Source organism: Saccopteryx bilineata, chromosome 2, assembly GCF_036850765.1.
Source record: "Saccopteryx bilineata isolate mSacBil1 chromosome 2, mSacBil1_pri_phased_curated, whole genome shotgun sequence".
In the NCBI taxonomy this organism is placed as follows: domain Eukaryota; kingdom Metazoa; phylum Chordata; class Mammalia; order Chiroptera; family Emballonuridae; genus Saccopteryx; species Saccopteryx bilineata.
This window is the reverse complement of record NC_089491.1, coordinates 310,290,743-310,567,167: the sequence shown is the minus strand read 5'-3', so window position 1 is coordinate 310,567,167 and position 276,425 is coordinate 310,290,743. Positions and strand designations below refer to the sequence as shown.

The following is a 276,425-nucleotide window of genomic DNA, read 5'->3' as shown; positions in this document are numbered from 1 at the left end:
CTAGTGAGCTAGAAACCTTTGATTCTAGGAAACTCGGATAAGTCAGTAGCTTTGTGAGCACTGAATGTGAGTGGGTTTTGGAGCCCAGTGTGTGTTTTTACTTGCCCATGGGTGCAAGCTAGGATTAAAGATAATGGCCCACCAGTTCATGGCTCTGTTGTTTCATTACCGTCTGTCCAAATCCAATGAGAACCTTCATGGGCCAGGCGGCTGCCGTGGTGGCCATGGCAACTGGCTTCACAATCCCCTTTTATCATACTAATATATTATGTTTATTAAGTATTTTCTGTCTTTCTCCCACCTGAATATAAATCCCCCAGGGGCAGAGATTTTTTTTTTTTAGTATATGTGCTGCCAAAGCGAGCACCCCCAGGGGCAGAGATTTATAATTGTTTTGTCACTGTATACCAAGTGCCTGGAATATATGACTAGTTTATAGCAAGCTTTCAAACAATGTTATTGAATTAGTGAATGGATGAATGAGTCTCCTTTACCAACGGGATTGGTTTTTAGCCCATCCTTTCACTGAGAATGTTGATGTTTAAGGTCTCCATTCATTGCAAGGCCTCAGTTCTTAGGTCTTATCCAGTGGTGGGATTCAGCTGGTTTATACCGGTTAGGCAGAACCGATACCTAATTTTCTGTTGAGTTCAGTGAACCAATTGTTAAAATGACACTTGTAATCAGGGTTCTCTCTAAGGTGGTCAGCTGCGATTTCCAATGTGGAAATCACAAATTTACATTCCTTGCTCTTTTTTGATGTTCATCTGCGCAACAGCATATGCTTAGTGCCCATAGTAATGTTCATTCTGTCCATAGGTGAAAAAAAATTGACGGAACTATGCTTGTAATATTTATTCATTTTATAAAACTCACTATACCTTTGATGAAGTGCTACATTTCAATTCCCTTGCATTTGTTACTTCAGTAAAAAAACATATAACATAAAGAGAAAAGGTGCCAGACAACCAGGGGGTGACAACTTGTATTGTTTTGTCAGATATTATTTAATATTTTTTCATTAATATTTTTAAACTCTTTCTTATAACATAATCAAGTTTTGTATACCTTTTTTATTGTTCTTAAGTATTAAATCCATGGAATAATAAACTACCTTTCAGTATATCTTTTTTTATACTTAAAGTGGTCATTAGGGCAGAGAGCCGGTTGTTAAATTATTTGAGTCCCACCTCTGGTCTTATCTCCTACCCCAAAGTGACCCTGGGAAGACAACAAACTGCTTGGTTACAGCTTTTGCTTCACTTCTGGACCTTAGAGATTTCTTTCTTTTCTTCCAAGTTTGACTATCTTCACCAGGCACACACCCTGGGTCCTGACTTCTGAAGGGCCCCACACAACCCCAACTTTACACTTTTTTCTAATGTAAGGGGCCCAATTTTTTTTTCTACCTGGGGCCACAACCGACTTTAATCTGCCTCTGTTTTCAGAGACAGAGAGAGTCAGAGAGAGGGATAGAAAAGGACAGACAGACAGGAATGGAGAGATGAGAAGCATCAATCATTAGTGTTTCATTGCGACACCTTAGTTGTTCATTGATTGCTTTCTCATATGTGCCTTGACTGTGGGGCTACAGCAGACTGAGTAACCCCTTGCTCGAGCCAGCAACCTTGGGTTCAAGCTGGTGAGCTTTGCTCAAACCAGATGAGCCCGTGCTTAAGCTAGAATCCACCTCTGTTTTCAAACAGTATTTCTATGAACTTTGTAGAGGGAGAGTTTTCAGATTATCTAATCTGCCATGTTTTAAAAAATAGTTCTACCATTTCATAGTTACTTTGCCTCTCAAAGCTCCAGCTTTTTCTTCTGTAAAATATGGGTAATACTAACAACCTCATAGGATTTCTTGAAGCCTTACGTAGGAAGACACTGTACATCGCCCAGAATCAGATAAATGCTCAGTACATAATCACATTATTAACGTTCTTGCAAAAATAAACCCTCTTAACCTTGGCCAGGTAGCTCAGTTGTTTAGAGCATCATCCCCATACACCAAGATTGCAGGTTTGACTCCTGGTCAGAGCACATATGAGAATCAACCAATGAATGCATAAATAAGTAGAACAACAAATTGATGTTTCTCTCTCTCTCTCTTTAAAATCAATTAAAATTTTTTTTTTTAATTAAGTGAGAGGCAGGGAGGCAGAGACATACTCCTGCATGTGCTCCAACTGGGATCTACCTGGCAAGCCCCCTATGCGGCAATGCTCTGCCCATCTGGGGGCACTGCTCAGTTACTTGGCAACGAAGCTACTTTAGTCCCTGAGATGAAGCCATAGAGCCATCCTCAGTGCCCAAAGCCAACTTGTTCAAACTGGTTGAGCTATGGCTGTGGGAGGAGAAGAGAGAGAGAGAGAGAGAGGAGAGAGAGAGGAAGGGATAGGGTCAAGAAGCAGATGGTTGCTTCTCCTGTGTGCCCTGATTGGGAATCAAACCTGGGAACTTTCACATGCCCGGCCAACACTCTACTGCTTAGCCAACCAGCCAAGGCCAATTTTTTTTTTTAAAGAAAACCCTCTTGGCCCTGGCCGGTGGGCTCAGCGGTAGAGCGTCGGCCTAGCGTGCGGAGGACCCTGGTTCGATTCCCAGCCAGGGCACACAGGAGAAGCACCCATTTGCTTCTCCACCCCTCCACCGCACTTTCCTCTATGTCTCTCTCTTCCCCTCCCGCAACCAAGGCTCCATTGGAGCAAAGATGGCCCGGGCGCTGGGGATGGCTCTGTGGCCTCTGCCTCAGGCGCTAGAGTGGCTCTGGTCGCAACATGGCGATGCCCAGGATGGCAGAGCATCGCCCCCTGGTGGGCAGAGTGTCACCCCTGGTGGGCGTGCCGGGTGGATCCTGGTTGGGCGCATGCAGGAGTCTGTCAGACTGTCTCTCCCTGTTTCCAGCTTCAGAAAAATGAAAAAAAAAAAAAAAAAAGAATAAACCCTCTTGCCTGACCAGGCAGTGGCACAGTGGATAGAGCATCAGACTGGGATGCGGAGGACCCAGGTTCAAGACCTTGAGGTCGCCAGCTTAAGCATGGGTTCATCTGGTTTGAGCAAAGCTCACCAGCTTGGACCCAAAGTTGCTGGCTTAAGCAAGGGGTTACTCATCTACTGTAACCCCACGGTCAGGGCACATATGAGAAAGCAATCAATGAACAACTAAGGTGCCGCAACGAAGAGTTCATGGTTCTCGTCTGTCTCCCTTCCTGTCTGTCTGTCCCTGTCTGTCTCTCTCTCTCTGATTCTCTGTCAAAAAAAAAAAAAAAGAATAGCCTGACCTGTGGTGGCGCAGTGGATAAAGCGTTGACCTGGAATGCTGAGGTTGCCGGTTCAAATCGCAAGGCTTACCTGGTCAAGGCACATATGGGAGTTGATGCTTCCTGCTCTTCCCCCCTTCTCTCTCTCTCTCTCTCTCTCTCTCTCTCTCTCTCTGTGTCTCCTCTAAAATGAATAAATAAAAAAAATTAAAAAAAAGAATAAATCCTCTTGATTTATGAACATACATTGTATAGATAGGCTCATAGAAATAAATGAACTAAAATTACACACTGGGAAACTTAGAAGTTCAGAATATTTGAGGGCAGTACAGTGGCATTTTTGTCTATGCACAACACGGTGTTTTGTGCAAATGGTCAGAAACAAAACTGGAAAGACTTCTCAATGCTTCCCAATATTTTTTACACCATGTCACCCAGAGAAATTGATAATAGTTGTGTAGTTCAGTAGGGTAAACAGCTGTTTTTTCAAGGCTGGAATGACCTTCTTAGGGCCAACTACCTGTCTCAGTCTCTGCTCAGATGACCTAAAGGTTGAGGGGATCAATACTTTAGCATACTTTTGGAAAAATATGAAACATCATTGAGAGCAACTAAAGAAAACGTAAGTAAATGAAGGTTATATAATATCCAAGGATTGAAACTTCAATACTGTAAAGATGTTAATTTTCTCCCTGGAGGGATGGCTCAGTTGGGTGGAGTGTCATCTCAATATTCAGAGGTTGTGGCTTTTTTTTTTTTTTTTTTTTTTGTATTTTTCTGAAGCTGGAAACGGGGAGAGACAGTCAGACAGACTCCCACATGCGCCCGACCGGGATCCACCCGGCACGCCCACCAGGGGGCGACGCTCTGCCCACCAGGGGGCGATGCTCTGCCCCTCCAGGGCATCGCTCTATTGCAACCAGAGCCACTCTAGCGCCTGGGGCAGAGGCCAAGGAGCCATCCCCAGCACCCGGGCCATCTTTACTCCAATGGAGCCTCGGCTGCGGGAGGGGAAGAGAGAGACAGAGAGGAAGGAGAGGGGGAGGGGTGGAGAAGCAGATGGGCGCTTCTCCTGTGTGCCCTGGCCGGGAATCGAACCCGGGACCCCTTGCACGCCAGGCCGATGCTCTACTACTGAGCCAAGGTTGTGGCTTTGATCCTGGTCAGAGCATATGCAGGAACAGACTGATGTTTCTGTCTGTCTTTATCTCTCTCTCTCCTTTCTTCTCTCTCTAAAATCAATCAATAAAATTTTTTTTAAAGTATGAATCCTCTCCAAACTGATTTACAGATTAATGTATTTCCAATCAAACTTCCAACAGGGTTTGTTTGTTTATTTGGTTTTTGGTGGGCCTTGATGAGCTAGTTCTGAAAAATAGGAATAAGGAAGTAGGTGCTCTACTGAGTAACTAGACAATAGAGTGGCAGTGATCACTACAGTGTGGGATGGGTATAGAGAGACAAGTGGCCCTGGCCAAAGAGCTTGACTGGATAGAGTATCATCACAGTGTGCAGAGGTTGTCAGTTCGATCCCTGGTCAGGACACATACACAAACAGGTTGATGTCTCTCTCCCTTCCTCTCTCTCAAAACTCAATCAATACTTTTTTTTTTTAAAAAAAAAAGATAAACAAATAGATCAATAGAATAGATTAGAAAACCCCAAAACAGACCTATTCAAATAAAACATTTGATTTATGACAAAGAACAAAGGGAAAGGTGGTCTTTTTCAATAAATTGTTCTGGTGCATTCCTTTTGGATCTGTTTTATTTCATTCAGTGTGACATGTGTGAGATTCATCCATGTTGCTATGTGCAGTTGTTCACTTATTTTCATTCTTGGATTCCATTTATATAGGGGTGGGGGCAAAAGTAAGTTAAATTACCAGCCATCATTATCTAAAAGATAAACTATAAGTAAGGATGTGAAATAATAACAATAATAATAAGACAAATAGTACAAATGAATAATACAATAATAAATGATAATAGAAGAATAAACTCTGTTTTGTGTGCTCAAACTATAAACCTACTTTGCCTACCACTGTATAATGCTCAAATATCAAGCAGAACTTTGGGTGATGCCTACTAGGTGGTAAGACACTGTCCTGACTTCTGGGATGCTGGCAAGATTCTAGTTCTTTGTCTGAATGGAGGCTACACAAATGTTTATGATTAAATTTGAGCTATGCTTTTTAGTTTTATGCACTTTCCTGTATGTATATCATATCAGACAATCAATGAGTTTAAGAAATAAGAAATTTTAATAGTTATGATATGTGTATAACATACTAGGGTAAACAGAAGAAGCTCTTCAAGGCTGGAAGTGGCATACCTAATGGTTTCAGTTACCCTCAGCCCTGCCTGGTGGTAAATTAGATGGGATCAGTATCTTGGCAATGGCATACCTTGGCACTCTTGGCAGGAATCTTTGCTCTCTCAATATTTTTTAATGGGATAAAATTTACCATTTTAACTATTTTTGAGTATACAGTTCAGAGGCATTAAGTCCATTCACATTGTTGTGCAACCGTCATCACCATATGTCTGCAGAACTTTTTCATCTTTCCAAGCTAAAACTCTAGAGTCCTAAACAACTGTCCTGGTGACCACCATTCTGCTCTCTGTCTTTATGAATTTGACTAAATACCTCATATAAGTGAAATCACAATGTCTTTGTCTTTTTGTGACTGGCTTATTTCACTTAGCAATTTTTTTTTTTCAGATACAGAGAGAGAGTCAGAGAGAGGGATAGACAGGGACAGACAGACAGGAATGAATTGATGAGAAACATTAATCATCAATCTTTATCGTTGCGACACCTTAGTTGTTCATCGACTTCTTTCTCATATGTGCCCTGACCGTGGGGCCACAGCAGACCGAGTAATCCCTTGCTGGAGCCAGCGACCTTGGGCCAAGCTGGTGAGCCTTGCTCAAACCAGATGAGCCCGCGCTCAAGCTGGCGACCTCAGGGTCTCAAACCTGGGTTCTCCGCATCTCAGTCCAACGCTCCATCCACTATGCCACCGCCTGATCAGGCTTGGCAAATTTTTTATAAGGCTCATTTGTGTTGTAGCATATATCAGATTTTCTTTCTTTAAAAGGCTGAATAGCCTGACCAGGCGGTGGCACAGTGGATAGAGCATTGGACTGAGATGTAGAGACCCCAGGTTCGAGACCTCAAGATCACCAGCTTGAGCACGGGCCCATCTGGTTTGAACAAAAGCTCACCAGCTTGGACTCAAGGTCGCTGGCTCAAGCAAGGGGTTACTCGGTTTGCTATAGCCCATGGTCACGGCACATATGAGAAAGCAATCAATGAACAACTAAGGTCTCGCAACAAAAAACTGATGATTGATGCTTCTCATCTCTCTCCGTTCCTGTCTGTCTGTCCCTGTCTATCCCTCTCTCTGACTCTCTCTCTCTGTCCCTATAAAATAAATAAATAAATAAATAAATAAATAAATAAATAAATAAATTTTTAAAAAATGTTAAAAAAAAGGCTGAATAATATTCCATTGTACGTATACAATACATTTTATTTATCCATTTATCTGGCAATGAATGGATTACTTCACTGGTGGTATTCAAATAATTTAACAGCTGGTTCTCTGCCCTAATGACTGTTTTAAGTATAAAAAAACAATATACCAAAAGGTGAACTTAATATTTAAATAAGAACAATAAAAGAGGTACACAAAACCTGATTATATTATAAGAAAGAGTTTTAAAATATTAGTGAGAAAGTATTAAATAATACCTGACAAAAAACAGTACAAGTTGTCACCCTCTGGTTGTTTGGCACTTTTTCTCTTTACATTATATGTTTGTTTACTGAAGTAACAAATGCGAAAGAATTAAAAGGTAGTATTTCATCAAAAATATTATGAGTTTTATGGCCGGTTGGCTCAGCGGTAGAGCGTTGGCCTAGCGTGTGGGGGACCCGGGTTCGATTCCCAGCCAGGGCACACAGGAGAAGCGCCCATTTGCTTCTCCACCCCTCTGCCGCGCTTTCCCTCTCTGTCTCTCTCTTCCCCTCCTGCAGCCAAGGCTCCATTGGAGCAAAGATAGCCCGGGCGCTGGGGATGGCTCTGTGGCCTCTGCCCCAGGCGCTAGAGTGGCTCTGGTCGCAACATGGTGACGCCCAGGATGGGCAGAGCATCGCCCCCTGGTGGGCAGAGCGTCGCCCCTGGTGGGCGCAGCATCGCCCCTGGTGGGCGCGCCGGGTGGATCCCTGTCGGGCGCATGCGGGAGTCTGTCTGACTGTCTCTCCCTGTTTCTAGCTTCAGAAAAATGAAAAAAAAAAAAAGAGTTTTATGAAATGAATAAATATTACAAGCATAGTTCTGTCAAATTTTTTTCACCTATGGACAGAATGAACATTACTATGAGCACTTAGAATACACTGTTGCTCAGATGAATGTTAAATAAGAAAAAGGAATGTAAATTTGTGATGTCCACATTGAGTGGCTGCCCAGATGCCCACCTTAGGGAGAACCCTGATTACAAGTGCCATTTTAACAAATGGTTCGCTGAATTTATCAAAAAATTAGGTATTGGTTCTGCCAAACTGGTGCAAACTGGCTGAATCTCACCACTGGATTACTTCCACCTTTTGGCTATTGTGAATAATACTGCTATCGACATGAGTGTACAAATATCTGGTTGAGCCTGACCTGGCGGTGGCACAGTGGATAGAGCCTGGGATGCTGAGGTACCAGGTTCTAAACCCTGAGGTCGCCAGCTTGAGCCCAGGCTCACTGGCTTCAGCACAGGGTTGCTGGCTTAAGTATGGGATCATAGACATGACCCGATGGTTGCTGGCTTGAGCCCAAAGGTTGCTGGCTTGAGCAAGGGGTACTGGCTCAGCTGGAGCCCCCGGTCAAGGCACATATGAGAAAGCAATCAGTGAACAACTAAGGTGCTGCAACTATGAGTTGATGCTTCTCATCTCTCTCTCTTCCTTTCTGTTTGTCCCCGTCTGTCTCCCCATCTCTCTCTCTCTCTCTCTCTCTCTCTCATGCCAAAATTTTTTTAAAAATCTGTTTGAGTCTCTGCTTTCTTTTGAGTATATATCCAGAAGTGAAACTGCTGAATCATATGGTAATTTCCTATTTAATTTTTGAGGAATTTCCATACTGTTTTTCACAGCAGCTGCACCATTTTACATTAACAATGTGCAAAGTCCCAGTGTCTTCACATCCTCAAAAACACTTATTATTATCTGGGTGTTGTTTTTATAATAGTCATCCTAATGGGTATAAGGTGACATCTTATGACTTTAATTTGCATTTTCTTACAAATTAATAATGTTGAACATCTATTCATGTGCTTATTTACCTTTTGTACATCTTTTTGGAGAGGTATCTGTTCAAGTCCTTTACCTATTTTTTAATCAGGTTGTTTAATTTTTTGTTGTTGAATTGTATACCTCCTCAGTTTTCTGATTATGAAACAAAGATCTTGAGAAGTGAAGTGCCTTAGTCAAAGTCCCTCAAGTTCACAGCAGAGCCATGCCTAAAACTCTGTGCGTTTACTACCGAGGTCAGTGCCCTTTCTGCTACAACAGCCTGCCAGGCACAGTATGAGATTCCAGCCTCTACCCTTCACATTTGAGACCCATCTCTGATATCCCCAAATTTTTACTCCAACTTCAGATCTGATCATCCCAGTATTACCTCGTCTTTCTAGTAGCTCATTAACTTACTCAAAGCCTGGCATTTTAAACTCCAGTGGTTTTCTGACCCTGTCCTGATTCTCTGTTTATGACAGTCTCCTCTTTCCCCCTCCACATTGCTCCTGCCTCATCCACCACCTGAAGAAGTAGTCTCTGTAGTCTGCATGTCTTTGGAGAAATTTGTTAGCCCAACGTTCATACGTAAACCTGAGATAAATGTTTTACAGCTGTGCAAGGTGATCGGTGAGAGGAAGGGCAAAACCACTCTCCTTTCTTGCTTCACACATTGTGGCCCCGCATGATTGCTGATCTAGTTTTTCTTCAGCAACCAGATGGCAGGTCAGGGGAGTCTTGAGAACCCCTGGAGAGTGGTAAATTATTAACAATTGCAAACTGATGAAAAAGATACTTTATTTTTTCCATTGATATGAGAGAGAGGAAGGGAGAGAAAGAGAAGCATCACCTCGATGCTCCACTTAGTTGTGCACCCATTGATTGCTTCTCATACATGCCCTGACCAGGGTGCTAACCAACTACCCCAGGATTGAGCCGGCAACCCCAGGATCAAGCCTGCAACCTCTGTGTTCCGGGACGACACTAACCACTGCACCACAGGCCTGGGCCAGAAGATACTTTAGCTGTCATTCTCTCCCTCTTCCTTTTTTCCTGCTGAAGTGTCAGAATACACAATCCTTTTCCTCCAAAAGGTACAGAGCAAGAACAGACTATGTCCTTGGTTCCTGCATGTGTGAAAGTCTGGGCACCTTGCAAGAGAGATTAGAGTCTCCATCTGCTTCTGTCTGAGAACCACAGAAATAAAGATCAGTGGTCCTTGGGAAATTTAGACCCTGTCTTTTTTTTCCTTAGTTACAGTTGACATTCAATATTATTTTATATTAGTTTCAGGTATACAGCTTAGTGATTAGACATTTATATATAATAATTTATGAAGTGATTTCCCCAATAATTCTAGTACCTACCTGGCACCATACATACTTATTATATTATTGACTATATTCTCTATGACTCTTCTGTAACTACTAATTTGTACTTCTGAATCCCTTCACCTTTTTCACCCAGTCCCCCTCCCATTTGGCAACCATCAGTTTCTTCTCTGTATCTATGAGTTTGGACCCTGTCTTTTTTTTTTTTCACTTTTTTTTTTTTTTTTTTTTTGGTATTTTTCTGAAGCTGGAAACGGGGAGACACAGACAGACTCCCGCATGCGCCCGACCGGGGCCCGACCGGGATCCACCCGGCATGCCCACCAGTGGCGACACTCTGCCCACCAGGGGGCGATGCTCTGCCCCTCCAGGGCGTCGCTCTGTTGCGACCAGAGCCACTTTAGCGCCTGGGGCAGAGGCCAAGGAGCCATCCCCAGCGCCCGGGCCATCCCTGCTCCAATGGAGCCTCAGCTGAGGGAGGGGAAGAGAGAGACAGAGAGGAAGGAGAAGGGGAGGAGTGGAGAAGCAGATGGGCACTTCTTCTGTGTGCCCTGGCCGGGAATCGAACCCGGGACTTCTGCACGCCAGGCCGACGCTCTACCACTGAGCCAACCAGCCAGGGCTGGACACTGTCTTAAAGGGCCAACTTCTCAGGCCCGCAGTGGGACAAGTTTGGGAACAGGAGAACAGCAAAGTGCCAGACTTCTCAGGACCACAGCCACAGCCTGACTGCAGTCCTCACAGAGGGACTGGGGACCTCACCATCCAGGGGTGAATGGCCAGTGAGAGAGAAGCAAACCTAGTGGTTCCAGATCGGTGGTATGATTTAAATAAAGTATATTCCTGCCTCAAAGTATTTCCCATCAGAATGGTTCCAGTGCCCCTAGCATTCTTGTTTTGAGAGCAAATTAATTCATGCTCACCCTGTGTTTCCCCATTGCTTAGAATTCTAACATGCCCTACTGGGAGGTGGGGGTGATGCTTCTTTCATTATCCACTGAAAAAGATACATTTTTCTTCTCAGGAAAAAAAATCTGCCTTCAGCTCTAATGCAGCCTCTGGCTCCCCAACCCCCCATGCAGCTACAGGAATATGCCTGCAATTCTACCCTCCACAGAGGATCTTTTGCTAAACATTTTCTTTCCCTTTCTCCTAAATCATGTTGAAAATATCCTGGAGGGCAAAATATTAAATCTCTGAGTCAAAGAATTAGCCATCCATCTCTTGGTTTTAGTCTCTACAAGAGGTTAAGAAAGTGCCCTTGCTAGTGACCACTATGTACTGGCACTTAGAGACCTGGTTTGGGGGAAAGAAAGTATCCACCAACTTGGAGTAAGAGTGTCTGACTTTATATCATGATCCACATGATTAGAAATCCACTTCTTTGTGGTAACAATGAAGTCAAGAAGATATTTCCTCTACTGGCAAATACTGAATATGATTCATGTGTGTATCAACTACATGTGGGGGCTTTCAGTCCCTTTTCCTCTCGTCAGCCATCCTTCAGAGTGCTCTAGTTTCATGGTGTGGTTTTGCTGGAATTAAACATGAACACCTCAAAAGAAAAAAAAAAGGCCCTGACTGGTGACTCAGTGGATAGAGTATTGGCCCCTGTATAAGGATGTCCCGGGTTCAATTCCCATCAGGGCACACAGGAGAAGCAACCATCTGCTTCTTTCCTCACCCCCGCCCTTTCTCTCCCTCTCCCTGCCCTGCAGCCAGAGGCTTGATTGGTTCGAGCATTGGCTGTCACTGAGGATAGCTCGGTTGGTCCGAGAGTATCTGCCTCAGGCGCTAAAAATAGCTCCATTGATTCAGCACCAGCCCCAGACAGGATTGCTGGGTGGATCCTGGTCAGGGTGCATGTGGGAGTCTGCCTCACTATCTCCCCTCCTCTCACCTAAAAAAAAAAGAGAGAGAGAGAGAGAGAGAAAAGAAAAAGAATATACATCAGGAAGACCTGGGATTCCTGGGGCTGTGGGAAGGCTGAGGAAGTAGAGATTCCACAACTTATGGGAGGCTCCTTTCCTCAACTCCTTTGGTCAAAGAGAGAGCTCAGCAGGAGTCAGCAAAAAACTCAGCACTGGTGGCTGTCTGGAGGCCATAGGCAGAGGGGAATGTGGGATCTCAGCTACAGGGTCATGTTCTGTGTGAGTTTGGTGTCCAGAAGACAGTGTGGCCTTGAGATAGGGAGAGGGGCGTATGTTTACACAGCACAGGGCGGCCTCCCAGCCCTGAAGACAGACAGGGCCGTGACTGAAGCCATTTCTGCCATCAGACTGATGTGTCCTAGAGAAACTCGGGTGACCCCATACAGATCAGTGTGTGACAATGCTCAGCAGGTGGTAGCAGCCTCACAGGCCTGGCCACCAGTCAGCAGAGGCCGGGCTGCAAAGGAATCTGGTACCTTCATGACCAGGCAGGGGCCAGGCAGACTCTCTAGGATGCCACAGTGACTTGGACAGATCGACTTTTCTCTGTCTTCTATTTTAAAAGATGGAACTTGAGGTCAATGTGGCTCGTGAGCCTTTTACTACAGACTGGAAATTAGAATTGAGGCTAAGAAAGGCATTCTTCCCAGGACCTGCCCTGTCATCTTGATACTCAAACCCTGAAGCTACCACCCATTATCTACAATAAAACAGCCCTGACTCACTTCTCATCTGATATTGCCAATGACTCTAGGCACAAGGCCAGCAGGAGCACCAGCTGGGGGTGGGAACTGAAATGCCTACACAGCTTTGCTTTAAGTACTGTACTACTCTCTGGCTCTGAAGTTCGGTTTCCATCCAGAGCACAGTTCGCTGTGCCGAAGGGGTTAGCTCACCCTTCTCCAGGGGAAACACCGGGAGCCAGGAGGGGCTGAGGCCAAAGCAGGGAAGGGGAGTAGATCTCTCTTCTCTGTCAGCCTCTGATGTGCTTCTTCACAGTCACCTGAGATGGTGACTGTCAGGTCGTCACAAAGCAGCTGTGAGCTCCAAATCTAACCAATGATCAGATGTACTCTCCCTAACCAACACCCACAAACTCACACTCAGTAAGAGCCATGTATGGATGCAGCCAGGGAGCTCCAATGGGAAATGTGACAAAAACAAAACTTTCTATGTGCAGACATGGCCTGAAAGACTTATATGGTTGACTGAAATGTGGACATTAGTCACAAAAGCTAAAGTGATCTTTGGCTGCAGTATAACTACGTGGAGGCCAGTCCCACACTTTACAAGGGAACTGGACCAAAGAGGAGTGACAAGGATGAAGGAAATATTGAAATTGTGCCATAAAGAATGGAAGGAGGCCCTGGCTGTTTGGCTCAGCGGTGGAGCGTCGGCCTGGCGTGCGGGGGACCCGAGTTCGATTCCTGGCCAGGGCACATAGGAGAAGCACCCATTTGCTTCTCCACCCCCCGCCCCTCCTTCCTCTCTGTCTCTCTCTTCCCCTCCCACAGCCAAGGCTCCATTGGAGCAAAGATGGCCCGGGCGCTGGGGATGGCTCCTTGGCCTCTGCCCCAGGCGCTGGAGTGGCTCTGGTCGCGGCAGAGCGATGCCCCGGAGGGGCAGAGCATCGCCCCTGGTGGGCAGAGCGTCGCCCCTGGTGGGCGTGCCGGGTGGATCCCGGTCGGGTGCATGCGGGAGTCTGACTGTCTCTCCCCGTTTCCAGCTTCAGAAAAAAATTTAAATAAAAAAAATAAAATAAAATAAAAAAAGAATGGAAGGGAGAGCGTCGGCCTGGCGTGCAGGAGTCCCAGGTTCGATTCCCAGCCAGGGCACACAGGAGAAACACCCATCTGCTTCTCCACCCCTCCCCTCTCCTTCCTCTCTGTCTCTCTCTTCCCCTCCCACAGCCAAGGCTCCATTGAAGCAAAGTTGGCCCGGGCGCTGAGGATGGCTCCATGGCCTCTGCCTCTCCCTGGTTGCAACAGAGCGATGCCCCAGATGGGCAAAGCATCGCCCTCTGGTGGGCATGCCGGGTGGATCCCAGTCAGGTGTATGCGGGAGTCTGTCTGACTGCCTCCTCGTTTCCAACTTCAGAAAAATACTAAATAAATAAATAAATAAATAAATAAATAAATAAATAAATAAGAATGGAAGGAATTGGGTCCTGTCCAGATAGCCTAGTTGGTTAGAGCGTAGCCCCGGACACGGAGGCTGCCGGTTCCATCCCCAGTCAGGGCATATACAGGAGCAGATCGATGTTCCTCTCTCTCTCTCTCTCTCTCTCTCTCTCTCCCTCTCTCCCTTCCTCTCTCTCTTAAATCAATACAAATACAATTTTTTTTAAATAAATAAAATTAAAAAATACGTATGTAACTGTTTGCAGGATGAGCAGATGCTCCATAACAGTTGAGAAGCCCTCTTTGGTTCAATCTCAAGCCCTGAGGTCTCTGTAGAACTTTGAGTTTTGCAATTACCAGTGTGAACACCTGCTGGTGCTCTAGTGGCCCCATCCTTGCACAACTAGAGCCCTTGTCTTCAACTCCTCTTTATGTTTATAATCATTGCTTATAGCCTCTGGCTGACAAGAAATGATGAATACCCTTCAATGTATCCTACAGAGCCTGACCAGGCAGTTGCACAGTGGCTAGAGCATTGGACTCACATGCAGAGGCCCCAGATTTGAAACATCAAGGTTACTGGCTTGAGCATGGGCTCATCTGGCTTGAGTGTGGGCTCACCAGCTTGAGGATGCAGTCGCTGGCATGAGCGTGGGATCATAGACATGATCCCATGGTCACTGGCTTGAGCCCAAAGGTCGCTGGCTTGAAGCCCAAAGTCACTGGCTTGAGCAAGGGGTCACTCACTCTGCTGTAGCCCCCCAATCCTGGTCAAGGCACATATAAGAAAGCAATCAATGTACAACTAAGGTGCTGCAACTAAGAATTGATGCTTCTCATCTCTCTCCTTCCTGTCTGTCTGTCCCTATCTGTCCCTCTTTCTCTCACGCGCGCTAAAAAAAAAAAAAAAAAAAAAAAGTATCCTACAGAGACAAGCATGGACAAATCTCCATTTCAGGGAACAGGGAAGTCATATATTTGACCACTAAGAATACTGGGTTACCAGATACCAGGCCCAGCTTAGCAGTTTATGTCTGTGTGACCAGGTATCCCGTGGGCTGTAGTGGCCTGGTCCTGTGACCAGGAAGGTGGTGAAAGACATGTAAATGAAATAAAAGCCTCCCCTTCCCAACACGGGTTCCTATGTCCCAGGCTCCTGGAATTGACTTATTCTGTTGTGAAAACTGAACAATTTGACAGAATAGGGAGATGTTACTGGTGTCTATCTCACTTAACAACAGTTATTAAGATGGCTTTGATGCAGCCACCTAAAAGGACCTCAAACCCCTGAGCACCTTACTGTTTCAAGGATTATAGTGTACTACAAAACAAGAATTCCCAAGCCCTGGCCAGATAGCTCAGTTGGGGTTCAACCCTTGATCAGGGCACATACAAGAATCAACCAATGCCTGACCTGTGGTGGCGCAGTAGATAAAGGGTCAACCTGAAATGCTCAGGTTGCTGGTTCGAAACCCCAGACTTGCCTGGTCAAGGCACATATGAGAGTTGATGCTTCCTGCTTCTCCCCCTTCTCTCTCTCTCTCTCTCTCTCTCAGTCTCTCTCTCTCCTCACTAAAATAAAATAAATTTAAAACTTTTTAAATTAAAAAAAAAAAAGAATCAATCCTTGGTCCGGGCACATACAAGAATCAACCAATGAATGAATAAATACATGGAATAACAAATTGATATTTCTCTGTCTCTCTCTTTTTTCCACTCTCTCTAAAATCAATAGATAAAATTTAAAAAATACAACAGCAACTCCTTGTCACACAAGGGTGAGAGTGACTCTAGATTAGTCATGAAAAATTTTCCTCAACCCCACCTTTTATGACACCCCCTTGGGTTCCTGGTTAGCCTAGTGCTGGTTGGCAGCCATGACAGGTGTTTGTTCTAGAACCAGAAGGCTTCCTGTTGTGTTGGGTACCCTCTGGCACAAGACCTGGATCAACCCTGCAGAATTTAGAACCCAAAGCTTCTAATTCTCAGACCAATACTCTTCCCACCAAAGTGAACAACCTCAGAATTTAGAAATAGTCACCACAATCTCCCTAATCATCAACAATCAGGAGGAACAGAACAGAAATGGGTAAGGGGGGTCATAGGTGAGAAAATAAAGTCAGTCATCCATCCTCTCACTGCTACATACAGGACCATTTTGCTGTCCACACTCCTCCTCGCTTCTGTTCCCCCAGCCTCCCTTAATAGCTCCCTGCCTTTTACTCTAAAGTAAAACCTTCTCTCAGGAAAAAGACTTGGTGCTTTTCTTTGTATTTAAGAGCACAGTATGTCCTTATATCTTCTAGTTATTCTATTATCAGTCTTATCCTTGTCAAGTGAAAAATCTGTATCCTCCAAGGTGAAGAAAACAATTTCCAAGGGTGATTTTTCTCAGCCCTCTTAGCACCACAGTCTATTTTTAATACAAGAAAGAGGAAAAGGAGAAATCAGCAGAGGCAGAGAGAGAGAGGAGAAAAAGAGTCATGGTGGGGATGGAGGAGAGAGAGGCAGAAAGGTCCTAGGTTGCTAAAAACAACAACAACAAAAATACTCTGGTTTTCAAAGATCATTTATACCAGTAACAAAGGCAGAGCAATGACAGTGACAGATGCGATTTTAACAAGACCAAAGAACAAGTCAAAAGCTAAGAGTTCATTCAAAGTGCTTTCACCAAAACCCCCACCTGAGAACAGGAAAGAACTTCTGTCCAGCGGTAAAGAGACCCACTGAGAACCTGGGGTCCAGGAGCAAGAATGAGACAGTTGACAAGCTCCCAGTAGGATCACTGAGAATGCCCTTTATTCTCAGGAACCTGGGAAAGAGGTATAACTTGCACCAGCTGGGCAAGCATGCTCACTCTTCGCAGGGATTCAGGCATTCAGATACTTCTCTTCAATGGAAAATAATCACACTGTGTGTTCATGGAAGGGAAATCCAGGTGAGCTCCTTGGAGTAACTGTACCTGATAGAACAGGGGTCCTCAAACTTTTTACACAGGGGGGCCAGTTCACTGTCCCTCAGACTGTTGGAGGGCCAGACTATAAAAAAAACTATGAACAAATCCCTATGCACACTGCACATATCTTATTTTAAAGTAAAAAAACAAAACGGAAACAAATACAATATTTAAAATAAAGAACAAGTAAATTTAAATCAACAAACTGACCAGTATTTCAGTGGGAACTATGCTCCTCTCACTGACCACCAATGAAAGAGGTGCCCCTTCCGGAAGTGTGGTGGGGTGGGATAAATGGCCTCAGGGGGCCACATGCGGCCCAGGGCTGGGGAGGGGTGGGGGGATCCATAGTTTGGGGACCCCTGTGATAGAGCCTAATCCTTCATACTGTCCTAAATCCTCCAGGCTACTTTGTTTTGTTTGGTGTCCTGGGGGATGAATGACAAAGGGCCATTCTTATCAATTAAAAGGAGATAGTTACTAGAGGAAAGCTACCAGGCTTGAATCAACTTTCCACTTGATTCCTCAAAGCCTTCTGGGACAAGCCTCTGGGCTCATGGAAACCTGGAGCTGGTGCTGTGAGGCAGCCCTGAGGGAAGTTCACACCCCAGGTGTATGCTCAGAGGGTGATGCAAACAAGGGAGGCTTCGGGCCACTGGGGTGTTTTTGGCAGAGTAAACCTTGAAAATTTTAGGGTGAAAATAATGGTGTAGAGATAGTTTTCCCAAGGTTCAGACTTATGCACTATAGTGGGAAGACCTCTGACCTAAGTAGGAATGAGGAGACCTCAGTTTCCCAAGTTGCAAACTGAGAAAACTGTTACCAGAGATTCTTACATAGGGGCCATAGATTATTCATAAGATTTGTGAATTTGGGGAAAACATTTTATCTTTATTTTCACCAGTCTCTAGTTGAAAGTTAGTATTTTGCTCAATTATGAATGTAGGCAACAAACCACAATAGAATTTGCCATCAATAGAAATCATATACATTTTCAAATCTCATTACAGCTGTTACAGATTTCTCAAAATGTCATATACCATTATCACTAGTATGAAATTACAAATTATGGGACTGATGCTGGATCTAAAAAAACACATATACCATTTTATCACACATTCTTCTAATGTTTGGACAACTGCTTTGATATAAGTTATTTCCTTTGTCATCCTATCTATTTTACTTTATTTATTTTAAATGTTATCCTGAAAAGAGGATTCACAGACTTCACCAGAAGACCAGAAGTGTCCATGGCACATTTACGTCAAGGTTGACAGGCCTTGCTCTGGGGTGGGCGCAGTCCCAGCTGGAAGCCTGAGAAAGCAGACAGTGCTCCACGGGCCTCCTGGCCCGAAGTTTGGTTTCCTTCCAAATGGTTCTACTTTAAGGAGTTGAGTTTGCGACATTGATGAGATTCCATCTCTGGCCCTGGGTATTGTTTTTAGTTTTTTGGGAGATCTGCAGACAGATGTATTTGTGGGGCTGGTTGCTAACCTTCCAGGTCCATTTATTTATTTATTTATTTATTTATTTATTTATTTATTTATATTTATTTATTACAGGGACAGAGAGAGAGTCAAAGAGAGGGATAGATAGAGACAGACAGACAGGAACGGAGAGAGATGAGATTCACCAATCATCAGTTTTTCGTTGGTGACACCTTAGTTGTTCATTGATTGCTTTCTCATATGTGCCTTGACTGTGGGCCTTCAGCAGACCGAGTAACCCCTTGCTCGAGCCAACGACCTTGGGTTCAAGCTGGTGAACTTTTTGCTCAAGCCAGATGAGCCCACGCTCAAGCTGGCGACCTCGGGGTCTCAAACCTGGATCCTCTGCATCCCAGTCCGACACCCTATCCACTGTGCCACCGCCTAGTCCTTCCAGGTCCTTTTAGAGGTTAAGACTTGGGCTTTGGGGGCAGAGAGAATGGAGAGAATGGAATGTTCTTTTCCTTACAATCTTGTCTCCACCAGCAACAGTCCACACTCCCAGTAAACCTCTGGCACAACTGTATGTGCCATTTCACTGTCACAATATTCGCATGAATGTGAGACTGAGCAAGGTTACTAACATGCCTGAGATCCCACAAGACTTGGATTGGGACTCCAGGTGCCTCCCACTTTAAAAGGTCAGGGAGAGCCCGGGCCAGATGGATCAGTTGGTTGGAGCGTCATCCCAGTCACGGCACATACAGGAACAGATGGGTGTTTCTCTCTCTCAAATCAATAAATAAAATAAAATAATAAAATAAGATAAAATGTCAGGGAGAAGGGATATTTACTGCCAGCTGCAATCTCTTCATCCTGAAGAGTCCCCAGGCCCTAGGCAGCCAACATAGTCCCAGGGAAGTCAGGGGGACTATGACTTCCCCCATCCTTGTCCGCAGCAGGGTTTGCCACATTCTGTGAGGGAGAGGAGGACTACCACTGGCACTCGGTAGAGCCAGAAAGTCCCCAGACTTTCCTCCCCAACCACCTTTTCTGTTTACTGAGGGGCAGATGCAACTGTTATACAGCCTTCATCTTCAGAACCTATCAGCTCTGATCTTGCACTCCACACCTCCACTACTAGTTTAGGTTTTCCCAAGCTAGCCCCATAAGGCCTAGCACATGCACCTGGTGGTTCAAGGAGCCGAACTTCGGGTTGATAGATTGTGAGGAGGGGTGGAAGGTTATCTTGGGCTTCAAGGGGAAGGCAGCACCCTCTAGCGGTCAGAGTGCAGAACCAGGGTCACATATCCCATGAGCATCCTTTCCCCATGGCCTTTGACTGCCCCCCTAGCTCTCCTTAATGGCCCACAACAGACAAATGTTCTGCTCCAGCTCAGCTGAGGCACCACAAATCATTCCTGCATCAGCGCCTGAGAGCAGACCAGCCTATCTGCCACTCTCTTCTTGAAAGCAGTCCCTACCTGACCTCTCCCATTCTGCTGCATTAGTCCCTTAAGAAACAAGCCTAGATAGGAGGCATGAGCTTTTCAACATCTCACAGCTAGCTAGTGCAGAGCCAGGACTGGAAACCAAATCTCCCCAGCCCATTCCCACCTTTCCTCACCATTGTATCCATCAGGTACCAGCTCTCCAAAGTCAACAAACATCTGTCAAGACCTAACTAATTCCACAGTCATCTTGCAACCTTTTCAAGATCCCTCATTCAGAATTTCTCCTTCCTATTTCCTTTTTTATATACTTATGGCCTTCTTATTGTGATCACAGTCCTTGTATTGCATCCATACTGAATGACCTGATGGGTCTGAAAAAAGGAACAAAGAAAATGAAACTGTTGGTGGTGGAATTTTGTCTGGAGTTGCAGAAAAGGAACTTTATAAGACCCACATTTAATTTATTTATTTTACAGAGACAGAGTGAGTTAGAGAGAGGGATAGACAGGGACAGAGAGAGATGAGAAGCATCAATCACTAGCTTTTATTTATTTTACAGAGACAGAGAGTCAGAGAGAGGGATAGACAGGGACAGACAGACAGGAACAGAGAGATGAGAAGCATCAATTATTAGTTTTTTCGTTGCGACACCTTAGTTGTTCATCGATTGCCTTCTCATATGTGCCTTGACCGTGGGCCTTCAGCAGACCGAGCAACCCATTGCTTGAGCCAGCGACATTGGGTCCAAGCTGGTGAGCTTTGCTCAAACCAGATGAGCCCACGCTCAAGCTGGAGACCTCAGGGTCTCGAACCTGGGTCCTTCCACATCCCAGTCCGATGCTCTACACACTGCGCCACCGCCTGGTCAGGCAGACCCACATTTAGAGAATAGGCTTTCACAGTAAGATTTATTCAGAGTTGATATAGAGGGTTGCCCATAGGTCTTTAGTGTCTCATTTCCATCTGTCCCAACCAAAAAAAGTTTAGTCTTATCTTCATTAAGCCCAGTATAAAGTCCGGCCCTTGCTGGTTGACTCAGTGGATGGAGTGTCGGCCTGGCATGTCCCAGGTTCGATTCCTGGTCAGGGTACACATCTGCTTCTCTTCCCCTTCTTCTCCCCCTTTCCTCTATCTTCCCCTCCTGCAGCCAGTGGCTCAGAATAGCTTAGTTGGTCTGAGTGTCAGCTTCATGAGCTGAGGATAGTTCAGTTGATTCAAGCATCAGTCCCAGATAGGGGTTGCCAGGTGGATCCCAGTCAGGGCACATGTAGTTGTCTGTTTCACTATCTCCCCTCCTCTCACTTAAAAAATAAAAAAAGACCAAAGTGCAGATATTCTGTGCCATGGTTCAGTCTAGTAAGTCCTCATCCAGCTAGCATATTCTGTTCTTGGCTGTGCCTTGGTTGGCACTATGTCCTGGCTTGGAGTCTACATAGCTGTGACCAGCCAGTGTGGCTTTTAGGACCACATGGCTGCTTGGGACAACTCACAAACAAACTGGGTGAGCCTGCATTTTCTTTTTTCTCTTTTTTCTTTTTTTCTTAAGTGAGAGTTGGGAAGGCAGAGAGACAGACTCCTGCATGCACCTGAACCAGGATTTATCCGGCAAGCCCCATACCCGGGGATGTTCTGCCCATCTGGGGCTGTTGCTCTGTTGCTCAGCAACTGAGCTATTTTAGTGCCTGAGGCAAGGCCATAGAGCCATCCTCAGAGCCCAGAGCCAACTTGCTCCAACTGAGGCATGGCTGCAGGAGGGGAAGAGAAAGATAGAAGAGAGAGGAGGAGGGGTGGAGAAGCAGATGGAAGCTTCTCCTGTGTGCCCTGACCAGAAATCAAACCCAGGACATCCATATGCCAGTCTGACACTGTACCACTGAGCCAACTGGCCAGGGCCATGAGCCTGCATTTTCAAGCAGGAATAAGAGAGAGAGAGAGCTTTACTAAGCCTGTGTTTTTATCTGTGGGCTGAAAAGAACTAGCTTTCCTTTAAGCCCACCAATTGGTTTCATTAAAATTTCACAGGCTGTCCTCCTATTAACCAATCAGATCTTTCTGCTAGATTAGACTGACAGGCCTTTGTGGATGCCATCTTGGCTTCTGCTGCACATGCCTTAAAGTGGATGCACAGAAGCACCTTCCCGCATACCCAGGGGAAGTGGAAAACCCTGTTCTTCCTCCCTAGACAGTTGAGGGAGGGAGTGCTGATGTCTTTTAGGAGTGCAATCCTCTGGGGTGTCTGGAACTGTAAATGTTATAGCTTCCTAGTAAATGGAATGCTAGAACTTTTTACTGAAGCAGGCTTTCCAGTTTTATTAAATATAATATTCAACTCCCTTGCTTCCTTTCCCCATCAGTATCTAGCTACCTACCTACCTACTTTCACAAAACTCCCAGAGAAAGACTTGCATAACTTGGGAGTTAAAATCCTAGCGCCCCCACTTACAAGCTGTGATTTCAATCTAGTCAATCACAATGGTGCTAAGCTTCCACATGCTTAGTACAAATAACAATTTAAAAAATAATCATTGCCCTGGCCGGTTGGCTCAACGGTAGAGCGTTGGCCTGGCGTGCGGGGGACCCGGGTTCGGTTCCCAGCCAGGGCACATAGGAAAAGCGCCCATTTACTTCTCCACCCTCCCCCTCCTTCCTCTCTGTCTCTCTCTTCCCCTCCCGCAGCCAAGGCTCCATTGGCGCAAAGATGGCCAGGGCGCTAGGGATGGCTCCTTGGCCTCTGCCCCAGGAGCTAGAGTGGCTCCGGTCGCAACAGAGCGACGCCCCCGGAGGGGCAGAGCATCGCCCCCTGGTGGGCAGAGCTTCGCCCCTGGTGGGCGTGCCGGGTGGATCCCCATCGGGTGCATGCGGGAGTCTGACTGTCTCTCCCCGTTTCCAGCTTCAGAAAAATAAATAAATAAATAAATAAATAACCATAATAGCTAAGTGTTTCAGAACTAAATACAATCGTGTATGTGGATGCACTTCGGACACTGTAAATTGCCTCAAATATGAGGAACCATAAAAATAACTCTAATATTTACTTAGCCCTTTCTCTGTACCAGGCCCGACACTGGCACTATAATATGTAAGCAGTTTACATCGGTTGCCTCATTTAATCCACACAATGACCTTAGGAAGAGAATAGCACCATTTTATAGATCAATAAGCTGATTTTCAAAGGTTAAGAAACTTGCCCAGCCGTAAATAGGTAATACATATCAAAGTCAGGTTACAAGTCTGTCTTCCGACTCTAAAGGTTGAAATTAACTACTAACATAGTCTGCTAATTTAGTCATCGCTCTGTGTCTTATGGCTCTTGGAACATCATAGTTGCTCAGTGTTGGTCAAATATATCCATTTATTAAGAGCCAAGTGTAGTTATTGCTCCAGGAGCCTAAGAAAGTTGCCCATCACACCACTATTAAGGTTTGAGACCAGGACTTGGACATAAGCAGCCTGGCTCCACAATCTAGTCTGAATGAATAAATGCAATCCTTCTTTATTTTTCTTTCAAATACGATGATGCTTTGTAGCTAGCACAAAAGCATATCAATAAATCTTCAATGTTTTGTCTCAAGAGTCAGCAGGACATTCTGGTGGAGACATGATGCAGCGTGAAGGTATGACAACACAGGAGAGGGAGCGAGAGGTCAAGGCGAGGGCACAAGCTTTGGGGCCAGACCACTGCGTTGTTGCTGGGCTTTATTAGGATTGTAACAAACTTATAGCTAAAAGAAAGAAAATTAACCATTGTCTCCATTTAGATTTTCTTTTATGTTCCTTAACAGCACTTTACAGCTTTTATCCTATAGATCCTATATAGCAATCTTGTTACATTTTAAATTCCTGGGTATTTTATAAATTTTTTTTATTGTTGTTGCTATAATGCATAGATTTTTTTCTTCTAATATATTTTCTATCAATAGTATCTAGAAACAGTAATTTTATATTTTCATTTTATAAGTGAATATTTATGTAATTTTATTTTTGTTATGTTTATACATTAATTTATTTTATATAAATTATACTTACATAATAATTCATATATTGGATATGTCATAATTCACTCAAGCATTCTCTAACCAATGGTTTTTTTTTTTTTTCTAACTTTGATATTATAATCACTCTGGCAATAAATACCCTCATACACGTATTTCAGTACACTCATGCTTTTATTTCTCTAACATGGAGTCAAAGGTACAGAGTACATTTCCACTCAGAGTAAATGGCTGTGCCTATTTCCTCATACTCTTACCAGACTTGGATGTATCAATATTTTTCTTTTTTTTTTTATCTATTGGATAGTAATTCTGAACTCTGAATTTCAAAAAACCTGCCCTCCTTTGATTACAAGTAAGACTGAACAACTTTTCATTGCATTTCCTTTTTTGTGAACTGTCTATCCATATATTTTATCTTTCATTGTGTCTAATATTCTTAATTAATTATCTTGGGTTTTCCAAGTATAAACTACATCATATATAAATAATAGTAATTATGCCTCAAGGTTTTTGATATTTATATCCCTCACTTTATTCTCTTGTATAAATGCAATGACATTTCTAGAACAATACAAAATAATAGGGGAAATCAGCATCTTCTACTTATGTATTCTCTTGCCTGCACCATGTTACTGACAAAGAACGACAAGCAAAAAAAAAGATGCAACTTATGGAAAATAGTAGTTTTATAAAGTATCTTTTTGTTTTGACATCTATGCTAATTGCATTGTCAGAGATTGTGGTCTTTCTGATACTGATTCTGAGACTTGTTTTATTGGCTAGTAGTTCATGATCAATTTAATTTCCATGTGTGTTTGAAAATAATATGAATCCTCTAATGGTTAGGTGGAGAGAACACTGTATGTCCATTAGATTAACTTATCATTATTTAAATCTTCTGTATCTTTTTGCTTGCTTATCAATAATTGAAAAAAGGGTGTGAACCCTGGCCAGTGAGCTTAGTCAGTTAGAATGTCATCCCTAAACACCAAGGTGGCAGGTTTGATCCCCAGTCAGGGCACACATGGGAAACAACCAGCAAGTGCACAACTAAGTGGAACAACAAATCAATGCTTCTGTGTCTCTCCCCACTTCCTCTCTCTGTTTCTCTAAAATCAATCAATAAAAAAAATTTTTTAAAGGAAAAAGGGTATGAAAACATGGCATTATGGTGGTTCCTCTTGTAATTCTTTCAAATGTTGCTTTATATAGTTTGAGATTATTTTATTAAGTACATTCATGATTCTAATTATTATATTGTCCTGGTTAAATTCTTTTATCACCATATAGTAACTCTGTTTCTAAAATGGTTTTCTTTGGCCCTGGCCAGTTTGCTCAGTGGCAGAGCATCGGCCTGGCGTGCAGGAGTCCTGGGTTTGATTCCTGGCCAGGGCACACAGGAGAAGTGCCCATCTGCTTCTCCACCCCTCCCCCTCTCCTTCCTCTCTGTCTCTCTCTTCCCCTCCCGCAGCCAAGGCTCTATTGGAGCAAAGTTGGCCCGGGCGCTGAGGATAGCTCCATGGCCTCTGCCTCAGGAGTTAGAGTGGCTCTGGTTGCAGTGGAGCAATGCAGATGAGCAGAGCATCGCCCCTTGGTGGGCATGCCGGGTGGATCCCGGTTGGGCGCATGCGGGAGTCTGTCTGACTGCCTCCCCGTTTCCAACTTCAGAAAAATACAAAAAAAAAAATTCCTTTATTAATTTATGATTGATCAAATAACAAATTTTGGTAAATAATTATTAAACATAGTATTTCAACATTTTACACGTTCTTAGGATAATGGATTCGCTTTTTAAAAATTTTTGGTCTGGCCCTGGCTGGGTAGTTCAGTTGGTTAGATCATTTTCTGAATATGCCGATGTTGTGGCTTTGATCCCTGGTCAGGGCACATACAAGAGTCAACCAGTGAATGTATGAATGGGTGGAGCAGTGTATCAATGTCTCTCTCAAATCAGTCAACAAAAATAACCATATTTTAAAAAATTAGTTTTGTCTATAGATGAATATTAGTTTTTGCTGAAAAGAGTTTAGCTTCAATTCTATTTTTCTTTTTAGCTAGATGTTTGTTGAGATAATGTTCACATAAGTAGATGAGAACAAAAATAATAATTTTTAACAGCAATATCACTCTATTTAAATTTTAACTTTTTAAAAAAGATTTTACTTATTTATTTGAGAGAGGAGAGAAAAAGGGAGAGAGAGAGAGAAGGGGGGAGGAGCAGGAAGCATCAACCTCTATATGTGCGATGACTGGGCAAGCCCAGAGTTTCGAACTGGCGACCTCAGCGTTCCAGGTTGACACTTTATGCACTGAGCCACCACAGCTCAGGCCTCTACTCAAATTTCTATCTCATACCACAAAAACCATAGGTAATTGTAATGTCAGTAACCAAGACCAGGCAGGTCCACATTGGATTTGGGCAGACAGTAGAATAACTGTGGAGCCAGAAAGGGTTAGGCCATTCCCTTTAATAAAGTCTCACAAGGGCAGATAGGCACACAGGCAGGTGCAGCTACGCACTCACGCACCCATCAGGCAAAGTGCTTGCAGCTGGTACCACCCCCACCCCCGCGCAAGCAAGCCTAATACAGCTGCCCCACAGTAATTAATCACCAAAATATATTTAACAATCAACTTGATTACATTTTAGCTGCTGTGTTATGATTTTTACTTTATAATATTTCTTATGTATTATATATAGGGGTTCCTTGGGTTATGACACAATTCCGTTCCTACAACAGTGATGTAACCTGAAATTTGGTGTAAGTTGAAACACACCCTAGCCAAACACAAACAGAACACTTGCACTTTTAACAGTCCAAAATGGCATAGGTAAGCCTACTGGGGGATGCCAACTCCCTCACTTATGTACCGCATGATGGTGAATTCTTCCGCTGCTTGCAATCAAACTAGTTCACTCACGTAGTCAGTAAGTACAAGGCTAATGGTGTGAGCCAAAACACTCACATCTCAATTTTTTTTTGTTTTATGGGAATGAGTGTTGTAAATTCGAAGCACTGTATGTCAAGACTGTCATAACCCAAGGACCCCCTGTGTGTATTACTATCTAAGCCCCTGTAACAATAACGTGGGGGAAAGCTGCAGCAACTTATCAAGACAAACTTACTTCTTTCGCATATAATGGTCCTAAGCGGTTGAGGATAGGTAGGATACTTTATTTGCTCCCTGACGTTTTCCAAGAAGAAGGACTGTTGCATTTCCCGTCCTTACAATACTGCCCTTTGCTGAATAGCTAAAGCCAATTCACTAGCACCCCAACTACATTCCAGTAGCAGAAAATGGCCCCCAGTGAAACTGCTGTCCCCACACAGGGCTCCAATTGGAATTATCAGGAAGGTCATGCCAGTCACTGCAAACGTGATCACAAGGTAGTTTGCCTCCCGCACTCTGCCATCCAAAATCCAGTCAATTATGAAAAACTCTGGCAGGTTTACCAGACTAAACAAGATAACCCTGTTGTTTTCCTTTCTTGCTGCTCAGAGGCCCTCCAAACTTACACTACCCTCAACTCTGAGTCTCCAGAGGGAAAATCCACTTCGGCTATGCACTTCATCTCTCAGTCTGCCCCTGATACTAGACATTACTCCAAAAACTAGAAAAAGGCCCTCAGACTCCCCAGACAGAACTCCTAAACCTGGTCTTTAAAGTCTTTAATAATCGGAAGGAGGAGACTGACCTGTGGTGACGCAGTGGATAAAACACCAACCTGGCCTGACCTGTGGTGGTGCAGTGGATAAAACGTCGACCTGGAAATGCTGAGGTCGCTGGTTCAAAACCCTAGGCTTGCCTGGTCAAGGCACATATGGGAGTTGATGCTTCCAGCTCCTCCCCTCTTCTCTCTGTCTCTCTCTCCTCTCTCTCTCTCTCTCTCCTCTCTAAAAATGAATAAATAAATAAATAAATTTTAATTTTAAAAAAAGAAAAAAAATAGTTTAAAAAAATTAAAAACAAACAAAAAAACACCAACCTGAAAGGCTGAGGCCATTGGTTCGAAACCCCGGGCTTGCCTGATCAAGGCACATAGAGGACTTGATGCTTCCTGCTCCTCCCTCTGTTCTATCTCCCCTCCCCTTTCTAATATAAATAAATAAATAAATATCTTTAAAAAAAATCTTAAAAAAAATTTTAAATAATCGGTAGGAAGAACAGAGAGTAGCCCAACCCAGGCCTTACAGATGTTTGCTGAGCAGTCGCCCAAACCGTAAAACCACACAAAGCCCCCCCCCCCCCCCCCCCCCCCCGCAAAAATCCCAGCAGGGATTTTCCAGCCCTCCTCCAGGGGCCTGCTTTAAATTCAGACAGGAGGGACAACGGAGCCACGCTTGCCCCAATCCTAGGCCACCAACCAAACCCCGCCCCCTTTGTGGTCCTAAGGGCCATTGTAAATCAGACTGCCCACGAGCCCCTCCAGGTGTGGGGCTGTCCCTTCCCGTGGCTACTGGTTTCCCACAGTGAGGCCCAGCTCTCCTCCCGCACAGCTACCTATCTCAGTTTCTGGTTGTCCCCAAGCAACAGGAAATCACCACTCAGGGAAAATACCTCACAGACTCTGCTCCTTCCCCACCACTAGGCAGGACCTCCTATCTTTCCTCGGTCTCGCAGGTTATTTCCACATTTGGATCCCCAACTTCAGGCTCATTGCCAAACCCTTAAATAAGGCCACATGTGAACCCCTGCAAGAGCCTATCTGACCCTCCTTCCTCACCAGGAAAGCTTCTTCTCAACTCAAAGCCACCCTCACCTCAGCACCCACCCTTACACTCCCTAACCTCACCACACCCTTTATTATCTACACCCATGAGCCTCCAGGCCTCCTGCTCCCTCTGTGGCGTTCTCTCTGATCCCCCTTCCCGATACTGACTTCACCTGGTTTGTTGACAGCTCTAGTTAAGTTTGAAATGGCAAACGACACTCTGACCATGCTGTTACCTCAGCCTATGACCCAACTGAGGCATACCGCCTACTTCCCAACACCTCTGCCCAAACGGCTGAACTCATCGCTCTCACCTGTGCCCTAACTCGAGCTAAGAACCATTCTGTCAATATCTGTACTGATTCCAGATACGCTTTTCGCATAGTCCTTTCCCATGCTACCATCTGGGCTAACCCCAGCCTTCTTACCACTGAAGACTCCCCAACTGCACATGCCTTCTTTGTCCTCTGCCTTACTGAGGCCCTACAAGTACCCAGTAGTCACAATCCTGCACTGCTGCAGGCACCAGAGAGCCCAGGACCTAATGCCAACAACAAGGGAGACCGAGAGGCATGCTGAGCTGCCCTTCTTCAGGAACTGATTACTAGCTCCTACCCATTCCCAACATTCAGCTTTCTTATACAACCACCCCCCCCCAATTTAAAAAATCTCCTATAACAGGGTGCCATTTGGGAAGAGCCCTGGCTCACTCCCCAGAGTAGTCATTTTGTTCACTCATCAGGCCTTCAATATCCTCACCTCCTTCCGTAACTCCCTTCACCTCAGCCACCGACCTCTACTTGTCTTCCTTCCACCCTTCATTACTCACCCTATTCTGTCATCTCTCCTTGTCCAAATTACTCAGTCTTGCCAGATCTGCAAAACTTCTAACCCACAAGAAGGCTTCAGGCCACCCCCTTTCTTCCCTTCCCATCAGGCCCATGGACATATTTCCCAGATAGTACTAGAAAACTGACTTTACTCATATGCCCTGGGTCCATTTCTGCTGTTACCGCCTCACCGTCCTTGACTCTTTCTCCAGCTAGCTAGAAGCCTCCCCCACCTCTTCTGGAAAAGCCTTAGAGGTCACCTCTGCCATCACCCACCATCTAATCCCCAACTTTGGCCTCTCGGCTTCTGTCCAAAGTGTCAGTAGGCCCACCTTCATCTCCCAAATTACTCAACAGGTTCCCATTCCCTCAGTATCACTTGGCACCTACACATCCTTTACTAACTACAATCCTCGCTTAGGTTGAAAGAGCTCGTGTCACCCTCAAAATACAACTAACCAAACTCTCCATTGAACTTAAGCAAGACTGGGCCTGTCTTCTCCCCAGTGCTCTGCCCTGCCTTCGTGTGGCACTCTGAGCTCCAACTTTCCTCAGTCCCTTTGAACTCATGTGTTGTTGCCCCTTTCTACTTTTCAACTTTCCTCTACCTTCCACTGATATTCCCCTCCGGGAGGTTATCTCCCAGCTTTATCTCTCACATGACATCTCCTCCAACAACATGCTGACTTCCACTTACGCAAACCAACAAACACCCCTAGAGCCAGGAGAATGGGTTCTCTTAAAGGTCCTGCCAGAACAAGCATGACCCTTACACCCAAAATGAGAGGGCCCATACTGAATAATCCTTATCACCCCTACAGCTGCCAAATTACTAGAAGTCCTCTCCTGGGTCCATCTCTCTAGGCTAAAGAAGACAGAATAACCTTCCCTGAAGGAGCCCCAAGAACCAGAAGGGGGACCAACTGAAGAAGACACCTGCACAAGGACAGGGGAAACCAAAGTCAAGATTTTCAAAACTGTGAGAGGGGAACCTATGGAGGGCGGGGCCTGACCATGGGAAAAATCAGCTGGAACCCGATTGCTAATTCCATATGGTATCTAGGGAAGGGAAATCCTATGACTCCTTACTAGAGGATCTCCAAAACGACCCCTCAGACACTTTAAAAGGCTAACCGAAAACCAAGTGCTCTCGGTTAACTTTAGCCTGGGACAAGTTCCTCCAGTGGGACTTTCAAGATTACACCTATCGGAGACTCTGTTTATACATATCTTGAAACCAAGAAAAACCAGAAAAAAACAGAAATGAAAACCCCTCTTCCCATACTTTTACTTATTATTCACCTCCTCATGCCTTGCTTTGGGGAATGGGATTCTAATTTTCTAGTAAATGCCTCCTGGGTTATAGCAACAGGGAAAATTTAACTCAGTGCTGGACCTGCCATCCTAACCCTGAAACCCCTCAAGGTACAGGACTCTCCTACAAGCATAGCCTATATCCAATAGCTTTCCACTCAAGGCCCTAAGTTCCTTAGATAACCCTCCTCGATTCTCCCTCTGTTTTTGAGTCATATGGAAGTAAAAACCTCCTTTATGCTTTCACTTAATGACTTAACATTTGAGCCCTTTCATTTCTCCAAAACCTCCCTAATGTGTAACAAATCTAAGGGATGCACTCCATGCTGGAATGAAACTCACACTGAGGCCGGTGACCCATTCATTGCCCTAGCAAGACTCACTGCCTCTGAACACTTTCACTCATTAACAGAAGAGGATATATTTCAACCCATCAACTGGACCGATGTAGTCTGACAACCCAACTTAAACAGCCCCTGTACTCCAAATAAGACCCATTGCTATTTTAATCTCTCCGATCCCATTTACAAACACCAGTCACAATGCAGTGGGTGGCTTCTGGGAAGTTCTTTACAGGGGACCCTGTCTCAATTCTTGCCAGCCCCTGCAGGAACATCCTCTAATATAGCCAGGCTCAGCCCCTTCCATAGTTGCCAGCCCCCCACCAGACTACACTCTATTCAGAAACCATAACTTTACCAATACAACTATCATACCCACACCTGGGGGCCTCTTCTGGCTATGCAGGACCCCAAACAACTTTCTCACTACCAGCTCAGAAAAACAGGAGGTCATAGCCTATAGCCACCTGGACAATTCACAGCACAGGGGTGGGGAGAGGCAGTACACCCTAGCAGTCCTTGCTCCCACTGGCATTACTGTCTGGCGCCAAGACACAATCAGAACTGAACTAAACATACTCATATTACAAACTGCACTAGGGCTCATAGTCGCAGGGGCGACTGGATCCATAGTGGCTATAGCTCCCTGGGGTGGATTTACATATCATGAACATGCTATAACAGAACTCTCAAAGGTAGTTTTACTGGACTACAGCCGGTATGGAGTTCAGGTCACCTGCCGCCACAATAGCCAATAAGCAGAGACTGGGTCTGAGAGGAAAACAGGCATTTTTAATCAAAATTGCCCAGCAACTTGAGAAGACAGAGGGCATATCTGAGCCCAAAGCCTGCCTTACATTCTCAGTTGCAAGGGCTGATTATATTCTTTTTCAGGTGAGGTTAGTACAATGGGAGGCATGCAGTTAGTCATAGAGCAGGATAGCTGGTTCCCAGAATTGTAAGAGTCATCAAGCAGGATGGCCAGTTCCCCGGATTGTAATTTCTTCTCTATGGCATTCCGATCTAATCGCAGTCTTGATTGCTTCTTGGGTGCCAGTCATCTCCTCAAGAGTATGGGAACATCTGGCTTCAGTAATTCTCCTGCATTCCTGGTGGGGGTGCTAAGGACAAGCTAGGAAATAGGTTACATGTCAGTCATCTCCTCAAGAGTATGGGAACATCTGGCTTCAGTAATTCTCCTGCATTCCTGGTGGGGATGCTAAGGACAAGCTAGGAAATAGGTTACATGTGGTGCAATAGCAATCATAGATGTGTGTGTGTGTGTATGTATTATTGATTGTATACTATATCGATACTCTATCAGTAGAAGAGATTTCCACCTGTATGGCAGATGCTGTAGCATGGCTGTCAAGACCACTAGATGCATTAGCCAAAGTAGTAATGAGCAGTCAACTGGCTCTCAACTATCTCCTAGCTGAATAGGGTGGGGTGTGTGCAGTCATCAACAGACCTGTTGCATATAGATAAACTCAGGACTTGTAGAAAATAACATACAAAAAATCAATAAACAGGCTAAATGGTTACATAAATATAACCAAAGACACCAAGAAGCCACAAATACTCTCACTTCTTGGTTACCTAACACCACCTGGTTCCTACCCCTGCTAGGACCTCTTATTGTTCTAATCTTCTTACTGTTTTAATCCACTTGCTGCTCTTTTGGGCCTTGTGTTTTCCGCTTTCTCTTACCCATTGTCCAAAGCTGCATCCAAATCATAGGACAAGCCTTAACAAAAGACTGCTCTAACCCTAGTGATGTGGTCCTACTATTACCAATACCATTCATCGTCTTCAGTCCCAGCACCTGCCAGATAATAACCCTCCTCAAAGAGGGACAGCTTTACATGCATAACCCAGCATAAAGAAGTTATAGAAGTCAGCCTTTGGCCATATTCCTAAGATTAGTTCCACAGACAACAGGGGAAAATTGTTAGGCATAAGCTAAAAGTTGTTGCCATTAGCTGCTAGTTTCAGTTAAGATTATGAAAATAGGCCCTGGCCGGTTGGCTCAGTGGTAGAGCATTGGCCTGGCGTGCAGAAGTCCCGGGTTCGATTCCCGGCCAGGGCACACAGGAGAAGCGCCCATCTGCTTCTCCACCCCTCCCCCTCTCCTTCCTCTCTGTCTCTCTCTTCCCCTCCCGCAGCTGAGACTCCACTGGAGCAAAGATGGCCCAGGCGCTGGGGATGGCTCCTTGGCCTCTGCCCCAGGCACTAGAGTGGCTCTGGTTGCAACAGAGCAACGCCCCGGAGGGGCAGAGCCTCGCCCCCTGGTGGGCAGAGCGTCGCCCCCTGGTGGGCGTGCCAGGTGGATCCCAGTCGGGCGCATGCAGGAGTCTGTCTGACTGTCTCTCCCCGTTTCGGGCTTTAGAAAAATACAGAAAAAAAAAAAAAGATTATGAAAATAATTGACCCTAACAAGATCGCAATTGTTATAAAGTACTGCACCCCAGATTCTGAAAGGCACTATACCTCATTTCATCGAGTTCACATAGAGACACTCAGTCCAGATAAGTTTTGAAGAGTTTTATTAAAGGAGGAAATTTATTAAATATGCCAGCCACATGTAGCTTACACGGGGCTGCCGTCCCAAATCGTGTGTGTCTATAATATTCTAGGGGCTGGTTATATACTCTTAATTATACAAGGGCAGGGAAAAAGCCTGACATCACGGCATAAGCTTATAACCTTTGTTTTCATCTATACAGGTTTGGGAAAAGGATGAAGAGGGGGGGGATGGGACACAATTCATTAGCAAGTTTATAACATCTGTCTATAGGATTTATAAAAAGATGTTTCTTCACATTGAAACTTACAAGGTACTTCCCATTTATTTGCTGCTATAGTCTTTTCAGTGATATAAGCAGTTATAGCATGGGATAAAATAACATTGGGCCATTGTAAATTGAGATGGAATAACCATTTCAAATCTCTTCTGCATACATGGCCTAGATGTTGAAAAAAAAAAACTTACAAGGTAACACAATGGTAAACATGTCACTTTACACATTAAAAGACATTCCTATATTTTCTAGTGTTTATTTGCTATTCCTTTGTCCAGAGATACATACATTAACTACATGCTTTCAGAAGGGGAGAGGTAGTTTCCATGAGGACAAATGCCTGTAAATGGCCCTTAATATAAGAAAAGGTTTAATTTAATCTTTCTTTGCCTACACCTGGCTAGCTATTCACCCATTTCCCCACAGGTGTGGGGGAATGTCAGAGAATCCAAGTCTCCTTCCCCTTTGCATTTACAACACAATGCCATCGGCCATCTTGGTTTTATGCTAATCACATAAGCATAGAAATCCCATCTACAAATCTCTTTCTGCACCTAGCCCAAATTAATAAAATATAATTTAATCTTTCTAAAATATTAATATTAATTCTGTAATTTTCAATACCTTACAACAATTCCCACTGTTTTTATTTCCTAAGTCAAATCCTTGACTTATCAATATTTTACTAAAGAGCATAAGGCTGTTGTCTAGGAATATTAATTTATAACATGCAACAGATATTAAACAAACAGCATTAATAGTTTACTAAAGAAACAAATATTACTGATTGATTTCCTATAAACTGCACAAACCTTTTGCAACTTACATAAAATTAACTGGCTTTTATAACAATTTACTTTTAGTCAGAACTCTTAATTTTAAAATCTTTAACTTTTAGTGACAATTAAGTTGGTTTTTATTTTACCCCAGTTTCCCCTTTCCCAAAGTTTGATTAAAAAGAGTCCATAGTGGGTTTCTTCATACATCTGCTGTACATAAACCAACCAGCTTCCGGTTTGTGGTTGAAGTAGGGCATGCCATCTTTCTACCTTAGCAGCAGTGGGAGTGGTCAGGATCATGGTGTCAGGACCCGTACACATGAGAGTCAGTCCTTGAGTGACGTACTTGATCTCCTGGTAATGCTGGAAGTGCCTCTTGGACAGTCTTTGAACATTTTGCTGAGTAATCTGTAAATCCTGCCAGTACTTAAGGAAGGGGTGGTTACATTTCTTTTATTATGTGATTCATGTAATTTACTTGCCCTGAACCTTTGGGTACCTGTCGGAACAATGTAACTTTAAATTAGCTTCTAATTAATATTGAGTTCTTTTTTTATTAGCTTTGAGACTGTGGACACAAATGCAGGTCCAATACTAGAATGGGTAAGCTAAACCTGGAAAGAATTCTAAAAAACAATTTTCTAACAATTGTCAATTATTTTATTAAAGTCTATTTTAAATGTTTATTTGGGAAAATTCCTTTCTTTCCTGTTTTTAAATCTTTAATAAATCTTTGGCAATAAGGGTCCCAAAACTCCACTGTTTTTGGGTGGCATCTATTCATTTGAATTACAATAATAATAAAATTCAAATAGCTAATGGTAACGAATATTATAACAAGTGTCTTAATACAATAAAGTGAGTAAAGCCTACTAGATTATTAAACAAAAATAAAATTCTAACTAATATAACAGGATTCAAAATAAAATTTTTAAAGTCACAAATGTTCTTAACACGTTAATGTAATTTCACTAAATCTATGTTGACACTATTGCTGCTTTATATTATTCACAAATGTAACTTAATTTCTATTTCAGTCTAAGAAATGTCTTAAAGAGCATGAGTTATACATATTAAGAAAAAATCTACAAGGCACTGGAATCGTGGTCACATTTCTACACTTTGCAGCTAGAGTTTAAGTCCTAATGATTATTGCTTTTTATTATTATTATTATTATTATTTTTGTATTTTTCTGAAGCTGGAAACGGAGAGAGACAGTCAGATAGACTCCCGCATGTGCCCGACTGGGATCCACCCAGCACGCCCACCAGGGGTGATGCTCTGCCCCTCCGGAGGGTCGCTCTGCCGCTACCAGAGCCACTCTAGCGCCTGGGGCAGAGGCCAAGGAGCCATCCCCAGCGCCCGGGCCATCTTTGCTCCAGTGGAGCCTTGGCTGTGGGAGGGGAAGAGAGAGACAGAGAGGAAGGAGGGGGGGTGGAGAAGCAAATGGGCGCTTCTCCTATGTGCCCTGGCCGGGAATCGAACCCGGGTCCCCCGCACGCCAGGCCAACGCTCTACCACTGAGCCAACTGGCCAGGGCCTGATTATTGCTTTTAATTAGAATTAGGATCAGATCCCAGTGTACAATAGGCATGGGGCATTAAGACAAGAGGAATAAAGGAAACACTATACATTAAATAAAGCAACAAAAATCAGACTGTCATTACCCCCAGTAAAGATCTTCGAGGGATAAATAAAACTCAAATATTTAGGCAAGGCATAGTAAATGGCCCTTGTGTTTAAAAGAAATGAGATCAGTTTTACCTGTTGCTTGGAAGAAATACCTTAGGCTTGTAAATGGTGTAGTGAGATAGGGGCCAACCTTTAATCCTTCAGTGGCAAGTCTCAGCAGGCTGGGCAAGGTCAGGTTACAGGTACCTGGATTAGGGCTGGAAGAGACTGAATCCTCCTTCTGTGGAGCAAGGGGGCAGCTTACCTTCTCATCTCCCTTTTTTCACAGCAAAGGCATGTCCCTTGGTGGGGCCGAGAAGCCTGGCAGGCCTCAGCTCAATGACCATTCTTTCCACTCTTGAAGCAGGGCCCTGATGGAATCCTATGAAGCCCCTTTGGGGTGCTGGAGCCTTTAAGGGTATATGCCAAAAGCCAGTATTTTCCTGATCTCTTTTGGGCCTTATTTGCCTTTTTTGTCTCCTTTTTTGGTCATTATAGACCTTAAAAGCCATGCTCAGAAGATCTCACTGAGGGGCTTGAGAGCCCTTTTCTATCTATATAAACTCTTGGAAGAAGACAAAAGCAGTGTTATTAGCTGGATCAATTCAAGAAAAACAGGTTTTGGTGCCTCCTTTAGAATTCCTGAGTTTCTTCGCTGCTGAATAACTCAGTACATTAGTATTCAAAAGAAATTTTAACAAAAGCATGATAAAATAGATTTGCAGGAGTTCCAGGATATGACTCCCTTTTTTTTTAGATTACCTAGCAATGAACAATATTGTTGCAAAATGATAATAAACTAAGCATTACATAAAAGACATTATTAAAATTTTCTAATGTTTGAACTAAGATTTTAATATTACAAGGCTATAAAACAGGAAATAAAGAATTAACAAAAGGCCTTTAAAATAACATATACATTTTATTATGGAAAACACTTTTTACACAATAGTGGGGGAACAATAAGTCACCACTCTTAACCCAGTGGTTGGAAAACCTATTAGTTAATAGAGCCAATTACTAACAGTATAATAATTAAATTTTCTTTTAGGAGCCAAATTTTAAATTTATACTATATATGTAGGCACCTTCCCTATTGAGACAGCACCTACACTTGGCACTCCATTAGAGAGCTATACCTAAGAAGGCAAAAGGCCCACGAGCTGTTTGCAAATGGCAGTTTGTTGACCAGGGTTCTTAGGAGAGGGGGGAAAGGAGGAGTTGTCCGACATGCCTGTCCCTATTTGCACAACCGGAGGGCTGACTGAACCCTAGCCTGGACAAGCGCAGGATGGCAGCAGCGGCGAGGCTCCGGCTTAGTCCCAAAGCAACGCCCAACTTTCTCAGGGTTCCTGGGGGTTCAACAGAAAAGACCTTGGCCCCTTCAGTCCTCAAGATTTAGGACCTTAGAACTTTCCTTGGCTGTTTGTAATGTGGGACATATATTTTTCCAATATCCCTCTTTCTTACAATAAGCGCATTGATTCTTTCCTAGCCGAGTCCTAGTCTTCCTTGAATTACTTCCATCTTTATTTTGCTCCTTTGGGGGCCCCTTATCCTTAAAAGAGTTCATCCTTGGAGTGCTGCTACTACTTTAGCTATTCTTTTATCCTGTTTTACCTCAATTGTCTCCCTATTATGAAAAACTTTCTGAGCTATTGAAATTAACCGGGATTTACTCATGCCCTCAAACCCTTCTAGCTTTTGAAGTTTCTTTTTAATATCTGGGGCTGACTGGATCACAAAAACCAAATTAATACCCATGCTGTTTTCGGTAGCATCCGGGTCTATGGGGGTATACACCCGCTATGCTTCACAAAGGTGTTCAAAAAATGCAGCAGGGAATTCCTGCAGATCCTAGATAATTCCAGCAACCTTCGAGAGGTTGGTGGGCCTTCGGGACACAGCCTTTAGTCCCGCTAAGAGATACCAGTGAAAAGCGTCCAACAAGGCTTTTCCCTCCTGGGAGTTGTGACCCCATTTAGGTTTGATGGAAGGGAAAGCTGCCTCGATGTGGTTCCTATTTTCCTCTATTGATCCTCTTTCCAGCCCTAGGATTGCCTTTTTACCTTCCTGTCTAATTCTATCCCTCTCTTCCGAAGTGAAGAGGGTATTTAAAAGTTGCTGGCAGTCCTCCCAGGTAGGTCTATGGGTTTGTAAGACAGATTCTATAAGCCTTATCAGAGATTGAGGCTTCTCCGAGAATGGAGGATTTTGGCTTTTGCAATTGTATAGATCACTGGTGGAGAATGGGACATACACAAGGAAGGGCCTTTCTTCATGGTCGGGGTCAGTTCCCGAAGGGGGTCTTCCCTGAGTGGTAAGATAGGATCCCTTCCCTGCCCATACTCTGATCCACTCCGAGTGTGGGAAGGGGATGTAACAGAGGAAGTTATAGCCTCCTCCTGTAGAACCTTGTAGGCTCAGGGCCTCTAGTTTTGACCTATAGAAGGGTGGCAGCTCAGTTTCCTCAGGAGGCTCTGTAAGGACAGGAAGTCCTGGAGCACTTTTTATATTCCCTTCTTGCTTTAGATCCAAATCTGGCCTGACTAGGAAGACATGGCACCCTCTTTGTATCAAGCAAGCTTTTAGCCATTATGGCAGATTTAATGTTAAATTTAGCCATTGACCAATGTATGGAAACTGATGGGGACAGCCTGGATTCCCAGTTACTATATTCCAGACTGCTTTTACTATCTGGGGATTAAAAGTCCCAGCTTTCGGCCATTTAACCATGAAAGTTGGCCATTCTGATTCACAGATAGTAAAGAGCCTTCTCTTAGACCATTTAATTCCATACCCATGGTTGTCTTCATAAGCTTCTTGAAAGTGCTTTAAAAGGCAACTAATGTGATCTTCTGTGAACTGGCCCCTTGTCCCAAATTCAATAGCCAAGGCCACCAATTACAGAATTAAAACAACTTCAGAAAAATCCAAAAATTAGTGCACCGATAAAACAAGAAAGATAAGACGATAATTAACTAGGACCCAGAATAAAAGGGTGTTTGACTATAGAAGTATGAATTATTACACAAGACCAAGGGAAGAAGCCAACAGAAGAGAATATTTTCTTTCAGAGAAGAAACCTAACATACATGAAACACACTGGTTTGCCCAACAATAACTAACAAGCTGTTATAAAGTACTGCACCCCAAATTCTGAAAGGCACTGTACCTCATTTCATCGAGTTCATGTAGAGACACCCAGTCCAGATGAATTTGAAGAGTTTTATTAGAGGAGGAGATTTATTAAATATACCAGCCACATATGGCTCACACAGGGCATTTGCAGGCCCAAATCGTGCAGTCTCCCAAAATAGTTTAGAGCAGTGTTTCCCAACCTTTTTTATGCCATTCCCCACCTTAACCTTTCTAAAATTTTTATGTCCCCCCTTATGTAACATACATAATTTTTAACATTTTTTTTTAATTTTTTATTTATTTACTTATTTTTTACAGAGACAGTGAGTGAGTCAGAGAGAGGGATAGACAGGGACAGACAGGAACGGAGAGAGATGAGAAGCATCAATCATTAGTTTTTCATTGTGCGGTGCAACACCTTAGTTGTTCATTGATTGCCTTCTCATATGTGCCTTGACCGCGGGCCTTCAGCAGACTGAGTAACCCCTTGCTGGAGCCAGCGACCTTGGGTTCAAGCTGGTGGGCTTTCCCTCAAACCAGATGAGCCCACACTCAAGCTGGTGACCTCAGGGTCTCGAACCCGGGTCCTCTGCATCCCAGCCCGACACTCTATCCACTGCGCCACCGCCTGGTCAGGCCATAATTTTTAACATTAAAAAATTGATTTGTTCACTTAATAAACATAAATGATAGGTTCTAGGAAGAAATCACTATGAAATTGTTAACAAAACACAGTAAGGGAGTGACGTCACAGAAATGGCGCCGTGAGCAGCGCGTCCGACAGCTCTCCCCTAAATCACAACAAATTTATCAACTAGAAACAGAAAAATTTATCCTCGGAGCATTCCGGAGTTCCACACAAACTGATAGCAAAAGGACTGTTATCACTTGAATCTGAGAGACGAGGGTGTGGAGGAATCGACCACAGGGACGTTCTTTCAAACCGCAAGGAAGTGCGCCTGTGGTGAGTCAGCCCATATACTTGGGAACCGCGAGCGGCCGACGCGAGCCGCCACCGCGAGCCCCCGCGAGCCGCCGCCGTGAACCGCCACCGCGAGCGGCAGCAGCCGCCGCGAGCAGCCGCGCGGTCCGGTTGAGCACCGCTGATGTTCCCAGCGGCCCGCACACTGCGAGTGGGGGTCGCCGGCCACCGGTGCCCGGAGCGCCCCATTCACGCGCGTGCCTTGGGCATTCCACACGCCCAGGGCGCCCTGCTGGCCCGCACACCCAGGGGGCTCCATTATCCTGCGCCTGGTGCGGTCCAGCCGCCAGCAGCGGGGCGAGCGGGAGAGGCTTGGGAGATTCTCTCCGTGGGCGGGGCACCTCACCCAGCCATTCAAGCTAACAATCAAGCGTTGGGGGAGGGGCGCGCAGGCAGCCTAAAATACCTTCGGAAGCACAGCTGCGACCCAATCACTGAAATTAGCTTAACCCATAAAATCTGCGCACCCTCGGTTCTAATTGATAAGATCTCTCTCAGTTCAGCGATCCAAGACAAGAGGCGTGATACTTTTTAGTGCCTCTCGCTAAAGGGGCGGGGGCAACTTCTGATGGATAGAGCCTCCATATTCAGGGATAAACGCTAACAAGAAGGACTTGGCAGATAATAAGGTCTATACTACACTAGTCGTAAGCAGAGACTAGTGCCTCTTCTTCCCTGCAAAAACAGGCTACAAAGGGTTGAGAGGTCCAACTAAATGATAGGCGCTGAACAGTCACCTTGACAACAATTGACTCCCACCCCCGCCTGATTACACTGGAGGCCCTGACTCTCAGAGCCTTTCCCAAAGCCTTGCACTGAGTGGGGATAGAGTGGGGATTTCCCAGCTCTTTGAGCCTCTTACTCCCCAGGCAGAAGCAGTTGCAGCCTTATAGCTGGATCACCAGGCTGCTAATTCAGAAAGGGGGGACTAGGAGAGAGAATCCAGGAAAGCAAACTCTCTCATCGTTGGACCCTGCAAACGCCAACAAGCCTTTACTTCCAGCAAGACTAAAGCCAATTATATGACATTGCCATAGAATCCCATCAACTGCAAATCCCTACCTAAGAGTGACACAGGGGCAGAGCCTGGGGTACAGAGTCACCGACCAGGAAGAGGGAGAGAAAAGAAAAAGGAAGAAGTTAACCTCTCAAAATCAAGAAAAACCCACAGACTTTACAACTTGATCCACTAATTTTTTGTTGTTGTTGTTGTTGTTTGTTTCTTCTATCTTTTTGCCTTTATTTCCTCCACCTCGGTCCTTCTATTCTCTGCCCATCTTATGCTTCCCCTTTCTTGAACTACACTACCCATGAGTGTTGCATTTTATTTTTCTTCTTCATCCTCACCCTCCTTTAAGGTTATACTCCAAAACACTTAACTCTCACTCTCTCCTCTTTTGTTTTTTGTTTTTTTTTTTTGTCTTGCTTTATTTTGTTTTTTTCTCTTCCTATTTTATTTCTTCCTTCGTTTTTCTCTTTTTCTTATTTTTTCCTTTCTATTCGATTTTTCTTTTCTCATTTTACTTTCCTCCTATATAATCCTCAATCACAAACAAATTAGTTAATTTGGGACTCAAGGCTTTGTTTTGGCTTTATTTCTCTTTTTTGCTTTTGTTTTTATTTTTTTTCTTGTTTGTTTATTTTTGTGGCATTTTGGGTCCTCCCAACCCAAGGTCTCCATTGTATTTAGTCTTCGCTCCACTTAATACAACAGATTTTTACTTATTATTTTTATTTTTTCTTCTTTATTATTCTTTTTTGGTCCTTTTTTCTGGTTCCCTCTTATCCCTCTCATTATATCTCTTAGTTGACCATCACTTACAAGCAAATCATCTTATGCTTGTCTAAGATTTTCTTCCTTTTTTTTTTTTTTTTTTTGCATTTAGTAGGTCCCTACTCCCTTTTTTTGCCCCTTGAACTCTTCACCCCAAATCAGGCCCTCCATTATAGGCACGATAGTTCCCTGAGGAGGGGAGAGGAGGGAAAGAGAAGAGAGAAAAAAAGGGGGAAATAATAAATTATTACTGTTTTTTTTTTTGTGGGGTGTTTTACCTTTTTTTTTTTTTTTTACTTTTTACTCTTTATTAATTTTAATTAGTGCTATCAATAAGACCACCCTCAGATGCCGATAAGAAAGAGGAAATCGAATATTATGGATACAAAAGAAAGAGAGGTAACACAAATAGATGTGGAAAAATCTATGGAGAAAAGACTTAACATATTGGAAGCCTTGGAGCTAAATGACAGAGAATTTAAAATAGAAATCTTAAAAATACTCAGAGATATACAAGAAAACACAGAAAGGCAATATAGGGAGATCAGAAAACAACTCAATGAACACAAAGAATATATTACCAAGGAAATTGAAACTATAAAAACAAATCAAACAGAAATGAAAAACTCAATTCACGAGCTGAAAAACGAGATAACAAGCTTAGCTAACAGAACAGCCCAGATTGAAGATAGGATTAGTGAAATAGAAGACAAACAACTTGAGGCACAACAGAGAGAAGAAAGAGACTCAAAAATAATAAAAAACGAGAAAGCCCTACAGGAATTGTCTGACTCCATCAGAAAGAATAACATAAGAATAATAGGTATATCAGAGGGAGAAGAGAAAGAAAATGGAATGGAGAATATACTCAAACAAATAATAGACGAGAACTTCCCAAGCCTGTGGAAGGAACTAAAGCCTCAAATTCAAGAAGCAAACAGAACACCAAGTTTTCTTAACCCCAACAAACCCACTCCAAGGCACATCATAATAAAGATGACACAAACCAATGACAAAGAAAAAATTCTCAAGGCAGCCAGGGAAAAGAAGAGTACAACATATAAAGGAAGGCCTATTAGATTATCATCAGATTTCTCAGCAGAAACTCTACAAGCTAGAAGAGAGTGGACCCCAATATTTAAAGCCCTGAAAGAGAGGAACTTTCAGTCAAGAATACTATACCCATCAAAGCTATCCTTCAAGTATGAAGGAGATATAAAAACATTCACAAATACAGAAAAGATGAGAGAATTTATCAACAGAAAGCCCCCACTCCAGGAAATACTAAAGGGGGTTTTCCAACCAGATTCAAAGAACAAAAGAAAACAACACCACAAGTAACAGCTCCACCAAGAACACAATAAAACCAAACTTAAACTGTGACAACAAAGGAAAAAAAGGGGGGAGAGGATGGAGATTAACAGTAGCAAAGGATGATGAAGTGCAGAAATACTTATAAGATAGGGTACTACAATGAATATGGTAGGTACCCTTTTCATTACTTAATGGTAACCACCCTTGAAAAAACCACCACAAAAACACTTGACTTAAAAAAGGTAGCAACAGAGGAAAGAAGTATGGAACACAAACAAACAAAAACAAATGATAGAAAAACAAAAGAGAAGAATCAAACTAGATACAAAACTAACAGAAAGCAATTTATAAAATGGCAGTAGGGAACCCACAAGTGTCAATAATTACACTAAATGTAAATGGATTAAACTTACCAATAAAAAGACACAGAGTAGCAGAATGGATTAAAAAAGAAAATCCAACTATATGCTGCCTACAAGAAACACATCTAAGCAACAAGGATAAAAACAAATTCAAAGTGAAAGGCTGGAAAACAATACTCCAAGCAAACAACACCCAAAAAAAAGCAGGCGTAGCAATACTCATATCTAATAATGCTGACTACAAGACAGAAAAAGTACTCAGAGACAAAAATGGTCATTTCATAATGATTAAGGGGAAGTTGAATCAAGAAGACATAACAATCCTTAATATATATGCACCAAACCAAGGAGCACCAAAATATATAAGACAGCTACTTATTGACCTTAAAACAAAAACTAAAAAAAATACAATTATACTTGGAGACCTCAATACACCGCTGACGGCTCTAGATCGGTCAACCAAACAGAGAATCAATAAAGATATAGTGGCCTTAAACGAAATACTAGAACACCTGGATATGATAGACATCTACAGGACACTTCATCCCAAAGCGACAGAGTATACATTTTTCTCTAGTGTACATGGAACATTCTCAAGAATTGACCATATGTTGGGCCACAAAGACAATATCAGCAAATTTAGAAAAATTGAAATTGTACCAAGCATATTTTCTGATCATAAAGCCTTGAAACTAGAATTCAACTGCAAAAAAGAGAGGGAAAAACCCACAAAAATGTGGAAACTAAACAACATACTTCTAAAAAATGAATGGGTCAAAGAAGAAATAAGCGCAGAAATCAAAAGATATATACAGACAAATGAAAATGAAAATACGACATATCAGAATCTCTGGGATGCAGCAAAAGCAGTAATAAGAGGAAAGTTCATATCACTTCAGGCCTATATGAACAAACAAGAGAGAGCCGAAGTAAACCACTTAACTTCACACCTTAAGGAACTAGAAAAAGAAGAACAAAGACAACCCAAAACCAGCCGAAGAAAGGAGATAATAAAAATCAGAGCAGAAATAAATGAAATAGAGAACAGAAAAACTATAGAAAAAATCAATAAAACAAGGAGCTGGTTCTTTGAAAAGATCAACAAAATTGACAAACCCTTGGCAAGACTCACCAAGGAAAAAAGACACAGGACTCAAATAAATAAAATCCAAAATGAAAGAGGAGAGATCACCACAGACATCATAGATATACAAAGAATTATTGTAGAATACTATGAAAAATTATATGCCACCAAATACAACAATCTAGAAGAAATGGATAAATTCCTAGAACAATACAACCTTCCTAGACTGAGTCATGAAGAAGCAGAAAGCCTAAACAGACCAATCCGCAGGGAGGAAATAGAAAAAACTATTAAAAATCTCCCCAAAAATAAAAGTCCAGGCCCAGACGGTTATACTAGTGAATTCTATCAAACATTCAAAGAAGACTTGGTTCCTATTCTACTCAAAGTCTTCCAAAAAATTGAAGAAGAAGCAATACTTCCAAACACATTTTATGAGGCCAACATAACCCTCATACCAAAACCAGGCAAGGATGGCACAAAAAAAGAAAACTACAGACCAATATCTCTAATGAATACAGATGCTAAAATACTAAACAAAATACTGGCAAACCGAATACAACAACATATTAAAAAAATAATACATCATGATCAAGTGGGATTCATCCCAGAATCTCAAGGATGGTTCAACATACGCAAAACGGTTAACGTAATACACCATATCAACAAAACAAAGAACAAAAACCACATGATCTTATCAATAGATGCAGAAAAGGCTTTTGATAAAATACAACACAATTTTATGTTTAAGACTCTCAACAAAATGGGTATAGAAGGAAAATATCTCAACATGATAAAGGCCATATATGATAAACCATCAGCCAACATCCTATTAAACGGCATAAAACTGAGGACTTTCTACCTTAAATCAGGAACAAGACAGGGTTGTCCACTCTCTCCACTCTTATTCAACGTGGTGCTAGAAGTTCTGGCCAGAGCAATCAGACAAGACAAAGAAATAAAAGGCATCCATATCGGAAAAGAAGAAGTAAAGCTATCACTTTTTGCTGATGATATGATCCTATACATCGAAAACCCAAAGGACTCCACAAAAAGATTATTAGAAACAATAAACCAATACAGTAAGGTCGCAGGATACAAAATTAACATACAAAAGTCCATAGCCTTTCTATATGCCAACAATGAAATATTAGAAAACAAACTCAAAAAAATAATCCCCTTCACGATTGCAACAAAAAAAATAAAATACCTAGGAATAAACATAACAAAGAACGTAAAGGACCTATATAATGAAAATTACAAAGTATTGTTAAGGGAAATCGAAAAAGATACAATGAGATGGAAAAATATTCCTTGTTCTTGGATAGGAAGAATAAATATAATCAAAATGGCCATATTACCCAAAGCAATATACAAATTTAATGCAATTCCCATCAAAATCCCTATGAGATTTTTTAAAGAAATGGAACAAAAAATCATCAGATTTATATGGAACTATAAAAAACCCCGAATAGCCAAAACAATCCTAAAGAAAAAGAATGAAGCTGGGGGCATTACAATACCTGACTTTAAACTATATTATAGGGCCACGATAATCAAAACAGCATGGTATTGGCAAAAAAATAGACACTCAGACCAATGGAACAGAATAGAAAGCCCAGAAATAAAACCACATATATATGGTCAAATAATCTTTGATAAAGGGGCCAACAACACACAATGGAGAAAAGAAAGCCTCTTCAACAAATGGTGTTGGGAAAACTGGAAAGCCACATGCAAAAGAATGAAACTCGACTACAGCCTGTCCCCGTGTACTAAAATTAATTCAAAATGGATCAAAGACCTAAATATAATACCTGAAACAATAAAGTACATAGAAGAAGACATAGGTACTAAAATCATGGACCTGGGTTTTAAAGAACATTTTATGAACTTGACTCCAATGGCTAGAGAAGTGAAGGCAAAGATAAATGAATGGGACTACATCAGAATTAAAAGTTTTTGCTCAGCAAGAGAAACTGGTATCAAAATAAACAGACAGCCAACTATATGGGAACTGATATTTTCAAACGACAGCTCAGATAAGGGCCTAATATCCAAAATTTACAAAGAACTCATAAAACTCAACAACAAACAAACAAACAATTCAATAAAAAAATGGGAAGAGGACATGAACAGACACTTCTCCCAGGAAGAGATACAAATGGCCAACAGATATATGAAAAGATGCTCAGCTTCATTAGTTATTAGAGAAATGCAAATCAAAACTACAATGAGATACCACCTCACTCCTGTTAGATTAGCTATTATCAACAAGACGGGTAATAGCAAATGTTGGAGAGGCTGTGGAGAAAAAGGAACCCTCATTCACTGTTGGTGGGACTGTAAAGTAGTACAACCATTATGGAGGAAAGTATGGTGGTTCCTCAAAAAACTACAAATAGAACTACCTTATGACCCAGCAATCCCTCTACTGGGTATATACCCCAAAACCTCAGAAACATTGATACGTGAAGACACATGTAGCCCCATGTTCATTGCAGCACTGTTCACAGTGGCCAAGACATGGAAACAACCAAAAAGCCCTTCAATAGAAGACTGGATAAAGAAGATGTGGCACATATACACTATGGAGTACTACTCAGCCATAAGAAATGATGACATCGGATCATTTACAGCAAAATGGTGGGATCTTGATAACATTATAAGGAGTGAAATAAGTAAATCAGAAAAAAACAAGAACTACATGATTCCATACATTGGTGGAACATAAAAATGAGACTAAGAGACATGGACAAGAGTGTGGTGGTTACCAAGGGTGGGTGGGGAGGGAGGACATGGGAGGGAGGGAGGGAGAGAGTTAGGGGGAGGGGGAGGGGCACAGAGAACTAGATAGAGGGTGACGGAGGACAATCTGACTTTGGGCGAGGGGTTTGCAAAATAATTTGATGACAAAATAACCTATACATGTTTTCTTCAAATATATGTACCCTGATTTATTAATGTCATCCCATTACCATTAATAAAAATTTATTAAAAAAAAAACAAAACACAGTAAGTAAAATTTCAAAACATATAATGAAAAACAGAAATTTAAATTCCAAATAATTTTAATACAGATTTTTCTATATTAATTAATTATTTTAATTTAGTGTGATCCTTGCGCTTGATGCTTGCTGCACAGAGATTTTATATTAGGTTCCAATTTGGTTAGCTTTAGTTTCAAGTCTCCATGTTGTGTTATATCCAGCCGATTCCTTTTTTTTACCAGTAAATCATTTACAGCACTAAATCCACATTCAGCTAAAAATGAAGATGGAAATGGTAGCAATAGTTTTCTTGCACATTTGGTTGAATTTGAGTATTTGATTTCTGTTTCCTCACAAAGCCATGCCATTGCTCCTTTGATATTAAATAAAGCTTTAACTGACTCATCATTTTGCAATTCTGTGAGTTCTTCTTGATACTGCATATTTGATATATCAGACAAATCCACTAACCTTGGATGCATCATCCATGTTGGGAAATCAATTTGTTTTAAATCAGAAAATCTTTCTTTTAAATCAGCTGATAGAATATTCAAATGATTGACACTAACAAGTAAAGTGGTATCAGTTACTTCACATTTTTGGAGCCAATGAAACTGTTTAAAGTTTTTGTTGTTAATATGTTTCTGACATAACTCAATATTGGTAATGAAACCAAATATCTTTGCTTTTGCATCGACAAGAGTTTTATTTGTTCCTTGAAGTTGCTTATTTAATATACTTAGTTTTTCAAAGTATAAATAACTCACAAATGCTTTACCATCTATTGTTAACAGATACTTTATTTCAGGTTTGTCCCTTAAAAAATCACTAAGAGTATCAAACAGTTCCATAAATCTTTTCAAACAGTTTCCTTTAGATAGCCATCTTACTTCAGTATGAAGTAAAAGTCTCACATGGTCTTCATTTTGTTCTTCGCAAAATAGCTTGAAAAGATGCTCACATTTGGCACTAGCTTTAATAGCATTAACACACTTTATTACTGTATGTAATACTTCATTCAGAACAGGCGAGATGTTTTTAGCTACCAAGTTTTCCCTATGAATAACACAATGCACAAGAATCATTTCTGGATTCGCATCTTTCATCAGTTTTAAGCAGCCATTTTTCTTGCCCATCATATTGGGAGCACCATCTGCAGCACAAGATGTTATATTTTTCATTGGTATATCATTGACATCTAAGTAGTTTTTTAGCTTATTATATATATCTTTGGAGGTAGTGGTGCTTTCTAATCTTTTACAGAACAACATTTCTTCAGCAAAATGTCCTTTATCAATATATCTTACATAAGTTATCAATACTGCCTCACTGTCTCTCAAAGTTGATTCATTCATTTGCAAGGAGAATTTTCTTGTTTTCAGCTTTTCAATAAGTTGTTTTCAATATCCTCACTCATTTAGTCTATTCTTCTGCTAACAGAATTGTTACTGAGTGGCATAGCTTTTACATCTTTGTCATCTTTTTCAAGAACCGTTTTAAGAAATGCTGATATTGATGGTTTTATTAAATTCTCTCCTATACTGTGATCTTCTCCAGTTTTAGCAATGAATAAAGAAATTTGATAACTAGCCTCAAGAACACGATTATTAGTTGAAGTATGAGCAGTAAATAGAGACTTTAATGTTGTTCTTTTTTCAAAATTTTTCTTTAAAGTTTTAAAGTAACTCAAATCTGAATTAATATGAGCACTATGTTTTGCCTTCAAATGCGCCTCAAGACGACCTCATTTCATTGATTCGTTGGTCAAGCATTGCTGGCATAAAAGACAAAAAGGAATCCGCTCATCGTGAACAGCGGGTATGAACCCAAATTTTAAATATTCCTCCGAATATTGATGAGTTTTTTTCTTGCTTGCACCACTCATTTTACAATGGGCTATAATAAAAATAAGATCAATTAAAAACTAATATTAAAATATGTGTTAAAATATATTCAGTGTGACATAGAGTAAACGTATACTAAAAATTCATATTTATTTAAATGTATATAACACATTTACTACACTACCACCGCAAATCAAAAGGTATCTATATTTTTTCCACTTGACAAAATTTTCTGGAAAGTTATGCTTCTAAAATTAAAATTGTCGTGCATGCACTATTATAGCTCCAATAATATTTATAAAATATTATTGCTTTCTAGCCCCGATGCAAGAAGTACTTAATAAAGAGTTTAATATTGTTAAAAATAAAATCAAATACTTACCAATTATATCTATACAATATATATATGTATATTTATTAAATCAACAAGCTTTACAACAGTTTTGACTGACACTTATTTCAAATTAACACCAACTGAATGATGTGAAACACTACAGAAGTTGCGATGGGCCAATTAGGTGAGAATAACTGCGTTGTTTAGCGAGTTTTTAAAATGTCCGGGGTTCCCTGCGGCAGACGGCACGCTCCTCGGTGAACCCAGGATGAAGTTTACTTGACGAAGCCAATCACCCAGTTGATATTTTGGTCTCGTCAAACAAAATTATACTTAATAATTATTTACTGCAATTTTTTTTTCTTTTTTTCTGAAGCTGGAAACAGGGAGAGACAGTCAGACAGACTCCCGCATGCGCCCGACCGGGATCCACCCGGCACACCCACCAGGGGTGACGCTCTGCCCACCAGGGGGTGATGCTCTGCCCCTCCGGGGCATCGCTCTGCCATGACCAGAGCCACTCTAGCACCTGGGGCAGAGGCCAAGGAGCCATCCCCAGCACCCGGGCCATCCTTGCTCCAATGGAGCCTTGGCTGTGGGAGGGGAAGAGAGAGACAGAGAGGAAGGAGGGGGGGTGGAGAAGCAAATGGGCGCCTCTCCCATGTGCCCTGGCCGGGAATCGAACCTGGGTCCCCCGCACGCCAGGCCAACGCTCTACCGCTGAGCCAACCGGCCAGGGCCTACTGCAATTATTTAAGAATTGCATTTTTTGTTAAATTTGGCACCGATATCTAGCATTGCATTTAAATGGCCCGAGGCGAAAGAGTTAAAGTCGTGTCGAGTCCATTTTCAAATTGCCCCCTTAACTATCGAATTGCCCCCCTGTGGGGCGTGGGCCCCACGTTGGGAAACACTGGTTTAGAGGCTGTTTATATACTCTTAATTATAAATGGGCAAGGGAAAAAACATGACATCATGGCATAAGCTTTGTTTTCACTTACACAGGTTTGGGAAAAGGATGAAGGGAGGGTGTATGGGACACAATTCATTAGCAAGTTTATAACATTCGTCTATAGGGTTCACAAAAAGATGCTTCTACACATTAAAACTTACAAGGCAACACAATAGTAAAAATGTTACTCTACATACTAAAAGACATTCCTATATTTTCTAGTGTTCATTTGCTATTCCTTTGTCCAGAGATATATACATTAACTACATGTTTTCAGAAAGAAAGAGGTAGTTTCCATGGAGACAAATGCCTGTAAATGGTCCATTAGTATAAGAAAAAGTTTAATTTAATCTTTTCTCTCCCTACACCTGGCTAGCTATTCACCCATTTTTCCTATAGGTATGGGGGGAAGGTCAGAGAATCCAAGTCTCCTTTCTCTTTCTGTATTTACAACACAATGTCATCGGCCATCTTGGTTTTATGCTAATCACACAAGTACAGAGATTATTTACAAAATCTCTCTGTACGCCTAGCCCAAATTAATAAAATGTTATTTAAACTTTTTAAAATATTAATATTAATTTTGTAGCTTTTGGGACCTTACAACAAAGCCACTTTCAGTCAAGTTGTAAAAGTAACTAACTAACATAAATCATGATAACTTCTATAGGTTCTAACTGGAGGCTATAGAAGGAACCTTCCATCCCCGAGGGCACAAAGGAACCATGAAACAAAGAACATCCATGAGAACGTCCGCCAGACTGATGGACAAGCCTAATCGGATGACAGCAACCTGTGCCGACCGTTCCTCTATGTCACCCCCTATATAACCTCCCCTACCTTTCCTCAGGGAGGTTGTTGTCCTTAAGCATGACCTACAGCCACTCAAACAAACCTCAAGTATAAATTCTTTAAGGTGACCAATCGTCCTCCTTTAGGGAGGACAGTCCTTCTTTTGTAAGTTTCATCCTCCCTCAAAAAGTGTCCTCCTATATCTCCTCCTTTTTGATATTAAAAGACTAATCTGTAAATGTCCATATTCAATTGATGCAGAGTCAATCCATTGTGTGTGATGTGACATATTTGTATCTAAATGAGTACTTTTTTTTACAATTATTATTAAAAAATAATAGGCATGTAAGCATAATTACAATATAAAATATTACAAATGTTTTTATTATGCATGTAAAGCCAGTAGGCATAGCCACCATCATAGCCACCTGGCCCATGCAAATTTGCATTGAATTTGGACAGATGGTAATGAAATAACAGAGCCAAGAACTGGTGGGCCATTAGCTTTAATTCTAGCTTGCACCCAGCGAGCAAGTAAAAACACACACTGGGCTCCAAAACCCACTCATTCAGTGCTCACAAAGCCACTGACTTATATGAGTTTCCTAGAATCAAAGGTTTCTAACCTCACCAATTTTATTCACCTCTGTTCCCCATCTCCTTCCTTCTCCCTGCACAAACTGGCTTCTGACTCAGCACTCCACCATCTTGGCTGCTTCTCCTGGCCTCTTCCACGTGGCCTTTCTCTGCTCTCCTCTCTAATGCTAATCTCAGGAACCAAGAAAGGGAGCAAGCTCCCAGTCTGCCCCCATTTTATAGTGTAGAAATCAAAACCTTTAATCCAATATACAAATAAGGAAGTCTCTAATACAAAGTCATTTATCTGAGGCATAAATGAGATTCCTCATAAAGAGTGCACCACCCTACATCAAAAAGGGTGGGAAAGGCTTAGTCCCAAAACCAAGCCCCAGGCTACAAGGATCCTGCCTGCCCACAGCCCGCCCCCAACACACATCAATACAGTCATGTCCATCCCATCCATCCCAAGCAAGAAGGACAACCAATACCATCACCTGGGCAACAGGCTTCCACGTGGGCAGCACCATCTTTAACAAAGTGAGCATAATATATTTTATCTGCCCAACAATGCATTTATCATATTATAGTGTATTATTGTTGCAATGAATAAAATGTTAATTTTATTTATGATATTGTCTTCTTCAATTTATTTTTGTCCTTTTCATTGTAAAAAAGTTGGTCACCTTAATATTCTTCTTAATTAGTTTTGATCCCCCACAACTTCTTTCCGGCTGTACCAAACAGTGTCCAGCTAAGCAAACATGTTCTCTGCTAAAATGCAGTGGAGGTAGGCAAGAGGTTTTCTTTTTCTTTCTTTTTTTTTGTGACATAGACAGAGAGAGAGAGAGACAAAGAGAGGGACAGACAGACAGGAAGGGAAGGAGATGAGAAGCATCAATTCTTCCTTGTGACATCTTAGTTGTTCATTGATTGCTTTCTCATATGTGCCTTGACTGGGGGGCTACAGCAGAGCAAGTGACCCATTGCTCAAGCCAGTGACCTTGGGCTTCAAGCCAGAGACCCCACGCTCAAGCTGGTGAGCCTGTGCTCTAACTGGATGAGCCCGTACTTTAGCAGCGACCTCAAGGTTTTCAAACCTGGGTCCTCTGCATCCCAGTCCGACACTCTATCCACTGTGTCACCGCCTGGTCAGACAAGAGGTTTTCTAAAAACAGAAGTTTTAGAAAAACTTCTGTTTCTAAAAACAGAAGTATAAGCCCTGGCCAGTTGGCTCAGTGATAGAGCGTCAGCCTGGCATGCAGGAGTCCCGGGTTCGATTACCAGCCAGGGCACACAGGAGAAGCGCCCATCTGCTTCTCCACCTCTCCCCCTCTCCTTCCTCTCTGTCTCTCTCTTCCCCTCCCGCAGCTGAGACTCCATTGGAGCAAAGATGGCCTGGTGCTGAGGATGGCTCTGTGGCCTCTGCCTCAGGCGCTAGAATGGCTCTGGATGGAACAGAGCAACGCCCCAGAGGGGCAGAGCATCGCCCCCTGGTGGGCATGCCGGGTGGATCCCAGTCGGGCGCATGCAGGAGTCTGTCTGACTGCCTCCCCATTTCCAGCTTTGGAAAAATGCAAAAAAACAAAACAAAACAACAACAACAACAAAACAGAAGTATAGGGGAAATAAACACTGGCAGAGAATAGTAGTCTATCCCATGGCTAACAATGCCATTAGTTATTTCTTCAATTTCTTGAAAGCAAAGAATTAAAATTACTTTTTTACCTGCATTTAGGCCTAATAATTCAAATCATCCTTGTGATTTCCTGGAGGTTTTTATACCCCAGGTCTCTGTTCCAAAATAAAAGCCAAGATGAGTGAGAGGTCTGCCTTTCTTTTCTAAGGTGGGAAAGGATAATCAGCAGGAGGCCCCACCACAGATGCCCCTTTTCAGGTACACCCAGGGATACTGAGTAAGTCCCATAAATGGCATAAGCCATTGCCTTTAATACCACCTTCAGCTAAAGGAAGATGATGTTGGGGTTAGAGTTAGTTAAGGAAAAGCACAGCATTTAAGGTTTACATTTTTATGCAAATTTAACTCCAAACCTTCTCCACAGATAGTGAAAGAGGTCTGCTACAGTGAAGGAAACAACTGTACAAATGGAGATATCCCTTACAAATGTAAATGTCCTTTAACAAAAGTCAACTCTTCTTGGTTTTCAGAGCTTCTCCCAGGTCTGCCCTTTCTTTTTTTTTTTTTTTTTTTTTTTTGTATTTTTCTGAAGCCAGAAACGGGAAGAGACAGTCAGACAGACTCCCACATGCGCCCGACTGGGATCCACCCAGCACTCCCACCAAGGGCTACGCTCTGCCCACCAGGGGGCGATGCTCTGGCCCTCCGGGGCGTCACTCTGCCATGACCAGAGCCACTCTAGAGCCTGGGGCAGAGGCCAAGGAGCCATCCCCAGCGCCCGGGCCATCCTTGCTCCAATGGAGCCTTGGTGCGGGAGGGGAAGAGAAAGACAGAGAGGAGGGGGGGGTGGAGAAGCAAATGGGTGCTTCTCCTATGTGCCCTGGCCAGGAATCGAACCCGGGTCCCCCGCACGCCAGGCTGACGCTCTACCGCTAAGCCAACTGGCCAGGGCCTGCCCTTTCTTAAAACTAACTAGCCTAGCCTAACCAACCTAGCCTAGGTCGCGCAGTGGATAGAGCCTCAAACTGGGATGCAGAGGACCCAGGTTAGAAACCCCGAGGTCGCCAGCTTGAGTGTGGACTCATCTGGTTTGAGTAAAGCTCACCAACTTGAGCCCAAGGTCACTGGCTTGAGCAAGGAGTCACTTGCTCTGCTTTAGCCCCCTGGTAAAGGCATATATGAAAAAGCAATCAATGAAAAACAAAGGTGCCTGTTGGGAAAATAAAATATATTATGCTTACTTTGTTAAAGATGGCACTGCCCATGTGGAAGCCCATTGCCCTTCTTGGGATGGGTATAATTATATTAATGTGTGTTGGGGGCAGGCTGTGGGCAGGCAGGATCCTTGTAGCCTGGGGCTTGGTTTTAGGACTAAGCCTTTCCCACCCTTTTTGATGTAGGGTTGTGCACTCTCATGAGGAATCCCATTATGCCTCAGATAAGTGACTTTGTATTAGAGACTTCCTTATTTGTATATTGGATTAAAGGTTTTGATTTCTACACTATAAAATGGTGGCAGACCGGGAGCTTGCTTTCTTGGTTCCTGAGATTAGCATTAGAGAGGAGAGCAGAGAAAGGCCACATGGGAGGCCAGGAGAAGCAGCCAAGATGGTGGAGTGCTGAGTGAGAAGCCAGTTTGTACAGAGTTTATGCAGGGAGAAGGAAGGAAATGGGAAACAGAGGTGAATAAGTCTGGTGAGCTAGAAACTTTTGATTCTAGGAAACTCAGATAAAGTCAGTAGCTTTGTGAGCACTGAATGAGTGGGTTTTGGAGCCCAGTGTGTGTTTTTACTTGCCCGCCGGGTGCAAGCTAGGATTAAAGATGATGGCCTGTTGGCTCCGTTGTTTCTTTCTCTTTTTTTTTTTTTTTTCTGAAGCTGGAAATGGGGAGAGACAGTCAACAGACTCCCGCATGCGCCCAACCGAGATCCACCCGGCATGCCCACCAGGGGCGGCGCTCTGCCCACCAGGGGGCGATGCTCTGCCCCTCCGGGGCGTCGCTCTGCCATGACCAGAGCCACTCTAGTGCCTGGGGCAGAGGCCAAGGAGCCATCCCCAGCGCCCGGGCCATCTTTGCTCCAATGGAGCCTTGGCTGCGGGAGGGGAAGAGAGAGACAGAGAGGAAGGGGGGGGTGGAGAAGCAAATGGGCGCTTCTCCTATGTGCCCTGGCCAGGAATCGAACCCGGGTCCCCCACACACCAGGCCGACGCTCTACCGCTGAGCCAACCGGCCAGGGCCGGCTCCGTTGTTTCTTTACTGTCTTTTTGAATCCAATGCGAACCTGCATGGGCCAGGCAGCTGTGATGGTGGCGTGGATACTGGCTTCCCATTTGGTGTAGTCTGTGGCAGGATTCGATACAGATGAGTATGGAGCCACCACCACCTTTGAGCAGTGAAGTAGAGGACTGGCTGCTGTTACAGTTCCCCATGGCTGTCCTTTTGGGGGCCATAGGCTGGCTGACTTTTACAGCCATGCAAGAGGAAACAAAGAGCTCTGTGGAAGAGGCTGCCTGGGACCTGCAAGCCAAGCAGTGGAAGGAGCTGGACCAAATGTGGGAGAAAGAGATGCCAACCCTGGAGCTGAAGCAAGCACCAGAGGAGGCTGACCAGGTTTGTGATATTTGTTTGGAAATGGAGCATACGCTGGAGAAGGAATCACAGGTTTGTGAGTTGCAGCTTGCCCTACACATTGTGGAGAGTCAGTAGTGGCAGGAGGCTGAGGCCGGGTCTGGAGCTGCAAGGTCTGCAGAGCAGAAGACTGTGGCAGCCTGGGGCTCGAGGCCGGTAGTGGGAGTTGATGTTTCCAGTTCCTCTTTGGAGGATGAGGAGAATCGGGCTGGAGTGGTGATCCATAGTCTCCAGAAGGTGAGAGCCCAGAGCAAGGAGTACCTACTACACCCATGGTAGGTCTGCAATTTTGGGACATAGGGGTGAATGCCATCATGCTCTCCAGAGCAGAGATGGAAATGCTGACTGCCATTGCCACATGCTCCTCTTTGGGACAGTGTAAGACCTGCCAGGACAGCAGGAATGAGGGGGGTGGCTGAGGCCCCATGTGTGTGGACTAATTTCCTGGATTACAACCCAAATGGGTGCTGGCTCCTTTGTTGGATGGACTTACAGATTTTGGACAATGTGAAATACCCTGATGAGGGTGGAGGGCAGCTTTGCTGGAAGCACTCCCCTGGGAAGCTATTCCCATGGCTAGAAAGTGTAAGAATGAGACAGCACTCAAACTCCAGGTGTGCAGGCTTTATTAGAGGAGAAAGAAAGACCTGCCAGGGCACTTCTTCAAAAGAAGGGCCCTGAAAACAGACTGAGGCAAAATTTTATAGGGTTGGGAATAGCCTCGGGCAAGGGTGTGCTGGTATGTTCGGCTTTCTGGAATATTCTTCCTTGGGGCGAAAGACCAGCTTCCTGGAACCCCTCTGCCCCAGGGGTAATTGTCCAGTAATTAAGGATGGAGTCAGGCAGACAAGTGGAACAGAAAAGGGCAGTTGTAATTTCTGGTCAATTCAATTCATGTATCTATCAGAAAGAAGGTCAAGGACATTTTGCGCTTTGGGCAAAGTATTCAAAGACTGGTGAAATGTACCTTTTTAATTGTTGAAATTGTCATGTTGTTGTAATTTGTGTAATGTGCCTAATTTCCTTGCACAGGTATGCCGGTGGTGTAGATTGTGGGTAGTAAAGTGAGCATAGGGGTGGATTGTTGGGCAGATAAGATATATTATGCTCACTTTGTTAAAGATGGCACTGCCCAGGTCCTGGCCAGTTGGCTCAGCGGTAGAGTGTTGGCTTGGCATGTGGGGGACCCGTGTTCGTTTCTCGGCCAGGGCACAAAGGAGAAGCGCCCATTTACTTCTCCACCCCCTCCCTCCTTCCTCTCTATCTCTCTCTTCCCCTCCCGCAGCCAAGGCTCCATTGGAGCAAAGATGGCCTGGGCGCTGGGGATGGCTCCTTGGCCTCTGCCTCAGGCGCTAGAGTGGCTCTGGTCACAGCACAGCGACGCCCTGGAGGGGCAGAGCATCGCCCCCTGGTGGGCAGAGCGTCGCCCCCTGGTGGGCGTGCCAGGTGGATCCCAGTCGGGCACATGCGGCAGTCTGTCTGTCTCTTCCCATTTCCAGCTTCAGAAAAATACAAAAAAAAAAAGATGGCACTGCCCACGTGGAAGCCCCTTGTCCAGATATTAGTTGCCCTTCTTGGGATGGACGTAATTATATTAATGTGTGTTGGGGGCAGGCTGTGGGCAGGCAGGATCCTTGTAGCCTGGGGCTTGGTTTTGGGACTAAGCCTTTCCCACCCTTTTTGATGTAGGGTGGTACACTCTTATGAGGAATCTCATTTATGCCTCAGATAAATGACTTTGTATTAGAGTCTTCCTTATTTGTATATTGGATTAAAGGTTTTGATTTCTACACTATAAAATGAGGCAGACTGGGAGCTTGCTCTCTCGGTTCCTGAGATTAGCATTAGAGAGGAGAGCAGAGAAAGGCCACGTGGAAGAGGCCAGGAGAAGCAGCCAAGATGGTGGAGTGCTGAGTAAGAAGCCAGTTTGTGCAGTTTGTGCAGGGAGAAGGAAGGAGATGGGGAACAGAGGTGAATAAGTCTGGTGAGCTAGAAACTTTTGATTCTAGGAAACTCAGATAAAATCAGTAGCATTGTGAGCACTGAATGAGTGAGTTTTGGAGCCCAGTGTGTGTTTTTACTTGCCCACCGGGTGCAAGCTAGGATTAAAGATGATGGCCCATCAGCTTTCGGCTCTGTTGTTTCTTTACTGTCTGTCCGAATCCAATGCAAACCTGCATGGGCCGGGTGGCAGTGATGGATACTGGCTTTACAGTGCCACAACAAAGAGTTGATGCTTCTTTCTCTCTTCCTCTCTGTCCATTCCTATCTATCCCTCTCTCTGTCTCTGTCAAAAAAAGAAAAAAGAGCCTGACCAGGCGGTGGCGCAGTGGATAGAGCGTCGGACTGGGATACAGAGGACCCGGGTTCGAGACTCCGAGGTCGCCAGCTTGAGTGCGGGCTCATCTGGTTTGAGGAAAAGCCCACCAGCTTGAACCCAAGGTCGCTGGCTCCAGCAAGGGGTTACTCGGTCTGCTGAAGGCCCGCGGTTAAGGCACATATGAGAAAGCAATCAATGAACAACTAAGGTGTTGCAACGCGCAATGAAAAACTAATGATTGATGCTTCTCATCTCTCTCCGTTCCTGTCTGTCCCTGTCTATCCCTCTCTCTGACTCACTCTCTGTCTCTGTAAAAAAATAAATAAATAAATAAAAATTAAAAAAAAGAAAAAGAAAAAAGAAAAAAGCTAACCAGTCTAAAATAATCAGGAAGTGACATATTTTGGAGTGGAAAACATTCTAAATCTATAAAAAATGATTACACATTTTAAAATAAAATATTAATAAATGTACACATTTTTTAAAATTGATTTTATTTTTTGTGGCAGAGACAGAGGGAGGGACAGAGAGGGACAGACAGACAGAAAGAGTTGAGAAACATCAATTCTTCGTTGTGGCTCCTTAGTTGTTTATTGATTGCTTTCTCATATATGCCTTGACCAGGGGGCTACAGCAGACCGAGTGACACCTTGCTTAAGCCAGCGACCTTGGGGTCAAGCTGGTGAGCCTTGCTCAAACCAGATTAGCCTACACTCAAGCTGGCGACCTCGGGGTCTCGAACCTGGGTCCTCCACATCCCAGTCCGATGCTCTATCCACTGTGCCCCGCCTGGTCAGGCTTTAGTTGATTTTTGATAGAGCAAGAGACAGGAAGGGAGGAAAGAGATGGGAAGAATCTACGCATAGTTGCAGTCACTTTAGTTGTTCATTGATTGCTTCTCATACATGACTGGTGAGGGCAGCTTTAGATGAGCCAGTGACTCTGTGCTCAAACCAGCGACCCAACACTCAAGCTGGCAAGCCCACACTCAAGCGGGTGACCTCAGGGCTTTGAAGCAGGGATCTCAACATCCCAGGTTGATGGTCAGGCTGTATTATTTTCTTAGAATTAATATATCAATCTACTAATTTTTCAGGCACATATACAAACAGAATAAGTATACAGAAATAGGCATGCAGACATAGGTGTATTACAAAGCATTTCAAGTCAATGATGCGAAGAAGTTTTACTCAAATAAAGGTATTGCAATTGCTACAGGAGGAACAATAAGACCTCAATTCTTGTTTTTGTAAGAGAAAGAATTCAATCAAGAGACAAAGTGCAGCAAGTAAAGAAATAATTTATTAGCCATGCGGAGGAAAGGGAACCTTGGAGACAGGTTCAAGAGTTTAGCCCAGGATGAGCTGCCGCTGACCACTGCTCCCCTGATTGCACATCTTGTGGGGTGCCTGGAGTTTAGGAGAGAGGGGCAAGAAAAATGCACCTGCGGGAAAGAGGGTGAGGGAAGGAGGTGGGAAGCAAGGGTGTGCTCCTGGGAGGGAGAGCTTTCTGGGACCTCTATCCTAAGGAATTTTAAGGGAAGGGGTTATAGGGGAGGTCCCAGGAGGATCTCAATAGAATATTCATCAGCTCTCCAGTGTGTCTTTTAGGGTCGTGGTCTTCATTGATTGATCAGTGCCAAGGGAGTCAATCAATGTATCCAGTCCTGAGATCAGCCTTGGCTTTCCTTTATCTGGTTTTGCTGCTTTTCTGGGCCTGGAGCTGAAACACAACTACGGCCTAGATGTTACCTCTGAGGGTTAATGCTTAAGAACTATTCTCCAGAGTTCTTGTTTGTTTTTCCTCTCATGGGGGTCTAACACCACATGACTAGCAATATGTCAGGGGAGGGTCCAAATTCCATAACCAGTGATATGAAATCAGGGGATATAAACCACATAACCAATTTAGGGAGGAAAGGTCACCCTGGGGGTGAGATCCTTGTTTTCCCAGTTTTGGCTGTTGCTAGGCACCTGGGGCTTCCCGCCCTGATGTCGGTGCCTGGCCTGTAGTTCTTACTCTGCTCTTATCTAACTGCCTACCATAGAATCACTGTGATTAGCCTGAAAAAATTTAAGTTATGGCTGTACCTTATACTTTCTATCAAAGTAAATTCTATAAAGACTCAAAATTTTACTGTAATAAGTGAAAAAATAAAAGTACTGTAAGAAACCTTGGGAGAATAAAACCTGAAAGCCATCAAAGTAAAAGAACAGAATGATACATTTAATTATGAGAACAAAACAAAACAAAAACCATTTCTGCAAAACAAAAGCCACTGTAGAACTCTGGACAGATAGCTCAGTTGGTTGGAGTGTCAACCCATTATGCAAAGATTGCTGGTTCAATCGCAGTTCAGGGCACACACAGAAACAGACTGATGTTTCTGTTTGTCAGTCTGTCTCTCCTTAAAATCTATTAAAAAAAAACCCAAAACACAGGAAAGCCAAAGGAGAAACTAGAAAAGTATTTCTACCTCCTATCACAAGACTAATTTTTGAGTACATAAAGAGCTCCTACAAAACAATCTAAAAACACCAACTCAATAGAAAAACTGGTAATTTCATGGAAAGGGGAGAACTGTCTCTTGAACACATAAAAATGTGCTTAACCTCCATCATGATGAGAACTATAAATTAGAACAACACTGAGACCATTTAAAACAATTTATTGATTTTAGAGAGGAAACCATTTCTTGTTCCACTAATTTATGCATTCATTGGTTGATTCTCTCTCCCCCCATTGGTTGACTCTTCTTTAAATTTATTAATTTTAAAATTCTTTTTTTATTTTTTTTTAAATTTATTTTATTTATTCATTTTTAGAGAGGAGAGAGAGAGGGAGAAAGAGAAACAGAGAGGGAGAGAGAAGAGAGACAGAGAGAGAGAAGGGAGAGGAGCTGGAAGCATCAACTCCCATTTGTGCCTTGACCAGGCAAGCCCAGGGTTTTGAACCGGCGACCTCAGCATTTCCAGGTCGACGCTTTATCCACTGTGCCACCACAGGTCAGGCCTTAAAATTCTTTTTTTAAAGCATTTTAATTTTATTTATTTTGTGACAGAGACAGAGAGAGGGACAGACAATAAGGGAGAAAGATGAGAAGCATCAATTCTTCATTGTAGCACTTTAGTTGTTCGTTGATTGCTTTCTCATATGTGCCTTGACTGGGGGGGGGGGGCTACAGCAGACTGAGTAACCCCTTGCTCGAGCCAGTGACCTTGGGCTCAAACTGGTGAGCCTTGCTCAAACCAGATGAGCCCGCACTCAAATTGGCGACCTCAGGGTCTCAAACCTGGGTCCTCTGCATCCCTGTCCAATGCTCTATCCACTGTGCCACTGCCCAGTCAGGCAAATTTATTGATTTTAGAGAGAGACCAAGATCAATTTGTTGTTCCACCCACCCACAGCCTTGGCATAGGGGTACACTGAGACCATTTTAAAACCTCTAAAATTATCATCATGTTACTGTTATGGGTGTGAGGAAATGTACACTAATGCAACCTCTATGGAGGACAATATGGTAACATTATTCAAAATACCAAATGCATATACTCTTTGACCAATAATGCCTCTTCTAGAGATTCATCATTTGTAAAATGTATGTACATAATTATTCATGCAGTAGGGTTTGGAAAAAACTAGAAATAATTGAAATGCTCATTAATATGAATCTGTATCAATGAAGTCACATAATTATGAATATTGTGCAGCAATTTTTATGTACTGATATAGAGTGGTCTTCAGGATATATATGCAAGTGGAAAAAAGCAAAATATAGTACACAGTATATTCTTTATTTTAAAAAGGGAAAATATGGCCTGACCAGGTGGTGGCACAGTAGATAGTCTTGACTTAAGACGCTGAGAACCCAAGGTTTGAAACCCCAAGGTTGCTGGCTTGAGCCCAAGGTCACTGGCTTGAGCAAGGTGTCGCTGGTTCAGCTGAAGCACTCACCCTCCCCCCCAATCAGGGCACATATGAGAAAACAATCAATAGACAATTAAAGTTGATGTTTCTCATCTCTGTCTCTCTCTAAAAAGGGGGAAAATATGGAACTATTCATATATGCACAGAATATATCTAGAAGGATCCACATAATCAGGCAACATTGTTTGACTCTGGGTAAGGAATATTTATTTATTTATTTATTAGAGACAGAGTGACAGGGAGAGGAAGGAGAGAGATGAGAAGCATCAATCCATAGTTGTATCACTTTTAGTTGTTAATTGCTTGTTATTTGTGCCTTGACCAGGGGACTGAAGCCAGAGACCATGAAATCATGTCTACAATGCCATGTTCAAGCCGGTAAACCTGCACTCAAGTCAGATGAGCCCCCACTCAAGCCAGTGACCCCAGGGTTTCAAACCTGGGACCTCAGCATCCCAGGTTAATGTGTATCCCTCTCTTTGAATTTTGAACTCTGTGAGTATAATTACCTATTCAAAAAGTTATAAACTACAAAAGTATTTAAATATATTTTTAAAAACATCTACAGAGAAAAATTTTCAAAATAAAAATGGCCCTGGCTGGATAGCTTGGTTAGAACACCATCCCAATATACCCGAGTTGAGGGTTCAATCTTGGTCACAGCACATACAGGAATGAGTGTTTCTCTCTCCTTTCCACTCTCTCTTAAATCAATCAATACTTTTTAAATTATGTACAATAATATATATTTTATATACATAGCTCTAAAATTTGTCTTTTTAAAACATAATAGTATATTATGGACATCCCTTTAGGCCCATATTGATAGAACTCATTTTTTGTTTGTTTGTTTGTTTGTTTTTACAGGGACAGAGAGTCAGAGAGAGGGATAGATAGGGACAGACAGACAGGAATGGAGAGAGATGAGAAGCATCAATTATCAGTTTTTCATTACGACACCTTAGTTGTTCATTGATTGCTTTCTCATATGTGCCTTGACCACGGGCCTTCAGCAGACCGAGTAACCCCTTGCTCAAGTCAGCAACCTTGGGTCCAAGCTGGTGAGCTTTTTGCTCAAGCCAGATGAGCCCATGCTCAGGCTGGCGACCTCGGGGTCTCAAACCTGGGTCCTCTGCATACCAGTCCGACACTCTATCCACTGCGCCACCGCTTGGTCAGGCTAGAACTCATTTTTTAATAATATACTATAATATTCTATTGTATGGGTGAGTCAAAATTTATTCAACCATTTGCCTATTGATGAAAATTTAGATATCTTTTTTATCTTGGTTTTTGTTCAGTTTGCATTTTTCTTGATATGGCAATAATTTTTTTTAGCTAGGGTTAGAAGATATAAACATAAAAGGTAAAATAATAAAAATATTGGAAGAAAATTATGATGTCAGCCTGAGGAAAACTTTAATACAGAAAACAAAGGTTTAAAAGAAAATATACAAATGTAAATTTTTTCCTATGGAAAAGAAAAGTCAAGAGACAAACAACACACTGGAGGAAATACTTGTTTTAAAAAATGGCAGACAGGTCCTGGCCGGTTGGCTCAGCGGTAGAGCGTCGGCCTAGCGTGCGGAGGACCCGAGTTCGATTCCTGGCCAGGGCACACAGGAGAAGCGCCCATTTGCTTCTCCACCCCTCCGCCGTGCTTTTCTCTCTGTCTCTCTCTTCCCCTCCCGCAGCCAAGGCTCCATTGGAGCAAAGATGGCCCAGGCACTGGGGATGGCTCTGTGGCCTCTGCCTCAGGTGCTAGAATGGCTCTGGTAGCAAGATGGCGACGCCCAGGATGGGCAGAGCGTCGCACTGTGGTGGGTGTGCCGGGTGGATCCCGGTCGGGCGCATGTGGGAGTCTGTCTGTCTCTCCCTGTTTCCAGCTTCAGAAAAATGAAAAAAAAAAAAAAAATGGCAGACAGATTAATATCCCTAACACTGAAAAAATTCCTAAAAGTTGGTTTTAAAAAATACATGCTAAGAATATGAACAAGCAATTTATAAAAAAGGAAATGTTCATGACCAATAAACATCTGAAGAGATCTTCACCCTCACTAGTCATGGAAATGCAAAGTAAAACCTATCTAATTTTTCATCCTTCACATTGGCAAAATTATAAAAGATATATAATATCCAGTGCTAGCAAGAGCATAAAGAAATGCACATATTCAAGCCCTGGCCAGTTGGCTCAGTGGTAGTGTCGGCCCGGTGTGTGTATATCCTGGGTTTGATTCTCAGTCAGGGCACACAGTAGAAGTGCCCATCTGCTTCTCCACCCGTCCCCCTTTCGCTTTTCTCTCTTCTCCTTCCCTCCTGCAGCCATGGCTTGATTAGAGCGAGTTGGCCCCTGACACCAACATGGCTTCATGGCCTCCAGTTCAGGCGCTAAAATGGCTCCAGTTGCAACGTAGCAAGAGCCTCAGAGCATTGTCCACTGGTGGGCTTGCCAGGTGGATCCGGTTGGGGGGCATGTGGAAGTCTGTCTCCACCTCCCTTCCTCTGACTAAAAAAAAGAAAAAAAAATGCACATTTTCAAATATTATTGTTGAACATCTGAATCCTAATTACCTTTTTAGAGGAGGTTCTGATAATAGTTTTTAAAACATATATACTTTTTAATGTTCCTATTCTTTGACCCAGAAATCCTATTTAATTTAGAAAAAAATAATCTGAAAACACTTTTAGAGTGTCTCATCTCTATTTACCCATCTCTTCTCTCCAGTACATCTCACTTGATTTATTATCTCACTTCACTTATCATACCCAAGCATTCATCCACCTCCATTAGACTCTAGCCAACAGAAGCTAGTGCTGCCCTGGCCAGATAGCTTGGCTGGTTAGAGCATCATCCCAAAGCACAGAGGTTGCCTGTTCTCCTTCTGGTCAGGGCACATACAGGAACAGATCGATGTTCCTGACTCTCTCTCTCCTTTCTTCTCTTGCTAAAAGCAATCAACAAACAAACAAATACAAGGCGGCAGCAGCTACTGCTTTGAGCAGGGAAATGGTCTTGGAGCCCTGAAGGCCTTATCTAGGACTCCCCATGCTTTCAGGAAAGTGAGGCCAAGGAAATCACCAGAGCCAACATATGTTTCGAATTCCTGGAGCCACTGACAACATGCAGGACACTGATGGCATCAGACAGAGGCTGCTTTGCCCTGGTCATTTTGCTGGCAATTATAGACATGAGCTTGGTGGTGAGGATTCCCCAATTACCCTGAGCAGAGACAGCCATCAGGGAGAATCCTGGACTTGTGAGAAGTAATGGATCCCATGATTTTTCTCCCTTAGGCACATTAGCTAAAATGTAGTTAAATCTGAAACATCTTTTTAGTCATTCATTCACTCACTCACTCACTCACTCACTCACTCACTCACTCACTCAGTGATAGAGAGGTAGGGAGAAAAAAGTATCAACTCATCCACTTTAGTTATGTACCTATTGATTGTTTCTCCTTTTATTATCTATCTATCTATCTATCTATCTATCTACCTATCTAGTGAAAGAGAGGTAGGGAGAGTGAGAGGGGGGAGAGAAAGAGAAACTCATTGCTCCACTTTAGTTGTGCTTCCATTGATTGCTTCTCATATGTGCCTTGGCCAGGAATTGAACCAGTGACCTCAGTGCTCTATCCACTGCACCACCAGTCAGGCTTATTTTATTCTTAATTAAATTTATTGTGGTGACACTGGTTAACATAATTATTATACAGGTTTAAGGTGCCCAAGTCCACAAAAAACATGGAACACTTCATGAATTTGCATGTTATCCTTGTACTGGGTCACAAGGAGATAAAGCAACTTGTCTAATGCTACTCACTGACCAGGCAGTAAATGCAGACAGAGGTCTATAATTCAGACTCCTGATTCCCAACAGAGCTCTGAGATGTGGCTATATTTCTCAATATAGATACAGAGCCTTCAGGCAAGGATAGAGAGAGAGAGATCTGAGATAAAAAAAAAAGATGGTTGTCTTAAAGAAGAAACAGAAACCTATTCAAGCCCGACCAGGCGGTGGTGCACTGGATAGAGCATCGGACTGGGACATAGAGGACCCAAATTCAAAACTCCAAGGTCACCTGCTTGAGTGTGGGCTCAGCTGGCGTGAGTGCAGGTTCACCAGCTTGAGCGCGGGGTTGCTGGCTTGAGCATGGGATCATAGACATGAACCCATGGTCACTGGCTTGAGCCCAAAGGTCGCTGGCTTGAAGCCCAAGGTATCTGCCTTGAGCAAGGGGTTACTTGCTCTGCTGTAGTCCCCACCCCCATCAAGGCATATATGAGAAAGCAATCAATGAACTAAAGAAGCTGCAACAAAGAATTGATGCTTCTCATCTCTCTCCATTCCTGCCTGTCCGTCCCAGTCTGTCCTTCTGTCACAAAAAAAACCCAAACAAAAACAAAACAAAACAAAACAAAAAAACCATTCAAGCTGTCATAGGTTAAAGGGGAAAACAATACAACAAGAAGTATAGACAGCTTTCATTAGTTCCAGAAACAAAAACCAAAAAGCCAACACAACCCCAGTTACTGTCTCAATCTCCCTGGGGCAGCAGAGCCAAACATCTCAGCAGATCCCCTTCATTTTGTGCTCCCCTGATGTTACTACTTTGGGACAACCTAAATATGACCACTCCAGTCTCAGCTTCACACACTTCTTCATGTGCGCAGCAGAGTGACTCTCTGTTCCTACATGCCCAGACAATGGAGCAAACCTTCAAAACTGAAAACTACGTTTTACCTAGAATTCCATGCCTAACCAAACTCCCAATTAAATACGAGGAAGGAACAAAGACACTGTCAGGCATGCAAAGACTCAAAAAAAGAAAAAATGTGTCTTCTATGTGACCTTTTTTAAAAGAAGATACCAGAGAATGTGCTTCAGCAAAACTAGGAAGTGAATTGGTAGTGTATAAAATGGGATCCTGGAAGCAAGGAATATAATAGAGGAAAGGAGAGGAGGAAATTCTAGAATGAAAAGGGCCAAAAAAGAACAATTAGTCTAAAAGAGAGCAAGGGAAAGGGGATTCCAGAAGGAAACTCCCTAGGGGTAAAAGTGGAATTCTGTCTCTGACGGCTATGACAGACCAAATGAAGGTCTAAAGAGATGAATATTGAAAACTACTGGTTTCAAAAAAGAGGTGATCATTATCTCCAGGGAAAACATTAAATTTTACCAAAGGAAACAATCATAGCACACAACATGACTCTGAAATAAGTAACATTTACAGAATACAAGTTATATAAACATTAACTAAATTTTATAATATAATGATTTTTGAAAGATGCTCACAAAAATTAGGGGATATTTAAAAATGAATATGAAGCTATAAAATATCCCCTAATTTTTGTGAGCAGTCTAGTATATTTCTTATTTTTTAAGAAAACTAAGTATAGCCTGACCAGGTGGTGGCACTGTGGATAGAGCATTGGCCTGGGAGGCTGAGGACCCAGGTTTGAAAACTTGAGGTCTCCGGCTCGAGCACAGGCTCACCTGGCTTGAGCATGAGATCATATACATGATCCCATGGCCGCTAACTTGAGCCCAAAGGTTGCCAGCTTGAGCAAATGGTCACTGACTTGGCTGGAGTCCCTGAGTCAAGGCACATGTGAGAAAGCAATCAATGAACAACTAAGGTGCCACATAGTTGTTTCTCATCTCTCTCCTTCCTGTCTGTCCCTGTCTATCCCTTTCTCTCAAAAAACAAACAAACAGGCCCTGGCCGGTTGGCTCAGCGGGAGAGCGTCGGCCTGGCGTGCGGGGGACCCGGGTTCGATTCCCAGCCAGGGCACATAGGAGAAGCGCCCATTTGCTTCTCTACCCCCTCCCCTCCTTCCTCTCTGTCTCTCTCTTCCCCTCCCGCAGCCAAGGCTCCATTGGAGCAAGGATGGCCCGGGCGCTGGGGATGGCTCCTTGGCCTCTGCCCCAGGCGCTAGAGTGGCTCTGGTGGCGGCAGAGAGACGCCCCGGAGGGGCAGAGCATCGCCCCCTGGTGGGCAGAGCATCGCCCCTGGTGGGCGTGCCGGGTGGATCCCGGTCGGGCGCATGCGGGAGTCTGTCTGTCTCTCCCCGTTTCCAACTTCAGAAAGAAAAAAAAAAGAAAAAAAAAACAAACAAACAAAACTAGGTGTAAATCGCATACACACCCAAAATAGAAAACTGGCCCAGAGCTTTTAACTAATGTTTTCATCCTCTCTTGTGGTTAGTAGTTAATCCAAATTTTCCACTTCAGTCTAGGTTGATACGTATTTTTCTTCCTTGCTTCCCAGTATGTCTTCTGACTTAGCTATAGCATTGAGCACTTCCATTCCCATCCTATCAACTCCCATCTCCATTCACTTCTGTGACTGTGCTTCCTTTTTTTTTTTCTACCTTTCTGGCTATTTTTGTTTTTAGCGAAAGAGAGAGAGAAAGGAAGAAAGATGAGATGCATCAACTCATAGTTGTAGCACCTTAATTGTTCATTGATTGCTTTTTCATATGTGCCTTGACCAGAGGCTCCAAATGAGCCAGTGACCCTTCGCTTAAGCCAGCGACCATGGAGTCATGTCTATGATCCTACGCTCAAGCTAGCAACCTGGGGGGTTTCAACCTGGGGCCTCAGAGTCCCAGGCCAAAGCTCTATCCACTGTGCCACTGCCTGGTCAGGTTCTGGCTGTTCTTTTCTCTCCTCTATGCCTCTATTTCTTCTTCCCACTTCTCAAACAAGAGAATTCATTCCCCAAGACACATCCCCTCTTCTATCTTTTCACTTTATCGCTCGCAAGTTCTCATCCAACCTCATGATTTAAATTTGCACTTCCTTACAACTGACCCACAAATCAACTTCTTCAGCTCTAAACTCTTCCAAGTTTCAATTAAACATTCCCACTAACAAATGGGCTCCAAACTCCTGAATGCTCTACCATCTCCTCAAACTCAAACCTAACCTCCTGAAACTGTATTTCTGTCCATAATTTAGTCAAAACTTTGGTTCTTCCTTTTTCCTCTTCCCCCATCCAGTTACTAATAAGTACTGCTAATTCTTTCCCACATTTTTTCGTTTCTTTCCAAGTGCTTCCCAGGTCATAATCTTACACTTAAAACATTCCAGTAGTCTCCTAAACTGCTAAGCCCCTTGAGACACAACAATCTTACTCACCTTTATCTCCCACACTAACCTCAGGGCCTGGCACTGAGTTGTGCCTGAAAATGGTGCATCACCTCTAAAATATAGTCTCTGGCTCCAATCCATACTTCCACCAGACATCTAAAATACTGATTTGTACACAATGCACCACCATTCAGTTTTAATGGCCTTAAACTGTGTATGGGACAAAACCTAATATACTTTAGCCTGGCACTACTTAGTACTATTCCAGTTAACTTCACTCACTAGTGGAAACCCCTCTTTCATTCGTCTAACAAGTAAGTATTGTACACCCCAGGCACAGCGCTAAGTCTTGGAGAACAGAATGTTCTCTTGTTCCTTGTAATCTGGTACTCATGTCCTAATATTTCTACTTGTGAAGGTTCTGTGTAAGATACAATGCTTTCTCATTGTCTCAGCATATTTAAGTATTAGCACATATGGATGCTCACCAAACATGGAAATAAGGTTCTTTTTTTTTTTTTTTTTTTTACAGGGACAGAGAGTCAGAGAGAGGAATAGATAGGGACAGACAAACACGAACAGAGAGAGAGGAGAAGCATCAATCATCAGTTTTCGTTGCGAGTCCTTAGTTGAACAACAAGGCTTTCTCATATGTGCCTTGACCACGGGCCTTCAGCAGACTGAGTAAGCCAGCAACCTTGGGTCCAAGCTGGTGAGCTTTTGCTCAAACCAGATGAGCCCGCGCTCAAGCTGGCGACCACAGGATTTTGAACCTGGGTCCTCTGCATCCCAGTCCGACGCTCCATCCATTGCGCCACTGCCTGGTCAGGCGGAAATAAGGTTCTTTTGGAAGATGAATTGAGGCCAGATGGGTAACAAAATCAATAAACAATGTCTACCACTTACTGAGTGCTCACTGTGCCAGGCATTAATGATATTTCATTTAACCTTCATGGTCTTTTGAGAAAGCTATTTACTCTTGTCACTTAAACTCAAAGAGAAATTTGTGTAAATTCACTCAGCGAGTAGTAAATAGGGGAGTGGATAAAAATCTAAATCTATTCCAAAGCCCAGATTTTAATTTAGGATTAACTCACTCCAACAGTTTTTAAATGAGAACTGGTGACATCCACGTTCAGGTGACTAAGCTATTTTATCCATCTCTCTGGCATAACTTTAGAGTTCCTTCAAGGTAGGCTTATTGCACCCCCAGTGTGACAAACAGTAGATTCCCTATTTACTTATTGCTGCTAAAGTATATCATCACCCAAAAGGCTTTTTAAAAATACTTATTTGGGCAATGAATTATGCTGAGATATACTTTGATACCAAAGCATGTTCTGAGGTGATGCAAAAGGAAGTACTGATGATTTCTGAAACCTCTGTACCTGATCCCGATTCTCTTTTGAACCAGAGACAGGGAACTAACTACACAGTGATGGGACTAAATCAAACAGGATGCCGTGAGTTCAGTCATAGTAAAGGCACACTCAGTTCAAGCTTCCTACAACAGGTCACCAGACCGGTAGCCCTTGGAGGTATATTCCGATAAACCTTAAACAAGCCAAGCAGGGGCCCTGGCCGGTTGGCTCAGCGGTAGAGCATCAGCCTGGTGTGCAGGGTACCCGGGTTCGATTACAGGCCAGGGCACATAGGAGAAGCGCCCATTTGCTTTTCCACCCCCACCCCCCCCCCTTCCTCTATGTCTCTCTCTTCTCCTCCCGCGGCCAAGGCTCCATTGGAGCAAAGATGGCCCGGGCGCTGGGGATGGCTCCTTGGCCTCTGCCCCAGGCGCTAAGAGTGGCTCTGGTCGCGGCAGAGCGACGCCTCGAGGGGCACAGCATCGCGCCCTGGTGGTCAGAGTGTCGCCCCTGGTGGGCATGCCGGGTGGATCCCGGTCGGGCGCATGCGGGAGTCTGTCTGACTGTCTCTCCCCGTTTCCAGCTTCAGAAAAATACAAAAAAAAAAGCCAAGCAGAGACATCTAGGTAATTCTGCAAAAGGGTAGAAAGAAAGCTGAGTGGGAGAGGGAAATACTTCTTAACCCCTACTGTCCACAGAAAAACATGGAACCAATGAGGGCAAAATTGATCCAAAGGGACTAAAGATTTCATACTAACTAGGGAAAGATGGATGAATGAGACTTTCCTTTGGGTAGGTCAGACTTATTAGAAAAGGCCTGTGAGGCAAGTAAATAGAGCTGCCTCTACTCACTAAACAGAGAGCTACAAGCTGAAGTTAGTATGTGCAAATGAACAAGAGACAGACTTGGTTTGGGGGTGAGGTATGAACAATGCTGCTCTTCAGCAAACTGATGTTCAGAATGATTAAACTCAACACGTCTACCTCAGTCCTCTGAGCACCACTCATCAACATGAACCAGGGTTCACAATGCTTTGCCATTACATTTTTGTATAATCAGAAACCAATAGATTTTTGCCTGTCCTAGGCATTGTAATTCCATTTTATTTAGGCATTCCTCAAATCAGTAACAACCAGTTTGAACACCACCAGAAGTTAAGGTCTGTAAATGCTGGGACTTTCTCTTGTTTACCCTAATAACTACAGAAAAAGTACCAGGCACATGTAGGCTCTTAATAAATTTGTTTGAAGAATTTGTATGATGGCCTAGGCTTTACATGGCGATTCTAACCTCATGCAACCTGTATGCTGGTGGCCAAGGCCAGGCAGACTCACAGTTTCTGGCAGATGGTAGAGGAACTGCAGAGCTGGAAAGCGCTGGGCCATTCCCATTTATTAGATTCTCACAACAGCAGGTGAGCAAACAGGCACGGGAAAACCTCTTCTCGTGGCAGCCCCTCGCAGTGGCCATTTTGAGACTGCCTCCTCCCATTTCTAGAAACAGGACCACCTAACACTCTTATCAAACTTTAACTGCAAACTATCAAAGGAAATGTGACTGTATCTATGATCCTCGCAGATCAAGCAGTCTGACCTTTTAGACGTATTTTAGGGACACAGAGACAGGGAGAGAGATAAGAACCATCAACTCATAGTTGCGGAACTTTAGTTGTTGATTGCCTTCCCATATGTGCCTTGATGGAGTGGGGTGGGGGGGGGGGGAGTGCTCCAGCTGAGCCAGTGACCCTTTCCTTGCTCAAGCCAGATGAGCCTGCACTCAAGCCAGCAACTTCGGGGTTTCGAACCTGGGTCCTCAGTGTCCCAGGTCGACACTCTATCCACTGCACCACTGCCTGGTCAGGATAGACATATTCTTTTTTAAATCTAAATTCCATCAGATGGCTAGGTTATTCTGTTAGTAAAATAAATTTTACTCCTTCATACAGAATAAAAACTCTGAGAAAATTAAGTTTAGCCATTCAATCTATTACTTACTACCTGACTCCCCAGTTATGTCAGAGTAAAAAGATCTCTAAGCTCTTTTACATTCTCTGAGCTAGGTGAAAAAAAACGAACTTTTGAAAGCTTATTCATGCCCTGGCCAGTTGGCTCAGCAGTAGAGTGTCAGCCTGGTGTGTAGAAGCGACCATCTGTTTCTCCACCCCTCCCCTTTCTCTCTCTCTTCTCCTCCTGCAGCCATGGCTTGAATGGCTCAAGCAGGTTGGCCCCAGGAACTGAGGATGGCTCCATGGCATTGGCTCAGGTGCTAAAATAGCTTGGTTGCCGAGCAACAGAGAAGATGCCCAGACAGGCAGGGCATAGCCTGATAGGGGGCTTGCTGGTGGATCCCAGTTGGGGTACATGCAGGAGTCTGTCTCTCTGTCTCCCCACCTCTCACTTAATAGAAAAAAAAAAAAGGAAAGTTCATTCCTTTTCTTTATCCTCCCTGCCCAAACAAGGCTTACTAGAATATTAAAGAGGTAGTGTTCAGTAGAACAAAAGTACGTTTTCTGAGGAATATGGGGATTATATAGATTATCATGCTTACACATGACAAAAAGGATGATGGAGTTTCTGGATCTGTGCCTTCCTCAGCTCAACTAATTTCAGTGAGTACCCCTGTGCTGTCACCATGCCAATCATTCAGTGCTACACATGGAAAACCTACCTTGAACTTTGACAGGCATCTATTTCTTTGATTATCCTATCTTCCAGCAAGAAGAAATCAATGGTTAGCTCCCTCTCCGATTCCACCAGGATGTTATACTTGCTAAAGATTACAACTGCAACTTCAGCAATAAAACAACATATAATATTGGGTTGGGGAATAAGTTCATAGCGTTTTTATATTTTCTTTTATTTTACAATGATTTGTTTGCTGTTTGGCAAAGGGTAAGTATTCATTCGATAAAACTCTTTCTGCTCTACAAAACTATGTTAATTGTATTTTTGAGTTATTTAATTTTTTATTAGTTTTGAGGCTTAGAAATGGAATACCCAGGAGGCAAAAATCAACATTTTCGACACCTGCTCTTCTTTGCTTTTCGAGGTCAAAAAGCTGCCAAAGCAGCCCGGGACATTTGCGACGTGTATGGAGAAGGTATCATAGGCGAGTCTACAGCACGGAAATGGTTTGCAAAGTTCAAAAATGGCGACTTGGACGTCGATGACACGTGCCACAGCGGAAGGCCTTCTGAATTCGATGAAGAACTGAGAAATGCTCAAAAAGAATGCCACGGTCAACAAGGAGCTCTACATTGCCCAGCTACACTGCGTGAATGAGGCTATTCGACTGAAAAGACCTGATCGACATGGTCAAACCATACTCCTTCACGACAACGCCAGGCCCCATGTTGCACAAGTCGTCAAAGCCGCACTCCAAGAGCTCGAATGGGAGGTCCTTCAGCATCCGCCGTATTCTCCGGACCTTGCACCGACCGATTACCATCTTTTCCGCTCCCTGTCAAACCATATGAAGGGCATTACCTTCGATAACAAAGAGGTCCTTAAAAACTGGCTCAACAACTTCTTTGACACCAGACCAGGCGATTTTTTTTAATTCATTTTAGAGAGGAGAGAGAGAGGGGAAGAGAGAGAGAGGAGAGAGAGAAGGGGGTAGGAGCTGGAAGCATCAACTCCCATATGTGCCTTGACCAGGCAAGCCCAGGGTTTCAAACCGGCAACCTCAGCATTTCCAGGTCGACGCTTTATCCACTGCGCCACCACAGGTCAGGCCACCAGGCGATTTTTGGTGGAACGGCATCAACAAATTGGTCGAGAGGTGGGAAGAGGTTGTAAACAGCAAAGGCGAATATATAATTGATTAACTTATTGATATAATTATTGTATTTTGTTTAAATAAAAGTCTTTGGTAAAAACGCTACGAACTTGGCCCTGGCCGGTTGGCTCAGTGGTAGAGCGTCGGCCTGGCGTGCAAAAGTCCTGGGTTCGATTCCCGGCCAGGGCACACAGGAGAAGCGCCCATTTGCTTCTCCACCCCTCCCCCTCTCCTTCTTCTCTGTCTCTCTCTTCCCCTTCCGCAGCTGAGGCTCCATTAGAGCAAAGATGGCCCGGGTGCTGGGGATGGCTCCTTGGCCTCTGCCCCAGGCGCTAGAGTGGCTCTGGTTGCGGCAGAGCGTCGCCCCCTGGTGGGCGTGCCGGGTGGATCCCGGTCGGGCACATGCAGGAGTCTGACTGTCTCTCCCCGTTTCTAGCTTCAGAAAAAAAAAACAAAAAAAAAAAACAAAACCTACGAACTTATTCCCCAAACCAAATACATTCTATTTCTTCCTTTTCCATTTCTTCTTTAGTCATCAGCACCAAACCAAACACACATCTCAGGATTAATTACATGAGGTATTATGTTGCTATTCTAAATTGCGGAAGTTATATAAACTTTTTTCTTTCTACAGCTCTGTAAAAACTTCCTGCCAGAAGGAACATTTTTTTAAAGTTACAGCAAGATAAATATGACTCTCTAAGCTTGGTATCTTTCACAATACAATATGTACAGAGGAAAACAAAAAAGGGCACAGGGAATATGCCAAGAATCTGGGGAATATAAAATGGGGCAAACGACATATCCCTTGACCTTCCCTATTCACTGCCAGAGCAAACCTGCCTTTCTTCCCAAATCAGTCCCCAGTAAGCAGCTCTCACTCAAACAGTGAGTGCATGTGTCTTTGTATCCCAGGAGAACTTTTCCTCCCTCCCCTCCAACAATAATAAAATAAACAAGCACGTCAACAAAGTAAGAACACCTTTTTTTTTGGAAGAAATTTTTATTTACCACTAGAGAATAAAGAGGAAACAAGCAAAGATATGTAGGATCGGAGAGAAAGAGACCCAGACCCAGTGTTTTGACTCGGCATAAAAATAGAGGACACAGAGAACGTCTGGTGTTCAACAGCAATCCACACAGCACTGCTATAGGATGACTTATGCAAACCAGGTGCACCACAGATCACAATTGTCTACCTTCAACTAAGTACCTGTCAACATCTTCGGTCATTTCTCTTTTTAAATAAATGCCCAAAGCAGTATTTGCACCCTTTTTTTCTCCTAAACCCATAAATCCTTTCTCTTTAAACAGATGACCTCTTGTCACAGATAAGCAGAGAAGAGGGGACAGGATATCCCTGACAGGAAGAACTACATGAATATAAAGATATGGGAACACAGACAATTTAACTGGAACTAAATAGCAAATCATCAAAAGGAAACAAGACACCTTACCTGTGATCCTTGGCCAGGACCTGCCAGACGTGGGAGCTAAGGTTTGTGGGAACAGAGAGAGGAGACTGAAAGAGATGGGTAAGACCCTTATTAGTGATGGTCTTGAACCTCAAAGAATTTTTGATTTTCTTTTATGGAGGTTAAAAAAAAAAAAGGGCACAAAGTCAAAGGAATTTGCTCTGCAACATACCAGCTATGTGTCCTTGGGCAAATTAAGTTTTCAAATATATCTCACAAATTAAGTGCACACTATATTTCAACTAGATGTAGAATCTGGTGTGACTAATAAATACAAATTGATTTAAAAGCATAAGTGAAACCATAGCAGCTTTCTGTTATGTGGTTTTTTCACCAAGATACTAAAATTACAACTATCATCTTGTTGAAAAGAAGTCTAATAACTTTTTGACCTTAAAAAAATGATACATCTTATTAGAAAATGTGAAGAACCACACACCTAAATCCCATAATTCAGATATATGTGTCCTAGCTAAAAGAGAAAAGGCAACATCTAGACTCCACTTCTGTGGACACCTTCTAAGTAAAATCAAGGTTTATATGTATATAAGATCTTAGAGTTGAATGCATATAATTCCATTTGTCTGGCAGGTAAGAGATGAAAGCCTCAATGTCTTTGGATCAGACAAGGGCTCTAGTTTGATCCTAGAAAATCTCCAGTTGTGCACATTATATTCCACCCACTGCATCTAATCTATCCATCTACCTACCTATTGATTTTAGAGAGACACAGAGAGGGAAGCATTCATTTGTTGTTCCACTTAGTTGTGCATTCATTGGCCACTTCTCTTAATGTGCCCTGACCAAGGATGGAACCCACAACCTTGGTGTTTCAGGACAACGCTCTGACTGACTGACCTAATCAGCCAGGGCCACCCATTCTATTTTAAACACCTGGAGCAGCCCTGTGTTCCCAGCCTGAGTGCTGAGACACTGACATTACTATAAGCTACAATTTCCTCCCACAGGGTAGCCACTTATGTTTACCCCAACAAATCTTTCTCCTAACTCCCTATACTATAATTTATGCAAGATTCATTTTGGAAACTCTTAATGAGAGAACTCTGTCCTGCCCTGGCCGGATAGCTCAGTTGGTTAGAGCATTGTCCCGAAGCACAGAGGTTGCTGGTCCATCCCCAGTCAGGGCACACACAGGAACATATAGGAATTTAGAGAGATTGTCTCTCTAAATTCATTAAAATCAATAAAATAAATATTTTTTAAAAAGAGAGAGAACTCTGTCCTGCTAATCCTCCTACTTCCAAATCTCCACTGGTTAGTTTATTCCTGTAAACAGCACTGTAGCTGTCCCGCCTCTCCACTAGAGGCCAGGGAGGGTTTCCCCAGCATTATTTATTTACCAGCCCTGCTCCTTTTCCTCCTAAAACTGTCTTCCTTCACAGAGCGCAGCAGCCTGCCTAGATCAGCTCTAAAATCAACTCTTAACTGCCCTTCACCTCCAAAAACCCCAGACACTGTTTGATTGTTTTTTATAACAGCCTATGTTTCCCTCATCATTAGACTGATATTTTTAAGTAGTATTCCTTGAGGAGACAGCACATGGACACCAGGAAGAAAGAAACTGAAGCATGGAAGTCATAAGAGAAGTCAATTTGCAGCAATAATTTAACAAGAAAAAACCTCCCAATTATATTTGAGTTCAACTTAATACAGAAGCAATGAATGATGAACACCTTTTCCTCAAAACCTTTTATTCTCAACTTCATAAACGACTAGACTTTTACCTCTAATGAATCCCTTTACCACACCATATAACAGGGTGTTTGCCCAGGCCAACAGTGTCTCACAACAGAGATCTACAGAAACACAAGGGCCTGAGGGTACGTACATACAAAGAGAGAATCTGACTAAGGCTCAGGTCCTCTGCTGTGCCCTTGTTCACTTTACCTCAGTGTCCATCATATCCTTTCTTTTTTCTTTTTTTTGTGACAGACAGGGAGAGAGGGAGGACAGAAAGGGACAGACAGGAAGGGAGCGAGATGAGAAGCATCAGTTCTTTGTTGCAGAATCTGAGTTGTTCATTGATTGCTTTTTCTTATGTGCCTTGATAGGAGGGGGCTACAGCAGACCACGTGACCCCTTGTTCAAGCCAGCTACCTTGGGCTCAAGCTGGTGAGCCTCGGTCAAACCAGATGAGCCCATGCTCAAGCTGGCAAACTCCAGATTTCGAACCTGGGTCCTCTGCATCCCAGTCCGACGCTCTATCCACTGCGCCACCGCCTGGTCAAGCTCCTTTCTTCTTCTACAGTGAAATGTTCATATATATGTCTGTGAATATATACATATCTACACACCTATGTATACAAATGTGCAACACAAAGACATAAATAATTTTTCTAATAACTATCAAAATGATACTTGTTGGGGGAAAAGTATTTCCCAAAAATCTTCCTCCTAACTTGAGTTTATTGCACCAGAGGGAGAGAGTACTGCTCAAGGAAAACATCTAATAAGCACTTGCTCAATTATTATAAGCAAATGTTGACAACTAAAATTTACAGTAAGCTAAGGAAGCTATTTGATTTATAGCCATTTCCACATACTCCACCTATAATTTCTTTTTCTTAAAAATTAATATTGTAAGAAAAGAATCAGGGAGCTTATACCAATATAGACAAAATGTCATTCTAGATTCTGCAAGTTCCTCAACTCTTCCAAGAACTGGCTGTAGGAACTTCAAGGTAAAATGTTATAACCAGTATTATTCCTTATCCCTAAACTCATTAGCTTAGAAACTTTAAAGATGTTGGAGCTTTATCATCTAGAAGTCACCACTCTGTTCTTTCAACCCAAATGCCCTATTCTGGCCAGCCAGAATTAATCCGTATGAACATGACATACTAATCCACCTGGAAACTACCTGAGAAACAATAATCACTTGGAGGCCTACAAAGAGTTGCCCTATGTAACCTCTCAACTTTGAAGTCTACCAATTTCTAGGAAGTCTTTCCGATTTATGTGCTAGAAGATGAAGAAAACAATCTGTTTAGCTCTGCATGGGACTCTAAGGGTAGGTCATTTAATATGAATGTAAGGCCTCAAGTCTAAGAGTTCAAGCTCTTAAGTTACAAGTTTTCTCTTCTCTTTGACCAGCAAGAAAGCTAAGTCATCCCTTGACTTCTATTAAGGCCCCAAGATTCCTCAGTCTGTAAGCCTTCCAGTAATAAAAGAATGAAACATCTGAAAAGTCTGGGGTATACAGCCCTCGGCCTTAGGCACTATATCTAAAAGTGTTTTTGATTCATTTAAGAGCAAGGATTCCTAGAAACAAACTCTTAACCCCAGACATCTTGTGGTGTTAAGACCAATGAATCTCCTCCATTCCTTCCTAGAATGAAAAACATCTCAGACTTCTACGTTAATTGAAACTGAAGAGGAATAATAGCTATGATGCACACAGCAAACTGTTTCTCGTCCCATATTTTTCTTCTACTGTTTAATCCTAGTGTTGAGGTCTCTAAGCAAGACAGCTATTTCTAGAGACAGACTGTTAATTTGGCAAAACAAGTAAGATAAAGATCATTGTGCCGTGTACATCATTTCTATTTTTCTTTCTTGTAATGGCTAATTTTATGTGTCAACCTAACTCAGTCATGAGATACCAAGATATTTGGTCAAACATTATTCCGAGTGTGTTCATGAGGATAGTTTTTTGATAAGAGTAATACCTTGAACCAGTAGACTGAATAAAGTGGATTTCCTTCCATAATATCGGTGAGCCTCATCCAATCAGCTGAACGCCGGAATAGAACAAAAAGGCTGACAGTCCTGCTAGTAAGGAAGAACTCCTCCTACCTGACTGCTTGACTTGGAACATCAGTACTTTCCTGTCTTTGGACTCAGATGGAAACATTAGCTCCTCTTGGGTTTCGAACCTTCTGGCTTTTGGACTAGAACTTTCACCATCAACTCACCTATGATCAGGTCTTTGGAATCATATTTTGGAATGATACCATTGTCTCTCTCCTGGTTGGCTGACTGCAGATCTTAGGACATCTGAGCCTCCCTATCACATGAGCAAATTCATTATAAATCTACACATGTGTAAGTATGTATATATATAGATCTACACACACACACATACACACACACACACACACACACACACACCTTATTAGTCCTGCTTCTCTAGAAAACCTGAATACACTCCTTAAATTAACCTGGAAGTCTGAGATGCCTCCTGATCTAGAAAGAAACACCACAGATTCCTTAAGTGGGAGGATGTCTGGGAAATGGCCATGCCCTCTGAGTAAAAAAAGGAAAAATTTCAGATAATTTAGACGGATGTTACTTGCTACTCTGTATACTGAAAAGGTAAATCCCTATTCCAATACTTCATTTCCATCCTTTCGTAAAGCTACTCAGATCCTTCCTAGTTCTCTAGTTTTAAGTAAAAAATACAAATGGCTCTCCTGGAACCTCCAGAAATTTTAATAGGCAGATAAAATTTTCCAGGCTATCACAATTTTTCTGAGACAAGTGAACAGTGGCCATTAAATATTTGCAATATACCTCCCACCAGCTTTTTTTTTTTTTTAATTAAAGACTTTATTCATTTTAGACAGAGAGAAAGAGAGAGAGAAGAGGGAAAGGAGCAAGAAGTATCAACTCCCATATGTGCCTTAACCAGGCAAGCCCAGGGTTTTGAACCAGCGACCTCAATGTTCCAGGTTGATGTTTTATCCACTGCGCCACCACAGGTCAGGCTCTCTCCTTCTTTACCTCCCATTCAAAAACAATGTGTATGGGGAAGGGTACATTTCAATAGCCTTAATTAAAAGCTATGAAAAAAAATCTTTTATTTCCTCTGGGTCCAACCTGAATCATATCTTATGGTCACAACTTTTATAGGCAAGCTATTAATGCAGCAGGCCATTTTTCCACATTCTCTCTTCCTCCACTACGCCTTTATCATCTACTAAAGTACCAAGATATCTCTAAACCCCTTCCCTCACTCCCCAAATCAGAATATAGTGTATGCCAGTCAACAAAACTTGGCCCCTAGCCAAGAAAGAGACTCACCAAAAAGTGGTCTTGTTCTGGTTATTGCAAACTATGAAGGGCTGATACGACCACACAAATAATGCCCCTCTGTCACTCTTTTTGGTGCTCCAACAGTGATTACAGATCCCTATCATTTCTTTGTGAGACTGAGGTTCCAGGGGCATTTATGATCTTAAAATGCACCAAACAGAAAGTGCATGTACCTGGGACACTGGCTAAAACAAATAAGGCCTACCTCTCCTAGATCAAGTTGTTTGGGGCATGATCACAATGATCAGTTTGCTTTCAAGTACAGCCAGAACCAAGCGAACAGAAAGGTTTCAGAGATGACTAAGAAGTCATTCTATTTCTGTGAGGAAAATATTTTAAGGTCCACAGGACAAAATACAGTAAATGGCGAGTTGGGGAACATGAAAAAACTTCAGAACCCAGGATTTCAAACATCTGTCCTTCTTTAACTGCATGCTGCCCAGCCCTCACAAAAAGGAACCAGAATTAAATTCCTACCAACAAATGACCCCTAGGACATGTTATGTTGGTTTCTGTGGACACTGCATCTTTTGAAGTAATCTTTAAAAATTAAAATGAGAAAACCAAAGAATATAATAAGCTGCTTTCTCCTTCCCACTGTAATTTTTCTTTGACTTGCTGTCTGAGGGTTCAAGATAAAACAAAATCATTAGTCTCAGATTCCTGAATTAATCTGACCTTAATTAAGAGCTAATGTGGCCAAGAGCATCTGTTTTTGCACAACTGAGAGAGAATGACTTTACATCAGTAGGACTTTAGTGCTCTGGTTCCACTGTATTTACCGTAAAATACACTTACGGTAGGGTAGAGGCTGGGCAAGGAGGTGAAAACATCCATTACAAGGTAACATGACAGATAGCAGGGCCCTAGCTAGACTTTAAGGAACTAATTCTATTCTGGCTGGTGGAAACCCACATAATTAAGTTTCATACTTATAAAATTATCACTCTGAAATCAAGAATAAGAAGCATTGGTTGTAAACACAATTCCATCTATAGACACTAACTTTAAATTTAAGGAGAACATTCTGCATTAATATTATGGGTTGGGGTTTCTTACACGATTCCTAAATCAATCTACTTTTTTTTTGTTTTGATACAATTTACAGCTGTGGTAAGTAGACTACCACACCCCCTGGCTCAGAAGTGGTCTTTAGCTTCAGAAAGTCCATCGGTCATGTAGCTGGCTGTCACTGCTAAATCTGTTGCTTGCAGAGGCCTCAGAGTTCTGGGTTTGCCAAGTAGAGTCCTCACCATTTAAGCTCTTCCTACATATAGGACATGTATCATGCTGAAACAGAAAGATATCAGTCCATGTAAACAGCTTGACCTGAAAAGTTACAGGTATGAAACACTTAAATCCTGAGAGCTGGCAGGCAGAAAAACAAAAAGGGTACGCATTCTCACACAGTGCACACAGGGTTCCAAGGTATATCACCAGGATATCTCCCTAAGAGAGAAAGTTCTTCACAATAGCTAACACATACCACTGAACAGAACTACCCAGAGCAGTGACCTGAGATGCTTTAGAGCAGGGGTCAACAAACCTTTCTGTAAAGGGACAGGTAGTAAATATTTTAGGTTCTGCAAGCTATATACCACCCTTGTCGCAACTACTCAATTCTGCTGATGTCACACAAAAGTAGCCAGGGACAATTTGTAAACAAATAAGCACAGCTGTATTCCAATAGAACTTCAAATACAAAAACCGATGGCAGCCACAGTGACCTGTGGGTTACAGTTTGCTAACCCCTTGTCAGAAGTTCCAGACAATAATCTAAGAAACAGTAATGGTGTTACTAGGAGTTAGCTGGGGACTAAACTCTAACCTTCATTAACTGTTAACTATGCCCTACTCTGAACTATCCCCATGACGAGGTGTCACGGGCATCAGTGCCCCATCACAGATGAGAGGTCTGTACTCACCAGTTCCAACCACGGTACAATACAGCTGCTGTGAAAGAAGTGGTTGCAGGGTAACTGCCGGACCTCCTCTTCCACTGTGTAATCCTCTTTGCACACTGGACACTCTAAACCCGTATCTGTTGGGGGATGAAATGCCTTTTACCGTGAACAAGCAAAAAGAACAAACTAGCCTGCTTTAACAACTAAAGGAAGGCATAAAGAAAATAACACAAAGGACACCCAAGGTGGAGGCAGATAAGGAAGCATGAATTAAAAAAAAGAAAAACAATTGATTGATTGCTTGATTGATTGATTTTAGGGAGAAAGGAGAGAGAGAGAGAGAGACATTGATTTGTTGTTCCACTTATACATTCATTGGCTGATCCTTATAGGAACCCTGACTGGGGATCAAACCGACAGTCTTGGCATATCAGGATGCCGCTCTAACCAAATGACTTATTCAGTCAGGATGGAAGCATAAACTTTATTTCAAAACGGGGTTGGAAGTGGTGGTCGACTGGGATATGAAAAAAGAACTGATGAAAGGGCCTATTCTGATAAGACCTTGATAGGAACTAATAAGGCCTTCTTTTCAATGTAAAAGTTGGGAGAAATAAACTAGGGCTTAGGTTATCTGTTAGGTACAACAGGAACAACATCTTCCTGTTTGTGATAGATTTCTGGTAGTTTCTACTTAGGAAACACTGAAAATCTGTTCACCACAATCAAACACTCATCTCAGACATCTTAGCTCTTCACAATAGTGTCTGAAGCGACTTTTACCCTACTATTTACATCCTCTTCCAGCACAGTTGCCCTGAAGTCTTCAGAATAATTTGTAATCAAAAGTTGTGCCAGCAGGTGGTGCTGCAGAACTGCAAAGCTCTGGGGTAGCTCAGGCTCCAAGTTCAGACAGAAAGCCTCCTTCTATGAGAATAGCAGCTAGTCTGTATCTCCAGCAGCAGGGGTCTGTCTGCATCATGTCCCAGAACACTTAAGGCGGTTGGAGTAAGACTGCAGTTTAGTAGACTCACTCCTTCCTCCCATTCCCACCATGTTCACCCTAATTCTAGCTTTTACTTCTCATTTCTAGTCTACTATAACAGGCTCCCAGGTAGCGCTCCCAACACCAGGCCTTCAACTTCACAAATATGTCCTTCATTTTGGTTCCTACTCATTTCCCCTCATACCAGCTTCATAGCACTCTCCAGCTCATCTTCACTTAAGATTATCAGCTGGTGCCTCAAAACTCAACAACTTCAAAATTACTACATTACTACATCACCTCCTCCTGATAATGGCAGCACCACTGCTGTAGTTACAAAGTTATATTATCTTAGAATTGACCTTTGCCCTCCTTCATCCCATTATGCAATCAGTGACGAAAGCCCTTTGTCTTCTGCATCTTTCCTTTCTGGTAGCATTGTCACCATCACCGGAACCCTATCTAGATGCTGCAAAGCCCCTTAAAATTGTTTCTGCTTTCTCCCCCTTTCAATCTACTTTAGACACTACCTCCAAAGTACTGTAATCTACTCTAAATACCACTTAAATTTCCTTATTCCTCCATTTGGGGTCCTACAAATTTTACCTACTCTCAAAATACTCAGCCCCAACTCCTCTGCCACAGTTCCAATGTCCTCTATAACAAGGCCCCACCCTTCCTATCCAGTTATACCTCCTATTATTACCCAAACCAGATTCTACTTCAGGTCTAATGAAGTCCATCTCCTTATACCTGATTCAGACACACCATGTCCATACTGACATTTTTATACTGGTTCATACTTTTCCTTAAATAGAACCACTGTATAAGATGAGCCATCCTGTCTTTAAAATCTCTAACTCTGCCTAACCAGGCAGTGGCGCAGTGGATAGAGCGTCAGACTGGAATGTGGAGGACCCAGGTTCGAAACCCCAATCACTAGCTTGAGCCCGTGAGCAAGGCTCACCAGCTTGAGCCCAAGGTCGCTGGCTTGAGCAAGGGGTCACTCGCTCTGCCGTAGCCCCCGGTCAAGGCACATATGAGAAAGAAAGCAATGAACTAAGGTGCCACAACAAAGAATTAAACTTCTCATTTCTCTCCCTTCCTGTCTGTCCCTCTCTGTCACGAGAAAATATAAATAAATAAATAAATAAAATCTCTAACTCTAAATGTGTGGAGAAACTCCAAATCCAAAAATAATGTACTTTTATCATTAAATTCCTCCAGTGCTTTTAAATATCATTTTAATTTTTTCTTGAGATTTTATTTTCATTGATTTTACAAAGGGTGGGAGGAGCGAGAAATATCAACTTATAGTTGCTTCACTTTAGTTGTTCATTACTTGCTTATCATATGTGCCTTGACCGGGCAAGCCCAGTGTTTTGAACCGGCAACCTTAGCATTCCAGGTTGACAGTTTATCCACTGTGCCACCACAGACCAGGCTTAAATATCTATTTCTAATGTACCTAACTATAGAGAAGACATGAAACAAATTCCTGCCTGACCTGGCAGTGGCACAGTAGATCAAATGTTGAACCTGGGATGAACCCCAAGGTTACCAGCTTGAGTGTGGCCTCATCTGGCTTAAGCATGGATGGGTTCACCAGCTTGAGCAGAGGGTTGCTGGCTTGAGAGTGGCATCACAGACATGACCCCCAGGGTCGCTGGTTTAAGCCCAAAATCATTGGCTTGAGCAAGGGGTCACCAGCTCGGCTGGAGCCTCCCAGTCAGGGCACCTATGAGAAAGCAATCAAGGAACAACTAAGGTGCCGCAACTATCAGCTGATGCTTCTCATCTCTCACTTCCTGTCTGTCCCCGCCTCTCTCTCACTAAAAAAAAAAAAAGGAAGAAGAAGAAACAAATTCCCAACCTTTCATTTATATCTTTTCCTATTTCTGCAGACTATTAAGTAGTATGTGTTCAACAATATTTTTTATACTGGTATCTAATTGGAGTTTTGCTTCTCCTAGTCAATTCTTCAAGAAATCGTCATGTATTTTTGTACCTTTATTTCCTGAAAGTCACCTAATAAAAGTGGCATGCTAATTGCTCAGGAAATACCTGCTGACTAACCTTAATGAAGAAGGTAGGTACCTTCCTTAGCTGGCACCCTGGTAAGAATTTTAGGAGTGCTATAGCTTTACTTGAAGATCCTCAGTATAGGATGGCACTGGAATTTTGAACAGAGATCAGAATATGTCAGAATTGGACCTACCAACTTGTTCTTGAGTTACTGTCACTGTTGGAAGAGATGTGATCTTTTCCTTGTCCGCTGGGGGAGGCCCTGTGTTTTCCAGTTGACCTAAAAGCTACAAAAAAAAAAAAAAAAAGAGAAGAAAAAGAAGAAGTGGTAGACATCTAACCATCCCTGGGTAATAAACTACTCTAGCTGAGAACAAACAGTGCAGATATTAGAAATGTTAGCTGCTCTTACTTCTGTGAGGCTCTGAGAGGCACAGGTTTCTCTTCCCTGCTGCTAGAACACTCATAATTGCTCTTCAACTTCAGAGTGATATTTGTGTAAGTCTACAGAGACCCATCATTGCAAGACCCACTTTTGGGCACAAAGCAACTTTAGAGGCAGAAAAAGGGTTGGGATGTCGGAACAAAACTAAAACTTAACATAAAGTAATACTTAACTGATTTAAAAACTTCATTTTGCTGGAAAGAATAAAAGGGTGGGAGTAAGGAAAGTAGCACAAAGCCAAGAAATAGCTAAATTACTGCCTATAAGACTTGGATATAAACATGCTTTCTATTCTCAGCAATCCACAAGTGAAATAAAAAACCAATTAACATTAACAAGGGAAAACAATTATACCTAGCATAGGAAATACCTTTTTCTCTGCTTCCGTCCCTACTTGGCCTCATCTAGCAGAAACCCCTGCTTCAGCACATGAGGAGACCCTCCATTTTTTGTGAAGTAACTTGTTAATAGGATTAAACACGAGGCCGAAAACACAAAATACTGTTACAAGAAAAGTATCCGCTTCCTATAGAGGTAAAGCTATCTTCTAAAAAGGCCCTAAGACCTTGAAGATACGTGGAGGCTGAGCTAAACCAATAAACCATTTATCACTCTAGTAAAATGCAAACCCACAAACTCAAAATATTAAGGAAAGCAGAATGACAGACTTTCAGAAAGTAGAAGGAAAGCAGGAAGCCTGTGGAACGATGAGACACACTGAACAGAGACCTTGAAAAGGTAACTTCTCACCTGGGTTACAATGGCATCAAGCCCTGTTTGACCCCAGGCATAGTCCCCAGGGTTGGAGTGCAGCATCCCGCTCCTGTACATGAGATGAGACAGACAGCATTAGATGCAGTGACCAGGCTTGGTCTTATACCATAGAAAAAACTGGCAGAGAGATCCTGTAGTCTCTTTCAGACCTGCAAAGTCACTAGCTCTCTAAAATCAAATGGCAAAGAATCTCTCGATATTTTGAGGGTCAAACAGATTATCCAGATAGTTTCCCATTCTCTAGGAATTTTTCCTAAACTGAATGGAATATAAAATGTGAAGCTACCTAAAATACCACATGACATACAAGAGCAAAAGGAGTGACTTAGTATCTGTTGGTTAAGAAAAACTGTCTTTACAAATGTACTAACACTGAGGTCAAAGCTAGCACCCTGTTTTATATTCTAGACTAAAACTCATTATTGTCTTCTCTGTGACCACTTAAATTAAATATAGATGGAGCGGCTTTCCCTTCAAGAATGGGGAAAGTCTATATACAGCAGACCTCGCTCATTCAAAACGGTTGCCTGTGATGCTGGAAAGTGGAGCTTCCACATACAGAACTAGCCATAGCAGTCTCTCTGAATCACAACTTAAGACAATTACAAAGAGATTCAGCAGCATCTCTTTTTGGAGCTGCTGTGCACTGACTGCCCTTGTTGACTTAGAGAACATATTTATAGAAAACAGAGGTTGGAAAACAGGGTAACTGTGTGAATGAACTGAGGTGCCTCTGAGCAAAGAAAGCCTTCTGGGGCAGTCAAAAAGGAAAAGTAATTGTCCAGACAAAAGGAAATTCTATCTTTAACCCCAACCATAAGTAAGTGTGAGTTAGTTATTCTGATACTGAATTATAGCCTTTTGTTTCTTGATGAACCTTCTTCCTTTGAAAAAAGGAAGTGAAACATTATGTTTTCAATTTCAGAAAATCTTAAGGAATAAAATCTTCTCATATAATAAAGAGAAACCCACAAATCAGATACCAAGCCTGGCAGAGACTACTTTATGCAGCCTGGAATCAGACACATCCAGTGCCCAGACATCCTGGAGACCAGGAAGACCCTCGTGAGCCTGAACAATAAAAAATTAGTTTTTTTGTTTTTTTTTTAATTTTTTGACAGAGAGAGAGTCAAAGAAAGGGACAGATAGGGACAGAGAGACAGGAAGGGAGAGAGATGAGAAGCATCAATTCTTTGTTTCAGCACCTTAGTTGTTCACTGATTACGTTCTCATATGTGCCTTGACAAGGGGGGGGGGTCCTACAGCAGAACAAGTGACCCCTTGCTCGAGCCAGCAACTCCGTGCTCAAGCTGGTGAGTCTGTGATCAAGCCAGATGAGCCCATGATCAAGCCAGTGACCTCGGGGTTTCGAACCTGGGTGTTCTGCATCCCAGTCTGACACTCAATCTACTGCGCCACCTCCTGGTCAGGCTAGTCCTCATTCTTTAAAAAAAACTTATTTTAGAGAGAGAAAGGGAGAACAGCAAGAAACATTAACCTGTTGTTCCACTTATTAATGTATTCATTGGTTGATTCTTGTATGTGTCCTGACCAGGGATCGAACCCACAACCTTAGTGTATCAGGATGATGCTCTAACCAACTGAGCTACCCAGCCAGGAAAAAATAAGTTATAATTAAGTTTGGGCTCAGCAAATAATGGCCTGCCAATCACATTTGTGTACTCACCGATGTAGCTTTTTCTCTTTCTTACCATGGCACAGACTCTAGTTGCTAAAATGATGCTACTCCAGAAGAATAAAACAAAAGGTAGATAGTTACTTGCCAGGTAAAAGGGTGTGGGGATCCACCGGGAACTGCAGAATTTGCAAGGAACCCTGCAAAGATCTGCTGTATTATTCTGTTGGAAAACAAAAAACGAGGTAAGACAACAGACTAATGAAAGTACTCTACAAATACCTGTGGCTGACCAATCATACCGACTCCTTCCTCAAGCCACTATGGCTTTTTATTATTATATAATGGATAACACCAGACTCAGTCTGCTACCTAGTAGAGTAACAGATTTTTGTGAATTAGGCTGGAAAGGAATCTGACTGTACGGTGTTATTTTCAATCCATGGCAGCAATATGAGGAAACTGAAAAAGATGCTAAGCCAACGGGATTCCGGGCCCATCTCTCTGTAATAACGGTAGTTCCATTTTTATGTGTGTTATACTTGGGTTTCTGTATAAGATACTACTTAACGGGCACTTTAAGAAATTTTTTTCGGAATGCACTTTACAAACACATATCAACATGATGCAAATACTCATAAAAAACACACTCACACTTAAAACTTGTTTGAATACTTTAAGATATCACATCTAACCAGTACTTTATACTAATGAGTTGGTCACTGTTACTCAAGAGACAATGGTGTATTGTCTCAGGGAAAAAAAAAAATCAGTGCACAAATTCTGCCCCTAGGTTTGTTTTCTGAATGATAAGCACTGCCCCCACAAACTTTATTGAGATATAATTCACATGATATGCACAGGGGGTCCTTGAGTGGACACAGTTCCATTCCTACAACAGTGATGTAACCCAAATTTTGGTGTAAGTAGAAACATACCCTAGCCTAAGTCACTTACCTATCCTAACACAGTTGTAAAATCATAATAAAAACACAACTAAGCCACAGAAAATGGAAAAGATATAAATATACTGTACAGTGTACTGCATATTCTTCTGCCATGTGCTACCAAACTAGTTTGCCCACATAGTTCATAAGCATAAGCCGAAACACATCTCAATTTTTTTTTTTTTAGTTTTTATGGGGAGTGAGCATCATAAACTCAAAATGTCATATGTTGAGACTGTCATACCCCATGGACCCCCTGTACTTTTTTGTGGGGGATTTTTCCGAAGTGAGAAGTGGCGGAGAGGCAGACAGACAGACTCCCACATGCCCAACCGGGATCCCAACTGGGATCCACCTGACATGCCCACCAGGGGGTGATGCTCGGGCCCCTCTGGGGTGTTGCTCCACTGCAAACAGAGCAGTTCTAGCGCCTGAGGCAGAGGCCACGGAGTCATCCTCAGCGCCTGGGCCAACTTTGCTCCAATGGAGCCTTGGCTGCAGGAGGAGAAGAGAGAGACAGAGAGGAAGGAGAGGGGGAGGGGAGAAGAAGCAGATGGGTGCTTCTCCTGTGTGCCCTGGCCGGGAATCGAACCTGGGACTTCCACATGCTGGGCCAACACTCTACTGCTGAGCCAACTGGCCAGGGCCCCCTGTGCTTTTAATTGCCTCGTTCCCACTTTACTTATCAGGCCAACCATCAATTTGTTGTTCTACTTATCTATACATTCATTGGTTGATTCTTGTATGTGCCCTGACAGAGGATCAAATGGGCAACCTTGGTGTATTGGAACACTTTAACCAACTGAAATACCTGGCCAGGGCTTAGTGAGTTCTAATTTTATTGCAGCATAACTGACATTAGTTTCAGGTGTACAACATGATTTGATGTTTGTATATTGCAAATTATCACAATAACACTAGTTAACATTCATTACCATGCCCAGTTTAAGGGGGGCAGGGGCAGGGGGCGAGAGATGGTGAGAGAGAAGGAGGGAGGAAAAGAGAAGCATCAACTCGTTCCACTTAGTTGTGCACCCACTCATTGCTTCTCATATGTGCCCTGACTGGGACTAGAATCAGAGCCCTCAGGATCCAGCAGGTGACCCGAGGATCAAACTGGCAAGCTCCACGTGCTCCAGGATGAGGAGTTTCCACTGTGCTACCAGCCAGGGCAAAAAAAAATACTTTTAAGCAGACATGACCATCCTAACTTGCTTATTAATAAGGATTTTACACACATTACTTATATTGGCAGTAACAGTGGAACGGGAGAGTAATACACCTTCTCCAAGCCACAGGTCAAGAAACAAATAGTGTGGTGGGATCTGTGTCCCTTTTTATGGCCATGGCTCTTTCACTCTGTAGATACCTAATAATTATATTAAAATAAGTATAAGTGAAAAATCAAAAAGACATAAATTAAAACAAAAGTATTATTTTTGTCTATCAGATTAGAAAAAATAAAGGTTGATAACATCTAATTTGTAGGATGTACTTTCAAATACTATTGATGAGCATATAAGAGCACCAGTCTTTCAGAAAGGCAATACTGTTAATTTTTTAAAAAAATTTAATTTATTGGCCCTGGCTGGTTGGCCATTAGTCAAAAGGAAAATGTAGTAATAGACCAGACTAGGGTTTTTCAACCACTGGTCCACTGACTGGTTTGCCAGAAATTCTGTGCCAGTCCATGAAAGAATTAAAGTTAACTTCCCTGATGTTGTATGAAAATTCTAGGCCCAACAATCTCAGTCAAATTCATTTATGCTCAGGATGACTTCTGCCTTAGCAGTTTCCAAAATTATTCTTCTATTTTCACCGGCCCCCATATATAAAAAGATTAAAAATGACTGGACTAGTCATACAATTTCCTATGGAATAAAAAGGCAAAGCAACCAAGGAGTACTGATTGAAACCAATATGTTCATATTGATATTTTATTAGTCTGACAAGAAATTTAGAAGCAGGATTTTAAAATTTGAACCCTGCCTACTTGAACTGTTATGTGGCCCAGCTCAAGGGCTATGTGAAAACAATGTAGACAGCCTAGTGCCTGAAAAATTCGAGACATTTGATAAAGTTTACCTTCTGCTCTCTTCGATTGCAGACAGGCTGTAATGCTGCCTAAGGACATTCATTTTGTGTTTTTAAGCATTCACACAGTAGAAAGAACAAATTGTAGTAACTCTTTTCATTATTTGACAACTGAAAAAGAAAATCTTCTTGAAAGCATTTTATTTCCATTATAGGAAACTCAGCAGACACTTTATTAGTACAACAGGACAGAAATTATCAGCTAATAATCAGAGACACACAAGTCGATTACTTAATTCTGATGCCCAACTCTCTTACTAATTTAAGGACTACGAACAAGAGCTGCTACCTAAAATGCATAGATACAAATAATCTGACCAAATTGAGATTATATGAGCATCAAAATGAATAATAATTAAAATTAAGTCCATGAGTCCAAACTAAAAAGTCAACACACAGACAAATAAGGTAGGTGAGGGAGAAGACAAAATCTTTTTTTTTTACAGAAGATTATTACCTATAGGAAGAATCATAGAAAAGGAAAACTTATTTTACAGCCATTATAGTATTAATTCAGGTAAGAATCATTAATGGATACTAGTATCATTAGATAAAAAACTGTTAAGACACAAGATAGTCACTCAATCTACAATATGACTCAGATTATTTATTAATCACAAAGGACAAAGGATACATTTATAAGGACAACTTGGCAAATACTGCCTTAACAAACCCATGATTAATCAAGCTGACATCTTGTGCCCCTTAGCTGTGATACAATAGATAGATACATCATATATTCAGCATTCTTGCCCAGATATTTGGTCAGAATGAAGAAACAATCACACTAATCCAAATAAACAAACATCTTAAAAAAAAACAAACACAAAAAACAAGGCTTGAGTCTCAAAACTAAGGAAGATCATGTGTTGGTTTTCCAGCTGAGAGCATAAACTAGAACCACAGTCACCAGCTAGCATTAACATGCAACACATGCAAGCAAGTAAGTGCAGATGCTTCCAGCTATCAGGCTTTTAGTCCTTCTAGCTGTGATCCTATGACATAATACAGAAAGCCATCTCCCCATAACCTATCCAAAGATACTGTGGGAGATAGTACATTAATTACTGTCATAGATCACCAAGTTTTAGAGTGGTGTTTCCCAACATGGGGCCCACGCCCCACAGGGGGGCAATTCGATAGTTATGGGGGGCAATTTGAAAATGGACTCGACAGGACTTTAACTCTTTCGCCCCGGGCCATTTAAATGCAATGATAGATATCGGTGCCAAATTTAACAAAAAATGCAATTCTTAAATAATTGCGGTAAATAATTATTAAGTATAATTTCGTTTGACGAGACCAAAATATCAACTGGGTGATTGGCGTCGTCAAGTAAACTTCATCCTGGGTTCACCGCGAAGCGTGCCGTCTGCCGCGGGGAACCCTGGACGTTTTAAAAACTCGCTAAACAACGCAGTTATTCTCACCTAATTGGCCCATCGCAACTTCTGTAGTGTTTCACATCATTCAGTTGGTGTTAATTTGAAATAAGTGTCAGTCAAAACTGTTGTAAAAGCTTGTTGATTTAATAAATATACATATATATATTGTATAGATATAATTGGTAAGTATTTGATTTTTTTTATCAATATTAAACTCTTTATTAAGTACTTCTTGCATCGGGGCTAGAAAGCACTAATATTTTATAAATATTATTGGGGCTATAATAGTGCATGCACGACAATTTTAATTTTAGAAGCATAACTTTTCAGAAAATTTTGTCAAGTGGAAAAAATATAGATACCTTTTGATTTGCGGTGGTAGTGTAGTAAATGTGTTATATACATTTAAATAAATATGAATTTTTTAGTATACGTTTACTCTATGTCACATTGAATATATTTTAACACATATTTTAATATTAGTTTTTAATTGATCTTATTTTTATTTCTTATAGCCCATAGTAAAATGAGTGGTGCAAGCAAGAAAAAAACTCATCAATATTCGGAGGAATATTTAAAATTTGGGTTCATACCCACTGTTCACGATGAGCGGATTCCTTTTTGTCTTTTATGCCAGCAATGCTTGACCAATGAATCAATGAAACGAGGTCGTCTTGAGGCGCATTTGAAGGCGAAACATAGTGCTCATATTAATTCAGATTTGAGTTACATTAAAACTTTAAAGAAAAATTTTGAAAAAAGAACAACATTAAAGTCTCTATTTACTGCTCATACTTCAACTAATAATCGTGTTCTTGAGGCTAGTTATCAAATTTCTTTATTCATCGCTAAAACTGGAGAAAATCACACTATAGGAGAGAATTTAATAAAACCGTGAATATCAGCATTTCTTAAAACGGTTCTTGAAAAAGATGACAAAGATGTAAATGCTATGCCACTCAGTGACAATACTGTTAGCAGAAGAATAGACGAAATGAGTGAGGATATTGAAAAACAACTTAATGAAAAGCTGAAAACAAGAAAATTCTCCTTGCAAATGGATGAATCAACTTTGAGAGACAGTGAGGCAGTATTGATAACTTATGTAAGATATATTGATAAAGGACATTTTGCTGAAGAAATGTTGTTCTGTAAAAGATTAGAAAGCACCACTACCTCCAAAGATATATATAATAAGCTAAAAAACTACTTAGATGTCAATGATATATCAATGAAAAATATAACATCTTGTACTGCAGATGGATGCTCCCAATATGATGGGCAAGAAAAATGGCTGCTTAAAACTGATGAAAGATGCGAATCCAGAAATGATTCTGTGCATTGTGTTATTCATAGGGAAAACTTGGTAACTAAAAACATCTCGCCTGTTCTGAATGAAGTTTTACATACAGTAATAAAGTGTGTTAATGTTATTAAAGCTAGTGCCAAATGTGAGCGTCTTTTCAAGCTATTTTGCGAAGAACAAAATGAAGACCATGTGAGACTTTTACTTCATACTGAAGTAAGATGGCTATCTAAAGGAAACTGTTTGAAAAGATTTATGGAACTGTTTGATACTCTTAGTAATTTTTTAAGCGACAAACCTGATATGAAGTATCTGTTAAGAATAGATGGTAAAGCATTTGTGAGTTATTTAGCCGATATCTTTGAAAAACTAAATATATTAAATAAGCAACTTCAAGGAACAAATAAAACTCTTGTCGATGCAAAAGCAAAGATATTTGGTTTCATTACCAATATTGAGTTATGTCAGAAACATATTAACAACAAAAACTTTAAATAGTTTCATTGGCTCCAAAAATGTGAAGTAACTGATACCGCTTTACTTGTTATTGTCAATCATTTGAATATTCTATCGGCTGATTTAAAAAAAAGATTTTCTGATTTAAAACAAATTGATTTCCCAACATGGATGATGCAGTCAATGTTAGTAGATTTGTCTGATATATCAAATATGCAGTATCAAGAAGAACTCGCAGAATTGCAAAATGATGAGTCAGTTAAAGCTTTATTTAATATCAAAGGAGCGATGGCATGGCTTTGTGAGGAAACAGAAATCAAATACCCAAATTCAACCAAATGTGCAAGAAAACTATTGCTACCGTTTCCATCTTCATTTTTAGCTGAATGTGGATTTAGTGCTGCAAATGATTTACTGGTAAAAAAAGAAATCGGCTGGATATAACACAACGTGGAGACTTGAGACTAAAGCTAACCAAATTGGAACTTAATATAAAATCTCTGTGCAGCAAGCATCAAGCGCAAGGATCACATTAAATTAAAATAATAAATTAATATAGAAAAATCTGTATTAAAATTATTTGGAATTTAAATTTCTGTTTTTCATTATATGTTTTGAAATTTTACTTACTGTGTTTGGTTAACAATTTCATAGTGATTTCTTCCTAGAACCTATCATTTATGTTTATTAAGTGAACAAATCAATTTTTTAATGTTAAAAATTATGTATGTTACATAGGGGGGACATAAAAATTTTAGAAAGGTTAAGGTGGGGCATGGCACAAAAAAGGTTGGGAAACACTGTTTTAGAGTAATTTCTTATGCAACATCAGATAACAGATTCTAAGAAGGAAGAATTGTTGGGGACTGAAATATAAACAAGGTGTTTTTACAATCTGGATATCCTGGGGACAGAGGTGCTGGGCCTAACCCCCCACCTCATCTGCCTAGTTAATAAAGAGCTATACCTGGTTCTCGCTTGTCCCACCCATGTTCTCCGGAAGAGATTGGAAGCTAGTTTCTTATTGGTGTAAAGTTAGATGTGAATGGTATGGTGGGGGTTGTCTTTGAGTTGTCTTGGAAACAAGTGAATTGCTGATGGCCATGTTTTTCCCTGAATAAAGACGGATGCGAATGCGCTTGTGGGAGCAGCCATGTTATGGCTCAGGAACAGTAGACTGTTCTCCGTGCCATCCTCCCGAACCCATCTGTATGTAATATATCTTTAAGTCTCTGTCTATCATTTATTCAATTCCATACCTTTTCCCGTTTGAGACCCTGTAATAGACTCATCGTGGCTGGACCACAACAATTGGCACCCATACGTGTGGCCATCGAAAAAGGGAAAAAAGAGAGGTAATGGAACCCCCCCAGAAGTGTGCACACGAAGTAAGTATAAAGCTTTTAGGGAGTGAAGCTTTTAAGCAGAGTTTGGGGGAGAGTATAATAATAAAGTAATTTGGGAGTAAATAACCATGGGACAGATAGGCTCAAAAGTGAGAGACCTTTTTCTTTTGTACAAATGTTTTTATTTGAGAATAAGTTGTTTGATCAGAATGAAGTAAAAATGGAGGAAGGTCAATATGAGAAGAACTTGGGAGTCTGAGAATAACTCAGGAGATGAGAGTATCACGGCTGTGGCCATTTTAAACTTTGCGCCTCCGCCGCCCTCTGCTCCCAAGGTCTTTGTCTCAGACTCTTGGAGATCCCCACTCCAACAAGCTTTGGATCAGGCTCAAGATGCAAAGAAGAAATGGAGGAATTCAGCAATATTAGGCAAGGTCCTGATGAGCAATAACAGAATTTGTTTCACAGCTGATTCTGGAAGTTAAAGGAATAGCAGTAAAAAAAGAAGTTTATATCAGAGTATGTACCGATACTAGGCCTTCAAACATGGAAGGTCTTGCTTTTGCCACAGGTGTTAAGGCAAGAATTCCAGGGTATTTTGATAAAAGGCAAGACAAACGAAAAAAGGAAGGTCAGGAAAGTACTGCTGCTCATGAACCTTGTTTCCAATGTGGGGATGTGGGACATTTTGCTAAAAGTTGCCCTACTCCCCATGGATATCAGTCTCAGCCTCCTCTTCAAGGGAAGCCAGGTCCTAAAACTCCGGACTTCTGCCCACGCTGTAAAAAAGGGAAACACTGGGCAAACAAGTGTAAGTGTAGATACAATGCCGAGGGGTAAAGAATTCAGAGAAGCGGCCACCAGCAAGGGCTGCTCATGGTCCCCTCTTAAAAGCGCTAGCTGCAGCGGTAGATGTGTGGAGCAGTGCCGCTACGGGGCTGGTCCGAGACTCCAGGCTGCAATGGGCAGGGCAGACCCAGAGAGGCGGAAAAACATACCCCTCCCATGTAAGCTGAATCTGCCTTTCCACGGGGATTGAAATGGAGGGATTTAGGCTGCCAGACGCAGCAGCTATTAGAACTAAGAATGTTTAGAAGACTCAGATGCTTTTTAAAGTTGTATTATTATCTGATTTGCCTTAGTAAATAAAAAGACTTAAGAGTTTGGGAAAATTATAGCTTTTTCCCATTATTCTCTTTCTCTTAACTATCATTTTATTTCTTTCCTGTTCTATGCCTGGAATGAGGGCAAAGGGAACACCTGTTTGGATATGGCTAAACAGAGATTTCATACAGCTGACTTGAGATTTTTCAAGAGAGATTTCTGTTTAGTATTTATCCTTATCACGTTTCTATTAAAATAGCCCTATATAAGATCAAGCAGGCCACATTCTAATCTCTAAAATCCTGGGTTTCACTCTTGATTTGTGTGATTGTATGTGAAGTCTTTGTTTAATATTGTCTAAATGTGTCTGTTTTTAAGGCCTGAATTAAGTTCTTGCATGCAAAAATTGAAAATGCCAGCTCTAATATTGAAAAAATAAAATGATTTCATCCCTACAAATACATAATTTTAATTGGAACAAGTAAAGCACACTCATTTAAATTTAAACAAAATGGAATGTGGATCCTAAAGACTTGCTAATTTGGCCAAACTGCTCCAAGCTGCAATCTGCTCCAAGCTGAATGCTGCAAAGCTTGAAGCAGCATAGATTTGCATAATAAAAGTGTAAAGAATTTTTTACTATAGGAAAGTCACACTGAAATTTTCCAGCCTTAATATATACTCTTTAAATTGTTAATTAATGGGGTAGAAATGTTTTGATAAGTATTTTCAAGTAATATTACTTGAAAATGCATTTACTATATTTTGTTAGAAGTTAACATAAAGACAAGTATTTCTTACAATCTCTGAAGTCAAGGTATTATAAAGTGTGCTCAACAAATGCTTAAAACTTAATTGTAAATAATATTAAAAAAAAGGGGGGAGTCATATCCTGGAACTCCTGCAAATCTACTTTATCATGCTTTTTACTTTAAAATACCTCTTTTGAATGCTGATGTACAGGGTTATTCAGCAGCTGAGAGACTCTGGAGATGCTTCTCCTGCAAACTTCTACTCTCTTTTATTTGATCCAGCTAATAACGCTGTTTTGTCTTCTTCCAAATAGCTCCAGATATACGGGAAAAGTTTATATAGCGGATGAGGACCTTCAAACCCCTCAGCAAGATCTTCTGAGCATGGCTTTTAAGGCAGGGGTCCCCAAACTTTTTACACAGGGGGCCAGTTCACTGTCCCTCAGACTGTTGGAGGGCCGGACGATAAAAAAACTATGAAAAAATCCCTATGCACACTGCACATATCTTATTTTAAAGTAAAAAAACAAAACGGGAACAAATACAATATTTAAAATAAAGAACAAGTAAATTTAAATTAACAAACTGACCAGTATTTCAGTGGGAACTATGCTTTTCTCACTGACCACCAATGAAAGAGGTGCCCCTTCCGGAAGTGCGGCGGGGGCGGATAAATGGCTTCAGGGGGCCGCATGCGTCCCGTAGGCCGTAGTTTGGGGTTATAGACCTGTTTTAAGGTCTATAACCATGATGGCAAACCTTTTTATAAAAACCGCCCACTTTTACAGTGCCGGTCAACCTGGTCCCACCCGCCCACTAGTGGGCATTCCAGCTTTCATGATGGGCCAATCGTGGCACCGTTTGGTTGCTCCGCTACCACCCACCATTAAAGCTGGAACACCCACTGGTGGGCGGGAGGGAACAGGTTGACCGGCACTGCAAAAGTGGGCGGTTTTTATAAAAAGGTTCACCATCACGGCCCTAGAATAAAGACTCAACAGGCATTTGTTGCATGAATTTGGCAGTCACGAGACTCTGCGTTTATTCCTATTAATTTCATATTAAGTCCCATTGCTCCTAATGTTATCCAACATATTTGATATCCCTTTCAGTTTCTTCTGAAATTTTAATAAACAAATATATATTAATCTGAGACATTCATAAAAACATTAATCAGAGACCTATATCATTAGTTTTATCACCTTTTAGTTTATCATTCACTAACTAGTAAGAGTTGAATACATTCAATTTAGCTTCATTTTCATTCTGTCTACATACTACCCTTGAGAACCTTATAAAGATTAGCTAAGCCAATGTCTTTCATTGAGACTACCCCTAAAGAGAATTTCAAACAGTAACTGTGCACTTACCCTTCAATAGCCGGTGATCTATCAGGACGAGTATTTCCTTGTGATCTGTATCTCCGAGTCACTGGCAGCCGTGGAGGTCGACTTGGTCCCCAGAAGTCAGTATGAGTATGGTGACCTCTCTCATTGGCTCTATTATCTTGGTCCAGTGGATTGCTACTTAAAAATGGTCTAAAATCTTGTATAATCATCGTGTGGTCCAAATTGCGCCAGAACTAATAAAAAACAGAAATGAACCATGTTACAGTTTAAGAACAGGGAAAAGAGGAAACAGGAAGAAGATATATTAAAAAAAGAGAAAAATAATATTTAACACTTCCAAATTCAGCAGCTCCAAACTATAGGTTTCTCCAATTTTATGAATAGAAGTCTTTCAAGTGCATGAAGGGGGGGGGGGGGCCGGGACGGACACCTTATATACCACAAAACTTAATTTCCTTCATAAAGAAACAAAAGGCTAATGGCCAAACCATTTCTTAACACTGAGCTCCTATCCACATGCCTCTGACCGCCGGTTTCCCTTCTGAAATACAAACATGAGCCAAAGGTGATCATGAACTTCTGTCCTAAGCACAATAAATAACTTCTTTTTCTTTCTTCCTTTTTTTTTTAGTGAGACAGACAGAAAGGGATACACAAACAGGAAGGGAGAGAGATGAGAAGAACAACTCATACCTGCCCCACTTTAGTTGTTCACTGATTGCTTCTCATACGTGCCTTGACCAGGGGGCTCCAGCTGAGCCAGTAATCCCTCGCTCAAGCCAGTGACCATCGCGTCATGTCTATGGTCCCACACTCAAGTCGGCGACCTGTGGCTCAAGCTAATGAGCCAGCGGTCAAGCTGGAAGAGCCTGTGCTCAAGCCGGCAACCTCGGGGTTTCAAATCTGGGTCCTTAGCGGCCCAGGTCAATGCTCTACCCACTGTGCCACCACCTGGTCAGGGACAATCAATAATTTAAATCAACATTATAAATCGGTGTTTTTTTTTATTTGTTGTTTTTTTTTTTTACAGAGACAGAGAGAGAGAGTCAGATAGGGACAGACAGGAACGGAGAGAGATGAGAAGCATCAATCATTAGTTTTTTGTTGCGACACCTTAGTTGTTCATTGATTGCTTTCTCATATATGCCTTGACCGTGGGCCTTCAGCAGACCAAGGTAACTCCTTGCTTGAGCCAGCGACCTTGTGTTTAAGCTGGTGAGCTTTGCTCAAACCAGATGAGCCTGCACTCAAGCTGGGGACTTTGGGGCCTCGAACCTGGGTCCTCCGCATCCCAGTCCGACACTCTATCCACTGCACCACCGCCTGGTCAGGCATAACTCGGTGTTTTAATGACATCCGTATTTTCACTATAAAATCGAAGATTTAAATAAAACATATGGATTTACACACTTGTAAAAACAGCATCATCACCACTAGGAGGCAGATGTCTATAAAATATTTCTCTTGATCTAGAAGCTACATCAGAAAGCCAATAGTGTCAAAGCTGTATCAAAGCAGTACGGGAATGTCTGATAATACCATTTTGTTATACAGACTTTTATCACTAAAAGGGTGATGGTTAGTGGTGGGCAAAAATGTGAGGGAGTGTGCCTGTTGGGTTTGGTCAAAGAAACACAACAAAGACTGGAATGGAAAAAATAAATTATCTCTGAAATAAGTATTTCAAGAGTTCCAAAGAACACTACTTATTTTACACTATTCAACCAAGTATATAACCCTAGTCATATCCCAGTCTTTTTGTTTTATTTTAAAATGAAACAAATTAATGGATAGATATTAAGCGGGACACAAAACTATTCAACACATGATCTTAGCTCTTAAAGTATTCACAGCCCCTCTCCCCGTCCAGACTGATCTTTTCTTCCAGAGACCCATACCAGCAATAGCCTCCTATATAAACACTCAAAAGAATGGACCAGCCTAGTTACATGTTACGCTGAGGTGATTCCAGACTCCACTGTAGTTTCAATTCAGTAACTTGTAAAATCAATTCTCAAAATTAAAATTAAACAGTTTGTTTAGGTTGGTTCATCAATAATGTTAACTTTTTCTAATTTTTTTCTATTTTATAATTTCATTCTTAATTTTCGAGATGTTTCTTCCCCTTTTAACTAAAAGATGAACAATATATAAAGTGCAATATATTCTCTATTCACTCAGATGTTACCAATCCCTACCCTTAATTCTACTCTGCTGAGAGGTTTTTTTTTTAAGACTTTTTATTGATTTTAAAGAGAGGGAGAGGGGAGGGGGGAAGGGAGGTGAAGGGAGGGGAGGAGAGGAGAGGAGAAAGGGGTGGGGAAGAAAAGAGAGGGAGAGGGAGAGGGAGAGGAGAGGGAGGGGGAGGGGGAGGAGGAGGGAGAAAGGGGTGGGGAAGGAGCAGGTAGCACCAACTAGTAGTAGCTGCTCATATGTGCCTTGACCAGGCAAGCCCAAGGTTTTTAACCAGATAGATACCTCAGCGTTCAGGTTGATGCTTTATCCACTGCACCACCATAGGTCAGGCAAGAGTTTAATTTTTTGGTGGTGAATTCCAGATCTTTTTTTCCCCAGATCTTTAAATCTATGTCTGTGTTTATATACACAGTAGTTTTCATAATATACATACACATTCATTCATTCAACAAACATTTATTGAGCATGTACTATGTCCCAAACACTTTTTTTTTAAGTGAGAGATGGAAGGCAGAGACAAACACCCACATGGCATCCAACCGGGATCCACTCGGCAAGCCCCCCTACCAGGCCATACTCTGCCTGTGTGGGCCGCTGCTCTGTTGCTCAGCAACTAAGCTATTTTAGCACCTGAGGCGAAGCCATGGAGCCATCCACAGCACCCTGGGCCAACTTTGCTTGAACCATTCAAGCCATGACTGTGGAGGAGAAGAGAAAGAGAGAGATTGTGGGGAGGGGTGGAGAAGCAAATAGTCACTTTTCCTGTGTGCCCTGACCGGAAATCAAACCCATGACTTCCACATGCCAGGCTGACACTGTACCACTGAGCCAACCAGCCAGGGCCCAATCACTTTCTGAAAACTGTTAGGATAAGCAGTGAACACAATGTTAAAAAACCAGAAACCTCTGCCCTAATGGATTTCATTTTCACGTGGAAAGAGACAGATATGCATCCCACCCTCCAAAAAAAGAAAAAGAAAAAGAAAAAAGAAAACTCTGTATGTTAGATAGGAATAAATGTTTTGGAGGTAAAAAGGTCTGCACTGACTCAGAACATATGTACTCATACAGTTCTTTCCAGCAGTAGCATAGCATGGGTGTTTTATATTTTACATACTTGTAAACATTTTTATTATTTGATACATGTAAAATAAAATAAATGCAGTATTAAGAAAATAAAACATAGCTCTGGTGGGATAACTCGATTGGTTAGAGTGCTGTCCAAAAGTATAGAGATTGCTGGTTCAATCCCCAGTCAAGGCACATACAAGAGCATATCAATGTTCCTGTCTCTCTCCCTTCCTCTCTCTAAAATCAATAAACATTAAAAAAAAAAAGTTTAAAAAAAAAAAGAACGAAAGCACAGGATGGAGGATAGATAAATGCAACCTCCATTCCTCCCACACCACATCAAAATTACAACTAAACTATAGTATATATATAGTACAATCATCTCTAAGAACCGCCTAAAATTTAGCTAAACAAACGTCCTACAACTAAGGATATAAAAAAGCTACATCAAAACTGCTAGGAGGGGCCACGATGCAAAACAGGCTGACTCCATACCCATATGTGGTGGTTAAAAATCAGGAGGGATATCTAGCTGTGAAGGAACCCCCTGCAGAGCAATGCATCCCAGCTTCACACCAGGCCCACCAGCCCAGGGATCCCGTGCCAGGAAGAGAAGTCCCCATCACTTCTGGCCGTAAAAATCAGTAGAGATTGTGGCTGAGTGAGATGGAGGGCTGCTAGAGTTCCAAGTGTTCCTCTTAAAGGGTCCTCATGAACCTCTCAGACTTAACTCACTCTGAGCTTCAGTGCTGGGGCAGCAGCTCAAAAGGCACCAGGGACATGTGGCGAAGAAGTGAACTGTCCAGCAAGGGCTGGAGGGCAGCTTTCTCCCAGACAGAATTGCAGGCAGAGGCCTTTGTTGAACACTCCCCACACAAAGCCAGCAGGTGGTTGCCATATCTGAGTCTCCCTCAACCCGGTAACACTATTCATCCTGCCCTGATAATTCTCTGAGCCTGTGGCACCCATCTGCAGGCCCACTCCAGCATTTTCCAGTGACTTCCACACAAACTGCCTGTCCTGACTCATGCTTTAGACTTTCCAAAAATCTGCTGAAGATTCACAAATCTTAAAAAGCCTCTGGCCTTGCTGTGCCCCATACATCTTGCTATGTGGTTGGTCCTAGGCACAAAACTAGCAGCAACAGGCTTGATTTGCAGCTTTGCCTCTCCCAGATACCTTCAAGCCCAGCACAAGTTAGCAACCATCTGAAGATGACGTTGTTGCTTAGCCTAATAGCCCCAGAAGGCAGAGGCAATGGATGATTTTGGCCTGCACCTCCAAGGAGGCACCAGAACTACTGCATCTAGTGGATAGCTTCATACCACGCTGAAGCACCACCAAACCACCTCCCTGAGTAACACACACAGGGACAAACAGAACACAGCAGTGAGGCTCCTACAGAGTCAACCCCCACACAGCAGATCATCCACTGTGGTCTCGGTCAGTCCTAGCAACCATTCAGCCTCCTACTGATGTGCCAACAGCAATCAAGGCTCAACTACAACAGGAGGGTGCAACAGCCTACACGGAAGGGGTGGGGTTCTCCTGGAGTGCCTACCTCAGACGAATGGAGAGGCTGCACCTCTGGGACCTATATGACACCTACTACACAAGGCCACTCACCAAGACCAGGAGATGTAGCAGCTCTACTTAATACATAGAAACAAACACGTGAGGCAGCCAAAATAAGGAGACAAAGAAGCATGTTTCAAATGAAAGAACAGAACAAAATTCCAGAAAAATAACTAAACAAAATGGAGACAAGCAATCTACTAGATGCAGAGTTCAAAGCACTGGTTATAAAGATGCTGAATGAACTTAAGGGAAGAGTAGATGAACACAGTGAGAACTTCAACAAAAAGATAGGAAACATAAAAATAGAGATAGAAAAAAAACAAAACCCAGTCAGAAATGAAGAATATACATGAACTGAAATGAAGAATACGTTACGGGGAATCAACAGCAAAGTAAATGAAGCAAAAATCAAATCAGTGATTTAAAAGATAAGGGAGCAGAAAACACCCAAACAAACAAACATAAAAGGAATCCCCCCCAAAATGAGGACAGTGTAAGGTGCCTTTGGGACCACTTCAAGCATACTAACATTTATATCATGGGGATGCTAGGATATGAAAGAGAGCAAGGAGTTGAAAACCTGCGTGAAAAATAATGATGGGGTTCTGGCCAGTTGGCTCAGCGGTAGAGCGTTGGCCCGGCGTGTGGAAGTCCCGGCCAGGGCACACAGGAGAGCACCCATCTACTTCTCCACCCTTCCCCCTCTCCTTCCTCTCTATCTCTCTCTTCCACTCCTGCAGCCAAGGCTCCACTGGAGCAAAGTTGCCTGGGCACTGAGGACGCCTCCATTGCCAATGGCTCTATGGCCTCGGCCTCAGGCACTAGAATGGCTCCACTGCAACGGAGCAATGGCCCAGATGGGCAGAGCATCGCCCCCTGGTGGGCATGCCAGATGGATCCCGGTCGGGCACATGCAGGAGTCTGTCTGACTGCCTCCCCGTTTCTGACTTTGGAAAAATATAAACAAACAAATAAATAAATAAATAATACTAACAACAGAAACCTAACCTGGTGAAGGAAAGATATACAAGTCCAGGAAGTGCAGAATCCCAAACAAGATGAGCCCGAAGGCCCACACCAAGACGCATAGTAATTAAAATGCCAACAGGTACAAAGAGCAAATTTTAAAAGTGCAAAAGCAGTTAGTTACCTACAAGGGAGAGCCCATTGATTGTCAGCTGATTTCTCAACAGAAACATTTAGGGTCAGAAGGAACTGACACAAAATATTCAAAGTGATGGAAAGCAGGGACCTACAACCAAGGTTATTCTACCCAGCAAAGCTACCATTTAGAATCAAAGGACAAATAAAGAGCTTCCTGAACAAGAAAAAGCTAAAGGAGTTTATCAGCACCAAACCAGTATTACAAGAAATGTTAAAGGCTCAAGAATAAAAAAGAAGAAAGTAGAAGAAAGAAGAAGGAAAAAGAGATAAACAAGACCTTTACATATGCTATCTATAAGAGATTCACTTCAGATAGAATGGAAACAAAAAATTAAAAAATTAAAAACTGAGGCACCTGGCCTGTGGTGGCACAGTGGAAAAAGTGTTGACCTGGAATGCTGAGGTCGCTGGTTCAAAACCCTGGGCTTGCCTGGTCAAGGCACATATGAGAGTCGATGGTTTCTGCTCCTCCCTCCCTTCTTTCTCTCTCTCTCTTCTCTAAAATGGATAAATAAAAAATTGGGGTAGCAATACTTATACAAGACAGTACAAACTTTAAAACAAAGGCTGTAACAAGAGTCAGAGAAGAATTCAGCAATTCCACTTCTGGGTATTTATCTGAAGAAATTCAAAACACTAAAAAAAAGATATATATACACCCATGTGTTCATTGCAGCATTATTTACAATAGCCAAGATACGGAAGAAACCTAAGTGTCCATAAATAAATGTGGTGCATACCTACATGCAGTGGAATATGATTCAGGCATAAAAAATAAAAATGAAATTTTGCCATCTGCATTGAATGAATGGACCTACAGCAGTGTTTTTCAACCACCAATCCACCAGAAATTTCATGTCGGTCCACAAGAGAGTTAATCACCTTGACATTGTATAAAGTTTACAGACCCAATGATCTTAGTCAAATTCACTTGAGCTCAGAGTACTTCTGCCTTAGCCATCCCCAAAATGATTCTATTTTCATCAGTCCCCAAATGTAAAAAGGTTGAAAACCACTAATCTGCCCTCCAAGGAGGCACCAGAGCTAGTGCATCTAGTGGATAGCTTCATACCACGCTGAAGTACCACCAAACCACCTCCCTGAGTAACACACACAGGGACAAACTCACAGAACACAGCAGTGAGGCTCCTACAGAGTCAACCCCCACACAGCAGATCATCCACTGTGGTCTCGGTCAGTGAAATAAGTCAGACAGAGAATAACAAATGCCAGATGATTTCATTTGTACGTGAAACCTAGAAAACAATAAATAAACAAGCAAGAGACTCCTAGAAACAGGGAACATTTTGACAGTTGCCAGATGGAAGGGATGTTGGGGAAGATGGGTGAAAAACATAGAGACTAAGAAGTACAAATTGGTATTTACAGTTTAGTCATGGAAATATAAAGTACAGCATAGGTAATATAGTTAATGATATTGTAGTAACTATGTACGGTGTCAGATAAGTACTAGATTTATTGAGGAAATCACTTTTTAAGTTATACAAATGTCTAATCACTGGGTTGTATACCTCAAACTAATATTATAATTGAAAAATAAAAATTTATTAAAAAGAAAACATATACTCATGTAAGCATCTCTTAACATACGTCAACAAAGCCACTGAAACTGTGGCCCTCTCATCCCAACCTCCAGAGTTAACCAGTGCATGCACTCAATTATTTACCATTCCCTTTTCTTTATAGTTTTATTACAAATGTATACATCCCTAAATATTATGTGCCTCATAAATAATGAAAGTACTTTACTTTATGGTTTCAAGGTTGACTTTCACACACATTTTTAAATCTTTCTTCCTCTCAATACACATGGACTGTTTCTAGTATTTTGCTTTTACAATCAACCAGGGTAAACACTCTTACATGCTTTCTGCTACAGAAATAGAATAGTTTCTGCTAGTGGTTCATACAACTTTATATGGTGTATACATCTTCAACTTTGTTTTCCAAAGTGGGTATACCAATTTATACAACCGCCAAGAAGACTATGCCAAATCATGGAGCACTGGCTATCATAAGACTTTTTTTTTTTTAAGTTTTTACCAGTCTGCTGGATGGAAAACATTATTTCACTGTGAGGTTCTCATTTGTTTTGTTCTTCTGTTTTTGGTTTATCAGAATCCATAAGAGGGTTTATTTAAAATGCATATTTTTTACCCTACTCCAGGAAGTAAATTCAATTAATCAGCAGTGAGCCTAAAAGACTCCCTTCAGCATTTTGTATATGGAAAGTCTAGTAGAAATAAACCCCCTTCGGTATTGTTTATCTGGGAAATGTTTTAATTTTTCCTTTGTACTTGAAGGATAGTTTTGCCAGGTAAGAATTTTTGGTTGGCAGTCCCCCCTCCCCCACAGCCCTTTAAGTATGTCATCCCACTGCCTTCTATCCTGCAATATTAACCCAATCTTGACGTCTTAGGACAAAAACAATTTTGCTTATGATATATTGGTGAATTCCATTTCGGTGTCTTACATGACTTTCTATATTTACATGCATGGTTGAGATGTTTGTAATTTTCCTTTGGTGTACTATCCTCATCTGGTTTTGGTATCAGGTCGTACTTGCCCCATAAAATATATGGAGAAGTATTCCTTCTCTTTCATATTAATATCCTGTAGCCCAGAAACAGAATTGCAGAATATAAGCATTTTAAATTTCACTAGACAGAGCAAACTACCCTCCAAAGAGCTATACCAATTTATACTAAGAGCTTCCATTCTCCCATACTCTTGACAACCCAGTTAAATTTTTTAAATTCTAACATACAATCTGAGGAGCAAAAAATAATATGCACACTAAAAGCAATAAAAGTTCTCAATACACCAGTGAGATAATGTACCTTTTCACTGAACTGCCAATTGTACTTCTCTATTATATCAGACTTATTTACCTTTACTTTCTAGCGACAGCTTTTATCTGTTAGAAACGACTTCTAGTCTGAAAAGTCTAGAAGAAACTACAACATAGTTTCAGTGAGAAAGTATGAGCAGCCACCTTCATGTTCTTCATCTATTTCACTTATATAAACTATAGAAAAAAATCTATTATTCCCAAAGTTCCACAACACTTGCTCACAGAAAAGATCTCTCAAAGCAATCTTATTTTCATTATAATTAAAGTAAAAAATAAATATTTGAAATGTTTAACTAGAAGAAAAATCAATCACGAAGCTCATAATATCAGTAATCTGCATTGATAATTACATAAATTATCACACTTAATATACCTAAGAATTCTGAAGGAACATGAGCTGAGAAGCAGCTTCAACATCAGCATGAGGCATTCTGTTGTTTGCAAACTGCAAATTACAGCAAATGAATATTAATAGTGAATGCATCTGTCCAAAAATAATGATGCACCTGATCAAAGAACAGAGCATAAAAAGTACAACACACCACAAAATTTATACCAAATCTGCCTGGCCAGTGGTGCAGTGGATATGTCATCAAGGTTGTAGGTTTGATTCCAGGGTCACTGGCCCAACCCTGAGGTCACGAGCTCGACCCCAAGGTTGCTGGTTCAAGCACCATGAGGGCACATATGAGAAGCAATCAATGGGTGCACAACTAAGTGGAACAATGAATTGGTTCTTCCCTCTCCCCCCACCTCCTTTCCCCTCTCTCAAAAATAACAAGAAAAATTCAAACTAAATCAACATGAAGGTAAAGAACTGCTTGAGGTCATTTGCCTCTGAGCAAACTGAGACAAGCATATGAGAAAAAAATAGCTTATACAACAAACTGGGTATTCAGGACATGACTTATGTAAGTAAAAACAAATAGAGAACACTATTATAATGTGTCAGTGCAACAGTCAAAAGCTCACAGAGAGTTTATTTGACAAGGTTTGTCTTGAAAAACTGAAAATGGTACCCTGGAGGAACAAGACAATGCCTCTGAAAATATGTGGGCTGAAATATTTACATACTTCAATATAAAAAACAGGATGGCAATATTTTCCATTTAGCAGAATTTGCTTTAAGTTAACCACGATCACATCAGCACTTCTTAAAATATATATTATGGTCTCTTGCTCAAAAAGTTAAGAGTTACCATATGACCCTGAAATTTCACTCTTAGACTCAAGAGAACTAAAAATGATGAACACACAAAAATTTGTACACAAATATTTGTACCAGCTAAAAAGCACAAACAACCCAAATGTCCATCAACAGATGAGTGGATAAACAAAATACAGTATATATCCATACACTGGGATACTGTAGAACCATAAAAAAGAATTAAGGACTAAACACATGCTAACAACATGGATGAACCTTCAAAACATGGATGAACCTTTCAAACATGGTAAGCAAAAGAAGTCAGAAAGGTAACATATTGTATGATTCCATTTATATCAAATGTTCTAAATAGGCAAATCCACAGGATGGAAATAAGTTGGTGGTGGCCTAGGGTTGTGGGAATTGGAGAGAAAAAGAAAAGACTAATTGGTACAGGGTATCTTTTAGGGATGATGAAAAATTTCTAGCATTAACAGTGGTGATGCCTGTACAACTTTATGAATATAGTAAAACTACTGAATTGTACACTTTAAGGGGTAAAGTACATATGTGAAGTATATCTCAAAAAAATATTATAGTTTACAAAGCTGTGTTGATTGAGGATGAAAAGCTTCATGAAAACATATCAAGGTATTCACCCTCAAATGATTTCTAGTGTCCTAGGAATCCCTCCCTCCGTGCCTCCGTGTACCCAAGAAACCACTGAGCATTCTGTGGTTTGCATTTTTTCTTGGAATTTATATTTTCCAGAATTTCATGTAAAAGGAATCATATTGGCATGTGCCCTTTGTATGCCTTCTTTTACTCAGCTTAATTATTTCAAGATTCACCCATATTTTTATATGTATCAATGGTTTATGCTGAGTAATATTCCACATACTTTATGTTGCTTAGTATTCCATAGTAGAGATATATCACAATTAGTTTATCCATCCACCTACTGATGACATTTGTTTCTAATTTTTGGCTATTATGAATAAAGTTGCTATAAACATTTGTCTACCTATGCATATGTGTATATGTTCTCTTAGATAAATACTTAGTGGGGTGGAATGGCTGGATCACATGGTAGATTTATTTATTTACTTACTTATTTCTTTTTTGTGGCAGAGACAGAGAAAGTGCGTCAGAGAGAGGGACAGAGAGACAGGGAGAGAGATGAGAAACATCAATTCTTCGTTGTAGTTCCTTAGTTGTTCATTGATTGCTTTCTCATATGTGCCTTGACCGGGGGACTACAGCAGACTGAGTGACCCCTGGTTCAAGCCAGCGACCTTGGTCTCAAGCTGGTGAACTTTGCTCAAACCAGATGAGCCCGCGCTCAAGCTGGCGACCTCGGGGTCTTGAACCTGGCTCCTCCATAACCCAGTCTGTCGCTCTATCCACTGTGCCACTGCCTGGTCAGGCTGCAGATTTATTTTTATCTTTTTTTATTAATGAGAGAGAGAGAGAGAGAGAGAGAGAGAGAGAGAGAGAGAAGTCTGTTATTCCGTTTATTTGTGCACTCCTTGGTTGACTCCTGTATTTACCCTGAGTGAAGATCAAACCCACAACCTTGGTATATTGGGACAATTCTCTAACCACCTGAGCTATTTTGCCAGAGTTGTATCTTTATCTTTAAAAAAAACCAATAAACAAGGCCTGAACTGTGGTGGTGCAGTGGATAAAGCGTCGACCTAGAAATGCTGAGGTTGCTGGTTCGAAACCCTGGGCTTGCCTGGTCAAGGCACATATGGGAGTTGATGCTTCCAGCTCCTCCCCCTTCTCTCTCTCTCTGTCTCTCTCTCCTCTCTAAAAATGAATAATAAAAAAAACTCCACATAACCTGTTTTCTAAATTGGTTGTATCATTTTTTCTGCTCAATGTCAGTCTTTTACATTTTAGCCATTCTAATAGTTGTGAAGTAGTACTTCACTGAGATTTTAATTTGCATTTTGCTGATGACTAATGATGTTGAACATTTTTTGGCATGCTTATTCACCATCTGTTTATCTTCTTTGGCGAAGGAGACTATTAAAATCTTTTGCCATTTTCTAAAAATGGGCTCCATTTTGAGTTCTTTATAGAGTCTGGATACATACTTTATATTAGATGATTTGAAAGTACCTTCTCCTCTTCTGTGGCTTGTTTTTTCATTCTTACAAAGAACACAAGTTTTTAATTTTGATGAAGTCCAACTTATCAATTTTTTTTCTGTTATGGATCATGATTTTGGTGTCATAGATAAGAAATCTTTGCCTAACTCAAAGTCTCAAAGGTTGTTTTCAAATTTTATATAAAGTTTTACATTTAAGTTTATACTCACCTTGAGTTAATTCTGGTATACAGTTTAAAGCAGTGCTTTTCAACAAGTTCCGAAGATATTAAAGACAACCTCAATAATATTTTCATAGATGATACTGGCTGATAAGTGGTAATCACCCTGAACATAAGTGAATTTAACTAAAATCACTGGGTCTATAATCTTCAGACAACATCAGAGCAGTTAACTCTTTTGCAGACCAGCACCAGTCTGCAAACTAGCAGTTGAAAAATACTGGTTTAAAGTATATATTTCAAAGCTCATATTTTTGTACTGTGGATATCCAGTTGTTTCAGCAAGAATTTAAAAGAATGTTTTCTTTTCAACTGTCTTTGCCCCTTTGTCAAAATCAGGTGTCCACAGTGCATGGGAGTCTGTTTCTGGACTGTCCTGTTCTTTTGATCTATCTATCTTGATGGCAATACCACAGTCTTGGTTACTGTAGCTTCATAATAAATATTAAAATCTGGTAGTATTAGCCCTGTAACTTTTTCTTCTTTTTTAAGGTTGTGTTAACTATTCTATATACTTTGCATTTTCATATGAATTTTAGAATCAACTTTCCAATTTCTACTGAAACCCTGCCTGGGATCTTGACTGGAATTATACTGACTCTATAAATGGCATCCTAACTACACTGTCTTTTGTTCCACAGGCAGAATGGATATAATTCTCCACTTATTTAAGTAATCTTAATTTCAAGTAATATTTTATAGTTCTCCATGCTCAGGTCTTATACAACTTATTTTCCCCTTTTTCTTTTTCTTTGAAGTGAGAGGAGGGGAGATCATGAGACAGATTCCCGCATGCACCCTGACCAGGATCCACCTGGCAACCCCTGCCAATGGTTGAATCAACCAAGCTATTTTAGCACCTGAGTCTGACACTCAAACCAATCAAGAGCCACTGGCTGCAGGAGGGCAAGAGGAGAGAAGGGAAAAGGGGGGGGAAGCTTCTCTTGTGTGCCCTGACTGGGAATTAAACCCAGGGCATTCATACACCAGGCTAACGCCAACGGCCAGGGCCTAATATACCTTTTTTGAAAGTTAAAGTATTTCATATTTTTATGCTATTGTAAATAATAATTTCTTTTTTGGGGTATTTTTTCAAAGTCAGAAACGGGGAGGCAGTCAGACAGACCCCGCATGCGCCCAATGGGGATCCACCCGGCACGCCCACCAGGAGGTGATGGTCTGCCCATCCCGGGCGTCGCTCTGTTGCCACCAGAGCCATTCTAGCGCCTGAGGCAGAGGCCACAGAGCCACTCTCAGCGCCCGGGCAAACTTTGCTCCAATGGAGCCTTGGCTGCGGGAGGGGAAGAGAGAGACAGAGAGGAAGGAGAGGGGAAGGGGTGGAGAAGCAGATGGGCGCTTCTCCTGTGTGCCCTGGCTGGGAATCGAACCTGGGACTCTTGCACGCCAGGCTGACGCTCTACCACTGAGCCAACCGGCCAGGGCTGTAAATAATAATTTAAAAAATTTAATTTCTCTGTTGCAACTATGTAAAAATATTTCTGTATGCTTTCTTATATTCTGCTACCTTGCTCTCAAATTCATTATTTCTAGTGGCTTTTCAATGGCTTTCTACATAAAAGATCATGTCAACTGTGAACTGACAGTTTCAGTTCTTCCTTTCCAATATGGGTGCTACTTATGTCTAAGACTGAGAAGAACAGCAAACAGGAAGGATCGTTTAAAATCTTTAGCTTCTTCTTACTATGTCCAATCATTTAAAATTGTCATCTTTGTAGGTCAAAATTGGTAGAATTTTATTTAGTCCAATTTATTTTATTTTGTTTTTGATTATTTCAAAACCATCTCCACAGGTCCCAGGAACACACACAAAAGAGAATGAATTTATATTAGAGAGTGTCTTTATGAAGGTAGAAGCAAAACAGTCCTCACAGATTACTTAGACTAACCACCTCCCAACTTCCACAGAAACTACTCCCAGGCCCCGATATAGGCTTGAATTACAAAACCCTTAAGTGAGCAGGGAAGAAACAGATGTCTCCTTTCCACCTCTGACCTCACTACTTTTCCCTACCTAAGGAGCAACGAATGCACCTGAGCAGTGAGTGGCAAGAGCCTAACCTCTGCTGAAATCACATTTCTCCCATATATGGAGTTCACGCACTAAGAAGCTGCACAAATGCAAAAGAAATGGTTGTAAATATGTGTGCTGGCTCTGCAGTCTCTATTTCTCCTGCTATACAGACTTAGAATGACTATCTGGCCACAGATCAACTGTGTTCTCCAATTCGGCTGAATAAAAACTAAATTTTTATTTCCATCTGTCTGGCTTCTATATTTTATTTCTCAATATGTTCTAGACTCAGAGGTATAAGGAAGAAGTATCAACCATCCCGTATAACCAGACATGCTTAACACAGGATAAAAGCTTAATAAATATAGTATAAACATGAAAGGATGATATCATAAAATATAATTCTTTTAAACTATGGAGAAACAAGAAAAAAGATCTAATATAATCCTAGGTAAAATTTTAAAAAGCAGAAATACAATATGGTATATTCCTACGCTTGCATCTGAAAACAGCTATAAAGCATACATGTGAGAAATGGAAAGTATTACATAAAAAACATAAAGCTAAAATAACGTAATGAGAATATGGAGGTTTTCATTTTAAAAAATCTTAATGTTGTCATAATATGTTTTAGTATCTACCTATGCCTCAGGAGAAAACCTGAATAAAAAGTATGAAGAAAGGAAGCCCTAGAATTGTGGGACTCCAGATATTTTTTAATACTGTTTTTTATTATCACTATAACGCTACATATGTACCAAAACAAAGTTTACTTAAATGCATATATACCAGACTGCTCAAAGCACCCTAACCTTCTGTGTACACTGGGTACTCTTCTAGGAAGCCATCTATCTATCTTATATTCTGCTAATTTGAAGAAGCAGCAGTCACAGCCACTTCTGCATTAAAATGATCCATTCTGGTAAACTGAGATTCTTGGATCACATATGTCTCACTAGCACCAGAACATGGTAAGAAGTTCCAAATAATCAATGAAACCCTCAAGTAACCATGGCTCAATTCCTCAGGTTATCAGGGACCTCAGGAGAGCAATGTTCCCTTTCTACAAACTGCTAGCAATATTTTTATATTCACTCTCCACTGAACCTCACACATTAACTGGATCCGGCCTCCTCCCACCTTCACTCAATCCTCACCTATGCCATCTCCCTACTTCAGAGCCACTTAAAAAAAAATCAATACTGATTCTGTTAGAAATTTTGCTTAGCCTGACCAGGCAGTGGTGCAGTGGATAGAGCATCCAACTGGGATGTGGAGGACCCAGGTTTGAAACCCCGAGGTCTCCAGCTTGAGCCCAAGGTCACTGGCTTGAGCAAGAGATCACTCAGCCTATTGTAGCCCACCCCCCTGGTCAAGGCACATATGAGAAAGCAGTCAATGAACAACTAAGGTGCAGCAATGGAAAATTGATGCTTCCCATCTCTCTCCCTTCCTGTCTGTACCTCTCTCTGTTGCAAAAAAAAAAAAAGAAAAGAAAAGAAAAAAAGAAATTTTGCTTAGAACTAAGCCTTTTCTAATATATCTTAGTATTTTAAGAAATCAGCTATTAGTAAATGCTAATGATAGAAAATGAATTTTTCATTGCACAAACAGCTCTGACTGAAGAAAAACAGAGCAAAATTAAACATAAGCCTTTGTTGAAATTACCAACTAAATTATGGGAAAGAAGACTTGGCCAGGCAACTCAATTGTTTAGTATTGACCTGGTATGCCAAGGTTGCAGGTTCAATCCCCAGTCAGAATCAACCAATGAATGAATAAATAAGTGGAATAAATCGATGTTTCTCTCCTCCCCTCCCTTTCTTTCTCTCTAAAAATATCAATCAAGCAATCAAACAAACAAAATAAAATATGGAAAGAAAAATAACTTTGGTTTCTACATATAATTTCTTTCTAAGTGTTTTTCTCGAGGGGCATGAGTATAAAACATTATAGCCTATAAACATTATCTTTTTCTTATCTCTTTGCTTAGCTAAATTCCACCTACCCTTCAAGGCTCCAGTAATTGAACAAGCCTTGTTATACCTTTCCATGAAGCAGTTTCACCTTCTCCATGAAATCTTAATGATGGCGAAAACTTATAAAGCACTTTCTATATTGCAGGCACATTAGCCTATATACCTGGCATGTATTAACTCACTCAACAATCACAACAATCCTATGAGGTATTATTTCCCCCAATTTATAGATGAGAAAACAGATGCACAAAGAGTCTGTAGTAATTTTATCCACGTTATATAGTCAGTAAATAAGTGGTAGATCTAAGATTTGAACTCAGGCAATTTGATTCCAGGTGTATTACTTGGTCATTTGACCCCTCTCCTACTGAAGACCTTCCAAAGACTGCAGCTCACCTAATCTAATCTCTCCCTACAGTGCTTGTTACATAAACTCCACAATAATATTATTATACTCTCTATACTCTTTCTTGTTTTCTTATTTGTTTCACATGTTCTTGCACTTCTTCCCCAACTAAATTACAAACTCCTCTTAGGCAAGGCAGCCATGGTATTTGCTTCTTGCTCTTACTTTCAGCAGTGCTGTTAAAGCATTCAATATAGACTACTTAGCTGATTAAAAAACCCATAAAAGCAAACAAAAAAAACCCTGGCAAGTTCTATATTATAAAGACATATATTTTTTTAAATGCAAAATATCATTTAAAAAGAAGAAAATTGAAATACTCAGGCATGATGACAACGGAGTTCTATAGACAGAAAACTGGGTATTGCTACAAACTCTAAATAACATGAAGTCACAGGCTATGACTCAGCAAAATTACTTTAACACCTGAAAAAATAGCTCATGCCATCAGCATCAGATTTAGCATTACTAAAGTTAGGAAACTGACTACATATATTTATTTTTCTTCTTAATGCATCTCTTCCTGGTGAGTCATACCTACAAAACTGATAGGCCAATGTATTTCCATTTCCTAAAAGAGAACTAACACTTGAAGAAAACTCAGATGAAATTTCTTCAACATATGTATGCATAAACTAAGCAATAACCTGTGTTATCAGGAAATAGCACATTCAAAAGAAAAAAATACTGAGGTCAGAAAGACTTCCAAGCTTGGCAAGCAGAATAAATTTTAAATAATGTTTTTCAATCCATCCAAATGAAAAAATTAAGAATTCAAAGACATGATCTGTCTTATACCCATGTACCAAGGCAGTTCAGTTAACGGTTAAGTAAATAAAAATGCCCTTAATAAAATAGGACTATTACCTAAACATTTCATCAATTTTCTTGACTATAAATCTAACAACATAAAAATCTAAGAGGCTACAGTTCTTAAGATAATTTTCAGAGGATAAGGGAGAAAAGTTTAGGATTTATAGACTTATTGAACACTGCTTTTCAAATACACTGCTAAAAGTTTTAATTTACACATATATAAATACCAAAATTTTTGCTAGCTGAGGCACTTGAACTATCCCTGGAACAGGCTAATGCAATCCTGAAACACGAAGAAATCCTGATAATGAAATTTATGGGGGTTTTTTCTTTTAGCGTCTTGTAAGCTTTCTAGAAACAAGTAAGTTCTGTAACAATAGGAGTAAAAACAAACCAGTTGTTTTTTGTAGGGTGAGCTGGTGGGCTGCAGACTCTAAATCAGCGGTTTTCAACTTTTTTACACTTGGCGACTGGTAAAAGGAGAATCAGTTTGGTGACTGCTAAAGAAGAAATCACCCTGAACATAGCAAATCTGATTAAGATCATTGGGTCAATAATCTTCATACAACATCAGGGTGGTTAACTCTTTCACAGACCGGCACAAAATTTCTGATGGACTGGAACCAATCCATGAACCAGTGGTTGAAAATCATGGCTCCAGCGCCTGACCTATGGTGGCGCAGTGGATAAAGTGTTGACCTGGAACACTGAGGTTGCTGGTTCAAAACACCGGGCTTGCCTGGTCAATGTTCATATGGGAGTTGATGCTTCCTGCTCCTCCCCATCTTCTCTCACTCTCTCTCTCTCTTTCTCCTCTCTCTATAAAAATGAATAAATGAAATCTAAAAAAAAGAAAAAGAAAATCATGGCTCTAAATCAGTGGTAGTCAACCTGGTCCCCACTGCCCACTAGTGGGCGTTCCAGCTTTCATGGTGGGTGGTAGCGGAGCAACCAAAGTATAAATAAAAAGATAGATTTAACTATAGTAAGTTGTTTTAAAAAGATTTATTCTGCCAAACTTAGTGAAAATCCGACATAAAGTACTTGGTAAATAATTATTATTATATGCTTTAACTTGCTGTAACTCTCCTTTATAAATTTTATAAAGTAAAGTTACTTCCCTATTTTATAAATCACCATTACTGTGGAACTGGTGGGCAGTTAGAAAATTTTACTACTAACAGAGATACAAAAGTGGGTGGTAGGTATAAAAAGGTTGACTACCCCTGCTCTAAATGATTAAAAACAAAAGTAGTTAAGTTGATGCCACTGGTTAAAATGGTTACAAAAAAAACTAAACATAAAATTTTAAGTTAATAAATAAAGTAAAAAAAGAAAATAACCGAATTAACTATAAAATGGTATTCAAGGATGCACACTAATACCTTATTTTCAAATGACACTTAAGATTCCCATCCCCTCCCCCTACCAAAATATGGGTATAAAGAACTGAAATTAATCATAGGTTCCATCATGAAATCTGGAAGACAAGTAAATATCTTAATCTGGCCCCCTAATTCCAATTATATCAAGCTACCAAGTTCATTAGAGGTAATTCCTAGAAACCAGTTCTTCTGTGCAAAGTTGAAAGACTGTGCCTTAGTGTGACTTTAACACCGTATGTTTTGCTCCATAGAACACATTTTTCCCCCAAAAAAGTGGAGGGGAAAATGCCCATGCATCTTATGGAGCGAAAAACACAGTATATTGTTAAATATTTTAACACACCATTTCATTCAGAATATTTTTTTCCTTATTTTTCTCCTTAAAACCCTAGGTGTGTCTTATGGTCAGGTGCATCTTATGGAGCAAAATATATGATAATTCATTCTAGCCTGCTTTACTTGGCTATCATGCCACTAAAGCAGAATCTGCAAAACTGTTATTTCAAAAACACAAGCTTTTTATTTCACATCATTATACACAATGAAGCAGAAAACAGAAATGAAAACACTACCAGATGTAAAACAGCACAGCTAGAGGCTATTCCTCTAATCAAGGGTTTAACAAAGTATGCCAAATCCTCAGCGGCTGAAAACACAAACCATTCTAATAGCTACTCTTGCCTATATTGTCCCTATCCACTCTGATGTTTTGCTGCAAATATGTCATGATTTTAACATCCACCCACTACCTGAAGCATACCTCCGCCCAAAGGAAAACTTACCTCTGCAAAATGTGTTGATGTGCTATTGTCCATCCGGCTGCTGCCACCACCACCTAAAAAACTAAAGAGAACAAGAACTGAGTGCTTCTATTCCCAGGAACAAACTCCCCCCCCCCCCAGAAGCTAAATAGAGAATGGTACAATGAGAACCAAGCCCAATAAAGAAAAGTAACTCATCCCAACATGACACCTACAAAAAAAATTTATGACAAACTGGCATGTGGATTAATCTATAAAAAACTGTTAACTAAAAAATCAGAGAAAAATCAAGTGAAAAATTGGGGAGAAGGGCCATGACAGAGAAGAAGGACCCACAGAGCCAGCAATGCAATTCAAATTTGATTTAGCAAAAGAAGAAAAACATTTACTCTCAAATAGACTAAGAAATAAAACAAGATTCTCAAAATAGTGTTTCACTAAAAAAACATTCAACCACCAAATAAACATATTTGAGACTACAAAAGTTAATATATCCTGGGAATGATTTAATGTAGTATAATTAGCACATTATAAAAGGGCTCAATAAATATTTTTTTCTTCCCTAATAGGATATCCTGTACTTTATCTACTCAACCTTCAGTGCCCAAGTCAAATGCAACCTCCTCCATTAAGTCTTTTCTGAACTCACCAACCAAAAGAGATTCCACCACACACCTCTACATTCTGACTGAGTCAAATTATACCTTGTATTTTAAATATCTAGAATTTGTATCATCCATTTATTTTTTTAAGAAATTAAATTTAATGGGGTAACTGATCAATAAGAGTACAGTGGCATTTGAACTGTTGATTGTGTTGTATGCCCATCACCCAAAGTCAAATCATTTTCCATCACCATATATTGGTCCGTTATTCCCCTCCTCCCTACCCCCCTCACCCTGGTAACCACTTCATTTTTATCTATGTCTATGAGTCTGTTTTATTATCCCCTTTATGTATCAAATCATATAGTTCTTGGCTTTTCCTTATTTACTTATGTCACTTAGTTTAATGTTCTCAAGGTCCATCAATGTTATCGTAAAAGGCAATATATCATTTCTTATGGCTGAGTAGTATTCCACTCTAGATATGTGCCACTTCTTCTTTATCCAATCCTCTAAGAAACACTTTAGTTGTTTCCATCTCTTAGCCACTGTGAATAATGCTGCGATGAACGTGGAGCTGCATATATCTTTGCGCACCAATGTTTTTAAGTTTTCTGGGTAGATACCCAGTAGAGGGATTGCTAGGTCATATGGTAATTCTATTCTTGATTTTTGGAGGAACTGCCAAACTGTCCTCCATAATGCTATACCAGTTTACATTCCCACCATCAGTGAATTAGGGTTCCTTTTTCTCCACAGCCTGTTCAACACTTGTTATTACCTGCCATGATGATAATAGCCAATATAACAGGTGTGAGGTGGTATCTTATAATAGTTTCTATTTGTATTTCTCTAACAGCTAGTGAAGCATCTTTTCATATATTTACTGTTTCCTATATGTTTTCATGGAAGAAGTGTCCAGATCCTCTCCCCATTTTTTAACTGGAATGTTTGCTTGTTTGTTGCTGAGCTTTGTGAGTTCTTTATATACACTGCTCACAAAAATTATGGGGTATTTTATCACTTCATATTCGTTTTGAAATATCCCCTAACTTTTGTGAGCAGTATATTTTGGATATTAACCCTTCATCAGAGCTGTTGTTTGTAAATCTCATTTGGTTAGCTACCTTTTTGTTTTGTTGTTGGTTTCTTTGCTGTGCAGATGCTTCTTAGTTTTTAGTTTAATATAGTCTCATTCATTTATTGTTGCCTTTACTTCTTTTGCCTTTGGGATCAAATTCATAAATTGTTCTCTGCAGCCAAAGTCCATAAGTTTAGTGCCTATGTTTTCTTCCATGTAATTTATTATTTCAGATCTTATATTGTTTCAGATTTTATATTTAGGTCTTTGATCCATTTTGAATTCATTTTTGTGCATGGGGATAAACAATAGTCAAGTTCCATTCTTTTGCATGAGGCTTTCCAATTTTCCCAGCACCATTTATTGAAGAGGCTTTCTTTTGGCTATACCTGCTTTTCTTGGGATATGTGCTTATAGAATCATTTTCCAACTTTTTACTTTGAGGCTCTTTTTGTCCTTGCAGCTAAGATGTGTCCCCTGAAGGTAGCATATGTTCGGGTTTTGCTTTTTGAACCAATCTGCTACTCTGTGCCTCTTTATTGGTGAGTTAGTCCATTTACATTTAGGGTAATTATTGACACATGAGGATTTCCTATATCCATTTTATGTTTTGTTATCTGGGAGCTCTGTGTCTTCTTTGTTTTTTTTCCTTTGTGTTTCTGCCAGTTGCTTTTGTTTGGTGGTATTCCATACTTGTCCTGTTTCCTTGTTTTCTAATCTATATGTTTCAGTACTGGTTTTTTCATGGGTGGTTACCATTAGGTTATTAAGAAAAATATTTTCATATATACAAGAGTCCATTGTCTGAGGGCTTCTGCACCCCATCTTACTTTGCCACTGCAGACCTTTAGCCTCTCATCTTTTATGTTTTTGTTGTCATAGATTATCCTTGTTCATAGTGTGGCCTTGTTGAACCTTTTACTTGTAGTTTTGTGTTGTTTTGTTCTTTGTATTCGGCAGAATAACCTACTTGGGTATTTCCTGCAGTGGAAGTTTTCTGGTGATAAATTCCCTCACCTTTTGTATGTCTGGAAATGTTTTTATTCCTTTTTCATATTTGAAGGATAATTTTGATGGATATAGTATTCTTGACTGAATTCCTCTCTTTCAGTACTTTGAATGTTTGGATTCACTCTGGTCTGTAGAGTTTCTGCTGAGAAGTGCGGTGATAACCTGATGGGCTTTCCTTTATATGTTATGTTGTTTTTTTATTAATTTTTATTTATTGTGTTTACATGGATTCAAGTGTCCCACTGAATATAACGCCCTCACCTCCCACTCCCATGTTCCTATTTATACCACTTTTGCCACCCTCCCCTTAACTCTCTCTCCCCTTCCCTCTGAGATTTGCTGTCCTGTTCTCTGTATCTGTGTTATACGTATATAATTTCACTAATCCCTTCACCTTCTGATTCCCCTCCCCTCATCCCCCTTCCCTCTGACTGCTGTCCCTCTGGTCCCTGTGACCCTTCCTCTGCCTCTATTCCATTCCTCAGTTCACTTTGTTCATTAGATTCCACATATTAGTGAGATAATATGATATTGGTCTTTCTCTGCCTGTTACGTTCTTCTTTCCCTAGCTGCCTAAAGGATTCTTTCCTTGTCATTAAATGTTGGGGGGCTTTTTTGTGACAGAGACAGAGAGACAAGAGAGGGACAGATAGGGACAGACAGACAAGAAGGAAGAGAGATGAGAAGCATCAATTCTTTATTGCAGTACGTTAGTTGTTCATTGATTGCTTTCTCATATGTGCCTTGACCGTGGGGCTACAGCAGACCGAATGACCCCTTGCTCAAGCCAGCGATCTTGGGATTATGCTGGTGAACCTTGCTCAAACCAGATGAGCCTGAGCTCAAGCTGGCAACCTCGGGGTTTCAAACCTGGGTCCTCTATGTCCTAGTCTGACACTCTATTCACTGTGCCACTGCCTGGTCAGGTTCCTTGTCATTAATTTTTAACAGTTTTATTAATCTGACTTGGAGAAGGCCTGTTTGGGCTGAGACAATTAGGCATTGTTTGCTTCTTGGATTCGAGACTCTAACTCTTTCCACAGGCTTAAGAAGTTCTCATCAATTATTTGAACAAGCTCTCCATTCCCTTCTTCCTGTCTTCTTCTTCTGATACACCCATTATTATTATATTCCTCTTTCTAATGGAGTCAGTTCTTATGGAACTCTCTCATTTCTTTTAATTCTTGAGTCTCTCTCTTCTTCCCTTTGTATCATCTCTAGTTGCCTGTCTTCAATATCACTGATACTCTCCTCTATCTACCTGTTCTATTAGCTAAACTTGCCAGCTCAATTTTCAATTCACGTATTGAGTTCTTCATCTGTTTTTAAAGTTTCAATCTCTCTGAGGAAGTACTTGTTTTGTTTTGTGAGCTAATTAAATTGCCTATTGGTGTTTTCTCACATCTTGTTAAGTATTTTCAGAACTTCAATCATTTGAATTCTCTATCATTTAACTCCAAGGTTTCCATGAGAGACTGCTTTCTGGAGATTTTTCATTTTCTTTCTGAACTGCATCACTTTCTTGGGTAGTCACAGTATCAGCTTTTTCTGCCTTGATGTCACTTGAGAGTGGTATTGTTAAGATATGAAACAAAAAACAAAAAATAAAAATCGACAATAAAAGACAAACCCACAAAGAAACAAAAAACAATAATCAAATACAAACAAACAACTAAAACCCCATATAAACCAAGCAAACAAAAGGAAGTGGTATTGCATTTGCAAGAGGTTTTTCTATTTTTTTCCAGTAGTTGGCCCTGGATTAGAAGCTTTAGCTCTGTAAAATCCCAAGACTGACCTCACCTGAGATGTTGCTGTCCTGATGATGGGGTGGATAGGGCATGCTATGAGGGACTTCCGGCTTTAGCAATGGCAATCTCAGGCCTCCAGGCACCCCTCTCTGCATCTCAACAGACCAGGGGGCTAGACACAGAGTACTTCTGATCTTCAGGGGAAAGTGTGGCCCTATAGAACTAGCTGTGGGGTATGTCTCTGCCACTCTCCATACCCAGTGAGGGAAAGGAGGTGGGATCTAGGAAGCAGGGGGGGGGAGGGCACACTTTGTATTTCTGTGATCTCTCCCCAGTGTGGACTGCAAGAACACTGGCAGTGACCCCATACTCTGCAGCCACTTTGGTTCAGTATCTCTCCAAAAGCCCTCTAACCTCTCCACTCCACCTGGCCAAAGGAGACCCAGATACTCTGGGTTTCTCCTCTCTTCAGGGACCCTGCAGTCAAAAGACCAGACATTCCAAAAGCCCAGACCAATCCTCTTCCCTATCTGAACTCACACAGTGAATGCTTCTGATCTTCCACCTCCATCCCCCCTCTATTGTAACCCTTCCCACCTTCTGTCAATTCCATGTGTGAACCTTTCCAGGCAAGCCTGTGAACCCACGTGGGATTCCTTCCCTGAATTTCAGCTGTTTAATTTGTTGACATTTCAAAGGGAGATATCAAGGGAATCTCGTATGCCACTAATCTGACCTCTCTCAAATTCAGAGGCTAAAGACTGTATTCTATTAATACAAGTATAACTAAAGTTATTATTATGTGTCAGAGAGCATACAGAGAACTCATCACTTCAGAAAACCCTGCAATGCCACATTCTATATTGATAACTTGAAAATAAAAGTTAAATTAGCATCACACATGTAAACATGTGAGAAACAACTATGTAGCTCACTTAGCTTGATGCAGTAGGGAGGTCCATGGAGTTGTCCTGACCTGCCATCTACCAGCTGAGTGACTTCAGGCACCAACTTCTCAGTGCCTTAGTGTCCTTATATATAAAGTGGGCATAATAATGGCACTTATAATAACATAGCGGTAAGGATTACCTAAATTAACACATGTAAAACATGTGGAACAGTGCTTAACACCACAGAAAGCCCTTGACAGAGGATGAGGATAGTGCTAATAATGGGGTGTGGGGTGGTGATAGGTGCTCCTTGGTGGGAGCATGAGAAAGGCACTTCAGTTTCACCCAGGAGGTTGGGAAGGGTGCTGTAGAATTGCTCTTACTTATCAGAGAAGGAGATCCTTCCAAGTGGAAGATTCAGCACTAAGGGTACAGTTAGGGTGAAGATAAGGATGTTCTGAGAACTTTTTAGTCAGGCAGGAAATTCTCCCCACTCCTGAAATCTGAGCTTAGTATAGAAGTGGAGACAAAAAAAAAATAAAAAATAAAATAAATAAATAAATAAATAAAAGAAGTGGAGACAGACATGGCATGCTTCCATCTCAAAAACATTTTGTTTGTACTCATGAGAGAAAAGTGGCCAGGCTGAAAAAATATGGTTTGTGAACAAATGCTTTTCTCAAATAGACATGATCAGTGCCTATAGTAGCAGGGAGGTTGATAATAAAAAGCACTTAACTAGTTAATTCCCAGATTGTGGAAAAATTTAAGAAAATGAAGGGTTTAAACAAATCTGAATGAATTATACAAGTTAACAGTGTGCTCTGAGTTTAGCAAATTATTTTTGAGCCCTTCACTTTCCTTCAAACAAACAAACAAACAAACAAAGCACTTTGCAGTCAAGCTCACAACCCACAATCAAATGGTATCAATGCTAGGCAAAAACCCTGATAAAATTCCTGACTTCTTTTTTCTTTTTCCTTTTTTTTTTTCTGAAGCTGGAAACGGGGAGAGACAGTCAGACAGACTCCCGCATGCGCCCGACCAGGATCCACCCGGCACGCCCACCAGGGGCGATGCTCTGCCCCTCCAGGGCGTCGCTCTGCCGCGACCAGAGCCACTCTAGCGCCTGGGGCAGCGGCCAAGGAGCCATCCCCAGCGCCCGGGCCATCTTTGCTCCAATGGAGCCTTGGCTGCGGGAGGGGAAGAGAGAGACAGAGAGGAAGGAGGAGGGGGGTGGAGAAGCAAATGGGCGCTTCTCCTGTGTGCCCTGGCCGGGAATCGAACCTGGGTCCCCCGCACGCCAGGCCGACGCTCTACCGCTGAGCCAACCGGCCAGGGCCTCCTGACTTCTTTTTATCCTTCTCATTCCCAGAAAACTATTCCTTTAAGAAACAAGGGACATGAATTGCTGTATCTCCAAAACTACAGAAATTACTAAAAATAAAACCAACTGAAGTAGTGAAAAAGACCCACTTAACTGTAGCTTGTACATAAATACATTTATATGTATTATAATTCAGTGTAGTATTTCCAAACAGAATGATCAGTTTAAAATTAATGTGGTTTGTTAACAGTTAAAAGTGATAACATGGCCTGGCCAGTTAGCTCCGTTGGATAAGAGTGTTGCATGGAAACAACAAGGTTGAGGGTTCGATTCCCAATCAGGACACACACAAGAAGCAACCAAAAAAATGCACGACTGAGTGGAACAACAAATGCTTCCCTTCCCCTCCCCTCTCTCTCCCTCTCTTTGGCTCTCTAAATGTCAATAAAAATTAAGCCCTGATCAGATTGCTCAGTTGGTTGGAGCATCATCCTGGAGCACAGAGGTTGCCAATTTGATTACCCAGTCAGGGTACATACAGGAGCAACTCAATGTTCCTATCTTTCTCCTTGTCTCTCTCTCAAAAAAAACAAACAAACCACACACACATACACAAATAAACTGATAGCACAAACTGAAGAAGATTGGGGGTGAAATGTTGAACTTCCTTTGATAGATAATTACAAAGTGTGCTTCTGAAGTTCAAAAAGACAGCCTTAAGACAACATTAAAAGTAAAAATTGGGTCCTGGCTGGTTTGCTCAGTGGATAGAGCATCTTCCCAGGGTATGGACGTCCTGGGTTTGGTTCCCAATCAAGGCACACAAGAGAAACGACCATCTGCTTCTCTCCCTTCCCTCTGCCCCTTCACTCCCTCTTCCCCTCTCCCAGCCAGTGGCTCAATAGGTTGATAACAGCACCAGCCCCAGAGAAGGATGGGTGGGGAAGGGGGAGTTTCGGATGGATCCAGGTCAGGTGCATAAGGGAGTGTCTCACTATCTCCCCTCTTTTCACTTTTTTTAAAGAAAAAAAAGAGGTAAAAATTGGCTTTCACTCTGTTCAAGTGGTTTATTTTGCACTGAAAAATGGGTGTGAGACATAGGTGATTTGAAATTTCATCCCCTGTCCTGATTGGTTGGCTCAGTGGTAGAGCACTGCCCAGCATGTGGATGTCCCAGGACTAATTTCCAGTCAGGGCACACAGGAAAAGTGACCATCTGCTTCTCCACCCCTTCCCTCCCACCTCTTTCTTTCACTCTCTCTCTCACTCCCTCCCGCAGCCATGGGCTGGATTGGTTGGAGCAAGGTGATCCTGGAACTGAGGATGGCTCCTTGACCTCAGCCTCAGGCACTAAAAAAAAAAAAAATAGCTCAGCTGCCCGACAACAGAGCAACAGCCCCAGATGGGCAGAGTGTTGCTCCATAGAGGACTTGCTGGGTGGATCCTGGTCGGGGCTCATGCAGGAATCTGTCTCTCTGCCTCCCGTCCTCTCACTTAAAAAAAAATCATCTGTTGATGGAATTGCTTGAAGGTGGTATGACTTTTTCTTCTTTTTTCTCTACCTGCTCAGCCTATGAAATTTCCTATCTGGAAGTTAATCTCCTAAAATACCTTGGGAATTTAAGAAAAACCTAATCTTCTGGTGTATAAACAAAAGGGATTTAGTATATTGCTTTTTTCCTGACACTCAACCTAAAGTGTTGAAGGCTAACATAAGCTAGTGCTTAGCAGGCAAAGCAAAACCAGCCATTCTTATTTAGTTATCTATTAAGTAATTACCTTTGAAAAAGTTCACTTTTACTATTAAAATGCTGCTTTTCTCTTTATTAAAGCTTAAAAGGTGTGGGGGACATGGGGGGGCAGTTAAACTTGAAGAGTCAAGTTAAAAGGAACTGGGATTTAGATACAAGGCTAGATTATCAAGAGAGCAGGTTATTGAGGGAGAAAAGAGGAATAATAGTTTTAAAAAACAATTTGATGGCAAAGGTATTTTACATGTGTCAGTGAGTGTTTCTTCTCTATTTCCAAGGGAAAGAAAGGTATTTAATAGACTTCTAAAGTTTTCAACAGTGTTTCTACATATAAGAAAAAAATACTTGAAAAAATGTCTATTGTGATATGCTAGTAAATGCTTAAAAATTGACTGTCTGGGGAGAGGAGAGAGAAGGAGGCCCTGATTTGTAGTTTGTCAATTTCCTTGATGTAAATACTCCCCACCAAAAGACTGTATATTATTAATACAAGTACATGCAGTTTTTATTATATGTCAGACATACAGAGCTTCATCACTTTTCAAAGCTCTGCAATGCCATATTCTATATCTGTGACTTGAAAATAAAAGTTGTTAAATTAGTATCACACGTGTAAACAATAACTGCCTACTCTCAAAATCAGGGAGAGATAATGTCCCTATGAAATTTGCAAAGAGGGGAAACTGGCTAAGGCTTTGGGGAAAGGGGGATGGAAAACGAACCACAAGGACCACTGGATACTACTTCAAGAGTCTCATGTTAAGCATATAAACATGTTCCCACATTCACCCCAATGCTATAAAGTCTGCAAACTACAATAAATAGCTTTCATTCTCAGAATTATAATACCAATCCAGACATTGTACTGAGCTTACTAAGGAAACACACACCCTGGTTAATCAGGAACTAAAAGTGAAAAAGCAAAGCAAATGTCATTCTCATTAGAAACCATTAAACATGTGTATTTGTGTCAGAAGTTAAAAATGTTTTTGTAAAGGCTTGACCTGTGGTGGCGCAGTGTATGAAGTGGTGATCTGGAATGCTGAGGTCGCCAGTTCAAAACCTTGGGCTTGCCCAATCAAGGCACATAGGGGAGTTGATGCTTCCTGCTCCTCCCCCTTCTCTCTCTCTCTCTAAAATGAATAAAGTCTTAAAATATATATGTTTTTAAAAATGCTTTTGTAAAAAAATACTTCAGAGGTACAAGAAGCCCAATAGTATCCTACAATCCATGCCAAATAAGTAATTGACATACCTACCACATAACTTCTTTAAAAAGTTGAGTGGGGCCCTGGCTGGTCGCTCAGTGGATAGACCGTCAGCCTGGAGTATGGACATCCAGGGTTCGTGCTCCTCCCTAAAAGTCCCTCAACATCCCCCCTCTTCTTAAAATTTCTTAGAATAGTGCTCACAAAAATTAGGGGATATTTTATGGCTTTATATTCATTTTTAAATATCCCCTAATTTTTGTGAGCAGTATATTTTAAGAGTGATAGGGCTCATCATAGAAAAGGGATAATAAAAACAACCATATTGTTCTTAGAAATGTTAAAAAGCTTAAAAAAATTGACAAGGTGTCCCTCCAGATCAGGGGTAGGAAATCTATGGCTCGCGAGCCAGATGTGGCTCTTTTGATGGCTGCATCTGGCTCGCAGACAAATCTTTAATAATAAAAAAAAAACATTACAAATATAAAACATTCTCATGTATTACAATCCATTCATTTCCTACCGCTCATGTTCATGGTTGCAGGTGGCTGGAGCCAATCACAGCTGTCCTCCAGGACAACACCAAATTTTTATTGGATAATGCCTAACGTACACATGTCGTTGTATGGCTCTCATAAAATTACATTTTAAAATATGTGGTGTTTATGGCTCTCTCAGCCAAAAAGGTTCCCGACTCCTGCTCCAGATGAATGTGTAGTAGTAAATGGGGCCTATTATCTAATATTTACATATAAGAATTTCCCCATTAGTCTTTATCATCCACTGCTTACCACTGTCATTTCTAAGTATTCAAATCTGCAAATGTTTACGAACTTTGTAGAAGGACTAATTCTTTTGTTGATACAGGTTTCTAAGGAATGCCACACACAAACAGAAACAATACATGGTATCATACCCACAATAACATCAGCTTCCAAATTTTCCAAAATCGTCTTCCCTCTGCCACTTTTCCCCCCTCCAAATCCACCTACCTTCACCTCAGCAGAGAGTAGCAGTTACAAAACAAATCCCTCTCTATTCATTTAGTCAATGCTGAGAGAAAATAATTTTGATAACAGAATGCCTGATTTTTTTTTTTTTTTCTGAAGCTGGAAACGGGGATAGACAGACTCCCGCATGCACCCGACCGGGATCCACCCGGCACGCCCACCAGGGGGCGATGCTCTGCCCCTCTGGGGCGTCGCTCTGTTGCAACCAGAGCCACTCCAGCGCCTGGGGCAGAGGCCAAGGAGCCATCCCCAGCGCTCGGGCAATCTTTGCTCCAATGGAGCCTCGCTGCGGGAGGGGAAGAGAGAGACAGAGAGGAAGGAGAGGGGGAGGGGTGGAGAAGCAGATGGGCGCTTCTCCTGTGTGCCCTGGCCAGGAATCAAACCCGGGACTTCTGCACGCCAGGCCGACGCTCTACCACTGAGCCAACTGGCCAGGGCTACTGCCTGATTTATCTATTAGCTTGTACAATACCTGGAATCATCTGTCACTTCTTCAATAAATCCAGATTCACATCTAGGACAAATATATTCCTATAAAAGAAAAAAACAAATTAAGTCTTTCATTAAAAAGCTAAGTACGTAGTTTCAGAGTAACATGCAATATATAAGCTGATGCTGTGAAATATTTTATGTGCTTGCTCACTCCCGTATTCTGGCAAATGACAAATTCCACAAATGTCTGCAGAACAGCTTCATAAGTGGCTCCCACTGAGAGCTGAAAGGGAGAGTGTCAAGATTTTTTTCTTTTTCTTAATCTGGATTTTTTTAAAAACTGGAATGAAATCATTGCCTAATTTTCTCTTCAAATCTAATGAAAAAGTTCCATTAGCAATAAAAGATTATAATATTAATGGGTACAGAAACTGCTATTTTTTTATGTACATATAGGAGACATAAACTGAAACACAGGATAAATCACTTTGAAGACTAGAAATTTACAATGAGCTTTTACAATATTTCTAATTTATACTTTGACTACCAATGATTCCAAATAAAACATAATATAATATATTCAGACCCAAATAAGTCAAAGAAATCTTGAGAAAGATTAAATTAGGAGGTATTATACTTCCTCATGATAAACAATACTACAAAGCTACAATAATCAAAATAGCATGGTACTGACATAAAAAGATATACAGATCAATGGAAAATAGAGAACCTAGTGCTCGCTTCAGCAGCACATATACTAAAATCAGAATAGAGCGCCCAGAAACAAATTCTTGCTTACATGGACAATTAATCTATGACAAAGGAGGCAAGGATATACACAATGGGGTAAAGACAGTCTCTTCAATAAATGGTGTTGGCAAAATTGAATACAAGCAAAAAAGTAAAATTGGATCACTTTCTTACACCATATACAAAAATAAACTTAAAATGGATTAAAGACTTAAATGTTAAACCTGGAACTATAAAACTCTGAGATGAAAACAGGCAGTAAACTCTTTGACACTAGTATTAGCAGTATCTCTGGATACATCTCCTCAAGCAAGGGAAACAAACGTAAAAATAACAAATGGATTATATCACACTAAAAGCTTTTTGCACAGTGAAGGAAACAAAAGGAAAAGACAACCTACTGAATGGGAGAAGATTTGCAAATGACATATCCAACAGAGGGTTAATATCCAAACTATATAAAGATCTCCTTACAACACTAAAACAAAAAACAAATCCATTTTAAAAATTGGTAGATGTGATGAATACACATTTCTCCCAAGAGGACATGCAAATGGTCAACAGACATGAAAAGATGCTCAACATCATTGCTAATCATCAGGAAAATGCAAATCAAAACCACAATGAGGTATCACCTCACACTTGTCAGAATGGCTATCATCAGTAAATCAACAAATAACAAATGTTGGTGAGGTTGAGGAGAAAAGGAAACCCTTGTACACTGTTGATGGGACTGTAAATCGTGTTTTCCACTATGGAAAACAGTATAGAGATTCCTCAGAAACTTAAAAATAGAGTTGTCATACAATACAGCAATTCCAGTGCTAGGTATTTAGAAAAACAAAAACACTAATTTGAAAAGATATATGCACCCCTATGCTCATTGTACCATTACTAGTAATAGTCAAGATATGGAAAGCAACCTAGGTGTCCATCCATAGATGAATGGGTAAAGATATGGGGTGAGTTGGTTAGGTGTGTGTGTGTGCCTGTGCATACCAAAGTTCTGCCACTCTAAAGTTACTTTTTGGGATGTTGATTTTAAACTGTTTATTAAGAAACAAGACTCGCCCGACCTGTGGGTGGTACAGTGGATGAAACATCAACCTGAAATGCTGTCACCAGTTTGAAACCTAGACTTGCCCAGTCAAGGCACATATGAGAAGCAACTTTGAGATGATGCTTCGTACTCTTCCCCCACCCCTTTCTTTCTCTCTCTCTCTCCCCTCTCTCTAAAATCAAAATATAAAATCTTGAATGAAAGAAAGAAAGAGGGAGGGAAGGAGAGAGGGAGGGAAGTAAAGGGAAAGAGGGAGGGAGGGATGGAGGGAGGAAGGGAGGGAGGAAGGGAGGGAGGGAAAGACAGACAGACTTACTTTGACCTGCTGCCCCCTTTTATGCCCAAGAGATTCAGACAGAGAAACCTGCTTCAGGAAGAAAGGATTCAGACAGGGTCCTATTAGCTAGATACCCTCTGTGTCCCATTGTTTGAGTTACCTAGCAAGAATTTTCCTGCCATGTATGTTCCACTCTCCCTCAACTACCTATAAATGGCCTACTCTCACTTCTGAAATCTAAGACCCACCCAACCCCTTTCCCTTTGTCCAAAATGTCTTATATACCCAATGTTGCCTCACTGTCTGGAATTTTCATGCCTGTGTGAATTTCCTCAAACTCCCCATGCACATGTATTAAAACTTGATTTTCTCTTGTTAATCTGTTTCTATATTAATTTCTTAGCCCAGACTAGAAAACCTTAAACAATGGGAGGGAAAGTATCAATATATTTTTAGTCTCCATAACACACACACACACACACACACACACACACACACACACACACACACACAGGAATATTATTCAGCAATAAAAAAAATAAAATCTCACCATTCCCGGCAACATGGGTACTATGCTAAGTGAAATAAATCAGACAAAGACAAGTACCGTATGAGCTCACTTTTGTGTGGAATCTTAAAAAAACACCACCACCAAGATAAATGAATAAAACAGACTCATATAGAGAATAAGCTGATGTTACCAAAGGGGAGGGCTGGGGAAATGGGAATAAAAGAATACATTAATCCAAAGAAAATTTTAAGTGAAAATCGACTATAATAAAGAATAAAAAGCATTTACTTGAGCAAAAAGGAGTTGCAGCCCTGAAAGCAGATTCAGGTAGCAACCTAACGTGTTCCACTGAAACAGAGGGTAGGCTACCTTTTACAGCAAAAGTTTCCACTCAGGTTCTCAATTAGGTCCATTTTGGGGAAATAAGGTATCCAAATTATAGAACTCTGTTTGCACAAGACAGGTCTCGGTCCTTGGGTCAAAAGACAAAACCACAATTTCCCTGCAGTTGTTCAATGAGACTGTGTAAATAAGTGACGCATGATACAGGAAGCTGAGAGTTCAGTCTGAGATTCTTCCCAGTATATAGATCACATGAGAAGTCTTTAAGTAAACAGCCATTAGGTTCTCATTATTCAGAAAATTTGGGCCCTTGGTTGACCAGGGGGAGTCCATCTCAGCAGATATATCCTTTTGGAGTTTACACCAAATGAATCTTTCGGGGTTCACAAAAAACCTCACATCAAGTATCTTTTTTTGTTTTCAGGTATTTTTTGGAGAGAAAGAGAGGGCGATAAAGGATGAGAAGCATCAACTCATAGTTGCTTTCACTTTAGTTGTGCATTGATTGCTTCCAAGAGAGGGAGGAAAGAGAGTGAGCGAGAAGCATCAACTGATAGCTGCACTCTCTTTAGCTGTATGTTGAGCTTCTCATATGTGCCTTGACCAGGGCCATACCAGTGTCCCCTTGATCAAGCCAGTGACCTTGGGTTTTTCATGCCAGCAACCTATGGGCTCAAGCTGGTGAGCTTTGCGATTGTGTGGATGACATCCATCACAACCACCCCGTTCCCGTCTGCCTTTTTTTTTCTTTTCTTTCCTTTTTTTTTTTTTTTTTTTTAGATTTTATTTATTGACTTTAGAGGGAGGGGACAGAGAGAGAGAGAGAGAGAGAGAGAAAGAGAAAAGGGGTGGAAGGAGCGGGAAACATCAACTCATAGTAGTTGCTTCTCGTACATGCCCTGACCAGGCAAGTACTGGGTTTCAAACCGGCAACCTCAGCATTCCAGGTCAATGTTTTATTTACTGTGCCTCCACAGGTCAGGCCTATGTATGCCATTTCTTAAAATTAACCAGCTTTAGCCTCACCTGTGGAGGTGCAGTGGATGGAGCGTTGACCTGGAATACTGAGGTCACCAGTTCAAAGCCCCAGACTTTCCCAATCAAGGTACATGCAAGAAGCAACTATGAGTTGATGCTTCCCACTCTTCTGAGCCCCCTCCCTGTCTTTCTCTCTCTCCTCTAAAATCAATAAATAAAATCATAAAAAATTAACTGGTCTAAAATAATCAACATTCCAAAGTAGCATATCTTGAAGTGACAAACTGCTCCCCCTCCATACCATAAATCTCTCTTTTAAATAAACATTATCAAGCTTTGGGCTAATAAGAAAGACTACACTTTATTATTTTTTTCATGAGGTTTCATTGTTTAAATTGATTGTTTATTTATTTATTTTTTGAGAGGAACATCGATTTGTTGTTCCATTTGTTTGTTCACTGGTTGATTCTTGTATGTGCCCTGACCAGATACAGAATCCTCAAACTTGGTGTATCAGGATGATGCTCTAAGTCTAACTAACCAAGCTACCCGGCCAGGGCAAAAAGTACATTTTAGGGAATGCCTAATCATATTTATAAAGAGTATATTTTTAACTACCAATTAAATAGATCTGGGAAACACATTCTTTTCATTACACTACATTAACAGAAAATAACTGCTTTTAGAGCAAGGAACAGGAAATATAATTTGCTGTAGACTGAATGAAAAAGTTTATGGCAAGGTCAAATGAGGCATTGAAAATTCAGCTGCCATTCAGCCCCTCCCTGAAAATCTAGGGTCTGAAACCTTCCATCTTTACCAGCCCAAAAATATACATAAGCAGACCAAGAACAGTCTGGTCCTTAAAATAAAGATTCACATAAAACCAAATTCTGCCTGACCAGGTGGTGGCGCAGTGGATAGAGCGTCGGACTGGGATGCGGAAGGACCCAGGTTCGAGACCCTGAGCTCACCAGCTTGAGCGCAGGCTCATCTGGCTTGAGCAAAGAGCTCACCAGCCTGGACCCAAGGTCGCTGGCCCCAGCAGGGGGTTACTCGGTCTGCTGAAGGCCCACCGTCAAGGCACATGTGAGAAAGCAATCAATGAACAACTAAGAAGTCACAACGTGCAACGAGAAACTGATGATTGATGCTTCTCATCTCTCTCCGTTCCTGTCTGTCCCTGTCTATCTCTGCCTCTGTAAAAAAAAAAAAAAAAAAAAAAAAAAAAAAAAATTCTGCCTGACCTGTGGTGGCACAGTGGATAGTGTCGACCTGGAAACACTAAGGTCACCAGTTCGAAACCCTGGGCTTGCCTGGTCAAGGCACATATGGGAGTTGATGCTTTCTGCTCCTCCTTTCTGTCTGTCTGTCTAAAATGAATAAATAAATAAAAATATTTAAAAAACCAAATTCTGAGGCCATATATAAAAAACCTAGAATGTCAACTTACTTAATTGCAATAAAAAAAGTTATCAAATGGCCCAATTACTTTCAGTGTTCAGCACAGTGTTTTTATTTTTTTAATTTTTATTTTGAAAACAAATTTAATGGGGTAACACTGATCAAGAAGAGTACAGAGGGCCCTGGCCGGTTGGCTCAGCGGTTGAGCGTCGGCCTAGCGTGCGGAGGACCCGGGTTCGATTCCCGGCCAGGGCACACAGGAGAAGCGCACATTTGCTTCTCCACCCCTCCGCCGCGCCTTCCTCTCTGTCTCTCTCTTCCCCTCCCGCAGCCAAGGCTCCATTGGAGCAAAGATGGCCCGGGCGCTGGGGATGGCTCTGTGGCCTCTGCCCCAGGCGCTAGAGTGGCTCTGGTCGCAACATGGCGACGCCCAGGATGGGCAGAGCATCGCCCCCTGGTGGGCAGAGCGTCGCCCCTGGTGGGCGTGCCGGGTGGATCCCGGTCGGGCGCATGCGGGAGTCTGTCTGACTGTCTCTCCCTGTTTCCGGCTTCAGAAAAATGAAAAAAAAAAAAAAAAAAAAAAAGAAGAGTACAGAGGTTTCAGGTGAACCTCTCCAGAGAATCCGAACTGTTGATTGTGTTGTATGCCCATCACCCAAAGTCAAATAATTTTCTGTCACTGTATATTTGTCCCTCTTTATTCCCCTCTTCCCCCACCCTTCCCTGGGATAATCACTTTACTTTTATCTACGTACATGAGTCTCAGTTTTATATTCCACCTATGTGTGAAATCATAGTTCTTAGCTTTTCCTTATTTACTTATTTCACTCAGTTATAATGTCCTCAAGGTCCATCCATATTGTTGTAAATGGCAATATGTCATTATTTCTTATAGCTGAGTAGTACTCCACTGTATATATGTACCATTTCTTTATCCAATCCTCTATCAGGGGATACTCTGGTTGTTTCCATGTCTTGGCCACTGTGTATAATGCTGCAATGAACATGGGAGTTCATGTGTATTTATGTACCAATGTTTTTGAGCTTTTCTGGGTAGATACCCAGTAGGGGGACTTCTGGGTCATATGGTAATTCTATTCTTAATTTTTTGAGGTGCCACTATACTGTCTTCTATAATGACTGTGCCAGAATACATTCTCACCAGCAATAAATGAGGGTTCCTTTTTCTCCACAGCCTCTCCAACACTTGCTATTACTTGTCTTGTTGATAACACCCAATATAACAGATGTGAGGTGGTATCCCATTGTGGTTTTGATTTGCATTTCTCAAATAGCTAGCGAAGATGAGCATCCTTTCATATATCTGTTGGCTATTTGTATGTCTTCTTGGGAGAAGTGTCTGTTCAGGTCCTCTCCCCATTTTTTAATTGGATTGCTTGCTTGTTTGTTGCTAAGCTTTGTGACTTCCTTATATATTTTGGATAGTAACTTCTTATTGGAGCTGTTTGTTGTTTGAGACTATCATCTCTCATTTGGGTGCATTTTTATTTTGTTGTTGGTTTCTTTTGCTGTCAGCACAGTGTTTTTTCAATAAGCAAATCTACATAAAAATTATCCTGGCATAGAGGGAAAAGTTTTGGGGTCAGAGATCTCAATTTCAATCTCAGGACTTTAATTAGATAATAAGTCTTTGGGAAGTCACTATCTTTCTAAGACTCAACTGCTTCATCTGTTGCATCACCACTGTGTTATTGTAAAGATTAAGATGTTTGTAAAATATCTAATTCTGTGACTGGCACATTAGATAGTAGACATTTAATAAAGAGAGCTATTATAGTTATTCTAGATTATAATCACTCGCTAAACATGCAGAGAATCAGAGTATTCAGACAAATGAATATATATATATATATATAGTTTGTGTCATCATGCCAGGATAGCCTAATATATCCATTCCTGGTATGAGCATCAATCAGACCCTCAAAATCAAGGACCTGGGATTCCGTTTCCCATAGGCAGCACCAGGAAAAGCACAATTTGTTTGCCTCTAACTCTCATATTCTTTCACTGCTGACCCACAATTCACACATTTTCTTCTAACAATCAATGCATTCTTTCTCCTAATAGAATATAACCCCGTTACTTGTCTATATTTTATTATACAGTATAATTACAATAAAAATTTAGTCATGCCCTACACTAAGATTGCAACCAGATTGGACTTTAAGTGATGGCTAACTTTACATTCTACTTTTTCCTAATTTTTTAAACTTCAACTTGGAGGAGTATCTATGCAGTAAGGAAAAGTTTGTACAAGGAAAATGGGAACCAAACAGTCTCTCCCTACCTCTACACTCACTCCCCCCACACCTAGGCCTTGGTCACATACCATATTGATATATTCAGATACACAGTTTTGAATTTTAACCATAAGGGGTTTGTGTTTGCATAAGAGGAAAGGGCAAACCGAGAATAATAAATTAAACATCCATCATATATCTGGCATTATGAAAATCCCTTCTCCTCTGCTTAAAATATTTTTAAAATTGATTTTAGAGGAAGAGGAAAGTGGGGAAAGGAGGAGGGGGTAGAGAGAGAGCGAAAGAGAGAAGCACTGATTTGTTGTTCCATCCATCTATACATTCATTACTTGTACCTGCCCTAATCAAGTATCAGACCTGCAACCTTGGCAAATTGGGATGACACTCTAATTAAGTGAGCTACCCAGCCAGGGCATCCCCTGCTTTAATATTAATACATCAAATCTTCAATACCACCCCCACAAATACTGCCAATGCATACAGCCCCACAATCACAAAGTCTCATCAATAAAATTTCGTTAAATAATTTCTATCATCCCATGTTTAAAAGCAAAGTATCACAAACCTAAGTTATTGATCTAGAATCACTGGAACCCAGTTGTTTCCACCAAACTAAGCTGCTTTCCCCTTAGAGTATGAAAATTTATTATATACAACTCTAGCGACGATACTCCGCATAGCAGGTATACTTAAAAGAACTACTTCAGGTGTTCTACTGCCTGTTTCATCTAAAAATACCCACAAGCAGAAATATTTTTCACCATTAATAAGTCTGAATCAGGAACAACTCTGTAAGTATAGCTTAGCCCTTGATACTACTAACCCATTTAATAAGAACAGTTCAAGAGAACAAAAAGCCACTGTGATACAGGAAAGAAAAGAAAGGGGTAATTGAAGGGGACCAAATTACAGATGGAGAAACAGTGTGCCTTTTAGGATACTGATTTTAAGACTTAGAATGTTTGAGTCTTCCCCCTTTCCTGTCCAAGTGATTCAGAGAGAAAATCCTGCTCCAAGAAAGATATTTCGGTTTGAATTAAGTAGGGTGGATACAAAGGTATTAACCAGACTTGTTTTGTTTGTTTTAGAGAGAGAGAGTGAGAGAGAGAAGCAGACTTGTTTACAAGACAACCCCATCTCTTTGTTTCTGGGTTGCCTAGCAAAAATTTACCTGCCAGGTATGTTCAGCTCTTCCTCAATTTGCTATAACTTTCTCATTCTCATTTTTGAAATCTAAAATCCAGTTCTTCCCTTCTTTGTCCTTTGTCCAAAATCCAAAATGTCACATATATCCAATTTTACCTTTAGAGTTTCCATGCTTATGTGAATTTGCCATGTGCACGTTATTAAAAAGGATATTTTTCCTGTTAATCTGTCTGTTAATTTGATTATTAGCCCAGCCAGAAGAACTTAGAGGATGGGAGGAAAAGTATATATATTTTTATGTCCCCATCTGGTTTTAATACATTCTTTTTTTTCCCCTTCTTATCTTTCAAGGGATCAATTATCACAAAATGTAAGGTTTGGGCAGGACAATGAACCAGAAACCATTTATATATATATATTAATTTCCAGTGAAACTTATATACCTTTTAACTTTATAGACAATTGTATCTAATATTTACTCAGCATATGAAATATAGTAAAGACTTACTATTCCCTAATTCCACAGCTTTGCTTTTCTACCTGTTCACTATCAACATGTTTTTTTTTATTTTATATAAAACAGAAGCCTATTTTCTGTCTCTTCTGACAGCCAAAAATCTAAGATAATACAGTTACTCCTAATCTCTTATGCATACTGAGTATCACACAGCCAAACTATTCAGGAATTTCTTGCCCTGGCTGGGAAGCTCAGTTGATTGGAGTATCAACTCAATCCTTGGTCAGAGCTCATGCAGGAGTCAACCAATAAATGCATGGATGGGCAGAATGGGGGCCTGGGTGTCAATGTTTCTCTCCCCTTCTCTTTCTCTCAAATAAATAAATAAAACATTTTAAAGTTAGCTTAAGAAAAAAAAAACTGTTTGGGAACTCCTAGTTAGAAGGATTAGAAGCATAAACTAAAACACATCACAGATCCTGGACCAACCCAAAACACCCTGAATTTCATGCCAAACTCACAAATCTAGGTCAAAGACCCTGCTTTTTTCTAGAAGCTATTCCCATAGTCCCCTATGATCATCCTTTTTCAATTCAGATTACAGTTCCTTTCCTTTTCAAAAGCATCAAGTGAACCCCAAAACAAAAAAATAGCACTTCTGAGTTCTGTTCCCAGTTCTACCATTACCTTCATGTGTTTGTGAAGACCTGTTTCTCCATCTGTAAAACTAGAGCACAGGTGCTGTCCTTATTTACTTGTATCTCCAACTCTCCAGGAAAACAAGAACTGCCATCAGGCTCATTCATGTGGCCCAGCACTCATTTAAAAGGACAAGTTTCCTGTTTAAGCATTTTGAAATTAGTTCTCTGAACAAAAAATATCTTAAGCAATTGTTCCCCCTGGCTATATTAATCAGGAATAAAACCAGTTTACAAATAAAGAAAATATTAGGCCTAAAATATTAGGTAAAGATACCTAGCCTGACTTGTGGTGGCACAGTGGATAGAACATTGACTTGGAATGCCGAGGTCACCAGTTTGAAGCCCTGGGCTTCCCCGGTCAAGGTGCATACTAGAAGCAACAAAAAGTCAATGCTTCCTGTTACTCCCCTCTGCCTTTCTCTTTCTCTCTCTCACTCTCCTCTCTCTAAAATCAATAAAAATGAAATCTTTCAAAAATAAAGCTTTTTTTTATTTTTTATTTTTCTGAAGCTGGAAACGGGGAGAGACAGTCAGACAGACTCCCACATGCGCCCGACCGGGATCCACCCGGCACGTCCACCAGGGACGACACTCTGCCCACCAGGGGGCAATGCTCTGCCCCTCCGGGGCGTTGCTCTGCCGCAACCAGAGCCACTCTAGCGCCTGGGGCAGAGGCCAAGGAGCCATCCCCAGCGCCCGGGCCATCTTTGCTCCAATGGAGCCTTGGCTGCGGGAGGGGAAGAGAGAGACAGAGAGGAAGGAGGGGGGGGCGGGGGTGGAGAAGCAAATGGGCGCTTCTCCTATGTGCCCTGGCTGGGAATCAAACCCGGGTCCCCTGCACGCCAGGCCGACGCTCTACCGCTGAGCCAACCGGCCAGGGCCTAAAGATTTTTTTTATATATACAACTTAAATACTCATTGAAGAGCTGTGATTCGGCTCTAGGCCATAACTGCCTTGATCTTTATGGTCTCACTTCCTAAGAATAGTAACATTCACAACCTTCATCATTTTGTTCCTTCATTCCAAGCCATGACTGAACACTGACATTATCAGGGACTCCAAACAGGAGTGTATAATCAACCAACCTTCTTTAGCTCATTGTGTAGCAAGGCAGAAAATAAGGTCACAGGACAAAGTGTTACTTGATATAAGCTTGATCAGATGGACAAGAAGCCAAATTTTCTAAGAAAAAAAAAAAAAGACTAAACTACAACAATTATCAGAGAAAAAGTTAGCCTCATCCAACACAAAAGCCAGAAAGGCTTTCGTCACAGTGTTCTTTGCTACTTCACAGTAAAGGCAGCAAGAAGGGGAACAACCCAGTGGTATAAATATAAAATATTAAATGATCCAAAATGTTTGCAGTTAGCTCTTGACAAGAAATTCTGAAATGTTCTACATTAAATTAAAGCAACTGGAGTGAGATAAAGGGACCGAACAGTCATACTGTTAATAGGCGAAAAGCAGCTAAACAAAAGACTGCTCATATTCATGTCTGTTAGAACTCCATATTAACTTCCAGGGGGCAATTTCCAGGATGATCCAAAAGAGAGAATAGCCAAGTGCCAAAGAACCCAGGAGTCTCCACTTCTTATTTATACAGAAGACATTCTAGTGTTTTCCACCTAGCCTTATGCTGATGGTTTAGACTTTGTGCCCCTGGCCTGATCTTTTCTGGTTAGCATCTTGCCTCAATAAAATCTTTATTTAAGAAAAACTTTCAGCTGTGAAAGTTCTTTGTTTAACACTCGAATGTATACCATCATAGTCTAGAGGAAAATTTTATCTTCTTACCTTTAGCTTAGGCTGATAAAATCTTATTACATAAACTGACAACATTCATTCACTCAGCAAATATATTCTAAGCCAGGGGTCGGGAACCTTTTTGGCTAAGAGAGCCATGAACGCCACATATTTTAAAATGTAATTCCGTGAGAGCCATACATTATGTTTAACACTAAATACAAGTAAATGTGTGCATTTTATGTAAGATCAACACTTTTAAAGTACAATAAGTCTCTGAATTCTTTTTAATGACATTGTTATGCTGTTGTTAACCAATGAGGAATAAAGTACTTCTTACCATTAATGTGACTTCTGGTGCTGCATGGTTTTGCTGATGGCTTTGTAGTCTGGTTGATACGTGGTGAGGTTAAGCTTCATGCAAGCCTTGAGACTTCTATCCGTTAAACATGATCTTAGATTGGTCTTAACGTTCTTTAGATGTGAGAAAAACTGCTCACATGCATACATAGAGCCAAACATTGTCAGTACAGCAATACTCACACGCTGCAGTGTGTGGTATGTGACGGGAAGAGCGTTCCAAGTTTTGACAATCAGCTGGTCCGCGGGTTGAAGTTTTTTCATTTCTCCCCACTTGTGTTTGCTCGCCAACTCTGCTTGCTGTTGTGCAAGTCTTTCCAAATCTTCATTCAGTGACTTGACCTTATTCACGCACATGTCTGAGGCCTTTAGGTCAGCAGCAGCTTGTAGCTCAAAATTTCTGATGGAGACACCAGGGATGTAACTCAGGTCGGTGCTGTTCACTGCCCACTTGTGTGGATGGGTGATGAACTTAAAAAGATGAGTGCACTCATGAAATTCTCCAAAGTGAGCTTTGAATGACTGCAGGAGATTAGATGTGAAGCCTGCTAGCTGCTGGAGATCAAGATGTTGAGCAGGGTCACTTGCTGTGCATGCATCTTTAAACTCTCCCAGTTTTTCAAAGTGTAGTAAATGACCTGTTTCAATGTCCACGATGAAGTTTCAGCTTGTTTTCAAATGCAAATACTGCTTGTTGAAGGGATAAGACTGTATTTCCAACATCTTGCATTTTCACATTGAGCTGGTTCAGATATTCAGTCATGTCCACAAGATAGGAGAACTTCAGGAGCCACTCTGTTAGCTAACTCAGGATGCTCGACGTTTTTTATTTCAAGAAAAGTCCGGATTTCACTCAGACAAGCCATGAAACGGCTGAGCATCTTCCCTCTTGACAACCAATGCACATTGCTGTGCAGAAGCAGACCAGGATAATTATTCCCAACTTCATCCAGCAGTGTTTTAAACTGGCGATCATTTAAAGCTCGGGCAACAATAAAGTTGACCCGAATGACCAGCGACATCACCTCACCAAGCTGCTCGTCACACATCTGAGCACAAAGCGCCTCCTGATGTAGGATGCAGTGAAAACTTAGGATGGGTCTCTTTTCATGTTCAGGAAGAAGCGCTACGAATCCTCTGTTTTTCCCCACCATGCACGGAGCACCATCAGTATACACCGAAATAAGTTTATCCATCGGTAGATTTTTTTCTTTAGCAAACTCAGTGAAAACCTTGAATAAATCCTCCCCTCTTGTGGTCTCTTTCATAGGCAAAACAGCAAGACTTTCCTCATGTAGTGTGTCACCAACAGCATATCTTGCAATCACGCTGAACTGGGATAAATGGCTTACGTCTGTTGACTCATCCAAAGCGAGAGAAAAGAAGGGTGCTGCATTTATGTCCTTCACTTTTTGCCTCAATTTGATTTGCCATCATGATGGTACGATCGTGAAGAGTTCTTACCAACAGAGGCATGTCTTTTATTCATTTGATTATCTTGTCTTTATCCAAAAAGTTGTCAAAAAGTTCATTGGCAACATCAAGCATGAATGTTTTGGCATACTCCCCATCTGTGAATGGCCTTCCGTTTCTCACAATTGCTAAAGCACTAGCAAAGCTAGCTGAATTCCAGTCACCTTGTTGGGTCCAAACACGGAGTTGCTGCTAACTAGCTTGCACTCTGCACAGTAGCTCTTGATATGCTTTCTTCCTGCTGTTCCTCGCTGGATTTTTTTTTTTTTTCTGTGTGGGAATTTGGAGGCTGGCCAGTGAGACAACACTACACTGGTACTATGATCCCAACTTACTCTTGGGCTTATGATGTTTGTGTGGATAGCAAGTCTGAATCCCCGCTGGATATTTTGATGCAAATGTAGTATGGCGTGTGTCGAAGTGCCGCTTTATATCTGACCGTTTCATCGATGCAATTTTATCATTGCATATTAGACACCCTGCAGAACCTGCTCTCTCCACAAAGGAGAGAGCCATCTTCTTTGCCAAAGGGTTTCTACAATTAGCTAGCTGACTACTTGATTAAAAGGAGGGAAGTTTATTTCCTGACCTCACAACAACCAGTGTACCTTACGCATTATCCAATAAAAAATTGGTGTTGTCCCGGAGGAGAGCTGTGATTGGCTCCGGCCACCCGCAACCATGAACATGAGCGGTAGGAAATGAATGGATTGTAATACATGAGAATGTTTTATATTTTTAACATTATTTTTTTTATTAAAGATTTGTCTGCGAGCCAGATGCAGCCATCAAAAGAGCCACATCTGGCTCACAAGCCATAGGTTCCCAACCCCTGTTCTAAGCTCTATATTCCAAGTACTGTGTCACTAAATTGGGAAATATAAATAACCTGGGATTAAGAGTCAATGAAATGACACACAATGTGCATATTCTGATAAAAATCACACTTAGGGAAGCAAATGCACATAAAACAAACTTCTCTGAATATCCCAATCTTAATTCCTCTAAGTAAGGATGAGCAATGCTTCAGAACTGCCTAGGTGGTCAAAAGCAATAAACCTGAAGTTAAACAAAACTAGAGTGGAAACACAGAGTAACAAACCAGTTGCATGATGTTGTGCAAGTCACTTCATCAATGAAATAGTGCCTGGAACATAACCAGTTTTCAACAATTTACATACTCTAATAAATTCCTCTGAGAAATTTGAATGAGGAGCATTTCTCAAGCCACATTCTATAAGATCTTTATTAATCAGTGACCTTTCAGAAAATAAATAAATAAATAAATAATCTGGGAAAAGCTGAATTAAACTATTATTAAGCATATTACTTTTTTGAATGATTTTTTTAGAACTATTAATATGCTATTCTGTGTCATTATAGGAGACTACTGATTTCCAGACTTTTAGATTCCATATACTAGCTAAATTATAAAATTAAAAAATTAGGAACCCACATAATATTGTCAACTTTATTTTGCCAAATTAAAATATTTTTTATAAATCACCAACCAATAAGCATCATTTCATGTCAAAGAATCAGTTTAAAACAAAAGAATAAAGAACAGGACTTTAGATTAAATTAAATAAGAGACTTTTAAATAATTTAGTGATGTCCTTTTTTTTTTTTAAGTGAAAGGAGGGGAGACAGTAAGACAGACTCCCATCACACCCTAACCAAGATCCACCTGGCAACCCCACCTGGGGCTGATACTCTAGTACCGAGCTATTTTTAGCACCTGAGGCTGATGCGCTGGGACCAACCGAGTCATTCTCAGCCCCTGGAGCCACATTCGAACCAATCAAGCCACTGACTGCAGGAGGAAAAGAGAGAAAGGAGGGGGAGTGGAGGGTGGGGGAGAGAAGCAAATAAATAGTCACTTCTCTTATGTGCCCTGACCAGGAATTGAACTCAGGTCCATACACCGGGCTAACACTCTATTTCCTGAGCTACAGGCTGGGGCCAGTGCTGTCCTTTCTACCATGTGCCCACAGAGCAATCCCAGAACCTCTGATGTAAATCATATAATATTTGGAATTCTAGTAGACTTTCTGACAATAAGGTAAGAAAACTTTAAAAGTATAATCTAACCTGACCAGTGGTGACACAGAAGACAGAGCACTGACCTGGGACGCTGAGGTCCCAAGTTCAAAACCCTGAAGTTGCTGGCTTGAATGCAGGTTCATCTGGCTTGAGTACAAGCTCACTGGCTTGAGCGTGTGGTTGCCAGCTTGAGTGTGGGGTCATACACATGATCCCATGGCCTCTAATTTGAAGCCTAAGGTCATTGGATTGAGCCCAAGGTTGCTGGCTTGAGCAAGGGATGACTAGCTCAGCTGGAGTCACCCTCCCACCCTCATCAAGGTACATATGAGAAGCAGTCATTGAACAACTAAAGAGACACAACTATGAGATGAGTTGATGCTTCTCATCTCTTTCCCTTTCAGTCTGTCTCTCCCTCCCCTCACCAGCTTAAAAAAAAAGTATGCTCTAATTTACCTCAGGGACATTCAGGCCAGGAAAAGTCAAATACAAACTGACCATTACAAAGTAAAAATACAATGAGTTAATTAATTTAAGAATAAAACAAAGACAGATATTTGTAAAACAGTCCTTGAAGAGGAAATTATCCCCAGGTCAAATTTACCTGTCACTGAATCCCCCAAGTCTTCCAAAAACTGAGGTTTTAATTTATTCAATCAACATTACCAGCATTAAGAATATATTGCTTTGGCCTGACCAGGTGGTGGCGCAGTGGATAGAGCATGGAACTGGGATGCGGAGGACCCAGATTTGAAACCCCAAGGTCACCAGCTTAAGTGCAGGGTTACTGGCTTCATGTGGGATCATAGATATGACACCATGGTCGCTGGCTTGAGCAAGGGGTCATTCGGTCTGCTCTAGCCAACCCCCCATCAAGGCACATATGAGAAAGCAATCAATAAACAACTAAATTACCGCAAGAATTGATGCTTCTCATCTCTCTCCCTTCCTATCTGTCCTTATCTGTCCCTCTCTCTGTCTGTCAAAAAATATATATATATTGTTTTGCATTATGATGTCCTTAATCTTAGCATTCTCAAAACTGTTACTTACAACAAAACAAAAGAATATAGTTTATAACTCATGAAGAGATTCATTTCAGAAGTAAAATTTAAATCCCAGTAAGGGCTTGACCAGATGGTAGCGTAGAGCATTGGCCTTGGACGCTGAGAACGCCCAAGGTCTCTGACTTGAGCTAGGGGTCACTGGCTTGGCTGGAGCCCCCTGGTCAAGGCACATATGAGAAAGCAATCAATGAACAACTAAATTGTTGCAACAAGAATTGATGCTTCTCATCTCTCTTCCTTTCTGTCGGTCTCTCACTGGAAAAAAAAAAAAATCCAGTAAGAATAATTCAGTGAACTACAGATCAAAATTCCCTTATGTAAAATCCAAAAGTACCCAAAAGGTCAAATCACTAAGCCATAGATCAAGGGTCCTCAAATTTTTTACACAGGGGGCCAGTTCACTTTCCCTCAGACCGTTGGAGGGCCGGACTATAAAAAACACTATGAACAAATCCCTATGCACACTGCACATATCTTCTTTTAAAGTAAAAAAACAGGCCTGACCTGTGCTGGCGCAGTGGATAAAGCGTCGACCTGGAATGCTGAGGTTGCTGGTTCAAAACCCTGGGCTTGCCTGATCAAGGCACATATGAGAGTTGATGCTTCCTGCTCCTCCCTCCCCCTTCTCTCTCTCTCTCTCTCTCTCATTCTCTTTCCTCTCTAAAAATTAATAAAAGTAAAAATAAAAATTAAAGTAAAAAAACAAAACGGGAACAAATACAATATTTAAAATAAAGAACAAGTAGAGCCCTGGCCGCTTGGCTCAGCGGTAGAGCGTCGGCTTGGCGTGCAGGGGACCCGGGTTCGATTCCCAGCCAGGGCACATAGGAGAAGCGCCCATTTGCTTCTCCACCCCCCCTCCTTCCTCTCTGTCTCTCTCTTCCCCTCCCGCAGCCAAGGCTCCATTGGAGCAAAGATGGCCCGGGCGCTGGGGATGGCTCCTTGGCCTCTGCCCCAGGCGCTAGAGTGGCTCTGGTCGTGGCAGAGTGACGCCCCGGAGGGGCAGAGCATCGCCCCCTGGGGGGCAGAGCTTCGCCCCTGGTGGGCGTGCCGGGTGGATCCCGGTCGGGCGCATGCGGGAGTCTGTCTGACTGTCTCCCCCCCGTTTCCAGCTTCAGAAAAATACAAAAAAATAAATAAATAAATTAAATAAAATAAAATAAAATAAAATAAAATAAAATAAAGAACAAGTAAATTTAAATCAACAAACTGACCAGTATTTCAATGGTAACTTTCAATGGCCTGCTTTTGGCTAATGAGATGGTCAATATCCAGTTCCATATTTGTCACTGCTATCCGTAACAAGTGATATAACGCGCTTCCGGAGCTGTGACACGTGCATCCTGCATCACCGGAAGTAGTACTGTATGTGAGCAACGCTGCACTTTGCGGTGCCACCACATACAGTATTCTCACTGACCACCAATGAAAGAGGTGCCCCTTCCGGAAGTGCAGCGGAGCGGATAAATGGCCTCAGGGGGCCGCATGTGGTCCGCGGCCGTAGTTTGGGGACCCCTGCCATAGATAGTAATAAACATAACTAACTGTCTAGCCTGACCAGACGGTGGCACAGTGGATAGAGCATCGGACTGGGATGCAGAAGACCCAGGTTCAAGCCCCCGAGGTCGCCAGCTTGAGCGTGGGCTCATCTGGTTTGAACAAAAGCTCACCAGTTTGGACCCAAGGTCACTGGCTCGAGCAAGGGGTTACTCGGTCTGCTGAAGGCCCGCGGTCAAGGCACATATGAGAAAGCAATCAATGAACAACTAAGGTGTCACAATGCGCAACGAAAAACTGATGATTGATGCTTCTCATCTCTCTCCGTGCCTGTCTGTCTGTCCCTATCTATCCCTCTCTCTGACTCTGTCTCTGTAAAAAAACACAAAAAAAAACAAGCAAAAAAAACCTGTCTAATTTTATAGAAAAGAAAAACTGAGGCTCTTGAAAAATTCAATAATTTGTTTAAAAATTAAAATAAAACATTTTTTCCCACAGTATTCTAACATTTATATATATAATAAAATTAATAAAACCACCTATAGAAAGGGCTGGTAACAGCTGTAAAATGAGAACTTATGATTAGTTCCAAAGCTTGCAGCCAGTGTGTTTACTCTGAAAGTCTTTCCCTACCATTTTATACAAGTTCAGACCTACAATGGACAAAAAAGCATTCACTCTGATCTTGAGATAGCTACACTTTTTTTTTCCTGAAGTTGGAAACGGGGAAGCAGTCAGACTCCCACATCACCCGACCCGGATCCACTCGGCATGCCCACCAGGGGGCAATGCTCTGCCCATCTGGGGCGTTGCTCTGTTGCAACCAGAGCCATTCTAGTGCCTGAGGCAGAGGCCATGGAGCCATCCTCAGCGCCCGGGTCAACTCTGCTCCAATGGGGCCTCGGCTGCGGGAGGGGAAGAGAGAGAGAGGAAGGAGAGGGGGAGGCGTGGAGAAGCAGATGGGCGCTTCTCCTGTGTGCCCTGGCCGGGAATCGAACCCGGGACTCCTTCACACCAGGCCAACGCTCTACCACTAAGCCAATCGGCCAAGGCCATGTTGTTTATTATTAAGCTGTGGAGAGGTCAAGAAGATATAAGTATTTACAAACTTCTTTCTTATTGGACCCCTTCTAACTTGACTACAGAGAATAAGCAATCCATACCTCCTTTCCTAGTCTAAGATGGTCATCTGAAAGACCTCTCCCTAAATGTAAATAAAGGCTATAAAAAGCCAACTAATAACATAAAGAAACAGTTTAAGCATCCAATCAGTACTTCCCCAAAAAAATACAAGAAATTCACCTTCAGTGAGTTTAATTTTAAGATTTTATTCTTCCCCATACTGAAAAAGTCCCACAGATTTCCCCAGTACGTATATACATGTCTACCAGTCAAATTAAGACTAGAACAAGCCTTCTACCCATAAGAATACATATTTCTTATTCCTAGATTATTGCAGGGAATATACTTACTGACACTGTATATTCAAACTTCATGTAGCAGGACCTACATTTTGTACCACTGACACCATTTAGATCTCACAACACTAAAGCCACTTTTTAAAAAAAGAATTACAAAGGATAGATTCCATTAAATCACTAATTCATTCAAGAAATATTTCTAAAAAGCAACTGCTATATAGAACCAGATCAGTGCCAGATAATCAAGTAGACTCTTTAACTGATAAGTCACCAAAAGCACAATTTAAGATAATCTAGTAATTAAGACCTCTCAACCTGGCCTGTAGTGAGTGGCACAGTACATAGAGCATTGACCTGAAACACTGAGCTCCCTGGTTCAAAGCCCTCAGTGGCCTGGTCAAGGACCATACAAGCAAGCAATGAACTAAAAAGTAAAGCAACTATGAGTGGATACTTCTCGCCCCCCCACCATAAAATCAGTAAATACAATCTTTAAAAAAAAAGACATCTCAAACCCATCTCAAATTACTGAATTCCTTCCCCCAGTTAAACATATTAACTTACTTAGATGCAGCTCTAGGTCTTCCTAAGAATCATGAAACTTAAAAAAAATAATTTTTATTTACTGATTTTAAAGAAAGGAAGAGAGAGGGAAAGAAAGGGGGAGATGTAGGCCCTGGCCGGTTGGCTCAGTGGTAGAGCGTCGGCCTGGCGTGCGGGGGACCCGGGTTCGATTCCCGGCCAGGGCACATAGGAGAAGCGCCCATTTGCTTCTCCACCCCCCCCCCCTCCTTCCTCTCTGTCTCTCTCTTCCCCTCCTGCAGCCAAGGCTCTATTGGAGCAAAGATGGCCCGGGCGCTGGGGATGGCTCCTTGGCCTCTGCCCCAGGCGCTAGAGTGGCTCTGGTCGTGGCAGAGCGACGCCCCGGAGGGGCAGAGCATCGCCCCCTGGGGGGCAGAGCGTCGCCCCTGGTGGGCGTGCCGGGTGGATCCCGGTCGGGTGCATGCGGGAGTCTGTCTGTCTCTCCCCGTTTCTAGCTTCAGAAAAATACAAAAAAAAAGAAAGGGAGAGATGTAGAGAGAAACACAGAGACAGACAGAGAGAAACATGCCTTTGTTGTTCCATGTATTCATTGTATACACCCTGACTGGGGATCAAACCCTCAACCTTGGTGTATTGGGACAACATTCTAACAAACTGAGCCGCCAGGACAGAATCATGCAACTTAAAAAGCAAGGTTAGTGAATCTAGAGCTTTAAGAAAGACAAAATCTTTAAGAAATCTACTTTTTAGCTACTATTATAGGGTGGTTATAAAAGTTTTCCTGTATTAGAGCCATTGCAAGTATAGCATAATAACAACTTGAGGAGCATCTGATTAAAAGCTAAACTAGAAAACATTAATTATTGATAAGGTTAACATTTTATTAGATCAAAGAAGGTGATATAATAAGCAGATGGGAGAGGGAGAAAGCCTGCTAGTTCCTTAACAAAATCTCACAAGTAAGCAATACACTAGCAGTCCTTAATTAGACGGGTCTCTTACCTGGATTTGAATACTCTAATCTTCATAAAGCACCTAAAGAACTACCCTCATCAGCCCTGGCTGGACAGCCCGGTTGGTTAGAGCCTTGCCCCAAAGGGCAGAGGCTGTCGGTTCAAGCCCGGGTCAGGGCACATACAGGAACAGATGTATGTTCCTGTCTCCCTGTCTCTCTCTCTCTCTCCCTTCCTCTCTTTCTAAAATCAATAAATTAAAAAAAAAAAAAAAAACCTTCATTCAAAAATAGTCTATATATAACTTATCTCACCTGTTTAATGATGACAACCAGATTCAGCTTCAGTAATTAATATTCCCTGGTATTGATTTTAAAGACGGTGGAGGGTAGTACGGGGATGCAATGACACTTTTACATACTATGACACAGCCCTCTGTGGTACTACCCAGTCAGCCCTCAGTCCTCAATGTAGCATAGTAACTCACATCAGTTTTGATTTCACATTGTCTCTCAATAGGATAGTCAGGTGAGCTTGAAGCTTTTAATGTTTTGAAAATAGTTTTAAGTTACTTAATTTCTTCTATCATCTGACGACCAAAAAACATACATTTACTACATCATATATAAAGTTTAAACCCTGGGGTTTCAGACTGTATAACCAAAACTTATTTTAAAATCCAAGTTTAGTACTCAATAAACTATACTGAATTTATTTTCACTGTAACTAGGAAAACAGTCTTAAATAGAAAAAGACATTTCCATACCAATAGTCACTTATAGAATGGAGATTCTTTTTTGAAACCTAATAGGTAACAGTACCATTGAATATGTCTTCATTTTAAAAGTGCCATCATGGCTTCCCCACATTTCATAATGTCTTTTCTAAATAAAAAAATTTTTTTTTAATTTTTTTTTTTAATAGGGAGGGGAAGGAGAGAGAGAATGAGAGGGAGAGAAAAGGGGATGATGGCCTGACCAGGCGGTGGCGCAGTGGATAGAGCGTCGAATTGGGACGCAGAGGACCCAGGTTCGAGACCCCGAGATCGCCAGCTTGAGCGCGGGCTCATCTAGTTTGAGCAAAAAGCCCACCAGCTTGAATCCAAGGTCGCTGGCTCCAGCAAGGGGTTACTCGGTCTGCCGAAGGCCCGCAGTCAAGGCACATATGAGAAAGCAATCAATGAACAACTAAGATGTTTCATTGCAATGTGCAATGAAAAACTAATGATTGATGCGTCTCATCTCTCTCCGTTACTGTCTGTCTGTCCCTGTCTATCCCTGTCTCTGACTCACTCTCTGTAAAAAATAAATTAATTTAAAAAAAAAAGGGATGATGGTGGGAGAACAAGAGCATCAACTCATGGTTGCTTCCTGTATGTGCCTTGACCAGGCAAGCTAGGGTTTCGAAAGGGCGACCTTAGCACTCCAAACTGATGCTTTATCCACTGTGCTATCACAGGTCAAACGTTTTATTCTTTATCCGAGAGGATCCAAACCAAAGACACACAAAATTAAAATGGATAGGTCAAGATTAGCAGTAAGGAGTGTCAGTTTACCAAATTAACTCAACCAAAAGTGGCTTAATTTATATAGCTTTAGGCATATTCCAATCACTCTTAGAAGTTATAGCCAAAACTGTTTCTTTTATACAGACACTAAAGTTAGGTGGGCCTGTGAATCTTTTATAGTAGGACCAACAAGAAAAACGATAAAAATTTAAGGCTACTTCCAGGGCGAACATTGGGTAAGCTATTGCTATTGTTTCACACACTTCAAAGGTATCAAGAAATGCTACATCCTAGAGATAGGGGGAGAAATAAAAGGTTTAAAATTCTACCCTAATAAACATAAGTATGACTCTGCTAATGTAATGAATGAATTGGCAAGAGATTAGGCAGCTGTGAAGCAGTCCTTCCCACTGATTGGATAAAGAACGCTACCTATCTAGCAATAGCTCATTAAAAGATGATATAAAACTCAATACTCAGCTTGAGGTGTTCAGAGAGGACAGCACTCTTGGTTGATGGTTCCTGTGATCAAACTTGCGTAGAGTAAGTACTATCTTAAGATGCAACATATTGTAGTTCCCTGGCTGGTTGGCTCCGTGAATAGAGCCTCGGCCCAGCATGCCGACATTCCAGATTCGATCCCCGGTCAGGGCACACATGAGAAGTGACCATTTGCTTCTTTTCCCCTTTCTCTCCCCCTTTTCTCTCTCTCATCCCTTCGCACAACCTGTGACTTGGTTAGAGTATCGAAGCCCCTGGGTGCTGAGGATAGCTCAGTTGATTTAAGTATCAGCCACACACTGACGCTGCAGACGCTACTGGGTAGATCCCAGCCCAGGCATGTGCAGGAATCTGTCTATTTCCCTTCCTCTCACTTAAAAAAAATGTAAAATAGGTCAAGACAAAGAAAAACTTTAATCATGATAAGCGGCATCTAGCTACAGGCAGTCCCCAGGTTCTGTAGGTTTGTTCTTAAGTTGAATTTGTATATAAGTTGGAACAGGTACATTTACCTATTAAATGTAACTTAGATGTTTGTCTTAAGATAGTATTTATTTTTACCTTTCTATGCATATAAATACTTAAGCATTTTCAAATACAATCTTAAACATAGTGGATGATGCAGAAGATGATGGGCTTGGAGAGGATGGGCCTGGTGTTAGAGTCAGGGTTTGATTCTGCTGAAGTCAGTTTCTTCAAATAGGCATCAACGGAGGTTTATACAGTACAGAGCTTTTCTTTTCTGTCTTCCTCTCTTTCCTTTCTTTTTTCTATTTTTTTGGGGGGGATAGTGAGATGAGAAGTACCAACTCATAGTTGCAGCACTTTAATCCCTTTAGTTGTTCATTGATTGCTTCACACATGTGCTTTGACCATGTGGTTCCAGCCAAGCCAGTGACCCCTTATTCAAGTCAGCAACCATGGGATCATGCCAATGATCCCACACTCAAACCCATGACCCTGTGCTCAAGCCAGATGATCCCACGCTCAAGCCGATGACCTATGGATTTCAAACCTGGGACTTAAACATCCTAGGTCGATACTCTATTCACTGCACCACTACTGATGAGGTCAAAGCTTTTCTTTTTCTTTCCTTTTTGTGGCAGAGACAGAGAGAGTCAGAGAGAGTGACAGACAGGGACAGACAGACAGGAAGGGAGAGAGATGAGAAACATCAATTCTTCGTTGTGGTTCCTTAGTTTTCCATTGACTGATTTCTCTTATGTGCCTTGAACAGGGGGCTACAGCAGAACGAGTGACCCTTTGCTTGAGCCAGCAACCTTAGGCTCAAGCTGGTGAGCCCTGCTCAAACCTGATGAGCCCACGCTCAAGCTGGCGACCTTGGGGTCTCGAACCCAGGTCCTCCGCGTCCCATTCCAACACTCTATCCACTGCGCCACTACCTGGTCAGGCGAGAGGTTTTCTTTTTCTCATCATAAATGGCCCTGTAGCAATCTCAGGCCTTCAGTAACTGTATGGTCAACTTTGGTGAACCTCTCTGTATCAGGATCTTGCTCCTCCAACTTTGCCATTACTGATTCCATGAGACAAAAAGCAACAGCTAACTCATTTTTAGAAAACTTTTCCAGTTCTGCAGTTTCTAGGTCTGTTTTCTTCCCTAAATGCTACCATCTGCTCTGGTTCCATAAGATCTTCATTGGTTAATTCTTTGCCATGAGAGTAGAGTAACTCTATTATCATTTTCAATGATGTCCAACTGCAATTGATTAGTAACAGCCTTTACGGTCTGACCTGTGGAGGTACAGTGGATAAAGCATCAACCTGGAATGCTGAGGTCACCAGTTCGAATCCCCTGTCAAGGCACAGACGGAAAACAATTACTACAAGTTGATGCTTCCCACTGCCCCAACCCCTTTCTCTCTTTCTCTCTCTCTAAAAATCAATAAATAAAATCTTTAAGAAAAAAATAGTCCTTATGGTGCACTGTTCATAAATATGTGTTATATGTCAATATTTGTAACTTGGGGATTTATGGTATCCTCAGAAAATCATATTACTGACTTACCAGTGTTTGAGTTAGTTTTCCTGTAGCAGAGACAGATTCATACTAAATCAGCCACTTACTGACCTGGTCATTCTGACAACCAGCATTTTCAAGATTACAACCTGGGTTAAGGATATACATAGAAATGATCATGAAACTCACTGGCTTTTCTATGAGTAAAAGCTTTACCCCGACCTCATCGCATCTTTTCCTAAAAATGCACAACGATTTACTAAATGTTTCTCCCTTCTTTCTCAATGCATTCTTTCTTTCCTGCCTCAGCCTATGCTCTTCTCCTGATCTGAATTCTATCTGTTCTGAGGAACTCAATTTAAATCCATCTTACGTTTCCGTGACCTCAACAATGCTGCCATATCTCCCTTTCTCTGAATTCTAACACACGTATTATTTATCTTCATTCACCTTACATTAACTTTTCCATGTTTGTCTTGTCTTTCCAACAAAATTGTGAGTTCCTTAAGAGCAGGAACCATATTCCTAGGTATTGCCTTCAGGACATCAAGCGGAAAACCTTGTATGTATGTATAAGTACTCTGTCATATTTAATTGTGACATGTGATACACTTTAATTTACAAATCAGGCATCACAGATAATGTGATGCCCCAGGGCATCAAACTAAAGCTTAGAAAAACATCTAAGCCTTTCAAATTATCCCTTTTCAAGAGGACTTTGCAGTGAGGACTTCAGGTGGTAAAAATAAAACATAAAATAAGTTCTGCAAAGTCAGACTGTTTTATGATTGTTTAAGGCAAAAAGTAAATGACTTAAAAGGCCAGAAGAGCTAAATACACTGACAGATGTATACTGGACTTTCCATGGGACCATTTTGTAAGGTATATAAATGTCAAATCACTATGCTATACACCTGATACTAATATAATATCATATGTCAACTATAATTTAAAAAGAGCTTTACATTCCAGGAGGAAAAAACAGACCAGAGAGCTAAGGCTTCAATGTTCAACAAGGCACGACATTCTTCAACATGATCACACACACAGTGAACAAATTCTGGACTCCTTCTCTGTGGTAAGAGAGGCCTGGGGGCTCTGATGTCCACTGGAAGAAAAAGCACCTGCTTTTCTCTGCACTGAAATATGGCACAAAACGCACAAGGGCACGAATAGGTAAGCAAAACTAGGTAACATATACAACGACAGGAAAAAATTCTGAGATGCTCTAAATTAAAATTACAAAGGCTAGAGAGTGAAAGAAAGAGACAGAATGATTAACCTGTTAATAGCTGTGGACCAGCTCTGCCAAAAGACTGCTCACATTCCTTCCATTCCCTGCTGGAACTACAGATTAATTTCCAGGTAGCTATTTTCACAGATTATCCTACCAAAGCATCATCATAGAACTCCAAGAGCCCCCGCTTCCTGTTTACATGTGAGCTTTCCTGACTACTGCCCACAGCCAACCTATAGGAAGCGACATTTCTTTTTGTGGACTCTATGCCTACCCCAGACCTGGCCCCACTTCACCTTCTACCACATCTTTGCCTATAGCTAATGCAAATTCTTTCGGTCGACCTATACCTTTCTTGATGGATAAAAATCTTTGCAAACTCTGAGACGACAGACATCTTGTCTTTCCTACCAAGCTTGGGATTTAGACTCCATGCCTCATAACCAGTCTTCTTATTGCCCAGCAATGGCCTAATAATAAACCTTTTCTTTTAAAAAGAATTTCAGTTGTGCAAATTCAAGTTTTGTTTCATAAAATGAAACTGATTGTGAATCTGGAGTTGGGGCAAGTAGAAAGGAAAGAAAATACCAATAAAGCCTGAAAAAGCACAACTTTTAGGTGATAAATGCCCTTTAAGTGCTTATTCATGGGACTCCATTTGTGTTTCTAAGAAGTAAGACACATCCATACTTCAGTAGGCTTTCTCTTAGATTGTTTCTGAGATACTAGAGTTAAGTTGTTAGGTAGCCATCTTATCTTAAGACTGAACCTTTATACTTCTAAAGTAGAACAATCACAACTAATTCTAAAGATGGCTGGCCAAAGGAATAACATTCTCTGGGGTGGGTCTTCCTGCAGTATTAACAATCTCCAGGGTGGGTCTCCCTGCAGAAACCATAACCCAACCCAAAACAGCTTCAGGGTTTTGCTAGCATGCGGCAGGAGCGCTTTACAACCACAGCACTACCTCCCTAGGGACTAACAGACAGTCTGTCAGAAGCTGGTGAAAACCAATTACTATGTCAGAGGATGCAGTTCCCAGCATACTGTCCTGGATCTTTTCATTAAGTGAAGAGACAGAATGAGGGAGGGAGGGAGGTTGGTAAGGGAGATGGCGCTTTAGACCCTGGCAATACGACAACCAAAATAACCAAGTTGAAACAACACGTTCTGTCTTCTTCCCAAAGCTGTTTCCTTCAATTAGTGGTAGAGAGAGCAGGCAGTCTACAAGTCATTAGCACATCGCTGTTTTCGCATTCACAAGAACCCTGGAAAACACTGAGGCACAAAATCCCCCTCCGTCCCAGCTACCTCCCAGCCCTCTCTTTCCATGCTCCTCCTTCCCAGACAACCGAATAGAAACCGTCCTCATCAATCTACTATTTTGAGTCACTGAGATTGGGGGAGGGAGGTGTCTGGTGAAAAGTGGAAAAGGAAATAGAGGAAGGTGAAAAGCAACAGCGGAAAGAGCGTCGTAGTAGTGGTGGGGGTGGTCATCATGAATAGGAGCCAAGGTGAAGAGTGAAAGAGAATTGAGGAGAGTTATCAGGAGAGAACCTGTTAAAGAAGAAAAAAGATGGGGGGGGGGGCATGTAAAGAGAGGAGAGGGAGTAAGGAGTAGGTGGAACGTCCGCGGAGCGAGGAAAGTGCGGAGGCACGGAGGGAGTTGAGGGAACCAGGGCCGGACACCGGGGTCTGAGGCCAGCGACCAGAGAGCAGTGGATGGCAGTATTTGGGACCGATTTCTGGGGTGTGCGGGAAGCTTAAAACCCATTCCGGGACTTCAGGACGAAGAATCCGCGCAAACGTCTGAATGCAGGGCACATGGGGCTCTTACCGGTAGTTTGGGGCTGACCTCGCCCTTGCAAAAGTGGCAGAAAAACCGGTGTGCGGCGACAGCGGCGCCTGCGCCCGTCCCGGCCGCCGAGGCTTCCGCCATTTTTCTCTTCCGTCGCGGCGGTCCGAGAGGGCAGCCGGCCTGTGTTCCTCGCCAGGCCACTACCTCCCAGCTGTAGCCGCCCTCTCTGCTGCCGCTGCTTCTTCCTCAATGCAGCCCGCCGCTTCGGAGCCCGCGCCAGTCACGTGAGTCAGCCGGGCCCAAAGAGGCGGCGGCGCAGACTACGACCCCAAGGCCCGCCTCCAGCATCAAAAGAGGTACAAGGAGAGTCAGCTCGCAGCTCCTCCACCAACTCCTCGTCGGTCCTCCAACTTCCCAACGAGAAGAAAGAAAGAGCGTCCCCGGAAACTACCGAAACTCTGGGGTAGAGCGGCACATGATTTTTCCTTTTTCCGGTCTTCCATGTCCATCTTGCGAGAAAGGCTGGAGAGTTCTACTTCTTCTCTGTCTGGCGGCTCCGCACGAAGCAGCCGTGGGGAACTTGGCGGCGTTACACTGCAGTAACCCAGAGGTTAGTGACAAAACAGGACGGAGCAGTCCTGTCTCTGGCCCAAAGAACGAGACAGCCTACTTGCAGGGAATAAAGAGTCAGGACCAAGCTCTTTTTCTGGTACCCTGACCAGGGGATGGAACCTGCAACCTTGTGTATGAGACCGAGGCTCCAACCAACTGAGCTATCCGGCCAGGGCATTATACATAATTTTAAGTGTTGGAGTAGTATTCTATTTTATAGGTATACCATAACTTATTGAATGAATGCTTTTTAGACATTAGGTTTTTCCCAGTATATGATAGTATTCCAAAGAGAACTACAATGATATTTTTAAATTATTTCCTTAGATCAGAGTATCCAAAACGAAATTATTAGATTGAAGATATGCAAGATTTTAAGGCTTTTGATATATAATGTCAAATTGTCCTCCATGAAGTGCATGAATTTATACTCAGCAGCTCTACACTCACCATAAAAACTTTCCGTCATATAGTTGTTTTTTTTTTGTTTTATTCTAGCTCTGAGATTTCTTAGTACAATGACTCAAGCAGAAATTAAATTGTGTTCTTTGTTGCTGCAAGAGCATTTTGGAGAGATCGTAGAAAAAATTGGAGTCCACCTAATCAGAACTGGCAGCCAACCACTAAGAGTAATTGCCCATGATACAGGAACATCATTGGATCAGGTATGTTTGGACGATTGTAATTTGACTTTATTTTCATTAATTGCTTTACCTACCTTTGAATATTGTTATTCCTCACCCTGTGAAATGGAAAGGGAGAAAGCCTGCTCTAGGATCAAAACAGTGTTATTAATAGGGAAAGAAGATGAGACGTGCGCCCCAAGATTCTGCTTCTCAGTGTTCCTGGCTTATCGTTGCTACTTAGGCAAATGTTTGCCCTTCTTTTGCTATACCTTATTTATTTATTTATTTATTGTTAAAGACGGAGAGAGGGACAGACAGGAAGGGGGAGAGATGAGAAGCATCAATTCTTTCTTGTGGCTCCTAGTTGTTCATTGATTGCTTTCTCATATGTGCCTTGACTGGGGGGCTACAGCAGAGCAAGTGACCCCTTGCTCAAGCCAGCGACCCTGCACTCAAGCTGGTGAGCCCGTGCTCAAACCGGATGAACCCGTGCTCAAGCCAACGACCTCAGGATTTCAAACCTGGGTCCTCTGCATCCCAGTCCAGTGCTCTATCCACTGTGCCACCGCCTGGTCAGGCTGTACCTCATTTATTCATAATGAGTCTATGAATCTCAGTACTACCTTTGTTAAGAGTTTTTATTGCTTTTTAATAATGGAGGGAGACTGGAAATTATTTCTCAACCAAGTACTGGTTGTGTGTGAGTGTGGGGGGGGAGGGTCTTCTTTTTTTTTTTTTTTTTTTTTAAGAGTTTTTATTGAGTACTACCTTTAAGGACTGAGAATAATAGAAGGGACTAAAGCAGTAGTCCTCAACCCCCGGGCCACGGACCGGTACCGGTCTGCAGAGAAAGAATAAATAACTTACATTATTTCTGTTTTATTTATATTTAAGTCTGAACGATGTTTTATTTTTAAAAAATGACCAGATTCCCTGTTACATCCGTCTAAGACTCACTCTTGACGCTTGTCTCAGTCACGTGATACATTTATCCGTCCCACCCTAAAGGCCGATCTGTGAAAATATTTTCTGACATTAAACCAGTCCATGGCCCAAAAAAGGTTGGGGACCAGTGGACTAAAGTATATTGTGCTTTGAAAGATAAAGATTAGCGGAAATATGAGCATCATAGCAAGGAATCTTTCAGATTTTTTCCATTGATGTGTAATTCTGATCAGCTATTCCAATGGAAGGAGGAAGGCAGTACAGAGATTCTTTTTTTAATAATCTTTTTAGTGATTGATTTTAGAGAGATGGGAGGGGGAGAGAGAGAAGCATTCACTTGTTGTGTGTTCATTGGTCTCTTCCTGTATGTACCCTGACTAGGGACTGAACCCACAACCATGGTGTTTCAGGATGACGCTCTAACCTGATTTAACCAGCCAGGGCCAACACAGAGATTCTTATCCAGCCATCTCCTGACATTTAGTAAACTGTTGGGCAAAAATTTTCAGAAATAATGAGCTGTATCTTCAGATCATTCCTCTCTTTCTTTTGTATCTTATCTAGGTAAAAAAAGCCCTTTGTGTCCTCCTCCAACATAACCTGGTGATATATCAAGTGCACAAACGTGGTATGGTGGAGTATGAAGCGCAGTGCAGCCAGGTGTTACGAATGCTCAGGTACCCCCGTTACATCTATACTGCCAAAACACTGTACAGTGACACTGGAGAGCTGATTGTTGAGGAACTACTGTTGAATGGCAAAATGACAATGTCAGCTCTCGTGAAGAAAGTGGCAGACCGGCTAACAGAAACTATGGAGGGTTAGTACTCTAGCAACAGCTGTTAGCAGGAGGGGACCCTTGGCTATCCTAGGCCATCTCACCTGCTTCTTTTCTCCTGTTGTACAGATGGCAAGACCATGGACTATGCTGAGGTAGCAAGTGCATTTGTGCGACTAGCAGACACACACTTTGTGCAACGTTGCCCACTGGTGCCTGCCACTGAGAATTCAGATCCTGGGCCACCGCCACCTGCCCCCACTCTTGTCATCAATGAAAAGGACATGTACCTAGTTCCAAAACTGAGCTTAATAGGTAAGGAATTTTGATCCCTGGAACTGTGATTTGCTTTACTTGTGGATTCTTCCTCAGTGATTGTTAAATGAATGAATAAAGTCAATACACTTACCAAGTATTTATTCTGTGCCAGATACTGTGGTATAAAATATGAAAAACCATTGTGGTCCCTGCCTTTATGGGTCTTAAGGCTAGAACAGGAGACAACATAAATTAAATAACCCCATAGATATATAACTAACAAACTGTGATAAGTACTATAAAGGAAAAGTGTGAGGTGTTTTGAAAATATATAACAAGGAACTGGTTGTCTGGAGGTTTGGGGCACATGCTTCTTTGAGAAAATGGTACTTGAGCCTGACCTGTGATGGTGCAGTTGATAGAGTGTTGACCTGGAACACTGAGGTTGCCAGTTCAAAGCCCCGAGCTTTCCCAGTCAAGGCACATATGAGAAAATGATAGTTGAGCTAAGATTTGAAGCAGAAATAGGAGTCAACTAGTAAGATAAGGAGGCCCTGGCCGGTTGGCTCAGTGGTAGAGCGTCGGCCTGGCGTGCGGGAGTCCCGGGTTCGATTCCCGGCCAGGGCATACAGGAGAAGCGCCCATCTGCTTCTCCACCCCTCCCCCTCTCCTTCCTCTCTGTCTCTCTCTTCCCCTCCTGCAGCAAGGCTCCATTGGAGCAAAGATGGCCCGGGCGCTGGGGATGGCTCCTTGGCCTCTGCCCCAGGCGCTCAAGTGGCTCTGGTCGCAACAGAGCAACGCCCCAGCGGGGCAGAGCATCGCCTCCTGGTGGGCAGAGCGTTGCCCCCTGGTGGGTGTGCCGGGTGGATCCCAGTCGGGTGCATGCGGGAGTCTGACTGTCTCTCCCCGTTTCCAGCTTCAGAAAAATACAAAAAAAAAAACAAAAAAAAAAACTAGTAAGATAAGGTATGAAGGGGTACAGAGGATAAGCATTTTTGGCAAAGGAAATAGTATGTAGTGAGAGAGAAAAAGTAGGGTATTTGAGAAAGTGAAAGGTCAGTTAAAGTATGGTGAGCAAAGAAAAGAGAGCCATGAGAATAGGGTTAGGGAGATAGGCAGAGACTAGATCATACAAGACCTCATAAAGTGTCTATTCTTTATCCTAAGAGCAAAGGAACACCACTAAAGGAATGTAAACAACAATGTGACATAATCTAATTTACATTTTAAAAGATTTTTCTGGCCTGACCTGTGGTGGCGCAGTGGATAAAGTGTCGACCTGGAAATGCTGAGGTCGCCGGTTCGAAACCCTGGGCTTGCCTGGTCAAGGCACATATGGGAGTTGATGCTTCCTGCTCCTCCCCCCCTTCTCTCTCTGTCTCTCCTCTCTCTCCTCTCTAAAAATGAAGAAATAAAAAAATTTTTTAAAAATTAAAAATTTTAAAAAATAAAAGATTTTTCTGTGTATTAAAAGGATGGGGCAAAGGTAAATATAGACAAACCACTAACAAATTAGACATAGAAGTTGTAAGGGAGACAGGTATCAAGAATGACATCTATATGTCTGATATATGTATGTGGGAAGATGATAGTGCCATTCACTGAAAGGGAACATTAGAGCAGGAGCAGTTTGAGGGATTAAGATTATGAATTTCTTTTTAACATGTTGAATTTCAGATAAGTTTATCATTTACCTGAGTTTCTTGTAGCTACTCCATCTCCTGAGCAACTCTTAAGCGAGAGGTAGCTACAGATGTGTTTGGGATAGGGAGACACGTGCTCTCCTGTCTGTTCATTTCCTGTCATCATAGGAGATAGATGTAGCCTAACTGTTCCAACTGTTTATTTGGCAGGGAAAGGTAAAAGGAGGAGATCATCCGAGGAAGACGCTATGGGGGAGCCCAAGGCCAAGAGAACAAAACTTACTGCAGATAACAAAGAGGTAATGGGGCTTTTTGATTAGGAGTCCTCACCCTGAAGCAAACCAGAAAGAGTACTAAGATAAACTCTAAGATAAGCTTTCAAGGTTCCTGGGTTGAGGGCCGGGGCTGGATAGCTCGGTTGGAGCATCGTCCCAGAGCACAGAGGTTGTTGGTTTGATTCCCTGGTCAGGGCACATGCAAGAGCAGCCCATTGTTCCAGTCTCTGTTCCCCTGCCTCTCTATTTAAAAAAAGAAATAAAAAAGAAATAAAGGTTCCTGAATTGAGAAGTAGTAGGATTATGAACTTCGTTAAGTATTGGCCAGCAATAGACTAACAGTGAACTTCATTGCTGTCTCCCGTCTGAGGCTTAACTTACTTCACTTGTTGGATGGAGGTAGCAGCTTATGCAAAGAAAGGGGGCCTAGAGAAAGTTTGGTACTCAGTCTAGTAGTAACACAGATACCCAAGGGAGCCAATGGTGAGAAATGAGTCTGGAAAGATATATGTAAGCCTGAGTTTTTATCTTCAAATGCCTTCTCAGCATCTCTATAAAGATGTCTAATAAGCCTCTCAAATTTAGTATGGTTGAAACAGAATAATTGTTTTCCCCCACCCAAATACTGACTCTCAACTTTCCTCATCTCAGTAAAGGACACCACCTAGAACACCACCATTTGCTCAGGCCAAAATCCTATGAACCATCTAATCTCCCAGTAAAACCTGTCAGCCCAATTTACAAAATTACCTAAACTACAGCTATTTTTCATCATTTCTACTGCTATCATCCTAGTCCAAACCACTATCATCTCTAATCAACATTTTGCCAATACTGTCCTAAATGGTCTCTCCACCTACATTCTTACATACTTAAGAGCCAAAATGATTTTCTAAGGTTTTTTTTTTTTAATTCCAACATATCACTGATCTAGACTCCTTTAATAGTTTCCCATTATTCTAAGAAGAAATCCAAGTCTCGACTATGGATTATTAAGCCTGTATGAGCAAGGTCTTTGTATGACCTGCTAGGGACAAGGCTATCCTAGCTTAGCTCTGTTCCACTCTTCCTATTGTTCACTATTTTCCAGCTTCTTTCTTTCCATTTCTCAAACATGTCAAACTCCAGTCTTCAGTCTTTTGCTTTTAGTATTTTTTCTGCTTCAAATGCTTTTCCTACAGATCTTCACGTAGTTGCCTCTTTAATCATTCAGATCTCAGCTTAAATGCTATTTTCTTACAGATCACACATCATTGCCAAGCCTCTACCTGAGTCACTACCACATTTTTCCATTTCATCTTCACAGCCTTTAGAAATAGCTGAAATTATTTTTTATTTGTGTTTGTTTTTGTAGTCTCAGTAGACTATAAACTCCTTGACAGTCATAGTCTGTTTTGTTTTGTTTTGTTTTTTAATTATTTTTTAAATGAGAGGAGGGGAGATAGACTCCTATATGCACCCCAACCTGGATCCACCCGGCAGCATCCATCTTGGGCTGATGCTCTGCCCATCTGTGGCCTATGCTCACAACTGAACTATTTTTAGCGCCTGGGGCAGAGGCTCCACGGAGCCTTCCTCAGTGCCCAGGGCTAATGCACTGAAATCCATCAAGCCATGGCAGCAGGAATGAAGGAGGGAGAGAAAAAGAAGGGGGAGGAGAGAAGAATCAGATGGTCGCTTCTCCTGTGTGTCCTGACTGGGAATTGAACCTGGGACTTCCACACATCAGGTTGATACTCTACCGCTGAGTTGGCTAGGGCCAAGATCTTGACCCTGGCACTTGGAATACTAGCAAGACATAATAAATTTTTTCTAGTTGATTTTTAGAGAGAGAGAGAGGCATTCATTTGTTGTTCCATTTAGTTGTGCATTCATTGGTTGCTTCCTGTGTGTGCCTCGACCAGGGGTCGAACCCACAACCTTGGCATTTCAGGACAACGCTCTACCAACTGAACTAACTGGTTGTGGCTCATTACATTTTTTTTTTAAAATGAGAGAGCAGGGGGGATAGCAGACAGGGACAGACATACAGGAAGAGAGAAAGCTGAGAAGCATCAGCTCCTAGTTGCAGCACCTTAGTTCATTAATTGCTCTCCTGTGTGTGCCTTGATGGGGTTGGGGGGGCACTCCAACTGAGCCAGTGACCCCTTGCTCAAACCAACAACCTTGGGCTTCAAGCCAGCAACCTTTGGGCTCAAGCCAGCAACCATGGGGTCATGTCTATTATCCCTTGCTCAAGCTGGAGACCCTTGCTCAGCTGTATGAGCCTGCGCTCAAGCTGGTGACCTCGGGGGTTCAAACCTGGGTCCCCAGCATCTCAGGCCAACATTCTATCCACTGTGCCGCTGCCTGTTCAGGCTCATTACATATTTTTTGATTAAGAGTTACGGACTTTATCCTGAAGGCCAGGTGGAACCACTGATAGATTTTAAGCAGGGGAATGAAATGGCTCAATTTACTTTTTAAAAGATTACTATAGTATAGTGGTTCACAACTGATACAACTCCTTGGATGGATTTTAAGGAGTCCAGCTGTATTTGTGCATATGCATTTTTTGTAGAAAAATTCAAGGATATTGTGACCCCAAAAAGGTTAAGCACAGCTCTCTGAGTAATGAGGAGAATGCTATAAAAGGAGCAAGATTAAAAGCAGAAAACCCAATTACTCTTTTTATAGCATCCTCAGTATTAAAAAGGAAAATGAAAACTAGTTAGGAGGTTATTGTAGTAACCCAGGTGAACCATAATTAGAGCCTGAAATAAGATAACAGTCAAGGTCAAGAAAAGTAGACATTTGATAACTATAAAGACTAGATAGAACTTGGTAATTGGATGGTAGATGAGGGAGAACAAGGGCTGATACTCAGGTTTCTAGCTGAAGAAATTGGGTTGGTTGTAGCAAAAAACTTTGTACCCGGGGAACAGGCACAGTGTCATATTGGCAGTTGAGTTTATGCATCTAGAGTTTGATAGAGTTATAAGTGCATCAACAGTTAAAGCCTTGAGAGCAGGTAAAATCACCTAAGTAGAAAATGTAAAGTAAAAAGAAAAGATAGCTATGGACTGGACCCTGAGTAACACCAGTATTTATAGGTGGCATCTGGAAAAGGAATCTGTACAGATCGCAAAAGAGCAGTCAGAATAGTTAGAAGGAGCACCAAGAAAGAATGGTGTCATAAAATCCAAGAGGCTACATGGAGTTAAGAAGAAAGATATGTCCAACCATGTCATAGCTTCAGGAAGTTCAAAAAAGATCAGAACTGGAAAGTATTCTTTGAACTTAGCAACAAGGAGGTCCTTAGGTACCTTGGCATTTCAGTACAGTGGTGGAAATGGATTGAGTACATCTGTGAATGGGGATACAGCTGGGATGGTCAACTCTTTGAGAACCTTGGTTATGTCAAAAATGAAAAGGAGAAAAGTCACAGTGTTGAAGAATTATTTTAGAGTAGAAGAGATTTAGACAAGGTAAAGGCTGATGGGAAAGAGAGGCTGAAGATTTAGAGAGGAGGGAAAATTGAGCTGGGTGCCTGAGAATGCAGGAGAGGTTAAGATCTAGCATACCAGTGTAGATATTCACCTTACGGAAAAGGAGGAACTTTTTGCCCTGGTCAGTTGGGTCAGTGGTAGAGTGTTGGCTCATTGTGTGGATGTCCCAGATTTGATTCCTGGTCAGGACACACAGGAGAAGTGCCTTTTCCACCCCTCCCCCTCTCACTTCTCTCTCTCTCTCTCTCTCTCTCTCATCTCCCTCTCGTCTCCTCCCCTCCTGCAGCCATGGTTCTTGAGTAAGTTGGCCCCAGGTACTGAGGATGGTTCCATGACCTCTGCCTCAGGTGCTAAGAGAAATGGCTCCAGTTGCAATGGAGCAACAACCCCAGATGGGCAGAGCATCGCCTCCTAGTGGTTTTGCCGGGTGGATCCCAGTTGGGGCACATGTGGGAAGACTGTCTCTGCTTCCTCTCCTCTCACTAAAAAATAAGGAAGGAAGGGAGGGAGGGAGGGAGGACTTTTTCCACTGGGATAAAAGTAGATTTAAAAAAAAAAAAAAAGAAATGTGGTGATGTGTGCACAAAGTTGAATGAGTTCTGGCCTAACGGCTTCTGTTTTCTCTTTGAAATAAGATGCGAGGTCATCTGCTGAGAGTGATAAGTTTGGGTTAAGTGAGAGGTTGAAGATACTGGAGAAGAGTTAAAATAGAAAAAGATTGGAGGTGGCTTAGAGAGTCAGTTTGAAGTTTGAGCCTATGAATTTACTGAGGCACTAGTCCACATGACTGGATACATTTTTCTGCAGCCAATTTTTTGCTACTGTGTAGGAAAAGAAATGGTGATCCAATCCACGCTCCTCACCAGGAAACTCTTCATGGCATCTAGGTGTTTCTCTCTAATCCTTTTCTTTTGCTCAGCCCATTCCAGACGATGGAATTTATTGGCAGGCCAACCTTGATAGATTCCACCAGCACTTCCGAGACCAAGCCATTGTCAGCGCAATTGCCAACAGGATGGACCAGGTGATATCTAAGTGGGTAGGATGGTGGCCATCGGCAGCATTCTTATTTGCCAGATGTGCCCATTGACATTTAGCCAGAGCCAGCATAGCAGAATGGATGCTGAATTCAAGTTCACTTTTTAAATCCAGACCAGCAGCGAGATCGTGAGGACCATGCTCCGGATGAGTGAGATCACCACTCCCTCTAGTGCCCCGTTCACCCAGCCATTGTCTTCTAATGAGGTGAGTTTAATGTCGAAATACTTTTCTGACAGGTCCTTGAATATTATAATGTAATTATACATACAGCATGGGATTAGGTTGAAGTTTGAGCCTTGAAAGAAAGAGTCTTTGTTGTTTGAGGTGAGACACGGATTATCTTCAGGTAGTAGGTACTAAAAACTATTTGGTCTCTTGGGATCCAGCCTTTAAAAGCCTCAACCATTCTCTTAGTACAAGCTATTCCTATGCTAAGAATGCACTATTTGGAATCTGAGAGCTTTGGTGCTCAGGATTGGCTCCTTATAATTGTTTTTTTATAATATATTAATTTTGTACATTTTAAGTTTGTTTTGCTGTATTTGTTTCTTAAAATATTAATATTTAATATATCAATGTTTATATTCTGTTTCTTTCATAATTATTTATATAAAATATACTTACTAATCTTTTTGTGGGTTTTCTTTGTTTCATTGATTTTAGAGAAAGAAGAGAGAGAGAGACACAGAAACATCAGTCTGTTTCTTTATGTGCCTTGAATGGGGATCAAACTAGCAACCTTTGCATATCAGAATGATGCTCTAACCAACCAAGCTATCTGGCCAGGGCATAAACTTTTATATTGTTTATATAAAAAAATTTTAACTTGCATAAAAAATTAAATGTAAGTTTTTTTCTCAGGACAAAAATAATTACATGACCTATATTCAAACAACATTAAAATGTATAATTTTTTAAAAGTTGTAGTTCACCTGGCTGGTTAGCTTAGTTGGTCCTGATATACCAGGGTCCCAGATTTGATTCACAGTCAGGGCATGTACAAGAATCAACCAATGAATGCATAAATAAGTAAAACAAATCGATGTCTCCCTATCTCTCTCAACTCAATAAAAAATAAAGTTGTAGTTCCCCAAAGTTTCAGGAATGCTGGTCATGTTCTATATCTTGTTATGGGCGTATACAGTTTTCAACACTCATCAAATTAAACCATTAAGATCTGTGCTTCTGTATACAGTATGTAACATATCTCAATTTAAATAGATATATATAGTTTTGCATTATCCCAATTCCAGAGATCCTTGTTAATAGTTTGGTATGTGTTTTTATTCAGATCATTTTTATGTACCATCTCACATATCCGTAGATCTATGTATATTTTTAAACAAAAAATAATGGATTATACTCGATATTTTGTTCTAAACTGCATTTTTCATATGCCAGCATAATGTAAACCTTTTCGTGTCTGTTATAGATGTCTTTTTTATTATTATTGATTTGAGAGAGGGGGAAGGAGAGAGACAGACAGAAACATTGATCTGTTCCTGTATATGCCCTGACCAGGGATCAAACCCACAACCTTTGCTTATCAGGATAATGCTCTAACCGAGTTATCCAGCCAAGGCTTTGTCTTATATTCTTTATAATGACCATATCATATTCCACTTAATGGTTATGCTGTACTTTTTTAATTTCGTATTATTGGACATTTGGATCATTTTTAGATTTTTACTCTTATTGCTGTATTTTTGGAAATTTTTATACTATGATACTAAAATTAAAACATCTTTATCAAGTTAATGTCAGCAGTTCTAAGTTCCCAAACCTATTTTCACTGTCTCTTTTTGCTCCATAGATCTTCAGATCCTTACCTGTTGGCTATAATATCTCCAAGCAAGTTCTTGATCAGTATCTTACTCTGTTGGCAGATGATCCAGTAAGTATGTTTTTGCTTTTTTGTTGTTTCTTTTTTCTGCTATGTTTACTATTTATTTCTGCCATTGATACTTGGTATTCTCCCTAAAGCTTCATTATCTACCTAGCCAATTCAGACCATTTCTCTACCATCATCTGATAGGAGGGTTGCCTTCTACAGACTCTTTGGCCAGATTGCTACTTTGGAAACAGAATCACTGGTTTTCCTATTCAGTTAACATTCTCTCTCTCTTTTTTTAATAGTTAGAGTTTGTTGGAAAGTCTGGAGACAGTGGTGGAGGAATGTATGTCATCAGTATCCTTACCAGTTATTTCCTACATTCAGGCAGCCAGACTGTGAAAGAGAGTGGTGACAGAGAGTGGTGACTTATAAAAGATTTGATAGCATTTAGTATACTAAATAAGCTAGAAAATATAACTTATTACATTGGTGATAAAGAAGTAAAAGGGGCTTTTTTTTATTTTTTTTAACAGTCAGAGAGAGGGATAGACAGGGACAGAGAGACAGGAACGGATCGATGAGAAGCATCAATCATTAGTTTTTCGTTGTGCTTTGTGATACCTTAGTTCATTGATTGCTTTCTCATATGTGCCTTGACCACAGGTCTTCAGCAGACCGAGTAACCCCTTGCTCATGCCAGCGACCTTGGGGTCTCGAACCTGAGTCCTTCCGCATCGCAGTCTGACACTATCCACTGCACCACTGCCTGGTCAGGCAAAGGACTTTTAATTAACCAAATTTAGTTAAGCTAAATTATGACTTAAACATCATAGTTGAGGTTTTAAAATATTTATTTACCATAAATGTGATCAATGTAAAAAACAAATAACACATTTAGTTTTAAATTAGAGACTTAGGAATAAAATTAAGGTCACAATGACCAGGCCAAAACATTACTGAGTGACCTTAATCCTCTACATAAAGACCTGCATAAGGCTCTCGGATCCCTAGCCACAGCCACCCTGGAGTCGGTTGTACAGGAGAGGTAAGGGGGTCATCTGATTGACATTAGGTCAGACACTTCTTTTTCATGCCTCATTTGTGTAATTTGATAATTATGTAAGCAACCAGCATAGGCATGCCTTGGCATATCTTGCCCCATTTTCCACTGGATTCCATCTACTACTTTTCTTCACCCCAAATATCCCCCTGCTTAATTCCTAATGATGCTAATTTACTAGCCTTCCTAAAGCTTTTACTTACCAGGACAGGAACTGAGGCACTCAGGTGTGTTAGCTGTTGGTGACTAACTTATGATTAGCAGTACCATTATCAGTCTGGAGTTATGAAAGAATTCTCTGAGTGCTGTTCCTCTCTGGTCCTGGCTCCACACATGGAAACAGAGCAGCCACCATCTGTGACTAGGACCTAAGGCTGATCTATGTTGGCATGCCACTTGATTTCTTCATTCCTTTCTAGATTTGGGTCTCACTGTGCCAGAATATTTCGTCTGGTTTTGCAAAAGAAACACCTGGAGCAGAAGCAGGTAGAAGACTTTGCAATGATTCCAGCAAAGGAAGCAAAGGATATGCTTTATAAGATGCTGTCAGAAAATTTCATATCACTCCAGGTAACTAGGGGTGCAATAATCATCCACCAACAGAGCTGGCCTTGAGTGAGAGAAACTCCTGATGAGGCATGCATCCTGAAGCCCAAGCAAACTATCCAGCTCTGAGACAGAAAAAAAAATTAATAAAGACATAGCAAGCACTTGAAAGCTAATTGTGGAGCTTTAACTGGCTTACCAAAAAAGAGATACAGCCAAGAAATAACCTCACCCTTTTGTTTTAGCTCCTCGTCCCTGTGTTTTGTCCTTTCCTTGAACCTTAAGTTTATTATAGACTAAATCTAGCAACAACATCTACTGAGTTCTCACTATGTGCAGAGCCATGTAGTAGACTCTTTTGAGGAAAGCGAATGGATTTTGGAGTTAGAATCACAGTTCTGCCTCTTACCTAGTTATGCTGAGCAAATTACCCATCATATTTCCCATCTTAAAATTGCAACAAATGGTGGTAATAACAATAATGTAGTTTGTGGTAAAGATCATCAAATACGATCTACCTGGCACATTAGAGTTGCTCAGTAAATGTTAGTTGCATTCTCTTCTACACTCAGGGCTTTGACAGTCAAGTGGAAAAAACAAGGTAGCCCAGTTCTACTTGTGGCAGATTTTGCCATAAACACAGATGCTGAATGACTGGGGAAGAGGAAAAGATAAGTGAAAAGGAGGGTGTAGTAGCTTCAGACAGGACATGTTTACTTTGCTTGTTCTAAAATACAGTATAATTTCTCTGATTTTTCTTTCTATGGACAAGTAGGAAATTCCCAAAACACCAGATCATGCCCCTTCCAGGACCTTCTATTTATATACTGTGAACATCCTGTCAGCTGTTCGAATGTTGCTTCACAGGTGCTACAAGGTAACTCCTGCGGACCTTCTCTCTAGTCCCTCCACACAGACTAGGCTTCCCTTCAGGACCCCTTTAGCCATTTTACCAGAGCTTAAATAGAAATATGTGCATTTTTTTTTCTTCCTTGTGTCTCCTCAGAGCATAGCCAACCTGATAGAAAGGAGGCAGTTTGAAACCAAAGAAAACAAGTGAGTAGCGTTTTAATTTAGTAATCTCATTTTTTCAGGGTCAGAGACTTGAGGGGAAATTTTCTATAGAAACAGAAAACAATAGAGACAATAACCAATCTGGCTTCGATGAATTATTGGCTTAGGTTGGCATAAATCACGGATTAGTCTACACTTTTCTAATGAACCCCCAGTGGAATAATTTTATAGATTGAATTCATGAGAAATGTGCAAATTGGCACTAATAAGAGTGAAGTCACATTTCTAATTAAGTTTATAAAAAAATGTCCTTGGAGGTTGACATTATCCACGTTGACCATGAACGTGGTAATGGTTATGCTCTACGGTTAATGGATAAAAGAATCTCCTTGGCTAGGATACAAACCTCAGTTGTGTTTGTCTGACAGGCGTCTACTAGAAAAGTCCCAGAGGGTAGAAGCCATCATTGCATCTATGCAAGCTACAGGTGCAGAGGAGGCACAACTACAAGAAATAGAAGAGATGATCACAGCCCCTGAACGCCAGCAGCTAGAGACTCTAAAACGTAATGTCAACAAGTAAGCATCATATACTTCAAACCTATTTTTCAAAATATCTTCCAGACAAATCCACCCCTCCAAATTAACACAAGGCAACACTAAAGTCACTATTCTCTTTTACAGCTCAATTAACAGAATTTAATCCACCTATTTCCCTAAGCTGAAAACCCTGAAGACATCCTCCGCTTTTCACTCACCACACAGTTTGGTTAACTATATGGTTGACTTGACTTCAGTAATGTCTCAAATCTGGCCTTTCATCTTGGTCCCCGTGTAGACCATCACCGCTTCTTTCCTAGATCTTCAAAATCACCTCCCCCTTCAAATCATCTCTTCTGCTGCTCTCAAAGTTATTATCTTTAAAATGATTGGAGGCCCTGGCTGGTTGTCTTAGTGGCAGAGCATTGGCCTGAAGTGTGGATGTCCTGGGTTCAGTTCCCAGTCAGGTCACACAGGAGAAGTGACCATCTGCTTCTGCACCCCTTCTCTTTCTCTGTCCCTTTATCTCCCCCTCCTGCAGCCATGGCTAGAGTGGTTCAAGCACATCAAGCGCATCAGCCCAGGTACTGAGAGAGTGGCTCTGTTGGAGCCTCCGCCTCAGGCAGGAAAAATAGCTCAGTTGCAAGCATGGCCTCAGATGGACAGAGCATTGGCCCCAGATGGGGTTGCGGGGTGGATCACAGGGCAAATGCCAGAGTCTACCTTCCCTTCTCTTACTTGGAAAAGAAGAAAAAAATAAGTTTAATAAATAAATAGCCTGACCTGTGGTGGCACAGTAGATAAGACGTTGACCTGGAATGCTGAGGTTGCCAATTTGGAACCTGGTGTTTGCCTGGTCAAGGCACATATGGGAGTTGGTACTTCCTGCTCCTCCCCACTCCCGTTCCTCTAAAATGAATTAAATCTTTAAATTAATTAATTAATTAAATTAAATGATTGGGCCCTGATGGGTTAGTCAGTTGGCGAAGAACATCATCTGGAAAGAAGGGTGTGGGTTCAGTCTGCCATCAGGACACACACGGGAAGCAACCAGTGAATGCACAACTGAGCGGAACAATAAATGGATGCTTCCCTCCCCCTCCCCCCTCTCTCTTCCTCTGTCTCTAAAAAAAAAAAAAAAAAAAAAAAAAATCAACCAAAATTAAGCCCTGGCCAGATAGCTCCAGTCTTCCCAGAGTATGGAGGTGCTGGTTCAATTCCCCAGTCAGGGGTCATACAGGAGCAGCTCCACGTTCCTCTGTCTCTTCCTGCTTGTTTGTTTTTGTTTTTTTACAGGAACAGAGAGAGTCAGAGAGAAGGATAGATAGGAACAGACAGATAGGCACGGAGAGAGATGAGAAGCATCAATCATCAGTTTTTCGTTGCGGCGCCTTAGTTGTTCATTGATTGCTTTCTCATATGTGCCTTGACCGCGGGCCTTCAGCAGACCGAGTAACCCCTTGCTCGAGCCAGTGACCTTAGGTCCAAGCTGGTGACCTTTTTTATTTATTTTTTTGCTCAAGCCAGATGAGCCCGCGCTCAAGCTAGTGACCTCAGGATCTCGAACCTGGGTCCTTCTGCATCCCAGTCCGACGCTGTATCCACTGCACCACCACCTGGTCAGGCTTAAAAGTTTTTTTAATAAATGTTTATATTAGTGATTTTAGAGAGAGGGAGAAAACAGGAAACAGGAACATGGATCTATTCCTGTATGTGCCCTAACTTGGGATCAAACCAGCAACCCCTGAGTTTCAGGATGCTGCTATAACCCAGTGGTCCCCAACCTTTTTTGGGCCACGGACCGGCCTTTAGGGTGGGACGGATAAATGCACAAAATAAAATTATGTGACCGGCGTAAAAACTGGTATTTTTAAATATAATTGTCAAACTTACAAGACAAGAGTCAAGAGTGAGTCTTAGACAGATGTAACAAAGGGAATCTGGTCATTTTTTAAGAATAAAATATCGTTTAGACTTAAATATAAATAAAACAGAAATAATGTAAGTTATTTATTCTTTCTCTGCAGACTGGTACCAAATGGCCTACGGACTGGTACCGGTCCGGGGGTTGGGGACCACTGCTTTAACCAACTGAGCTATCTGGTCAGGGAATCACTTACTACTTTAAATGCTTTATAAACCCCTATATTTACAGTATAATGACCAGACTTTTGGGTGTGACATTTAGGACCTTTTAAAATTCCTTGGCAATCTATCTCCCTCTTCATTTCTTTTTACTCCCCTCACTGGTCACCTCAATAGGGATTGCTTTAAATCTGTAGATCAGTTTGGAGAGTATTGCCATCTTTTTTTTTTTTTTTGTATTTTTCTGAAGCTGGAAACGGGAGACAATCAGACTCCCGCATGCGCCTGACCGGGATCCACCCGGCATGCCCACCAGGGGGCGATGCTCTGCCCATCTGGGGTGTTGCTCTGTTGTGACCAGAGCCACTCTAGCACCTGAGGCAGAGGCCATGGAGCCGTCCCCAGCGCCCGGGCCATCTTTGCTCCAATGGAGCCTTGGCTGCGGGAGGGAAAGAGAGAGACAGAGAGGAAGGAGAGGGGGAGGGGTGGAGCAGATGGGCGCTTCTTCTGTGAGCCCCGGCTGGAGTCGAATCCGGGACTCCTGCACACCAGGCCAATGCTCTACCACTGAGCCAACTGGCCAGGGCGAGTATTGCCATCTTAACATTAAATCTTACAACCAACGACCATGGGAGGCCTTTCCATTTATTTAGGTCTTCTTTAATTTCTTTCAACAATGTTTTATAGTTTTTTATGTTCATGTCCTGCACTTCTTTTGTTAAATTTATTCCTAAGTATTTTATTCTCTTTTGATGCTATTCTGTTTTCTAATTTCATTTTTTAATTAATTGTCATGTATAGGAATAAAACTAATTTTTGTGTTTTGATTTTATATCCTGCAACTTATAAAAATTTGTTTGTTGACTCTAGTAGTATTTTTGCAGATCCTGAGACTTTTCTATATATAGGATCATGTCAACCAAAATGACTTTTATTTCTTTTTCTTACCTAATTGTCCTGGCTACAATCTCCAGTAAAAGGTTGAATGGAAGTGAAAAGCAGAGGTCCTTGACTTGTTTCTGATCTTAAGGAGAAGTTTTCAGTCTTTCACCATTAAGTATGTTAGCTGTGAGGTTTTCATAGATGGTTTCAATTATGCTGAAGTTCCCTTCTATTCCTAATTACTACTCACTTTAGCCTCAGCCACTCTCAACCTCTATTTTAAAACACACTGGGTCCCTTTACACCTCTGCATTTACATGTGCTGTTTTTTCTCCTGGTTACAAATTCAAACTTTAACTTCTCTCAGGATGGAGGGTATGCTTTCTGAATCCTCAGCAATTGCCACAGTGCCAGGCATTTAAAAGATGCCAATAAATGGGAGAACGATCTTTTGGGTCTGCTTCTACTCATTATTCTCAAGGGTAACAAAATAATTCTCCTTGGCCACACCCAGCCCAGCCTCTTATCATAAATATGCTAATAAATGTTCAGTCTGAGCAAATACTTTTTACTTTTTCATTCAGGTTGGATGCCAGTGAGATCCAGGTGGATGAAACTATCTTCTTGCTGGAGTCATACATAGAGAGCACCATGAAGAGACAGTGACCCTGAAGAAGAGTTTTCCTCAAAGATCTGGAGGGATTGGAAGGAAAAATAAAGGAGGTGCCTGGATGCATTCTTTGCAGTGGGATAAGTTATAGATTCTTGTACTGAAACTCTCTATTCCTACGTCCTAGAATGTACCAGAAAGAGTTTGTCATATTTTTATTTTTTTATTTATTTATTTTTTTTAGAGAGAAGAGGGACAGAGAGAGAGGAGAGACAGAGAGAGAGAAGGGGGGAGGAGCTGGAAGCATCAACTCCCATATGTGCCTTGATCAGGCAAGCCCAGGGTTTCGAACCGGCGACCTCAGCATTTCCAGGTCGACGCTTTATCCACTGCGCCACCACAGGTCAGGCAGTTTGTCATATTTTTAAAAGTTTGTTGATCCTGTCTTTGACCCATTGTTAATTCTCCCCTCGTGGAAGAGAAAATTAAGCCTGGCCACTGGTGGCAGAGTGGATAGAACGTCGACCTGGGATGCTAAGGACCCAGGTTTGAAACCCTGAGGTCATTGGCTTGAGCACAGGCTCAACAGCTTGAGCACAGGGTCACTGGCTTGAACGCAGGACACAGACATGACCCCAAGGTCGCTGGCTTGGCTGGAGCCCTTCCTCCTCCCCAGTCAAGACACATATGAAAAGCAATCAGTGAACAACCAAAGTGCTGCAACTGTGAGTTGATGCTTCTCATCTCTCTCGCTTAAAAAAAGAGAAAAAGTTAAAATCAACTAGAATAATCATCTATCAGATGCAGCAGTTCCCACTAAGAAGTCAGCCCAAACTGTTTGAACATCCTTGGCAGTGGAAGAAACTTCTTCCTAGGGGAAAATGCTATTTTCAGGACTAGCAGGTGGATTGGCCCAAGCAGTCACTCTAGAATCTATGGATAGAAGCCACATTTGCCAGCTCTAGGCTTCTAGCACGTCTGAAATTATGCATGTAAAACACTTGGCACAATGTCCAACATATGGTAAGGACTCAATAAATCACTGCCTTCCTCTTCTCCATAGCTCCTTAAAAGTGACTATTCTGTTTTCTATCTCAGTATCATGATTAAAATAGTTGATGTAATTTGTCACAGCACCATCAGTTCATTTAAAGTAGTTAAGTGTTGCTTTATAATCTCTTCAGTTTCCTTACCAATGTTGGTTCTCATTCGTTAAACATTTGAGTGTGGATTAATTGCTAGCCATTGTACTAGGTATAACATACAAAGACAACCTTCAGGCTACTCACCATCATTTATGGAGCACCTATTATATACCCAGTAGTAGGCCAGACCTTAGAGACACAAAGATGACTACACCTTGATCGTACAGCCTAGTGGGAGGAGTCAAGTAAGTACAAAGATGTATTGGGGACTATACTGGAAAGTATAATGTACAGAGAGGTCATGGGGGAATGGCCATAGAAAAAGTGACACTTGATCAGTGGTTTGAAAGAGGATTTGCCAGATGGAAGGGGGAAAGGATCCCACAGGAAAGCAGAGCCTGGCTTTGGGGGGAACTGCAAATAGGAAATGACTAGAAAAAAAGACGTGCGTCTTGCCAGAATTGAGGCAAAAGAAAGGTCAAAAATGTTGCGTGGGTCTTTTTAGGAGACAAATGTAATTAATTTCGGGTGATACCTACTATAGCAGGTGTGCAATGTGTTGTGGAGGGGTGTATACAGTTCAGCCCATGGCTGGTGGGAAATCATATATGAGTCCAGAAATCATTGTCGGGGGATAATTGCCCTAAAAAGAGATGGGAAGAAAAGAGGAGCTGAAGATTTAGAGGTGCCCTCATTTGTCATTTTTTAACATTACACCCATGGGTCATTACCAAATATTATGCCTAAATTCCTATGGAGGTCAGGAAGCCTGGCTTCTTTCCGTCCCTGCCAGCCCAGGGGAGGTGCGGCTGGGCCACCAGGGGGCGCCAACCGGGACTCTGAACTGGAACCAGTGTGGCTGCAGCGCAGGTGCTGTTGCTCCCCCCCTGGCCTGGAGTCCACGAACTTCCAGCAGGGTGTGTGTGGCCTCCTGGGCCCCCAGGCAGGGTTTGAGCCATGGCCTGCACACTGCAGGCATGCAGCTAGAACAGCTTATCTCAGGCCATTCCCAGGTGCCTCAGCTAGGGCCACTTCAGGTTGGGAGGAGGGCTCCAGAGGTGGGGAGTGAAAGGCTGGAAGTGTGGCCTGGGCCTTGGACCTGGTGAGAGCTGGTTGCAAAGGCTTGGGGACTGGGTAGTTGCCCTGATTGAACCTCCTCCTCCCTCATCGCACTGATGTTGCCCGACTTGAAAGCTCAGCGCCGCTGCTGCAACCTTAATTCAAGCAGCAACCCCCTTTTCCAGCCCTGGACCAGCATCCCGAGCCTCCGGGAATCGAGCAGCCCACAAATCCAGGTGTGGATCTGGGTGTGGCTGTCCTGCAGGCCAGCGACCAGACTGTCTTGTTAGCCTGAAGATATGCACCCTCAGAATTTCCCCCCAGTCCCTGGGTACCCCGAGGTGAGCAACCAGAGGACAAGGCCCCCATTCTAGGGAAGAAACCTGCTCTTCACCCAGCTATGCTATTCCCAGTCTCAAGGGCTGAGTAGGCCCAGAAATGTAGTCCTGTCACAAAAGGCTGCAAGTTCATTTGTGCCTGCCTGAGGGGGCAATGTAAATAGTGGGGGTCCCTGGTGAAGACTACCACCACTCACATAGTGGCCCACTGTTGCAGATGGGTACACAGAACCCACAGACCTATCTGGGACCACCGTGGTGTGGCCTGAGGGATGGGCAAAGGACTAGAGGTTAGGCATTGGTCTCTCTGACTTGCCCTTTCTCACTGCCAACTGTTGGATGAAGGGCGTTGAGAGCTTTGGGAGAAATACCACTGCCCCAGGGCCAGGTTTCTTAGGTCCCTCTGGGATTATGGGAGGTGAGATAGGGACTTGGGAAAGGTCCCTATTTAACCAAGAACCCTCAACAACCTTTACCCCACCAAACCCACAGATCAGCCTTACCTGGTCACAGGGAGAACAATGAAATGGGTGGTTTGGAGTTCCCAAGCCCATGACAAACCTGTGTCCCTCCTACACCACCCCTACTTTCCCTTCCTCAGCTCTATTTATGAAGTCTCAAAGAGACAGGAAATTCTCATTTTTGCCATTTTCTTCTCAGTCTTCCTACCCTAAGCCGAGCTCGATTTTTCTCAAACACCATCACATCATTCTCTATCTACTTGTGGTCTGCCAGGAGTCACAGCAGTAGCTGCAGTTAGGGCTAGAAGTGGAGGAACGATGTGGGGGCTCAGGAGGCCCTAAAAGACTGGTTCTGACTGTGACTAAGGTCAGGGAGGGCAAAGTCGGGGAATTCCAATAGCCTTCCTCCATGCCCCAAGTTTCTCTCCATTCCACCTGTGGATAGGCTGTGATCAGAACAGGCCTCCTGAGAGAAGTCATGATAAAAAAGGAATCAACATGTCTGGCCCCAAATCTGGATCCAACCAAACCCAAGTGAGATGAGGAGCCTTCATATGGCTAGGCCCAGGTGTAGCAGCTGCAGTGGCTGTCACAGAAGATGACAAAGAGACACCCAGACATCTGTGCCAGGACCTACCACCCTCTGTCCTATTAGGGCTTCTCCCTGACCCTCTTAACACACCAACACATACACATTCAGAAGTTTCAGTTGCCATCTTCTCCCAGGGGCAGGAGGTGATCTGAGTGGTGGAAGAGATTTAGGGAGTGAGTTGGTAAGTGATAATGAAGAGAGCACATGCCATCAAAAGCACTCCATCAGACTCCAAGTGTTCCTGCTCTGTTTGACCTGAGACCTGGGTTTAAAATGAGCTAAACACCCAACTACCCCTCTCCTGGGGTGGCTGGGAGGATTAGAGGACCTAATGGATATGGAAGTGAGCTAAACCACAAGACAACCCAGACAGGAGTTATCATGCAGTGAGTGGAACCAGAGGATAGAAGAGCTCAACCTGTGGCCTTGCAAATGCCCATACCACTGCAGAAGGTCAAGCACTGGGACTAAGTTTGCCCTTGTGCTCTGGCTGTAACATCTGGGCAGATAAGGGTGAAGAAGGGTGGGCAGCGCTCCACAACCTTGGGCTAAAGGCACTCGTGTTTTTGAGGGCATGGGTTGGTGCGGAAGAACAACTGCTCTTGGAAATCCTGTTTGATCCCCCTACCATGTGGAACTGCAGCTCACGTGAACCCTGGGCCTACAAAGGAAGGACAGAACATGGACACCTTCCTTTGGTGACCCCTGGAAGGAACACCAGGGATCTGGAAAGCCAAGTGCATAATTCCCTTCCCAGCCCACCTCCATGACAACAGAAGATTCACAACCTTTATTATGGGTAAGAACTTTGATACAACTTTGGAAATAAAAAGTAAAATTACAACAGAGGTCCTAGGCTCTGAAGAAGCCTAAAAAAGGAGATCGGGGAGAGCACAAGCATCTTCCCACCTCCCAGGAAAGGTGCAGAATGAGCCAGACCTTACCACCGGGCCATGGGCCTTTAGCTCAGGCCCTGGGCTGGTCAGCGTAAGAAACATTGTGAATTTAAATATATAAATAGAGCCCCAGGCAATAGGCCAGGCCCTGTTCCCAAACCCCTGGGGGTCAGGGCTAAGGCCTCATCTCCTCTTCAGGCATACTGGGAAGAAGGCGGCAGGGGAAGTCCTCTTTGGGTGTATTTTGGTTTTCCTTATTTATGTACAAAAAAATCTGTAACCCAAAATATAGTTTTCTGTCCATGTGTCCATCTGTCTCTGTTTCTCCACCTGTCTAGCCAAAGAGAATGGAATGGACACAAAGAGACAATGGCTATGGGGAAGAACTGAGCCATCGGTTTGGGGAATGGAAGCGAGGGCATCTGGGGACGACCGAAGGGCACCTCCCTCATGACACTAGAGTCAAGGCTGAAAATTCAGTCTTTCCCCTACTCACATCCCATCCCCTTTGCCTCCTACTGCCTAGGTTAACATACCCAAAGGACACGCCAGCCATTGAAAGAACACTTTGAAAAATAGAACCCAAATGTCTTCAAAAAAAGTTACATTAACCCTCTGGGTGCTGGCCTTCTCAGAGATGAGGCCAAATACAAGTGTCCACAAAGGTCTTCCAGGCCTTTGGCCAAAGCCGCCCTGAGGTGTCAAGAGTGTTCCGGGGTGTGGGCTCCACAGCATACTTGCTCAGCGTTGGAAGACAGTGAAGGTTCCATAATCCAGGAGACTCAGTCCAGGGAAATGATGTCTGGCCGGCAGCCAGTCAAAGAGGGACCTGGGGGTAAGGATCCTCCATGCCCCTCCCTCAAGGCCACCCCAGGAGCCACAATGCTACTGACATGGCCAGGAGGGGGCACTGGAGTGGTGCTGCAGTGAGAGCTCCCCAATGTGGGGGTTAATGGGCTCAGGAAGTGGGAAGGGGTACCTCGATACTGGAAGAAATGGCCAAGAGCATCCTGTTCATCTAGCGAAGTGATGACGGAGGGGCCATAGTGCTGGGAGGAATAAAGGGCACAGTTTAAGATTTATCCTTTCTTTACCTGCCTTCCCATCACTCATTTCAGAAATGTCACTGGGATAAATCAGCCCCTCTAGATCCCAAGGTATTATCTGAAAAGCAGGAAAGCCTCTGATTGTTTCCCTACTTCCCCACACTCTACCCTGATTCCAGCTTGCTAGTTTCTTGGCCCCAGGAGTCTGAAATGTGTGGAATGTCCGGCTGGGGCAGGCATGGTGCTCAAGTGCACATGAGTGTGGGGGGTGATCAGAACTGTGCTAAAATCTCTGGAAACAAAACAGTACCAGGGATCAAGACATAAGGTAAGAATTTGAGGAAGTACAAGTGGGGCCTCAGAGGGAAATAAATTACCTGCACCATCCCCTCTTCCCTCACAGAGGAGCAGATTTAGGTCTCCAGGGAAAATGAGAGAGGGAGGGTGCCCCTTAGAGCCTAATAAGAAAGCTTCAGAATCTGAGATCTTCCTAGGAGAAGAGAGCACTTACCTGACTTTCAGTCTGAAGGAAAGAAAATAAATCTAAACCTGGTGAGAAAAAAATTAAAATCAACCTCCTGTCCCCTTCACCACCAAAAATAAACAAAAGAAGTCCCTGGGTTGTGGCCCTTTGCAAAGAAGGCCAGAAAGCTTTGAAAAGGAACGGGAATTCTGATCTGTTCTGGGGAGGACATGGCAGTGCAGGGCCCTGCTTTGTGGTCAGTGCCCTACCTTGGATGTCTGCCCCCAGTGGGAAAGCAGGTGGGTACTCATGTAGTGGGAGACTGGAAAGGAAATCCCCACCCAACGTGCCCACAGCAGGGCTCCGTAGCACCGAAGACGGCTGGTGACCAGATGTCAGGACTCTGTGAAGAGAGACAGGAGCTAGGGCAGCCAGCAAGTCACAGACGCCCTCACCCAGCTCAGCCTCCCCGTCCCCTCTCTGCAGCAAGGCTTGCCAATGACCAGAAAGCTTTCCTTTTTCCTCTGTCCCTTCTGCTACAGACTCGGCCTATTTCCTCATACCCTTTGCTTCCAGGTAGGGCCGGGATGGCAGCTGAGGTGACAGGACAGTGCTTTTTGGTTGGGGGCAAGTCCTCCTCATCTGATGAGCTTTCTATTGTCAGATCAATAACTTCAACCTTCTTCTTACTCTCTGATGAATTGCCCTCTTGGACTGGGTTGTACTGGAGGCCTATGGGTGGTAAGAAGACTATGTCTCAGAAAAGAGGCCATTCAAGAATCGGCTCTGCTAGGGGACAAAGGATCACTCACCATCCAGCCCATACCCTGGCGGGGGGCAAACCTCAGATGCCTCCTTCTTGGGTTTCATTGGGCACCAGGATCCATCTTCCATGAATTGGATCTCATCACAATCCGAGCATGAATTAAGAATCTCCATGAATAAGCTGGGGGAGGGGAAAGAAGGGAATGCATGGGGCTGGGAGACGGCAGAGACAATAGCCAGGGAATTTGCTAGTCATGTTCCTGAAACTCTGTCTCCTCATCTGTCAAACAGGAATATTATCCACCCTATTGAACTGAATTGTTGTTAGAATCAAATACAGTATGTAAAAGAGCTTTGCAGGCCCTGGCCGGTTGGCTCAGCGGTAGAGCGTCGGCCTGGCGTGTGGGGGACCCGGGTTCGATTCCCGGCCAGGGCACATAGGAGAAGCGCCCATTTGCTTCTCCTCCTTCCTCTCTGTCTCTCTCTTCCCCTCCCGCAGCCAAGGCTCCATTGGAGCATAGATGGCCCGGGCACTGGGGATGGCTCCTTGGTCTCTGCCCCAGGCGCTAGAGTGGCTCTGGTTGCGGCAGAGCGACGCCCCAGAGGGGCAGAGCATCACCCCCTGGTGGGCAGAGCATCGCCCCTGGTGGGCGTGCCGTGCCGGGTGGATCCTGGTCAGGCGCATGCGGGAATCTATCTGACTGTCTCTCCCTGTTTCCAGCTTCAAAAAAAAAAAGAAAAAGTATTCTTTATTAAAAAAATAGGAAAAAAAAAAAAAGAGCTTTGCAAACTTTAAATGCTAAGTGTTAAAATAAATATGTTCTAAGGACCTCTTTCATGTAGTACTAGGGACAAAACAAGAAGCAGAGACAGTTCTGCATCTCCACAGAACTCAAACCATCTTTAAAAGCACACCTGGCCTGACCGGGCGGTGGCGCAGTGGATAGAGCATCAGACTGGGATGCAGAGGACCCAGGTTCGAGACCCCGAGGTCGCCAGTTTGAGTGCGGGCTCATCTGGTTTGAGCAAAAGCTCACCAGCTTGAGCCCAAGGTCGCTGGCTCCAGCAAGCGGTTACTCAGTCTGCTGAAGGCTCGCGGTCAAGGCACGTATGGGAGAACAATCAATGAACAGTTAAGGTGTTGCAATGCGCAACAAAAAACTAATGATTGATGCCTCTCATCTCTCCGTTCCTGTCTGTCTGTCCCTGTCTATCCCTCTCTCTGACTCTCTCTCTCTGTCTCTGTAAAAAAAAAAAAAAAAAAACGCATCTGGAACAAGAACCAAATGTAGGCTCTGGAAGGGGGATAGGACTACTCAAATGAGCACACCCAGGCCCTCAAAAGAACTTTATTGCTACACTCAGCTAGAACTTATGTAGTTCTTATTAGCAATATAACAGTTCGATATAGTGGCTCTGCCACTTAGTAACAATATAGCTTTGGGTAAAAAAAATCTCTCTAGGTCTGTTTCCACACTCGTAAGGACAGTACCTATGTCACAGAGTTATGAGGACTCAATGAGATAGAGCATGCAAAGTGCTTAGCACCATGTCTAGTATATAGTAAGTCCTCAATGTTGGAAATATATATATATTACAGGCCCTGGCTGGTTGGCTCAGCGGTAGAGCGTCGGCCTAGCATGCGGAGGACCCGGGTTCGATTCCCGGCCAGGGCACACAGGAGAAGCGCCCATTTGCTTCTCCACCCCTCCGCCACGCCTTCCTCTCTGTCTCTCTCTTCCCCTCCCGCAGCCAAGGCTCCATTGGAGCAAAGATGGCCCGGGCACTGGGGATGGCTCTGTGGCCTCTGCCCCAGACGCTAGAGTGGCTCTGGTCGCAACATGGCGACGCCCAGGATGGGCAGAGCATCGCCCCCTGGTGGGCAGAGCGCCCCCCCCATGGTGGGCGTGCCGGGTGGATCCCGGTCGGGCGCATGCGGGAGTCTGTCTGACTGTCTCTCCCTGTTTCCAGCTTCAGAAAAATGCAAAAAAAAAAAAAAAAAGAAATATATATATATTACAAAAGGGGATAGAGTATGTGTGTATAATACATATATATACACACATATGTATAATACACACATATATACATATCTACACACACACACACACACACACACACGAGTGTGTGTGTGTCCTAAAGAGAGTGTCCTAGGTAAAACAGCAGAATGGGCCTACCCATCAATGATAAGAGATTCATAGGGAGCCTTCTTGTCACACACAGGACATGTCCATGTGGGCTTCTTCTCATTCATCTGTAGATACAGGGCAGCATCGAAGCTCTGTAGGTGGGCGCAGGTGAGGGCACGACAAGGGACAGTCAGGCGCATCTTCCCTAGCTGAGGAGAGATGAGGTCCCTGGTCAGGGTCTCTAGAAAACCTCCCTCTAGTAGCCCTAGGAGCCCTCCTGAGTTCAGAGGTTTAACCCAGCACACCTCCCCCTTCTGTTCTCCCTTGTACCCACCGGGCACATGAGTGACACCCGAAGACTTGTAGTGGCCACCTCACTGTCTGGGTCAGCGGTCAATTTCTCCTTGACTGAAACAAGAGTGAAACCAGAGCCACGGGGTCAGCAAAGTTGGAGAGTATGCCTGGAAGGTGGTAAGGTCAGAAGCATATGCCTCTGGCCGAGAGGTGGCCAGGTAAATAGCCTTCGGGGTCCAGTGGGCTGTCACATGGGTGTGGTCTGGGGTCAGGATCAGGAAGGCTGGGTGGGTGAGTGCATGGGTGGGGAAGATTTCCCGACCCCTGAAGATGCTTAAATACAGCTGGATGACATTTGGGCAGACATGGCCTAGTGCAGGGGGTCTCAAACTCGCGGCCCGCCGAACAATTTTGTGCAGCCTGCAGACTAATCCACGGGCTTAATTTTATCCAAAATATTTTGAACTTCGTGGATGAGTAGGAAAGAGAGGCAGGATGTTACTCACTCAGTGCCCGGGAGTGGTCTGGGTTCCGGATGCCCTTTGCTCTGAGTTTTTGTAGAAGGGTCCCTGCAGTCAACTGCCTCACCAGGTACACAGACAAGGAGTAATTCTACGTGGAAGTAGGAGGGAGACAATCAGCCTCTGCTTTACACAGCAATCCCCGACCCTTTGTCTCTTGAGGACCGGAGACAACAGGTTAAAGCAAAGAGACCCATAAAGAGGAAGATGTTTCCCAAACCCAATACACTTGATTCTTCCCCACTCCCTGCACTGCAGGCTTCTCCACCCTTCCTGACTCAGTCATGCTTACCCGTCCAAACTCAGACGACCAGTTGACCACGATGGTGTTGGGAACAGTGGCCGAGAGGCGGGCCAGGGGTGTGATGTTGATGGGGCGGCTGGGCCTCTTGGGCTCAGCCCCACTCTTGGTAGGGGGAAGGTAACCCTGGGGAGAGAGGGATTGGTCAAGACATCTTGTCTTATGTTATACCTACTCCCTGGAGGGAAGGCCAGCTGCTCATTGACCAAGGACATGGGGGCCCATTCAGTGATTCACAAAACTGGAACACTGATGTATGTGGGGTTCATTGCTGGGCAAAAAGGAGAGCTTATTCATTGACCAGTGAAACAGGAACCCACCCACTGAGTTCTGGAGGAAGAAGAACAGGGAGATCCCAGTTGGTCCAACTCTCATTTCTAGAGTCATCACTTCTGAGAAGCCTTCCCTGAACATCTGAGTTGAACTAACATCACTGCTCTGGGTTCTGACAGAACTCTTGCTCAGCACTATCTTAGAACTCTCTGGATTATGTTGATTTGTTAAGTAAACTGAGCACCTACTACATACCAAGCACTGTGCTAGGCATGTCTCTTTCATTACAGGTTTGTAGAAACAGAAACAGAACAGGTTACTGCCAGAAGAAGGGAAGAACATTTACCGGCAGGGGGCACAGTTTCCCATTGACCTTGACAAACAGGTTGGGGGGGAAATAATCTTCCTGGGGGCAGCTGGTCTCACAGAGACAGAACCTAGGAAGAGATCAGAATATAAAAGGATGGGAGCAGTTTCTTGAGCTCAATCCCCCAGCATCCAACAAAAGTCTCAGGGTTGGGTAGACATGGAAGAGCAGTGATATATCCTAGAAGTATATGTCATACCCTTATTTCATTACCATCACCAAAGGGAGCCTGGCAGGGAGAAAGGAAAGATCATCTCACCTTAGCTGCACCTGTATTGTATAATCACATTTGGCTCCCGGTAGAACCTCTCTATAACAGGGAGGGAGAGAAAGAGGTATCAATATATGGCCCCCAGGGCCAGGAATGAACAGACAGAGACACAGAAGGTTAGATGTCCAGAGGATTGCAAAGAGACATACAAGAGAATGAAAGACAACACAGATGCAGGAGGGTGGACAGGAAAGAAAGCAGGGCAAAAGAGAAGTCAGAGAGCAGAGTCCAGAGGTAACCACCCTAGGATGACGCAATAGGACTGAGGAGCTGTACCTGGATGTGAGGATCTGCTGCACTTGCTGGGGTGTGAGCGCAAAAGTAAAGTGAGCTTCCTCAAATCGCTGGCTAGAGGTGGATGCTAAGGACACAAAGGGGCAGTTATTCTCAGCCACAGAAGTTGCCCCATCCCAGGCTGATGATCCCAAAGGACTAAAACCTAGGATAGGCTTGGGGAAGAGGTATGGAATCCAGGAAGACTGAGGGACCACAAAGATCCATACCAAGGGTGGTAGGCCGGATAAGCTCCCCATAGACTTCATAGAAGGGCAATGGTTTCATGGTGACATCAGGGTGTACAGGCTGGGGCAGAGGGGGGTGCATGTCCACTTCACGCTTGGGGCCCAGCAGTGTGCCAGGGCCCAAGAGGGCCGAGGGGATGGGAGCTAGAGGACCAGGGGAGCCTCCGGGAGGGGTTCCAGGAGGCAAAGAGAGCAGGGAGAGATCAGAGAGCCCCATTGTCTTCCGGGGAAAGCGTCGGCGGTAAAGTTCTTTGATCTTCATCTGAACACTGGGGGCACAACTAGACTTGAGGAGGTGCAGGGCCTTAGCCAGGAGTTCGTGTTTCCGTCCGCTCTTGTTCCGGCCAGCAAAGCCAAGGAGCACCTGGAGCTCAGACACCCGGAAACTCATCACCATATGCTGTGGAGAACAAAGAAGCTTGAGAATCATACCTCAGGCCTGTCCTGCCAAGGACACTAGAGCTGCGCTACCAGATAGGTAATGCCTCTTTCTTTCCAGCATTGATCAAAAAGATGCTTTTCAGCTAGTAGTTTACAGCAAGAGAGCCAAACTGGCCAAAAGGACATCTCAATCTCACTTTAGCAACACTCAGGTCCACCTTACCACTACCCTCAGAGCTTGAGCAACCCTATCTCTCCATGCCTGTAAGTTGACCAAGCGGAGGGTGCAGACAACAAGCCATCCTCAGGCACACCTCTGAGCCCACTACAGCCTCCTACCTCCATCCCTGCCTGCAGCCTAGACTCTCCTTTATGCTGCTTATTTCCTCTCTTGCTCTTTTTCAGACTCAGATCCATCCCAGTCTCCTGGAGAGAGGATAGGAGACAGGAGGAAGGGAAGAAGAGATTTCAGGCCAGTCAGCCCACAGGGAAGAAAAGACCAGGTGGCTGGAGGACTGTGCCCCATGGCCCACAGCTCCCAACACCTCAATCCACCTCTGCTATTTTTGCCAAGCTTCTGAACGTTTTGTGGACAGGATTTTCAGGTCAGGTTCAATGCTTATAACTCCCCCAAATACTTTCTCAGTGTCATTTACATAACCACCCTTCCTCGGTCCTACTTTTCTTTTTCTTTTTTAAAATAAGATTTTATTTATTGATTTTAGAGCCAGGAGAGAGAGAAAGGTAGGGACAGGGGAGCAGAAAGCATCAACTCATAGTTGTCTCTCATATGTGTCTTGACTGGGCAAGCCCAGGATGTCGAACTGTGACCTCAGCATTCCAGGTGGATGTTTTATCCACAGTGATGCCACAGGTCAGGCAGTCCCACTTTTCTGAGAGCAAAACAAGACCAAAAACTGAGGCAAAGTGGTTAAGCATAATCCCTTCTGTGAATCTCTGGGAGACCCTGCCAGCGGCAGGCCTTGCTAACCCTCCACAATTCTTCCTCTTATAGGAGGTTTTATGGCTTCAGGCCCTTTTGAGGGCTATGATGAAAAACATCCCAACTAAGCAGGTAGCATCCTCCCCATACACCAAGGTTTCAGGTTCAATCCTTGGTCAGAGCATATGGAAGAGTCAACCAGTGAATACATAAATAAGTAGAACAACAAAACGATGTTATACTCTCTCTCTAAAATCAGTATTTTTTTTTATTAAAAAAATAATAAACTGGCTCTGGACAGCCATTTAGCTCAGTAAGCTGGAGCGTCCTCCCAAAGCACCAAGATTGAGGGTTTGATCCCCAGTCAGGGCACATAGAGACCAGTGAATGCATAACTAAGTGGAACGACAAATGAATGCTTTCTCTTCCTCTCTCTCTCTAAAATAAATCAAATTAAAATAAAATAAAATAAAACACACCTTGTTCCTCAACCTTTCTGCCCATCCTTATTTTCTGTCTGTTCTTTATTTCCCCACTAGCTTCGTCAAGAACTTCCGTCTTCCTATTCCATAGTTTCACACTCGTTCTCTGCCCAAACATACCGACTCACTGAAGCGGACCTTCCTCAGGGCTGCAGGATGCTCCTGCCCCGCCTCCCGCCCCTCGGATCCAGGCCCGCACAGCCCCGCCCCCTAGACCTCAGTCGCCCACTGGTACTTCTCGAGGCTGTGATCCAAATAGCAGCCTCAAAGCCTCTACCTCTCAGCGGCATTTCCCAACGGAGCCTCCTCTTCGTCAGCCCCCCAGACCCATCCATACATTGCCCCCTACTGTCGCATCTCTTGGCCTTGACCTACTCGTCCCTATGCCTCTACAGCCGCTTTGCCCCGGCCCTACACCTACATCTGCTTCCACTACCAAATCCGACTTTTACCCCGCGTCCCCGCCCCCAGCGCCTCGGCTCCCAACAGCTGCAATTCCCCCTCGGCCCCACCCCTCCAGCGGCCCCGCCCCCGGAGCGCCGCCGCAGCCCCTTCCTCGCCCACCGCCACCACTCTCCCACCCCCCGCAGCCGGTCCCCGCCACGTCTACAGCCCCTCCCTTGCCCTCAGCACCCAGTCTCCGTCGCTCCCCTGACTCGGCAGAACGACGGGCTCCGACTAGATAGGGATGGGGAAAGGGGCCAGTACCTTTAATTCGCCCAGCTCCGCCATCTTGAGACATCGCAGGAGCGCGAGCCCGAGCTCAGGCTCAGGGACCGGCGCACAACTCACCACCCGGCGCCGGCCGCAAATTGCCGCCTGCTCCGCCCCGCCCGGCCCCTACACCTCCCCTTCCCGGCCCCGCCCGCCTGGCTCTGGTAGAGAACCAGCCTCGGCCCCGCCCACCACTCCCGACCCGGCCCCCGCCCTGCTTTGGCCGGGATGCGAGACGCCTGGGCACGGAAGAAGTGTGCCGCCCGAAAATCGCGGCGCTCCCAGGGGTTAGGAAGAGGTGGCGGGCCAGAGGTGCCTAGGGAGGGAGGGCTTTGCCACGCTGGAGTTAGGAGTGAGGAACTATTAGGGAGCCAAAGAGACTTGAAATACAGAGGGAAAAGTATCGAGAACTGCTAAATCTAAGAGAAATGGGGGAGAGGGAGCGAAGTTCCTTTCCTCTTACAAGTTTAACCATCTAAAATCAAGAGTTTTACCGTCTTGGGAAATGGGTGAGATCCGATCCATTTTCAGGAAGCTATGGAACTGTGAAGAGTTTATTTGAAGACGGCTAGTCTCAATCCTTCATCCCCTCCCCCCACTACCCCCCTGCCCTGGGCCCCAACCACCACCAATAACTACAGTGTAGCTCCTGTTCCCGCCGGAGGACTCCAACTTGGCAGCCTAAAAGTTTGGTGCGGAAAGCGTGACTTACCAGCACGGTTGCGGGACCCCGGAAAGCGTTCAGAGGGTGGGCTGAGAAGGTGGGGGAGGGGCCCAGCACAGCTCCTTCAGGCTGCCAGGCTGAAGGTCAGTCCCTCAACCGGACTCTGCAGCCGCAGCTCCCCCTGGGCCGAAGCTCCGCCTGGCCTAAGGAAGGGGCTGGGGCCGCCCACTCGGAGTGAGCCGCGGGGACCGCAAAGTAGAGGGAGGGGCGGGGCCTGGGGCGGGAAGGGGAGGGGCCCGGAGTCAGGCGCTGGGAAAGTTAACTCCTCCAGTGAGTGAGTCTGGAGAGAGGACATTCTTGTATTTCAGCAGTCTGTTTACTGCTCTAATCCCTTGCGCTGGTGTACGGGGTTAGGGTGGATACATGCTCGAAATGAGAGTGTGGACCAGGGATTTGCATAAAGAGGTTTCTTCTTAGATAAGACATTGGGGTGAGGGGGCTGCTAGAGTCCAAAGCATACCTAAGCCCAGTGGTGAGATTCAAGTAATTTAACAACCGGTTCTTTTCCCTAATGACTGTTTTAAGTATAAAAAAATGAAATACCGAAAGGTAGTTTGTTATTTCATGTATTTAATACTTAAATAAGAACAATAAAAGAGGTACACAAAACTAGATTGAGTTTTAAAATAATGAAAAATATTAAATAATACCTGACAAAAAACAATGAAACATTTAAGATATTTCAATATTGTTTCTTGATTAGCGTCCTCAGTTGCAATTTTTTTCACCTATGGACGGAATGAACATTACCACAGGTGCTTAGAATATGCTGTTGCACAGATGAACGTTAAAAATGAGTAAGGAATGTAAACTTGTGATTTCCACATTGGGCGGCTGCCTAGGTGCCCACCTTGAAGAGAACCCTGACCACAAGTGCCATTTTTACAACCAGTTCCCCGAACTCAACAAAAAATTGAGTATCAGTTCTGCCGAACCGATGCGAACCGACTAAATCCCAACACTGCCTAAGACTCTATCTGTGGTCTCTACCCCAAAGACACCAGAGATCCCACACCTTTGGTATTGCTGAAGGTGAACAGCGGTAAGTTTTCTTAACCCTCCATCACCCCCCCCCCCCAACCACCACCAAAAGGCATCTTTCTGCCTCTCTGAACTACTTACTTCTCCCACAGCCTTGGCACTCATTATCAACCTAGCTAAATCACTTACATGCAGGTCTCATGAAAGCACCAATTTGGAGGGCAGTTTACCCAAACCAGGTACTCACTGCAAATATAGCATTTTATAGTTAATTGGCTGAGACCTAAATGATAATGTATTTGGTCAATAAATATTTCAATGCTGTTCAGAGATTGTTAGATGCTGAGAACATAAAAGCCTTGCGAGAGTCCTCAGGCTATCAGCAGTAATAAGACGGTTAAACCTATAATCAGCATACAAAAAGAGTTCTTTAAGAAATAATACAGCCTGACCAGGCAGTGGCGCAGTGGATAGAACTTCGGACTGGGATGTGGAGGACCCAGGTTCGAGACTCCCGAGGTCGCCAGCTTGAGCTTGGGCTCATCTGGCTTGAGCAAAGCTCACCAGCTTGGACCCAAGGTCGCTGGCTTGAGCAAGGGGTTATTCGGTCTGCTGTAGCCCCACGGTCAAGGCACATATAAGAAAGCAATCAATGAACAACTAAGGTGTCACAACAAAAAACTAATGATTGATACTTCTCTTCTCTCTCCGTTCCTGTCTGTCTGTCCCTATCTATCCCTCTCTCTGACTCTCTCTCTCTCTGTCTCTGTAAAAAGAAAGACAAATAATTTTCTCATCTAGCTTAAACATTCAGTGTACTCCTCCCCATGAGACCCCACCCAAGCCATAGACCTGAAGGTGCCAGCCTACCAATATTCCTAAGTACCTATAAAACTAGACCATGCCCAACTACTTTGTGGATTTTGCCCCTAGGGAAGATGTCCACATTCTCCTGGCACTTGGGTTCTTCTTTGCTCTTTTGCTGCCAGCAATGATAGGACTTCTAGCTAAATTCAAGCTCAATCATTTGGTTCCTAAATCCAATCGCTCACGCCAAAAACTGAGTCTTCATCAGGCTATGAGCTCATTTTTTTGTTCTGTTCATTCCTCTAGATCAAAAGTTACTATGGGCTAATCCTGGCCTTTTGGCTCAGTGGTAGAGTGTTGGCCTGGCGTGTGGAAGTCCCAGGTTTGATTCCCAGTCAGGGCACACAGAAGAAGCGACCATCTGCTTCTCTACATCTCCCTCCTCCCTCCCTCCCTTTCTCTTTCTCTCTCTCTCTTTCTTCCCCTCCCACAGCCATGGCTCCAGTGGTTCCAGCAAATTTGCCCAGGCACTGAGGATGCCTGCATGGCCTCACCTCAGGTGCTAAAATAGATCCGTTGCTGAGCAACAAAACAGCTGCTCCAGATGGGCAGAGCATGACCAGGTAGGGGTCTTGCCGATGGATCCCAGTCAGGGTGCATGCAGGAATCTGTCTCTCTGCCTCCCTCCCTCTCATTTAATTTAAAAAAAGAAAGAAAAAAGTTACTATGGACTAATGTGTATCTTCTAGAATGTTCAGTGATTTCAAGGGAAGGAGGATAAGGAGGATTTAAAAAATAGACATGAGGGGAATGATGGATATGTTCATTACCTAGATTGTGTGATGATTTCTTGGGTATATATGTATGTCAAAACTTACCAAATTGTACACTCATTAAAATAAATTAGATCTCTGCCCTGGCCGGTTGGCTCAGTGGTAAAGCGTCGGCCTGGCGTGCAGAAGTCCCAGGTTCAATTCCCGGCCAGGGCACACAGGAGAAGCGCCCATCTGCTTATCCACCCCTCCCCCTCTCCTTCCTCTCTGTCTCTCTCTTCTCCTCCTGCAGCCAAGGTTCCATTGGAGAAAAGATGGCCCAGGCGCTGGGGATGGCTCCTTGGCCTCTGCCCCAGGCACTAGAATGGCTCTGGTCGCAACAGAGCGACGTCCTGGAGGGGCAGAGCATCGCCCCCTGGTGGGCAGAGCGTCGCCTCTGGTGGGCGTGCCGGGTGGATCCCGGTCGGGCACATGCGGGAGTCTGACTGTCTCTCCCCGTTTACAGCTTCAGAAAAATACAATAAATAAATAAATAAATAAATAAATAAAAATTAGATCTCATTAAAACTTTAAAAATATTTTTTTAAAAAGAAAGTTAACCTCATCTTGATTCCCAGTGATTTCATAAAGGAGGAATCTCCTTTAGTAGTCAGGTGGCTAAGAACCAGGACATCTGAATCTGATTCTAAACGCAAGCTCCATAAGGACAAGAACCTCTTTGATGCTGTTCACTCTCTATCACCAGTACCTGTCACATAATAGACTTTTTTTAATTTTCTTCTTTTTTTAATTTATTGATGATTTTAGAGAGACAGAAAGAGGAAGGGAGAGAGAGAGAGAGCGAGAAGTATTCATTTGTTGTTCTACTTAGTTGTGCATTCATTGGTCCTTTCCTCTCTGTGCCCTGACTGGGGATCGAACCTGCAACCTTGGTGTTTCAGGATGACACTAGTCTAACTGACTGAGCTAACAGGCCAGACCCATTAAATATCAGTTTAATAAATTAATGTTACTAGAAAAAGGAGGAAAACTGCAAATTAGGACCGAGTTCCATATTGAGAGCATTCAAAGACAATTTGAACCCCATCATGGCCTACCAAGCTTCACCCATAAACTCCTACATCCAAAGATTGAGGAACGAGGGGGATGTGAAACTGAAGCCTTATTAAATGGAAATCCCAGAAAGGATGGGAGAATATTAGGACTACATTTACTTTGGGAAAGATTTATTAAATCAAGAATTTTAGTCCTGGCCAGGTGGCTCAGTGGATAAAGCGTCATCCTGGTATGCCAAGGTCATAGGTTTGATTCCCTGATTGGGGCCTATAGGAAAAGCAATCAATGAATGCACAACTAAGTGGAACAATGAGTTGACGCTTCTCTCTCTCTCTCTCTCTCTTTCTCTCTCTCTCTCCCCCCTCCTCTCTCAATCTCAAATCAATGAAAAAATTAAAAAAAAAAGAATTTCAGGACTTGGATTGTTGAGATAGTTTATGGGGTTAGATAGAGGGAGATTGGGAAGACCAGGGGCTTAGCAAGGTTCCACTTTTGTGTTAACCTTAATATCACTGACCATTTTATAGCTCAGCCATCCTGGAATGAACTGGGAGCCCCATAAGAAGCCAAAAATCCAGCTGCCATTACCAAAGCTGTTTCCTGACTCATACTTGAACTTAGTCAAATGATCTCCCCCTCTGTGGACCCTTCTCTCAGTTTCTTCATTTTTCCCACTCCACATCCCATATGTAATAAGAAATATAAAAGTATGTTTATATTCTTTGGTAACTCTGAGAACAGGAAGAAGAAGAAAGGTTCCTTCTGCTTAATTTTCTAGGATCTGGTCTACACTGATCTTTTCCTGGCCAAAGCCTGGAGCCAGACTCTGCAGCTCTTGTGCGGCCCCATCTTCCATGACGGCACCTCTCCACTCTTTTCTCAACCCGGTCAGTTTCTTCACTGCCAAATCACTGTCCACTGACCCAGCATAACTCAGCAGGAGCAGGCTGAAAGAAGGAATAGGGAGGGATCCACGTGTAATTTTAGAGGGCTTCACTGCCTCACTCTCACATAGTCTGGCTGATGGACAGACAGGAGGGAGAGGAGATCCATGGAAAGTGGCCAAGACAAATACATTTTTTTCAGTCTGTGAACAGAACTGGAGCGGAAAAGCCAATTGTGAGTGTCCCTCACTCCTTTCCCTGGAATCAAACTTTTCATCCTTTTTTTTTTTTTTTGTTCTTGGGACAAAGAATACTAACCACATGAGATCATGTGCTTCAAATCTAAATACACGGTTTAACACACGATAGAATATTTTAGGCCCTGGCTGGTTGGCTCAGTGGTGGAGCATCAGCCCAGCATTTGGATGTCCCAGATTTTATTCCCAGTCAGGGCACTCAGGAGAAGGGCCCATCTGCTTCTCCACCCTTCCCCCTCTTGTTTCTCTTTCTTCTCATCCTGCAGCCATGGCTCAATTGGATCGAGTTGACCTCAGGTGCTGAGAATGGCTCCATGGCCTCCGCCTCAGGCTCTAAGAAGAGCTTGGTTGCTGAGCAATGGAGCAATGCATTGCCCCCTAGTGGACTTGCCAGGTGGATCCCCATCGGGGCACATGCTGGAGTCTGTTTCTGCCTCCCTTCCTCTCACTGAATTAAAAAAAAAAATTAGATTGTACTTGTCAACAAAAATCCACGTCTCTCAATATCTCCTCCTTAAATAGTAGACTTGGGAGTCCCAAGGTGGGGAAAAATAACTAGAGCTGCATAAGTCCACAGGAGACAGATTTGTGAAAGAGAAAGGAAAAATGTCAATCCCCATTTTCACAGAGGGCTATGTTTCAAACTGGGGTCTTGACCCATTAGTGACCAATATTTTTTCAGTGGAGTATGATAGCAGAGAATACACTAGAATAGAAATAGTAAGAGTACATGCTGTTTCAGGTATGTCCACAAACGATGTCAAACATATTTCTTACTATAGATCATAATCAAAGTTTGAAAGCTGCTTGCTTATGGAGCCAGCTGTGATGAAAGAGGAATGAAAAAGATTTCTCCCTGCCTCCCACATCCCTTTAAACTGAAAACATGATGACACCCAATATCATATTGCCTCCTGCTTTATTTCCCACAGAACTGGTTTCCATCCGTATCACCTCATGCTGATTCCAGAGTTCAGGTTCTCAGGTCTGGATCCATAATGTCAGGTGAAGCTCTACCCACACCATCCCTATTAGCCAAATCCCCACCCAGTACAGCCTGATGGAGCCTCTGGCAACCAGGGATGCTTTTATTCCCTGAAAGAAGAAATTCAAGGGTGAAATGCACACGCTTCCATATCCTGCCCCCCCATGCCAAGATGCTAAAGGGGATCCTCACCTATCTGTACTAGAGAAAATGTCTATCAACATAGGGGTGGGAGAAAAATGGGAGAAGACTACTCTTTGAATGAATGGTGTGAAAGTCAAGGAGAGATTCTGGAGTTTGTAGAGTCCTACTCTAGGAAACAACTTCGTACCACTATCCCATTACTAATTGTTCACTGGTATCTCTTTATCACAGATCATGAAAGAGACACTCAACTAATTCCTTTCTTCAGTCTCCACCCCATGTCAGCCCCGTTAGTCTACTTATTCACTGATTCCTGACTCCACCCAGTGATTCCCCATATTGTGGGTTCTCAATTAAGCTTGCTAATGCTTACAAAATCCCCCAAAGTCAGCCACCATTTGGAGCAAAAGGAGACTCCAATTGCCATCCTTAAGCCATCTTTCTCCAAGCTCCTTCCCTTGTCAGCCTCAGCCCACAACTCACATGGGAGGAATGGCCCCTCAGAGCCCACACTGCCTCACTCCTGCATGCTGAGGATTCGCAGGAGTATATTGTATACATCTTGTTCCATGTAGCCCTGTGGGTGGCATAAAGGGAGATGAAGAACAGAAAATGGGAAGAAACAGGTGAGGGAGAGGCTCTGTGGTATGGTGGAATGCTGTTTGCTTACAGTATTTAACTTCTCCATGGTTGTTTCCTAATCTTTTCAAGAAAGATAATGATGTTATATACCTTTCAGTATTGCTGTGAGTGTTACAACTCTGAGTCTGTAACAAAGCAAAATACCTGGTACAGAAAAAGTGTTTGATTCTTTGTAGTTATTATTATTCTTTTTTATTATTACTAATTTGAGAGAGAGACAGAGACAGAAACACATATCTGGTCCTGTATGTGCCCTGACCAAGAATCAAACTCACAACCTTTGCATATCAGGAGGATGCTCTAACCAACTGAGTTATCCGAGCAGAGCTTATTATTATTCTTAATAGAAGAACAAACCACCCACCTGGCCTCACTTGGTGAGGAATGAGTTGGCTCAGGAGAGAAATGAGAAAGGACATAAGGGACAGGAAAAGGCTTTACAGGAGTAGATCAGGAAATTGAAAAGAAGAGGCAAACACCTCTCCCCCCTCACATTCAAGCACATTCTCTCTCTCTCTCTCTCTCTTTCATTTTTTTTTTTTTACAACTTCTCTTGATGTACCTCATGAAATCAAGACCTGTCATTGGAACATCTAAAGCAGAGGTTTTCAACCTTTTTACTGTTGGGGACCAGTAAAAATAGGAGAATTATTTTGGGGACCACTAAAGCAGAAATGACTCTGAGCAGAAGTGAATTCAACTAAGATCATTGGGTCTATAATCTTGCTACAACATCAGAGTGGTTAACTCTTCCACAGACAGGCACAAAGTTTCTGGTAGAACAGCACCAGTCCATGGACGGGCAGTTAAAAAACACTGATATAAAGTCTAGCTTTCTGAGAAATGATAAAAATGTGTAGGTAAGAGAAGGAACCCTAAATGCAATAGCCCTGCTCAATTTTCTATCTCTCTCTCCCCCTACGCTCACCTGAGCAGCATTTAGCAGATGGTTCCTATAGGTAGAGATGATCTCTTCATGGTTCTTCTGGGAATCCTGTGAATGAACATCAATGGGGGTTATGTGCCTACCTTCCATAGTCACCCTGATCCTCCAAGCATGAGAAACAATAAAATTAAGTGGTCAGTTGGGCCAGATAGTCTCCTTTGGCCTATCTCTGGCCCAGCCTGGACCACTGCTTGAACAGGTCTCTGCAATTCCCAGAATCTCTCCCACATACACATCATTTTCACTGTCCACCCTCTTCTCTAGCTGTGTCCATTTTCCTGAGGGCCAAAACATACCTGCAGCTTCAGGGTAAGATGAGCATTTTCTTCCCGAATTGCTAGGACTTCCTTTGAAAGCTGTTCCAGCTTCTTCAACAATTCCTTGATCTTAAGCCAAAGGGAAGGGAAGGTAACCAGTGAAGTCCAAGTCATTTCCCACCCTCCCACTAGCCAGGATCAAGGTCAGCTTCCTTCTGAGTTTGTAGTATGTGCCAGATGCTTTTACATACCTGCCTCATTTAATATTCAAAACAACTCTTTCTGTTCTGAGAAGAACAATACTTTTCTAAAGGAAGTATTATTATTCACATTTTGTAGCTAAGGAGGCTGAGTTAAGTGATTTGTGTAAATCTTATAGCTAATAAGTGATGACATACGACTTGAATCAAGATTTCTTTGAATTCACAGCCCATGCTTTTAACTCTGCACTAGATCCTCACCTACTTCTGACTGATAACCACTGAACAAAATGGAGATGAATTCTGGTGGTTTGTGAGGCTAAGCAACAAGTGTGGTTAATAATAACCAGCATAATAGAATGGAGGTAGTAAAAATAATTAGAAATAGCTAACTTTGGCCCTGGCTGGTTGGCTCAGTAGTAGTGTCAGCCCAGCATGTGGATGTCCCAGGTTCAAGTCCCAGTCAAGCACATAGGAGAAACAACCATCTCCACCACTCCCCTCCTTTCTCTCTCTCTCCCTCTATCTCTCCCTCTCCTGCAGCCATAGCTCGATGGTTTGAGCAAGTTGGCCCCATGTGCTGAGGATAGCTTTGTGGCCTCTGCCTCAAGCACTCAAAATAGCTCAGTTGCCGAGCAATAGAGCAATGCTCCAGATGGGCAGAGCATTCACCTTAGGGGACTTGCCAGGTGGATCCCAGTAGAAGCACATGCAGGAGTATGTCCCTCTGCCTCCCCTACTCTCAATAATAATAATAATAATAATAATAATTGCTAACTTTGAGTACTTAATCATTTTCAAAAAAATTATTCTGAGTATTTTAAATATAATATTTTATTTAATGTAATCCGCACAACCCTATTATGAGCCTCATCTTATAGATGAAAAACTGAGGCGTGGAGACTTGGAGGCTTAGATAACTCACCCAAGTTCAATCAGTAAGTTTTGAAATCAAAATTCAGAGGATCTCAGTTTAACATCCATACACTATTTTCTTTTGCCCATTTGATCTCTTTCCTATTCTTCTTCAGCATCAACAAAGAATTCTTCTTTCTTTAATTAGCCACACCTCACACTGATTCCTATTCTGTATAACATTCCTTCTATTTTTATGCACTCTCTATTAGGTAAAACATATACTCCCTATATTTTTGAATCATTCTAAATTTAATCATGTACACACAAATTTGAATAAGAAGTCTAAATTTATTTCACAGGTAACATTCTAGAATTATTAAAATTATTTGCATTTTTTTTTTAAGAATTCATAAAACATGCATCTTCTTTTTCTTTTCTTTTTCTTAAGTGAAAAGCAGGGAGGCAGAGAGACAGACTCTTGCATATGCCCTGACCAGAATCCACCCAGCAAGCCTCCTACTGGGGCGATGCTCTGCCCACCTAGGACCATTGCTCTGTTGCTTGGCAACTGAGCTATTTTGCCACTTGAGGCAAGGCCATGGAACCATCCTCAGCACCTGGGGCCAACTTGCTCCAATCGAGCCATGGCTGCAAGAGGGGAAGAGAGAGAGAGAAAGGGGGAGGGTGGAGAAGCAGATGGTTGCTTCTGTGTGCTCTGACTAGGATTTGAACCTGAGACAGCTATACACTGGGCCGACACTCTACCACTAAACCAACCAGCCAGGGCCAAAACATCCATATTGAAACATGTAGACTTACACTCACTTGTGGAGCAATCATTAGGAAATTCAAGTATCTGACGCGGTGGTTTTCAAACATTTTCCTTTGCACTGGTGCTCTCTTTGCCAATAGAAATCTTTTGTAGAACCTACTTTGATTGAAGTGGGAGGATAAAAGTAGACCTGTAGCCTAGTTCACTTAATCACTCAGCCTGTCAGTCAGCTTCTCAGAACCCTAGCAAAACCACAGCAACTCACTGTATTAACAGACCTGTTTCAGGCTAATACATAATTTAAGTCAAAATGCTAATAAACTATGGTACTCCAGGGGTGGTAGTCTTGACCACACTGCTTCTGAATACAGGTCCCAAATTTTAATACCTAAGCCTCCTCTGTCTTCTATTTATACCTCACTTGCAACCTTAACCCCAAATCATCTCAGACCCAGAGCATATAGTGTGGTCCTTGCAAAGGACTGGTGTTCTGTTTGGGGAGTATTTATCAGACTAACTACAGGTAGATGCAGGATTGCAAATTCCTAAACACACAGAAACCATCCCTAGTCCTCCCCACCACTGCCTGATTTGATCACCTTGGCATCTTTGTCCTGGCAAGCCCCCAAAAGATGCTCCATCTTCTCTTTCAGTAGCTCCACTGTTTTCTCAAACTGCTCTGAGCGCCTGCGCATCTCGCTGGCCTGGCGCTCCTGCTCTGTGGCCCGGGCAGCCAGGTCCCCGCTCCTGCAGCGCTCCTCAGTCACAGCCTCCTGCAGCCGGCCTATTTCCCGGCAGGCAGTGTCATACTTTTCTAGCAGAGCCTTTATCTCCTGGTTCCAAGCCTGGTCCTGGGCCACCAGTGAGCCCCGAGTTTTTTCATGCTGCCGCAGGCTGGCCGCCTCCCGGGCCCTCAGCTCAGCCACTTCTTCAGTTGCCTGGTAGAGCAGCTTCTTCAGCTTCCCGATCTCCTGGCTCTTCCCTCTCATTGTGGCCTGAACAGCCCGCAGCTCTTCCTCCAGTTTCCCCAGGTCTTGCTCTAAAGCAGCCACTTCAGGGGCTGCTGGCATCTTTGAGGAGTTGCCTGGCTCTCCGCGGGGGACGGGGGGTCCCTGCAGCCGCTGGTTTTCCTCCTTCAGCCTAGCCATCACCTGCTGGGCCTCGCGATGCCTGGCTACCAGGGTGCTAATACAGGCCTGCAGCTCCTCCACCAGCTCGGTAGCTGTGCCCTGAGCACTCCTCTTGCCCACCAGGTCTGGGGGCAGGCAGTTCCACAGCCCTTGGAGGCCACTGCTCTGGGAGGCCAGGCGTCTCTGCAACTTCTCAGTGGCCTTCTTCTCCAAGGCAAGTTCATCTGTGAGCAGCCCCACACTCCGGCGCAACTGCTGGAGCTGGACCTGCGCCTCTGGCTTAGGCACAAACTCCCGGTGCAGCCGCTGACTCAGGGACTGCAGTTCCCCTTGCAACCGCTGCCGCTCCCAACCCAGCCCCCTCAGCTCCTCTAGCAAATTACTGTTGCTCAATTTCAGTGCTAATACCTCCTTCTCCAGGGGTCCTTTTGTCAGTCCTCCTCCAGGTACCTGTTCCCTGCCAGAGATCTCTAAAGGCTCCCCATTGGCCCCAGGAGCCTTTTTCTCCTTCCCTTCATCCTCTTTGGTGATGGTTTCGGAGCCTGCCTTTGGGACCCCTTCTCTGGGCTCCTGGGCAAGGCCCACAGGTTTCCCTTGTAGGCCCACCTTTGCTCGATTTAGTCTCACCAGCACCTGCTCCAACCTGGCCTCCATCTTTTCCCAAGCAGCTGCCGCAGCCTCAGCCCTGGATCTCCCCAAAGCTCCCTCCAGGTCCTGTCTTGACAAAACCCCCAGCGCAGCATCCTTTTCTCTCCACACTGCAGCCAGCTCTTTGCTCAGTTGTAGCAGGAGCTGGTTCATGGCTGCTGTGCCCACTGATTCAGCCACTGTGTTTGTTGGTTCCGCCCTTGGGGCCTGTGGCTTCTCCTTCTGGCCAGCATGCAGCTGGTCATTATCATCAGGGCCAAGGGCCTGTCCACCATTGGTGGTCAGATGCTGTCCTGGGGCTTTTCCCATGATCTCAGACATTGGGCTCTGGGGTGGCCCCTGTTCTTCTGGTTGGGACTGCCCTTGGACTTCACAATGAACCTTCCCTGGGGCTGACTCCTCAGTCTTCTTGGGAGCTAATAATAGGTTGGCTGAGGCTGCAGCTGATGCTACTGCCTCCTGCTGCTGTTTCTTTAGCTCTTGTATGTGTTCAGCCAGCAGGTCCAGGGGACAACCCTGCTCCTTGCCGTCTCTTCCAAGACAGATACTAGAACCCTGCCCTCCAGGAGCACTGGGCTCTTGGGAGAGGAGGAGCCCCAGCTCCTGCACCTGTTCGTGAATCTGGTTCTCCAGGCCCTGGTAGGCTGCGGCTTGAGCTGTATACTTTTCTGTCTTTCGCACCAGCTCCTGCTCCAACTGAGAAACTTTCCTCTGCTCCTCTTCATACTTCCACCTCCACACGTCTGAGCACGCGTCTTCATGCTCTCCTTCCTTCTGCTCCTCCTCAGGCTCTGCTCTCCACGAGCTTTTAGGTGGAGAACCCGCCTGCGGTTCAGATGGAGATGCCTGTGTAGAAAACAGAACAGTGAAGTAAAGCCAGATAGCTATCCTAGACCAAGGGCTTTCCTTCTTTTATTTTTAAAAAATATATTTTTAATTAAACAGCTTTTCTTCTTTTAGACTGTCTTGACGCCCCCATGGATCAGTACTTGGGAGATATCCCAGTGGGGTGGCCTGAGGTGGGTCAGAAGGGGAGGCACTTAGGGTCTTACCTTTGAAGTAACGTCTGAGTGATGAACTCGCCCCTGACCTATATGAAAAGACATGAGGAAAATGTGTTGTGGACCGGTAATGGCAAAAAGCCATTATAGATTCAAGGCTTGGCAGGGGGCTTAAGTTCTACCCCCTCCATCTCCATATTTGGCTTTGATGCTCTGTGTTTGCACCCACTCCCCTTCCTTCCTTGGGTTGCAGGAAGCAATATACATACCCTTCCTCTGACTCTTTGTTTTCAGATGTTTGTAAAATTCATTAATGTATACTGTTTTTGCCTTGGGAGAGTTCCTGTCTTAGCCTTTGATGTGCAACTTTGTATCAGGGTCCTTGATTTGCATAGGTCCATATAATAAAGCGAACTGAGGCTGTGAGGCACTCAGATGCTGCCAGGCAGTTTGAGGAGTCCTCCCGGTCCCATCGGTTTTGTTCTGACAAAGTGTGTTTCCTTAATTCCGCACCGTTATTTGGAGCTGCGCTGGTCCGCGGCAAAAATGAGAGCAGAGACAGGTCCCAGGTGCTTCTAGCCCATTCTCTTTCTTCAGATTCTCACTGAGAGGAGTGACCCCTCAGTATCCTAACCCTTACCACACATGTCTTCCTGGACCTGGGAGCCACCCCTGTTCAATCTTTGGTTCCTTAAACCAGAAATGTGCCAGCTCATTCATTTTGTCCACTCACTTTATAGACATCATGCTAGGCATGTTATAGGCACCAGAACATCAGTGGTGAACAAAACAGAAATGGGTCATCTGAGGGGTTTATTGTCTAGATGTGCAGAAAGAGATTGACCAGCAACTACACAAAGAGAAGTACAATTACAACACAGAAGTGCTAGCGATAGTACTAGCCAGAGTTTCCTTTAGTAAGAGACAAGGCTTCATTATGGAACTTTGTGACCGTGCTTTGGGAATTTGGGGTCAGCTCATAGTAGCAGTAATAAATAATACACTCTTGCATAAAGTGGCTATTATCTTTCAGGCAGATTATTTTTGTGGAAACAAATGTGATTTTTTTAAAAATAACTGGTAGGTGAGGAGGCAGAGACACACTCCCACATGTGCTCTGAGCTGGGATCCACTCAGCAACCCATACCAAGCAATGCTTTGCCTGTCTGGATTGCTGCTCTGTTGTTCAGCAACTGAGCTATTTTAGCGCCTGAGGTGAGGCCGTGGAGCCATCCTCAGTGGCCAACTTTGCTAGAACCATTCAAGCCATGGCTGTGCCAGGCGAAGTGAGGAGGGGGAGAGGTGGAGAAGCAGATGGTAGCTTCTTCCGTGTGCCCTGACCAGGAATCGAACTCAGCACTCCCACATGCCAGCCCAATGCTCTACCACTGAGCCAACTGGCCAGGGTCACAAATGTGATTCTAAGAAGCTTCTTTTCCTGACCAGGTGGTAACACAGTGGATAGAGCATCGGGCTGGGACACTAAGGAGCCAGGTCTGAAACGCTGAGGTCACCAGCTGCTTGAGCCCAAAGGTTATTGGCTCAGCTGGGACCCCCTGGTCAAAGCACATATGAGAAAGCAATCAATGAACAACTAAGCTGCTGCAACTATGAGTTGATGTTTTTCATATCTCTTCCTTCCTATCTGCCTGTCTCTGGCTCTCTCTGTCTCTCTCTCTCGTAAGCGCACGCACGCCGAAAACAAAAACAAACAAAAAAACACTTCTTTGAGCTATCAAGGGGCATCTTGAAGTCGAAAGGGAAGTGGCTTTACCTCCCTGCCGCCAGTTCAGGGCCTGCTGGAGCAGCTTCCACAGTGCCTTGTCTTGTGTGCGCAGACCATAATACAGAGCATCATGCCCTGTGCTGTCTACCGCCCCCACATCGGCTCCGTGGCTCAGGAGCAGTTCGGCCACTTCAGCGCTGCCTTTCTCACAGGCCAGGATCAGAGCTGATCTGTGGGTTAGGACAAATCTGAGCATCAGCTTTCCCTCTGGAATTCAGGAGTCCTGGTTCCAGAAATTCCACTTCCACTCACAGGATCAGCCCTTATTTAGTGTAGGAAGGAGAACCATGGACCAACACTAGCCAATGACAAAGCATTAGGCCAAACCAGAACTTTTCAAATGTCATTCCTTGGAGCTGCAACATCAGAAAGCAGGGGACCAATTGAAAGGGCTTCATTTTCCTCTGCTTTATATATTAAGTTACTGTATAAATTCTTTTTTCTTCATAAATCCTTTATCCCAAAAAGATTCCACTGCTTAGACAATAGTTTGAAAACCAGTAAATTAAATGAATGCATCCAGAGGTACTGACTTGACTTCTGCATTCATCTACATCAGGACAATGGTGGTGGCAGCAGCTGAATAAAAAAGGTAAAGATATTTTTCTCAACTTCCCAGGAAGAAAACAGAGGAGCTGCAGGCAGAGCTCTCCTAAACCACCACTCAGAAGAAAGGAGGCTGAGAAGACAGAGACCAACTCACCTTCTTACACACACACACACACACACACACACACACACACACACACTGGCTGCTTCCTAGATTGGTCAGGGTCTGGATTTGGGGTGGGAAGAAGAGGAAGGCTCACTTGTCATCCTTGTCTGTGACATTAACTCGGGCACCTCTCTGCAGTAGCTGTGAGCAGACGGCTGCGTGACCACCGAGAGAGGCAATCATCAAGGGTGTGCGTCCATCCTGCGCAGGTTGTGGGAAGAGGGTTCATGAGAAGCCAGGGAGCCAGGGAGCCATGAGTTTGACACAAGCCTACCAGCTCCCCTCTCCCCACACCTCTTCAGAAAACACCTAGTCTTGGCCTAAATATTCCTTTTCTGCAAAGTTAGAAGCTCTCCAGAAGATAAGGCTTAACCCCTCTGTGAGGAAGAGGAGAGGAAGAGGGGGGCTGTGCTGCACAACCCCTGGTCACAGAACTTTGCCAATCACGTTCAGAGAGAGCAGCAGACTCTCTGTGCAGGGCACTGCCCGGTGCTCCAGCTGATACTCACATTATCCAGGACATCCAGGAAGGCTTCATGGTCACACAGCAGGAGTACACTTGAGGCACAGCCAGAGGAGGCTGGGGAGGGTTGAGGGAGGACTGGGTTAAGTGGAAGCAGGAAGTACACCTAGTCAGACTCTAGCCCTACATTCTCTCCAACCATTTTAGTAATCAGCTCTGCCCTTATCACCAATGTTATCCTCCCCCCCTTCCCTACCCTATAGTCCCTATAGCCCTGCTTCCCACCACTCCCCTGGTACACACCTGCCCAGTGCAATGGACTACGGTTTTCTGCATCCACGGCATCTTCATTGGCACCATGCTATAAAGAGCCACAAAGGGAAGCAGCATGGAGCATGGCATTAAAGTTTTCATCCTGCCTGACCAGTGGTGGCACAGTGGATAGAGTGTCAACCTGAGATACTGAGGACCCAGGTTTGAAACTCTGAGGTTGCCGGCTTGAGCACAGGCTTACCAGCTTGAGTGTGGGGTCACCTGTTTGAGTGTGGTATCATTAAAATGATCCCATGGTTGCTGGCTTGAACCCAAAGGTCACTGGCTTAAAGCCCAAGGCCACTGGCTAGAACCCAAGATCGATGGCTTGAACAAGGGGTCACTGGCTTGGCTGGAGCCCCTCCAGTCAAGGCATTAAAACAAAAAGTTTTCATCCCACACCTGCTGTTGGGTCTCAACTTCCAGATTTCTATGGGGAGGGGTAGGAGGACTATGGCTTTGTCCAACTGCTGGGCAAGCCCAATCCATTTCTTTTTTTTTTTTTTTGTATTTTTCTGAAGCTGGAAATGGGGAGACAGTCAGACAGACTCCCGCATGCGCCCGACCGGGATGCGCCCGACCGGGATCCACCCAGCACGCCCACCAGGGGCGATGCTCTGCCCCTGGGGGGGGGTGTCGCTCTGCCACGACCAGAGCCACTCTAGCGCCTGGGGCAGAGGCCAAGGAGCCATCCCCAGCACCCGGGCCATCTTTGCTTCAATGGAGCCTTGGCTGCGGGAGGGGAAGAGAGAGACAGAGAGGAAGGGGGGGTGGAGAAGCAAATGGGCGCTTCTCCTATGTGCCCTGGCCGGGAATCGAACCCAGGTCCCCCGCACGCCAGGCCGACGCTCTACCGCTGAGCCAACCGGCCAGGGCCCCAATCCATTTCTTACAGATGATAGGAAGCCTTGAATTTCAACCCTGGTTCATAAACCTAGGGCCTAAAAGAATCAGATTATGGATAAATAAACACGTTAAGGAAAATAATACCTGAGTCCATGTCTGGTACTTTAGGATCATAATTAGGAAACTTGGAAAGGGCTAGGAAGAACAAAAGCAGAACAGCCTTTTGCCTGATGGCCTGTTGAACTGTGGCTTTTGTATTATAGACTTATTTATAAACTATCCACATGTCATTTTAATTATACATCTCTTTGTGCTTCTAGACTACAAACACTGCAAAAACAGACAGTAGGATTTTGGTTTAATTTGAAAACCTCTGCCCTCCTTCTGCCTGCCCATCGTCACCACAGCAGTTAGTCCCTGAAGTGGCTCTGCCAATGGCAGAGCTCAATATATGCATATTGACTGATGAGCAGTCCATCCCCTGCAACTCTACCCACTCAAGAGCAGCATTAGGTGTGATGCCTGCACATAGTAGGTGTTAAATAAATACCTGTGAATTAATGAATAAATTATTACCAGCTCTCTTATAGGGGACAAGAAGGGTATATTTCATCAAATATTGCTTGTGACTGAGACAAAATTAGGAAACTCTAGGTCCACTTCTTCCCTTCACAGGAGTAGTATCAAGGTTTCTTTTACCTGGAGCAAGACTTTTACACATTGTGGCTGGCAGGAGATGGTTGCCAAGTGCAGGGCGGTGCTTCCTGGAAAGAGAAAGAGGAGGAGAGGGGAGGTAGGTGGCCCCATGCATTTCAATGACTCACAGGGAGGGAAGGCAAGAGACACACAGATAATCAGAGGAAGATCAGAGAGAAAAGCTCCCAGCTTTCTGGGGCCAGAAATTCCTGTTCCCCAAGGGCTTGGTACCTGTGGTAGAGGTGGAAAGTGGGTAAAATACACCCAGCTTACAGGAAGGGCAGCCCCTGGAAGAATGCTGGCCAGAATTTATAAGGAGAGAAGCAGGGGGCTGGCCAGCATTGGCCCCCACTGCTGCTGTAGATGAAAAGCAAGCAGCACGGTCCAGGGCTCAGTCTAACTCACCGTCCTCATTCTTGCTATTGATGTCAGCCCCATTTGCCAGCAGTATAGTCAGACATTCTGTCAGGCCTTTGGAGGCTGCCAGATGAAACCTGCCGGAATCAAGACCACGAGGCAGAAAGATGAAAGGACCAGGGGATGAGGAAAGGGAAAATCTTAATAATCACTACCTGCTCTGCTCCTTAACCCCAAAGCCAATCCCAAAAGCAGAGATGGAAGTTACCCTGGCCTGACTTTCTGAGAAAGAGAAGCTGTATGGCCTACTGTCATAAAGTCAGAAGAAGTTGGAAGCAAACACCAAAATAAGAGCTACAAGTTTCAAGCAATCTCAGACTGTTGCAGGGGTGTCAGGAAGTGTCACAGAAAGAGTCAGCCAGACCAGAACAGAGGGCTGGACATGTGAAGGCTGACTTGAGCAAGGGGTCGCTGGCTTGGCTGGAGCCCCTTCTTGTCCTATTCACTCCTTCCAGCCTTGTGACTAACGTGGCTACCACTTCATTCTGAACTTCCTAAGCACATGCTAGAAAAATTCCTCCTCTTTGTGCAATGAAGAAATACTCTTTTTAGAGTATGTATCAGTTTTCTGTTTGTTTCGTGGGCTTTATGTCCGTTTTTGGTCATTTTGTCCATCTGGATTGTGAGGTGGATGGAGCTCAGGGACAATATCTTTCTCCCTCCCTTTGTGCAGCACTTGATACATAGCAAAGATTTAGTAAGTCAAAAGGGCTCTGAAGTTGTAGGCATCCCCTGGTCCTATATTATATTGGGGTTTGGAGCTTTCAAAGGGAACCACATACCAGAGGTGGGGTCAGGAGGACTTACGGGGACTGGCCATTCAAGTCTAGCTTGGTGGGTCGGGCAGACGTTCTGGAGGCCAGGGCAGCCACACGTCCCACGTCCCCCTGCTGCACGGCCTCCAGCAGCTTCTGATCACGGCGGTTCCATCTCTCTATCTGGTCCAGAGCCACAAATTGTATGAATTAGGTAAGGGTGGGGTGGAGAAAAAAAATGGCAGAAATGGGCCTGACCTGTGGTGGCACAGTGGATAGCACATCGACCTGGAATGCTGAGGTTACTGATTCAAAACCCTGGGCTTGCCTGGTCAAGGCACACAGGGGAGCAACTGCGGGTTGATGCTTCCCGCTCCTCCCTTTCTCTCTCTCTCTCTCTCTCTCTCTCTCTCTAGTCTCTCTCTCGTCTCTCTAAAGTCAATAAATAAAACCTCTAAAGAAAAAAAAAAAAGACCTTGGCTGGTTGGCTCAGTTGGTTAAGAGCATTGTCCTAAAACAAGGTTGCAGGTTCAATCCTGGTCAGGGAGGACACGGGAAGCAGTCAATGAGTGCACAACTGAGTGGAACAAATGAATGCTTCCCTTCCCTCTTTCCTCTCTCCTTTCCTCTCTCTGTCTCTCCAAAAATAAAAAGAAATTAAGCCCTGGCCTGACAGCTTGGTCGGTTGGAGGGCCATTCAGGAATGCAGACATTGCTGGTTCGATTACCCGAGCAGGGCACATACAGGAGCAGCTCCATGTTCCTGTCTCTCTCTCCCTTCCTCTCTCTCTCTCAAAAATAAAAGAAAGAAGAAGAAGAAGAGGAGGAGGAGGAGAAGGAGGAGGAGGAGGAGGAGGAGGAGGAGGAGGAGGAGGAGGAGATGGTCAAGAAGATTCCAAGCGAGGGAAAAGGGACAACCCTGAGGTCTTCTCAGTGTTTCACAAGTTAGCCTAAATCATTTAGTCCTTCTTAGTTGGAACAGTTACACAGTCACCAATTCATTTGCCACCAAGAACTACTTCTGGTTATTGCAGCCCTGAATGAAAAGGTGCTTAGACTACTGAGTTAAAGATCATTTTTGATTGCTGGACAAAGAGTACTTCAAATGTCTTTTTTTTTTAATTGATTTTAGAGAGAGAGAGGAAGAGTGAGAGAGAAATGTCAATCTGTTATTCCACTTATTCGTGCACCCATTGGTTGATTCTTGTATGTGCCCTGATCAGAGAGATTGAACCGGTGGTGGGATTTAACCGGTTCGCACCAGTTCAGCAGATACCTAATTTTTTGTTGAGTTTGGCAAACCATTTGTTAAAATGGCACTTGTAGTCAGGGTTCTCTCTAAGGTTGGTGCCTGGGCAGCCGCCCAATGTGGAAATCACAGATTTACATTCCTTACTCTTTTTAATGTTCATTTGCGCAACAGCATATTCTAAGCACCCATAGTAATGTCCATTCTGTCCATAGGTGAAAAAAATTGCAAGTGAGAACTCCAGTCAAGAAGCAATATAAAAATATCTTAAATAACAGTTTTATTGTTTTTGGTCAGGTATTATTTAATATTTTTTCCAGTAATATTTTAAAACTCTTTCTTATAACAATCTAGTTTTTATAGATTCTAGTTCTAGTGTACCTCTTTTATTGTTCTTATTTAAGTATTAAATACATGAAATAATAAACTACCTTTTGGTATATCATTTTTTTATACTTAAAAGGGTCATTTGGGCAGAGAACAGGTTGTTAAATTTGAATCCCACCACTGGATTGAACTTACAATCTTGGTGCATCAGGATGATGCTCTAAACAACTGAGCTACCCAGCCCGGGCCTCAGATGTCTTTTTAATCATTGTTATGATTATTGTTGTTAGGTGCACAACCTCAGAGCAATCTTAGCCATGACTCCTTTCCCTTTTGATCTCTAGGTCTTGCTGGAGCAAACTGAACCAAACTCACCACTCCTAATTGGGCTCCCATTGCCTCTCAGCTTCCCATGCTGCTCTGCTTTGTGTCTTCAGATATTTGAGAAATCAAGGCACCTAGCTTCATGTCACAGCCAGGAGTCCAAAAACCTAGCCTTACCATCTCTACTCATCGGCTATGGGTCCAAAAACTGGGAGGAGAAGCACAGTTTCTGTTTTTCCATCTCATATCTTTGCCCATTACCTAGTTGCTCTTCTCTTTCATGGCAACAGCCAAAAGGCAAATACAGATTCCTAGGTAGGTTTGAGGAGGCAGCAAGTGGCCTCTCCCATTCTCCTCCCTCCACTCCCCCTTCTTTTCCTGGCAGGGAGCAGCTGTCCCAGACAAAAGCACACCTGGGAATCCTTTGTTCTATAATTCCAGCTTGACTTTTTCAGGTGGTGAGCTAATTACAATAATTGACGTATCACAGGGCATGAAAGAGAGAGCTGTGTAAAAACACCAGGACTAGCCCTGGCCATTGGCTCTGGATAGAGCATCGGCCCGGCATATGAATGTCCTGGGTTTGATTCCTAGTCAGGGCACACAGGAGAAGCAACCATCTGCTTCTCTTCCCTTCCCTTTCCCCTTCCCTCTTTCTTCTCCTCTTGCAGCCAGTGGCTTGATTGGTTTGAGTGTGGCTCTGGGTACTGAGAATAGCTCAGTTGGTCCAAGTATGACAGCCTCATAAAAATAGCTTGGTACTTGAATATTGGCCCCAGATGGGGTTGCCCAGGTGGATCCTGGTCAGAGTGCATAGGCGAGTCTGCCTCACTATCTCCTCTCCTCTTACCTAAACAAAACAACAACAAAAACTAAAACACCAGAACTGAAAGCACAGAAAAGCCTGATTTGACCCAGAAAAGGGAAAGGAAAGGAAAAATATGATGCAAAAATTTGTGATATGCTGGAAAGGGCCCCAGAGGAATTTTGTCAGCAGGCCTGAGTTCAGGGTCTGGTTCAACTACTTTCTCAGCTACGTGACCTAAAGTAAGCCATTAAACACCTCTAACCTGTTTCTATGGGAAATAATAAGTACCTCATCATGTTGTATTAAATGAACCGATGTATATAAAATCTCTTTGTAAACTGTGAAGAGCTATACAAGTGTAGGGTATTCTTACAACAAAACAGGAAGTGGCAGGGTATTGGTGGTGGCACATCGCATTTTATGAGGTATAATCTCCACCAGGAAGAGGCTGTGGAAGGAGGTGGAAATATATAGGGCCAATGGAAGCCAAATAACTCATTTTTAAATACTGTTTACATATCCAGGGCAAATTATTCATCAAAAACAGTTAAGATTTTAAATGTTTCAACCATAAAATTATCGAGGGTAAATGGATTCTGAGGTAAGACTCCAGTACAGCACTTGTAATTCCTTATAGCTCTTTCAAGTACTATTTCAATTAGCCTCTCAACATCCCTGGAAAAGTAGTTAGGGCTGATATTATTTTATCTCTTTGACAGAAGAAGTAACTGAAGCACACTGAGGTGAAATAACTGTGCTGACACACTACAAAATGGTGGACAAATTGAGATTAGAACCCATGCCACAAGACACCCAATCCTAGTTCTTACCACCAGACCACACTACTACAGAGCAATGGGAGACATTTTACTTATTTTTAAATAAACAGTCTGAAGATTGCCTCCAGGGCAAAGCCTGCCCACTCTCAGATGTTACTTTTCTGCATGAAGAATCTTCAAACAGGTTAATTTTCAAAGTACAAAATAAGCTCCACATACCAACAGACTGAGATGAAAGAACACGTTATCCAATGTTTCTTGGGTGCCAGCTCACCCTCGGAAAAGCAGAGGGCTAGAACTATGACTCTAGCACAGGACACTGCCATCAGCTGACCTCAATGTGAAATCCTCTTTTTAAAATTCTGATTCTAACACTTTTTATCCTTGTCAATTCAGAATGTAACAACTTCTCTGAACATCAGTTTTTTAATGATATAACATCATATAAAGCACCTGGCACTGTGTCTGTCACACAATCGGTACACGATAAATGTTAATTCCAAAACCCATTATTTCTACCTTATTGGGCACATTATGGATATTTCTGGTCTCGGGATTCTCCATATGGGGAAGTAAGAGGCAGGGATCTTGCTTATATCTGCCAATGCTTAACAGTCAGACTGTATATAGATGGTAACTCCTAGAAAAGCAAATACTTTTATTTCCTCCTCCCCCCCCCTTATTTTCCAAGTGAGAGGAGGGGAGATAGACAGACTCTTGCACATGCCCCGACCAGGATCCATCCAGCAACCCCCATCTGGGGCCATGCTGGCAACCCAGCTATTTTTAGCACCTGAAGCAGAGGCTCCATGAAGCCATCCTCAGCGCCCGAGGCTGATGTGCTGGAACCAATAAAGCCATGGTTGTGGGAGGGGAAGAGAGAGCAAGAGAGGGAAGGGGAAGGGGTGGAGAAGCAGATGGGAGTTTCTTCTGTGTGCCCTGACCAGGAATCAAACCCAGGACATCCACACACTGGGCCAATGCTCTACCACTGAGCCAACGAGCCAAAGCCAATACTTTTCTTACTAGCTAGATCTAAATCTGCCCAATTTACTTCCTATAGTCTTGTTATACTAAGAAGAATTTAGAATAGGTGGAAATTCTTCATGACCAAATCTTTGCAGAACTAGGCTAAATAAAGAGAGATGTTTCTAAATCCCAAGATCCAGTCCATTGCTCACCTAGCACCTCAGGAAAGAGGTACTGGATTACCATCACAGCCTTAAGGGAGCAATTATCAAATTAATCAGCAGACTCAAATACAAAAGTAAGCTTTATATTTCTGTAATTAAGATTAGGAGACCTTTGCCCTGGCTGGGTAGCCCAGTAAGTTAGAGTGTTGTCACAATATGCCAAGGTGCTTGGTTTGATCCCAGGTTATGACACATACGAGAATCAACCAGTGGGAAAAAAGAAAAAATCAGCCAATGAATGCAGAGTGAAACAACAAATTGATGTCTCTCTCATTCCCTTCCTCTCTACAATCAACTTAAAAAAAATTACGGGACCTTTGCAAAAGTAACTGCAGCTGCTCTTTACCTCTGGCTGTGTGCCTATAAGCTTCCTATCAAGATGGAACACACCAACAGTAGAGGAAGAGTAGCTACCACTGTAGGACAGGTGAATGGAAATGGTTGTACTGAAAGAACCGGTGCTGATTCTCAATTTTTAATATATTTTCAATTAAAAAAATTTTTTTTTCTTTTTTGTATTTCTCTGAAGTTGGAAACGGGGAAGGCAGTCAGACAGACTCCCGCATGCACCCAACCGGGATCCACCCGGCACGCCCACAGGGGGCGTCGCTCTGCCACAATCAGAGCCATTCTAGCGCCTGAGGCAGAGGCCACAGAGCCATCCTCAGTGCCCAGGCAAACGCTGCTCCAATGGAGTCTTGGCTGCAGGAGGGGAAGAGAGAGACAGAGAGGAAGGAGAGGGGGAGGGGTGGAGAAGCAGATGGGCGCTTCTCCTGTGTGTCCTGGCCGGGAATCGAACCTTGGACTCCCGCACGCCAGGCCGATGCTCTACCACTGAGCCAACCGGCCAGGGCTAAAAAAATTTTTATTTATTCATTTTAGAGAGGAGAGAGAGAGAGAGAGAGAGAGAGAGAAGGAGGAGAAGGCGCAGGAAGCATCAACTCCCATATGTACCATGACCAGGCAAGCCCAGAGTTTCAAACCGGTGACCTCAGCATTCCAGGTCGAGGCTTTATCCACTGCGCCACCACAGGCTGACTCTCAAATTTTTTTTAAATGCAATTGATTCAGTTCCAACTGTTTAAAGCTAGTTTTCGGCCCTGGCCGGTTGGCTCAGCGGTAGAGCGTCGGCCTAGCGTGCGGAGGACCCGGGTTCGATTCCCGGCCAGGGCACACAGGAGAAGCGCCCATTTGCTTCTCCACCCCTCCGCCACGCTTTCCTCTCTGTCTCTCTCTTCCCCTCCCGCAGCCAAGGCTCCATTGGAGCAAAGATGGCCCGGGCGCTGGGGATGGCTCTGTGGCCTCTACCTCAGGCGCTAGAGTGGCTCTGGTCGCAACATGGCGACGCCCAGGATGGGCAGAGCATCGCCCCCTGGTGGGCAGAGCATCGCCCCTGGTGGGCGTGCCGGGTGGATCCCGGTCGGGCGCATGCGGGAGTCTGTCTGACTGTCTCTCCCCGTTTCCAGCTTCAGAAAAATGAAAAAAAAAAAAAAATAAAAATAAAGCTAGTTTTCTGGTCTATCTCCTATAAAAGCAGAGTAACCTAATATGTAAGACATCCTCAAAGATATTGTCTACTTGACTAAAATAAAATGAGATGATAAGAGCTGGGCTTTTGTCTGTTTTTTGAATTTCCTATATTCTGGATAATTTAGATTAATTTAAAAATGATCACTGATTGTTCAGTCCTTATCTCAGTCTGAGAGTACAGGGCTCTCTGATCCTGGACTCAGAGGTAGGAGTGGCAATGGACAGGGGCAAACTTCTAGTATGACTGGGAAGCCAGGTTGTGGGAGTGGCCAGGAAGGATGTCACACTACTTTTCTGACAAACAGGTCTAGAGTAGTTAGCTACTCAGGGAGTGGAGGAATCTATTATAAGAAGAATGAGAAAGTTTTTTGAGGAAACAATTTGCAATTGAAACTGGCCTAGTATCAAGCTTTTTGTGATCCCACTCTGACTGAGAAAAGTTTTCTTTCTAGCTAGTTAGTTCTAAATCCACCCAATGTACTTCCTATAATCTTGTTATACTAAGCCTTTAGATTGGGTAGAAAGTGTTCATGGCCAAACCTTTGTAGAGCTGGGATGAAAAAGGATAGAGGAATACTTTCAAATTCCAACATCCAACTCATTGCTTACTCCAGTAATTTGGGAAGGAGGCATTGAGCAAGCATTGGAGAATCAGAAAGAATGAAATCGTTTCCTCATTCTTAAGGAGCATGCAGACTCCACAAACCTGAAAGGGAAGGGCAATGTGGAGGACTTTCAGTAAGTGGGAAGAGTCTATGTGAATAAAAATAAAAAACTATGAGTTAAGACAGAGTCTGAGCACCCTCCATTTCTGGTACCCATAATAGTCATTTGGTGAATGCCTTTTGATTGGTTGATCAGTGTGTAGATATTAAGTGGAGAAGCAAATGTAAGTGGGATAAGAACAGGACTCAACTGAGTTTCTGCTATTGCCTCATAGCTTGCCTCCAGGCTTCTGTGGCCTGCCCATGCAGAGTGCACGAAACATTTCTCATGTTTGCTTGTGAATGGCATGACTAAGTCAGGTTAGGCTAAGCAGTATTACAACAGGTAGTTGGCAACTTCACTCCTTTTTTTCTTAATTTATTTTTTAGAGCGAGAGTGAGAGAAAGTGAGGGGGGAGGAGAAAACATTAATTTGTAGTACAGAGTTGCTACAAACTCCGGGCAAGCCTGGAGTTTTGAAATGGCGACCTCCGTGTTCCAGGTCAATGCTTTATCCATTGTGCCACCACAGGTCAGGCAGCAACTTCACTTCTAAATTAGCCATAATTCCAATCTCCAGAGAAAATGTAATCCCCAGTTAGGAGGTCTCTCTGTAAGAGAGCTTCAGAGAAGGAACTATACTAAACTTCCTAAGCCACCACCTTCTGTAATCTTCTTCTTTGTGTTTTGTTCTGGGAGAACATGGGGAGTAGATGACTTCTTCTGGGAACTCTCAGAGTGAGTTCACTCTCCTCTTCTCTTCTCACTACCACATTTCCCCAACTCAGTTGAAGGAAGCAGACAGTATAAGCCCTACACAATTGGGTGGGGGTTTAGAATGAAGGAACTCTCTGGTGAGAAGCAGGCAGAAGAAGGCTTTGACTAGCCCAAGAACCTGCTGACCAAAAACTGGTCAGGATGAATTTTGCAGGTAACTTACCTAGATTCATGGGAAGCAGCCAGGCAACTAACTGTACCTTCTCTGACAGTGCCTGTCAGGCTGGACAGACTGCAAGATTAACTCACAGAGAGCAGGTAGGTCTGGGCAAAAGTGGGGAAAGTGGGATTGAACAACCATTGGGCAGAGAGGGGAAGAGGTTGAAGGGGAGAATAGGAGAAGTCTACTATCGTGGGAGCACCAATTAGAAAGAGGTTTGGAGTGATGTCTGAGAGCCAGTGGTATTGATGAGAGAATGGGAGTGGAAGTCGCATGGGGTGAGATAGGAGCAAGGATGGAGAAGACTCTACGAAACAGGTTAGGGGCTGGTACGAGGCTAGGAATTCTTGTTGGGCTGAGAGGAAACAGCAAGAATAGAACCACATTGGAGGGGAAGAGCTGGAAAATGAGACCGTGGGGCAGAACTTGGGAGACAAAATGGAACTTGGGGCTGAGAAGGGCTGGGGACAGGGCAGATGTTTGAGGGTGATGGTTCATTACTGAGAGACAGAGCAAAAGTAGAGGACAGGGCCTTCAGGAGAAGGCAAGGACTGCAGGGAACACATCAGAAGTTGGAGCTGTAGATGACAAGAGGACAAGATAGATAGGGCCAAGGAAAGTCAGAGTTTAGTCAGAGGCTGAGGGACGGGGTCTTGAGGAAGGCAGGACTGGCGGACTGCATTGTGGGAGCAGAAGAGCTGGAAAGATCAATAAAGAGAAAAGGCAAATGGTGCATGGGGGTGGGATTCAGGATTTCTGTCACCACAGGGCTTGGACCCTAGCCCCATGGCCATTCTCCCAGACATTTTGGTACCTACCGCCACCTGTGAGCTGGAACAGGAGAAGATGCGCTTCATGGCCAGAGCCACCGGGGGGACGGAGACGCGCGGAGAAAGGGGCCGCAATTCCTGAACCCACCGAACCCAGTTGTCGCTGTGCAGGAGAAAGCTGTCAAAAAGCAGAGCCGGTCCCGCCCTCCCCCGCCCTGGGCCCGCCCCACTCAAAAAGAGACAAGAATCTAGGGACTGGGCTTAAAACTCCGCCCCTGGCCCTGCCCAACTCCTCCGTTGCAGAGGCAAAAAGCTGGCAACCTTTGGCTACGACTTGGGCTTGGTCTCAAACCTCCTTCTCCCAAACCGAACCCACCCCCAGCCCTTACAAGTTTAACTGTAGAAGGAACCCGGTCGGCTTCGGCTCAAACTCCTCCTCCGGCCCCGCCCCTCCCCGCCGGTCCAGGTGGAAGCCCCGCCCCAAACCCCCCTTTATCCCCGCCCCTTTGAGCTTCCGCCGCAGGAGACCGCAGGCCTCTGCTTCTCTACCTGAGCTTCGCTCTTTCCTACTGTCGCATTTAACCACTGGTGACGACGCTTTCATTATATCCAGAAACCTTTCGCCAACTTGATTAGTCCTGCTTCCTCCCACTATTCCCTGGCCAAAAACCCAGGCACAAAAAAGGATTTGCAGAGAAGAGTTTGGAAATGGCAGGAGATTTTGTAGTGTGGATGGTGACTCACCCCAAACTCAGAACAAAACTTGAGGGAAAGGGGATCATCAGGTTTTACCTCCTAAAGCACCTGTAAGTTAGAAAAGAGCAGAGAGAGGAGAGAATTTTTATTTTAAGTATCCCGCGTTCTTTAAAAAAAAAAAAAAAAATGCCTGACCTGTGGTGGCGCAGTGGATAAAGTGTCGACATGGAAATGCTGAGGTCGCCGGTTCGAAACTCTGGGCTTGCCTGGTCAAGGCACATATGGGAGTTGATGCTTCCAGCTCCTCCCCCCCCCTCTCTGTCTCTCCTCTCTCTCTCTCTCTCTCTCTCTCTCTCTCTCTCCCTCTCCTCTCTAAAATGAATAAATTTAAAAAAAATTTAAAAAAATTTTTTTTCTACTGCCCTTTAACTTCAGACCCAACAATTCTAGCCAACTGGTCTACCTGTCTTTTCCCTTTTTCTCCACCAAGTGGCCAGAGCATACCGATTCAAACGCATAAGAAAGCCTACTGGACAGCTTCTGGGCCTTCTGACTAAGATCAAGTGAAGCAAGCCTACTGGATACAGCTCAAAGTGCTTAACGTGGTTTATAAAGTTCATCAGGAGCTGCACCCAGCCTTCTCCAGTCTCATCTCCCACTACATTCACAGCTCAATGTTCAGGCTATTCTAATTTAATTTCCTTGCCCACTGGTGATTAATCCTCCTGGAAGTGCCTCCTCTCACACTTGGTGGTCCCTCAAGCCAAATGTGTTTTGTTTTTTTTCTGTAAAGTTTTTCCTTTACAACACTGCCACTCTCGCACGCACCCAAATAAAGTGTGCCAAATAGTATATGATACAATTGTAATTCTGCTATGTCTATAGCAACCACCTCTCTGTATTTTCTAGTATTTGTTTACATGTCTGTTTTCCCAACTAGACTGGGTTCTTTGATGGTAGAAATTCTATTTTATATTTTTCTCATTGCCTGGCACATATTAGGTGCTTAATGTCTGATGATTGAATGAATGAAGAAATGAGGGTGCAGCATTGAGAAGGAAGGAACACACATGTGTCTCGAGAGAGCCTGTAGTTTCTATAGTTTCTCAAACTGGCTTGGTTCCAAAGAAAGAGATAACAGACTTATTGAAGAATATGTTGGAGTTAGAGAAAGTCTCATTCTGAAAAAGAAAAAAGAAAAAAAGAAAGTCCATTCTGGAACTGAGGAATAGAGAGCAAAGGGATCTCCAAATGGATAAAAATACTAAAAGTGCTCTTTTAATCATATGGATAAAGAATTAGATGAACCAGTCCTCAAGGAAATCCATCTCCCTTTTGGGGTTGACTGGGATAAAGAGGGGAAATCTGTCAAAACAACCATGGCCTTAGTCTCAGCACCATAAACAGTATGCTCCATAAAGGTTGATTAAGCTATTGACTATATAAAGTGCACTGAGGGCCACCATAGACTCCTCCTGTCACAGAATAACTCCCCAGCTTGCCACAAAATAGTTGTCCCTGCCCTGGCTTTGTTGGTTAAAGCATCGTCCCCATTCATCAAGGTTATATGTTTGATCTCTGGTCAGGGCACAATCAACCAGTGAATCAACCAATGAATGCATGGATAAGTGGAACAACAAATTGATGTTTCTCTCTCTCTCTAAAATCAATAAAATAAACTTTTAAAATTTAGTTGGTTGGCTCAGTGATAGAGCATTTCCCCGGTGTGTAGATGTCTTGCTTCCGATTCTCTGTCAGGGCACACAGGAGAAGCTCCCATATGCTTCTCTACCTCTCACCCTCTCCCTTCCCTCTCTTTCTTTCTCTCTTCCCCTCCTGAAGTCATGGCTCAATTGGTTCCAGTGCATCAACCCTGGGTGCTGAAGATGGCTCTGTGGAGCCTCTACCTCAGGCACTAAAAATAGCTCAGTTGCAAGCATGGCTCTCAGATGAGCAGAGCATCGGCCCCAGACAGGGGTTGCCCGATGGATCCTGGTCAGGGCACATGTGGGAATCTGTCTCTCTATCTCCCCTCCCCTTACTTGGAAAAGAAAAACAAAATTTAGAAAAAAAAGTTGTCTCTGCCTAATAGGCCAGATTGGCCACCATTCTCAGGGTTAGGTAACAGAGGCAGAGATGTTCCTGTAGGGTATTAGAAGAACCCTGGGTGTCTAAAGAAATAAAATAGATTTGATTTCTACCATTAAAATCTTAAGTTAATTAGCTAATTATCACCTTAGTGAGCATAGAGGTTTATTTCAAAGGGGATGAGGCACAGGATAAGAGTTAAGTGGAAGCGCCTGACCTGTGGTGGCACAGTGGATAAAGTGTCAACCTGGAAATGCTGAGGTCACCGGTTTGAAACCCTGGGCTTGCCTGGTCAAGGCACATATGGGAGTTGATGCTTCCAGCTCCTCCCCCCTTCTCTCTCTCTGTCTCTCTCCCTCGCTCTCTCTCCTCTCTAAAAATGAATAAATAAAATTTTTTAAAAAATTAAAAAAAAGAGTTAGTGGAAGCAGAGAGTAAAAAACCCAAAAATCTAGAGCTGAGCAGTTGGCTAGAGCATTGTCCCAATATGCCAAGGTTGCAGTTTGATCCTGAGATCGGGGTACATACAAGAATCAACCAACGAATGCATAAATAAATAGAATAACAGAATGATGTTTCTCTTTTCTTTCCTCTCTCTCTAAAAATCAATAAATAAAATATAAATTTAAAAAAAGAGTTAGTGGGAGGAGACAACATATAAAAGAAACAAATCTTCAGGGTCTGTGAAGGGAATGTGAGTCACCAGATCAGGAGCATTACCTGATGCTTCAATATATTCTATCTTCACAATACATGGTAGTATTGTCAGTGGAAATGGGGTTTTTCACAGGGTCATGAGGAAACCATTTCAGGAATCCATATATGGGAGAATAAGGTTTATTGAAGCTGGAGCAAACACAAAGGACGGTCCCAGTTTCAGCTCAATTTCACTGTCAAAGAAGTCCAACCTTGTCTTATTCAGGCCCCGAACAAAGCCAGGGGCCACAAACTATGTGCCATTGGTTCAGTGCATGGCAAAGCCTAGTCCAGTTCAGCTTTTGTTCCTGTCAGACGAGGCAGTCTCTATTCCTGGCTGCACTTTAGCTAGAGCTGCATTGCCATATCCAGGCTGGTGCTGGGAGACTGAGCAGCACCTAGAGCCACATGATTGCTATAGAGAAAGAATGCGAGAGCACAAGGGGCAAGAATGTGTTACCCAATGAGAGAGAGAGTGAGCTAGCAAGGGAGAGCTTTATTAGGCTCTGATCATGTTATCTCGGGCTTGGGAAGGACCAGAATCCCTTTCAAACGAACCAATCAGGTTTCCAAACTTTTGTGGGCTTGCATTGGGTTCTCCCCCTAACCAATCCTCTTCCTAGATTTCCCAGGGTTCTGTGTCCCTTATGGTCCTTATCTTAGTTCCTACTGTGCAGGTGCTTCCCACTGCACCATCTTGACTTCTACAGGGCACACACCCTGCAGAAAACTTTCTCCTTCTGTTTTTATTTCTTCCTGGATAAAGACCAGTAACAATTTTTTTCTGCCCCTTTCAGGGATTAGGTCTAAGAGTGGAGAATGCAGAAGTCCCCAGGGAAGGCTATGAAGCTGTAGCTTGCTATTGAAGCAGGCTTTTGAATTTCTGATTCTCTTTGCTCCCTTCCTTTATTAGTACTAATTACCTATGTTGACATTATTTAATAACAAAATGTTTTTATAACAATAGTGACCATTGTGGAAGTTCTGGGTTTGATTCCTGGTCAGGGCACACAGGAGAAGCGCCCATCTGCTTCTCCAACTTTCCCCCCACCTCCTTTCTCTCTCTCTTCCCCTCCCGCAGCCAAGGCTCCATTGGAGCAAAGTTGGCCCCAGGTGCTGAAGATGGCTCCATGGACTCCCCCTCAGGTGCTAGAATGGCTCAGTTTGCAAAGCAGCAATGCCCCAGATGGGCAGAGCATCGCCCCCTAGTGGGCATGCCGGGTGGATCCTGGTTGGGCGCATGTGGGAGTCTGTCTCTCTATCTCCCCTCTTCTCACTTCAGAAAAATACAAAAGACAACAACAACAATAAAAAAAAACAATAGTGATCATTTATGAGGACTAACCATAGGCTCACTTTACTTGAATTATCTAATTTATTCCCCACAAACTTTGTAAATTTAAAGACAAAATTAAGCCAAGACTTAGAGCTAAGTTAAATCTGTTCAGGGTTGCTCTGGCTGGGTAGTTCAGCTATTGGAGCATCAGCCCAATATGCAAAGATTGCAGCTCAATCCTTGTTGGGGCACATACAAACATCAAGCAATGAGTGCATGGATAGATGAAACAATAAATTGATGTTTTTCTATCTCCTTCTTTATTAATTTTTTTCTTCTTTTCTATGTGAGAGGAGGGGAAATAAAGAGACAGACTCCCACATGCACCCCAACTGGGATCCACCTGGCAACCCCTGTCTGGGGGCAATGCTCTGCTAATCTGGGGCCATGCTCGCAACCAAACTATTTTTAGTGCCTAAGGCGGAGACTCCAAGAAGCCATTCTCAGTGACCAGGGCCAATGTACTTGAACCAATGGATGGCTGTGGGAGGATAAGAGAAAGAGAGAGAAGGGGGAGAGAGAAAGGTGGAGAAGCAGAGGGTCTCTTCTCCTGTGTTCCCAGACCAGAATTGAACCTGGGACATCCACATGCCAGGTTGACATTTTACCACTGAACCAACCAGCCAGGGCCTCTTCCTGCCTCTTTAACAGCAATAAATAATTTTTTTGTTTGTTTAGTTTTGGGGGACAGACAGACAGGAAGGGAGAGAGATGATAAGTATCAGTTCTTTATTGCAGCACCTTAGTTGTTCATTGATTGCTTTCTCATATGTGCCTTGACTGAGGGTTGGGGGGGCTCCAAACGAGCCAGTGATCCTTTGCTCAAGCCAACAACATTGGGCTCAAGCCAGAGACCATGGGTTCATGTCTATGATCCTGCGCCAAAGCCAGCAACCCTACACTCAAGCTGGATATGAGTCTGCGCTCAATCTGGTGACCTCAAGGTTTTGAACCTGAGTCCTTAGCATCCCAGGCCAATACTCTATCCACTGTACCACCACCTGACCAGGCTAAAAATTTAATCTATTCAAGGTCAAACAAGTTTCAAGTAGTATAGCTTATATTTAAACTCATCTTTTCTTTTTAAATTTATTTTATTGGTTTTAGAGAAAGGGGAAGAGAGAGAGAAAAACATTTATTTGTTGTCCACTTATTAATACATTCATTGGTTGAGTCTTGTATGTGTCCTGACTGGGGATCAAACCCAGTCACCTTGGTGTATTGGGACGATGTCATTAACCAACTAAGCTAGCTGGCCAGGGCCTGTTTTCATTCTTAACTATTGTGTTACACAGCTTATTGTTGTATTTGAGCCTTGGGGTAGCTATGAGTTGCCCAAGGCCACATAGCTAATAAATGGCAGACATGGGGTTTCAACAATCTAGGCCTCTGTACTTCCTAAGCCTACATATTTTACTCAGGAGGTTAGAACACATTGCCAGTGGGACAGAGTCACAGAAAACATTTCAAATAATTTTATAACTTTGCCTTCCAGGGACTCAATCTTATAAGGTCTTACTTCAGGGGAACCAAGAATCACTTCTGACCATTCCTGAGCAGTCCATATCCTAGGGAACTCAAACAGAGCAAGAAGTCATATGACACTGAACTTTATTTGTTCCGGCCATCTGATATACTGTCCACTATGCTAGGACACAGAGATAATGCCTTCTGCAAAAGGCCAGAGACATGCCAAAATTAAGTAGGGGCCTCAAGAACAGTCCTGGAGGACAGGTTCTGTGTCTGCTGGTCAGATGCCTGGTCGGGTCTCCTCTCTTCTCAGCTCTACATGGGTACTGCACTTTGGAGACCAGTAACTGACTTTGGTATCCAAGGTGTTGGTTAGAAAGAAATGTAAGTTACCCAGTTGTTGATGAGAATCAAATTCTCTTTACTGGCCATGACCAAACAATGGGAGGCGGTGAGGGTGATCCAGAGATAGAAATGAACTTGGGAATTTCTAGTAAACATCAGATAGGGTCTGGAAAAGTGATTTGACCAGAGGGGCCCTACAAAGTATGACTGGAGTTGCCCCAGAAACATTTACCTAGGAGCTATTTGTGCTAAACAACCAGGGCTGCGCAAGGAAAGGCTTCCTCCCCAGAGACCTCCTGCCGCTCACTTCAACTTCCTCCTTAGTGCAGTACCCCCTCGTTCAGACTCCATGGGGCTGCTGCTCCTGAAAGCTGATAAGGTGAAAGGGTTTCCCATCATCCAGCAGCAATCTTTTCCCTTCTCTGTAGTCTATAGAGAGCTCAAGAGTATGTGGGGCTGGAGAAAGGAGAAAATACTGTCTGGGGTAGCCAGTCTTCTCTGCTATTCCAGCTCCAGCCACCTGGGGGCCTCTGGCTCCAGAGAATCCGGCGCCTGGCTTTGCTCCCTGGTAATGGTGCGAGTTGGGAAACTCACTCCCAGCAGGCCTGGGGCAGCTCTGTTTTAGCAGCACCTGAGGGCGGGCAAGTGTACCACGAAGTCTCAGGTTTCAGGGGGATGGCAGTTGCCTGTCTAAAGGCTTCTCTGTTCCTTGGAATTGTACAGAATGTCTCTTGTGGCTTTTCCTCCTCCCTCCTTTTTTCCTGTTGACTCTCCCCAACTGGCTTTCTGAATCACCAGACTTCAGAGGAAAACAGCAGATGTTGACTTTACTTCTTTCAAGCCAACGTCAGCTCCCTCCTGTGGAGTGGAGAGTAGGCAGGAGGTGAGAGGCAGGTAACAGAGGAAGATATACCCTTTCTAAATTGTGAAGGAGGATGTAGAGGGAATCTGAAAGGAGTCAGAGACCTCGACAAAAAAAAATTCTTGGTTCCTGAGGATAGGGAAAAAGGCCCCAGTGTTGGCTGTAGAACCAGGATCCTAAGGAGGAAAGCAGACAGTGGGAGTGGTCCTAGTTTGGGTGCCAGCCCTTCTTGTCTGAGGTAAGGCCTCATCTCTTGCCAGCAGCTTCCTCATGACTCAAAAGTCAAGTCAGGGTTCAGGTCTGGGGAGACAGTCCAGAGGCTTATTCTTGTCCCATCTGAGCCCCTAAGCCCCGGGTTTTCTGCAAGTCTTTTGGAGAAGCTTCCAGGGAGGACTTTCTAGGACTTTATTCTACATTTGTTGATCCAATTTCTCTTCTCTGTTTTCTTCCTCAGGGATCTTCTTACGGGCAAAGAAGCCAAGCTATAGAGGAAGAGATAAGAGTTATTGTCAAATGCCCTGCCTGGGGATCTTGCCAGCAGCCCTCAGACATATCTGAAGCTTTCACTTTTGTTCTGCTTCCAAACATGAAGTTCAAACTTATTTTGTTTGGCTTAGTTTAATTCAACCAGTGTTTGTGGAGTACAGGGAAGGAGACCCAGGCACGACACCAACAGCCTGTCTAGCACAAACCCAGTTTTCCCTGCTATAACCAAGGATCCCTCCACTCATGGGCACCATGCCTCATACTTCCAACTAAAGCCGTGCTTACCTTCCAGAGGCAGAAGACCAGGAAAGCAAGCAGCAGCAGCCCTCCCAGGACACTGCCAATAAGGATCCACAGGGAGACGAGGACAGGGCGGCTCTGAACCACCTCCAAGAGGCTCTGTAGGGGGCAGAGAGCTGTATTTTTTAGCTGCACCCTTTCATCCAGCCAGCCTCACCCCACATGATATAGCAAAGGCATGAAACTGAGGCAGGAATGGAGGCAGCGGGATCCTAGCATTCTGATTTATCACTTCTGACTCCCAGATTGCAGTCTAATGAAGACACTTCTGTTCTGGAAAAAAAAAAAAGCCCACAGGTGTCCTTATCCCACTCCACCCTCACTATTTTCATAGCTCTCAAACTCAGCCTCCAGCCCACCTCACTCCAACGGGAAGCTTCAGACAGCTGTAGGACACTATCTTCCTCAGTTCCCAGCTCGAAGGTGCTGACCACTGTCAGAGACTTGAATTTGGCCTGTGGAACAAGTGGACAGGTAGACATTTAAAGTGAGCCATCATTAGGTTGTGGAGCCCCAATAGCAAAGATGAGGCTCAGAGACACAACTTTCAGGACCCTCAAGACCGGGAGAAAAGGTTGGAGACCAGGCAGAAAGAGAAGAAGGGTATTAGAAGAAAGCCACTGGTCTTTTGTTATGTTGTCTCTCCTACCTGAAATGCGCTCAACTTCCCTTTCTTTCGCTAACCCTACCCCTCCTTTAGGTGGAAGTTTAGATGTCATCTCCTCTGGGAATTAGGGACTGTTTCCTTCTAACTCTCACCACCTCTGATAAGGTTATAATATTCTGTTCACATTTCTGTGTTTCACCACTGAATTCTAAGATACTTGAAACCAAGGGCTATGTCTTATACTAGCGTCTAGTACCTAGCACGGTGCCAAGTACCTAGTGGTTTCTCAAAAAATCTTTGTTAAAAGAATAGATGAATGAGTGAAAAAAGGATATCAAAGAGAGATACAGAGAGAACCAGACTTAGAGAGGTAACTTCCCTAAAACATATGCCTACCTCCCAAGGATATTGTGTTATTTAACACAGTTAAAAGCCCCTAGTACCAAATAGCTGTTATAATTAAAATGTCATTTCCCTGCTCAGGAATTTGCACTGACTACTAACTGCCAATCATATTAAGTTCAATTTTATCTCCCTAGCTTTAGAGAACTTTAGAAAGTCTAGATCTTCCCATTATATAATCTTGCTTCTAAACACCTTATAATATATATCTTGCATGTAATATCAACTATTTGTTTATTCATTTAACAAAAATGTATTGAGTCACTACAATGAGTTAAGTATGGTGCTAAATGTTGGGATGGTCTCAGTGTCTCCTAGTAGGCACTTGATAGATTATAAATTGATTGAATTTAAATATCCTATCAAAATTGATTGATTATTGCTATAGCACTAAGGGATGATAAATGGAGGATAATAACTTCTTTTAGTGAGTCCATGTCATTATTCACTTATTCTTTACAGCAACCACTTAAAGTAGGTATTATCACCCCCATTTTAGAGTGAGAAGAAAGAAGCTTAGAGAGATGAAATAATTTGCTTAAGGTACAACAGCTAGTAAGAGGCAAAGTGGAACTTGAACATGGGTCTGTTTACCTCTAAAGCCTATGGTCAATTCCAGACAGGAGCAGAAGGGGAGAGTAGTAGGAAATGAAAGGTTTACCCTCCGGAAAAATTCATTGTGAACCAGTCTCAGTAGTCCAACAGAGACCTCGGTCCCCTTCGCAAGCTGCCCGAGGCGGCACCTCACGACCTGACACCGAGTATTGCTCCCGTTCTACCAGAAGAGAGAGAGACAGATTAGGACCTGGGGTGGAAAGATCCCCCCCTTCCTGATCTATGTTCTATCCCAGTCCCAAGGCTCCAAACTCGACTGCTCCTACTCTGGACATATTTTTCACATTCTTGTGACTCATACCAGTCTGCTTGTGTGCTGAAGCTCCTCTGGATAAACAGGGGGCCCTGGCAGCTCAGTCAGGTTCTGCACTGTGCAGCTTGCCTGGAGGAAGATTGAACTTGAGGGACTCTTGTGAGTGAGAGGCCAGCCGCTCAGGCTGAGCAACAGCATACTATCCACACTTTTTTTTTTTTTTTTTCCGTGAAAGAAAGGCAGAGAGACGGAAACAGAGCTGTTCCTGTACGTGCCCTGACGGGATCATCAAACCAGCAACCTCTGTGCTTTGGGATGAAGCTCCAACCAACCAAGTTATCGGGCCACAGCTTTCTATCCACTCTTGTAGTGGGGTAATCTCTTTCTTCTCAAAGAAGCCACATATGCAAAAGAAAGTTCCCCCAGGGGAAGAGCCCTGAGAGCAGTGACCCAGCAGATAAGGAACTGGTGAGCCCACCAGATCAAGGTGGCAGGGCTTTACATACCCCTAGCCGAGACTCACATTGTTAGTGATGAGTTGAGACAGTGACAGAAAGTAATTGCCCCCATGGGCCACAGCTGGAAGGAAGGCTGAGATGATGAGACCACTGACCACATAGCAGCCAAGGTTCTGAACCTGAAAGGAGAATTGGAAATGGGAAGAAGCAGGAGACAGAAGACCCTCGTCTGTGTTCCTTTATCCTAGTTACGACTCACATCTAAGAAAGACTCTCCCATCCTTTCCCGGATGCCTCCCCCTCCCCCTGCTCATATGAATGCCCCTCCAGCTTCTCACCCTAAGAGTGGTTTTGAATTCAGGGCCAGGACCCACTGGGAGGGTCCCATATGGATGAACCTCATAGCGGTGCAGAGTGGACTCACTGCGTGGACACCAAGTCAGGAAGTACATGGTCACAGTCATGACACAGACACAGAGGCATATGGTCAGCATATATATATATTTAGGGAAGGCCAAGACACCACACGGGTAAAGAGATGGGGGTACACAGAGAAAACAGAAATGGGACATGACACAGATTAACAAACTCTATTGCCATATCCCATAACCCCCCAACCTTGTTCTAATCCAGAGGGCCCAGCAAAGCTTAATACCTAGGGAGAAAGTAAGATGCTTAAAAGAAAATATTTCTCATGAGTGGAATTGAGTGCAAAAAGATGAAGCAGTCCCAGTGGCTGGGGTTTGGGGAAACCCGGAAGCACATGGAAGGAAAGGTAGACATGTAAAGAGTGTGAGTCTGGGGTCAGAGTGGGGGTGGGGGTCCCAGAGGGGACCTGAGCCATACCTAGAGAGGAGGAGATGAGGTTCATACTGGATGTAGGCTGAGGTCTGGGCCGTGTTATCCTGAAGGGTCCCATTTCTCTCCAGGCTGTTGCTACAGGGACGTGGGGAGAGGCTCACACCCCTTCTCAGACACCCCTCTCGGGAGTAGAGGGGTCAGTGCTACTTATTCCCCTCCCCCAACACACACATCACCACACTACCACATCCCAGTAAGAAAGGGCTGGGAGAGGTTCCCTTTGTTCTTACCTGGTGGCCGTCAGCCTCACAAGGACCTGGCTCAGGAGGGAGGAGCAGCTAAACTCAAACTCTAGCAAAAAGGTCACCTGGAGGCAGGAGACATAGTGTCATGGTAGATTCCTATTCCAGGGACAGCTACAGAGGAAGAGGAGCCCTTGCATGCCTCTCTCCAAGCTGCCAGGCCCTGCGGATTCCAGCCCCTGCGCTCTCAGAGCCCCTTCCTCACGCTGGGCCCCAGCTTACCTTGGCGCCAGCCTGAAAGACAGGGTGTCCCACGCTGCAGAAGTGGGCATGGGGCAGAGGGGCTGCACATTCCACCTTCACTGGCCTGTCCCTCTGGGAGCAGAGAGGTGGGGGTGGAAGCTGGAGCTGGGGCTGCAACTGCTCTCCTGCCTGCAGCCTCTGAACACTGAGCCCTTTTCTAGAGCCCCTCAGAGCTGAGGACAGTACCCCAATCTTCTTCTTCCTTCTTCTCTGACCCCTCCTAAAACCCCTCCGCCACGGGTACCTGAAGGATGAAGCTGGCCAGGTGCAGGTTTCTAGAAAAGCTGAGGCTCAGGCTAGTGTTGTAGGCATTTTCCTTCCTGTTCTCCAGAGTTGCTGACACCAGCACTTTCTGCCGACCACCTTGAACCACGAATGGATCCTTCCTAGGAGTGGTGGATAAGGGAGAACTAGGGATTTGAGGGAATACCAAAAGCCCCACTTCTGTTTTCCTGGGTAAGGAGCAACCCTCCAGTTCCCTTCTAGGCCCTTCCAGTCTGGCTTGGGCCACCCTGGTTGGACCAGTTTATGTCCATCCCACCTGGAGCCTCTGATGTCCATATTAGCTTGAAGTACCAGGTCTGTGACACATTCATTGTCAGGGCCACAGTCCTTTGAGAAGGGGATCTAGAGGAGAGAGAAGGGGCTAAGGGCTGAGAGGAAAGCAAGAAGAATGGAGTAAAAGAAAAGTGGAAAGAGAAGAGTGGGTTCCCAGGTCAGACTTCACTGTGATCTCAGGTCTCCTCCCTCCCCTTTCTCTTGAATCCACTGAGCGGGGCAGTGCTGGGATCCAGGGGCAGGGCAGGGCTTGGTACTGCTGACCAGCTTTCGTATAGAGGTCAGTGAGCCCTCATCCAGCACAGGTCCTGGACTTGTGGTATTGTCCAAAGCAAAGGTCACAGTCAAGGCTACTGGCCGGAGGTAATCTGATGTGTCCTGAGAGAAACCAGAGAAAAAGGTCATGGGAAGCCAGGGTTAGTTGTACAACCCAGGCCTCTGGCGGAATGTGATAGTTATAATGATCATTTACTAAGTACTTTCTGTGTGGTGGGCTCTGTCCTAAGCTTTTATCAATATTATCACATTTATTTCTAATACAGCTCCTATGATGCACTTATTATTATCTCCCACTTTGCAGGCAAGTAAACTGAGGTTTGTAGGTTACATGACTTTCCAGATTGCACAGATGATAAATGGCAAAGTTAGGATTCAAACCCAGATCATCCTGACCCCAAAGTCTGAATTTCTGAAAATCCAGCAGAAATCCCTCCTTTTATCCAGCCTTCCCCTCAGCCCCAGGCCCTGATGCAAAGCAGTTTCTATCCCCTCCTCACCAGCACATGAAAGTGCAGCTGCTCACAGGTGACATTCCCCACATTGAGTCGGAGCCGCCGAGGGGACAGCCTCTGGCCAGAGCCGTCAAACGCTGCTCGAGCCCCAGCTGTCCACTCATCCAGTGATGCTGTAAACCTCATATCTGAATGGGCCAGGAAAAGCGAGGCTGGAGAGGGTCCAGAGACCAAGGCAGGCAAGGGGTTGAGGGTTGCCTAGTATGTACTGTAGTCACTCACAGAATCGGTGATCCCAGCGGCCAGGAGTGTGGGAGGTCACTTGGAAGCAAAGGGCTGCAGACAGGCAGGCTGCCCCCTGGCCTCTCCGCATGCAGTCCTGCTGAACCACACTGATGGCTGGTGGGGTCACATCCAGTGAAGGGGCCAGGTGGACAATGGGTCGGGAGCTAGGAATGGGGTGGGAAAGAAATTCTAGCAGTATACACTTGAAACCTGTATGGTTTTGTGACCCAATGTCATTCCAATAAGTTAAAAAAAAATTCTAGCAGTAGCCCTGGCTGGGTAGCTCTGCTGGTCAGAGCATCGCCATACGCCAAGGTTGCAGGTTCAATCCTCAGTCAGGGCACATACAAGAATCAACCAATGAATGCATAAATAAATGGAACAAGAAATTGATGTTTCTCTCTCCCTCCCTTCCTCTCTTTAAAAAAAAAAAAACAGAAAGGAAGGTAGGAAGGAAAGAAGGAAGGAAGGAAGGGAAAGAAAGAAAGAAAGAAAGAAAGAAAGAAAGAAAGAAAGAAAGAAAGAGAGAGAGAGAGAAAGAGAGAGAGAGAGAGAAAGAAAGAAAGAAAGAAAGAAAGAAAGAAAGAAAGAAAGAAAGAAAGAGGAGGGAGGGAGGGAGGGAGGGAAAGAAAAAAGAAAAAGAAAAAGAAAGAAATTCTAGTATCAGGAGGAAAACCCTTGAAAAAGGCACTTCCCAGTGTTTGCCTCCTTGAAGTCAAAGGAAGGAACGAAGGGCTAGGGTGCCTGTGCCAGCCTCCCCTGAGTCTTCTGACATAAGCAAGATAACAGCTTACATTTAATAAGTACTTGCTATGTGTTAGGCACTGTATTAGATCTTTACATAGATTATCTCATTTAATCTTCACAATAAGCCTATAAGGTAGATACTATTATTATTCCCACTTTAAAAACTAGGAAATCGAGGCCCTGGCCGGTTGGCTCAGTGGTAGAGTGTCGGCCTGGCGTGCAGGAGTCCCGGGTTCGATTCCCAGCCAGAGCACACAGGAGAAGTGCCCATCTGCTGCTCCACCCCTCCCCCTCTCCTTCCTCTCTGTCTCTCTCTCTCTTCCCCTCCTGCAGCTGAGGCTCCATTGGAGCAAAGTTGGCCCGGGCGCTGAGGATGGCTCCATGGCCTCTGCCTCAGGCACTAGAATGGCTCTGGTCACAACAGAGCAATGCCTCAGATGGGCAGAGCATCGCCCCTGGTGGGCATGCTGGGTGGATCCCAGTCAGGCGCATGCGGGAGTCTGTCTGACTGCCTCCCCGTTTCCAACTTTAGAAAAATACAAAAAAAAAAAAAAAAAAAAAACAACCCAAAAACAAAAACTAGGAAATCGAGACACAGAATAAGTTGATCAAAAAATCCATATCTAAGTCCCGTGACTCCAAATCCCTTGCTTTTAACAGCTTTGTTATGTTGTCCACTATTACCTAGGATGGGACACCACACACCTGAGCAGGACGGCTGCCCCTTGGGCACCCACAGCCACATCTACCAAGTCATCTCCATCCAGATCTAACCGGCCATCCACACTTCGACCAAAGTAGTTGAGAGCCCGTGGCATGGAGATAGCAGCAATCCGCTGGAAGGAAGAGAGGGGAGATGGTGGGGACTCAGGCACCTGATTTCCCAGACCTCCCACATGGCTCCTAATTCTCTGATCAGGCATGGGAAGAAATAAATTTGCCTGTATTCAGGAGACCCTAGTACAGCAACTTGTATCCTACCCCCCCAACTCAACTTTTTAACCACAGTCCTCCCCCCTTATCTATGGTTTCACCTTCCACTGTTCCCCATAGTCAATCCTGGTCTAAAAATATTTAATGAAAAATTCCAGAAATGAAAAATTCATAAATTTTAAACTCTGTGCCATTCTGAGTAGGAGGGTAGACTCTGAAGATGCCCCACTCTGTCCCGCCTGGGACATGAAGCATCCCTGTGTCCACTGTCCCCGCACTGTGTGTGCTCCCCACTGTCAGTCACTGAGCAGCCATCTCAGCTCTCCGACCAACTGCTGAGGTGTCACCCTGCTGTGTTCTAGTAACCCTTATTTTATTTAATAATGCCGCATTCATATAACTTTTATTATAATATATTCTTATAATTGTTCTAACAGTGCCTAATTTATAAATTAAATTTTATCATAGGTATGCATATACAGGAACAAATGCATAACATAGTATTTATATAGTCTGGTACTATCTGCAGTTTAGGCATCCTCTGGGGATCTTGGAAATATCCCCCGTGGGTAAGAGGGGACTACTGTACTGATAAAAAAGCATTTGTTCAGTTTGGATCTCAAGTCCCGGGGAGCAATGATAAGCAAAGAACACATCTCCCTTTGCCTTCCTCCCACCATGCCCCTGCCTTATTTGGGCACTCCTGACCTGGGCAGGATGGGGCCTGACTCCACTCTGGGTACCATGATACAGGTACAGTGCCCCATGATGCTCATCCTCCAGGGGTGCTCCCACAGCCACATCAGCAAAACCATCTTGGTTCAGATCAGGAAGAGCACCCATGGCAAATCCAAACCGAGCATCCTGGGGTGGAACTGGCTGAAGTGTTCCCTGGAGTGTTAGTAAGGACCGCTGGTGGAGGTGGAGAAAAGAGAGGTGATCTGAGAGTCCCAACCTTCAGCCAGTCCTCAAATATATATGTGCCTTCCCATTCCCCCTCCCTCCCTCTACCACCTACAATCAAGTTCTAGGGGCTCCCAATAAGTCTCACCTGACCCACCAGATACACATAAACACGTCCTGTCTCCTTGTTCTGGGGACCAAGGAACATGGGGGCAGCCACAAGTAGGACATCAGTTGTTCCATCCCCATCTGTATCCAATGGGCAGAGCTCACTGCCAAAGTATGAGCCAATCTGGGGAGCGGTGGGGAGTGGTGATCCCAGAGAAAAGGGAAGGTGATTGTGAACAAGAGGGAGGCACCAACCAGTCTGTCAGTATGATCCTCACAGCCCTGACAGCCTCTGCCAACCAGAATTCAGCACAGACTTTTTAGACCCCTCTCTGCCCCTACAAACTGGATTCCCATTGGAATACAAGGGTCCCATCTACCCTACCTGCTCCCCCTGAAAGCTCTGCGCAACCCTCACAGTCCCATCTTTCTTAAGCTGGAAGGCGATGATCTTTCCTCGATGTCTAAACCGAGGAGCCCCTGAGAGAAACAGGCGTCGTCCACCCCGCAAAAACATGGAGGAAACAGAGTAACCTAGAAGTGAGCAAGGAATAAGGGGTAAAAGGAAAAGAAGATGGGGTCGGAGTGGGAGGGTCCCCTGAAACAGGAGATCAGTCAGAAAATGCATATGTTAAGAGGGAGTAGTACATCATACCCCAGACTGGGAAAGCACTCCCCCACCTCCCAGCCCTCCACAGCTCTCCGCTACTCACCCAGGTAGGCCGCATGGTTCTGCAACGCAGGGGGAAACTCATCTTCCAGGGCCATCCGTGGGGGGGAAAGCCGGTGACCTTCTTTAAGCCATAACAACACTGAGCCCCCCCAGTCATAGGCCCCCACCATCCCAAAGAGGATGCCATCCTATAGGGGAGAACCAGATAGTCACTGAAAAGACAATAGGGAATAAGAAAAAAAATAAAAAGCTCTTGCCTCGACCGGGAGTGTCATCCCCATACGCCAAGGTTGCAGGTTCAAGCCCTGGTGAGGGCACATACAAGAATCACCCAATGAATGCACAAATAAGTGGAAAACAAATTGATGTTTCTCCCTCATCCCCTTCCTCTTTCTCTCTAAAAATCAATAGGTAAAAAAAATTATTTAAAAAAAAACAAAACTCTCCAGCAGTGAGAGGACCAGGGTCACTGAAGGTATGCTGGGTCAGTTTGAAAGACATGAGCAGGTCAGAATTGGTTAAAGGAGAAACACAGAAGAGCCCTGGGTTGAAGTTATCTGAGTCAGAGCTTGGAAGGAGTCAGAGGTTAGGAAGGGTGACGGAGGGGTCAGACTGTCCAACCTTTAACCGATGAGTAGAGAAGCCAATCTGAGACATTTCCAGACCAAAGGAGCTTTCATTTTCTCCATGGGACCCTTGAGCATGAGGAAACATTGAGGCAACATCAGGGAAGACAGTTTTCCCTTTGAGCCTACTGAACTCATCCCAACCCCTACCTACACTCCAGAACTCCCCCTACCCAGTCCTCCATTTCTTCAAGGGTAATCATTACCCTCAAGGCCAAAAATCCGGTCTCCCAGTGCGTCTACGATGTCAGTCAGGGCAGCTTCATCTGTGACGTTGAAGAAGAATCTCTCATCTGGATCACTGGCGATAGCTCTGATCTCCCGTAGGAAAGAGCTAGGGTCTCGCTGCCGCCGGAGGTAGTGACCGAGGACCTGGAATCAGGAGATCAAGGTAGGATCTGTAAGCTGTGTGGAGTGAGATATTCAGAGCTGGTACAGAACATGGCCAACTAAAGTGAAGGAAGGGTAATGTGGCTGACTAGAAGTGGTTCATGACCATTTTTCTCAAGTTCTGAGTTTTTTGTTTGTTTTTTTTTTTTGACAGAGATAGACAGAGAGTCAGAGAGAGGGACAGATAGGAACAGATAGACAGGAAGGGAGAGAGATGAGAAACATCAATTCATTACAGCTCCTTAGTTGTTCAGTGATTGCTTTCTCAAATGTGCCTTGACCAGGGGGCTATAGCAGAGTGAGTGACCCCTTGCTCAAGCCAGCAACCTTGGGCTTCAAGCCAGTGACCTTTGGACTCAAGCCAGCAACCATGGGGTCATGTCTATGATCCCACGCTCAAGCCAGCGACCCTGTGCTCAAGCTGGTGAGCCCACGCTCAAGCCAGATGAGCTGCGCTCAAGCTGGCGACCTCGGGGTTTCAAACCTGGGTCCTCTGCATCCCAGTCTGACACACTATCCACTGCGCCATTGCCTGGTCAGGCACAAGTTTCCAGTTCTTAATATCACCCTCTCCCCCACATCCTTCCAGATCCAGAGTAGAGTCTCACCGCAATCCCATAGCGTGTCACTCTTCCAGCCTCACAGGTCTTCAGTGCTTCGGGAAGCTCCTCTCCATCATGTGATTCTCCGTCAGTGACAACCACTAGTAGCCTGGCAGCCTCTGGTCGGCCACCACGGGACTGACTGAATCCTTCTGTGCTGAAAAGAGAGAGAAAGGAGGGGTGATCAGATGTACACAGATACACACACATGTAATTTGACAGTGTCGGCAGTTCCTCAAGGTCAGGCATCTTGTCTTTTAGACCATCCCCCCAACAGTGTCTAACGTGGAGCTGACACACAGTTAAAGCTCAAATGCTTGAATATCATAGAGCATACAGAGACCATACAGAGCAGCATATCATAAAAGCAAGTAAGTATAAAGTGCACTAATTCCTTGACAAATACTTAGGGAATATAGAATAAAGAAGGATGGTCACATCAGGCTAGTCTTCCCAGGATGAGTTTGAATTGTGTTTAGAAAGTGCGTTAGAACATGAGTGGTAGAGAATCTAAGGGCCAAGATCAAATGGGAGTGGAAGGAGGGAGGGAGGGAGAGAGAGAGAGAGAGTGTTCTATTTGCAGAGATAAAAGAAGCAGCATCTACTGATGTGCATGCTTCACTCTAAACTAGGGGTCAGGAACCTATGGCTCGCGAGCCAGATGTGGCTCTTTTGATTGCTGCATCTGGCTTGCAGACGAATCTTTAATAAAAAAAATAATAATGTTAAAAATATAAAACATTCTCATGTGTTACAATCCATTCATTTTCTACCGCTCATGTTCATGGTTGCAGGTGGCTGGAGCCAATCATAGCTGTCCTCCGGGATAACACCAAATTTTTATTGGATAATGCATAAAGTACACGGGTCGTTGTATGGCTTTCACGGAATTACATTTTAAAATATGTGGCGCTGGCCCTAGCCGGTTGGCTCAGTGGTAGAGCGTCAGCCTGGTGTGCTGAAGTCCAGGGTTCGATTCCCGGCCAGGGCACACAGGAGAAGCGCCCATCTGCTTCTCCACCCCTCCCCCTCTCCTTCCTCTCTGTTTCTCTCTTCCCCTCCCGCAGCCGAGGCTCCACTGGAGCAAAAGATGGCCTGGGCGCTGGGGATGGCTCCTTGGCCTCTGCCCCAGGCGCTCGAGTGGCTCTGGTCGCAACAGAGTGACGCCCTGGATGGGCAGAGCATTGCCCCCTGGTGGGCATGCCGGGTGGATCCCGGTTGGGCGCATGTGGGAGTCTGTCTGACTGCCTCCCCGTTTCCAGCTTCAGAAAAATGTATATATATATATATGGCGTTCATGGCTCTCTCAGCCAAAAAGATTCCCGACCCCTGCTCTAAACCCTCCCCTAACCCTTCTAGACCCTTCTCACTCTGGCCTCCCATATTCCCTTCCCAGTGCCTTACCAGGCCATCATTATTGCTTGAGCAGTCTTTGTTTCTCTTCCCTCCCGCCGGCTCAGGTTCCTTGCTGCTCTCACCACTTCTTCTTTGGTTCGGAAATCTCCCAGGGACCACTCATGTATAGGGCTCTCACCATACTGTACCAGTCCCACCTGATAATAAAGTGTACAGTCAAATGAAATGGGTGTATGAAGGCAGGGAGGGAGAAGAAAGTACATGAAGGAGGGAAGATGAGCATCTGGATACTACCAAAGATGCTAGCTACATTTATCTCCTCTCTTCTTGTCTCTCTCCTCCAAGCTCCTCCTTATTGCCTTCTCTTACCTGTATCTGTTCTGGATCAATAAACAGTCTTCCTACTAGTCTTCGTAGGAAAGTCTGAACTTCAGACCAGGGGTAGATGCTGTTGGAGCCATCCAAGACGATGACAACATCCATGTATGTGGGGCAGCCTAGGAGGAGGGGTGGTGATGGAGAGCAGAGGGGTACAGGATATTGGGGCATGGGGGCAACAAGGGAAGAGATCACAGGAGGCCACATTCAATTTAAACATTTATTAGGTACTTCTAACATGCAAGAAAGGTAATCTGATATGCCCTGGGTAAATGTAGAAATAGTGAACAAAAGATAAGCATATATGCAATTTACTAACAAAAAGGGGGGGGGGAATTAAGCACTAGGTAGAAACACAGCACTACTTTATGCTGTGGGAGAACAAAAGAGGGTCAGTTCTAACGATGGGAAAATCAAAGGAGGCAGCAACTGAGAAGATATTGAAGATTGAAGATGTTCGAAGACAGAATGTAAGAATAGGCACTTGGGCCTGACCTGTGGTGGCGCAGTGGATCACGTGTCAACCTGCAACACTGAAGTCGCTGGTTCAAATCCCTGGGCTTGCCCAGTCAAGGCACGTACAGGAAGTAACTACTACAAATAGATGCTTCCTGCCCCCCCCCCACTTCTCACTCTCCTTCTCTTTCTTCCTCTCACTCTCTCCCAAAATCGATAAAATCTAAAAACAAACAAACAATAAAAAAAATAGGCACTTGGGTGGAGAACTCTTTAAACAAAAGAGATGGAGGTATAAAAACAGATGACACGCCCTGGCCGGTTGGCTCAGTGGTAGAGCATTGGCCTGGCGTGCAGAAGTCCGGGGTTCGATTCCTGGCCAGGGCACACAGGAGAGGCGCCCATCTGCTTCTCCACCCCTCCCCCTCTCCTTCCCCTCCCGCAGCCGAGGCTCCATTGGAGCAAAGATGGCCCAGGCGCTGGGGATGGCTCCTTGGCCTCTGCCCCAGGCGCTAGAGTGGCTCTGGTCGCAACAGAGCGACGCCCCGGAGGAGCAGAGCATCGCCCCCTGGTGGGCAGAGCGTCGCCCCCTGGTGGGCGTGCCTAGTGGATCCCGGTCAGGCGCATGCGGGAGTCTTGACTGTCTCTCCCCATTTCCAGCTTCAGAAAAATACAAAAAAAAAAAACAACCCCAAAAAACAAAAAACAGGAGGAGAGCAGAGAAAGGCCACATGGAGGAGAGGAGAAGCAGCCAAGATGGCGGAGTGCTGAAGGAGAAACCAGTTTGTGCAGAGTTTCTGCAGAGAGAAGGAGATGGGGAACAGAGGGGGACCAGGACGCTCCACCCTGCCAGCCCCCGGACACACGGCTGCATTTCGTGCTTCCCTCTGGACCAACTTAGAGAAACTAGGGGATCAGATTTGTACTGTTTGTGGACAGGTGCAACATCTACAGAAAATATTAACCAAGAAGAGAGATCCTGTTTCTCACATTTTTTTCACTGAAGAAATAGTTAAGGGCGGACAGCCTGAAATTTTATACACATTTTGGAATTCAATTACTCAAGCACTTTATTCTCAATTTCAAATGGCAACAAATTCTTCTATGTTTTTGAAACAGGCATTTGAAGGAGAATACCCTAAATTATTGCGCCTTTATAATGATTTATGGAAACGTCTTCAACAGTACAGCCAAAATATTCAAGGAAAGTTTAATGCAAATGGAACTGCAGACCTCTATGTTGAACTGCAACATATGGAAGATGATACCCAGGATATATTTATACCACAAAAGCCAGATTATGAGTATGTTTATTTAACCAAACCTCTTTCTTAGCATATTAAGGATTTAACATAATTTTATGCTGGACTAGGTTCTATGGTAGAAGAACTGAATCTACTCAAATATGAAAATGCCTTAGATTACTCATATTTAGGAGCTGTTTTGGAAAGCAACATATATCTCAGTAAGTTTAAAGCAGCCAGCTTTTCCTCCTATATTGAAATAGAGTGTTATCTTCACTTTAAATAAAATTTGATTACCAAAAAAAACACAAAAACCAAAAAACAGATGACACATTGGAGAAAGATGAGGTAAATGCTGCAGCCAAGGGGTTTGCAGGGATATAGTGAGACTTGAATTTTTGAAGTTGGTTTAATCAGTTCATGGAGTGTTAATGCCCTGGTAGAGTCTGAATTTTTTTTTAATTAAATTTTTTTTTTAAATTTATTGATTTTTAGAGAAAGAGAGAAAAACATTGATTTGTCATCACACCCATTTATGCATTCACAGTTGACTCTTGTATGTGCCCTGACCAGGGGTCAAATCTGCAACCCTGGCATATAACAGGGACAACACTCCAACCAGCTGAGCTACCCGGCCAAGGCCGAGTCTGAATTCTGATCTGTTAGGAAACATGGAGTTTATGTAGGTACATTAGTTAGCAATGAAGGTGGTCATGCAGGCCCCGTCAATCATCAAATCCCAACGCCCCATCTTTTTCCACCCTGCACCCAGTTGAGGACTAAATCCTCAGGCTCTTCTGCTTACGTTGTGCAGTGGGTGCCAGGCTTCCTTGGGGCCGGAATGAAGCATCTACATGAGCGCATATCCCAGAACTGAAGACAGAGGAACCACAAGCGCGAGACCAGAGAGGGGCACAGGCCTGGGGACAGGTGGGGACGATATTTACTCCCAAGTTGGGAGGGCACCCTTAGAACATGCCCCTAGTACAAGGAGGCATTGAGAGCACTCCTGAGATTCCCCTCCTTACTTTCTAGGGTTTTAAATTCCTTGACCCTGCCATATAGATCAGGTTCCCTTACCATACTGTTCTTTGTCACAAACCTTCAGAGGCCCTGCCACAACCCTTTTCTTAGCTCACCATGAATCCCCCATCATCATCAGTTTCTAGTAGAGACATCCCCAAGTGCATATTCACAGCAGGATGAGATGAATTTCCCAGTGGATGGTCACCTGGTTGGAGGGGGTGGAAGAGAATGAGATCATGGGGTGACAGATGAGGTGCTTGAGTTCAGAGTGATTTTGGGAATTTGGAAGAGTATAAGAAGAAATCAGGATCAAGTCAGGGACAGGGAGTATGTGGGTTATGGGGCTGAAGGTGAGGTATAAAGGGTCAAAATTATTAGTATATAAAGGTTAGGGGTTAGGAGTGGAAGAGGGAGGCATCTTCTTACCCAAGTGGCCCTTGGCGCATGAGGCATTGGGAGAGCCCCCTACAGGGCAGCGGTAAACATCTCCCCTTCGGTCACCTGAAGGCCCATCCCATGGGGCACCCACCAGTATCCTGGGAGAGGATATGAATATAAACATAGTGTGACCATGACCTTTGAGATGGGCCCGAGGGAAAGTGCATTGGGGTGGCAAATCTAGAGTTCCAGCCACTTCCACAAGACCAGAATAGTGTCGACTCCCATCTATCTTGCCTCCCCTTTAACAGCTCTATCACAGTCCTACTTCCACGATCCTCTGGTTTCCTCCTCACCATCGCTGTCCAGCCCCAACATGTTGTAAGACACTGTATCCAAATTCAGCCTCGGGTGGCCCTGGGAATAGGCGTGGGTGATGAACATCCAGGTTAAAGGGGGAGGAGAGACCTGGGAGGCCAGGATCACAAGGTTAGCAGGAAGCAGAGAGGCTAATGAATGCCTAGAGAGGCACAACCAGAAAGAAGCTGTGAAGGAAATGTTTTGATATCAGTCTATTTCTTATAAGCTATCCTGGCCTCTGTCAATGTCATGTACTCGAAGCTGCAGGCAAAGATGATTTCCTTCCTAAATTTGGGTCCAGCTATCTAACCTGTGGCCCTCTTCCATGTTAGTGCACAGCTGTATTCCCATTCCAACCCCCGAAATCTCATTTACAGACATGTCTGGGTCAAGTTCCTCTTTTCCACATCATTCCTCCTACACATCCTCCTCTCGAAGCTGCTAGAGTCAAAAGAAGGAGAGAGACTGTCTGCAGCCCCAGAACAACTATTTCTTTCAAATTCTCCAAAACCAGGACCGTAAGAACAGGAAATGAAGGGACATTGAATGTCTGGGTCTTCCTCTTCTTGACTCCAAGTATCATTGTTACATGCTCACATTCATTCTCCAATGTCTAGTCTCTGGTTGATTTCAGCCCTGAAAACCTCAGTGGCAATTAACTGGGTGGGGCCACTTGCCTGCCCACACACACAGTTTACCATTTACCCTTAGCAAGGGTCCCCTCATCCTAGTTTCCCACACCCAGCTTCCTTTCTAAACACACCCACCCTCCCAACTGCCCCCTGCCTACTTGAATCTCTTTCTTAACTCTTGACACACTCTAAAGACCCCCACCCCCAATCATGTCCTGGCTAATTCTTCCCTCCCATCCCTTTAAAATCAGAGCTGGTATTTTAGGAAACGAAGATTATAGGGCATTGGTGAGAAAAAGTTCCAAGCCTCTGGTCTTTTCCATGGCTCTTTCCCTGACTGTGTCTTGCTTCTTTCTTTCAAGCAATCCCCTCCTGGGCCACCCCACTACCATTACCACAAATGGCTATAGCTCTGTCTCAAACCATGCTCATTTTCAAAAAGGTGTTTTGTATGTGAGCCCTTTTGAATCCAGGAAACTGGCAGGGCTGTATGACTGGGAACTGTAGCTCATTGGTTAGATGATCCCAAAGTTCAGACCACACAGTTAGTCAGTTATGCCTCAAGCCCCAGAGACCACCAAAGGTAGGGAGAGAGGTAGGGAGGGGGGTAACAGGAATCAGATTAACCACATGGACGGTCACATCATGTTTCTTTTTGGCCCCCTCACTTCTCCAGGGCTCAGGACACTGATTTTAGATAATTGGACACAACTCTTACACAAGGCCCTGACAGTCTCAATACTGAAGCAGTCATACGGTATGGGCATAAAAATACAAACATGCAAACGCACACACAAACACACACTGGAAACGGAGGCTCAGTGTTAACCTCTCACCCGAACTCTCAAAGAATTTTAACCCTGAGGTCCCAATGCCAGACAACCCATGTATCTTCAATTCCCATCAGAAACCAAGAAGTTAATCTCCCTCACCTGTCAGGTACATCAGGGACAGGAACAGGTGAGGGATGAGGGGCAGCTCCATGCCTGGCTGTTCTCTGTCCGTGTGAGAAGTCCTCTGTGCCTCTGTCCCTCTCCTTTTCTGTTTTCTTTAGTTTCCCTCCCATCCTGCCCCCTCCCACTGCCAGCTAAAAATAAAGTTGGAAGGAATGGGAGGAGTGATGGTGGGGAACTGTGGGGAGCCCCGGACAGAGGAAAGGACTAAGTGACCTTAGTCTAGTTCTCTGCCTTGGTGCTGCCCCCTGGAGGCGTCATCTGGGTTTGGAAATAAAAGTAGAAGTGGAAGATACTTTCATTTCCTAATCTTATTTATCTCAACCTGAGATATGAAAAAATAAAAGAACTGGTAACAGTGTTTTTATTTCCTCATCCACCAAGGGGAGCCCCAACATGAATAAGTCTTACCAGCCCACTCTACTTAATTCTGTTTGTGACTCTTAGTCTATGCTGCTTTGTGGCATTACTATAGTTTTTGGAGAGACTATAAAATACGAACTGATATGGGATGTGCTTTGTGGAACCAGTATAATTACTTTTTTTTTGTATTTTTCTGAAGCTGGAAACAGGGAGAGACAGTCAGACAGACTCCCGCATGCGCCCGACCGGGATCCACCCGGCACGCCCACTGGGGGGGGGGGCGATGCTCTGCCCCTCCAGGGCGTCACTCTGCCGCGACCAGAGCCACTCTAGCGCCTGGGACAGAGGCCAAGGAGCCATCCCCAGTGCTCGGGCCATCTTTGCTCCAATGGAGCCTTGGCTGCGGGAGGGGAAGAAAGAGACAGGGAGGAAGGAGGGGGAGGGGGTGGAAAAGCAAATGGGTGCTTCTCCTATGTGCCCTGGCCGGGAATCGAACCCGGGTCCCCCGCACGCCAGGCCGACGCTCTACCGCTGAGCCAACCGGCCAGGGCCCAGTATAATTACTTTAACATCAGAATTCAATCTTCTCAACTAGGCTGTAAGTGTCTGAAGTTGGGACCATGGAGTTAAGCTTTTTGAATCTCTACCACCTAGTATTATGTCCTGCGTAGCTTACATGCTCAATAAAAGTCTGTGGGTAATGATGCAGTAGCTAATACCACAGAAAATCCAAACAACAGTGATAGAAATATGGCCCTCAGATGCCAAGAACACATAAGACCAGACCAAACATCAATGAGCAAACTGATCTTTAATTTGCTGACCAATAAGGCTTACTCTCCATCGTGGGTATAGGCCCTAACTATTTAAACAGAATCATTGTACAATATTTACAGCAAGATGTTAGACATGGCATCATTATAGACAGGCAAAGAAGGGGTAAGAACAGGCTATGAACAAAGCCCTGAAATCACAGCGTAAGCAGAAACCTGCAGATGTGAGGAGAGGGAAGGGTAAGGGCCAAGTCATGAGGGAGGCTGGTGAGGTAGACTTAAGGGAGGAAGAGGAAGCATCAAACCACTTCTGCTGAATGAGGTAAGAGTCCACTGGGACATAAAGTCTTTAAAATTATAATTTGGAGTCTGAAGGGGGTAAAATCTGCCACAAGCCACCTTTGAGAGGAAAAAGAAGGCGATTATAATCTTACAGACCACACCTTCCACATCCACTATGAAAAAGTAATTTTGCTGCTGATTAAATTCCTAGAACAGGGGAATGAGAAGGCAAAAGAGAGAGAGACAGAATCTTAAATAAGACTTAAAGAGAGAAAAGTTAAGAGTCAAGAGATACAGACAATGCAATGAAGAAAAGAACAAAAGATCTGAACATCAGAATCATCCTATTGACTATATAAATCACCTTTCCTCACCTCATCTTTCCCAAAGCTCCTCCCCCTAACCCTAAACCTCTGATTTTTCATTTTAACCAAGGAGTAGAGTTAGGATGAGGCTGGTACATTGGGGACAATCTGAGATTCCATCTTACCAATACGGGTCCCCTCCTTATTCAGTATCAGAATATCAGGGCTTGAGTCGTAGCCAAGGGTAGATTAGGGTGAGAATAGACAGGATGGAGGACACAAGGCCACAAAGCCCCACAATCCCAGGGCCGCAGCGCCAGAGGCCTAGTTTGTCCAGTGGAATGAACAGATCACAGGCATTTCTGACTACATCCAGCAGAAGGGGGGGATGACTCCGAAGGACCCGAGCTAGGAGCAGGACTCGGAGCTGAAGCTTCAGTGCTAGTTGGGGCAGGCCTCCTTCTGGAGTCCCTGGACCCCCAGAGCCACCAGTTTCAATTCCTCCTGGGACTCCTCCTCCAGAGCCCTTTTGTCGTCGGCTATAAGCTGCAGATTCTTGTTCCATCAGAAGGCGAATCTCATAAGCATCACGGCTCAAATTCATGATGAGGGAAAACAAATAGTACCTGAGATATACAGGATAGAAGGATCAGTAAGGGGATGTATACCCAACAGAACACTCATTCTTTTCCCTGTAATGCAAAACATTACACATTAGAACACCAGAAGTGACTGTTAGCATCCCTCTATTAGAAATGTCCTCCCACCTTTCTGTAACTAATATGTTTATATATACCTTAAGACTCATCTCAAATTTCACTTCTCCCCATTAGCACACACACATTCATCTTGAACTACAGTAATATGAATATTTTAAAAGACCAAACTTCAGTTGTTTCAGAGAGTCAAATGATAGGTAATTTAAATCCAATCCTTTAAGCCTGACCTGTGGTGGCACAGTGAATAAAGCATCAACCTGGAATGCTGAGGTTGCCAGTTCAAAACCCTAGGCTTGGCTCTGGCCAGTTGGCTCAGTGGTAGAGCGTCAGTCCAGCTTGTGGAAGTCCCAGGTTTGATTCCTGGTCAGAGCACACAGGAGAAGCGACCATCTGCTTCTCCATCCCTCCCCCTCCCCTGTCTTTTTCTCTCTCTTCTCCTCCCACCACCATGGCTCAATTGGTTCCAGCGCATCAACCCCAGGTGCTGAGGTTGGCTCTGTGGAGTCTCAGCCTCAGGCACTAAAAATAGCTCAGTTGCGAGCATGGCCCCAGATAGGCAGAATATTGACCCTAGACAGGGGTTGCCAGGTGGATCCTGGTCAGGGCGCATGTGGGAGTCTCCCTCTATCTCCCCTCCTCTAACTTGAAAAAGAAGTCAGGGGGAAGAAAGATGCTAATATAATCTAAAAGAACAAAGAAAATCATAGCAAAACAATAAATATAGATATATATACAGATAATTTTATTCATCAATCATATTTTTCTCCACCTGCATTACTAGCCAGCTCCTTAATCTAAGCCAACAACATCTCTTGGCCAGATTAGGGCATATTCTCCTCTTTTGCCCTACTGCAATCCACTTTCCACAATGCAGCAAGAGAGTTCTTCTTTAAATACAATTTGAATCATGTCACATCCCTACTCAGAACCCACTGTACTTAGGATAAAATATTTTTAAAAACTAAACAAGAGCCTGATCAGGCAGTGGCGCAGTGGATAGAGCATCAGATTGGGATGCGGAAGGACCCAGGTTCGAGACCCTGAGGTCACCAGCTTGAGCGCGGGCTCATCTGGCTTGAGCAAAAAGTTCACCAGATTGGACCCAAGGTCGCTGGCTCAAGCAAGGGGTTACTCGGTCTGCTGAAGGCCTGTGGTCAAGGCACATATGAGAAAGCAATCAATGAACAACTAAGGTGTCACAACGAAAAACTGATGATTGATGCTTCTCATCTCTCTCTGTTCCTGTCTGTCTGTCCCTATCTATCCCTCTCTCTGACTCTCTGTCCCTGAAAAAGAAAAAAAAAAAAAACCTAAACAAGAAATTTTATCATTGCCTAAAAGGTCTTTCCTGAATGATATGACCTCTATCACTCCAGTTTGAAAGTATGCCCTATACTCAGTACTATCTATTATACTGGGTTTCTTTTATTTTTCTAATTCCCCAAAGACTTTCTTGGTTCAAGGCCTTAGAACATGCTATTTTCTGTTTGCAAAGATCTTCTCTGCTATGGTTTGCTTTGTCTAAGTTCTACACTCTCTCTTTTTTTTTTTTTAAATTAAGTGAGAGGCAGGGAGGTAGTGACAGATTATCACATGTGCCTGACCAGGATCCCCCCGGCAAGTCCCCTACCAGGTGATGCTCTGCCCATCTGGGCTGCTGCTCCGTTGTTCAGCAACTGAGCTATTTTAGCATCTGAGATGAGGCCATGGAGCCATCAGCAGCACCTGGGACCAACTTTGCTCAAACCATTTGAGCCATGGCTGCAGGAGGGGAAGTGTGTGTGGGGGAGTGTGAAGGTGGAGAAGCAGATGGTTACTTCTCCCATGTGCCCTGACTAGGAATCAAACCTGGGATTTCCACACGCTAGGCTGATACTCTAATGTAAACCAACCTGCCAAGGCCTCAGACTTCAGGTCTGAACTAAAGTATTACTTTCTCAAAAAGCCCTTTCCTGATCTTTTGATCTAAATTAGCTCTTATTCTTATATATCTCATAACAACTAGTACTTTTTCAAATACTTGGTTTGGTGTTTATTTATTTTAATATAAGACTATTCCACTAGACTAGGAGCTTCATGGTAACAGGAGCCATATCTGTTTGGCTCTTTGCTTTATTCCCTGGAACATAGTAAGCACCTACTAAATAATTTTAAAATGACTGCATGAGCAGGCAGTGAGAGAAATAACCCATGGCAGCAATTTTCAACCAGTGTGCCACAAGAATTTTTAAAACATGCAATACCTGCCTATTTAGTCAGGGAACACTGAACTCTTAGATTGTCAAATAATAAAGTAGCAAAAGCCAACACAACAGTATAGCCATCCAGTATGAATGAATCAAAATTATACCTATTATTTTTGTCAGATCAGCAAAAAATATATTTTTTTAGTGTGCTGCAGAATTTTAGTAATTAGTGCATGTGTTCCATGAGACGAAAAAGGTTGAAAATCAGTAACATATGATATAAATGAAAATAGAATTAAAGCAATATATCTTTCCCAATCTTAGTCATTCATTATGGAAGAGCATTTGTCTTCCATTTGCCTCCATTCCTTATTCTCTAATAATTTAAGATCTAAATGAAGATTGGAAGCCAAGTGATTAATTAAAAGGTATGTATTCTCTAAAGACTCAGAGATCTTTCTCTCATAAAAGGCAAACTATGCAGTATGGAGAATATAAAAGGTCCTGCAGAATAAAAGGATATCAAACCTGAATGAACGCTGGGCCCACTTCTCCTGATCCACACGGGGAGCTAGTCCAGACTTTCCAGCCCACAGGACATTGTCACAGGCGAAGTACAAGGCTCGATTGAGGTGACTAACAGTAATGCAGAATCTTAGGACAACATCTGATAGGTGTATGGCTCGTTTGGCTGACTCAAGGGCATCTGCTGAGTTACCCAGGCGAAGAACTTGTGGGGATCATCAAGAAAAAGCAAAGATTTGGAATTAAAGAGGAAAACAGAGAACAAGACCCAGAGAGATAAAAAGCAAGAGGGTGAAAGTTGAATGACAGAAACAATAACAATTTTTAAAAAGAGCTGGGGATGGAGAAAGTGTTGGGGTAATAAAGGCTAAGGCACAGTTACTTACGCTTTCTTCCTAGGCTCAGATGACCTTCCAATTGTCGAATCTGTTTCTGTAACTCAGGACTGGCCCCATGTTTCTGAAGTGCATGGCCAAGAAGGCAGCAGGCATACTGGGCAGCCCTGGAGGAGAAGACAGCCAAGGTAAAATGGAGACACCCAACCTACCCCTCAAAAATGTCCTCGGAAAGGCAAGTATCACCTTCCCCTTTTCCCAGGTTGCGACCCTTCCCTTTCTTTCTCTTATGTCCATAACTCACCATTTCTCCTCCAGGCCAGGGCAAGGGAAAGGCATAAAGATAAAAAGGAGCCTAGAAGGCGGTGGGGAGCACTACTTAGAGTTGAGAAAATTAGAGATTTGACAATGCTGAGGGCTGAAGAGATCAAGGCAGCAGGGATCCGTGACAAGCAAATCAGCGAGAGCAGGTCTGTGATCTGTGCAGGGCTGAGGGACAGCTGGAGGGAAGATTATTCTTCAGAATAGGTGAACTAAGAGATTTCAAGGCCCTTGAATGAACTGAGGCCAGAAGACAGGACAGAGGTAGAGGAGTTCCCTGGTGACAGGAGGGTAAGGAGACACGGAAACTTGGAACAACTCCTCAGATATGAGGACAGAATCCGGATCCCTACCCACCGCGGGGCAAACGCTCCTCATCCACTACTGCTCAGTATGGAAGGTCTTATGTGGACAAGACAATCTTGAGCGTCCACCCTGCTGGCCCTCTCGTGCCTCAGTTTCACCATCTTTTCCGTGAGCAGGAACGAATCATCTCACAACCGGCTCAAATTAGCGCCTCGCGATCCGTCCGGGCCCCCGTAGCCCGAGTTGACCCTTTTTGACCCCCGTAGTGTGAACTGACCTAGCTTCACAAGGGTCTTCATCTGCGCGCCCTCCCCCCCGTTCCTATTTGGGCCGCACCTACACAGCCGCTCCCGAGCCTGGCTCTGAGCACTGAAGCGGACCCAGGAATCCATGACAGCGGCAGCCGAAGCTCCGCAATTTTGCTCCCGCCCTACGCCACGCCTCCCGGACGACTCAACGGTGCTTCGTAAGGGACAAACATCATCAAGAAAAAGCGAGTGTAGCCAGCCCCTGAAACGGAATTTCAGAACAAGAAGCACTTGTCTCTGAGCCTACACCTGCCTGCTTTCATGCGTGTTTCCGTCAAAGCGTCGTCTTGTCAGAGGTTCTCTATTACTTAAGCACGCCTCCAACCGCACATTGATTTAAATATTGGGGCCCAAGGGCGGGGCTTGCTGAAGAGGGGCGGGGCGAGAAGGCGCCCGAAAATCTCGCTGCAGGTGTTCAATTAGGATCTTCCCCAACTCCACCTGGGTGGGTCCAGCATAACTCTCACAACACACATACGGGCGCGCGCGCGCACTCGAGGGGAGTCCAGGGCTCCAGGGACTAAGTCAATTGAAGTAGGGGCCAGCACCAGATCCCCGTTTTCTGCAGGAACCAGTTTGGATAGGTGTGGATGGGATTCGCAATAACCAGCTCCACATACTAAAAAAGGAGAGCGAAGATTCAGTAGCTGAAGCTAACTTCTTCAAACACACACACACACACACACACCCATCTCTTTCCCTTCCAAGTCACCAACCATGTCTGCAGGCAAGGCAACCCTTGGAGGTCGGCGGCGTGGGAGGCGGCCCGGGAAGGATCAGGAGTGTAGATGGAAGTCTCAGAGCCATCCTCCTTCTCAGCTGCAGCCAGGGTCCAAGTGGTAGTGACCATTGTGTTGTTTCTTAGGCAGGAGTGAACCTGGCCATGCTGTGGTCAGTGACAGAGCTGCAAGGCGGCCAGCTCCGCCCTTCTCCAGAACGGACCATCTGCCCATTTAACAGCTCTCGACTTGTCACTTTTGTAGTTATGCCCCTAGATGCCAACTGGAATATCATTGTTCAGTGGCTAGCCAAGGACATCGCATATCTAACACTAACGTTCCTGAAACTATTATAATAACCGTGTATGCCGAGCTTTCCTGCCTCTGCTCATTGGGCGAGACTGCCAGGCAGCAGTATTGCACGCGCTTGGACCCTAACTCAGCTGTAAGCATACTTCTGAAGGCAGCTTGTGGACTTAAGTTTTGCTTGCCTTGCCCTAGGTGAGTGACTTGTCTGGTCTCAAGGATAGACTGGACAAGAATTTGGGTACTTAACGTAAGCCATTAAAGGGTGTGGTTAGTTGTGGTCAGCCATTAATCCCAGGGGAACTGATATTCTTTTGCATGTTAAGATCATTGCGTGTTAATTTGTTTCTCTGCTAAGAGCCTCTCTCTTAAGCAGTACCCTTTTACCTACACCTTTTCCTTTAGCTTTTACATTTAAAGCTCCCCCTTCTTTGCATCCTCCCAGTTCTACCTTGCTTCAGAACATATATGAAGACCTATTAAATATATATGAAGACCTATTAAAACAGTGAAGCCAGGGGCTTTGGTTAAAACTTTGTGGTACATTCATTCATCAATTTAAAAAATAATGTGTACATCATCCTCAGGTACACCCAAATGATCTACCAAGGAAAGAGCAACCAAGTCCTGACTTCAAGAAATTTACAGACTGCCTTGACAAGGTAAGCTAGGTTGGTTTCAGCATAGCATCATTCCAATACACCAAGGTTGCAGGTTCAAACTCCAATGTGGGAAAATAGAAGAATCAACCAATGAATGCATAAAAAAGTGGAACAAATAATTGTTTTCCCCTCTCAAATCAATTTAAAAATTATAGACTAGTACAGGAGATAAATTAGTAAACACTGTACAGTCAATGTTATGCAGGAGGTAAAGAACAATGATGAGTGTTTGACCAACTCTTGGCAGGGAAAGCTTCCTAAAGATGTTAAAATTTGATTCTTGAAAGGCAGGTGTTAGACAAGTTAAAGCAGGAGTAATGTTGGGGAGGGCAGTGGATCTCAAAGTGGTTGCAGCTAAAGTCAAGGGCTAGAAAATGGTGAATCATGAACCTAGAGGGGAAGAGCCAGATTACAAATATTAATTTTTATTTTACCCTCAGGGCAATAGAGAGAGACTATAGTACAAAGTGGAGAGGGACATAATCAGAATTGTATTTTAAACTTGTTTTATTGTGAAATGGGTGTCAAAACTGGAAGAAAAAAAAAAAGAGCATCTAAACTTGAATACCAGTATATCAAATCTCAACATAAAAATGAACTCGAACATAGAAAAAAGTTAAATATGAAGCAGTTGGTTAGAGTATTGTCCTGATTAAGCCAAGGTTGCAGGTTGGATCCCTGGTCAGGGCACATACAAGAACTAATGAATGCATAAGTAAGTGTAACAATTCAGTGTTCCTCTCTTTCAAGTCAATTAAAAAATCATTTAAAAATACTCACTACCTGATCTGGCCAGTTGGCTCAGTGGTAGAGCATCAGCCTGGCATGTGGAAGTCCTGGGTTCGATTCCTGGCCAGGGCACACAGGAGAAGCACCCATCTGCTTTTCTACCCTTACCCTCTACTTTCTCTCTTTCTCTCTTCCCGCAGCCAAGGCTCCATTGGAGCAAAGTTGGCCTGGGCACTAAGGATGGCTCCATGGCCTCTACCTCAGGTGCTAGAATGGCTCTGGTTGCAATGAAGAAATGCCCCAGATGGGCAGGGCATCGCCCCCTAGTGGGCATGCCAGGTGGATCCCAGTTGGGTTCATGCGAAGTCTCTCTGCCTCCCTGCATCTCACTTCAGAAAAACAATAATAATAATAAAAAATAAAATACGTAAATAAAAGCCTGACCAGGTGGTGGCGCAGTGGATAGAGTGTCAGACTGGGATGCGGAAGGACCCAGGTTCGAGACCCCGAGGTCGCCAGCTTGAGCGCGGGCTCATCTGGCTTGAGCAAAGAGCTCACCAGCTTGGACCCAAGGTCGCTGGCTCCAGCAGGGGGTGGTCTGCTGAAGGCCCGCAGGCAAGGCACATGTGAGAAAGCAATCAATGAACAACTACGAAGTCGCAAGGGCAACGAGAAACTGATGATTGATGCTTCTCATCTCTCTCCGTTCCTGTCTGTCCCTGTCTATCTCTGCCTCTGTAAAAAACAAACAAACAAAAAAACGGCCTGACCAGGCGGTAGCGCAGTGGATAGAGCGTCGGACTGGGATGCAGAGGACCCAGGTTTGAGGCCCTGAGGTTGCCAGCTTGAGCGCAGGCTCATCTGGTTTGAGCAAAAAGCCCACTAGCTTGAACCCAAGGTCGCTGGCTCCAGCAAGGGGTTACTCGGTCTGCTGAAGGCCCACGGTCAAGGCACATATGAGAAAGCAATCAATGAACAACTAAGGTGTTGCAACGCACAATGAAAAACTAATGATTGATGCTTCTCATCTCTCTCCATTCCTGTCTGTCTGTCCCTGTCTATCCTTCTCTCTGACTCACTCTCTGTCTCTGTAAAAAATAAATAAAATTAAAAAAAATACGTAAATAAAAATAAAAATACCCACTACCACCATAGGGGATGGAGAAGTAGGAAAGGTAGAGCAGCATCTCTGAGACAAGGACTAGGTTTAGAAGAAGGCTAAACTTTCAATCTCTTGAATGATATGAATTATAGAATCGAAGGTTTCATCCTTATACCCTTGAATATTAGAAATGTAACTGGCCCTGGCTGATGGCTCAGTTCGTTAAGAGCATCATTCCAAAATGACAACGTTGCAGGTTCAATCCCCAGTTAGGGCACACACAGGAAGCAACTAATGAATGTATGACTGAGTAGAATTATGAATGAGTGGGCTTCCCTTCCTCTTCCTGTCTCTAAAAATTTAGCCCTGGCTGGATAGCTTGGTTGGTTGGAGCATCATCTCAGAGCATGGAGGTTGCCGGTTCGATTCCCTGACCAGGACACATACAGGAGCAGCTTGATGCTCTTCTCTCTCTCTGCCTCTCTCAAAAACAAACAAAAACTGCCAGCCCTGGCCAGATAGCTTGGTCGGTTAGAGCAGAGGTTGTAGGTTTGATCCCCAGTCAAGGCACATACAGAAACACATTGATGTTTGTCTCTTTCTTTCTCTCCCTTACTCTCTAAAATCAATACATCAATTAAATAAAAAGAAATATAACAAGCAAAAGTTAGTCTGACTACAGTTCTAGGTCTACATATATTATCTTCCAATAGTTTGTTACAAACAGGATCTCTGCTACCCCACAATTTAAAAAGTAGCTTGTTGCCTCAGTGTAAAAGAAATTACAGATGGGTCTGTTTGTATGAAGCAAATTGTAGGCGTGGACTTGGAGTCAGAAGCCTGTTTTCTTGCACTGTTTGCCTGTTTTACTTTAGTCTAGACTCTACCACTAACTAGCTATATGACTTTAGCTATATCACTTGAAACCCTTGGGCCAAAAGATGATGACATAAGTGAATTTCATTTTTTCTTACAGCCTGACAACCTGAAAGGAATTGCAATCTCCATTTGCTTCACTGGCAAACTAGATGTGCAAAAAAGGTGGTACATTTGGTTCCAAATTAGCACTTCTTGCATAATTCTGCATTACCCACATATTGTATTTAAAATACCAGTGTCAAAAAGAATTCAAAGTGTAGTGTTAGTGTGATGAATAAATACTGGGGTAGTTAGAAATTAGTTTGTAAGCTCAAGTTTCTGAAGTAGTTTTTAGGTGGTATATTGCATATAAAATAGGGAAATGAGAGGCAGAAGGTTATGGATCAAACTTAAGTGCAGGAGACTGACCTGTTTTATAAAACCCTTCTCACAGTGTCAAGTATTTCTAGGAATAGTGCAACCCCCCTCTTCAACCCCAAATGCCCAGAAATATACAGACTCAAGATAGGGGAAGAGTGGCCCTGGTCAGGTGCTCAGTGGTCATGCTGAGGTTGCAGGTTTAATCCCTGATCAGGGCACACAAAAGAATCAACCAATGACGGCATATATAAATGCAGAAACAAATGAATTTTACTCTTTCTAAAACTCAATAAATAAATTTTAAAAAAATGGGGGAAGGGAGGGAGGAATGACCAATGTCCAACTAGCTCAGCATAGCCTCATCATAACTCCAAACAGTTCATAAAGTTTTATGTCTATGACTGATATTATCTACCTTTCCTAAAAGTTCCTCATACCTGCTGAAATTACTCTTCCAAATAAATGCCTTATATCTAGGAATCTGATACCTACAGAGCTTTCCTTTTATTAAACTAATAGTGTCTCGGCCTGACCTGTGGTGGCGCAGTGGATAAAGCGTTGACCTGGAAATGCTGAGGTCATCGGTTCGAAACCCTGAGCTTGCCTGGTCAAGGCACATATGGGAGTTGATGCTTCCTGCCCCTCCCCCTTCTCTCTCTCTTCTTTCTAAAATGAATAAATAAAAAAAAGCCAAACAAAAACACAAACCCTTTAAAAAAAAAACAAAAACTAATAGTGTCTCAATCTACCTTACCTGAACCAAGATACTAACCCTGAAGGTCAAACTTGAAAAACGATTCAACCCAAAAAATCAGCAAGGGGGAGGGGCAGCCAATAGCATTTGGAAAATGTTATTTCTTTTATTCACCATTGTAGTTATTGTACATAAGACTATTATTACTAAAGATCACTTCAGAGTGGCTGCAAAATGGCCTGAAATTTTAGCAGCACCAATTTTACACAAGATTTTTTCCCACAGAATTAATCACAAACATCAGGAAAATCATTTCAGCTAAAAATATTGATGAGGTGGTCGAGATATCCTTTTATAAAGTATAATGTTTAGAATAGTACTTGAAAAGGCAGAATTGTTTAAATGTTGAAGTTTCAGGAGTTAACAAACTTAATGGTTAGCTTTAAGGGGAATATAGTGATTTTTCAAGATACATTTTTAACCTTTTAAATACTGGCACCATGACGGTGTGACACTGGTGTGTAGGTTGAGGGAAGGTGGAATGGGACCACTTGTAATAGTCCTCTATCCCACTCCAGCTGTTCCTGTTCCATACCATCTGCAAAACTGGCCCAGGCTCCAAAGACAGCTTCAAGGCTCAAGGGCAAGAGACCATCTATAACCTCTTCACCCTCTGCTGCCCATTCTACTGCCATGACCACCTGCTATAGCCACATTGTCTTCAGTGTGTCTAGTCCCCCACAAGGAAGGTGAGATCTCAATCCCTACATCCTAATCCATACCCTGAAACTATTGCCTCCAGCCTCATTTATCTGATAGCTACCTAACAAACCAAAAGTGAGACACTATGTTTCTAGTACCTGACATTGCACATAATTTCTTTGAATGCCTTCAATTCTATCCAACTTCTAGCCATAGTTTGAAATTGAGTTACCTGGGCAAGGATTAACGAGAAAGATGATTAGTATTCTCCTTTACTCTTTGGACACCAAGAAGTTTTTTGGGTTTTTTTTGAGAGGGGTTGGGGAGAGATGAGAAGCATCAACTTGTAGTTGCAGCACTCTTAGTTTATTGATTGCTTCTCATACGTGCTTTGACTGGGAGGCTGTAAACAAGCCAGTGATCTCTTGCTCAAGCCAGTGACCTTAGGATTTGCAACCTTTGGGCTTAAGCCGGTGACACTATGCTCAAGCTGGACCTCAGGGTTTCAAACCTGAGTCCTCAGTGTCCCAGGTCAACACTCTGTCTACTGTGCCACCAACTGGTCAGGTGGGACACCACAAAGTCTTCAAGTAGACTTAGTAGCTTCAAATTTCAATCAAAACCTTTCTCTGACATGTTTGTTATAATCCCTAGAGGGAGGTGAGCACACAGAACCAAGCTGGGAAGAACAGGGTTTGCAGAATTCTCTTCCTCAGAGGAGGAAAGAGTCCCATCTCACTGCCAGCCCATCAGTTCACCCTATACTCAGGTCAGGAGCTGGATGGTTTTGAATTTCAGTATATTTTCTAAATGCTCAGCCCCTGCCAGTGAATTTGCCTGTCACTGTTCCTTAGACAGTCATCCCTGCGTTTGTTTGTATACCTTGTGCCTGCCCTGCTTGTTTTGCTCACCTCTGTCCTCTGCTGGACACCTTACTACCCGCTTTGTCTCTGGTACTGGTTCTCTCCACCATGCTGAGTCCCTCCCAGCCTCAACCACATACTCTTCTTCTTTGGCCTCATCAATGCTCCCCGGGATCAGCTTAAGGAGGCCTTCAACGCTTGGCTGATGAAGTGTGTACCAAGAACTATGTATAGCAGGGGCAGTCAACCTTTTTACACCTATTGTCCTTTTGTATCTGTTAGTACTAAAATTTTCTAACCGCTCACTGGTTCCACAGTAATGGTGACTTACCATGAAAGCTGGAAGCCCACTAGTGGGCGGTAGGGACCAGGTTGACTATCACTGGTGTATAGGCTCCTTCAGGGAAGGATTTGGGAGAATCCACAAGGAGATTTAAGCCCTTAGACAGCTGGAGGTATAAACAAATGTGACAGTAAGGGCAGAAGAAACAAAGGAAACATGCCTGTAACATCCATTTGCTCAAGACAGATTACATAGGAACAGAATAATTATTTCTTAATATCCTGAAAACACCTCACTTCTACCCATTCCCTTAGCTTCCAAAAAAGAGAGAAATACTAAGAAGTAAGAGGTGTTTCTATCTTGAGGCTTCAAGACTTGAGTCTATGTGTAATGTAGAAACACACATAGAATTCAGTTATTGGGAGAAGTATCTTCACAGTGACCAATGCTGCCTTACTGTAAATTGTACTTCAGAGCTTATAATTTAGAGCAGGAAAATAATTTTAAATGTAGAAAACAAAAATGAGACATTTATTCATAACAAAACAAAACCCCACTAAGCAACAGAGTAAAAGATTAAATATAAACAGTGAGTTCTACCCCAGCCCTATTTTTTCAAGGCCGCAGGGTCAAATGGGATCTCTGGAGAGAACACCTGTACAATAAAGGACCTGTCATCAGCGACGCCTCCGGTCTGGACTCCTGCTGCGTCTTCGGCCACCTCTAGGAACAAGGAAAATAGAGAGAAGTCCATCAGAGGAACAGAATACAATGTCCTTTTCTGTTTTGCTAGTATTTCCTTTACCAAGATAATGTGTTTGCCACTCTACTTTACCTCCTCTTGCCCTTGGGTGGACCCCGAACAAAACACCAGTCCACACTGATTGGCTGTCCCATTAAATCCTGGCCATTGAGGCCCTCCATAGCAGCTTGGGCCTCCTTGTACGTTTCATACTCAACTAGAGTATACCCCTAAAGCAAGTGAAAAGATAGATATCAAAACCTTCCTGTTCCACCAAGCTATTTTCTACTCAAAAAGGAAAATCTATTAACTTTAAACAATGAATGTACTCCACAGATACCTCCTGTATATACAACACGTTTGTCTGTTTCTGTCTGCCTCTGCTGTGTCTAACAAAATCAATTTTCAATGTCCTTTTATTTTGGCTTTGCTCAAGGCCAACCACAGCAAACACAGGAACTCTACCCACGCTGGCTAAGGGTTATGGGGAAAGAGGTAATGAAGTATAACTTGGGATACCTTCAGGTATCCTGTACGCCTGTCCAGGTTCAGGTGGATGTTTTTTATTTCCCCATACTCTGCAAATTTGTCATGGATGTCTTCTTCGGTGGCTTCCTCATGGACTCCAGTGACAAAGAGAATCCAGCCTTCAACAGCTATTGGGGAAGAGAGGGAGGTTGTCTGAGCACATTAGAGAAAAATCTGAAGCAAGATTACAGGAACAGAGTGAACATTCCGGAGACCGGTTAAGCTACCTCCGACTCCTTCCTACCGGATTTCTCTGCAGAAACGGACACCTGCAGGCTCCATGTTACTTACAGCGCTGTGGTCCGGGCTCATCTCCATCCTGCTCCACGCTGTCATAATCCTCGCGCATCCGCGCTCGGGACCCCTCTTCTAGGAAACATAGACGAGATCACCAGAATTCCCCGGCTCCCCCTGTTACCCATAAATCTGAATGAGAACTCGAAAACCAGTAGTTTCAGAAGTTTCAGGCCCCATTTTCCCCACACTCACCGGAGCCAAAACCGCGGCCCTTCCGCTTCTTGGCTTTTTCTTTCAGTTTGTGGATGCTCTCTGTAACCCCATAAGTGAAAGAATAAAATAACATTTGTAACAACTGTCTCGTTCCCACTCCCAGTACCTTCCAAGTCCCGTCGGGCCCGCCCCCATGCCTCCGAACAGGGGCGGAGTCTTTAGCCCAACTGTAACCCGATTCCTCGGCTCCCATCCTCCCTGCCGGGAAATTATGTTTCCATTACGCCCTTCTTTCGCACCTTCCCCGCTTCCCGCAGCCGCCTCCTCTGTCCTCACCGTCCCCATCCTCATCCATGGCGAAGTCCTCGCCTCCGGCCTCATGAAGATCCAGCACATCCGCCATCTTGCCTTCGTTGTAACTCTCCCCGGTGCTGCTCAGAAACTAAGCAACCCGGTAACTGTCGCGGAGGGAAAAGGTCTCCAGTCAAGTTGACCAATCAAAAGCTTACTCTAAGTCACGTCCTTGGCGCGAAGAAAATACGCAATAGAGGCGGGCCTAGTCCGGGAAGAGCCGGAAGTGTTCTTGTAGCCATTTTGAGTAGGTAGTGAATTGAAAGTATCCACGCTGCGAGGGACACGTTAGGGCTCGGCGTATTCATTGGCTTCCTCTTATCTAGGGCGAAATAACTGACAGGAATGCACAGCCAAATTTGTTTGGTAGAGGACTGCCTTCTTTTTTCACCCCACACTGGAAAGTGGAAGTTGAAGTAAGTTTTTTTCTCAAAACTTCCAGGCCTGTACCCTGTTCTGAGGAGCAGCCGGGTCTGTATGTAAGCATCAAAAAAGTAGTGCAGACAGCAATGCTGGCTCAAAGAGTTGGATCATAACGCAGCACCGAATTTCTCTCTTAAAGAACTCTCTTTTGGTGAGACAGATACGAACTTTTTTTTTCTTTTTAAAATGAACTAAACTTTTCCAGCACCTCTGGAAGTTAAAAAAAAAAAAAAAAAGTCATGGCTTTAAACTAAATGGGAGGTTTAGATTCTTGGAGGATGTTACGGTATTTCACATTTAAAAACCTAGGGGTTACCCCCAAATCCTGGAATTCTGAAGTAGGCCTGAAACAATAGTAGCCTGCAAGTTCACTTATTAATTTTTTAATCAAACAATTTTTTTATTTTTATTTTTTGTATTTTTCTGAAGCTGGAAACAGGGAGAGTCATACTCCCGCATGCGCCGACCGGGATCCACCCAGCACGCCCACCAGTGGGCGACGCTCTGCCCACCAGGGGGCGATGCTCTGCCCATCCTGGGCGTCGCCATGTTGGGACCAGAGCCACTCTAGCGCCTGGGGCAGAGGCCACAGAGCCATCCCCAGCACCCGGGCCATCTTTGCTCCAATGGAGCCTTGGCTGCGGGAGGGGAAGAGAGAGACAGAGAGGAAGGCGTGGCGGAGGGGTGGAGAAGCAAATGGGCGCTTCTCCTGTATGCCCTGGCCGGGAATCGAACCCGGGTCCTCCGCACACTAGGCCGACGCTCTACCGCTGAGCCAACCGGCCAGGGCCTAATCAAACAATTTTGAATGCTTGCTTATACATGTTTTAATATTAGAGGAGGTGCTAGCAATACAAGGAAAATGTATTCCCAACAATCACTTATCATTACAGATGAAAGGGATCATTGCTATCACAAAGCGGTATGCAGCACAAAGCAGAGTTTTAGTGTGAATGGGAGTAGAGTCCGTGCTAAGGAGGCTTCTGTCTGCAATGGGCCTTTAAGGCCCGGTCGTTTCCCAGGCGAGGCATTATGTTGAAAGTAGGAGACACTAATTCACTCTCCTCAGTAGGTAGTGTCGTTTGTTTTTTGGTAATGTGACATTTTAAAAAATCAGTAACCTCCCTTCCTTGATGTATCTTTGCACTTTGAATAACATTTAAATTCACAGCCTGCCCTGCATGTCTCCAACCTTTCACCACCATTACTTTTCTCACAGGTTAAGCTCAGGTCCTCCCTACACTTTCCCTCCGTTACGTTGTGTGTTGTATTGTACTCTTTCCTGTCTCTGGACTTGTGCAGCTTTCTGCTCCTGATGCTCTTACTCGAGCTCTTCACATGGCTAGTTCAACTCCATACTTTAGGTCTCCCTAAAATACAATACTTACTGTCACCCAAAGGGCTCTTCTCTATCCTCCTTTCAGAAAGTTTATTCCTGCATAGAACTTAAATCTGAAACTTGAATCAGCTTGCTTACTTCCTAACTTGTTTAATACCTGTTTCTCTCATGTAATCATTATGGCAGAGACTCATATTTAAAACTATATCTGCAAAGTTTCGACAAGTGCCTGGCTCATAGTAGACATCTGGTATATACTTATTGAATGACTAAATTATCATAATGACAAATTCTATATGACTGATGCTGTGTGACTTAGGAAATAAAGCTGGAAATATAGTTTAGGGCCAAATTATATGTCATGCTGAGGAATTTAGAACCTATCCTGTAGGCAAGAAATTTCTGTGCATCAAGTATTGGAGTACTCATGATTTTTAACATTTGCAAATAGCCCCCATACTATTTTTATTAGTATTTTTCCTTAAATAGACTGACTTTTTAAACAGACTTACACTAAACTTAATATCACTGCCATAATGAAAAACCTATATTCTTGTACTCAAATTCAGATAAAGGTATAATGAGTAAAAGTGGAAAATATTTGCTAATCAATCATCAACAGTCATCACAGTTAATACCAAGGGTTCACATATAAAACTGGGAAATGCTGCTAACAGTAAGATAGCTAAGTGATAGTTTAAGCAAGGGAGTGGTATAGTCATTAAATATTTTAGAAACATGATAGGGTAAAGAATGTAAAAAATGAAGGCAGAGACCTAGGCCAGTTGACTCAATGGATAGAGTGTCCGCCCAGCATGCAGATGTCCTGGGTTCGATCCCCAGTCAGGGCACACATGAGAAGCGACCATCTGCTTCTCTTCGCCTTCCTCTCCCCTTTCTCTTTCCCTCTTTCAACCAGTGGCTTGATTGATTCAAGCCTTGGCCCTGGGCACTGAGGATAGCTCAGTTGGTCAGAGTATTGGCCTCAGGCATTGAGGATAGCTTGGTTGAATGAGCATCGGCCCCAGATGGGGGATGTCAGGTGGATCCCGGTCCAAGGGAGCCTGTCTCACTCTCTCCTCTTCTTTCACTTAAACAAACAAAAATAATGAAGGCAAAGACCAGTCAGGAAGCTATTGCAGTGATGCAGTGTTGGTCAAACGAGTTTGTAAATATGATATATGTGTTTGCTCGCTTGTGATTTGTGTTGGGTGTTAGGGACAGGCTGTGGGCAGGCAGGGTCGTTGTAGCCTAGGGTTTAGTTTTAAGACTGGGCTTTCCCCCACACCCTTGACTGATTGTATGATCTGGGTGGTGCACTCTCATGAGGAATCCAGTTATGCCTCGGATAAGTGACTTTGTATCAGAGACTTTCTTGTTTGTATATTGGATTAGGGGTTTTTGGTTTTCTACACTATAAAGTGGGACAGACCAGGAGCTGGCACACACAGCTCCTGCTATCACGATTGCAGGGGCTTCCCTGATCCCTTTCCCTTCATGGGAAAAGCTGGTTTTCTGCTTTTCCCTTGTCTTCTTTTGTGGTTTGCCTGTCTTGGTGAGACACCAATAAATAGGATGGCCCACCATCCTCCGACTCCGCCATTTCTTTACCATCTGCCCAAATCCAATGGGAACCTGCATGTGAATGGCCATGATGGCAGCTCCTGGCCTTACATGCAGTCAAGAGATGAAAATGACTGAATTAAGGCAGTAAATATAGACAAAATAGATGAGGAAGTTTATATATGATATAAATACTACTGATTAGATGTGGGAAGGAAGAGTTGAGGATGGATTTCAGGTTCTAGCTTGGGTACATGGGTAGATTCTAATAACATCTGGGGCATCAAAGAGGAGCATGTATGGAGAAATGGGTTTTATTTTGGACATGTGAGTTCAAAGAACTTGTGTCAATCAGACAGTGATGTCCAGTATGTGGAAATATAGATGGGCCCTGGCTGTTTGGCTCAGTGGTAGAGCGTCAGCCCAGTGTGTGATGTCTCAGGTACAATTCCGGTCAGGGCACACAGGAGAAGGGACCATGTGCTTCTCCATGCTTTCCCCTTTCCTTTCTATCTCTTACCCTCTGGCAGCCATAGCTCAATTGGAGCAAGTTGGCCTTTGGTACAGAGGATGGCTGTATGGCTTTGCCTCAGGCACTAAAAATAGCTCGGTCACCAAGCAATGGAAACAACTGCCCCAGATGGGCAGAGCATCACCCCATAGGGGGCTTGCTGGGTGGATCCCAGTTGGGGTGCATGTGGGATTCTCTCTGCTTCCCTGCTTCTTACTTAAGAAAAAAAAGAAATATAGATGTGAAAGCTCTAAATAGGTCAGGGGAGAAGAAATAGATTTGCGAATTGAATGTATGATAGAGTTGAGACCACCATAGTGGGTGAGATTGCAAAGTGAACTGGTTGGAACTTGAGAAGAAATTAGGACAAAATCCAGGCTTCTCAAATGTCTGGAGAAGGGGAGGTAGAATTCTTTGCCCCAGGAGTACAATCCTATTTCTACCTCCCAAAAAACACTAATAAAATTATTTTTAGTGTATATATGTAAAATAAGGGGTCATTTTATTGCTCCTCTGATACAGAAGTCTCAAAGAGTCAAGCTGGCACAACAGACAAACATCCTTTTTTAATTGTATAAAATTATACATATAAAATATATAGAAAGGACTAAAAAGATAAGTAAAATCTTTAACATCAAAAGTGTACAGATCAGGAAACAATTTTTCTCAAGTTCTTTGAGATCTTACTGGTTGGTATTTGAAAAAAATAGTAAATCCAGGAGGTACAAAGACAAGTTCTTCCCACAACTCACACCCCTTAACACTTCCCAGAGAAAGAAGCATAGGAGAAATAAGGGTTTATGATTTCTGGATTATAAATAAAAACTAAATAGACACACCTGTTGTTTAATGTAGGAGCCTCTGCTCCAACCCTACATGTACTTCACTGAATATAGAGAAGGAGCTTGGAGAATTCAAGGAAGTCCCTTTCAAGCACTGATACATTTATTGCTAGATTCTTTACTTTTGATCCTATATATACTACTTACCAAGATGATTTCAAAAGGAAGAAAGCTTTCACCTTGTCCCTGTCTGATCCAAAAGAGAAAATTGTGGCCTGTTTCCTAATGTATTTCTGAAAGTAAAGTGTATAATCATTAAATTGAAAGTCTAACTGTAGAAACATTAAACTTCCCAAGCTCAGTTTAGAAAGTGCACTGAGTTAGAAGACTACAGAAACAAGGGAAAAATCTTAGAAACACCTACAAAAACTTCTCCCAAAGATGAATGCTTTACCTGTACTCCATATCATTTCTCTCCTATTCCACCCAGGAGAGAGGTGGGGAAAGGGAACAGTATTAAAAACATACATAGCTGATCACTGATTTTCTTTCCCTTCCTCCAGTCTCCCAGGGTTCCAGTTAGGAAGCGCCATAATGCCAATGTCTCATCTAATTTACCTGATCAACTCATGCTGTAATGTGGAGAAAGAAGAGAGAAAACAAATGTGAATCTAAGGTATGTAGCAGCAACTTTGTGGCAGTGAGAGGAACATGGCCCTTACCAAATAGGACAAATAATTTATCCAAAGAGCCAAATAATAGGAGAGGAGGGAAATATGTTTTACCTTCTACCAATCTCTGCAGGAAGGAAGGTCTAAATATAGGGCTTAACTAAGTTAGGGGAACAGAGGAGCAGGACTGAAAAGAGAGAATATTCAAAGATAAGCAACTTCAACCCTGACTCCTTCTGCAGAGTACATCCAGAAATCTGGACTGTGGTATGGTATCAACACTCCAGAAGCAATTTAGATGACAAAATCCTTGTGAATTGTGTTTATAATTCCTCTCTTGTTCTTGGACACTTTTTTAGGAATGACTTTAAAAATGAGAAACCAGCCCTGACTGGATAGATCAGTTGGTTAAAGCATCATCCTGAAGCACAGAGGTTGCCAGTTCAATCCTCTGTCAGAGCATATAGGAACAGATTGATGTTCCTGTCTCTCTTTCCCTTCTTCCCTCTATAAAATCAATAAAATAAACATTAAAAAAAATTTTAGGTGAGAGGAGGGGATGTAGTTAGGCAGATTCCTGCATACGCCCCAACTGGGATCCACCCGGCAACCCTGTCTGGGGCCAATGCTCAAGTACTAAACTATTTTTAGCACCTGAGGCTGTTGCACTCTGATAGAGCTATCCTCAGTGCCCAGGGCCATGCTCAAATAAATTGAGCCACTGGCTGTGGGAGGAGAAGGGGGGGTAGAAACAGATGGTCACTTCTCCTGTGTGCCCTGACTGGAAATCGAACCTGGGAGATCCACATGCCAAGCCAATGCTCTACCACTGAGCCAACCAGCCAGGGTCAAAATTTTTTAAAAAAATGGGAAACCAGATCTCCACTTCTTACCTAGTGCCAATTGGAGTCAGAGGTGGAGTAAGGTAGTGATGAGGAAGAGTGGTATAGGTTAGAAAATATTATTACTGGAGGAAAAACTAGGTACCAAGTAGGCCCAGCTCAAGATAAACCAAAGCCAAAATCCTCATGCTCATAACCTGTTTGAATCTAAGAGAAAGGAGGCATGGGGGGTGGATACAGAGTCCTTATTCAAGCTCCCTGTTATTTTAAAAGAAGACATGAACACTTAATCATCTTATGCTACTGAAATGACTACACAGAGTTACTGGAAGTGTAAAAGCCAAAAAATCTCCAAAGACAGCCTGCTCTTTGTAAAGTGAAATGGAGATGTTTCAAATGAAACTACATCCAAACTCTAGAAGAAAAGGGATCTCTTAGCAAAAAAGGAATCTAAATGTAGAATTTATACATATATATAACTATATTTTAAAGTATAAAATTGAGAAAGTATGTACAGAAATCATACTAAATCTTTGAAAGAAAATATTAAAAAGGGCCTGGAGAGGATGGGAAATATGTGGGTAGATGCCTAGCAGTTGGAAGAATGCATATTGCCCAGCTGCCCAGCAGCCAGCATGAGAATATCTTTCTTCTCCTTGTGGAAGCGCAGCTCCTTGCCCGCCAGCCGGGCTTCATCCAGCTCCCGCTCAGTAGAGGCCAGCTCTCTAGACAGTGCCCCTGGCACACTCTGCTCCCGGCTCACCCAGTCCAATGCCATTTGGTGGCGAATATCATCATCCAGGGCCCGGTGTGAATAGTGAGCCAATACTTCCTAGAGGAGGAGAGGAATGGGAAGGTCATGGATGAGGTAAAGGTCCATACCACATTGACCCAACTGGGACTAGGAAGTGTTAACCTTGGAGTTCTAACTGAAGGCAGCACATGAGTCCCTAAAATGATTTTTTTTCTTTTTCTGAGAGAGAGAGACAGGAAGGGAGAGATGAGAAGCATCAACTCATAGTTACGTCACTTTAGTTGTTCACTGGTTGCTTTTCATATGTGCCTTGACTAGGGGCAGGGATGGGGGCTCAAGCCGAGCCAGCGACCTTGGGCTTCGGACCAGAAACTTTTGGGCTCAAGCTAGCAACCTTGAGATCATGTTGATGCTCCTGTGCTCAATCTGGCTACTTCAGCGTTTTGAACCTGGGACGTTAGTGTCCCAGGTCAAAGCTCTGTCCACTGCACCACCGCTGGTCTGGCACCTAAGAAGATTCTTAAGGGAAAAGGGAAACTTCCTGGTGAGGGAAGCAAGGCAGGCAAAAAAATCACAGCTAAGAATTACTTAGGAAAAATAATAGTGAAGAGGGCACTTTAAGTAAGGCTTTCAGTACTCACAGCCTGCTATCCACTGGCAGAGGTGGATTTAATGGCGGGCGAACCGGGCACATGCCCTGGGCCCTAACTTCTGAAGGGCCCCACAAAACCCCAACTCTACACTTTTTCTAATGACACCAAGTTTGGTTTCATATGTGCAATTTTAACATTAATAGTACATAATGTTTTTTATTTATTTAAAAATATGGTTAACATGTATTTTTATTTCCCTTGTCTCTCTTTTTTTAAGGGGCCTAGTATTTTCTGCACCCAGGACCGCAACCAACCTTAATCTGCCTCTGTCCATAGGCCTCATTAGTCCTGTGCAACTCTCACAATAGTACCTCTGCAACTTTCCTCACCCGCAGGATCTCTTACCTGCCGAGAGCACTGTCTTTCCCTCATGGCCTTAAGGCTGCCATTCCAGTGCAGCAGTTGGAAAACTGTCATTAGCTCCTAGGGGAAGAAAATATGAAGTGCTAGGATATTGATTTTATATTGGGAGGTTGCATCAGAATTGCACGGGTAACCTTTTACAACATGTATTTGTCGAAGCATCTCTTACCAACTCTGATATGCCCTTGGAGGAAGAAAGGTATTTATATTTTGAAAACATTCTAACCTCCTGTTCTTCCTTTCTTTCCAGTTGGGTATCAATATGTTAGGGATTAGTATGAGCATACAGACACTCATAGGCTATTTGAGCCAGGGAATGAAATAGAATAGTACCTGGAACTCCAACATTGACTTGCCCTTGTTGGATTCCAACATGAATCGGAAGGCACCAATCCCTGTATTTGGGTTGTCAGCTTCCTCCCTGTTGCCCTGGTAACAGACACATAAAGATTTTCAATAAGAATTATTACTTTAAGCAACACTGTCCAATAGAAATATAATATAAAATATATTAATTTTAATAGCATATTTTATTTAACCTAATATATTCAAAATATTTCAACTATAATTAGTATAAAAATTATTACTGAAATATTTTTATTTTTCTTATACTAAGTTTTCAAAATCTGGTGTCTTATATTTATAGCACATCACAATTCATAGTACACACTTTAAGTGCTCAATAACTACCTGTGGCTTGTGGCTATTCTGCTGATCAGCACAGACCTAGAGGACTCCAAAGTTAACACACAGTTTAATTCAGGTGACAGAGGAAGGTAATCTGATTTCTCCTATTTTAGAAAAGGAGAACCTCGAGAACATTGAGACATAGAGAAGAGCCCTGATTTAGCCAAAAGTCAGTTTGAAGTGATATTTTCTATTTTTTTCCCTTCTTTTCCAAGTTAAAGGAGGGGAGATAGAAAGACAAACTCCCACATGTGCCCAGACCGGGATCCACCCAGCATCCCCTATCTGGGGTCAATGCTCGGCCCACCAGGGGCTATGATCCCAACCTAGCTATTTTTAGCATCTGAGGCAGAGGCTCCATTGGAGCCATCCTCAGCACCCAGAGCCAGTGCACTAGAACCAATTAAGCCATGGCTATGGGAGAGAGAGAGAGCAGGGGGAGTGGTGGAGAAGCAGATGGGCATTTCGCCTGTGTGCCGTGACTGGGAATTGAACCTAGGACATCTGGGCTGATGCTCTACCACTGAGCCAACCGGCCAGGACTGAAGTGATATTTTCTATTACTTGCACTCAGAAGAATTTAAATAGATAACATGTGCTCAGTGCTTGAATTTATTATTTTTTATCCAATAATCCTAAGTGATAGGCATAACTGTTATCTGTTTTACAGATGAAGAAACAGACTTAAGTAATTTGCTCAAAGTCGCATAGTTAGTAGAATCATAATTTTAAAACAAGAATCAGAGCCCATGTTCACAACCACTGCTTTCTATAATCCATGACTAATGTTTTGTTTTATAATGCATTAGTGACAAATTACTTTCTTAATTTAAATTGGCTTTGATTAATATAAAAAAATTTTTATTCCCCACAAATACAGCTGACTGGGGCAAAGAGAAATGGGTGATAAACAGATGGATCTTCGGTAACAGAGGGAAGCCAACTTATGATTTAAAGTGTTCAACACTAATCCACAAAACAGACAACTGAAGCAGGTTAGTAATTACATCTTAAGTGCAAAGAGGATATAAACAGAAAATTGGTCTTACTTTATCACCCTGTCAGTGAACTTGTGGAAGGGAGGAAGAAGGCAGTATTAACTTCTAAGATCTACCCAAAGCTAGAGAAGTCTGTAAGTTGTCTTGGGTTCCAGTCTTGGCTATACTACTTACTAGCTCTATTACTTTAGGAAAAACTTCACTTTTGTGTTTTTAGTTTCCTCATCTGTAAAACAGTGGTAATAGTAGTACATATATCTCACAGAATTGTTGTTAAGATCAAATGAGGCCCTGGCCGGTTGGCTCAGCGGTAGAGCGTCGGCCTGGCGTGCAGGGGACCCAGGTTCGATTCCTGGCCAGGGCACATAGGAGAAGCGCCCATTTGCTTCTCCACCCCTCCCCCTCTCCTTCCTCTCTGTCTCTCTCTTCCCCTCCTGCAGCCAAGGCTCCATTGGAGCAAAGATGGCCCGGGCGCTGGGGATGGCTCCTTGGCCTCTGCCCCAGGCGCTAGAGTGGCTCTGGTTGCGGCAGAGCGACGCCCCGGAGGGGCAGAACATCACCCCCTGGTGGGCAGAGCGTGGCCCCTGGTGGGCGTGCCGGGTGGATCCCGGTCGGGCGCATGCGGGAGTCTGTCTGACTGTCTCTCCCCGTTTCCAGCTTCAGGAAAAAAAAAAAGATCAAATGAGATATACAGTAATACATATAAATCCCTAGAACAGACCCTGGCACAAAATAAATAATTAGGATTAGCTCTGGTTCTCATCATCATTTGAAAGGACAAATGTTCTTTTTAAAAAGAGTAAATAGGTTATCCTCCCAACTCCTAGAAAGGAAAAAAGCCAAGACACTGTATTATAAAGTATTCTTTATTAAGAGTATAAAATAATGGAGGCAGGAGACAAGTGACAATAAAAGAAAAAGTCATACAAAAAGAACAGTGAAAGAAGAAAGTACTAAAGTCTAAAACCAAAATTGGGGGAAAAAATTCAAACTCAGTTTTTGTTTTGAAATATCTCTAGCCCTGGCAAGATAGCTCGGTTGGTTGGAGCATCATCCCGAAGCACAGAGGTTGCTGGTTCAATCAGGGCACATACAGGAACAGATCGATGTTCCTGTCTTTCTCTCCCTTCCTCTCTCACTAAAATGAATAAGTAAACATTAAAAAAAAAAAAAAAGGTAGAGACCAAGCTTGCTTAGGAACAGAAAGGAGGTAATTCTTCCTGTTCTCTCACACACACACACACACACACACACACACACACACACAATTTCATAAATCTTGAATTAAAGGTTTCTACATACCAAAGCAACATGAAGGTTTCTATATACCAAAGAAACAAAATAGCAACAAAAACATAAACACACATATAGATTTAGAGACTGAGATATATGCAGTATGTAATATAAAAGATTGATAGAGCCCTGGCCAGGTAGCTCAGTTGGAGTGTTATCCAGATACTCCAAGGTTATGGGTTCAATCCCCAATCAGGGCACATACAAAAATCAACCAATGATGCATGAATAAGTGGAACAACAAATTGATGTTTCTCTTTCTATATCTATCACTTTCTAAAAACCAGTTTTAAAAAAAGATTGACAGAGATAAAAACTGAACAGAGATATAGACAGGAAATAAAACAAGAATTCATGCCCTGTTTCCCATAATATACAAAAATTCTCAACCAACCAGTTCTCCCATCTCCCACTCTCCTTCCTGCCAAGTAACTTACATTGAAAGATGCCAGAGCCTCGGAGACACTCTTCTCAATGAACTCATCTGTGATTCTTCTGGAAGGATGTTCATTAAACACAGAGTTCATTAGTGCAATCTTTGCAGCACTCCGCCGGGCTTCAGCTTTTGTGGGGCAAAACTAGGCAGGGCAGAGAGAAAGAAAATGTGTATATGTGCATCTGAGAGAGAGAAGGAACAATGGGAGGGAAATGCTTGGGACAGAAAACACTCAGGATAAATCAGTTCGTTCAACATTCTCTCCAAAGTTTTTATTGTAAAATGGTGGGGCATTTGGAAACATAATTTTGATTTAACATCCTGAAGTCATTAAAGAACTAGAGATGGCTGTAGATCATACCAAATTGAATGCAGGATGAGGAAAGCTGCTAAAGCCAACATATAATCACTGGATGTGAAAAATATCACTGTTTAAACTGTCAGTGGACTTAATTACTCAAAAGGAAGATTCTGGCCAGCTTGCTGGAAATCTGTATCTTGTTCTCTTGTTCTGTAGACAGGCAAGATTTTTTTCATCTCTAGATAACCTAAGATTAGAGCAAAGCTGTGTCTAGGCTGCTTCTGCAGAGGAGACCTCTAGTCTCTCTGAGAAGCACTCATTAGGGATTCTTCGCTTCCATTTTAACTGTGAGCTGGCAGTTCCCCCAGTAATGTATGAATCAAGGAGCTATCCCTGAACAGAGTGTAAGGTCTAAAGAAGGAATTTGTAGTTGCCTTTTTCCCCTGTGGAAACAAGGAAAAGTGAGATGGCTCGGAGAAGGAAAGCTGACCTGAGGAAAGCAAAGAAAAATTAAAAATTTGTTTTTTTACATCATATCCAACATGTAAAGTGTATTCTAGAACAGTCTGATTTTCAGAAGTCTTAAATCATTCAACTTAAGACCTCTAGTCACTGTAGTATTCCTTTATGATTCATCTTCACTGGCTGCTCCAAAGGCAAATGTGCCCTTTGTCATTTATGATTAGGATTAGAGGAAAGGAAGAAAATGATTTTAAAAATTAGATTTGCTATTTAACCATCCTTTATCAATAATTCCCAATTTCCTTTAGCTGACAGGTCTTTCTGAGACAGCATATAGAACTTGGTACATTAACCCTAAGTCTTCTTGTTTTCTTCAATTTCTCTGTTTTTACTTTTGTATTTATTAGCCTGCTGCCCATTCTACTGTCTAGAGCTGTTCCTGAAAAGTTATCTATGAAGAAAATCAATGGAAGAAATTTCATCTGCCAAAGTGCCTATAAAACAGATAAGCTAAAAGGGGCCACAACTGGCCCTGGCCAGTTGGCTCAGTGGTAGAGCATCAGCCTGGCTTGCAGGAGTCCCATGTTCAATTCCTGGCCAGGGCACACAGGAGAAGCGCCCATCTGCTTCTCCACCCCTCCCCCTCTCCTTCCTCTCTGTCTCTCTCTTCCCCTCCTGCAGCCAAGGCTCCACTGGAGCAAAGATGGCCCGGGCGCTGAGGATGGCTTTGTGGCCTCTTCCTCAGGCACTAGAATGGCCCTGGTTGCAACAGAGCAATGCCCCAGATGGGCGGAGCATTGCCCCCTGGTGGGCATGCTGGGTGGATCCCGGTCCGGTGCATGTGGGAGTCTGTCTGACTGCCTCCCTGTTTCCAACTTCAGAAAAAAATTTAAAAAATAAAATAAAATAAAAGGGGCCATAACTGATCATTGTGCTCTTTCAGAAAATAAGAGAAATCAAATTACTACAATGGTCTAGCTTTGGGCATCATCATAAAATAATCAAATCCTGCCTGACTGGTGGTGGCGCAGTGGATAGAGCATTGACCTGGGATGTTGAGGTCCCAGGTTTGAAACCTTTAGATCACCAGCTTGAGCACAGGCTTACTAGCTTGAGCATGGGGCTGCTGGCTTAAGTGTGGGATCATAGACATGGCTCCATAGACATGAGTCCAAAAGTCACTGGATTGAGCAAGGGGTCCCTGGCTCAGCCGGAGCTCGCTTCTGCATTGCCAAGGCATGTATGAGAAGCAATCAATGAACAACAAAAGTGACACAGTGACAAGTTGATGCTTCTCATCTCGCTCCCTTCCTGTGTGTTTCTCACTAAAAAAAAAATAAATCCTTATTCAGCTATATGATAAGGTAGGAGAAGGAAAGGAAAGATCTTATTCTGTAGAAGAGAAAGTATAAACAGTTAGTCATCCTGAGCACAAATTTATTTCTCTGAAATGGCTGGGGGTTCTGAGGGAAAGAATTTAGTCATCTAATTTTATTTATTTATTTATTTATTTTTAAGTGAGAAGAGGGGATATAGACAGACTCCTGCATGTGCCCTGACTGGGATCCACCTGGCAACCTATCTGGGGCCGATGCTTGAATCAACCGAGCTGTCTTCTGCACCCAGGGCTGACATTCAAACCAGTCAAGCCACTGGCTGTAAGAGGGGAAGATAGAGAGAGAAGGGGGAGAAGGAAGGGAAGAGAAGCAGATGGTCGCTTCTCATTTGCCATGACCAGGGAATGAACCCACGACTTCTACACAGCGGGCCAATGCTCTATCCACTGAGCCAACTGGCCTGGGCCGTCATCTAATTTTAAATGAAGCTTCCTTAGGACTGTTTCAGTTTGAGGCAGGAACTGAACTGCATTGGCACTCATTCATGTAACAGACTTACTAAGCACCTACTCTGTGCTGGCTGCTAAGTTTGGGGGTAGGAATTTAAAACTGAACAAGGAAGAAGACACACACTGTCTCTGCCTCCATGGAGTATCATCCACTGGAAGAGATAATTATGATATGTCATGATAAGTGATGTGATAGGAGAAGTTCAAGATGTTATGGAAGAACAGAGTAGAGGTTATAACTTTGTCTAAGGCTCATACAATCCAAATGGAAAACAGAACAGAAGTGTCTATTCTCTTTACTAAATTCCTATCCAGATTCTAAGTTAACATTTCAGAGGGCCACCTTCCTATCTGCAATATAAAGAATCCATCTTTTTTTTTAATTAAATTTAATGCAGTGACATTGATAAATCAGGGTACATATGTTGAGAGAAAACATCTCTAGATTATTTTGACATTTGATTGTGCTGTATATCCCTCCCCCAAAGCTAAATTGTCTTCTGTCACCTTCTATCTGGTTTTCTTTGTGCCCCTCCCCTCCCCCAACCCCTCTCTCCTTCTTCACCCCCTCCCCCCTCCCCCCACCCCCCACCCCTGTTTCCATCACATTCTTGTTCATGTCTCTGAGTCTCATTTTTATGTCCCTTCTATGTATGGATTCATATAGTTCTTAGTTTTTTTTCTGATTTACTTATTTCACTCCATATAATGTTATCAAGGTCCATCCATGTTATTGTAAATGATCCGATGTCATCATTTCTTATGGCTGAGTAGTATTCCATAGTATATATGTACCAAAGCTTTTTAATCCACTCGTCCTCTGATGGACACTTGGGCTGTTTCCAGATCTTAAAGAATCCATCTTTGATGATAATATTTACACTAGTCAAATTTCTCATTACCTTATAATAGCAACCACTCTTTTCGTCATGTTACAGGTCTTTTCATATAACTGTAGAATGCTAGTACTAGAAAGACGTTAGAAATAATATAACCTATCTCCTTCATTTTACAGATGGGGAAACTGAGGCCCAGAGAGGTGACCTGAATTACCCCGCTGGCAAACAAGGAAATGAAAATTTAAATCTTTAGCTCTTATATGAATATTTTCACCATTCAGAGTTCCTTCCCATTCAAATATTGCTTTCCTTAGCAAATGCCTATGAAAACATACTTGGGGCAAGGAATATTATTCTATGTTCTCAAAAAGAGATGGCAGGAAGTAAGAAAACCAGATCAAAATATGAACATGGGTGGTTAGGTGTTGGTAGTGTGAAATACTGAGTAAGGGCATTTTTATCACTATTCAAATTCAAAGTGGATTTGAGTTTTTGCAGGCGAAAAAGAAAAGCATGCTGCTGAGGTTCTCTTGTGGTCAGATGAGTCTCAGATGCTTACCAGAATGACTTGTCAAGAATTGGTTCAGGTCCTCAAATATGGGATTTCAAACAGAGATTTAATGGCCAAAGTGATGGGACAAGCCATTACTAACATCTAAGCAATTATCTTTGCTGCTGCTGCTTTACAGCTCTTACCTGGAAACTCCCAAAGCAACTTCCTCCAGGCAGGGTAACATAGCAGACATAGGGAGGGGTGTTGGAGGGAACCATTTCATAAACCACTAGAGCCCCATTCTTCAAGTCAGCCCCACGGGACTGCTTCATTTGCCAGAATTCCTGGAGTGCCTCCACCACGTTCACTACAAAAAGAGAAGTAATTAAGTGCAGCAGTGAGGACAATTCCACATGATGCCCTGCTTCAATAGAGTATCTGTAACCTGTACCTATCTTAAGAGTTTACCCTCCTTAGCTCCCTACATATCACCATTTAAAAGCATTTAGAAATTAATAAACTTAGACTGTGATTAAGTCCACTTGTGTAAGAAGACCAGATTATGTCTGCCTTCCTCCCCCACCTTTCTAGTTCACATTTTGATTAGTTCTAGACACCAAAGATTAACTTAATTATTGAAGGCAGTTTCCAAGGTCAGCAGGCCATTATCACTGCCTGATGAAATGCAAATATATAGATTATTCCACAATTGGTCAGCTGCCCTAGAATTATTATAACCATCACAATAATAAGTGTTAACATTTACTGAACACTTGCTGTATGTCACCCATTTCTAAATGCTTTACCCATTTAATCACAGCAACCTTATGAGGCAGGTACTTTTATTACCTCCATTTCACAAATGAGGGGAATGAGATACAGAGAAGATAAATAACTTGCCCAAGGCTGTAATATCTAGAAAGCAGCACAGCAAGAATTCAAACTGAGGAAGTTTTGGTTGCAGTCAATGTTCTTAACCATTAGGTAACACTGCCATTCAAGGAAATATAATCAGATTAGCCATTCTCAAGCCTATGCTTTGGCAAGCAAACCCATGGCCAGCTTCTTCTTCCATTCTGGAATGCTATGTATATATTATGTATATATAATATGTATGTATGTATGTATATATGTATGTGTACATATATGAGAGAGAGAGAGAGAGAGAGAAATGAATTTCTCTTCTTTAGGTTTTCCCTAGACATAAATAATT

The 276,425-nt window shown here is 43.2% G+C and overlaps 9 protein-coding genes, 1 non-coding gene and 1 pseudogene across 20 annotated transcripts in view; 3 read left to right on the top strand and 8 right to left on the bottom strand.

The window, feature by feature from the left end:
* Positions 1 to 33,802: 33,802 nt before the first annotated feature.
* Positions 33,803 to 33,938, top strand: LOC136327499 (small nucleolar RNA SNORA20). The gene has a single exon (XR_010729702.1). It is a non-coding gene; the product is annotated as a small nucleolar RNA SNORA20 (small nucleolar RNA).
* Positions 33,939 to 49,732: 15,794 nt separating this feature from the next.
* On the bottom strand, positions 49,733 to 159,386 carry RNF115 (ring finger protein 115). Of its 4 annotated transcripts, none has more exons than XM_066261720.1 (10): positions 159,030 to 159,382; positions 131,001 to 131,059; positions 119,916 to 119,976; positions 100,169 to 100,380; positions 89,557 to 89,631; positions 87,749 to 87,821; positions 86,747 to 86,840; positions 83,565 to 83,680; positions 76,567 to 76,631; positions 49,733 to 49,757 (listed from the first exon to the last, which is right to left on the bottom strand). In XM_066261720.1, exons 1-10 carry the CDS (start codon positions 159,129 to 159,131, stop codon positions 49,748 to 49,750), a joined length of 867 nt encoding a protein of 288 aa, XP_066117817.1. In that variant the 5' UTR covers positions 159,132 to 159,382; the 3' UTR covers positions 49,733 to 49,747. The 4 variants fall into 4 exon arrangements, with proteins under 4 accessions (XP_066117817.1, XP_066117814.1, XP_066117816.1 ...); XM_066261717.1 differs by lacking the exon at positions 49,733 to 49,757 and adding an exon at positions 64,838 to 65,380 and having other exon boundaries at positions 159,030 to 159,386; XM_066261719.1 differs by lacking the exon at positions 49,733 to 49,757 and adding an exon at positions 74,070 to 74,791.
* Positions 144,714 to 144,818, bottom strand: LOC136327462 (small nucleolar RNA SNORA23; annotated as a pseudogene).
* Positions 159,387 to 159,445: 59 nt separating the features above from the next.
* On the top strand, positions 159,446 to 178,311 carry POLR3C (RNA polymerase III subunit C). Its single transcript, XM_066261716.1, has 15 exons — positions 159,446 to 159,600; positions 160,101 to 160,267; positions 161,738 to 161,993; positions 162,081 to 162,266; positions 164,063 to 164,151; positions 168,535 to 168,639; positions 168,768 to 168,860; positions 170,470 to 170,550; positions 170,793 to 170,844; positions 171,475 to 171,535; positions 171,970 to 172,120; positions 172,872 to 172,973; positions 173,103 to 173,152; positions 173,539 to 173,688; positions 177,201 to 178,311. Exons 2-15 carry the CDS (start codon positions 160,121 to 160,123, stop codon positions 177,280 to 177,282), a joined length of 1,605 nt encoding a protein of 534 aa, XP_066117813.1. The 5' UTR covers positions 159,446 to 159,600; positions 160,101 to 160,120; the 3' UTR covers positions 177,283 to 178,311.
* A 779-nt stretch (positions 178,312 to 179,090) lies between these two features.
* On the top strand, positions 179,091 to 180,973 carry NUDT17 (nudix hydrolase 17). The gene is given in 6 exon segments (XM_066254508.1): positions 179,091 to 179,288; positions 179,597 to 179,715; positions 180,103 to 180,131; positions 180,134 to 180,186; positions 180,429 to 180,549; positions 180,777 to 180,973. Coding segments are annotated over 6 exon segments (717 nt in total).
* A 623-nt stretch (positions 180,974 to 181,596) lies between these two features.
* On the bottom strand, positions 181,597 to 192,067 carry PIAS3 (protein inhibitor of activated STAT 3). 4 transcript variants are annotated; one of them, XM_066261713.1, is made up of 14 exons: positions 191,901 to 192,067; positions 188,651 to 189,068; positions 188,424 to 188,508; positions 188,136 to 188,186; positions 187,856 to 187,946; positions 187,228 to 187,362; positions 186,921 to 187,026; positions 186,455 to 186,528; positions 186,169 to 186,329; positions 184,039 to 184,172; positions 183,790 to 183,958; positions 183,496 to 183,629; positions 183,275 to 183,312; positions 181,597 to 182,766 (listed from the first exon to the last, which is right to left on the bottom strand). In XM_066261713.1, the coding sequence occupies exons 2-14, from the start codon at positions 189,063 to 189,065 to the stop codon at positions 182,500 to 182,502; spliced, it is 1,860 nt and encodes a 619-aa protein (XP_066117810.1). In that variant the 5' UTR covers positions 189,066 to 189,068; positions 191,901 to 192,067; the 3' UTR covers positions 181,597 to 182,499. The 4 variants fall into 4 exon arrangements, with proteins under 4 accessions (XP_066117810.1, XP_066117811.1, XP_066117809.1 ...); XM_066261714.1 differs by lacking the exon at positions 191,901 to 192,067 and adding an exon at positions 191,683 to 191,755; XM_066261712.1 differs by lacking the exon at positions 191,901 to 192,067 and adding an exon at positions 191,183 to 191,266.
* A 5,505-nt stretch (positions 192,068 to 197,572) lies between these two features.
* On the bottom strand, positions 197,573 to 219,275 carry ANKRD35 (ankyrin repeat domain 35). 3 transcript variants are annotated; one of them, XM_066261708.1, is made up of 15 exons: positions 219,254 to 219,275; positions 218,913 to 219,027; positions 210,296 to 210,426; positions 209,477 to 209,565; positions 209,075 to 209,139; positions 207,521 to 207,578; positions 207,264 to 207,334; positions 206,849 to 206,955; positions 206,028 to 206,209; positions 204,305 to 204,342; positions 202,074 to 204,098; positions 199,684 to 199,773; positions 199,370 to 199,435; positions 198,283 to 198,376; positions 197,573 to 197,765 (listed from the first exon to the last, which is right to left on the bottom strand). In XM_066261708.1, the coding sequence occupies exons 2-14, from the start codon at positions 218,949 to 218,951 to the stop codon at positions 198,317 to 198,319; spliced, it is 3,021 nt and encodes a 1,006-aa protein (XP_066117805.1). In that variant the 5' UTR covers positions 218,952 to 219,027; positions 219,254 to 219,275; the 3' UTR covers positions 197,573 to 197,765; positions 198,283 to 198,316. The 3 variants fall into 3 exon arrangements, with proteins under 3 accessions (XP_066117805.1, XP_066117807.1, XP_066117806.1); XM_066261710.1 differs by lacking the exons at positions 206,849 to 206,955; positions 209,477 to 209,565; positions 210,296 to 210,426; positions 219,254 to 219,275 and having other exon boundaries at positions 218,913 to 219,152; XM_066261709.1 differs by lacking the exons at positions 206,849 to 206,955; positions 210,296 to 210,426; positions 218,913 to 219,027; positions 219,254 to 219,275 and having other exon boundaries at positions 209,477 to 209,549.
* Positions 219,276 to 226,301: 7,026 nt separating this feature from the next.
* On the bottom strand, positions 226,302 to 244,681 carry ITGA10 (integrin subunit alpha 10). 2 transcript variants are annotated; one of them, XM_066261707.1, is made up of 30 exons: positions 244,143 to 244,681; positions 242,575 to 242,686; positions 242,267 to 242,376; positions 241,954 to 242,045; positions 241,620 to 241,734; positions 239,106 to 239,233; positions 238,785 to 238,933; positions 237,387 to 237,537; positions 236,595 to 236,760; positions 236,384 to 236,457; positions 235,803 to 235,950; positions 235,475 to 235,623; positions 235,130 to 235,273; positions 234,787 to 234,990; positions 233,851 to 233,981; positions 232,396 to 232,562; positions 232,159 to 232,301; positions 231,647 to 231,760; positions 231,366 to 231,451; positions 231,069 to 231,210; positions 230,804 to 230,896; positions 230,570 to 230,646; positions 230,325 to 230,414; positions 229,817 to 229,901; positions 229,544 to 229,657; positions 229,069 to 229,149; positions 228,814 to 228,927; positions 227,503 to 227,598; positions 227,129 to 227,242; positions 226,302 to 226,839 (listed from the first exon to the last, which is right to left on the bottom strand). In XM_066261707.1, the coding sequence occupies exons 1-30, from the start codon at positions 244,192 to 244,194 to the stop codon at positions 226,768 to 226,770; spliced, it is 3,513 nt and encodes a 1,170-aa protein (XP_066117804.1). In that variant the 5' UTR covers positions 244,195 to 244,681; the 3' UTR covers positions 226,302 to 226,767. The 2 variants fall into 2 exon arrangements, 1 of the variants encoding a protein (XP_066117804.1); XR_010729401.1 differs by lacking the exons at positions 226,302 to 226,839; positions 227,129 to 227,242; positions 227,503 to 227,598; positions 229,817 to 229,901 and having other exon boundaries at positions 228,818 to 228,927.
* A 637-nt stretch (positions 244,682 to 245,318) lies between these two features.
* Positions 245,319 to 250,759, bottom strand: PEX11B (peroxisomal biogenesis factor 11 beta). The gene is made up of 4 exons (XM_066261737.1): positions 250,615 to 250,759; positions 249,703 to 249,818; positions 249,320 to 249,521; positions 245,319 to 246,512 (listed from the first exon to the last, which is right to left on the bottom strand). Exons 1-4 carry the CDS (start codon positions 250,668 to 250,670, stop codon positions 246,107 to 246,109), a joined length of 780 nt encoding a protein of 259 aa, XP_066117834.1. The 5' UTR covers positions 250,671 to 250,759; the 3' UTR covers positions 245,319 to 246,106.
* Positions 250,760 to 258,395: 7,636 nt separating this feature from the next.
* On the bottom strand, positions 258,396 to 260,098 carry RBM8A (RNA binding motif protein 8A). 2 transcript variants are annotated; one of them, XM_066261738.1, is made up of 6 exons: positions 259,942 to 260,098; positions 259,645 to 259,704; positions 259,447 to 259,524; positions 259,147 to 259,283; positions 258,721 to 258,857; positions 258,396 to 258,608 (listed from the first exon to the last, which is right to left on the bottom strand). In XM_066261738.1, exons 1-6 carry the CDS (start codon positions 260,006 to 260,008, stop codon positions 258,563 to 258,565), a joined length of 525 nt encoding a protein of 174 aa, XP_066117835.1. In that variant the 5' UTR covers positions 260,009 to 260,098; the 3' UTR covers positions 258,396 to 258,562. The 2 variants fall into 2 exon arrangements, with proteins under 2 accessions (XP_066117835.1, XP_066117836.1); XM_066261739.1 differs by having other exon boundaries at positions 259,447 to 259,521.
* Positions 260,099 to 264,333: 4,235 nt separating this feature from the next.
* LIX1L (limb and CNS expressed 1 like) overlaps positions 264,334 to 276,425 on the bottom strand; it is a 23,647-nt gene continuing 11,555 nt past the window's right edge. Inside the window, exons 2-6 of the mRNA XM_066261736.1 lie at positions 275,416 to 275,579; positions 271,273 to 271,413; positions 268,191 to 268,286; positions 267,840 to 267,917; positions 264,334 to 266,919 (exon numbers count right to left, since the gene is read on the bottom strand). Of these exons, the coding sequence (XP_066117833.1) occupies positions 266,677 to 266,919; positions 267,840 to 267,917; positions 268,191 to 268,286; positions 271,273 to 271,413; positions 275,416 to 275,579 (722 nt within the window). The 3' untranslated portion in view covers positions 264,334 to 266,676. The remainder of the gene's footprint in view (positions 266,920 to 267,839; positions 267,918 to 268,190; positions 268,287 to 271,272; positions 271,414 to 275,415; positions 275,580 to 276,425) is intronic.

Coding starts and splice junctions, on each gene's coding strand:
- PIAS3 (XM_066261712.1), bottom strand. CDS start 191,206: ATGGCGGAGCTGGGCGAATTAAAG. Junction 187,363..187,855: donor GGAAACTGTGCCCCCTGCCG/GTAAATGTTCTT, acceptor CTCTCTCCCCAG/GGTTACCTTCCCCCTACCAA. Junction 184,173..186,168: donor GAATCTCTTATCATTGATGG/GTAGGCCCATTC, acceptor CCCCTCCCCCAG/CTTATTCATGGAGATTCTTA.
- RBM8A (XM_066261738.1), bottom strand. CDS start 260,008: ATGGCGGATGTGCTGGATCTTCATGAGGCCGGAGGCGAGGACTTCGCC. Junction 259,284..259,446: donor TGAGCCCGGACCACAGCGCT/GTAAGTAACATG, acceptor CTTCCCCAATAG/CTGTTGAAGGCTGGATTCTC. Junction 258,609..258,720: donor CCACCCAAGGGCAAGAGGAG/GTAAAGTAGAGT, acceptor CCTTGTTCCTAG/AGGTGGCCGAAGACGCAGCA.
- POLR3C (XM_066261716.1), top strand. CDS start 160,121: ATGACTCAAGCAGAAATTAAATTGTGTTCTTTGTTGCTGCAAGAGCAT. Junction 161,994..162,080: donor GCTAACAGAAACTATGGAGG/GTTAGTACTCTA, acceptor CCTGTTGTACAG/ATGGCAAGACCATGGACTAT. Junction 173,689..177,200: donor CTAAAACGTAATGTCAACAA/GTAAGCATCATA, acceptor TTTTTCATTCAG/GTTGGATGCCAGTGAGATCC.
- PEX11B (XM_066261737.1), bottom strand. CDS start 250,670: ATGGATTCCTGGGTCCGCTTCAGTGCTCAGAGCCAGGCTCGGGAGCGG. Junction 249,522..249,702: donor TCTGAGCCTAGGAAGAAAGC/GTAAGTAACTGT, acceptor GATCCCCACAAG/TTCTTCGCCTGGGTAACTCA. Junction 246,513..249,319: donor TGGGCCCAGCGTTCATTCAG/GTTTGATATCCT, acceptor TGTATATCTCAG/GTACTATTTGTTTTCCCTCA.
- ITGA10 (XM_066261707.1), bottom strand. CDS start 244,194: ATGGAGCTGCCCCTCATCCCTCACCTGTTCCTGTCCCTGATGTACCTG. Junction 242,377..242,574: donor GTTGGGGCTGGACAGCGATG/GTGAGGAGGAAA, acceptor ATCCTCTCCCAG/GATACTGGTGGGTGCCCCAT. Junction 239,234..241,619: donor CCTGGCACCCACTGCACAAC/GTAAGCAGAAGA, acceptor CCCTCCTCCTAG/GCTGCCCCACATACATGGAT.
- RNF115 (XM_066261717.1), bottom strand. CDS start 159,131: ATGGCGGAAGCCTCGGCGGCCGGGACGGGCGCAGGCGCCGCTGTCGCC. Junction 119,977..131,000: donor GAAGTGACAGATGATTCCAG/GTATTGTACAAG, acceptor TGTTCTCTTTAG/TTTTTTAGGTGGTGGTGGCA. Junction 87,822..89,556: donor TCCCCACACCCTTTTACCTG/GCAAGTAACTAT, acceptor TCTCATGTACAG/GAGCGGGATGCTGCACTCCA.
- ANKRD35 (XM_066261708.1), bottom strand. CDS start 218,951: ATGAAGCGCATCTTCTCCTGTTCCAGCTCACAGGTGGCG. Junction 207,579..209,074: donor GTGTAAAAGTCTTGCTCCAG/GTAAAAGAAACC, acceptor GGCTCTTTATAG/CATGGTGCCAATGAAGATGC. Junction 198,377..199,369: donor ATCTGCTAAATGCTGCTCAG/GTGAGCGTAGGG, acceptor TGCCACCCACAG/GGCTACATGGAACAAGATGT.